This window comes from Epinephelus fuscoguttatus, linkage group LG6, assembly GCF_011397635.1.
Source record: "Epinephelus fuscoguttatus linkage group LG6, E.fuscoguttatus.final_Chr_v1".
Taxonomy (NCBI): Eukaryota; Metazoa; Chordata; class Actinopteri; order Perciformes; family Serranidae; genus Epinephelus; species Epinephelus fuscoguttatus.
In genome coordinates, this window is record NC_064757.1 from 12638933 (window position 1) to 12850261 (window position 211329).

General features: G+C 41.5%; 2 protein-coding genes across 6 annotated transcripts; both read left to right on the forward strand.

The window, feature by feature from the left end:
- Window positions 1–47539: 47539 nt before the first annotated feature.
- Window positions 47540–170805, forward strand: sema4c (sema domain, immunoglobulin domain (Ig), transmembrane domain (TM) and short cytoplasmic domain, (semaphorin) 4C). The gene is made up of 17 exons (XM_049578965.1): window positions 47540–48287; window positions 86052–86183; window positions 111431–111639; window positions 131723–131877; window positions 138470–138532; window positions 142040–142138; window positions 142531–142627; window positions 143219–143338; window positions 146513–146664; window positions 151305–151480; window positions 155377–155521; window positions 156105–156318; window positions 159522–159637; window positions 162522–162676; window positions 164018–164109; window positions 164337–166882; window positions 169600–170805. Exons 3-16 carry the CDS (start codon window positions 111516–111518, stop codon window positions 165230–165232), a joined length of 2604 nt encoding a protein of 867 aa, XP_049434922.1. The 5' UTR covers window positions 47540–48287; window positions 86052–86183; window positions 111431–111515; the 3' UTR covers window positions 165233–166882; window positions 169600–170805.
- A 5296-nt stretch (window positions 170806–176101) lies between these two features.
- Window positions 176102–195285, forward strand: cdca2 (cell division cycle associated 2). 5 transcript variants are annotated; one of them, XM_049579411.1, is made up of 15 exons: window positions 176102–176306; window positions 176878–177070; window positions 177458–177594; window positions 181926–182091; window positions 182511–182665; window positions 183116–183259; window positions 185947–186076; window positions 187284–187612; window positions 187904–187955; window positions 188064–188138; window positions 188574–188704; window positions 189955–190017; window positions 190257–190325; window positions 192287–192452; window positions 192660–195285. In XM_049579411.1, exons 2-15 carry the CDS (start codon window positions 176878–176880, stop codon window positions 193604–193606), a joined length of 2757 nt encoding a protein of 918 aa, XP_049435368.1. In that variant the 5' UTR covers window positions 176102–176306; the 3' UTR covers window positions 193607–195285. The 5 variants fall into 5 exon arrangements, with proteins under 5 accessions (XP_049435368.1, XP_049435370.1, XP_049435367.1 ...); XM_049579413.1 differs by having other exon boundaries at window positions 190260–190325; XM_049579410.1 differs by having other exon boundaries at window positions 176103–176306; window positions 189952–190017.
- The last annotated feature ends 16044 nt before the right edge of the window (window positions 195286–211329 follow it).

Sequence of the window (211329 nt, forward strand, 5' to 3'; positions counted from 1 at the left end):
AGCTGATGGTATGCCATGCTTGTTTTAGCGGTGTACGTCGATTCAGAGTGGGATGTCAGAATCAACATGCTGCTGTGCTACTGGCTGGTGGCACTTATGCATTGACTGTTTCTTTCAAAGTCAAAATCAGGAGGGATGATTTAAATGTCTTAAATATTAGCTATATTCAGTCTCCTGAAATCTGATGCAAACATCAGAGATAGATTGTTCATTCACAGACACACCATGAATCAGCACAGTCAGAGAAAAGAGACACACATTCACATCTTCAATCTGTCTATTGTCTCAGGAAATGTAAACTGTTGCCTGTAAGAAAGGACTTCACTTTAAGCAGTGCTTATATCTGCCTGTATTTTCACAGCAGCAATCCAGCTTTCCTCTGATATCTGCTTATGATGCACCAGGATGAACACTGATAACTTCCCTGCCATCACGTACAGCTGTTGTCATTAACCTTTGTTTAATACGTTAGGAGTGCCATATGCCACTCCAACAGCAGCAAGAAAATACAGCGACATACACTGTGGCATACCACTAGCAACCAGCATAGGTCACTGAACATGAGAGGCACACCATTAGACACTTTCTGATCTGGGTGTCACTCTCAATTTCAAAAGCCAATACCTGAATTTCTTATAGAAATCTGGATGTACCGTAAACATCTGTCTGACATTTTCCAAAGCTGTATTATTGGTGGAGCCAAACTGATACATTGGCTAATAGTGTATCACAGAGAAAAATGGAATTGGCAAAGATTTCTGTTAATAAGAAATTGCAATGTAGAAATGCTAATCTAAAGTAATGCAGCATGGTCTCATGCCCAGAGAGTCAAAATATGCCGCTTTGGCAGGGGATACCTTTTAACATCTGTGAGAGACCCATTTGCATCATTACTAGACGCTCAGAGCAACCCACATAGTTTAAAGAGCACCAAAGTCCGATTTGGGTGGAGGGGTTTGGATGGGTCCATCAAATATTGTACTTTGACCCAGGAGAATGGTGTTCAAGACCAACAAGCAACAACCTAGTTTACAGTGTTTTAGTGACACAGTGCTGCCTTTCTGGGCGTTTTTGTGCCACTCAAAGCTGGGTGTTCTTTAAAGCAACATCTGCAACCTTTTCCTAACTACAATCAAGTAGTCTTTTTGCCTATACCTAACTGCCTATCCCTTCTTCCCACCAACCCCTGCATCAAGATACAACGCAAGAGGCTGCCCCAGGCTTCATTTTAGTAACACCCGGGGCTTCAGCACAGGGGCAAATTACATCAAGTTGGTATGAAGTCACTTTGAAAGAAGAAAAAGAAGAATACACTCTTGAAGTACACTCACTTCAGACCCAATTGTCACTCAGAGCAAGAGGGTTCCTGTCGGCACAGGCAAAATAGAAAGGGGACATCATGAGCTGTTAACAAGTCAGAGGACTATTTCTTTTGAATCAGTAAAAAATATTTTAGGAATCAGAGTCCTTTTGCTAACATTGAAATACTGATCTTCTTAAAAATGCAAATGCAATGAAGTTGAAATAAAATAACCAAAACAGAACAGAAATAATATTATCCAATGGAAAGGGCTTCTACTGGACCAGTGGGGGCTGTAGCTGATTGCAAAAGGCCTACTGATTCCACATGAAAAACACACCAGCACTGCAATGAATAAAACAGATTAACAGTAAGCACAAGGGTACACTTAGGGAAGGCCGCATTAAAGTTCCATGGGCCCCGGAGCTATGACTATTTATTCAAGGCCCTCCCACACTGCCCCAAGCACCGTCACGACTCAACTATTGCCCTGTCTAACCTGCACAAATATCAGCCACACTTTGTTTGCGTACAATAATGCATTAACAATGACTTATGACTGCAGTTGTTGCAGCACCAAATACAGTATAATTATTATTAGTCCACTGGGAAGCCTAAATATGCTGCATGTACATATGAATGTATGTTCACACATAAAGCAGTTACCTTTTCTGAGCTGCAGTAAACAGAGCTGGCATTTATTAAATGTAATAGATAGTTGTATTTCACTCTTACTTTTGTCAGGCACGGTCAGGAAACAGCCCTGCAAGTGGCTGGCAAGCAAGACACACACAGACCAAGAGATGCACTGCCCAGCTAGATTAGCAAGAGAGACAGACATGCACTGCAGGCTAGTACATCAGCTGTTCTTTGCTGACATCAACTTGAGAGGAGAGATTTCACAACTTTACCTGATTGCTGTTCCCACTCTCATCGTGTCTTTCTTCTGTTTATCGTGACAAGAAAGATAGTTCTGATTCATCCTGTTTTCACACTTGTAAACTTGAGGTGGAGGCAGGCCCATGGGTGATTTGTGGGGGCCTAGCCAACATGCGTAGTAATGTATAGAGCTGCCTGGCTCCGGTACAAAAATTGCATCACCAGGTACAGGTCAACTCACTGATGACCCCATGCATAAGAAACACCACTGCACTTACAGTGAATGCATGCAAAGAAAATAAAATCTGAAGAAAAGATGCAGCATGCCCCTGAACTGATAGTGTGAGCACTCACTACAAGGATACAATTGGTTTGTGCCCAGTGCCTTTCATTCAGTGGTCATTCTAAAATCATGTCAGTCCAAAATGAAATGGAAAATACTTGGCAAATATAAATCAAAGTATCAGTACTAAAAGCAAAAAGAACAAACTCTCGAGGCTAAAATACAATTAACTGTCAAACAGAATTGAATTGCTAACCATTAAAAAGGACAAAAGCTGTCTAACTTTTTAATCAAACAAGGTAGCACTCAGAGCAGTAATAATTGAGCAAGTTGCTCAAAATGGGAAAAGCAAGGCAGCACTGGCAACCTCTATCCTAAAGGGAAATAAGAACTTGTTACATTTGTCACAAGTGATCTAATAAATACAAAGGCACTCGGCCAACCAATAACTTCCTGCCTGAAACATTCCCACAGTCAGCAGTTTGGCAGGGAATCTCTCGACCCAAGCTGAAAATCTTCAAGCCTGATGACCCAACTTTGGACACATGTATAACTGCAGACTGTGGATGTGTTGTAGTGTTGGAAGCGGGGTCACATTTATTCCTATGAAAGCTGCTTAGTGGTGCAAACTGGCTACTTTTGGTTTAGCACTCTTTTAATTTGAGAGGGGACAAAATGATTCAATGTTGCAGCTCCTCCAGATTTTCCAGTATTATCGGACAGAATAGATGAAATTCTGATGGTAAAACAAGTCATTTCGTATGGATACTCCAAACAATGTATCCACTGACTTCCAGATCTCTCTTTCACAATAAACATCTATGGGAAAAAGTCTTTTTGGGCTACTTGGCATCACATGAAGGATGTATGTTAGCAAGACAAAGCCCACCAACACAATGGTTATTTGAACCCTGTTACACTGTGATATTGTAGTGAACAAATATGAGGCCAAACATTGTAAAAATCCACTTTAAAATTCATGTGACATAAAGACATGATCCACCTTAAGACTAATGAGATGTAGCCCTTACCATTATCCTTATCCTAACCTTAACAACTTCATAGCAAGCTAAATGCTAACTGCATTTTCTTTAGGGCTTTCACTTCCAGACCAAGGAGCGAGGAGGCTCCTTGGTCTGGAAGTGGACTGACATGTAGGTATTGTGGGCAAGTCATGTAGCTTTTGGGCAGTTCATGTAGCTGCTCTTGCTACAGCTATACCTGCTTGAACTGTTGGGGGATAATGTTCAAGTTATATAGTAATTAAACTGGCAGGAAACTGCATAATGCTTTAACCACCTGCTTTACTGAGGGCATATTAAATGCAGATGCTAAGCAGCACACAGGAACTTTGGTCTGAAATGTGTTTTAAACTTGTCCTACAAACCTCGACCAAGGGAAAGAGCAGGGACACCACTGAGGTAGGCTATTTTATCTCATGTGGCAATTAGATGAATTGGCCACATTGGGCATGTGAGGCACTGAAGTGGGTGTATAAAGGTGTGACGTCATTCAGAAACACATTGTAAGGTTACATGCATGCTAATATTCTGTTATTAATCTGAATATGACACTATTCAGAATTTGATATGGCCATATAAACAGCATTTTCCATTTGGATTTTCCAAAATCTGCCTTTTCTCTTAATGGGAAGATTCAGCATTTTCTCATTAAGACATGTGGAACATCCTGGGATTATTTTGGTTTTAATAGTATAATTTGGGCATGTATACAGTGTACTCTGATTATGCATATCAAATGGGATTTTTACTGCAGTTTGCGACACAAAGCCTCTTTGCCAACAATTTGCAAGGCTGTGGTAGTGATGCGTGCCCAAAAGAAAAGCCCATGTCTGGTCAGAAGGACAAACACATATGGATATGTGCGAATATCGTAACACGGACCTTTTCTGGAAAGTAGTGGTGACTTTGAAAAGATCCTGTTTGATGGAAAGAAGTGAAATTGCACAAGCAGCTTGAGCTGTTCTATTGTGAAGTGATAAATGTCACCATAAGTAACGTTAATCCGAGTATGTGCGGCTGCATGTCAACGTAATCATTAGCCATGTAAACAGCTTACCAGGAATGTTGTTGTTGGTTTTTTTTTTCCAGAATAAAGGCAAAAACCAAACTATTTTGTGCATGTAAACACAGTCACTGTCTTCATTATACAGTTATCTTAAGTACAGTTCTTTAATAAGAATGTTTACATTTCACATTGATATTGGCATCAGCAGGTCCATTTTCTGCTGTTGTTTAATGTCATATTTTTCTCATCTTGTCATCCATCTAACATTTTCTTGGCACTGATGATTGACTGACACAGGAAGTTGCAGGTGCCGTCTGTCACACTGGCACTATATTTACACTTTCACCAATGCTGCAGGCTGTCACACACGCACATCAAACTATTTGCTGTTTTCTTTAACTTCCTCTGATCTAAAGACACTTTGAATCCTGCTGGAGATCCCCCAGTGATCCACGATCACCACTTTGACAACCACAAGTTTTATTTTGGGGCATTGTGTATACTTTTGTAAGAGTATGTAACTCCACAATTTTGAATGATGTCAGGAAACTGGAGATAAATTCTGGGTGACACATAACTTTGTGTATCTCTGTCCTTCTTCCCGTCTTTATTTTGTCCTTTGTTTGTGTCACACACATACACATAAACACACACACACACACACACACACACACACACACACACACACACACACACACACACGCACGCGCACACACACACACACACACACACACACTTTATCCGCTTAGTAGGACATTGAATTGACTTTGATTCATCCCCTGGAGAGTTACTGCTCTTCAACCTTCACCACAGACAATACATGTCTGACCCTAACTTTGACTACTTGAAGTGTGGGAGAAAAGTATTCTGAACCTGCAGCTACACATCATGTGGTTTAATTTGAAATAACATATCCTGGCATAACTACTGCACATCTCATGTGAAAAATATTTCCATGGGAAAATACAATTAAATTCATGAGGGGCATTTATACGGGTAAATCATTTTTAAATGAACCAGGTTTGAAGATGCAAGCGTTTTATGAGATGTCTAGTGTACACAAATATTTTTGCAAGTGTCAAAAATAAGCAATTAAAAATAGGTTTTTGTTATTAATTGGCCTACAACAAGAAAGACTGCAACCAAAAGCAAGGACATTATGTTTGGGACTTGTTTCCAACAGCGAAGGCAAATGAAATGCAATCTTGTATTATTCAGTAGTGTTTGACCATGAAGGGTATTATCACAGGTAGAGTACCACCTGTAGCCCCAGTATGATTTTCACTGCAGTCAGAAATTAAAGTTAGCATCAGGTGCAGCAGGAGTCGACTTTAATGAAAGTCTTTGATCAGTTTTTTGAAGTTGCTGAGGACGTGTCTAAAATCACTCACTTGTTCACATTCACTACTCCCTATACAACATACAATCAGCAATTTACGCTACAATGAGCAGTTTAATTAAGATTTTGGACACTTATACAGTAAATCACCATCATTTTGCATAGTTACTGACAGGAGTTGGGTCACACTAGTGTTAATTTCCACATCTATAAAATGTGAGGCATTTTGGTATTGTTAGGAGAAAGTTGTGCATATGCCATTGACACAATTTTTCATTCCATTATATAATTTCTTATAAATAAATTGGTTTACACACATAGTGCACTATGTTTCAGGGAGTGATTTACAATGCAGTCTTCTGTTTTTTATTTTGGAATTCTGTAATGGTTTCAATCAAGAGAGACTAATTAAAAAAGGGTCATTTTTCAGGCTAGATCCTATGTCCGTATGTACTATGTTCTCAGTATGTACTCAGTTCAATGTCTGCCCAGTTAGCACAAGCTAATGCAGCAGCACAGCTAACATTAGATACCAAGCTGTTAAATGGTCCCAACAAACTCACATAGACACCAAAATGGTTCAACTCTGCTGTTAAAGCTGTTAATTATCATTACATAATGTTAGTGAGGTGATGCTAAGAGTTAGCCCTGTTACTATGTGCAGGTGGACAGAACAATCAGTATGAGGCTGAGATTTGCTTACATTTTTATTTTTCTTGTCATTTTCCCCCCCCAAAAAAACCAACAACAACAACAAAAACAATAACTTGAATATCCGAATATCCCAAAATTTAAAACCAAGATTAATAATGCTTTCAAGTGAAATGGTGTGAAATACAAGAGTATAAGTAGCGTGGGGATAGCTTTGTGTATAGAATTTGTAAAGTGGCCCTTTAATCAAAGACAAGGTCTTAACTTTAAAACTTAGACGAACTTATAAGTAGTTTTCCTGTGTGGACCAGCTTTTGGTCCTCAGATGGGAAGTAAGTCCCCATGACATAACTGTGTGATCTTTGTCCTCACAACAAGGGTCATACAAGTACACACACACACACACACACACACACACACACACTTACACACACAGTGAGAGTTGTGTAAATCCATGTCTCAGGGCTATAACTCATTTCACATCTGTGTGTGCCAGGTAATGGTTGGCTACTTATCTCTTTCTTTTCTCTCTCCCTCCCTTCTCTTCACCTTCCTCATCACTCACACCACTGCCTCCCCTCCATCCTCCCACCCGCTCTCCTCCATCCATCTGTTTTTGCCCCCCTCTATTTCTGTCTTTCCTCTTCCGCCCGGCTGAATAGTGTCTTTTCCTGTCTTCTATTTCTGTCCTGCTCAATGTCCCCCCTTTTCTCCTCTCCTCCCCCTCCTCCTCCTCCTCCTCCCCACCTCCCCTCTCTCGTCTCTCTCTCTCTCCTCCTTCTCAGGGGTCCTGTTCTAATTCAGTACTCATCCTCCAACCTAGTTTTCTGCTTTCTCTAATCCCCCTTTACACTTTAACTGCTTGTAGGGACGTATAATACTGACACAGTAGCAGAGGCCTCCCCCATATATCTCAACCCCTTGCCTTTTGTCTTGTCCCCTAACCTCTTGTCTCCTTGTCCCATCTTTCCTTTCCTTTCTCCTATTACCATCTCCATCTCTCTCCTCTGTTTTCATCATTTTTTTTCTCTCCCTGTAATCTTCTTCTTCTTTCTCTCCTCTCTTGACATTACAAAGTCATGGCTGGCCGGAGGGGCGGTTAAGAGAGGCTTTTGACAAGAAGTTTCAGAGAAGCAAACACACTTTCTCAGCGAGGAATTAAGGAGACGGCTGCTTATCCGCCCTCAACACTTCTCAAGCCCCTTTTTTCTTCTGGAGTAAACAACTGTGAGTCTCCTCTCTTCTGCTCTGCTGCTGCTATCTGTCTGCCCACTGCGACAGGCTGCTCAACGCACACACATGCTAACACCTGTCAGACATCGCTTAACACACCTGTCGACAAATGATTAAAGTTTAGTTTGTTTTTGGTTTAGTACAGTAGCTATATACCTGGCTGTTTACTTGCAGAACCACAAGAGAGCTCACATGAACAATAACCACCATAGCACATGTGATTTTATAGCCAGGTGAATAAGCAGTAGTGTGGTTTATTTTTTCTTGTAATCACATACTGGCACTGTTAAGCAAAACATCCCCAAATCTTTACATTAGCTACAAAAGCAAATCTGCTTTACCAGAATCTTTTTATGAATAATGTGGTGAAGGCCTTGACTAATGCTAAACAGACTGAGATTAATTTTCATCCCATTGTGCAGTAGTAACACAAGGAAAATGAATTGAGACTTCAGGCTGCAGTGAAGGAAATTCTGGTTCTGTGGTACAGTTGCACTATTTCTTATATATTCTGAACAAGATACCACTGACTGGTGAAAATTTATATGTTATGAATTTTAAGTCATGAGTAATATCATTACAATTTTAATCAGTAATACATCACTAGCAATGTACTTTATCACACTGAGGCTGTATCTTTCCCACAATGTTATTCTCACAGTTTCTTCTCTTGCAATACTAACCAGTGTTGCCAATTCTTTTCCAATGAAAATAACCAGCACTTAAAGTCTGCACTCATTTGCATATTGGTTAGGTCATTGCGCATTCATTTGGGATCATGGAAGCATTTTACAACTTCCTTGCATTAAATTCAAGAGAAAAATCCTCAACAAAACATTTGAATGCAATGAGAACTTTCTTGCACTTCCAATCCAGAAAGCAAGAGCATCAACATATCCATCGAAACTCACTACAACAGTGCAAGTCTCCTCCCCTCCTGCCTGTCCCTCACCTACTGACTGTCTGTCCAGTCCTGCTGCACGAAAGGAGAGAGAGGGACAGACTCCACGCTGCTAGCGGAGGAGCTGTGATTACTTTGTGCAGCATGCATGCATGTTGGAATGAATTCCAGTATAACAGATCTGGATATTTTGCTCACTTTTTCCCTGATGGTCTGAATAAGCCCTTAAATTTGTTGCTCATCGCTTTTAAGACATTAAGTCGCTAAGAGGGTCTGAAAAGATAAGATAAGATAAGATAAGATAAGATACACCTTTATTGATCCCACAATTGAGAAATTCCAGTGTTACGGCAGTCAAGGGGAAATAAATATTGCTAAGTTGCTAAATGTAGCAAGAAAGCCTCCAAGTTGGCAACACTGATAGGCTACTAACAACACAATCTAATAAACATTTTCCACTTTTTGCAGTGACACACAGCACCCTATAATGTTAACTGCAAAATATTTTATGTAATCATAACTCCACACTGTATGTGCAAGCAACTTTCCTGCAACGGACTCAATGGAATAGATAGACATTTTGGGAAATGCGCTTTCTACAGAGAGTTAGATGATAGGATTGATACCACTCTCTCTGCGCTAATTAGAGCCAGCAGGCAGTTAGCTTAGCTTAGCATAAAGACTGGAAGTAAGGGGAAAAAGCTAGCCAAGCTCTCTCCAAAGCTAAAAATTCCACCTACCAACACCTCTGAAGGTGCTAGATAACACACTGATTCTTAATTTGTTTTAACCCATACAAAATACAAATCTTGGAGCCTTGTCATTACTGTCAGGTAACTAGGCAACCAGTGGTGCCCCATTCTTCTCTGTTGGCTAAAGGTCAAGACACACCAAATCGGCATCAAAGAACTAGTTGCAACGAAGGCCAACTGTAGCATAACTTCAAGTCGCCTGTGTTCTCAGCCAAAAAACTGTGCTTGAACACATCGCAAAGACTACAGCTGGTGGCCAACTAGCGCACGCATTGTGTGCCTGTGTTTAATGCCTGTGTCAAATAGGGAAACCCGAGGACCGACAGGACAGATTCAAGCTGCTAGTTAGTCAGTTAGCACAATAATAAAATAACCACTGTTAAAAGAACAAATATTTATTGCACGCTTACAAACAATAAAACAATTAACAAGCCATTTCTGCTAAAGACCTCTATTGCAAAAAAATATTGTTCTTTATATAACAAGGATATTTTGGTCTCATGCCATTCTTACTTCAGCCATATGTTCGCTTTCCTCACTTCCATTTCTCTTCTTGTGCACTGATTCAACATGATGAATCGGCCAAAAAAAGCAAGCAAGGGTGCACCAGTATCTTCAGTGTGGGACACAAAAACTAGGGCGACAGATATTCACTGACTTAGCCAACAGCCGACTATCGGCTTGGTGTGACAGGGTTCTAAGAAATCACAATCCGAATCAGCTGTATTATGTATGCTGTATTATATAAGTAAATGTGTACACACACACACACACACACACACACACACACACACACACACACACAAGGAATTTGACTTTGTTTTTTGTTACTCTCAATGTGCTCACACAGAAACAGACATAACAGCTAAAACAGAGAATTAAGTTACCACAACTTTCCTTTTTAAAGTTTGTGTAGAGATTAAACAAAAGATGTAGGTGTTAATTAGTGAGCTGTAAAAGCGTTAGTACTGTAGTTGTAGTTTTGAACTTTGGAAAGATCCACACTAACTTTTTCTTTACGTTTCCAGGTGATGTGGTGACGGCAGCACATTAGCAGAGCAACAGCAGCATCAGTCCTTTGTCAATAAGTGTAATTAACATTAAAACAGAAAAAAGCTTAAAAAATGGTTAAAGAAAATACATTTTGGGTTGCGCTTATGTGCCTAAAGTATGAGTCAAACATGTAGAAATGACTTGATTCTTGAGCAGTCTTGACATGATTGATTGATGCTTTTTCCCTTCCTTCCAGTTTCCTTAACATCTATTATGTAGTGCAAGTTTAAATATTATATTGTGTGATGTTGTGCTTCCACACTGAGATACAGAGAGTTGATCTCTGATTCATTTATAAGTGTTATAGTGGTTGGTTTTTATATTTAATTCTCTTATGACTGTGTAATTATATCAGCTGGAAGAGTGTCTCTGTATTTAATGCTGTTTGTCTTACTGATGAAAGAATAGTTAAATGTATATATAAGTTTACACGATTCTGAGTGTGTGGTTTCATTTTATGTTAATAGTCTTTAGTTTGTGGTTTAATGTTCACAGTATGGAGTGTGTTTTTTTTAAAAATATATTTTTATTGCAGTTCTGCTCTAATTAGGCTGCTTCCTTGCCTTGTTAAAATGTGAGTATGAGAGAAGTTTTCGCATCAGTACAGCTGATTAAGCAATTGACATCTCATACATAATTATACATGTGCACATACATATGAATGTACTGTACAGTTAGTCTCACACACACCAGAGGAGACGTCAGACACACTGGCTTTCTCGAACAGTCATGGCTGACAGCCTGCAGTCCTCAAGGGACACCAGGCAGCCGTGCCCACTTTAGCCCTCTGCCAGGACCACATAGCCAGAGACACACACCCACATACACGTGGCAGTCTTGTAGGTGGTTATAAAGCTGCATGCTTGTATCTGTGCCAGTATACATATGTGTCTTATCGTGTGTTTGACCTCTGACCTTTTGACCTCTTCCTGGTATCATAAAGTCACTCCTGACTCAACAGGCGTCACATCATCCCCCACCCAGCATGCGCAGGAGCAGCATATGTCATGACGTGCTAATAGAATCTCGCTGCAGTGGCAGACATGAGACAGTAACACCATTTACAGCCAGCCCTCACAGCTGGCTAACTAGTATCCGCACTGCTATCATTTCCATGTTGTCACCAGTCATTCATCGTCTAAGTTCTGCTTAAGCAATTGCAGCCACTTGGCAGAAAAGGCCCGTGGCGATGCGTCCCGCCAGCGCTGCCTGTTAACTCAAATGTAACATGGTGTCCTCCACCTCACCCCCACCAAGCTGGGACTAGGAGGCAGACACATAAGATGCAGCCGAATGGCTTCAAGAACTGGCAGGTCCTCAGTGGTTTTTCAGCCAGACAGAGAAATGGAGCCAGAGGAAGAATGAAAATGAAGAGAAAGAACTCAAAGGGAAAAGGCGTCGCAATGGAGAGTAAAGAACTGTAAAATAAAAGGAAGAAAAGGACAGATTGATTAAGAAAGAGTCATGGTAATGAGCGGATCGCCCTTCCTGGGTTGCCTTAGTGGATAGCTGCCATCTCCACGTGAATGGCTTGGCTGATTAACCAGACAGACAAATGAGGGAGATCATGCATCGCTACAACCAAATACGAGGCTCCTAGAGGAGAACCAGCGACGGAGGGTATCTGCGAGAGAGATGATAATGTTCAAAGTCGAGTCAGAACCCTGTGGCGCACTCATTTCTTCCTTAATTAGATGGCAGTTTGAGCTAAAACACCCCCTCTCTGACTGAGGGAATGCCACGGGAGCAGATTGAGAAGGTGTTGATCTTGGATGTGTAGACTAAACAGTATGCATGTTTGCTAGGTCTCATTCATGAAACATTTGAATGATGATTTTAACTTGTGAGCTTGCAAAAATTAAAAGTATGGTTTTATTGAAATGTCTGTGGATTCTCTTCACATGAACAGTTTGGGGGAAATGAAGTGACATTTTAGGTCATTGTATGCCTTGCAATTCTTTGGAAACAAACTATACTGTTAATGTGCTGATGTTTAAGCAGAAAAGTTTCGCCATGTTTAGTGTGTTAGCATGCTAAAATTTGCTAATTAGCAGAAACAGGAAATGCAGCTGATCCTGGAAGTATCGATTTTGTAGCTGCTTAGTTTAACATGCTCATCCCCAGGGCGTCAGATATAACAGTTTGGTCAGTGGCCCTCTGTGTCTCATACATAGATGCATATTAATAATAACTAGATACTGGACCTCGAGATGGTACCTATTCAATCCAATATAACTGGTCATCTGGCGCATATGCCAAAAAGTTTCTAGCTTCTGGGTTAACTTCCATGGTATGTTTCTCCCAATGCCCCCACCTGGGAGTTCTTGCTTGGTTCATAGACTTTACATTGTGATGGCATCACAGATTCTTAAATCACCTCTGGCCAGAGCAAAGTCTTACAAATACAAAACTTACATGGATCAAAAATACAGTTTGAAAGAGTCATAATTGACATTGTTTGAAGTTTGAGGCGTCCTGTTGTGCAGATATCTCTTTTAGTTTGCTTGTCTGTGGGGACAAATGCTGAGCTGCAGTGATTTTTTTTTTTCTGCAATAACAGAAATGGCCTCTGGGAACAATTGTAAGGAAGGCTGAGCTGATCTTCTGGGGTCCTGGTCTTATATTGACATATGTCATGTGACATACTCGTTAACTTATGTAAGTGAAATTACTTACTAACACATTTATTTTAACCCCAATCTTGGTTAAATTTACAGCAGTTGCCAAAACCTAGGTTTTTTGTGAACATGTTAGTTTATTTTGAAAGGACAGTGTGTAAAGAACATGTAACAAGCAGAAATTGACAGTTCCTAGAATGTAATAGTTTGAAGAGTAGGGTCACAAGCTGTAATATTTGACGAGTTGGGAGTGAGAACATTCAATTCAGTTCAATTCAATTCAATTCAGTTCAATTCAAAACACTTTATTTGTCCCCGAGGGGCAATTAAAAGGCACATAGAGTAGCACAACAACACATACAGACAATTTGACAAGACAACATAGACAATAAAAAGGATGCTACAATAAAAAGGATGCATGTTGGTTTAGTCCTAAACAAATGTACTGGACAAATTCTCACATCCTGTGGGGTCCATGAATATCTGTACCAAATGTAATGTCAGTGCATGTTGGAGAATCAAAAATGTTAACCTGCCAATGGCACTGAAGGAGATGTCAGTGGGTCACCGAAGTCATTAGGCTTAATCCTCTGAGCGCAATGAAAGTCCTCACCAGACTTGTGGTGATCCATCCAATAGTTGTAGAGATATTTTTGTGTGACACAATGGTAGACTGACCGACTGACCAACATTGCTATCCCTAGAGCCACAACACTATTGTGGATAATAAAAATAGCCAAGTTAAAATCAGGTTTAACCGTAATATGCAGGATATTAGATTGCCTGCAGCATAATTTAAGACAGAATTTTGAACACACTAGACAGACTGAAGTAATTCAGATGAATACATAATACCTGACCTTGATGTCTGAATGTCTGGAGATGGTGAGATTTTATAAATGCTGATTGTGCCACAGCAAAGGGGCGCTACTTCCTGTGCATATTTTGTAATTATCAATCTAGTCCACACATCAGTTTCAGCTGTTCATGCCCTCCTATGGTCCTAATTCTATGTCTGACATCCAACAGATGTTATTTTATTCTTTTTAAAACTTTAACACAGGTGCTGACTCTGTTTTGCCTCTGATAGCTATCCTGTGTAAATGCATCCAAGAAGCATTCAAGACAAAGTGAAATCCAATTGCTCAAACAACCTCCAGAGGTGGTTTTGTTAAATGATCTGTAGTATTTAACTGATCTCCAGTCAGTTCAACCGCTGAATGTTGTGTGTGTAAATCAGGGAGTGGAGTGAGTCAGAGCCCATAAGAACTATAAAGTTTAGTCTCACTCATAGTTCATGAATACAGTACAGCCACGTAATTAGGTTAGGTTATGGACAGTTGTTAACTAACGCTAGTTAAACCATTACTGGTACTAAACTGCTGAGGTGAAGAAGGTATTCTTCTTCTGGTGTTTTTAGCAGTTACCAAAGAGCTCTGAGTGCATTATCACCTCCTTATAGACTGGAGGTGGGCCAATCCCAATTTGCGTATAGTCCAGGAAAAACAAGATTGATTGCAGATGTTTGATCTGGCCAAGACAGATGCAGTTGTGTGGCTAAGTGTAAATCATGCTCATCTTAATTTAGAGTCCTGGTCAGTTGTACAAATATTTGTCATTGTGACACATTCTGGCAAATTCAAAACTAGCCTACATCAGCAACCTGTACTGACGCATGCTTACACTAAATCCAACAAATATTGAGTTAGTAATAAGCATGACTACATGATTAATACATTTGTTTATAAATGCCCTAACAAAGCCACTAGTGTCTGACAGGCTGTGTGTAATTTTACTGCTGAGCCAAGGCTGGCAACATGAAGAAGATAATATTTGAGTAGAGATTGGAAGGGGGAAGATGTGCACATCAGATACTGTGTTTGTTAACTGGAAAGCATATGTGTTTTTTTGTTGTGACCAGATCATAGACTGTATAAAGATGGACAGCATGACAGCTCGCCAAAAGTGAAGCCAAGACATATCGATTGCCCCCTGGTGGTTGGCTGCAGTATTGATCATAAACCTCGCCTCCTTCATGTTAGCAAGTGAATCATGTCATTTTAGGTAGTTGTTATTGTGCTGCTGTATGTTCAAGTGTTCATTTTCCTGATAAGTTTCTTTTCAGTTAGATGTGTGATGCTATAAAAAGGGAGTTTAACGTCAAAATTGCCAGCTGTGTGCGCCAGCTAAACTCTCACTCATGGGCTCTCATAGTCGCATTATGTTCCGCTAGGGAGCAGCTGCTGAGTGAAGTGTGACACCTAGTGGTAAAATCCTATATACTGAGACGGTGTTTGGCCTAATATCTAAGCGGTTCGAACATTTTTACCCCAGCCAAACCCCACTGGATTTTATCCGAGTACGAGACACTTGAAATGTAAATGGGGCCTTTGAGTCATGTATTTGGAAACGTTCCACTGGGATCTTACAGAGCTTTGGTGACATGTTCAAACTGCAAACATCTTGTGACAATCTCAGGAGGTTTTTGAGCTGCTGGAAATTCAGTCTGTTTGGTAAAAATGATGATCTATGTTCAAAGTTGCTTTAATTGCTTGTCTTGACCATCAGGCAGAAACTGAAACTTTGTGTACTTCATAGTTATACTTTATGATGTCAGTCCTGGCCATATGGCTCACCGTCTGTAGCAGCGAAGAGTCTATAAACAGGGAGGTGCACCTAGGTAGGCAATCATGCGTGCACCCATATTCTGTATAAAACTGATGTGGATATATATGTGTGTGTGTGTGTGTGTGTGTGTGTGTGTGTGTGTGTGTGTGTGTGTGTGAATGCTCGCCTGTGCACATACTCTCACGCTCGTCCGCTGTGGTACTGATGGTGGGAATCTGACTGGACAACAGCTTGTCGGTAACAGAGACTCATTCAGAGTTCAGACATCCTTCCCAGAACCCCCTGGGAGCTTCACCAAGAGAGAAGAAGAAGAAAAAGAGGGGGGAGAGAGGAGGGTGGACACAGGAAGTCATTACAATCTGCATAGAGATTGGTTTGACCTCAGCGTCTACCCCCTCACCACTCTGCCCAAAGCCTGACTGGACACAACAGATGTTAGTGGAGGTGGAGTCAAGGGATAGGGGGGAGGAGGGGCGGGGGCAAGATGACAGCTGTACATTGTCTGTCCACGCCAGTCATTGTCTGGAATGGACAAGAGGAGGAGGAGGAGGAGGGAGAAGAGAGAGAGGGAATTGTTGATTACTGGTGTTTGAAACTGTATTTTGTGCAGCGCTTTGGCAGAAATGCCAATAATGTGATTGAAGTAATGGCAGAATGAAGAGAGAGAGAGCAGAGAGGAAAATAGGAGAACAAGCGAGAGAAGAAAGGCAAAGGAGAGGGAGCCAGCCAGGCATTGTGTGGAGTTACTGGCTGCTCTCTGTACACAAGAGTCCTCAAAAATAATGGAATCTGAGATACTTCAAAATATATTAGAAAACCTTCATTCTATTGCCCATTGATAATGGAAGGTCAAAACTGTTTCAGACTTCTAGTTATAAACCTGTTTCACTCAGATAGGTTATTAAACATGGTTGATGACAGAAGGTTAACAGAGCAGCAGTGTTTCTTTAGTGGATATTCAGCATAGAGGAATCATAATAGCAAAAAAACTGATCAAATTATCAGTTGCTGCTTTTTTGGAATAAAAAGTGAATATGGTTTATGGCTATTTTCATTCAAAGGGAAATTCTTAAAACATGCAATGAATGGTCATTAAAAAGGGTTTATAATCATCTATTCCTCTGTCTGGTCACCGTAGAAGTAGATTAATGCCAGAATGTTCAAAACTGATGAGAATGGAGAAAGAAGGCAGGATTAACAGAGTAAGAGAGACAGAGACAGATGGGCAAGCGAGGGCAAGCATACTGGATGGTGGACAGCCAAGGCTGACAACTTGATATAGGACACAGAAAAAAAACTGCTAGGTCAGACAAGAAACCCCAACGGCGAAGGAAAAAATTCATGACATTCACATCACATCAGCAATATCAATTTACCAAAAACAGAAAGCCGGGCATATGGAGAGACGGGGTAAGAAAGCAGATGAGGAGAAGGAGAGGGAGTGATAATATTGCCATTGATGCAATTGGACAGAAATCCAAGTGTAGAAACATCTTTTCCAAATGGCTCACTGCTGCAGCCAAGGGAGGAGGAAAAGCCAGCAGGGCTCTTATCGATGCAGCAGAGGTCTGGAGAGATCGAGAATGACACAGCCACATTTCTCCCGAGGGGAAAAAGTGACGAGAATTCTTCCAAAATCAGCTGTGCAGACACCAGTTTTTACCAATACACACCAGCAGCACACCATTAAAAAGAAAATGACGGCAGTTTTAATGGGGTAGAAGCTTAGCCAGTATGTCTCTTTTATAGAATTTACAAAATGAAACTGATAGTGTCGAGTAAGTTGTGTACAGTTTTTTTTAGGAGCTTTTTGGCTAAAAAAAAAAAAAAAAAAAAGCTGCCTGCTGTTGCTAGAAACAAGGTCAACAAAAGCAAGGAGACTAAGGCCTCGTCCAGACACAGCTATATTTAAAATTGCAGCTTTTTCTAGTCTTTTTGGCCCTTTATTAAAATGCAAACTGCATATTTTAACTGAAACACTTTAGTAAAACTCCTTCCAGGGTCGGGATTTTCAGGAACTCTGTTTTCAGTGTTGATGTGTAGACTGTGAGAACAGTTTTAGCTTGCATTGCCATTATCTTCCCTGTGAGGCAACACAAATGAACAACAACTTGTGCAAGGGCTGACACGGCCAAATAGCACTGGCTGTAACCTTGCTAACAAGACTTTTTACATATTTACACATAATGCATGTATGCAGGAACAGTGTAAGTGTGTGCCAAGACTATGTATGTGCATATGCGTACAGGAGCGACAGGAAATCTCTTCCTTTTGTACGGTGTCGGACATCCAGTTGTCTCTGCGCTGAAGCCACTGGTCCTATGAGCAAATCATGACATTATGTCCACTTGTCATCTGCCATAAAACTCCATCCAGATGGTTATGCCCCTGCAGTGTAAGTCCCTGGCGACATGGTAGTACAGTGGTTAGCAATGTAGCCACACAGCAAGAGGTTTCCTTGTTTGAACCCAGGGTGTGGGGTTTGAACCTTGAGGTGGGGGAGCTTGGAGTTTGCATGTTCTCCCCTTGTCAGCGTGGGTTTTCTCCGGGTACTCCGGCTTCCTCCCACAGTCCAAAGACATGAAGATTAGGTTAATTGGTGACTCTAAATTGCTTGTAGGTGTGAATGTGATCGTGAATGGTTGTTAGTCTCTATGTGTCAGCCCTGTGATAGTCTGATGACCTGTCCAGGGTGTACCACGCCTCTCACCAAATGTCAGCTGGGAGAGACTTCAGCCCCCCGCAGCCCCTAACAGGATAAGCAGTTATGGAAAAATGACGCTGAAGTCCCTTGCATCCAACGACTTGACGTTGTTGTCATGTTAAATTGGGGGAAATAATTACATTTGTACATTTTAAACTTTTTTTTCATGCATTTTCTGACAGGTACCCTCAAAATTTAAAACAAATGTTCAGATAGCGCATTAGTTATGGCAGAATAGCCAACTATTTACAGTCTGTGTTGTCCCACCCTTGTCAATAGGGGGTGCAGCAGCACTCACCTTTCCATGAGAACAGAGTGTCTCAGGAATGAGTCCTAATATCCGAAAGTCAGTTAGCATTTTTCCACTCCTGGTTCCATTGTCTCAAGGTCAGTGTTTTTTTTAATGAGTGTTTGGTTAGAACAAGGTCTGTGGTTAACACAAGCTTAAGAGACATTCAGGTTTTGCCATGCTGTGGGGACGAAATTAAGACGTTGTTTTTTTTATAGCCTAACATTTGCTTTTTGCTTCTGGGAATTGCATTTTGGCTTCAAAAATCATGAAGCTGGTGTTGTGAAGATTATCTTCCTGAATAAAACATGTATTTATCGTAAACTTTTCTTTGCCATAGGGCTTATTTTCTGCTATAATCCGAAATCCAATGGAAAAATCCCATAGGCTTTTTGATGAGGGAACCGGGCGACACTAACTTCTGTGTCGGGCTAGAGAGAAACGTCATCCCTGGAGCACGCTATGATGGATGCATAAAGAGAATGTGCTATGGAGGTCACTGCTGCAGGTAGAGTAACAACTTTTTTTTTTTCAGGCTTCTAATTTGGCCAACATCTTCTTCCTCTTTGCGTGGCTTTAGGGTTCGGGATGTTGGTTTGACATGCTCTTGACAGTGCTTCCATTTTGTTTGTACTATTTCATTTGGACAGAGAATTTTTATAACAGCTTGTATGAACAGGATTTTTTTTCTTTTTTTTTTGGAGAACAACAAAGGGAAAACCCCCATTTCCAAAAATACCCATGTATGTGTGCACTAGGCCTGAACCACACAGCGAAACTGCACACTGCACAACCACAACAATGAGCTAAAAGCTGCTAAAACATGTAATAAAGATGAGGGAAACTTCAGTAATTCTCTGTGGGTTTGTTGCATGAGACCTAAGAGAGACCTTCCACATTGCAAATAGTCATGTAATTTGTTGTTAATATGAAAATATTTATTAGTGCAGCTTAAAATATTTTAACAAACTACCACAACTTTTTAAGGTCAGAATGAGAACATTCAACTATTTTCCCTAAAATATTTTTTTTTTACCCAATAATATGTTGTCAGTCATCTCATCAGTTATTCCTCAGCTTTATCCATAGACATCTCTCCAGTCAGGTTTCAGCAGCGTTGAAAGTTCTGGCTGCAGATAGGATGCGGGGACTTTGCCATAGCCTTAGTCAACTTACTGCTCACTTCTCTTCCTCGCATTTTATTGCACACTTTATTGAACCATTATGCCTGTGCGCCACAAACAAAATAAATCCAGAGAGAGAGAGAAAGAGCAATTTTCTAGATTTATTCTCCCCTGCACTTTCCTGTCTCTCACTCTCTTGTCTGCTAGCCAAATGCTGCCCGACGCTGCCCGGTCATAGGAGTCAGGTGTTCATTTCTGCCTCAGGTCTAATGCAGGGCAACGATAGCGCATGGACGACATTAAATATTTACAACTACATCTTCTCCCCCTCTCCAGTCGTCTGCTCTCCAATAGTCTGAGCAAACAGCCCACGAGCACCAGCATACTTCACACACACACACACACACACACACACACACACACACACACACACACATACACAAAGGAAAGGTTAACTTGTAATGTATCTTGTATTGTACACCCACACTTGTGAGTTAACCCATACTGTGCCCTTACAATGACAAGAAATGATGCACAATTAGGACTCAATATTTTCAGTTGCTATATATAGGAAAATCCAGTAAATGATTGGTGTATGTTCTGATTATTTCAAAAAGCTAATGAAAGTCTAAGAAGAGGGACATACAATCAACACCTCATTTGCATTTTCTCGCCATTTTCCGATCCTATTAACAGAGGCTTTTTCTGAGCTGTCCACATCACAAAAGCAACGTATTTACAGTAAATTGGCAATGGGCTCATCTTGCAACAGGGCATAGCAAATTTGGGAAATCAAATCTGGGTGAACATCAGTTTAAACCAAGCTTCTCCTTTTAAAGGACTAGTATGATGTTTTTGGAAATAGGGTTATTTGTTTTCTTGGTGCAAGTTAGATGAGAAGAATGATACTCCTCTCATATCTGTCCATTAGATATGAAGCTAGAGCCATCACCCAGTTAGCTTAGCTTTTCTTAGCATACAGATTAGGGGGAAACAGCTAGCATGGTTCCCTCTGAAGGTTAAAAAAAGGTGTTGCCAGTCAACTGAAGGTTCATTTCACTACTATAAGCTGTGTCCAACATCGTTTCCTTTAATTTGGCAGTGCATCCATCCAGCCTCACTACCACAGACCACATGTAGCCACACCAGGTCAGGACCTTCGCCAGCACCTTCACACGTAAGATCACCTGAGAACAGCTGATGTAACAAATGGTTTGCACAAACTGTCAGAAACTGTCTTGGAAGCTCATCTGCAGGCTCATCATCCTCACCAGGGTCATAACCTGCAGCAATCTGTCTTCGTTACCGACTTACCGCCATTGTGAGGCCGGTTGGTTGTACTGCCAAACTCAGAGAGATGAAATTGCAGACAGCTTACGATAGTGAAATGAACATTCAGCTCATGGGCACAGTTCACAGCTCAGGTGGAGTAGTCAGCATGCCAATCACACGCTCTCTCAAAACTTGTGACATCTGTGGCATTGTGTTATGTGATCAAACTGCACATTTTAGAGTGGCCTTTAAGTGTGTAGTAATGAGGCTGTTTAATCAGCATCTTGCTATGCCACACCTGTCAGGTGGATGGATTATCCTAGAGAAGGAGAAGTGCTTATTAACACAGACTTTTAAAAAATCGTGACTTTACACCTTACCTCCTTAGCACCTCACCCCCTTACTCACACCTGTGAATAATGGGAGCAAAAAAATCAACATCACTGCTGGTGAAGTTAGATTACAACCAGAGAAAAAGGTTTGAGAGTTCTTACAGCATGCTGACCAATGACTAATAGTGTACATATACAAAGACATAATTACACACTCTCACATTCTAAAGAGAGCAGAAAGGGTCAAACAAGTACAATGTGTTTGCAGCCATTTACACGGCCATACGTTCAAACACACTGACACACACACACACTCCGGAGCCCACAGCTCTAGCCCCACCCATGTATCCACATCTCGGAGTGCCATTGTGCGCGGCCACTCAAGCAGGTAATTCACTGACAATGAATAAAATGAGATGTAATTATTTTCAAGCAGTCACTTGTTGAGCAAGGCTGAATGGGCTGAGAAACATGTGTTGCTCCCGGACTCCATTATTGTCGCGCGGCCGTGCATTTTACAGTAGCCAGACAGAGGTTAACGCTTCGCAATCAAATTGTATGCCAGCGTGTGAGTGAGCGTGTGAGAGTGTGTTGGATTGGCTGGGAGAGGGTGGGTGGCAGAGGAGCGGTTAGATGGGAGTGTGGTGGAGTTGGGGGTAGGGGGGGTTGATTGGAGGGAGGTGAAAAATAAGCCTCTGGCTATCATCACAGGAAATGGCCTGAGACATCCACTTCTCTGTCTCTCTGCCACCCACCCTCTTCTCTCTGTCTGTCTCTCACACTGTTGCTATCTGTCTTGTCCATCCGACCTTTTTCCCTTTCTCTGCCTCTTGAGCTTTCTTTTCCTCTCCATCTCCTCCTCTAGCCTTATTTCCCTGCCCATCTCTTTCTCTCTACACTTCTCTCTGCAGCTATTATCTGTTTTTGCCACTCTTTCCCCTCCCTGTGGCTCCTGTTCTCTTCTTCCATCTCGCTCTCACGACCTCAGATTTCTCCTCTCTACCTCCCTCTGCACGTGTCTGTTTAAATCTTCCTCTCCTTGTATCTCCTTTCTCACTCTTTTTATCCCCTATTCTCTCATTCGCTCTGTCTCTATATCTCCTATGCTCTTTCTATCTCGCTCTGCTCCCTCCACTGTACCAGAACAGGTGGAGAACAAGCTGATAAGTCTCAGTCTGACACTTTCTCACCAGCAGCCATCATTTGCTTTTTGATCCTGTGGTAGTTGAAACACACCTTTACTGTTATCTGTGGGTATATACGTGGATCAAACCATATCTATGTATATATGTGGCTGCATTACAGCCGGGAAAGATATATCCACCGCCTTTGAACTGTTCACACAAAGGCAGCTCTGCCTCTCCCGCCACACCAAAGGAGCAATTCCAGTCGATTTCATCCAGTCCTGTCTTGGTTATTTGCATCCTTTTTCTCTGCTGCTCCCTTTTTTCTCTCTCTTGGCTTAGTGTCATTCATCTCAAGGCTGTGCTCATAATACCCACACATACACAGAACTCCTGACGCAGAGACATGCACAAGCACACACATCGAGCACTCATATCTCTTATTGCCTCGGCTGGATAAGGTTGAGCAGGACTGGAGTCAGATCGTTTAACATATTACCGGCTCCCAGGGGTTCCTGTTTATGCCCGCTCACTCCAGAGCAGATGCGTGGGATTCCAGTAGCTGCCGTGCATTAACAGATCTATGCAGCTCCGGAGGGCCCCCGAGGACCTCCAGATGCGACAAACGCTTGTAGTGCGCAAAACATATTGAAGATATTCTCACATTTAGGCTGCGGTAGACATGCAGACACATGCCGACATGCAGATGAGGTGTAAACACATGCACAGTCATGAGCAGTTCGGAGACATACAAGCAGAGATAATATAGTGAGTTAATAAAGCATTTTAAGTCTTCAATTGTTTAACCATGAGCTATAAGAATGAGAGAGTGAGAGTGTGTTTTATAGATTAACAAGGTTAAGTCCACAGCTATGGTAACAGACCGTGAGACTATAAATGGAATTGTTGGATTTACAACTGTAGAGCTCGGGCTGAGGATGACACCAGAGGAAAAGCAAGGCTGATTCCAAAATCAAACGTGTTTATTATTTTACATTTCAGGCTCAGCTTATCAGACTTGTCAGACTGGCTCAGCTTTCATCAGTCTGAGCTGTGCTTTGTCAGTCTCAGGTGTTATTTGCCAGCTTGAGCCAACATCATCAGCTTTAAATGGACTTTTTTAGTATTTCACAACTTTTCTTGTTGGGATGAGAGGTTTGGAGGTTGTTTTGTTTTGCCTTAATCATATAGCCACTTAATTTAGAAGCTATGGTAGTGGTTGCTTGGAGCAGTTTGGGGTTTTTTTGGACTGATGAAGGACATTTCAGTTTAAGTTTAAAGGTCCATTGTGAAGGATTTACAGGGATATGTTGGCAGAAAGGGAATATATATTATAATAATTATGTTTTCATTAGTGTATAATCACCCAAAACTAAGAACTGTTCTGTTTTCATCACCTTGGAATGAGCTGTTTCTACATATGGAACAGGTCTTCTTTCACTGAGTTTGCTATGATGTTTCTACAGTAGCCCAGAATGGACAAACCAAACACTGGCTCTAGATCGGGCCATTTGCGTTTTCGCATCAATCTGCAACCACATTGCTAGATAGCACTAAATCCAACACACTAGACCTTTAAGTGTTTATCTTTCTAAGTTGACTTACAATCGAGGCAGCAGTAGTACAGTCTGTAGGGACTTGGCTTGGGAAGGGTTGCCAATTTAAGTCCAGTGAGTGTGAGTCCAGCACAGATCAGGTGCAGGTTGAGAACTCATAGCTGAAAAGGTTGCATTAATCTCAGCCACGCTTGCCAGCAATTTTCTGTCACTTCTTTTTCATGAATGTAGCTATGTAGCCTGCGAGCTGTGACTTAATTAACAAGTATGTTGGCATGTAGCACATGCTAATATTAGAATTATAGTATGTTGGACTAGGGGCTGACAGGTCTCCATCACTAGTTCTTCTGTGATTCGTTTTAGAGTTCTTCTGAAGTGTTGCAGAGGATCGCCATCACTACGAGTCAATCTACACTCACCGGTCACTTTATTAGGTACACCTGTACAATTGCTTGTTAACACAAATAGCCAACCAGCCAATCGTGTGGCTGCAACAATGCATTTAGGCATACAGACATGGTCAAGACGAACTGCTGAAGTTCAAAGAATGGGGAAGAAACTTGATTTAAGTGACTTTGAATGTGGCATGGTTTTTAGTGCCAGACGGGCAAGTATTTCAGAAATTGCTGATTTACTGAGATTTTCATGCACAACCATCTCTAGGGTTTATGGAGGATGGTCTGAAAAAGAGAAGATATCCAGTGAGCAGCAGTTCTCTGAGCGAAAATGCCTTGTTGATGCCAGAGGTCGGAGGAGAATGGCCAGACTGGTTCAAGATGATAGAAAGGCAACAGTAACTCAAATAACCACTCGTTACAACCAAGGTCTGCAGACGACCATCTCTGAATGAACAAGTCAAACCTTGAAGCAGATGAGCTACAGCAGCAGGAGACCACACCAGACGCCACTCCTGTCAGCTAAGAACAGGAAACTGAGGCTATAAATCGCATAGGCTCACCAAAACTGGACAATAGAAGATTGGAAAAACATTGCCTGGTCTGATGAGTCTAATTTTCTGCTGCAACATTCAGATGGTAGGGTCAGAATTTGGCATAAACAACATGAAAGCGTGGATCCATCCTGCCTTGTATCAATGGTTCAGGCTGGTGGTGGTGGTGTAATGGTGTGGGGGATATTTTCTTGGCACACTTTGGACCCCTTCGTACCAACTGAGCATCATTTAAATGCCACAGCCTACCTGAGTATTGTTGCTGACTGTGTCCGTCCCTTTATGACCACAGTGTACCCATCTTCTGATGGCTACTTCCAGCAGGATAACGCACCATGTCACAAAGCTCAGATCATGTCAAACTGGTTTCTTGAACATGACAATGAGTTCACTGTACTCCATTGGCCTCCACAGTCACCAAAGCTTAGTACAATAGAGCACCTTTGGGATGTGGTGGAACTGGAGGTTCGCATCATGGATGTGCAGCCGACAAATCTGCAGCAACTGTGTGATGCTATCATGTCAACGTAGACCAAAATCTTTGAGGAATGTTTCCAGCACCTTGTTGAATCTGTGCTACAAAGAGTTAAAGCAGTTCTGAAGGCAAAAGGGGTCAAAGCCAGTACTAGCAAGATGTACTTAATGAAGTGGCTGGTGAGTGTATATGGATCAATCACAGTTAAAAAAGAAATGTCAGTTTTGTGTTTTTCAGAGCTGATTATGTCTGTTTTTACAGACAGCGCCGATATCAAAGCAAAACTTTTAAAGGAGGACTTAGAGGACTGAAGTTTTTGTAGATGTTAGATGTTGTTGTTGTTGTTTAGTGTTAGTCCCTGTATTAAAAGACCTGTCAATCAATTTGCGATTTGAAAAATGATGCTGTATTTGAAAGGACTGTATTCACAGGAACACATTACAAAACAGTGCTATAAAACACAATACTCTTACATCAAAAACTACCTTTGTGAAGGTTAGTCTGTTTCAATATGTGTCGGAGAAAGATTGATTCAGCTCTGTTTGTGATGCTGTGATGTATCCAGTGAAGAAATTCTGGTAATCTAAAGCCTCTTTTGAAATTGCACATTTATATGTAATGGTATGTGAATGATTTGTTCGTCTGGAATCTGTATTCTGGATTTTTTATTTCTGTACAGTTATTATAGAAGGCAGTGAAAGTGACTGACAAACACATACTGAGCCTTGAGTCTCTTATATATCCATGGTTGCCTATGTGGAGACATACAGCATGAATATGTGCAAACACACACAAACACATAAACTCTGTCAGTGCAGACCGACCTTGTTACAGTAACGAGTCACATTGCTCACCACGCTCAAGTCAGCAGTGCGTTCACATGCTCCTCAGTACAACAAGGCCTCTATGCTGCTGCGTCCGTTGGGAGAGGGGGTTCAAAATGTATCCAAAGGGCTCCGGCTGAGACAACAGAGGCCCGTGTTCTCCTGCTGCTGCTGCTCTGCTCCTGGCCTGGTGGAGGGGAGCACAGGGGCTGCTGATGGAGAAGAGTTTCAAATTTCAAAAGGATTTTTTTTTTCTCCTCTTTTCTACCCAACTGGATCCAGGCAAATACAAACACAACACAGGGGTGTTTGTGTGTGTGCGGTGTGTGTTTATTATAGCATTTTGAACAGAATTTGAACTGCTCACAAAGCGCCCACTGTGTGTGTGTGTTGTTCATATCCAGGTCGCATGCTCTGTTCTCATCACCACCTGATCCCACCAGAGTCTGGATGACAGCACAGCGAAGCACTGTGTGTCTGAACACGTGTACTTGTGTGTACATACTATGAAAATGTATATATGAGAGTGGAAAAAAAGTCACATGGAGCTGTTATGTCACACAGTCAAAGATCCAATTCGTCCCATATGTGCTGTGTTATTCAGGTCTCTGCTCACTGAGCTACAATAGCAGCCTGCTTTTTAAAAACACCAGCACAATGTGCGTCCATCACGTGGTGTAACCGAGTCCGGTCAGGGGATACCACCCTCGGGAGTGACGGAGGGGGGATTTAAGTTCAGAACCAGGAAGTGTTTCAATGAAAGCAGTGGGGCCTTGGGGGAAGTTTCTCCACTCCTCCTCCTCCTCCTCCTCCTCCATTTTACTTTCTCTGCCAGCTTAAACACATCTGTCCTGGCCTGACCACCCAACCCACCCCACCCATATCCCTACAGCTTAACCTCCTTCCTTCAAGTTCTTGAACAGAAATACTGAATTTGATGAAGCTGATATGAGTATTAGAACAATGCAAAACAAGGATTACAAAACTTTAGAAAATGACTGGATATGAAAATATAAAGTGGGATTAGGAAAGGAGGATAGAGTTTACTCTAAAGCCTGAGCCTTGTGTACAAAAGCAGAAAGTATAGAAACCATGGCAACAACCAACAGTTAAAGTTAATAATTACTACAGATGCCTCATTATAGAAACATGTTTGTGGTTTATGGTTTGTAATTCTGTAGGTTCCACAACATAACAGCTTCAGTAAAAGATCTTTCTTGTAGAATTCATCACAGTTGTGAAGTTCAATTTTTAAGGAGCAGCAGGCTGCAGTTTTTCAACTCTATGTCAATCCATCATGCATATAAGCGGGCTAAGACAGACTAGATGTGGCTACAGCACCAGCAAGGATTGCAAAAAAGAAAAAAAAAAAACAACTTGCTCACAATAAAAACACTAACATACTGATGTTTAGCAGGTATACTGTTAAGTGTGTTCACCATGTTAGTTTAGCATGTTAGCATGCTGACACTGGCCGGTTGTTAGTGGTGTGACGATTCTCCAAATCCATAATTTGAAGGACTTTCAATTTTAAGTGTACTGTTAAAATTTTTTCAACACTGATGGCCGTGCTGGATGTTTCCAGTCACCTCTCTGTTGGCTCCACTAAATTAGTGCTAAATGTATGCTCTATTGTCTATTTTGCAAGTCTTACTGGTGCTTTTTTTGGACAGTGGTGGCGTGTGGCTGCAAGTCACTCACGTGGATGAGGAAATCAACTCACCAGTCTGTAAACTCCTGCCAACTTGTGCTGGCTAAGCAGGTTGAGGTTTTCAAATGTAAACATTAACATCGAGGAAAAGATGGAGAAGATGGGCACTAGCTGAATTAGCTTCCTACTAGTCATTGTACTAGTGGTGGAAACTGGATGACCTCTTTGCCGCATCAGTTTCTAACAGGATATCAGGAACTGTAATATCCTTCGATTCACCAACATCTTGAACAGCACCATTCAACCAGGTGACTCTTTTTCTATATGCTGATCTGACAAAGCAGAGGTGAGAGAAGGAGAGGAGGCATGTGCTTTATGGTGAATAAGAACTGATGTGACGGTAGGAATGAGAGGTGCTGTCCCAGTCCTGCTGTGGATCATTGGTGCTGTTCAGTGGTGGCTGCAGGACGGCGCCACGCATGTTTGAGTGGAGCAACCATGTGGCTATCTTGTTGGGACTCAAAGTCAAATCATTCCACAACCAGAAACCATAGATTGTCAGAACCATATGGAAACATGAGCAGCAGATTGATTTGTTTTGAGTCTTGATTTGTAACATTTTCAGATCACTGGTTCTATGCCATGAAAACTGCCATTTACATTTTCAAAATTCTTCATTAAAAAGAACAAGCTACGTGGTATCATGTGTGATATAACCTCCATATTTTGGGGTCGATGTACTAAAGGCCATATTGTCAACATTAAATAATTTATTTAGAATGTAATTACAAAAAAGTTTTCTCACCTGCAAAAGGTCGCCAGGTCCTATTTGTTTATGTTGCCTGTGAATACGCCCTGCAATATTTGTTGTGTTGTCCGAGGTAGCGAAAGTAACCCCTTGTAGCATAGCCTACAAACTGTAGTTCCTCTGTCATCAGTTGTTGTTTACAACTCACAGAGAAGGCAAAATGTTGCCAGGCCGCTGTCTTCAGGGAAGCAGGAGGATTTTACAGTTCTGTTGTTTCTCTGTCATCTCTGACTCTGGCAGTGGCCATGTTGTCTGGAAAAATGCAGCTGCAGGCTACCGGTAATTTATAGTGTGTCGCCTTCAAAGTGTTTTTTTTTTCTTCAGACACACACAAATAGACAGGGTTGAAGAGAAAAAAATACTGCAAGAATAGACATGCTTGCTTTTGATTTTAAAGGTTGAAATTGAAAGTTCATTTCGATCGATTTTCAATTTAGAATCGAAATCGTGACCCCACTACTAATTATCACTAAATGAAAAGAACAGCCACGACTGATGGGAGTGAGTTTTCATGAACCAAATTTTGACTTGATGATGAAGTTAGATGAAAAGTCAGTGGGTCACCAAAGCTACTACAATTCATCCTGAGTAAAAAATGAATGTCTGTCAGGCCATTTCTTTCCAGCCCTGTCCGTGTTCCTTTCTGTTCAGATGTGAGCTGTGTAGTTTCTCTGTTACTCTGCCAGTAGCTCAATTTTCCAGAGTTTTCTCAAAGTCGACAGTTGTCTATTTCTGCAGCCGCATTCCTTCTGTGCTATTAGTTGGCAGTACTTTTGAGTTATCAGATGGGTTTTATTCAGACATATGATACTTAAAATTGACTTTCAACACATCCGTGCTTTGCTTCTTCATTATTTTACCACAGCAAACATTTCTGGCACCACCTTTGCTATCATGCAGAGAACCTGAAGGCAGCATAAAACTTGTAGTGCCGAGCCACCTACTAACCGTCTCCTACTTCCAAAATTATGCATGCAACTCTGTTGAAAGTGGGACAGGTCTTGCTTTAAAGAGGGCAATTCTACCTTCAACTGCTCCACATAAACCCTTCCCTCCAGTCGTAAATATGACTTACAGTATAACCACCGTCAAGTTCTTTTGGTTAAAGAAAAAAAAAGCACTTTCCAAAAAGGAAGCTTCAAACAGCACACAGGTACTCTGAGCTTCTACAACACAGAAGGTAACATGCATGTAAAAAAAACAGTTGATGGTATGTAATAAAATGAAAAATGACAACTAAAATAAAAAAGTAGGGACATAGAGCACTTGATTAGAAAAAAATATATAAAAGGCTACCTCATATTTGCCAGTTGTTGGCACAGCTTCCCTGCTTTATTACTCCCTAAAGGTCACATCTCTGCAGTTCAAGCTACCACATTTAATGCTCTTCATATGCGCTCTACTTAGAATTACAATATTTCCACCAGCATTTGAAGGCAGCATAATTACTGAAGCGGTGTTACCCAGCCCCCCACCCCTCTCAGGGTCTAACTGGGAGGGTTGTTAGAGAGCTGGTTGTGTTTTCTTTGTGCGGCCAGGCCTTGCTATCACATTACTGCACACATGCTGATGCAGCAGCTCCCGCAGCCCCCGTCATCCCAACCCCGTCCCAGCCTTTTTCACCGAGCCACCCAACAATGGAGTGAAACAAATTACTATTTCAATTTAAGTAATGCCACATTACAGTTTCCAATCACAGAAATAAGTCGTTACTTTTGTTATCACCACTTCTAAATATAAGATTAAAGTTGAATTATCCAGGAAATACATCCCACCCCCCCAGTTGCCCTGATTAATTTTCATAGAATTAGTCATCGTCCCCTCGCACATCGTGCTGAGCTCAGATGAGAAAAGTTGGCTTTGCCTGCAGGAAATATTCTCTCAACTTTGATTTTATCAGGGAACAAGGAGAGGAAGGGAAATTAAGTTGAGTCCCAATTTTAGAGGATAAGAGGATGCAACTGACAATTTTTACGGCCATAACAGTAAGGTAATATAGTGGTGTATGAAATATTTTTTTTTGAAGGAGTAATAAGCAAATGAATATATTACTTTTTGAAAGGAGTCCAAGAAATTTTGAGTTACATTACCTGCATATTAATCATACTCCTCGTTGGCAGATTGCTCTGTCGGAGTCAAAGTCTCCAATAACTCTGCTGCCTCTCTTGTCAGTGTTCAGGGAAACCTAACAGATTTGGCAACTAACATTCCTGTAATATGTTCACTCAATAAAATTAGGGACTGTACGAAAAATGATTGGGGTGGGGAATGGTGCTGAATAATAAACTGCTGGTATGCTTCATCAGAACGGCTTGTCAGATTGTCTAACAGCTTCGGAAACCTTTGTCCTCCACACCATTCTAATGTCAGTTTGGGAGGGTGACTGTGTCCAATAATTCCTACAACTTTCCAAAATTGACAATAAAACATTGACAGCTACTTCATGCTGTAATTAGCCAGCTGTGCAAAGGTGAGAGCGGAGTCAGGGTTTTTAAACTCTCTCTCAAGCTCTTCTTTTGCTTGTGACAAAGCTTACACAGTCTGGCTATTTTCTGCATGAACTGAAAATGTGTAGTTATCCCTACATTTAAATGATTATTGTGTGAGTATTGTGTGTCTCTCAGCACAGGCTGTTCTTATGCACTGTTTGTATGTACACCTACAAAAAGTAATGCACCATAATATGTATATAACCCAAGTATTTATGAGCTAGTAATTTGTGCAATCACTTGACTAAAGCCCAGAGAGGAATGAAGAAGGGAAAAGTTTAAGACTGAGAGTCCATGGAAGAAGGCAGGTTGGGGTGACAATTGGTCAAACAACTCAGGACTTTCCCCAAGGAGAGTGGTGTACAGGACTTTGTGAAACCAAGTGAACTTTAAGTTATTTTAAGGTATGTTATCACCATGTTTCTTTCCCTTAGCCTAACCTATGTAACTTTATGTTAGTTACATAACTTAGCATTAAGTACGTAACAACATTAGAGGGGCACTAATTCATTAGATATCATACAAACATGTGGCTCTATGACCATCGGCTGATCACTCTGCCTTCGAGACAGAGCTAGCATGGCGTCATTCATTGGTTTTGTGGACTCCAGATTTGAAGCCCTGAGTCTGGCAATTTGGCTGCCCCTATCTTGGATTTTTTGGAGCCAGAACTGACCTGAGGTGACCATATTTGGATGAGAGGGTGGAGCTGGGAATAAGCCATGAGTTGCCTGATTCATAGACTGTGGTTACACCTAGCAGACAGCTTGTCTCTCAAAGCTGCCACACCCTTAATTATGCATAAATTTAAGCCTTCACAATATTTAAACAGGTGAGTAATATAAAAATCCACCCCCGTGCAGTTTCATAAATGGGAAAATCAACTATTGAGACCCAAACTATTTTTTAACCAGACTGTAAACATGTTTATTTCCACTGGAAATTTGGTTATTTTACATCTCAAAGGGTGAGGCTGAATTCTGGAAGAAAGAGAGAGAGAAAAGAAAAAAGCTAAATTCACAGTACCTCCCCCTTTTTGACCCATATGTGTTAATACCACATAGTAGTAGAGAACAGGAGCAAATATGTTAATAACTTGTTGAGGGTAGTTTTGGAATAATTTAGACCTAGACTTGATAACAAAAGCAGTTTCTATTTTAACTGTAGCAGTATAAATAAAACTGAAACAGTTTAGAAATTGTGACAAGCAGTTCCCTAAGATTCCACATTTTCTGCCACCCTCTGTCATCACAGACAGGGAAGAGCTCTTTACCTGTACAAACACATCTGAACCTGACCTTTCCACAAGATAAAGATGATAGCAGACAGGACAGGAAAGCCACCAGGTCTGGTTGGGAACTGTACACTACAGTGGTTCCTTCTGTAGCAGCAGACTGAAAGAAAAAGAAAGAGAAAAAAAGGATCAGTCAGGGTGTTTATTTTTCCTCCCAGCAGAAAAGGCCTTCATTGATGGTTTTGGATATGCTGCCCTTTTGGAGACACAGAGCGGTTTTGACCTGGCCTTTCTTTCCTTTTTCCTCTCTTTTCTCCCCCCTCTCCCTCTCACCCAGGAGTTGGAGGGGAGCTTGTAAAGTCAGCAGCCATACGTTGTGTTATAAAAATAATCCAGGTTTTATTGGGATTGCCATGGGAGGGGGGCATAGGGGGGAGTGAGGGTTAAGTGTTATACAGCACAGTTCACCTCTCTTACTAGAAAGAACTGCACTGTTATATATATACTGTACTCACTGCTCCACAGACTGGGAGACAGAGGAGCTATTGGAAGCAACAGTGGTGATTTCTTAAAGATAGAGCACAAAGGTAGGAGTGTTGACGTGTATGTGCGTTTCCATGTGCATGTGAGGAGGCAGCATGTGTGAATCAGCGCGTAGGGGTATTTACAACATGCTGGTATTTAAACTGCTCCTCTAACAATGCATCTTAAGTCTCTAACCAGTGGCCACAGTCTGTCTGCTAATGGTACCAGTCCACTCACTTACCCAGCAGGATGGAGACACTCGAATGGCTCTGTGAGTGCCAGGAAATGCTAAATATCACTAAACAATCCTATGGAGCCCGGTATAAACACAACTGCCCATAAACATCTCACTGTTGCATGTGGAGGAGTGTCTGATAGAGACTTCCAGGAAAGTAACAAGCCTTATTTGCAGCAGGGAAGCAGATGTGTCAGGTTGAACTCTGGGAACATCTCACTCAAGGTGGTTTTGGCTAAAGGTCATTGAATAAATGTGTCTGAGCAAGTTCAAACACTGTCCAAGGCATTTTCAGGGCGATACAATCACAGCTGCGTGTAGCCAGGCCCACATGCCGCACTCTGCTTGAAGGACAAAGGGCTCTAGAAGAAATTGATAGATTAGAAAAGGGCACGGTCAGTCATTTGTCTTTTGTTTTCCCTATCTGAGGCCCTCAGTGTTGCCGTGTTGCCGGGGACAACATTATAAAGCATGAAAGATTGCCTAGCTTATGGGCATTTATGGCAAGTGTAAGTATTTCGACTGTTTTTCACGGCTGAGCGAGTTGCCCTTTAGGATTGCAAAGATGCCTTGGAAAGGCATTCCTACACCCAGGCTCTGGAGAATGCAAGATGTGGCGTAAGGCAGGGGGCTTTGGCAGCCAGAAAGAAGCTCAGTGTCTGTCTGTCATTGTCCAGACGTCTGAGGGGGCCACCCGGGGTCACAGCAGTGGAAAATGCCCTCACTGGGATGGGGAAGGGTGTGGGAGGTGGTAGCGGCTGTCTCCAGAATTCAAACACCGTCAACCCTTCATATCTGTCTCATCCCTAACAAGATGAACCTGTAAAATTAGCCTGCTGAAATGGGTAGTAGTTAGGGTGGCAGAGGGAGCGCCGTGACAGGGATATTTGTCAAGAATTGGATTATAGCAGATGGCTTTCTGAAACCTCAAACCAGTGTGATTAGATTTTCACCGTTGAACACTGATTGAAGGGTGATTGTGTTAGATGACAGTGGGCCAGAAAAATACACACAAAAACAAGCTCAATTTCAGCAACAAGGCACGAACGTAATCCTCTCTGCCCTGTTGCTTGTGGAGGGATGTTCTCCCCGAGCCATTGTCCTCAGTGGTCAAGAATATATCTCAGTACCAGCTGAGTGAAGTGTATGTTGTATTTTATATCATCCATATGCCAGTTGTTACATTTAGGTGTGGCACTAGGGATGGCTATGTCATCCTGTTGGTCTGTTGTTTGGTTGACCATTTGTTTCAGACTGAAATATCTCAACAACTACTGGATGAATTCCTGTGAAATTTGGTACAGATATACATGGTACCCACAGGATAGACACGAGTGATTTGGGTGATCCCCTGAGATTCCCCCTAGCACCACCAGGTCAAATTTTCACTGTGAAATTTTGTAACATCTACTGAATGGATTAGCAAAAAAATTGCACATACATTAATGGTTACCAGACAGTGTATCCTGATGACTTTGGCAATCCCCTGACCATGTCCATGAGGTTTACAAAGCAGTCTTAAAGTGTACTGATAATGTATTAGTGGATTGTCTTAAAATTTGGCACACACATTCATGGTCAAATCCGATAGCATAACTACCAGCTTCAGTTTTACTGGGAACTGCCCATTGGTCCGACAGCCCATTGGTCCGACATCCCATTTTTCCGACCATATTAAACCCATTGTTCCGAAGTCCCGTTGTTCTGAAATCATCATGATGCCCTGTGGTTAAGGTCTGGTTAGGTTTAGGCACAAAAACCACTTGGTTAGGGTCAGGAAAAGATCATGGTGTGGGTTAAAATGAAAAAGAAAATGACAAACACATAAGCCGTGAGCCTGCTTTGCCTCAAGCCTTTCCCAGCTGACCCAGAGCTGGTTGCAGCGCACCATCAAGGTAGAAATATGCCCGCCGGGAGCCGTTCAACACTGCGGACCATCGGACTAATGGGATGTCGGATTAATGGGCTGTCGGACCAATAACATGGACCCGTTTTACTTTGTGTTCAATGCTAACTAGCCAGCGTTAGCATGCTAACAAACTGAACAAAGAAGGTGGACGTGGTTTACATTACTCGCTAAAATCTAGCATGACTGTGAATGTCACCATGGTGATGTTAGCATTCACCTCAAGTACAGACTCACAGCTACTGGGGACCAATGACCAGTGTTTCCCAATACCATACTACAGTTGTATAGGCTTGGATGGTATACATTATTCCTTACCTTCAGACCCTCCATTTCAGTGGAGTATATGGCATATGATGGTATTAGTGTAAAAATAAAAACGTAAAAGCTGAGTTTCTGGTGATAGATGTCACTGTAACATATTTGTCACTGTCTAGCCTACACTAGTGTCTTTCTAATATGCAATTAGCAATTTTAGACTAATTTTAGACTAATTAGACTAATTTTTAAGTCTTGCTGGGATTAAATGACCCATAAAATAATTAATTAACAGGAGATAAGCACCCATCTTACTTCTTACCTCTGATGCCACAGATGATATTGATGGATCAGTGGGCTGAACAGAGCTGCCTTTGTAGTTGGCAGAAGTCAGTGTTATAGATAAAGTTATATTTGGCAATACTCCTAAACAGGGGCAGAGGCCTTCCCCTTTTTTGCTTGTCCTGTAACGTTATCCCCACCACTCGCAGTCGCCATCTTTCTCAGCTCAGCCGCTTGTGCCACCAATAGAAACTGACCTCTGGTGGTGCCAGCTGTGCACTACAGTACATCGCCTCAATACAGCATCTCCGTATCAGTTTAATGGAAAATTAAATTTTGAAAATCATACCCTCATGGTTTCTAAATACCCCGGAATGACGAATTCCTTGATAATGCCCAAGTTAACCTAACCCCCAAATTCCACCAGATGCGTGTTGGTTGCATCTGCATTTCTGAACGGCAGCGGAGCCAATACGTTTCAATTCTAGTCAATGTGTGTGCTTCCACCGGCTGCAGCCGTTATGCGTTCCGGCTCCCTCACAGCTGCGGCACCTGAAGTCAACAGGTCAGAATTTTTCAGACATCATTTCACCCTGATGACACCATGGACGAGGAGATGTTAATCATGGAGGTGCACCGAGATGTCTTCCTACTACTCCTCTGGTTTGTGGTTGTGTTTATAGAAACTACATCTTGTTATATTGCGTGATTATGCGTGAATTCACAAGATCTCGTGGGTCCTCGTGACTCCCGCTGTCCAGCAGAGCTGCACCGCTCCACACAGCAAACACAGCAGGTGGGTGTTGATGGACGGCGGAGCACGCAGCGGATAACCAGTGCTGCCGTTCCGCAACAGACACGCATCCAGTGGAATTCTAGCGTAATACAGTATATTCATAAGGGATAATGCCCGACAAGGTGGCAATTATCAGGAATAAAGGTTTGATGGGGAGGGCATTAACTCCTGATTATGGACACTTCAAAGGGCATTATCTTGTTTATCTCATGGTTACTTGCCAAAGAATAACAGTTAAGACCATTCATTTATATTTTCATTCTTTTGCACTCAAAATCTCAAGTTTTTCACAGACTCGGTTTCCCTGGTAACACCCAAGGGTAGGCAAACCTTACATATGACTTGGCAACAGGAGATATTTCAAGTCCGCTTAGCTCATAGAATCCTTTGGCTCAGCAATGAGCCAAAAAACTTAATGTAGTGCTAGCATGATTCAAAGTCCATAATACTGCCAACAGCAGACACAGTAAATATAATTTGACAGCATGTTTAACAAGGGTAGCTATCCATTCATGTTATTGTCCCCAAATCAATATCATTGTTTTCAAGAACAAACGTTGGCCATGTGTGTTGGCTGCAGCCTGAAGTTGTGAGTTGAATAGCAAATGCGATGTAAGATGATTGCAAAAATGTTTTTCCATGGATTTCATATTTTTGTTTGCCGGGGTGTTTGCAAAGCTCTTTTACCACGATCTAAAATTAATTTAAAATGTGAGTGGCATCACCATTTCCTTTGTGCAATGCATCATAGGGGGAAAAGTGTCCATCAACAACACAATCAATCACACAAATCAGGTTTTGTTTTGAGTCTGAACACTGATTGTTTTGCTGTTTCAGTTTAGTATGTTGTATGGATGTGAGGCACAGCTTTTTGACTTGTTAAATCTGATCATGCATTCAATGGATGAAAAATGCACAGTCACAGAAATACATTCTTAATGCTGGAGTTGGTCAAGCTCGCTGTATTCAATGCTCATGGCAGCTTTCTCCAAGCAAACAAGTGGACACGAATGCTGTGCATTCATAGCCAACCACCAACAAGCCTGAGGCAGAAAATGGCCTTTTTAAAAATGGCTCCATATTGTTAAACCAATGATTTTTTTATTCAGATACTGGCTGAACTTTTGGCATCCCAAATGAGAGTATCAGAATGCGGGCATAACCAGAGCATATTCCCATGCATCTTCCTGCAAAAGAACAGAACTGTGTAGGAGTTAAGCTGCCCATGTATAATTTCCCTCATGTTTGCCAGTGTGTTTGCATATGCATAGCAGCAGAAGAAGATTCATCAGGCAGACTTTGCAGAGAGTGATGGAGTTGAGGGGAAGTGAGGGCAGTCGCTGCTGTTTATTATAGTAAGCCAGCTAGGGGCCAGGGGCGTAGCAGAAGATGGAGAGGGGAGGAGAGATACTGGGATCCCAGGGGCCCCAACCCTGCCTCCCTCAGCAGTTTTTCCCACTGCGCTGACAGGCGGCACACTCTCGCTTGGGGACTGGTGAAATCCTGCTTTTACAGTTTCCAGTGGAATTTAATAACCTCCTGAAGCCATAAGACAGTAAATTAGCATGCTGTTATCCCATCAAGAGAGAAAGAACAGCAGTGAGGCAATCTTAGCAGATATCCAAATTAAGCAGCGATCCAACACTGATTTATAGGCTTGGCGACTTTGTGAAATTAAGTGAAAGAAACTTGGGGCTGAACCAGTGGTTTATCTCTGTCATCTAGCTGATCTATCACCCCGACTTTTAAGAAAATTAAGCTTTTCAGTGTGGCAAAAACACACTTCTAAACAGAACTACCTTGCTTTGATGAAAGCAGACCCTATTCTTTCCTTTTTAATCAAGCACCGCAATTTCAACTGCAGGTGAGATAAAAAAAAGATGAGAAATGTTTATGAAGCAGTAATGAAAAGCAATTCTTAGATGATTCATAAAAAAAAACCTGCTCTGATTAAAACCTCACTTGTCACTTCCTATCGCACTTTAATGAATATACAAGTTGAATGAAATGATGTTCTGTTGAGCTGTAATTTCCTTCTTCCGTTAGGGGAAGGAGGGAGGGAGCTACTCATCATATGGGGCATGCTTTAATACACTCATCTCAATAGATATTAACCACCAGGCGATTGCAGAGGCAATGAAACATTTGGGCCATTCATTTCAGATGAAGACAGGAGATTTCTCCACTTCGTTCCACAAATGTTTACCCATGAAATTGCAATGAGATGAAATGTGACAGATCAGCAGCGGCTGAAAGCGGTTTTCTGTCAAAAAGCTAACGTTGCGAAAAGACCTTTAGATTGATTATGACAACTTTGGTTCTCCGCCGTTTAGAATCAAACTGCCACTGCTGGGTGTTAAAACCATTCATTACTTTTCATTTCAATCTCTTTACGATCCAGCTGAAGGTTTAGTATCCTAATTCTGTTATAAGGTCAATTCTGCCTGCTTTAATTGGTCTGATGTCTGTCAAGTATCGCACATATACACAATGGAGAAAATGTAAATATCTGGATACTAATGATTTCAATGAAGGCATTACATCATGTCTTGCATCTCTAACAACTTCCGCAGGTGACAAAAGAGTTAAGCAGCACATTTAACAAACACCTGTGATGTTGGAAAAGCTGTGAATGTCTCTGTGCTATTAAAAGCAGACAATGAAAGGTAACATGAGGTAAATGAGGTAATCGCTCAGAATAACTGTTTCCCAGCTCTAACCGTTCCCCAGTATAAACCTCAGCCAAAGTAAACCCAAAGTCTCGTTGTGATGGAAAAGTCCAAACAGAGCAAACCGAGAAGAGCGATGCAAGGAGAGCAGAGGCTCACGGGAGGTGACCTGTGCTCTGCCTCATAATGAGACTTTACCTCACTTTCTCACCGCCTGGCCTGCTTTCTACATTTGCCAGACATGTGCGAAATAATGTTCTTGTTGCTGTTTTTCACTAATACAACCTTGGTAGGACCAGTTCTGAGACACGTAAGGTCTGGAAGTGAAGAAAAAAACAATGATTTTGCATTTTGAGTCCACCAGCTAAGAATATATGAAAGGATTTTTTTTTTTGCTCCTGCCTTGAAGCGGCTGAAGCTCTTTAGGGTTTAGTTCCCATCAATACCAGCAAAATCTCTCACTCTGTTGTTGCTGTGGAAGATTGACCTGAATTGTGAATCACTAGAGTTAATCCCTCCTACGTTTACTATATGAAGAGCTGGATTTCCCGAGCCAGCCTCATACAGACCGTCCTGGAAGCTAACAGTGTGGATTAAGCTGCACTCTGCATCAGGTTGATGTCTGCTTGCACACTGTAGACATTTTATGTCTTGATTTTTATTCAGTACTGTTGCCAAGTTAAACTGTTACAGGGGAGAGGAGAAGACAAGTGTCACAGCAGCAGAAAACTGATTCAAAGGTGAGCAAAAAACAATAATGCTGAATACATGTCATACATATATACACTACTGTATACACGTGAAGCATGAGAAAACTAAAATAAAAGTTACCAAATACTATCAACACCAACATAAATGGTAATTATAAAGTGTAAGGAGACAAATAAAGTCACAAATAAAGTGACTAGACAATGAAGTCCCAACAAAAAGTTTAACACAAAATTTGAGTTTTTTGAGACAGCTGATAGCAGTGTTAGCAGCTAAAAATGCACATATTTATCTTGGGCAGCAAGAGTAAAGTGTGTAAAGGGTTTGTCTAATATAGCAAGACAGTAGTGCAAAAAAGTTAGCTTTGGCAGTGTGACAGACTTCAAGTCCTGTAGTTGTTTGAAGTCGTTTTCTCATATGAACTCCAGACAATGTCCTGATCTGGAGTTTCCCTCCAGGCGTGGCACACAACAAAAGATAGTCTGTGAAGAAGATGCATTCTCACTTGCTGGAAATACTCTATTTGGTTTAGGCGAGGGGTAGATTATGCAGGAGGCAGGACAAGATGCAAAAAGTTAGCTGCAGAAGCAGCTGGGTCATAATTGGGTCATAAAGAACAGAGTATTTGCCATTTCTTGAATTTGTCTTAAGACCTGCCCTTACCAACAGAAGAGTTCCTGCTTCTCGTTGTCTTTCTGGTGAAACATTATTGTTGGCATCTTTGTATAATTGATCCTTCTTCTTTACCCTGAAATGTTTGTATTCTTCTGGTTTTGTGCAATCTGCATGAGAGAAATGTTATCAACATGCCTACACTGAGAATTTTCTGGAAGGTTACCTGCTCTATTCACACTGGGCTCAATCGGACATTTCATGGACTTTGTACGAGGGAACATGCAGGGTAAAGGTTGATTAATATCCACTTTAACTGATGTAGAAATTTGTGTCCTTTCATACAGCTCTTCAGGATAATGTCTAAGTTATTCAGGGTTGCAGTGCATGTGTGAAAGGAAAATTAGCCTACTGAGAACAGTTGCGATAGAAGAGACTGACAGCTACAGGGGCAATATATCTGTGATAGCACTCCTTAGGCGAGCACAGGTGGAACAGTCTGTCACTGAAGGAGCTGCTCAGAGCATTTAGGGTTTCATGTAGGTGTTAGGAGGTGTTTAGAAATGTTTTTAGAATAAACTCAAAAGGTAAACTGCTGTTAACTTCATCTGCCAACTGTGAATTGTTAAGAAAGTGGTTCTCCAATCTGTTGAAGTAATGTATAGGTAAACCACTGGTACCCATCTACCAAGCATCGGTAATATCAGTGCCTGCAGAGAGCCCAAAGGATACTAAAAGACAACTTGCTAAATACGCACACTTGGTCAGTGGCATTTGGCATCAGATACCAACATACTAAGTAAATGGACCTGCACTTGTATAGCTCCTTTCTTGTCATTCGGTACCTCAAAGCAAGCGCTTTTTACACTAGAATCACATTCACCCATTCACATACACATTCATACACTGGTGGCTGAGGCTACCATACAAGGTGCCACCTGCTACTCAGTTTTTAACACACTCACACTGATGGAACAGCCATCGGGAGCAATTTGGGGTTCTTTGACATGCAGACTGGAGGAGCCATGGATTGACCAGCCATTCTTTCGATTGGTGGAGTGAGCCACAGTTGCACCCTTTAGCATCTGTTTAAGACTCACTGGGCCACGTCATTATGAGATGCTCCAGGCAACTGATGTATAAAGAGTGAGAAAGTCCACATACAGAAGGTTGTTAGATAGGTCAAACAAAAACAAGACTTTCACCCAGGATACCAGTGTTCATGTCCAAAAGTCAATATTAAGTTATTTTAACAATGTAGTATGTTACATGATTTAACACGTGACATATCTCACGTGACATATGCAACATTACATTTGTAAGAAACATTCTAACATTCTTCTTTTTTGCAGACACCTAAAAACAAAGAAAACCCATGTTGGTTTAAGTTCATTTTGAAAAGACAGACAGATAGCAGAAACTGACATGCCATCCCTAAGCATCCATAACTGATGCTAGAGGGGTGAAAGTTTGACATGTGGGGGCATTGACCAAGCGTCGGTATTTGATGATTTGGGAGTGAGAATGAGTTGCCCCAGCAACAGCCTGTTCACCCTGCTGCCATCTGGCAAGCAATACAGGTTTATCCACATGCCGTACCATCAGACTACAGAGCAGCGTCTTTCCTCAGGCTGGGAGACTTCTCAACTACAGCTCATCCTCCACACTCAACCTTAACAGATTGTTTTGTTGTGTAGCAGCAAGTGACAGCTACATTTTGTTGTGCAACCTTGTGTTGTACAACAACAATAAATTAATTTTGAACCTTGTATTTGTAAAACATTCCATAATCATAGTAACACTATGTGCATCAGCATGTGAGTGAGAGGATTTACATACACCATAAAGAGAGGTGTGTGTCCCACTCTGTTTACATTAGCAGTTCCCCAATAAAATGTGATTTACAGGTATGCAACACCACCACGTCGGCAGTGTTTGTATTGAGTTGGAGGCACTACTGACAAAAAAATCTTGTATGAGCTTCCAGTATTCACCCTCTTCTCCATTAATGATGCATCTGACAATAACTGAGTCGTCAAATTATTAATGGCAGCTTCCTGTGCTTCAGCTGAAGTCTGTCATAAAGATGAGAAGAAATAAGGCAGGGACGGTCCCCTGTGCGTCATTCAAAGTACAAAAAACACAGGTTTAAAGTGCAAAAAGGGTAGGTTTATTTTCCAAAAAAATAAATATTACAAAGCAAATGACTAAACTGGAGTTATTGGGCTCTTAAAAGAGGTCACCGTATCATACCTCTACTGAAAAAGGAGGCTAACAGAACTAAAGGTTAACTCAACAAACGGACCTAACAGAATGAGGCAATGGGGCACACATATACTGGCTGATCAGACCAAATTAAACACAAAGGGGAGAACTTACATAGGCAATAACTAAAACCAAAACAAAGAAACCCCTAATCCCCCCCATGATGGTGCAGCTCTTGGTGCAGTCCATGGGATGGCCCTCTGCATAAAACCAGGCTCTGCCCTCAGCCCCATCTTTTGCCCAGCTCCAACCAGGAAGTGACTTCAGGTAACTTACAAAAGCAAATAGCAAAATGACAAAACAGTGTAAACTAAATATGTGCGCTTCATCTAGAGAACAGTGTGTTGTCAAATTGATAAAAAAAAAATTAAACTGAACAAACTGGTGTTGCATGTATTTTATGTGACTGCAAATTAAACGTGGTGATGGTGTGGGTGAATATGGGAATCATTTAACCTTTTGTGTGGCTGTGGGCATGGCCATCACACCGAGACACAGCCCTGTAGTCTCAAATACTGTGATGTGTTGTTGAGGTAGTCAATAGAATCTCATTCATCCATATAAATAGGTTAACTCACTACAACCTAAGACACACAGACTAAAGAAAACCTGTGATTTATTCCAGGACTTCATAATCTCAAGATGACTTATTGAAGCTCTTCTAAAGCAAAATGCAAATCTGTATCTTCATATCCTCTCATATTAATTTAAAAAAAAAAAACATGCCCCTGGAATGCTGTAATTACTCACGTATCCTTGTTATTGTTTATCAGATGCTGTGAAAAACAGAGTAAGCGAGAGCTGCGAGCTGCTGACTCGCTATCAGCCGCTATCTTTCTTTGCCGCTCTGTCAGCCATTAGCCTATAATTTATGCTTTCACACTCTCAAGGCTGTACGCTCAAAGCATCGGCATTGCCGTGTGCGAGAAAGTTTTCGCTTTCAGCCTGTTGACGGCTGTACATTGACTGATAAACAGAAACGCTGACAAATTGAGTGCTCCTTCACACCCACTGCAGGTGTTCGAACAAAAAAACAAAAAAAAGGGGGAATAAAAAAACTCCCATTGGAGTGGAGGTGCGAATTAAACCGCAGTGCTGTTTGCCATGAAATGTGATACATTTTTAAAGGTTAGGGGAAAAAAGCCAGACAGACTGTGGATGCACTCTGATGATAGACAGTTCAAACAGACGTTTCTGACCATCTCACTAAAAAGTGAAACCAATGACTGAATGCAGTTGTGATATATGATCAAAAAACATAAGCCAGAGTTGCTTCTTGGACAAATTTAAAGATTCCAAGCATGGCAGAAAGACTGCAATATTGTCCGATCAGCAGCATGGATTTCTAAAGTAAGATCTGAGTGGCTTTCACAGGCCTGGGGGGAGGGGGGCATGAAACTGGCTCAGCATATAGAAAACTGAGTAAGCGAACAAGTATAAACACCATATAAAGTTGTTTGGTGTACTGAAACTTATTTATTCCACGCCGGCTGCTGAATAGGCAGCACAGTACATCAATAACAAATTGAACTTGAGGTCAGGCATGGAACTTCACACATGACTGCTTCTTCCCATAATACATCTGAAGTCTATTTTATCCAACCTGGGTGCGAATAATCCCTGCAAATTAATTTCCATCATAGTGTTTCATTTTGAAGTGTTATTGACTGAGAAAGACAGAGGGGAGGCCAAGGTCCATGGAGGAATCCTTGTTTAAAAAATGCTGTATTTTTTATTTGAATTCCTAGAAGCCCATATTCATTATACTAAGCACAACTTTCTAGCACGGAACCCACATTTTCTCAACAGTGTCTCTTGATGTGGCCCCAGGCCGTGCTACTTCTCATTTCCATCACTGAGCTGTTTTTAACACACTGCGGAATGAGAGTCCGACTCCAAATTAGTGTCCTAAATCCAAACTCATTAACTCCCGAACCAAACAAATCTGTGCCAGAGTGTCTACAACCTGATGTGTGTGTGAGATTATGAGCATTATAATTCAACCCTTGTTTATTTGGTAATCTGTCTGTGTGAGGATTTGGGCAACTACCTTCACAGCATTTGTCGGGCGGCATGTAAATTCAGACAGCGCAGACAGTTTAGCATCAGGCGGGGCTGAGGGGTGCCAGACACATGCTTACAGACAGCAGTAAGTAGGAGTTAGAGTGCTGAATGTATTCCTGCAGTGAAAGAACTGACAGCAGATACAAAGTCGAAGATGTTTTGGCCTTGTCTTTGGAAAATAGCCTATGTCAGTCTTAGTTTATTGATTTGTGCTGGGGTTAAAAGGCCCCATGCTGTCAGTAGCTACATCAATACTTATACTGAGACATAAATAATGTGCATCATTCTGCGCTAATCCATAGAGATTATCATTCTAATATTTGCCTTCTAATCTGTACACTTAATCTCCAGATCATAACCCCATGTCTTGTGTGTTATTTCATGTTTTTGTCTTCTCTGCTGAGGATTATTAAATCTATGTCAGATATTCATCCTCCTCTGTAGAGACTGCATATTAATAATAACAATAATGACAAAAACATGCACTGGCTGTTGTTCACTCATTGTATGTTTTGTATTCCAGCAGTCTAAAATTATTTATTTATTCTTGTACTCAACCTTAACTGAGTAGTTTTTATGAGATTACATCGAAGCATCCTAATGTAGGCCTGAGGGGAAACCTCCCAGCATGCACCGGGGCAACAAAATGATGGACAGATGTCTCGTTTTATGTGTGCCTACATTGTTACTAGCTTTATTGTGCCATAGCATCATTTGCATTGTGCTCTACAGTGTTACCTCCTCTTCCACAACTCCAATGTTGTTATACAGTTAGTTATCAAAGGGCATTCCACAGATTTCACACATTTAGTTCAGCATAAGAGGAACACAGTTGTGTAATGTCTGTTGACATCAAGGTTATCTCAGCTTGGGCTTAGAGACCCAATGTTTTAAGCATAAAGCCTGAGTCACAAAGTGAACATGTGGAGTTTGGAAGACATGGGCACTTAAAAGCAAGGGGGGTCTAATAAAAAACACTGTTGAGTTGCATTTTGGGTGTTTTTGGAGCTTGACCCACAGGGACTGAAAGTCATTATATTTCACACTCTGCTGCTTTGATTCCGCCCATTCTTTTTTATGTGTCTCTTGTTAGTCCTCCAAATTTATGAGTGCAATACTAAATTGCTGCAGTATCCCTTTAAGAGTAACTGCTAAGCAATATACAACATGAGCGATGTTGTGTACATGATAAGTGACTTGCTCCCCAATGTGATCGCATATAGTAGAGTCACTTTGGCTCAAGAGTAAAGTGGACATTAATCTCAGAATTGATGGCAAACGTCCCCCCCCAAACTCTTCCTGCTGTCCTTAGCCAGGACAATGAACTTCAACTTACTTGCTCCTAATTAACAGGCCAGCTTGAACACATGCTAACGTGATAGTACAATCCTTCATTCTTGTCATAGGGATAAACTATTACAGTAGAAGATGAAGAGATTTAAGACACATACAAGATACACTGATTAATAATTTGAGTCTGGTATGGTTTTCCCACACACAAAAAAAATCAAGGAACAAAAAAAACGAGGTTGCTGACTCGGCGGCTACTAGCTATCAGTGCTAACAGCGTGAACAATGCTGAAAAAGGCAACAGTGCTGACAAAGCTAATGGTGTAAACCAGGGGTGCACCGGAGGGTGGATGCTACACTTCCACAATAACACTGTCCCGATATCAGCACTAACCACCATTTAAGCACAGCGCAATGCAGAGCAGAGCAGTGGCGATTAGCTAGCCAATATACCCACACAGGGCTCACTAACATGAACACACGGCCATACTGTCAACCACAACGAAGAAGAGAGGCAAGAGTTAAGATGCCGTTACTCCACTTTATATTGACTTAGTAAAATTGGTTTGCTGCTATATTAATGCTCTGACTGTCGTATACAGCTACTGGACACAAGATGTCTTGAAGTCCTTTCTCACTGTTCACTGGAGGCTTCATGTTTACATATTTCACTTGTGCAAGTTGTATATGATTGGGACTATGACTGGCTTCCACTAGTTCTGATGCCACAACATTTGCTTGCAGGTACACGTGTTAAACTGAGGTTAAATGTGAGAAACTTTCCTTCTTTATCAGATAAATGAGAAAACAGCCTTCTAGTGTCAAACTCTGTTCAGTAAAGTAACAATTTTACTAGTAAAAGGTCCTACCACTGATATTTATTTGGCATCTTCTCTCAGGGCTCACCACTCATTATAATTGCAACAGATAAACTGCGATTTATGTTTGTAGGACAATCAATAAAATAGCCTGTAAAATACACAGATCCCAAATGCTTTCATGTCAAGAAAATGCTCTTGACCAAAAACCATCCATTTCTAAAATAATATTATTGATCTTCTTATAAGACAAAGACAAAATAATAGATGACAAACTATAAAAGTCACATTAGGTGAAAGGCTTCATCTGGAAAGAGCTCCAAGCCTCAAAAACAACAGATTATTTTTACTCTTACAACATTATACTTTCCTCAGCTCAGCGCAATAACTGTAGAGGCGATGATAATATTGCTGTATTAATGCGGTATTGATCTCCTGTGGAACATTTTCTCTGGCACAGAGGGAGATCAAAAGTCCGGCAGTGCTTGTTTGGAGCTGGTGCCTTGCACACTGGCTCTTAAATACGGGGCAGAAATTGGTGAGGAACCAGACCTTCCAATCTGAGTGTCTGAGGTCAGACTCCAGGTTGGGAAGCACTTTGCCAAAAACAGACCTTCACTTTCCATACAATGAAAGTGTCTTAATCAAGCAGTGTAATGGCCGCTGGGGGCCCCTCGTCTGTGTCGGGGCCCTTGTTCCGAGAGGCTAATGGGCGGAGACCTGTTTGTGTGCCTTTTTTGAAATCCTCGCCGGTCCCTGCTGTGATGCGTACTGCAGAAGTAGGCTGGGGGCGCACACACGCTGCAGCGCCACACACACACTCACACACACATCATTTCCAGTGGAGACTGGCACAGAGACGCAGCGCCACGACCACTCCGGCATGTTTGTTTAGTACGGACTGCTGAAACTTCTGCGCACAGAGAGGCGGATAGATTCATCCAGCTCGTCCCAGATAGTGGAATAAATTGACGCTTTTTTTTCTCCTCCTTTTTTCTCCTCCTCCTCCTCCTCCTCCTCTGGTTTCGTGTTACAAAGCCTTGGGAGGGAGTTGCGCGGAGAGCCAGTTCCTCTGTGTAGAAACTGAATGACAGTATCATATGGCTTGATTTGCCCTGTAGTCCAACCATTTAAAAAAATACAGAGGAAATAAGAAAAGAGAAGAGAGAAACCGTGGGCGAATTCATCTGAAATTGATGAGGATGTGGAATAATTTATAACTCCAATTCAGAAACAAATCCGAGATAACGGAGAAAGAAGAGACGGAGAGAAAAGGATACTGGATCTGTCGTCAGAGAGAGACGGAGAGGAAAGCGCAGGACGCGTTGCCTGTAATCATCACCACCATCACCGTAATAATAAGGTAAGTTTGGAGCCGTTATTTGTCGTAATGGTGGTTGCAGTACTGTGAGGTAGCTGGATTAAAAGTAGACGAGGGAAGCAGAGGTAGAAGACATCCTGATCCGGAGTCTCCGGATCTCCAACTGTTGCCATGAAGCCCTCTTTTCTTGGGAATAGGATGCCGTCAGATACAACGCGTTGTCTAAACAGATCGTGGACGTGTAGTATGTTGTCCTTTTGGGGCTCAGTATGATGCAACTTTATCTTCATTTCGCGCAGTGTAAACACAGCGCACTGCGGTCAGGAGCAGTTGGAAGGGAATCAACTCCGGGCTTTCACCGTAGTCTGTGTATCTATTGCATGCACTGCTCCATAATCACAGTCAGACAATGAAACTATAACATATAAGATGCACACACTAGCCAGTGCAGTGTTTGTGGTGCAGCATGCCACAATTACAGCTGTTCACCGCTTCAGGGCTAAAAATCAGTTAATATGTTGTTATTTGCCTGTTATATTTCCATCTGTGGTGCTCTATCATGAACTTTTAGGACCCTTTCTGTGCTTGATAGTGTTTTGCATCTTCTATGGCATCAATATAATATTCCATTAATATTCCTTAACTTACTTTGTGACTTCTGCTGGCTCCCTGAAGAGAGGCTTTTAGAGTTAATAGAGATGTTTGGCAAATGCTAACGCAGATGCACAAGTTAAGAGTTCCAAAGCATCTTGCTGAAAACATATACAGAGATTTTAATAGCTGAGTCTCACATTGTTAGAGTAGTTATATATGACAGCCCTCATCCACTTCCAATGCCATAAAAGCAATGAGGCTCTTGAACTGCTGCCTCTATTTCCCGCTTGCTCAGCTGACACTCAAAAATTAAGCTCTTATGGTGACAATAATCCACTGACTTGAGATATTACTTTGGAGTGCTTTTTCCCCCTTCTGATTTTTCTTTTTGCCTTAATGAAGTAAGTATTAGCTCCAGTTGAGTGATTATTGTAATTACTGAGGAGGAGGAGGAGGAGGAGGAGGAGAAGGGCAGGCGTCACACTGGACAGTGAGCAGGGATTTGTGTAAAAAGGTGGTGGTTTGGGAGGAGGCGGCGGAGGAGGAGTGGGGGGTCTGCCTGCTTTTTTTTTTTTTTTTTTTACAAGCTGTTTGGTGCCAGTGCCAGTTAACTCACAGACAGCACAGGGGGAGTGTGGCCCTTCAAAATAAAGACAGTAAAGGTTGTGGGTGAAGTTAGTGGAGTCACGTTATAGCCATGTGGGATGGAGGATGACTTTATGTGAGCGTGATTGTGTTTGAGGATCCACTTTCTGCTTTGATATGTGTGTAATTTCCTCGTGAAGTTTGCCGTAGGACTTCTTTTTCATAAGGTTGGTGGGCGGGTGGTTCTGTGTGTTTGTGTATGCCACCGTGTCATTTGGAAAGATTAATGAAAGTAATATATTGGTCGAATTCAGCGCCGGCATTGAGCCGAGAGTTGACATTTGCCGTGTAGAAGGATGTAGCGGAGGATAATCCTGCCAAAATTCAATTTGCTCACCTTTTAATTTGTAAAATCAAGTTCACAGACCTTTAAGAATGGTCGTAATCCTTGATATAAATATACAGAGAAGATTATGCATGACTGGAGCACGTCACAATGAGACATGTTTGAAAACCCAGTTTGGTTGAAGCATGCCTCCCGACATCTGCATTACTTCCAGTCAGAAAAAAAGCCTTGAAAATCCAGCTTTATTCAGGGCAGTTGCAACAAAGACACACACACACACACACACACACACACACACACACACTGCAGCCCTCTGGCCCCAGATGTTAATGCCTCCATTGAGAGAGCCACAGGACTCCTGCCGACTCGATCTCTTCATTGTCGGACAGACAATGGACTCTACATCCTGATGGCCAGCCTCCTTCCCATCTTCCCTCACACACTCATCATGCTCCTCACACACACGCACAATTAAATAGCACACAGCCACGCAGACAAAGAACCACATGCATCATACGTCCTGTACATGCAAACAGGCATGCTTATACAATCGGGTTCTCGCATTTACATGCACCGCTTTACACACACGAAACAGTTTCACTTATATTAAATATGGAATTTCTTTCAACTTTGATCTCTTATGTACAATGTGTGTGTGTATTTGTGTGTGCTCATGACCCCTATGGGTGTTGTGTTGGACATATGTTCCTGCTGGCATCCACCTCAGGGCCAATGCTGGGCTGCAGCACCCGATTACTTCCATAAAAGACTAATTTTCGGTAATTTTCTCCATTTGGGGATTATTGTTTTGACTAAAAACTATAAAGAACTAATAAAGAAAAATGGCCATCAGATTTTCCAAGAACCCAAGATGAATGTTTTGTGGTGTCCTTACAGTCTTAAAGGAGCAGTGTGTAGGATTTTGTGGCATCTAGCAGTGAGGATTGCAGATTGCATGCCAGCTCAAATTTCTCCTGTGTGCCAAGCATGAACTCACATTTAGGATTTCTTCAGTGTCCATAGTTCAGGATGTTTTTAAGAGTAGCTGAATTATCAGCAGAGGTCTCTTCCTCTCCAAAACCAATGGAGTGGGTGATTAAAACTGGTAAAAACACTGAATAAAGCAGTTTACATTACAAATGAGTGTTTCTATGATGATATTTGGTTCGTCGCAGACAGACGTGTGCAACATGCCAGACTCCTTGGACAAGGACCCGTTCCGTATGGAGGTATAAACAGCTTGCTCTGAGGTAACGAAAACATGAAGATGATCTTTATTTTTGGGGGATCATACGCTAAAGAAAGCATACTCATTATATTCCATTTCTGCCCGTATATTCCCCTAAATCCTACACACTAGACAAACCCAAAGATGTTTATTTTATTATCATATAAGTAAAAGAAATGCTGCAAATCTTCACTCACAGAATGAATCATTTATCAAAATAGTTGCTAATTCATTTTCTGATTAATCAACCAGTCAGTCTAATATCACTATCTGTGTCAGTCTGAGTTTGCGAGTCCTTGCGTGCAAATATGTGACATAAACTGTGTTTTGACACCAAAGGGCCAACATTGCATCATAGCTGTTATATCGTCAGTGCACCAGATGTCTCCTGTCTGCTGCATGTGTGTGTTTGTGTGTGTGTGTTTAATTGTCATCTCTATGTCACAAGCATCACATCAATGCAACGGATACTGCAGCCCACATGGTGAGCAGCTGAATGCGCAGTAAACTCCCGTGATAACGCGATGATTTCTGCTAATGTAACGCAAAAGCTTTGCATACAGGAACACACACAGAGACCATTCAGGCTGTGCTCATGCTGGCTATGGTGCTGTGGGAGCGTATGGATCAGAATTTGCTAACGATAATGTATTTCTGATGGTGGGAGAGGCTTTTTTTTTTTCTTTCACATCCTCCGCTGAGCAACAGTTGATGTGCCAGCATCCCACAGTAGGCTTTTTTTTTTTTTTTTTTTTAAATTTCAAAACATCCTTTTCATTCCGCCGACGATTTAATTCCTTCTCTATCTTCCTTTCTTCCTTTTAAAACTCTCTTTCACAAGCAGATTTGCTTTTGTTTTTGCCTTTTCAAACTGCTCTGTGTTTCCTGCTGAGCTGAGAGGAGTTCACATCTCTGGCCGTGCCCTCTCTGTTCTGATGCTGCATGAACAGAATCGGCCCGACTCATTTTTTTGATGCCTAACAGTGTGTGTGTATCTGTGTGTGTGTGTGTGTGTGTGTGTGTGTGTGTGTGTGTGTGTGTGTGTTGAACAGAGATATGGTTCATGGCAGGCCAGATGCGAGGTCTGAAGAGCAGAAGCAGATGGGTCGTGTGTGTGTGTGTGTGTGTGTGTGTGTGTGTGTGTGTGCTGGAGGGAAACAGCAGGAGGTGGGGCTGGGCTGGACAGGCTGATGTTTAGAGAAGAAGGAAGGGAAGAGGCTTGTTTACAAGACCGTGATGGTAAATGGGCTTTGGCAGGGTGCAGGGTCAAAGTGATATAAACCGTATGTTTTCATGCTTTCTCTGCGTATGTGCGCCTGCATTATTATTGTTATAAGTTCATTATTATGGATCCTATTAACTGTAGAGACAAGGTAAAGTGTATGTGTGTGTTTGTGTTGAGGGGAGGTGTGATATGTGCACAGCTGTGGACTCAAAATGACACTGTGGCACCAGAACGTGAAGTCTGGCTCTCTAAATTACACTCACACACACACACACACACATTCAGGATTTTTATACATTAGCATCTCACTGGCACGTTGATCATGTTGTGTCTTGTGTAATTACCATAATCAAAGTTGATTAGATGGCTCATGGCTTCATTTCAGTTTTTACGTTTTTGTCAAAATTAAGACACAAGACCAGGAACCTTGTTGCTTCCTCTGGCTTGGATGTTTCCTTTTGTCCTTCCTTGTTTTTCTTTGCTTCTCCTGCGGAGGATGAATGTGGTGTAATCCCCCCTTTTTTGGGTTGTTTCATTGACCTCTCTTTCTTTCCACCATGTGCAGTTTTAAAAGATTTTACCTCTACTAACAGAACAACACCTCTGTTTTTCTTCTGTGCGCCACAGCAATCTTTCTATCTGTGTAAATCAATGCGGGAGAAAATCTGTGATGGCCGAGACAGCTCAACACAAGCAAATTAAGAAACCCTTTCACCGATTTCATAGCACATACAAGACACAGAGAAATGCACCGAGAATTCAAAAACACAAGCAAATTGAGAGACGCTGTAAGTCGCACACAACACAAAGAAAGTGAGTGACAACCCATTAAAAGTTTTTGGTGGGGAACCAAAAAACAGTGGGAGTTCCACTGGGAGATGCAGAGGACTATATCAGCCGCCATATGACAGGGACAGTAAATGATTGTTTCCATCATATTAATGCAACTGTTATTGTTTATAAAGCACTGCCAACACATACATTATGTATGACATTAGAGGCCGATGCTGTTGGGGTTACATGTCACGCCTCTTTTGCTTCTGCGATGCCGGCATGCTGTCAAAATCCACAGACTGAGGAGGCATGATGTCGCCGTTGGATCTGGATCTGTGTAAAAATGCAAAGACAGCTTAATGAAGGGACTTAATTAGCAGTTCTGTACCATGATCTCTGTGTAAAAAGGACTAATGATGTTGGAAAGTGAGCTAACAGTGTTTGTTTTAGATTATCAGTCTGATTCCATGACTTTGATATTATTGGAGATGTTAGCTACACTACTAGCATTAACACTTGGCCCATTTCTAGCTCATTGTTCATCAGTTTTTTGTGACCCCCCCCCCCAAAACACTGGCGCTGTCTCAACACCACCTGCAAGTTAGGCAAATAATTTGCAGCTGTGATTTGCACCTCTGTTTTCTTTGTGCACTGCTTTGTGGGACAATGGTGTGAGCAGCACACTCAAAAATCAAGCTTTTTTTAGTATGCAAAACAGTCTTTATTTTGTCACATCTCTATTGTGAACACACCTCATGCTACAAAAACCTGCTGGATGTATTGGATTGTGACAGAGCTTATGACTCAGTGTGTCTGTATGGGATTGTGTTTTCTGTATTCTGTGTTGTGAAATTTCCCAAGTTGCATGTATCATACTTATGTACAGCATTTATTCAAATGCGATGTATGTGTTGTCAAGTTGTTGATGATATCTGATGATGTGTCTTCATTTGCTCGTGTTTTCTGTATTTGCAGCGCCTTGAGCTCTTCGGCTCCTCCTGGCTCATTTGTTTACAGGAACGATTCTGATGTCTCAAACTTGATGCAGCTATTATTTATTGATGTTAAAATGCTACGGAGGGCATTATTAATATAGAAGACAAACTGCACACAGGCTGAAACACACACATATACACACACACAGGCACCACACTGCACAACCTCCAGCCTCCTCTCAGTGGCTTTAAGGCCTGTTGAGAAGTTTCCATCAGGCAGTGAAGATGGATCCAGAGGGTTTTGGCAGTGGCTGTGATTGCAGTTGTTCCGAAGAGAGAAGCTTTTGCTCCTCTGCAACTTAGCCCTTCCCTTTGAGCTCTTTCTTTCCCTCTTTCATCCTCTGTCTCTCTCACCCACTTACGCACACATTTTTTCCCCCTCTTCCTCTCTCTTGCCCGTTTCGGCTCAATTCGAGTAGCATAATGAGGTCATTTTTGCATTGCCAAAGTGTAAGCACTACCACTTATGTAGCTCAACTTTAATTGAACAGACAAGTGCATATTCAGCCCATTGTGAGTGAAAACTATGCTCAGATAGAAGGAAGCAGTATAATCCTTTTGGTGGCTCTAATAGTGGTGCCAGTACCCTGAATGCCTCGGGAGCAGCCTGTATGGATCCCTCTCTCTCAGATCAATTCAGTTAAATTAAATGAAGTCATATTGGCATTATTGTCAAAAATTAACATTATTGCCAAAAAAACAATACTCTCAGAATATAGAACACAAGGCAGTAATAAATATTTGTCACCCTCTATGAATGATGCAGCCTCCCTTTGGGGTAATCAATAAATAAATAAGCCCTGAGGGAGGAGAAATGTTTCCAGGAAAGTCAGGCTGGTGGAAAATCCAATGTGGTACACACTGACGTTTCTGGAGGCAAATCTGTAGAGCAAGTGCAACTGGATGTACCAAATCTTTTACTCTTGCAATGTGGAAGTTGTGTTTATCAAAGCTTTTTGTTCCGACCTCTAATTTCCCCCCTGTCGGGCTGATCAATGTAATTTTAAAAATGTCAGAATGCAGTGCTGAGAGGGATCAGCCCAATCTAATCACTGTTGTCTGTAACAAATGAAGGAACAGATGGAGAGTAACCCAAAGCTCCCCGCCATGACATAAAGGTCTGTGCTTTGCTTCTGCACAACAACCTCTGTGTGTGCCTTTATGTGACTCTGGAGGTCTTTAGAAGAAGCTTGGTGGAGCTGCTCTGGGTGGCTCGGCTCTGCATTATTTATGAGTGTAGGAATGGAGGTGGAGGAGAGCCCTGACCTGCTTGTTTGTTACCAGCTGACCACTATTGGCCATCTGCTGCCCGCCAGCCTCGTGCTCTCTCTCTCTCGTTATCTCTCACTGTCTATCTTTATGTTGCTCTGCTCCCTGTGTGCATCTATCAATAATTGGGTTTCCATCCAAGTTTTTATGTAAAATAGGACACATAGAGAGAGAGGTTAAATGGATTTTTTGCTTGCTTGTGATTGAGCAGGGTTCAGTGAAAACAGTGTCATAAAAAGTGATGACAGCTTCAATAAATATTAACATACATCTGTTCTGGTAATGTGACCTGCTGAAAAGTGTCTGAAACAGGATTGATTTCTTCACTCAATCAGTTTTAGAAATAGAATTTGATTTAAATTGTTGTTTCTAGGTGTAAAACGATATGCCCAATTTCAGTTTGATTAAAAAGTGCATAATATTAATGATTATAACATTATTTGCCAAGACATGTACACTTCTACTTTGGAAAAAACGAATCTCCACCAACTTAGCTGGTCCAGATATCCAAATATCACAGTTTTTACCTTAAGAGATTAACTCTAGCAAAACATGACTGTGTTTATATTTTTGAAGACGTTTGGTTTCCGTTATTTTCTTGCTTGGGAAACCTCAAGATGTGATCACTAATGGACTAGTTATGGCCACTAGCCTTTATGGATATTGGTATACCATTAATTAAGGACATATTATATAGAGATGTTCTGATACAACTGTATACTACCAACCCTGTATGGGTGTGACATGATTGCTATAGTTGTTGTTTGGCATGGCTCCTGTTAAACCCTCTGTAAAATAATTTTAAAAAAAGACCAAATAGCCTACATATAGTCGATCCCCTTGAACATTCTTTTATTATCTAATTTGACTGTCATTTGTAAAAAATAAAAAAAAAAAATTATTAGGAATAAATAACAATTCTTCAAAAAAAAAAAAAAAACTTACAGTGCAGCCACAATTTAGTAAGAAGCAACATTAATGCCACCCCTCGAAACTGAAGCCTTGCATACTGTTCATGTTGCCTTTTTACTAGTGGGATTTTCCAGTGTAAGATATTGGCAACTTGCTAATGGCTAACATTACACTGTTCACAGGAAATCAATTATTTTTGGCCGCTCTAAAACAGTAGTTGCCAGTGGCTGCACAGCGCAACTTGCTGTGTAGGCTACAACTCAGAACAACTCTAATATTGTGATATTATTACTTACAACTTTGCTGCTGGTTTTGAGTGGGGAAGGTGTTTGGAATATGATGTTGCTCAGTGTATTGTTATATTTGTATGTTCACCAGCTGGTGATTGCTGATTATTGTTCACTCATCTGTAATAAAAAGATGAGGAAAAACACATACATTAATATACAGTCAGTCAGTCAGTGGCCTAACTGGGAAGGTGCTGGTTGTTGTTCTGTTTTCAGTGTTATAAAGGAATAGTTATGAAGTTGGAGAAAGGAAACATTATGCTAAGCTAAGTTACGCTAACAAGAAACTGGATCCAGCTACATATTTAGCACCCAGACATGACAGTGGTATCAATCTTTTCATTTAACTTTAGGCACAAATGTGGATAAATGTGTTTCCCAGAATGTTGAACTATTACTGTAAAGTCATTTCATTCTGCTAAATCATTTAAGTTGCATGTTATAGCATCTACAGTGTACAGCAGTATCCATCTACAGTGTCTTCGGCAAAGCAAACAATGTGTTTTTTATCTCCTAACGGAGTCAAAGAACAGACTCAGGGAGAGAAATCTTCATCATATTTGATACTAGTAATTTCCTCTTCAGATAGCAGCTGGACTCATCTTTCCTGTTTCATCCTATTTCCTGGGTCTGCCATGCCTGGCCGTGGTTTAAATTGTAAAGCTGGATTGGGAAGAGATGTTAATATGCTCGGCCAAAAACCTTGTCAGAGAGCCAACTGTGTTTCGGGGGCACCGTGTAAGGTATTTAGTATGTTTTCTGAGGCCCCCGACGCGGCTGTTCGTCGGCTGCTTGTTGTTTTGTTTGTCCCGACTCAGCAGATGTTTTCTGGCTCAGTTGTCTGCACTGTGTTTTGTGTACAGAGGACCGCCGGAATTGTTCTCTTTTTTTGTTATTCTGATTTTGGTGACACGTCAGTGCTGTTTGGACCCAGTGTGAATGCACGGGTTCCTATTGTTTACTGTCAGTGGCAACATTGCTATGTGTGTAGTTTGCATAGAGTATGTGCTTATGCATATTCAGCTCTTGCATCTTGCTGTTTTAATGCATTGTGTCCTGGATAGTGTATGCAAATGTATATGTGCGACCAGCAAAAGATAACAGTAAAAAAAAAGTGAGTCATGGACTGGATATCTGAGATTGTGTGCGTGTTAATGTGTGTGTATGAATAATGATGCACATACAGTGGTCAGTAGGGGGTTGTGTAGAGGAAAGTAGGCCCCTCTCCTCCTCTTCCTTGTGCTAACCAGAGCATGGTAGTTTGTTTTTATGACGGCCTTTTTTTGGCATTGTTCTGGTCCGATAGAGCTCGCCCTCCCTACCGTGGGACTGGCCGTTAGTGGGCAGGAAGTGCCGGGAGCGCGCAGCTTGAGCGCACACACAAACACACACACACACACACACACACACTGTATTGCAGACTCCAGCACACAGGGCCCCTCCCAGGCTATCGCCCCACACTCACACATAAAGTTTTGAAAGGACAATAAAAAGTTGCCCTGCGGCTCGCAGGCTGGTAAGCTGCAGCTTATCCGGGAAGGAGCTGCAGCCGGGCTAATGGCTTCTCTCCAGGGCAGGCACTACAGAGGGGCCCATGCAGGCTTATCGGTAGCAGGAGGGCCCCTACATGACTGCTTGCTTTGAGCTCGGCTGAGCTAGCGTGTGGGAGTAGCTTAGCTTTCATAGCTATTGGGAGACTGAGAGCTACTTTTCCTTATGTCGTGTTGTGTTTGTCTGCAGTGATCTTGGCCTTTAGGAAAATCAAAGTTAGTTGTTAGCCCCTCCTAAATGAAAACATAGATGTTTACTCAGTGTAGCACCTCTAATTGGAAATTCAAAGTTAACTCAGCGTTGCAGTTCCTAATGGAAACCTGGTCCATCAAGTCTTGGGAAGTCAATGCTACCCTTTATTGTTGAAAAATCAATGCTAGAACAGTGTTTCGTTTAACACTAAGAAAATACTTCTTTCTAATACCATGGGGCACTTTTGGCAAGTGTGAAGAGGATGGCGGACAATGTGTTAGATGTCTTAGTGTAGAGACAGCATGGTTTGTAGAAAACAATTGTGTGATGAAGAGGAGACAGACGCCTTGCCCCCTGACTTATCAGATTTTGCTTGGATGGTATGGTGAAATGACTCCAGCATGATCTGACCCTATGAGTCACTGCTCCTCTTCTTCATCTTTAGTGAAACAGGAACTGAGATGGTGTTTACAGCAGCTGCTGCTAACTCTACTGCAGCGAGGTAACCTGTCACTGTTGACTCGTATGAAAGACTTGTTAAACACAGCCCTTTTTGCCTTGAATGAGAAGTAAATACAGGCTGTACAGCATTATACCTAAATATCCTGAACCTGCTGTTTGTTTATGTTGACGGTGCCACTTCCCCACCTACTCGTCTGCTTTGCATATTGCCCACGATAGACATGATGAGATGCTGCAGACAACAAGATTATCACATACAGTGAATGGTCGATTTAAATGGGGACATGAGACTGACATACAGCTGGATATTTGATCCTGATATGGACAGCATCTTTATACCTGGTGAAAACAGTGCTATAATGTCACTGTATCGATGGCCACATGGTAGAATGCTATGCTCTGTGATTTCTAGGGCTGTCTTGGATACCAGTTTTGAGGCATTGAAGCTTCATTGAGAAATATCCATGATTAATTGGAGCTTCACTGAGTTGGGGGTTATGATAAATGAGAAGACATTTTTTGAAACATCAGTTTTCAGTCAGTACGCTTAAAATAATCTGACAGTTGGCCACTTTGTATCCAGATAGAAGTAATCATAGCCATTGTAGCTAGAAAAAAATTCTCTGCAAGACAGCTATCCTGTTACTTGCAGTTTTCAGGTGATTTACTAAGCTGGTTGTATATTTGTGATTTGTCAGTTTCCATATCTGGCACTTGACTTTTTGGGGGTCGTCTTTGTAAATCTGATACTAATCCAGATGCTTGACTTGTTCAACATCTTGCTAACGTACCTGTAAGCCTGTCACAGGTTGTCAAACAGTTGTCGTCAACAAACTACATCTATTATACGTTTAAATGTCCTTGTCCGAGAATAATTAATGCAGATGCATAATGAATTATGTTGGATTACAACATCTTAATTTATGGCCTCTGGGATTTTTGGGCTAATGGTATAGAAGAAGTATTGAGATAGTGATTTTGACATCGATTACCAGGGCACCAAATGAAGCTTTGAAGCCTCAGAGCATGCAGGTCAGCCCTGCTGATTTCCTTCACATACATACTTCAAAAAATATGTATCTCAACAATTTTTTGGAGTCAGAAGTCAGAGTTGCGGCATCACTATGGAGCCTGTGCATATAGCACCCATAGCTACACAGTACATTTATGTGGTGTTGGGATGGTGATCTCATTGAGTGCAATCCAGCCCTCAACTATAAATATATGATGTCTGTGGTATCTGCATCTTGTTAATCCCCTGCACCAAGTACAAATCCAGCTTTTTGATTCACTTCCTCCAGGTCTGCCTCTGCACTCTTTTATCAAAACATCACTGCTAGCTTAGCACAAATCTTGCTCTGGTTAGCACCTCATTGGCCTCACCTCGAATCCAGCACTAGGATCTTCTTTGAGCCCAGCTGTATCAGCAGCTGCAGCTATAATAGTGCTGTTGTTGAGGTGTTGGTTTGGCTTGTGTGCAGGGGCAGGGGGTGAAAGAGAGAAACAGAGTCTGTTTTTGCCCCCTCACCCGCCCCTATCCTGCTCCAGACTCACCTTTGACCTGCGACTGGCTGCACCCCACCCCCCACCCCCGCTGCTCTTTTCCAGTCCACTGCTCACTGCATGATGTCTGACTGTCTGAAGAGAGAGAGAGAGAAAAAAAAGAAAGAAAGGTGCTCAATGGGATGGAGCCACAGTAATATGACAGAAAGGAGATAAAAGAGGAGAAAGACAGGGATTGGGGAGAATACAAGGGCTGGCAAGAGGGGAAAAAAATAGAGAAAAGTATATGGGTTGCCAGGTTTGGTCCACTCTGAGAGAGAGGCAGAGATTGGAAAACGAAAAAGAAGCCAGCCTGGCCAGACAACAGCCCTGAGAAACCCAGATAAGAGCCGACCAGCAGTCAACAATTACACCATCAATTTCCAACCTGGCTTTCACCTTCTTCTCTCACTCTCTTTCAATCTTTCTCATCTTCTGCTTCTTGGTACTCACTCTTATTCTCTTTTCTCCCCTTTAGTCCCCACTGCTGTGCTCCCAAGGTGTACTTTTGTAATAGACCTCTCCATGTGCAGCCTGTTCCACACACACACACACACACACACACACACACACACAATCATACTGTATTACACTCTCTCTGACACATGCTTTCCAGGCATAAATGAGGTACTTGTACTCTCCTTCAGTACTATCATTTCATTCTATTTCATACTTCTACTCCAGTAATTTACATTTTGCAGGTTAAGCTTTTGCAAATTATGTTCAGCTAAAGAAAATTATGTATTAAACTATTGAGCTAAACCATGGTCAGCTATAATAATGATTTACTGCTTACATCTAAATGCATTGGCAACAATATTTGTAATAATCATCTAACACATTGAAAGGAGCCTTTCTGCATAATGAGTACTCTTACTTTAGATACTATGTAGTCTTACTTAAGTTAAAATGTATTTATTTATTTTCCAGTGCAAAATGATGTAATAACTAAGGTGAAATGCTATTGGGAACATTAACAGATTCTTGAAGCTAACATACATGGGGTGGAGCGATGCATCCTGCCAGTCGCCTGTAGGTTTTCTGCTAGGGAAAAGAAAAGCAATAAACCTACAGGCGACTGCCAGAACAAATACACCCTGTTGACTGGGCTAACTCAGGCAGCTGAACCCTTGTATTAGCCTCAGCTGAACTTAAAAATATATTTTTGAGATTCAAGAGCAAGGATAGAAACCAACTTTTTCAGAGTACACATGGCACGTGAGTATTGTATAGGCTACAGATAAAATTTCCTCAGCATATCTGAAAATTTCAAGGAGATACACGGCTTTCAGTGAGCACAGGTAGTCAGGGACTGTTCTTTACTTGTCAGAGAAGGAGGGGAGCTGGGGTGTGACTTTGTTTGTTTGTTTGTTTTATCCTCCCCAAAGCTTGAGCCTCGCTGAGTGACTGGCAGAAAATGCACAACCCTCCCTCCACCATAGTAGTTTTTTTGTTCTTCTTTTTAAAACTTGCCCTTTGATATTTGAAAGCTAAAAGTAAAAAGTTGAAGACGAAATCCTGGAGTTGAAAAAAGCTTCAGTTTCTCAGTCTTGTCATGCATGCTGGTTAGTTGGTGCAAACTGTGTAGGCTCAGATTTGATTACTTTTTTTTTCTGACGGAAGCGTTCATTGCACATGATGCTTCCAAGGACCACTGGAATTTGAAAATCCAACACTAATCTCTATTTTTACAATTGTGATAAATGGTCTAATTTTGGTGATTTTTAAAGAAAACATGCCTTATAAACCTACCCGTGGCTTTGTAAGGCATGTTTTCTTTCAAAATCTGCGGTAAAATAAATACAAAATACAACCATTTAAAGTTGTATGCCTCTCCCCTAAGCTAAAATTTAAAAAAGTCCCTTCTCATTGGTTAAAATATTATTTGACATGCCTTCCCCTTTTTGTACCACCCCCTCCTCTTGCATAAATAACGAACAGTCCCTTGTTGCTTGTTACTTTTACTTGAAGAAAGGATCTGAATGCTTTTTCCACTACTCATGCTTTCACACACACATTACCACAGGCTCTCAAACACACACTCATAACATCAGACAAATATGGAAGGCCACGTGCATTTTGTCAGGCACCAAACACTCACCTGTACCAACACATTTACAAATTGCGTGCCAAATGTACACACTTACACATTGTCTCTAACTTCACTCTCTCTCTCCTTCTGTCTCCCTCTCACTCACACACACACACACACACAGGTGGCATATGGAACAGTTTATCTCACAGTGTTATTCTTTTTTTTTGTTCCTATTAGGCAAAGCCTTTTTTTAGGAACACCAGGGAGGAGAGAAAGGCAAACTCTTTATTATGATTTTTTCGCCTGAGGTTAGACCAGCCGCAGAGAACAGACACGCACGCACGCACACAAAGGCATACACACACACACACAAACTCTGAGCCCCCCTCTGCCTCTGCGCGTCAAAAAATCAATAACACGTCTCTTTTAAAAAAGCCTGAAAACTAATGGAAAGAGACAGTGAGGGAGTGAGAGAGGGATGCTGATGAACCCCACCAACACACACACACACACACACACACTCTCTTTCTCTCTCTCTCTTTCCGTCATGCTCACTTTCTCTGCTGATTGTGCTTTTTCTTCTCCTCTGTCCATCAGAAAATAGAAAAAAGATAGATAGATAGATAGATAGATAGATAGATAGATAGATAGATAGATAGATAGATAGATTGGAATGGTAAAGCAGAAAAAGCAAGAGGAGTCGTGTCAAATTGAAGCGACTGAGTAAAATCGCCTTCCCTTTTTAAAATTCATTGACCGTCCATCCTCCATCCCTCCGCCCCCTCCATCCCTCCATCCATCCTGTCCTCTCATATCTCTGCGGCTGAACAGCTCTGATTTGTGTACCAGGATTAAATTCCTCAAATTTGTCTTTCACTCCCTGTGGAAGAGGACCGTGCTTTTTTAATTAATTGATTTTGAAATTAAGTTAGCTGCTCTGTGTGTATGTGTGCATGGTGACGGAGTGTGTCTTTCTCTCTTTCTCCGCCACTTAGCTGGGTAACAGATGGGTGGGGTTGTGTGTTTTGCTCAGTGTGGGCCTGTATTTGCATATACAGTAACTGTGCCTTTGTGATTGTCTATAATCGGAGAAGCTGAAGAAACAAATTGATGCTAAATCAGAAGTGTTCAATTGAGAAATTGTGGCTTTATTAGGGGTTACATAATGCTCTAGGGCTGGGAGATTTGGAGGAAATCAAATATCTTAATATTTCTGATTGATATTCTGACGATATTGTAGGGTTGACTGTTGGTGCTTTCAGAAAATATTTACACAGTGACAAAGGCAAATAATAGAACAACATAGAATGGAACAACTTTACTGTAATGCAGCCTTTAAAACCAGGAAAAGATGCTTACAGTATTACAGTCTCCAAAATCTAAGACGATATCTTATCCTGTATGACAGTATTGATATAATATCAAGATACTGCCCAGCCCTATGCAGGTCTATTTCAATTCCTTTGCATTTTGTTTTTTGTTTGGATAATGACCTTTACAAGTTCTGGTTTTGTTACCTTTGGACAGAGCGATTATGTTCCCCCTGTTTCCAGTCTTAATGCTAAATTAAACTAATCAGCTGTTGGCTGTCAATCTTTTCACATTCATATTTCTGTCAGCAACAAAGCAAATAAGTAGGCTGTACTTCCCGAAATGTCAGACTATCCATCTGAGTAATCTGTGTAAGAGGCAAGAGAGGAAGGTTATGGACTTGTGTGTGTGTGGTTGAAAGGGGAACCAAGAGGTGAGAAAAAGTACGAAGGAAGCCTAAAATGGAAAGTGTCTGATAATGTCTGTGCTCAATACCAAAGTGTTGACTAGTAATGATATGAACAACACAAAGTCAAGGTCTGATACATCCTGGCTTTAAGGTCAGGCATGGAAATATTAAGGCCACTGACAGGCTTGTGACCTATTGCTCCACTCTGCTACATCTGCAAAGTTATCTGAAGTCTTTTTAGAGACAAAGATGGAGAGCTTTTGACTTCTTTAGGACTTCTGAATTTTAGCTGAGATCAGCCTCCGCTCATAGAACTTGGTGAGTACAATTAAGGATTTAAGATAAAATGTAATCATGGATAGATAACATTTATTTATTATTAATTTAAACCAATGCTATTTTTTCCCGCAAGTGAAAAACGTGCGTACCTGTTTGTGTCTTACTGATTGAGATATGTAAGCTCGCACAACATTTACAAACCAACATGTTTTTAATGCTTGTGAAAAGATAAAAAGGTTGATTTAAATTGTTACCTTCCAGTACATCAACCTCAGAATGACTCACCCTCACATTTTTGTCATACAACAGCTGCAGTTAGTGTTGCAGGATTACTGGTGTTGTGAGCAGATACAGACTTGACAAACAGTGCTGAGCTGCTGTGATAAATTGTAATCAGAGCCAACATGAAAAAAAGGCTACACTCAGTATAATTACATGCTTCCACATCTTTCAACCAAACCACCTCACCTGTTTGGCTCCGTCTTCTTCCCCAACCAAAACCCGACCTGCTAAACAATGTACCTCCTTAAGCGGTGTTTTTAAACTTCATCTTCTAAAAGTTTATTGTTGTCTTTATTTCTTATGCCATTCCTCCTGTGGGGCTTTGTTAAAGTTGTTGTAAAATGTATCCATAAAGTGCAGAAAATGTCTAAAAAAAAACTATACATTTAATAGCTACATTCAGCTGATGTGTGTAGCTGCAAAACTGTCACTGTCAACACTTTATGGTTGTAGAACCATGGCCTACCACTGCCTTCACATTACAATGCATTTATTTTTTGTGAAACACTTGCAGGAAGTGGCAAAGTAATTAAGTTTGCACTGATCAGCTTACCGTTGTAAAAGAAAAACAGTTAGCAGCTGCATATATCTCTTCATCTGAAGCATAACATTGCATGTCCTAGTATAGCAGAGGCCCGACCACCCTGCTCTGCCTCACTCTGCCATTGACTGGGCTTACCCTGACATTCTTACCCAGACCCAAAGCAATCTCATTCTTCTCAAACCTAACCAACCCATAGGTGTATATAGACACCTGGATACAGTATTGAAGGCAGGAACCCGTTCATTCCTATAAACGTTGCTCAGTGGCACATCAAGTCAAAATAAGCTCTATTTCCAAGGTATGAAATTATCTGGATGATCAGTGCTGCTCTTCTTGACTTTCCAAATGTTATCGGACTGACTGGATTAAGTCCTGATAGTAGAACGAGTCATTTCACGGGTGTTGTGACACTAAAAAAAAATGTATTTAGTGATTTACAGACGTCTCATTTCCAGTGTTCCAGACTTTTTGGGCCCAGTGGCATCACATGAAGGTCCAGGACGAAAATGAAGGTCTACGAAAATTGGCTTTAAAACCTGGTGTACTTAGTGGGGACCAAAAAATTCTCTTAATCACCTGTGTGGATTTGCATTTCCTAGGATAGCGAAGGCATGACCCGCCCTACTCTGCCTTACTCTGCCTGTTACTGGGCTTAACCTGACATTCTTACTCTAACCCAAGCCAATCTCACTCCTCTTGCCTTAACCTAACCAATCCAACCTACAAAGGCAAGGAGTACTAGCCAATCGGAGGAAGAGTAGGGCGGGTCATGGCTTCGCTATCCTAGCAAAAGCAAATTTGCATCCCCAGCCCATTATTCTGACTAAAAGTCTGGAATATAATTTCATGGGTGGGCAAGTCACTTTAATGTGAGTTGTGCTAGGTAGCTCCATGTGATAGATACGTGTTCACACTCCTTCATCATTATACCAGTGTGAGGGGGTGAGCGCACTGCTGTGCCCTGAGTGTTCGTGCGTGAGTCGTCTCTTTCACAGCTGCATGGACTCTTGCTTTGTTCCACAAAGCTGCTGTGTTGTTGAACGTCTCCCGTATTATGTAGCGCACAAAACCGTCCTATCAAGAGCTGCGCATGCCATCGCAGCATGCTGCCTCAGCGCTTGCAGCATATGACGGTTGTGTCGCTCATCAGCGGGCCGCTGTGTGCGTCACAGCACTGGTGCTGGATGTGCTGCCTGCTGTCAGGCCTGCGTCGTCTGTCGCAGTGTGTGTCTTTCTCTGTTTTTGAGTGTGTATCTAATCTCTTTGTGTCTGTGTGTGTGTTCTTCTTTGAGTCTGTGCGGCTCTTTCTTTGTGTCTGCATCTTTGTGAGTAACCTGTGTGCATCTTTATCTCTTTGTGTCTGAGTGTGTGTGTGTGTGTGTGTGTGTGTGTGTGTGTGTGTGTTTGTATTAGGTGTGCCTTTGTCTAAGTGCTTTGAGTCTGTATCTCCTTCAGTCTTATTAATTATATATATATACACATATATCAGCTTATTGTGTGTCTGCATTTGGGTGTGTGTGTGTTTATCCCTCTGTGTCTGTGCGTGTGTGCATATTACCACAGCTGTACGACAGACAGAGCTCCTGCTCGACTTTATTAAGAACATTTACTAGAAACTCTGCTGGGTTTGTCTAAGCTGGGAGATTAAGATGTGCGTACAAACACACACACTGACAAGACTGACTCACAAAGGCGCCAGGGGTTTGGGAAAGAGAGGGAGTATGTGTGTGTGTGTGTGTGTGTGTGTGTGTGTCTGTCTGTCTGTCTGTCTGTCTGTCTGCCTGCCTCTCTGCCTGTCTGTGTGTGTGTGTGTGTGTGTGTGTGTGTGTGTGTGTGTGTGTGTGTGTGTGTGGGCGAGCTTTGCAAAATCAACAAACACATGCGCTGTAGCATTCCGACACATTCATACACACTGCGTTCTCACATATTCCTGTTCTGTCATACATACTGCGTCACACCTCCCACCCACACACACACACACACACACACACACACACACACACACACTCTGAAACCCTATCAAACACACGCACACACATATAGGCAGTTTGTAATCAGCATTAAAGCGTCAAATGTTTGTGGTTATGATTTATGTGTGGGTCTTCTCACATGAACTGCAGCACTCAGTTTGATGCCTTACACACACACACACACACACACACACACACACACACACACACACGCAAACCCTCAAACCCCTGAAAAAGTGCGCCAGAGTGTTGTTACCAAACTATGAAGACATCAATGTGTATCTCTGTCACTGTGTGTGTGTATGTGTGTGTGTGTGTGTGTGTGTGTATGCTCCCTGGTGCAGTGGCAGCAGTTGGAGAGGGTCTATCGACTTATTGGCTCTAGCACAGGGAACGTGGGATTGGTCAATTCTTCATCATTCATTTAAATAGAGGGACTGCACAGGTAGACACTATTCAGACCTGAGGGAGAAAAAGAGAAAGAGAAAGGTTTAAGGAATAGTGCAACATTCTGAGAGTGATATGAAAAGACTGGCATAATTCTCATGTTTGTGTGTTAAAGTTAGAGCATCTTTAGCTTCTGCACTGTTACATATTTTCCAGTGAAACTGAGCATTTGACCAGTGTACAGTTAGAAGAGAAATATATATTAAATCCTTGGCATTTGATTGGATCGCTTCATCGAGGGCGGGTTTAGAGTTTAGCAGAGCTACAGCAGACTGCTTGCTCGGAGCCAGCCGGCAGCTCCACACACATCTCCCTCACTGTTAGATCAGAAGGAGGACAAGCGAGAGATAAATCAATGAATGAATTAGATGAATAAATGAATAAATAAGACCTCCGCTGCATTGCTTTAGAAATGAAAACAAAGGATTGGTTGACGGTGTTTGGGAATAACTAGTTACATTGGTAAAACAAAAAGAAAGAAATGTAGGCTAATTGTAATCAGTAACAGTTACTGAGAAAAACAATATGTAATTAGATTACAGTTACTAATCAAAATGTCTGTCATTACAAAAGGGTAGGGCTGCCCCCCAACTAAGAATTTTCCAAGTCAACCAAAAGTCATCATTTAGGGCCATTAGTCAACTACTCGCCCACATGTTTATGATACTATTTTAATTATCAAAATATATATTCTCGGTTGGGCAACACAAAGGTTTGAATTCAAGGTCTGAGAAAGAATAGTATCAGTAACATTGTTACACTGTGCTACGTTACAGAGAAATACAAAGCAATACTAATAAACCTTCATTTATATAGGCCTATATTTTATCTACAAGTGCACGTCACACACTGAGCGAGCCGCCTGTTAATGACGCGATCAGCAAAGCAGTAATGATCGTGCTAAGTGCCTAATGGGCATGTAACTACTTACATGTTTCAGATGATTCGTCATGTTTGTAGTTGACGTTTGATGATAAATGTTAGCCTGCAGAGTTTACATATCACCTGTGCTCCCCCTGTAAATGAACGTGACTCCTGTCTGGTTGCTGAGCGTGGCCACTTCCTGTGTCTGTCCTTTCAAAGTTAATTTCCACATGGTCCAGTCATATAGGTTTTGATGTATTTTGACATGGTGCAGCTCCTAATAGAGTTTCATGTTTGTTTGTTTTTTTGGTTTTTTTTTTGTTTTTCTGTGACTGAGCGACCAATGAAATCTTGCCTACCAGTGACTTTTCTGACCGACTAATGATTGGTCGACTATTAGGGGGCAGCCCTACAAAGGGGTGATCTTATTTCGGTGCAGGAATGCGTTCTTTTGGCATAGCCTATTTCTGATTTTTTTTTTTCAGCTTTATTGCCCAGTTTGAAACATTTATTATTAAAGTATTCAAAAAGTAATAAGTTACATAACTTAGTAATTTCAATTTACATTTCAAAAGGAACCCTTCCAATATGGATCACTGAAAAGCGGGCGTGTCACAACAATGTTCTGTGCAGCCAAAAGCTGCAGATTGATTGAAGAGTAAATGTCATGATATTATTGGCTGAAATTATTAGTTCCATTATTGGTTGGTACAAGCTATGTAAGCAAAAGTCATATTTTGTTTTATAGTAAGAAAATTGATTTTATGAGATTACAAAGAATTATTTTTTTTTCACAAGTTGTTAAATAGGGGCACAAATTGTCTGCCAATGTGATCCAAAAAGTTTGAAATGCATTTTTTATTTCATCCCAGCTTTAATTAAGGGTTGGAGTCTGGACATTGCTAGTTGGGTTTAGCATAAAGAGTGGAAGCAGGGAGGAACAGCTAGCTTGGCTTAAGTAATAAAAAGAAAAAGCCCTCCTATGGCCTACCTTTAACGCTCACTAATTAAAATGTCAATATGCTAAGCTATTCTTAACACATCCAGCCTCCAGTCCTGTTTTTAAAAATCTTTTTAACAAAATTCTAATTTCACTCTTGGAAAGGAAGTGAATAAGCATGTTTTTTTCAACTATTGCACTCTTCCTTTATAGTAACAGTTTTTATACATAATCCTCCATAAAACTGCCAATTGTTTTGTTTAAATTTCTCAGAGTCAGTCTAGCTATTTCGGTTTGCTTCAAGTCTCTATGATAAGCTACGCTAACCGTCTCCTGGCTGTAGTTTTATATTCAGCGTACAGACATGAGAGTGTTGTCAATCTCTTCATCTCAATCTTTGGAAGAAAGCTAAAAAGTGCATTTCCCAAAATGTCATATTTATTGCTTCAAAGAAAAGTGACTGAATAGAGACAGAGACACAGTGTCAGGCAGCTAAATAGACTGGAAAGGGGAGAAACAAAGAGGCAAAGAGACAGGCCAATAGTCACAAAAAAGTCAGAAAGAGCCAGACAGAGCTGCAAAAAGAGAAAATGGAGGCTGAAATAAATGAAAGAAAGGAGAAAACTCATATAGAGCGAATAGGAGTTGGAGAAGTGCCTGAGATGATGAAAGAGAATCAAAAAAAGTGAGATAGAGTGATGCAGACAAGAATAGGAAGGCAGCAAATACTGCAGATAAAAAAGACAGAGGCAGAGAGTGTGATTGTTGTCGTCAGCAGCTCTCTGACTTCTGCTCGTTGACCACAGGCCTCCTCTGCACTTCATTTATTGTCAGACTTTATTTGATTTCTTTGTACTGCTGTCATTTTCCCCCCTCCTTGTTTGCCACCCAGACACCCTGCCGCTTTTGTTTTTCCATTGCAGCAACAAAATGGCCTAGTTCTTTCCTCTAACCTTGACTTAAAGGGCCAGGGAATGCACTTTCACTCTTTCTGCAGCATCTGTGGAGTCGTGCTTTTGAGTATTTTTTTTTAAATCTTGTTGATTGGCGTGCTGTGGTCCATTTGAAAACTTCTACCTTCGCGTGTTTGTTTCAGCTACTTTTACTTTTTAAATTAGTGACTTTTGGAACATTTTTTCCTCTGAGTGTCTCAGCATGTGTCCTAATTTTTAGGTAATCTAATAGAAAAGAATGATAGATGTGTATTGAATGTGACACATCCTTTTTCAACACACCAATATGTATTTGCATGCTGCCAGTCTGTCTAAACAGCCAGCCCACCACTGGGCTTGGTTCTGGGGCAGATGTGGCTTTAATTTACCAGACTGAAGACATTTTTCCATCTCAAAATTGACTGCTGAGCTTTTGATTCAAGGGCTGACAGCATGTGTCAGCTACCAGTGAGCTTCGCATTTATTCGGAGGCAGGTTTGTTTATGCTGATATTATTCAAAATGGTCTGCAATTAGTGACAGTTGATGGAAAGTTGAAAAAGCTTCCCAGTGACAAAGCTGCATGTGATGACAGTTTGAATGAATAAATTATGGGTTCTAAAAGCTGATCTTTATGCTTTGGTTCGAATAATTTCAAGCGGATTTTATTGAGTCTCCATCTGTGATTGTGATGTAGGTGAAGTAATGATTTCTCTCCACAGCTTCTGGGCTGTCAGCCTGTAAAAGCCTGCAGTGAAACTTGCCCTTAAGGAGCTGCTAACCCACCTTAAAGAATTTAGTTTGCACGGTTTTTATTGGATGTCACATGATGGTGTAAAAGCAGCTTTGGAGAGTTTTTCCATTCTGACAAGAATAAACTGCGCAGAGAGCACCGAATCCAAGTTGTTCTTTCGCAATTTAACAGTCGGATTTCTAAATCCTCAATATCTGGCTGAAGCGCTGACAATCTGCAGCTTCACTCTAAAGATATCAACTATTAAAAATCCAAATCAAACTCCATCTCCCCTCCCTAACCATCACCCTCTCCCACTGCTACTTTAGAGTGGAAATTATATCCTCGCAACATTACAAGCCGAGCATTCTACCCATATCGAGCGGCCTGCAACTGCATTTACCAGGTAGCATTACACTTTAACACGGTTTCTCACTGTCCATTACCACACCATTGATTCCAGTTAGGCTTACATTGGAAATGGATACAAAGTAAGTGAGCCAGTTTGCGTGGAGGGTCTCATCTCTTCTCTGGCGGTCTTGACAGTTTAAAGCACATCGAGAAATTGGCTACTGGCCTGCTGTGATCGCATGATGAGGTGATATAATCCTTGTTGGTCATGGTGTCTGGGCTGCCAGTTGTTTACCATTTAGTGAGCTGCAGAACAGTGACATGCATGCAAATGCCTGGCATCTCATCACTTCTATTTTTGAACAATTATTGAATTTACATCTATATATACATGTAAGAATACATGCAAGCATATGATACTATGATATGTACAATCTCCCTCAAGAGCATGAGGACACGTTAGCTCTTTTTTCCTGTGGGGATGTACCAGGAAATGGGCCCACACTGCAGAAATAGTGTATTTGGGATGTCCCAGGGCTTCAGAGGTTTAAACTGTACAACTCATACCAACAACGCAGTCCCAGCTGGCAACGTTTGTGTTTGTACCCTCACTGTCTTTGCCATCTCTCCACTCAGCAGCATCCAAAAGAAGCACGAATACCATAAAACAGCTACGTTGAGGTGGAAAAAGAAATTGCTTTTTAACCAAATGTTAAATGCAGCCTAACCAGAGCGAATGGTGAAATTCAGCAGCTGTTCTGCATTTACTGTGCAAGACGAGCCGCTGTGGTTGAAATGTGTCACATGCTCTGCTCCTGGGCTCCCTTGAAGATGTGGCATGACTTAAAATGTATCTTGTCTTAGAATGTACATCATGCATACAAGAAGAAAAACTTGGTTTTCACGCTGGGGTTCATTAATTTGTCGCACCCTTTCCAAGATGATGCAGCACACCACTGATTAAACATATATTCAGTTCATAAAGGTTTTATTTGTTTGTTTTACTTGAGCTTTGCTGTAGTAAACACTCAGAGTTATGTAATTCATTCCCGTGAAGAATCCTCTAGAACAAGTAGCATCATGGGATGTACTGCGTCTTGTACTTGGCAGCAGCAACAGCAGTTTGTTTGGAATAACTAGAAGAAGATGCATCTTGTTTAGCGTGATAGTGTGACAGCCGCTTGGGCTTTAAAAGGAAAAGAGTGCCACCTACAGAAGGCTAACTTCAACAGAACGTACAAGCAGGAAAACTATCTTATTAGCTAATGTTTTACTAAACAGCATTAGGCATTAAACTGAAAGTGCTGCTCTTGATTTACAAGTTGATTTATGTTCCAAAGCTAGGCTCATGAGGTTTGTGTAGAGACAGAGAGCACAAGTCTGTTGAATACAGATGAAATTAGTTTACTGAGCTGCCTAGCTGCTTTAATGTGTGGGATCACCTGTGAGGATACAGTGCAAAGTAATGGGCTCTGTATAGATGCTGTTTTGGATAGCAAATGGATGGTCCATGTGGACCTGCACAGACATTGCCAGATGACAAAATGTACATCATGTGGACCCTTAAAGGAATACTTCACCCCCTAAATGACCATTTGTAAATCAGTTATTCACCCCCAGAAAAGGTTTTCTCCACAAATTCAATGTAACATGGGGAGAGTAATTAATATATATTTGGGGTTCAGGTATTCCTTTTTTGTTCACAGGAATGTGGGAAGTATAAATTGGGCTTTAGGGACAAGATCTTGGAGTAGAGCCGCTGTCTCATCAGATTTTAAAGGATCTGTTTGAGGTAGTTCGAGCATCTGATTAGGACGCTTGTTTCCTTTAGGAGATGCTCTGGGCACGTCCATCTGTTGAGACCACAGGGCAAATCCAGAACATACTGAATGGATTATATAACCCATATGGCCTGGTGATACCTCAGGATCCATCAGAAAGAACTGGAGGACGTAGTTACGGAGAAAGGCTACCTCGCTTTGCTTGTTTCCGCCATGACCTGGACCTGGATAAGCAGCAGAAAATGGGTGGATGGATGCAGTATTATTCGGCAATGCATTGTGTGAGAATTGCAAAATCCTTTCTCATAGTGAAATAAACACTTTTGCAGTGTTTTGGGATTTGATCAAACCTTTCTTGATCATATTTCATGATTCCAATAATGCCTGTAGCAACACACATAAACACAGCCACCTGTATTGTTTTAACACAGCGCTGTGTTCAGTCTGAACACCTGCTCGCAAACAAATGAAAATCCACCTGTTTTGATGCTTTTACCCAGAGTTTCTCGCTCAAGGAGGCATGCTTATGCTTTGATGCAGATTTTAGCTCCCTTCCTTTGCTTCTCTTTCCTCTGACTCCCTCACACACTCAACACACACCTGTCTTCCTCCCTTAGGCATGTCTTGTAGAGAACCATCCCTCTCCTCTCCTGTCAGTGGGAACAAATGAGCCGGGGCATGTTTCTTAGTGTGTCTGTGCGAGTGTGCAGGGCAAACTTCCTGTCTCTCCTGGCCTTCCTCTCTTTTGCTTCCCTCTAAAACACACTCTCGCACAGATACACACACACACACACACACACACACCTGTTCTGCGCTGTTACCCTTTGACAGATCACTGACATGCCGTCTCTAGGCCATCCTACACTGTGTGTATGTGTGTGTGTGTGTGTGTGTGTGTGTGTGTGTGTGTGTGTGTGTGTGTGTGTGGTTACAGACAATACCCCCCCACTGTGTCAGTCTGGCAATTGCCATTTCTCAAGGAGCTAAGGAAGGGAGGGAGTGTGGGGTAAGGATGAAGGGAGGGCGAGGGCCTTGATGTGAGTGTGTTTGTTGTCGGAGGGTTTATTAATAAAGATGACCTCAGCCAGAGCTGCTCAGAGGGTGTGTGTGTGTGTGTGTGTGTGTGTGTGTGTGTGTGTGTGTGTGTGTGTGTCTGTGTTTTTCTTCCCTTTTTTCTTTTTCCTTCCTTTGTGACTGCTTGATCTAGTCAAATTATTAGTATTTTGAGAAGAATAATTCAATTTTTATGTATTCATACATAAATTTCAATGCCTCGCCCTGTCTTCTCTCGTCCTCCTTTGTCATTTCGTGGCAACAGTCTGAGGTTGTATATAGACTCATAATATGTCTCTGTGTGCATGCAGACTCATCTGTGTGTGTGTGTATGTGGGTGTAACAGGGATAATCCGTCTTGATATAACTCCTTTGTGTCTCAGCGTGCATGGATGTGATTATGTGCTTCATTATGTCGGGCTAAACAGGTTGAGTCCACTGTGTGCGTGTGTGCAGACGTCAGTCACCTGCTGTGTGTGTTAGGAAGAACAGATGTCCTCACAAGAACAGAAAGATGAGTAATTTCCTTCAAAGTGCAGGGCATTTCTGCCCGTCATCACTCAGAGTATGACTCGGTTAATAGTTAAAGGGCCAGATCACTCAAATTAGCAAAAGTCATCTCATCTTCCCTGTGGGTATCTGGCCATGTATAAAAGCCCTATTCAGCCAAATTAGTGCATGAACCCAGGTTTTTTGAATGTGGTAAAACCAGTGAAAAATAGGCGACAGACTGCTTTTCCATTGCCAGTAGACCAGAGCCATTTTCTGGTGTGTCACAGTCAACATCACGGAAGGGCTGGAAAACAGTTTAGTAGACAGTAGAAGGCAATATGAAGCCACAGTGAAAATGTGATGGAGAAATATGTGTTTGTAATTTGGGTGAACTGACCCTTTATAGACAGAAAAGTTAGGGGAGTGTGATAGACTGTATGTGGAGTCAGGTTAGTTTGAGGCAGACATGGTCAGTAGTGGGAGGTGATCTCATTTGTTTAGCTGTCAAGCTCCCCTCTGTATCGGTCCCCCAAGGCTGGAGCTGGAGTCTGAGTGGGACAGCCAGCCAAGCAATGGCCCCCAAGGGGTCCTGGCAGTTACCATGGAGGGGGAGGGCGGCCCTCACTTTGCCCTCTGTCTGCCTCACTGCGATGAACACAGAGGCCATTAGGGACAGGGTCCTCCTGTGGCCTGGGAGCGCCACGTAATGAGATAATGCATGGAGCTCATGCTGTTACTATCACCTACGCACACAGATAAACACACACACACACAGATGCACGTGTAGGGGCAGATGCAACTATGCACACGTGCACAAATTAAGCTTCACAAACACATAACACCCAGTGGAAATATGGTGCATGAAAACACACACTCACACACACTCACAGGAGTAGATGCATGAATTGATCCACGCTCACATATATTACTCTTTAACCTTCCTCTCTGTCAATAATCCTCCACCCATGTAGGGTTCCCTGGCTATTTGCTATTTCAGCTGCAGCTCCGACCCTCAGCCAGTTACATTTTGTTGGACAGACTGCAGCAGCAGTGAGAGGAAAGCTAATGAAACAGGATACCCCTGACTCTGGTTATTCCACAGAAGAAGAAGAAAACTCGCTCTCTCTTTGACCTTGAATGAGTCTATAAAATCACAGAGTATGCAGAGAACGGCTGTATGTTTACCCGTTTACTTATTCACAAGCAGGCGTCATTGTTCTTCAGGGCCCAAGACCTGAAATGCTGCATACTCCCCCGTAGTGGTTCAGGGTCTCCTTCAGGGAGACACTGAGTCATACTTAGTCCTCTTTGGAGAGTTCAATCACATATTATGTCAGGACCAGTGCCGTGAAATTACAAACAGAAAAAGTACTTTTTCCAGAGTACTTAGTGCGTATACTTGTTTTTAATGCACATATGAAAATAAAGATGTTTTTCTCTCACATGCCTGAAGGTCATGAATCACAGCCATCACATAAAGTGTCAAACCACAGCTGAAAGAGCAAAGAATTTGTATTTGTGTAGATATTTACTGATGGCAGAAAAATGGTACGAATGGGAAGTGTTGCTTTTTTTCATCCACCTATAAGTTCATCAAAATTTCAGCAAAGTTTGCACAACTGTTCCGCAAAATATCCCACCATTTCTTTCTATTTGAATGCAAAAATGCAGTGTGGAAACATGGAAAATTTGGATGTGGATTTTTTGTGTTTCCACACTGCATTTTTGGACTCATCAGGTCCGGTGCAAATTATTTAAGTTGCTTGTTCCATTTTTGTCAAAAACAAACAAACAAAAAAACGTCCTTTCTAAATAGTGCCTATGCCCACACCAGACAACAAAAACCTACCCAGACAGAGAATGTTATCCTGATAGCAAACACCTATTGCTCTGAAGTACCATTTCGCCGAAAACTACACTCCCTGCAGTTACACATATTCATGGCCTGCATTCATTCGGCCCTGCTTCATAATGTTTCACACCCTCCTTCCTCCAGCTATATATGGCTGACGTCTGGTGACTTACCAATTACACCTTTTGTCAGACCTTCATTCTAACAAACAATCACCAGTCCATGAAGAAACGTGCATTCTTAGGTGATTATGCCCGTACTACCATCATAATATCACTGCTGCATGGAACACTGCATAATGCCAACCAGGGAAGAAGGTTTGTTTGATTAAGGGCCAGCAAAATAGCACCTGATGGTCAGATGACATCATTCTGCAAAATAATAAGCTATTTGCTATACTCCTCATGGTCCATGAACAACATATCACGTCAGCAAGTGCATATCAGGTACATTAGCATCTTCATCGCTTCAGCCTCAGCAGAAAACAAATTAATAAAACATTTGGCAGCAAGCTAGCCGTGACCTGGAGGTATGACATCAGTTGAGACAAAGGATTTAATTGGTCAGAGTGGACATCTGCTGAAATTGAGGTCTGTCTGGATATTATTTCCCCTGCACAAATGCTTCACAGGGGTGTGCAAGCATTCATGAGAACCCACAAAACCTGTTCTGTGTGCATTTCTATTTCTATGTCAGCTATCTGGCCCTCATCAGGGGGCACCTCCAGTTCTCCGTTTATCAGTCATAACTTTGCAAGGTAAGCTTAAATACAAAACAGAGAATCAACATTACAACAAACTTATCAAAATCTTCTTTGTAAAATAAAATATTTACTGATAGTTAAAAAAATGGTTGACTCCCCATATTTCAGTACAAAATATAAAATATTACACTCTGAAGTAAAACTTCACAACCGTAATTAGTATTTCAGTTAAAGGAGACAGTGTTTATATTTTAAATCAGTATTACTGTATTGCTAATTTGTACATTTACACATTCAGCAAACACATTTTGTGTTGTATTTCAGGCCACGCAACAAATGTCAATCCAGTATTCACTTTCTTTGTTGCTCTGTTTTGGTCTCCACCAGGAATCCTCCCCAGAACAGAAAATATTTGTGTCATCAGCAAACAACACCAACTTCAATACCTGTGACACACTACAAATATCATTAATATACATAATAAAGAGTTTAGGGCCCAACACTGACCCCTGGGGGACACCACAAACAATATCCAAACATTGTGAACAAATATCACCGAGCTTTACAAACTGTTTTCTCCTCTGTAGATAACTTTTAATCCAATCTGATACAATACCTCTGATGCTGAGTCTTTCCAGTTTTTTTTATTAATATATCATGAGTTATTGTGTCAAAGGCTTTCTTAATATCAATAAATAATCCAACAGCATATTTCTTTTGCTCAGTAGCATTTGTAATTTCCTCAATTGCTTCTATTATTGCTAGTGATGTTGACCTATTTGATCTAAAATCACTCCGTATCCTATACTGTTCCATTGTCTTACCATACTTCAATTACTGTGTAGAGATTTGGGGCAATAACTATATGAGTTCAATCAATTCACTGATTATTCTTCAAAAAAGGGCAATACGGGCCATTCATAATGTCGGTTATCTGGATCATACTCACTCACTCGTCTTGCAGTCAAAATTATTTAAACTTACAGACATAGTGAAATTCCAGACAGCACAAATTATGTATAAAGCAAAAAATATCATTCTACCACAAAATATACAAAAATTGTTTGGGGATCGAGAGGGGGGTTATCAATTAAGAGGGAAGTATAACTTTAAAATTAATAAAATCCGCACAAACAGAAAACGATTTTGCATTTCATTCTGTGGGGTGAGACTGTGGAATGGTATGGATGAGCAGTTAAAACAATGTCCCAACATAAAACAGCTTAAAATAAAATATAAAGAATATGTTTTCATGGGATACAGGGATGAAATGGGAGTGTGACAGTAACTACAGGTGTCCATAGGATGCTCTTACTCGTCATTTATTTTTCTATTTATTTATTTACGTACATCATTAACTACTCCTTTCTGACAGTTATGTTTGTTATTGTTTTGTTATTGTTAGTTGTTGTTGTTGTTAGTTGCATTGTCCTTTCACATTGATGCAGGTGTATGTATACAGAGGGTGAACATTGTACAGTCATGGTTATTATTACCATTATAATTATTGTTTTGTTGTTTTCATTATGGTGACTATTTTTATTGCTATTATTATTATGATGATTAATATTATTATCGGTGGTAGCAATATTGGGGAAGTAGGATAGATACCATATATATGTAAATCATTAGTGTAGGAGAAGGGGTGGGACTTGATAAGTTTCGACTTCTTCCCACTCCTTTTTGAACATGGATAACTTGTTATCATTTGTTGTTGTATTCTTTACCTTTTTTCTTTTTTCTTTTTATTTTTAATATGTTCAAAATAAACTTCAATCAAATCAAATCATCTGGCCTTTTAGCTGCTAAATGCTTCATTGTGTTTTTAATAGCTAGTTGTAACTTTGTCTGCTTTTTGTTGCTGGGCAGGTAGCGCACAGTGGGTTTATCCGAGCTGTTTGGCTGAAAACAGAGTCGATAAGTCCTGTAAGAGTGAACCAACATGGTGAAATTAACAGCAGCACATTTTCAGCACTTCACCAGATGGAAAAATTGACTTGTGTTTTGACACTCATAAAGAGTGTGTGTTGAGAAAAGCAGAAATTGGGAGTGAAAGTGGTCCAGTGAAAAGCCCTGTATGGAGAGTTGCAGGTTTTATCAGCAGGGCAGATTTGTTTGACTTTACTCCTTTATGAGACAAATATTGGGATAAATCTCCTCACCACCCTGGGCCTTGTTGTGAAAAGGCCAGGGCCCAAGCCAGTGCTTTACCATCACATCCTCCCACTTACATAAACAGATGTCTCATACAACACACATACACTTTCATACACACTCATGCATGAACACAGAGACCTCCCACCCCACTCAATTCACAGGGCTTTCCTCTTCTCATGCACATGCACCTTAAAACTCAAAAATACTTATACTTTTTCAGTTGAATAAACTCTGTGCCCTCATGTGGTGATATCATCCCTTTTAACTTTTAAAAGCAGATCAAACCTTGTGGAGAATGTGCTTGTTATACAAAGCACTCGTGCGTATGTTGTGGATATATTGACAAATGTGAGCATTTCTCCTCTCATCTGTCTTCCTCAGTTTAGCTCACACACCAGGTGTTGCTCAGTTTTTTGTGTCCGTGCGGCTCCTGTGTGTTCTGGCACAGTCAGAATAATAATCACAGCTCCTCAGCTCAAACCAATATCTGTTGCCAGAAGCACCCAATGCAGACAAACACAGGAAATGAGTGGATGATAGTGGAAAGGTCCCACTTCACTGAAAAAATCAAAATCGCAATCACTTTATCTGTCATCACCAATGCAGAGGGCTTTTTTTTTGTCACGGTGCAGAGACAATAGGACTTCAAACCCTCTCGTTCACAACGCCAAAAACTTGGTTGATGCGTTCGGAGCTACTGGAGTGCCAGAGGCTTTGATAGCATCTGTGCTGTGGGCTGCAGGCACAGAGTTTGGAGCTGCTAAAGCGGGTCTTTTCCTCTGGTGCTGGTAATGTCAGAGCGGTCATAAAAATACAAAAGCAAAAAGTTTACCATCCATCTCAACAATGGGTGCAACTATTCTCCATTTTTCTGACACGTAGATTTTGTAGAAAAATGAGAAGGCTTCAAAACAACTCTTCATTTTAGTCACTTATTCTTTTTGTCATCATTTTAATTAGTTTTAGTCTCACAGGCCACTCAGTCAAAGGCAGCCTGGAAACCCAAAAGTTACTCTTATTATTGGCTTACACCCGAACCTGCTCATTTTTAGGCAACGGAACAAAATTTTGATGTTGGAAATGGTTTCTATTTGTTGTCTGTCATCTGAGTAGTATTGACCATTAACAATTAAGAGGCAGGTAAACAGTTCATGTGGAGAGAAATCTCATCACCCACTGGCTTTAACCTGAAATGTCATGTGCACAGAAGAGGAAATCTCAGCTTTGATATCCACTGACTACACTGGATTTCTTGAAATAATGGCCGTCGCCCTCAGTGGCTTATCATCGTCAATGGGTTCGGAGATTGTACCTGGTCTATAAAGCTTTAGAAAAGGCTTTAGATATTTATTTATTATTTAAGAAGATTATTTTTAGGGCTTTTAGCTTTATGTTTCTGGGTTGTCCGTCCATCTGTCGCATTCCAGTGAATGAGATATCTCAAAAACACTTTGAGGGAAGTTCTTCAAATTTGGCACAAATGTCCACTTAGAATCAAGGATAAACTGATCTGATTTTGGTGGTCAAAGGTCAGAGGTCAAGGTCACTGTTATCTCATGCCCAGTCTAATTCTTGTGAATGCAATATCTCAAGAAGCCCTTCATGAAATTTGGCACAAACAGCCTCTTGGACTGAACGATGAATTGACTGTAATTTGGTTTTTGGCCATAACTCAGGAATTCATATACTAATTATGGCAACATTTCACAAAAATGTCTAACAGGATAAAATGATGAAGTGATGACATTTTACATCCAAAAGATCAAAGGTCAACTTCACTGTGACATCATTTTCTTCATTCTTCACTTTTCTGGCCAATATTCCACGCTGTATCTCAGGAACAGAAGGAGAGACATTTGGTCGAATGCTGAATTGGTGACACTAATCTTGGGTGCCCATCTTAAAACTGTGGTGATTATATAGATCCTCTGTGCTGCCGGGTTGAAGATGTATGTGAAGGATTCAGGTTTTAGAATATGTAGTCCTTACGTCTTTGTAGCAATGTCCATATTAAAGGTATTGTCAACTGCCATGGCAACATATGAGTCTGGACAGTCATGGATGTAAACTGTAACTGCAACTCGACTGCCTCGCAAACATAAGGTGATAACTCTGTTATTTAGGGCTTTTATTGCCTTTATCACAGTGCAGCTAGAGAGTGACAGAAAAGGGAGTAGAGATGACATACAGCAAAGACCTGCAGGTTGGAATCGCACTCGGACTGTTGCAAAGGATGCACTCTATATGGGGGCATGCTCTACCAAGCGAGCTAGATGTCGCCCCAGTAAAGGCTTTATTAACATAAAATTATCAAATTTAAAGTATTGAGCATACAGAATATCATCAGCCATTTCTGTTGTGTCAATAATAATCAATAATAATCTTCGAAGCCTCATATCTCTCAAACCCTATAAAAGGAATAGTAACAAAGAGCAGACACAGTATTTCACATACAGGACAAAGCACGAAGAAGACAAATGCTGAACCGTCAGCAGTATATTGGTCATTTTTCTATGGCACACTGAATAATCGATCCCTCAGTAGAATATAGATGGACGACTCCCATGAGGGATCTGACTCTGTCGTGCCTCAGCGCTGATAATGGCTCCAGCAAATGGCGGCCACCTCTAATTTTAGCTTGTAAATCACAACCCACGTGTAATGGGCTGCACTTAGAGGGGTCAGAGTTTACGACCAAATCACTTGGGACGACAAAGACTGTAAAGTCAGCTTTGCAGCTCAATCTTTTTTCTTTTTTTTTTTTGTAAAGGGGTGTGAGTGGTGGAGGTGCTGGAGGTGTGGGTGGGATGATGAGGGGGTTTGAAGTTGGCATTCATTGCTCAGATCTAACTCTGACCTTGGCCAGATGTCCACCAAGATGGAGTGTGTGCGCGCGTATATATGTGTGTGTCTTCAGCCACATTTTGGGAGAGTGCTTGGCTCTAATAGGGACTGGCAGGCATTTTGTTGGGCTTTATTGCCACATGCCTCTTCCAATCCTGCTGCTGATTAGAGCTGCCATTACTGGCACGCACACACACACACTCGCGCGCACTCTTACGAGGCAGACCCACACACTTTGGCACACGCTCAAAGCTCGGGCCTTTGCATGCCATTAGCATCCCATTGCGTTGTCTTGTGCAGCGATCAAACGGAGCACAGAGTTGTGCTCTTGTCGAGGCAGATTGGAGGAAGTGACGGGTACATCGTCACTCCACTTTTATTCTGCTCATCAGGGTGCTGTCATCTTAGACAATGTCAAATTTGGTGCAAAGCAATTAAAGGCCTGGGCTGTCACAATTGGGCCTGATAGAAGAAAGGCTCCTATAGCGGCAGCACGCAGGCATCAACACACATTTAGGTGCGGACACACACTCTGCCATGCTCACACATGTGGGTATACAACACATCCACCCACATGCACACACACATACATATACAATAAGCATGCAAGCGATTAGCTCAGAAAGTGCAGGTTTAAACTGTTAGTCATTGCTGATTCATAAGCGGCTGGCTTGCTTCCACACAGCCACTCACTGTGCTGCCTGTCAAACACACAGGCAGCCAGCAGCTGGAGGTGTGTGTGTGTGTGTGTGTGTGTGTGTGTGTGTGTGTGGGTGTGTGTTTGTGTGTGCGTGTGCAGGTGTTCTTGAAATCCTGCTTTTTAACCAGACCCCTCTATTCCCCCTCCACTCTGCCCCTCTTTATCCTTTTCAGCCTCGTGTGTGTCTGTGTGTGTTTTTTGGAAGAATGTGTGTGCAGTGGTTTGTGTGTAGATGTGCATGCATATTTGTGTGTGTGTGTGTGTGTGTGTGTGTGTGTGTGCGTGTGTGCGTGTGTGTGTGTGTGTGTGTGTGTGCGCGTGTGTGTATTTGTGTGGAGCCTTGCGAGCCTTGCAGGCTTTTGGCTGCTGTGTTCTCCTGGATGAAGCCAATGGAAAGCTGAGGTCTGGATGACTTACTTATTTAGGAAAAATCCACCAGAGATGGCCAGTATGCTGCTGTGCTGTCACATAGTCGTGTGTGTGTGTGTGTGTGTGTGTGTGTGTGTGTTTGGGCTCATCTAGTCCTATAGGTAACCCAGCCAGTGGCCTCAGTAGCAGCAGTATATTTCATTTTGGAGAGATTTTTTTTTCCTAACAGCCTTTAAAGTTATTCTGCTGCTGTTAAAGCTTCAGCAGACACGCCGCCGGTTCAGTCCCAGGTGGAGACACTCAGCGAAGGGTTAAATGCTCTACCAGAAGCAGCTAACACACACATACACATACTCATATGGTGAGTTACTCATAGCCGTGAGGTTCCCCATTAAGACTAAATCCACTCTGCAGCACATTTAATTAAACTAACTCAATCTTGAAGGACCTGCCATCAAATGGAGTTTTAGATTTTTACGTAACCTGCTTTTTATTTTCTTGCAACCATCAAAAGAGGATTTATCCCGTCTTTGGGTGCTGTCTCCCTTTAGAAAAGAAAGTCAATAGCAGGTTTCATATTGTCACCTCCCAGTGAAAACCATGAAGGATTAAATGATCTTTTATGGGTTGAGAAAATCGTTCTACTTCTTTGGATAAATAAGCCATTTGAAAACCTATTGGCTTGTCACAAAGATTAAAACTGAGCTGTTTTTGTTGACATTTTTGAGGAATGTTGTTTTCACAGGACACTGCAAAAGTGACCAAGGGTATCATGTCATTCAGATCAATTTGCCAAAAAGTCCAAATTAGAGACATGTTTTTTTAGATTTCTGATTCCTTTTTTCGTGAGAGTTATGTCAAGGTTTGTGGGGTTTCGCGTGTTCAGTCAATAAAGTCTGATGAGTGTCACAGCGTTTCCAGTCGATATAGTGCAGCACAGTGTGCCCAGAGTGTAGCTGAGTTTCCAGTATCTAATTTATTGACAGCAGTGAATGAACTATGATGGTGTCAGAGGTTTTGGTGTAGCCTTTGTATGCTCCCTCTGTGTAACACTAGCTGGCCCATACGTTACTGCCAGTTTCTGCTTGGCCCTCGGCGCTCTCATCGTGATTAGTGAGCCATTGATGTTGACATGAATCTTAGCCTCTACACACATACACATGAACCACGCACACACAGCGGCTGGGACTTGGCAGGTAGTTATGTGATCTGCAGTGTGATCTAATGAATGTGAGCCTTAAGGGGTCAGGTGTGTGTGTAGATGCGTATGGCTTCGTATGTCAGTGTGTGTGTTTCATGTGTGTATTGAGCAGCAATTAAAACGAAGAATCAAGGAAATCTCTGCACATTTTTCACATCGAGTGCAACTTTGTTGACTTTGGCTCACGAATTCATGCCATTGATCAACCCCCGAGCCTGACAGTGCTGACCTTTAAGTAAATAGAGAGCTGGACAGTCCAAAATGGTGGAAGCTTTTGTAGCTTGGTAACTCATTAGCTTGTGTGTTGCATCATCCACTCTAATATAACCCTACTTTATATTATCTGCTCTGCAAATGAGGAATACATGTTCAAGAGTTATGAGACAGGAGTCGATGGTGCAATATGTATTCCCAATAAACTGTGTGAAACAAGGATGTGCAAAAAAAAAGTTGGACTTCCTAGGTGTAAAATTCCCTGGGCCTTCTGCATTGCTGGGCCAATAGAGCAAGTACACTTTGATAAAGTTTGCCGTGCAAGTAGCTAACTTCCAGTTAAGCCCTCTGCTAATTTAAATGGGGATAAAATAATTTCATTGTGCGGCTCTTCTAGACTTTTAAAATGTTATCGGGCTGAATGAATCAAATTCCGATAGTGAAACGAGTCATTTCATGAGGGTTGTGTTGTTAAAAAAATATATCCAGTGATTTTCAGATGTCTCTTTCACAACGCAAGTCTATTTGAAAAAGTATTTCTGGGCCCAGTGGCATCATGTGATGAACCCATAAGTTGTAGTTACATGATTTGGCCACTATGTTAAACTGACTTCAAAGTCCCGTCAACTTCTTGGCGGCCTGGTGTGAAACATAGATTGTATAAAGATGAATAACACATCCCCTCTTCCTTCCACTGTATAAAATGAAGCCAATACCAGGAGTGGCCACTGGGTTGCACAAGCTAGCTCAGTCAAAGAGCCTCTTTTCCTCTTCAGTAACTCTCTGTTGAATAAAATTATGCACAATCCTGCGGTCAAAATGCCAGCGAGAGCGGTAGAATATAGAATTCACCTCTGGGCTAGCCTTTGCTCCACTAGCTTCTGTAAATCAGTGCTGACTCTCATTCAGCATTTATTTTATTAGTGTGTCTGAAAGCGTCTTTCTGAAGTGTGCAGATTTAATGGTCTATATTGTAAGATATAATGTTATCTACAGCACAGTGCTTTGTCAAAGCTGCACAACAATTTGTTAGCCTTTAAAAACAGCTCCCAATGAAATTATACCACTTAATTATTTTGGCTCTCTATTGTGACGGAATAGGGCTAGCATGTTCCCTGCTGTCAGCTGCTAACTTGCCAGCTACAGTAGTTCACTAGCTGTCTGTGTACATCTGAGTAGCACGGTTATTTGTATGTGTGCACTGTGTGTGTACTTACAAGTGTGTGCCGACGGGCTGCCAGGTCTTCTCTGAGAGAGACGTTTAAATGATTAAATCAGCCTTGCAAATCTCACATGGACATACATGTGCACACACACAAACACACAAACATCCACCCCCATCGCTCATTAACCCCGTCTTCTTCTTCTCCTCTTCTCCTGTAGCCCAATGTGACCTTCATCTGAGTCGAGTGTCTCTATTCAACATTCACGAAGACGAGAGAGGGAAAAAAATCAACCTGAAAGGAGGATTAAGAAGAAGGCACACAGACGCGCGAGGGAGGAGAAGAAAAACAAGTAAGAAAGTAAAAACAGAACAAAGGGTGGAGAAGAAAAACAGCAGCATCTTTCCTGCCTCCTCTGAAATCTTCCTCAGCAAACAGCGCGACTGGCAGAGTGAATGAGAGAGGAGAACAGAGGGAAGAAAGGAGGAGGAATGGTGGGGGGTGGGCATGTAAAATGAGCAAAAAATCAAAAGAAATAAGAAAGTGCATATGAGAAGGGAAAGGAAAACCGTGCAGGAGGGGGGACGGCGGCAGTTGTCAAAACAGGATGTGGAAATTACAGGCATTTTCAGGTACTCCTAGAAAGAAATTAGACTGGAGCGAGACAAAGAGAAAGTGAAGAGAGATGCATGAGCCGGGAGATAAGAAAAAAGACAACAAAAAGTTGAATTTGAGTAGGATATTGGATTTCTGAGCATTTTGTTAAGAAAGATGCTGAAGGTTATGGCTGTGAGGGATTGTGTGCGTGTACGTGGGGTGCTCAAACCTTTTCCTCATTGTGTATGTGTGAGTGAAAGTGAGACGGCCATATTTCGCCTGAAGGGTAAAAGTGGAAAACAAGCAAGAAAGACGGAGAAGGAGAAAAGAGAAATTTATGGATTGCAGCACCGCCACAAGCAAAGTGAATGTGACTGACCATGCACAGAATTTAAAGTTAACTGAATTTTTTTTACATTTTGTTTTTGTGATTTGTGTTTAGTGCACTCAATCATCATTTGCATGATAATCTTTTAGTGTAAATGCATTCAAGCTCTTCTCATACACTACTCATATGCATACCTACGAAAAGCAATACACCAGAATTCTTATATAAACCACGTGAGCCAGTAATTCATATATAACCGTATATAATCCATATAATCGTAAAGGCTGCGATCAAGTCACCAATTCACTGACAGGAATAAAGAAGGAAGCAGAATAAAGAGCGAAAGTCCTGTAAGGCATAAAGTTGTGGTGTGATGGATAGGTCAAACAAACACAAGACTTTCCCCCAGGAGAACAGTGTTTGTGTCCCGTTTTAACCTAATTGAAATTTGAGTTGATTTTAAGGTACACTATCACAGGGTTTCTTTACCTAAACTTAACCTAAGTAACTTTATCTGCCTAAACCTAACCTACATAACTTTATATTAACTACGTAACACAACAATGCCCAACCATTTTTCTTTTCCTAAACCTAACCTACAAAAATTTACTTTCCTAAACCTATGGAACTTTATGTTAAGTGTGTAACATGACAATGTCCAATCATATTTCCTAAACCTAGCTGATGTAACTTTGCTTTCCTAAACCTAACCTACAAGACTTCATTCATTCATTCATTCATCTTCTAACCGCTTCATCCTCTTGAGGGTCGCGGGGGGGCTGGAGCCTATCCCAGCTACATCGGGCGAGAGGCAGGGTACACCCTGGACAGGTCGCCAGACTATCGCAGGGCTGACACATAGAGACAAACAACCATTCACACTCACATTCACACCTATGGAATTTAGAGTTATCAATTAACCTAGTCCCCAATCTGCATGTCTTTGGACTGTGGGAGGAAGCCGGAGTGCCCGGAGAGAACCCACGCTGACACGGGGAGAACATGCAAACTCCGCACAGAAGGGCTCCCACGCCCGGGATCGAACCGGCAACCCTCTTGCTGTGAGGCGAGAGTACTAACCACCATACCACCGTGCCGCCCCCTACAAGACTTTACCTTCCTAAACCTAGGAACAAATTCTATTCAGCCACAAAATAAGCCTGAACACTGCCTGTACACAGTTGCATAGAGTTGTTGCATAGGGATGATACACCGTCTCATCTAATTGCGTTGGTGTGAAGTAGCAGTCGCGAATCTTTGGCCTGGACTGGGCTTACATTATCATATGAATTGTTGTATAACTATATGTTTATGCATCAAAGTATAAGTCTTTAATTTACACTTAATATCTGTATTTTGATTCAAATTTTTAAGACACGTTAGCTAGACATAATCAAAAAGATAAGGCGATGAAGGACAGAAAAAAAAACCTACGTGGTTTGAATAGTATTTCTGTTTTTCGCCGTTATTTGAAAGCACGACGAACAATTTGGTTTATGTCTTATATGCTACAGTAACTGCATATTTTTTTAACCTAACAAATCAGCTCATAGACAGCTATTCCTGTATAGAATCATGGTTTGTAATCCAGAACGAACACTTCATTGTACTATATGCCCTTATCATAGCAGGACACTGGATATCACTTTGTGTGAGACGTACGTGTTACACTGTGTGTGTTCCAGGAGGCCATCTCATGTTTGAAGTGTGTGATGATAAGCTTTCATTTACAGTCAGTTGTCTGATTGATTGCGCAACTGGGAGACTTTAGAAAATTGAAAAATCATGTGTATGTATGCCAACTTCCACCTACAGGAATGCACTCAAACACACACACACACATGTAGTGTGACCACAACAACGACCAAGCGGGACACACAGATATTCACACACATAAACACAGAAGCGTGAAAAAACAGCCTCGGGCAACATTGCTCTATTCCTCAATCCATATTTTTTTCTGTGTGTGTTTCTCTCACACACTGTCACAATGCACTTATCCCTCATTCTTGCTAATAATTCTGGATGTCTCTCTCACTCTCTCTGTCTGTCTCTCTATCTGTGTGCCTCACAGTGTGTGTTTATCTCTGTGAGGATATTGGTCGCCGATCATAAATAGCTTTTCTGTGACAGGGTGCCATCACAGTCACCGAGGGCTTGGGGAGGAAAAGGGGGAGAAAGGGGAGGGGGGGAGGAAAATGCTGTGAAAGGAGGGAGATGGAGAGCGATAGACGGAGGGTGGGGAAGGGGAGAAAAATGCAAGAAAGATGGAGGTGGAGGTTATGTGCATCAAGGCTGCGTGACAGGTGTCAGGTATCCCCAGATAAATGTACTGCACTTATATTCGCACCCAATCACACTGCAGGAACTGCTGTGTTGATGCACACTAACACAACCCTGCACACTGAGCTTCATGTAATACAACAAGCTACTGCTGTGAATTCTCAAACAGCAGCCGAGACCTGACACGCATCAGCTGCAGAGAGAGACAGACCTTCATTTCTAATCTTACCTTCTTTTTTTCATAAGTATATTTTATCATATTTTAGTGACACAACTCCCTCTCTCCCTGCAATGATGTTCCACATTAAAACACTTAGGGTGCCTCAAAGGGCATATGGTAATCCCTCTCTTTCCTGGTATGCTTTTAATGTTCTGCAGGAAGTGTTAAGTTTCAACCACCGCAAATGTCTTGTTACATTTCTGTTGGTGTATGGTTAAAAGAAAATAATGAGATTTATGTCCAGCCTTTATGCTAGTCAAATTTCCCTATGGACAAATAAAGTAATCTTAAATCTTGAATGGTGAACTTTTATGGCCGATAAAATAGCAATAGTTTGGAACAGAAAAAAAGCCAAGAGTAGTATAATTGGCTGATATCAGCCACCCCCCAACACCCCGCTGAAACATTCTGTCGTAAAATGAACTTTAACTTTATTTGAAACTGGATAACTGTTGAACTTTATATCTTAGTCAAAGTAATATACCTAAATAATTAAATCTGGATCAATAAATATTAAACTTAATGAATTAAATACATAAATAAATAAATAATTCTGGAACTAAACATCAAACTAACTGTAGAAAACTCAAGGTTGGAGCATTTTTTAAACTTTGAGCTATTATTTTTCCCCAAAGTCAACCTGAGATTCTCAGGTAAACAGTGGACATTACCTTGACTTTGTGTATGGAGCCTCCTTGCAAACCTGTGCTCACCTGTGCTTGTATTTAAAATATGTATTTCAATTACTTTCAAGTATTTTGTTATTTTGAGAAGGCTGAAAAAACTTCAAATGTAATTTTCTAAGAAGACACTTTCAAGTGGAGCAGTTTTTAAAATAGTCCAAATACAAGGACGAGGTCAAAACTATGACTGGACTGAATATTAAATGCCTGAGGGCTTTTTTTTTTTTAAACAAGGGTTTTCAATTTTGAAAGGAGGGTGGTGACATTCACTCAGACCCACTGCTGCAGTCCAGCCAAGAACTTAATGTAAATACATAAAATGAAGAGCAGTACACTAAAACACAGTCACACGGTAGCAGCTTTCACTGGAGCTGTACCCACAGATCATTTAACACAACCTTCACCTCCTCAGCGCCGGTTGGTGAAGTACGTTCCTGTGTGACTGGTGGAGGCTGCGCAGCCATCAGCCACTATCAGAGCTGAGTTCCTATAGCTGCAAAATTAATAGACCGAACAAATGAATTGGTCGACCGATTTGGATGTGTTGGCATGTGGAATTATTCCTTTAACAGAATTACTCACTCCTAACTCATTCAATTCAATTTCAGATTTATTTGTAAAGCCCAGTATCACAAATCACAATTTGCCTCAGAGGGCTTCACAGCATACGACATCCGTGTTGGACAGCTTTGATTTACCTTTGTTGTTGTGTTCATTGTTATGCTGTCTGTGATACTCTACACCTCCTGTAACATTTCACATTAAAAGTTAATTAAAGTAGAAGAGGTTGGAATAATTTAGTGAATGAGAAATAAGATCAGCATCTCTGTAAAAACAAAAAACAAAAAAAGAGAGAGAAATAAAACCCAGAGGAGCATATTGATGAGCTGACATGTTGTACTGATAGAATTAGCGCTGTGGTAATGTACATTATGTTGAAATGCTTTTAGGGTTGTTAATCACATCAGCCATTATTTGAGCAATGGCTTTCCTTTGAGAATTACAGTATATTAACTGTGTTGCAGTAAACACACAAGAGGCCTCTGCTGCCAGTTGTTAGTGTACTGAAACACACAAGCAAGCAAGAGATGATGCTCGCCCAAGTGTCCTGTCGCACACACACACACACACAGGTTCCCCTCCGTCAGGTTTGATGAGGTGAGCGAGTGTGAGCCTGCCTCGTCTCACATTCCTCTGTCCTCTCTCTCCACGCAGCAGCAGTCCTTGTCTCACTATCGATCCCAGCTTATCTTCCCGTAAACCTGGACCTCTTTTCTCTCCTGCTCGCCTCGCCACCTCCTACCCTCCTCCTCTCCTTCCTCCTCATTGCTATCGATCAGCCCGTGTGTTCAACAAAGTAGAGAGCAGGCAGTGGTTAATGTAGAGCCTGGCCGGAGGAGCGCTGCTCGCGGCTCGCCTATCATCTTTCCCTCCTAATGGTCCCAATCAGACTCTAATAGACCCTGGGTTTGAGCATCGAGGCCCGCCACTCTCTTCTCACTCCTCTCACCTTTCATTTCCCCCCTGTTCTCTTCAACAAATATCTGTCTGCACTGTATGTCTGCCAGGTGCATTTTTAGCTGATGACCGTTGATTTCGCTAACTGATCCGATAGCTGTCGTCGGCAGATTCTTTTTTATATACATTTATTCATCCAAGGGAGGACTTGCTTCTGCTGAGTATGCACACACTGCACACAGCAACGTCCTGCTTTGCATTTTTTTACAGTAATGCACTTTCATTCCTGGGAGCTGCCCAGTGTAACCACAGTCTGTTAATTTTGGCCACTGGGAACTGGCCAGCACCAGAAGCTCAAGTCTTTCATTGTCTCCAGACTTTTCTGAGTCACTGAGCACATTGAGTCTAGCTGGGTTAAGTGCCTTGCTCAAGGGCACTTTCTTTGTTGGAAGTTCTCGAGTCAAGAGAATGTGTCTCTTGCTATTGTCCTTTACAGCTTTTGCTTGCTTTGTCAGGGATTTGTATAGCGTATGAATGAAAAGTAAAAGAATAAGAGTGCAAGTGCAGGGGATAGAGACTCACCTACAATATTTATTTATTTATTTATCAATCATCAAATGTCTCTAAAATGAAACCTTCCCTCAATATTCAGTGTTAAACCAACTGCAAAACACACTCGATGCTCACTGAACTCCTCCTGCGCCGTGTTGGTGTTCATGTCGTCCAGCAGCAGTGAACACAACACAGCTGTGTACGTGGCTGGAGAACACGTGTCAGAGTTGTTGGACGTTCTGTATCTGCATGCCATGCTCAGCTGATCACTCACAAGTGTCCTACAGCGGTAAAACACAGTCTGTTAATCTCACAGCATCACTGATGCACATGTCAGCTATAAATCAGTGTGTTACTGCTCTTGGTGATCACATCTGGTCAGTTGTTTTTCAGTGTGACATGCTGGAGGATGATCTGAGTCTTTTGAAAACTGAGCGTGTAGTTGATTTGTCTCCGAAGTGTGCTGCTGTCAGCCATTTAGGGCTTTATTGTAATGTGCTGTTGGCTGTTCATTCCCTTAACCTTTGAAGATTGTACTTACATACAAATATAAATAGCAACTTGCGTCTGCACGCAGTTACAACAGTTACATTAGATCTGAGTTGAAGCAGGAGGTCTGTCTCTAAAGCTGTAAAACTGTGATGTTTCTTGCCTCATCAGACTTGTTGCTTTGTTCCCAGACTTTTGCAACTAACTTGATGAGTGCATTGTCACTATTAATGATAGGAATGATGGCCAAATCTGCACGTTAGGGCACGAATGATAATGATCATTATCAAAAAACAGTTCAGGTCCTGTTTTAACAATGTACCTCAATAATTATATATGTTTTAGTTTGAGGATATTTCAGTGATGTTCTGGAAGAATCTAAACAAGCTTGACAGAGACCATCCCTGAGCTCACAAATCCCAGAGGACAGCCTGAGATACATGACTTCTGATGACCGTGAACACATATTGCGAGAAACACTCTAAATTCAGATAAATCTAAATGCTAATGCACGAGACAGCGCAGCAGGTGGGAGGAGTTAAATGTGCTGAGAGCAGGTAACAGTGTCGCAGCAAGATTGCAGTGCTCACTGCTGATGCATGCAGAATAAGGCTTAGTCAACAGGTACAGGGATATTTTTTTAAACGTGTTTTGGCCCTTTGTCCACACATGAACTGCATTTTAAGTCTGAAAAAAAAACCTCTTGTAAACTCCTTCGAAGATGTTCAGAAACATTGTTTTCAGTGCTGTGTGTTGTTGGGAGTTTTTGGCTTGTGACAGCAGAGTGGGCACAGACGTGGCCAAAATAGTGCTGGCTTTAACCTTACTAACAGGGCTTTTTACATGTTTACACATAATTTCTTTTCCACTTTTTGAGGAACAGAGGCATCTATGGCATCCAAAATGCACTACAGAGCTCAGTGCTCCCGATTGGTCATTGATCTTTGTGTCATAAGCCAACATGGTTTTAGGTTTAGGGTTATGTTGCTGCCTTTTGGTTAAGCACATTGACAAACTGCGTTTTTGTGTTTTGATTTGGACAAAGATTTTTTTTATAAAAAAAAAAAGAGCAAAATACATGTTTGGGAAACAAACAAAAAAACAACTTTGTACGTGTGGACAAGGCCTGAGTGTTGTTTATATGGACCTATAGTGTTATAGATAGGTTGTGACCATATATGTTTGGACAGCATATGAACATGTGACTGTTAAACACTTTCCAGCTACTGCATGGCTCCCTGGAGTCTCTAGTTTCTAGTTTACACCGTTCCACGGTGCAAAACTAGATAAGTATAATAAAAGGCTACTTCATGTGCCTGAATAAGAAACTTTACCACAAAAGCTTCAGCCCACAATGTTGCTCTAACCAGTCGGTCATGTCTCCTTAGTTCGGCGATGTTTTTCCTCTCTCAGTTGTCATTCTATTCATCTCTCTGTCAGTGTTACCCTCCCTTCCCACCTGCTTACCACTGAGGTGTGTGGGCTGTTTCTATAGGACTCCAGCTAGGTGTAACCTTTCTGCCCCGTGGCACCTCACTGGGATCCAGGGCTCTGGGCTCAGCGTGAACTCCTGAACTCTTCCCGAAAGAAAAGCTCAAAGAGCGGAGCCGAGGAGAGGGGAGAGGACAGAGAGAGTGGGAGGGAAAGTGAAAGAGCGCTACCGGACAATTAGCCCCCCAAGGAGCATAGTAGGCGGTCTCCCCAAGCCAGAATACACTGTGATTGTTCCAGAGACTGGCAGCTAGAGAGTGAAACCAGAGCGAGAGGGAGATAGTGTGTGTGTGTGTGCGTGGGCGTGTGTGTGTGTGTGTCGTGGTGTTTTGCATTCACACGCCCGGCGGTTGTTGTTCCGAAATGAGACAGTACGTCGGGTGCCCGCAGGCGTCAATACGACCATTTCTATTATTCAGAGCTGATTACAGCGCTAAATCGTACAGCGGTGAATGCTTTTTAATGAGCTTTGAAATACAACAGAGAAAGTTTGTCAGCTTTTTTGTTTGTCTGGATCTGGCCAGCGGGAGAAAAGAGCATATTTGCTAGAGTGATTTGATTAGTGTGCTGGTGTGTGAGGAGCAGGTTGCAGCATATGTAAGGGGTGAGATGGAAGATGTGTTTGTGCCGGTGTGCATATGACACGTGATGAAGCATCCTTTTTATGTATGTTCTTGTGTAAATTGTGTATGCACGTATTGTGTATGTGCAGAAATTATATTCAGCTCGTAAATGTTCACCAAAACAGTTTTGGTCTGAATGAATGTGTGCTCGTGTGTGCGTGTGTGTGAGTGTCACCCTAAGCCATGCTGATCGACCTGTGACTACATGGTGATCATGAAGTATCGCACACGCACAGTATATGGGCATTGATGAAAGGTCAGAGTGCTATCCCAGCATCCCTAAGGCCTGCACACGGGGGCAGGCAGGTCGAGGCAGGGCAGAGTGCACGTGGCTTTCTCCATTTCTCACTGCACTCATGTGCGCACATCAGACACAACATATGCTGGGCTGACAGCACAAGGTCGACCAGAGAGAGAGAAGGGAGAGAGAGGCATGGAAAGAGTGAGAGAGAGGAAAACACAGACAGCGTGTCTGCTCTCACATACATAACCTGGTTAATGTTGGCTTTCTGAGGTAATCTTGTTTCTTACATTTCAAGTACACGAAAACCTGGTTTCCACAATCAGATTAAAGGATTAAGAGAAATCTGGTTAATGTAGCTACTAGATAATGAATCTCTTACTGACATAATGGATGCATTTTTTAATAGTGTGTATCCCTTATAATTACACTGAGAATAGCTATAACTATTAGACATTCAACAAACCAATTAGTCCAAAATCCAGTCTAGGACCAAGATGGACTTAAAATTAATTCTGACAAATACAAAGTAAATTAGCTTGATAATCAGACTGAATTGCCATTTTCATGTTCATGTTAACGGTTCACTGTTTGGAGGTTATTTTACTGCGCTGTCAGTAGTGAATGTCCAGTGGTGTCCCCATGGGGGGTCTGCGACACAATTGCTGCCCACCCACCCCCACGCCCCTACCCCATTTCCCTTGCCCTCCCATGACTACAATTGGAGGTTGACTTTACTGTCTGTAGAAGTGGCATGCTCATTTTTACGCTAGCACCAAGGTAGTGGCATCTTGTGAAACTAGACAACCTGAGGCATCCATTGATATCAACCATGTTGGCATGCCTTGTTGGGAAAGGTGCTCAAAATTCCTCCAAAGTTAGGCTAAATTCTGGCAAGGTAACAACTGGCATGGCCATTTTCAAAGGGGTTCCTTGAACTCTCACCTCAACATGTCTGAATGAAAATAGGTTCTATGGGTACCCATGGATCTCCCCTTAGCCTGAAAAGGTTTGTTCCCAGTTGTTTTGTTCCTTACAATCACTGAACTCTTTCAAATTAAAGCTGTATATTTGTCTTTTTAACGAAAAGGACAACCAGCCTATTGGAAGAACAATGAATCACCTCACATATGTAGGTATACGACACATTAAAACAGGATTGTTCTGGAACTCAAAGTGTTAACTGTACCAGTATGACTCTATGGACATCAGGTAATTAGTAATATAAGCTATAAAATAAGAAACCAGAGAATATTTGCGAAAAATTCCTTAACTTTACACATTGACATAGTTGTCAACTAGCCAATACACTTCAACAGCATAATACATTTCCTAAAATTCAGTTATGGCTTTTGGTTTTATTGTGCTACCCCAAGATTTTTAGTGGCTCTATCCGACTGACCCTCAGATACATGTCTGGGGGTCCCACTGGACATATCTACCTTGTCAACATCATTTGAGTCAACAAGGAAGCTACAAATGGTTAACTTGACTCAACAGTTGTCATCTTGGTTGAATAAATGTGCCAACCCCAGTCTGTTATTTAGCCAATTTACATCGCCCATTCTTCATTCTGGTGACAGAACTTCATTTGTTTCCATTGTTTTTATTTCATTGTTGCATTTATTAAGATAAATGCAACACTATAGCATGCTACAGGTTTTTAAATCATATTCTAAACTGAAAACCGGGGTGGAAAGTTTCAGAAACAAGAGTTCTACAAATAGCACACAACCAGATCAGCTCATTTTACTGATTAGCACTTTCTTTTACCAGAGGCTGATACACTGAGTGAAATAAGCAGCTGTAGTGATTGGCTGGAATTAAAACCATGGACCTCCCGGGCACAGGGTTGAAAACCAGTGATTAGAAGCATCTGTGAAGAGAGAGAAACTCTCCACTCAGACTCAAACTAGTGAATTTCTTTAGGGTTGGTTTTCAGCTTGGGGCAGATAATGATGGCTGCAAAGGGATTTTATAGACTCAGTAGATACTACTCAGATATTGTTGATAAGGCTGTCTGGATAGCAAACATTTGCCTGTTTGTATACCCAGCAGATGCAAAGCAACATAAGCATTAAACTGAGAGATAAAAAAGCATTAATTTGGAAATGCGTTTGTGTCCACCTGATGAATGTTAGTATTAATTCATCTTAGCTCTGTTTTGGTCTCCTCCAGCTCTTTAGCTCTTAGATGCTCCACTGTGTTCATCAGCTACTCGCTAACTTTCTCTGCCTGTTGTTTGCTGTAGGGTAGTCAGAGTAGAGTGGGGTTTTTAGAGCTTTTTCCTCCACTGAGTGCTGTGGCTGGCAATGAGATTGATTAGAGTGGTGACGCTGAACGCAATCATAAAACATTAAAGATGTAGCCGTAAAAATAAACACGCTAAAACGCTGAAACCAAAGGGAATTGCAGAGTCTGTGATGATTCCCTGTGAATTCATTACTACGAGAGGCTGTTTTCAAATTACATGTAGCCATTTGATCCATCATTGATATAAAATATTCAGTGGTGTAGCTTTAGCTGTCTTTGGTTGTCATTTCATCCTGGGAATATTGTCAGCAATAAAAACTATGTCAGCGTTGAAAACACTGCCCCCTGGATTCTCAAAGCACCCTCAAAGGGGGAAATGCAGCATTAACTGCACTTCCAAGCAAATGGCGTCTCAGTTCTCCTGTGCTGTTTGCACGAATTTGAAGTAGGTAGTATTAGTGCAGTGCCCATTCAAAGCATGTCTATTCTGGCTGCTGATTGTTTGGCCTGGGATATTGCTGCTCGCAGCTTTCTCGAGACGTGCTCATAGATACAACTTAATACTCAACACTGTGCTTTTTTGGGTTCTGAGTAATACACCTGGGTCCCAAACAGTTGTAGATTTGTTATGATGTTTACAGTAGATATGAAAAATATTGAGCTGTGTTGCTGGTCTTACTCATTGTACTTTGAAATAACAAACAAAATGCTCCCAAAGCACTTAAAAATATGCAACTCAATGGCATACTACTAACTTACTGTGTACTCCTTCTGCTTTAGAAGAAGACACAGCCTGTTAACACACTGACCTGACAGAAACATGTTATTGGTTACGCCGCAGATTCAGATTTAACTCACAAAATCTTGTAATTAAAATATGATGCATTATTATTTACAAAACTATCCAGCATTATAATAGAACTGAAAGCTCCACCTTGGACAGATAGTTTTACTTTAGAAATTAACCAGTTTTGAGTACTTGCTTTACCTCTGCCTGTACCAACAGTAAAGCAAGACGGTGTTTGCCTGTGGCCCCTAAATCACTAAATCAGCCCCTGAAAAATACATCCAAAAAATAATTTTGTGCGATTGAAGTTAGTTGATAATTAGCAACACTGCACTGTATAAGAATTAATTTTTCTGATATTGTTTCCAATTAAAATATCCCCCTAATTATGCAAAATCACTTTTTTTCTAAGTAAGTGTTGTAGCATACCAAACAGGAGATCATTGCTGTGTGAAGTAATTTTGGAGATGCTTACTGAATATTTCTCCCAATAAAAAAATACCCCAAATTGTGCAAAACCCATTTTTCCCAATCTAAGTATAGTGGTATAACCAACAGGAGACCATTGATATGTGAAGTGATGTTGGCGACACTACTTTTCATGATCGAGGGAAGATATTTTTGTAGTATCTCTTTTTGGTACACAGTCCCTGCGCACTTGTCTCACAGCCGGCTGCACACAGAGAACAATGTTACGTGTCCAGTTAGGGGACAGCCTGTTTTGATGAAATGCAGCTCGCTGTCTTGGTTAGAAAGAGGCGCTGTTTTGTGTTTCAACAACCTTGAGTTATTGATCCAGGACGTTTGAATCTGTGAATATCTTTGTAATTTTAATGAACTGCTTTAGGCAGGCAGTTGATGTCCCCTCTTCCTGGTATTGCACAGGCACTGAATCTTTTAGTGGTACAGAGTACCTGACTGTACCGGCCTCCTTTCGCTCCTGCTTATATGTTAGAATGGCAAAAAATACACCAAAGATTGCAACTACTCAAGGTCAGAGACAGTGAAATACACATAGCGAGAGTGCTCTCCACAGAGCCCTGAAGCACCGCCCCCACTGCTGCACAGAGTTATTAATATTAAATGTGTTGTGTATCCTAATTGCACTAAATTTGACAATGCACATCCTCTGGTCCCCGGCAACACACCAGCCAAGTTTGAAGTGGGTTTGATGGCTGCTTCTCAAAATGCAAAGGACACACAGAAAGACAGAGATTCCTTGCTTTAACAGTTCAATCATATGTTTGGCTCAAAATTGACCTCTTTCTATGCTAATGAGCCTCGATGCAAAAACATTCCAAGTCACAAAGATCTGCGCTAATACTGTAATCACACTCAGTTACATAAAATTTATTAGCATCTTCATTGCATGGGTGGTGAAGCACTTTGAGACTAAAATATTAAATGCCAAATATGGTTACTCTTTGTCATGTTTAATTTCCTTGCATGAAGTTTTAAGAAATGCCTCTGCATCTCGTCGGTCAGGATCTGTAGCTCGCAGTCTGAAAATATAATTTTCTTTTCTCTCCGCCATTGTTCTTCCTACTTTGTTCTTGGCACAAAGGAAACATATATATTTTGCCTCATGAATAATTGCAATCAGAAAGAGGCAAATTGCACTTAGCGGGGGGTGTTTGCACTCTAATATCATTAGTGCATTATCTTTTTTGACTCGGACCTAGAGACAGGGAAGATAGCCGCTGCAAGTGATGCACAATTCATGTTGCCGTCAACAGCCACAATCCATTATTTGTGAACTCGCCACTGAGAGTTCAGTAGTTGTGAAATACCGCCATACCATGCCCACTCCGCAAATGTTCGGAGTAAGATCTGCCTCCATCAGGCGTGCGTTTGCTGCCACAGACCAAAGGCACAGATGGTCTCGCCATTCGATTAGCTGGACGTCAGTCTCTCTGGTTTCATCTCACCTGCACCTCCTCTTCTATCACTTCCTCGGGTCCGAGCAGGTGTTTGGCCTGCAGTCAGAGTCCAAATCAGATCCATTTCATCTGTAATCAGCTGGAGCCCCTGGCACTGATGGAAGAGATCAGAGCACCGATCAAAGAATTATAAGCCGACCACGCCTGACCAGCCAACCATGACATGGACAAGACGGGATGGGGGGGGTGTTGTGGGCGAGCAAGCATGAGCTACAGTGGGGATGAAAGGAGAGAAGATGGAGATTTGAAGGCCTGCAGAATCTCCCAGGGGAGAGACATGAAAGAGCGAGGTGCTGGTGGGAGGCAGCAGTGAGGGAGGCAAAGACGTTACACTGCAAACTCTCATGGGAGTTTTTTTTTATTTCATTTAATTTTTTTTTTTTTTTTTTTTTTTTTGACATTTCCATCAAGTGGAAATAGGTTGTTTAAAGTCAAATGCTGTGCTCAGTTCCGCTCCAGTTTGAGATAATTAGGATGGGAGGTGAATTCCAATCACCATGTGAAAGGAAAGTCAATGACATTAACTGGAAGCAGTCAAATCGCTTGATGCCCCGCCGCTGGTTAGCAAATCATTAATTGTGTGCAAATAAGGGAAATCATGTGCTCAGGTGCATGTAATTTGATGGGTGGCTCACATATTGATGGCGGCAGTTTTTAAAGGGGGATTTCAAACACTTCTTAGAAGATGTTAACATCATGTTGGACGTTTTAGAAGGACGCCGCTGCAGGCACGATCACACACTGTTTGGCATTCATCTTCTACATTCATACACACACTCACATGCTGCATGCAGCTGATCAAGCCCCTTTGATTGTCAGTCTTTCATCTGTGCCAGCGCAACACAAATACACTGCGTAATCTGCCAGCACATCACCCACATACACAGCCATAAACACACAGCTCTTTAATGCGAGCTGGTCAACTTAAATACACAACATGCCCATTTCTTCCCACCTATATTCACAGATATGCTAGTTAATGCTATCACTTAGATGCAGACTCACTCGTGCTTGATATTGCTTTAAAAAAAGATTCAAACCATCCAGACTCTCATACACAAAAACACACACTCTACATTCTTTAAGTGTCCACCTGTGTCTTTGTACAAAGGCTTTCAGATGCTGAGTATGGTGTGGGTGGCCGCGTGTTTCACTGTCAATGGAGTATCCATGTCTGCTCCATTAGCTCCACACTCTGAACAAAAGCTCTGTGGTCTTCATCTTTCTTGTCACTGTATATGGGAAAAAAGCTTCTCAGTGCAAAGTAGAGCTGTGGCTTTTTCCTCCAGCCCTGTTGCACGCCCGGCTCTGCAACACCGTATGAATAAGTGAGAAGACATAGCAAAAAGAAAAAAAATGCTGAAGTCCTTGTTGACTTCCCTTACTTCCCTCACCCTCACTTCACATCCCACCAGTCATCAATTTTGCAAGGAGCACTGTAACATGATATTTTTTTCACTCTGATTTCATAGCCATTTTGCTCTGGACTTGAACCCAGAACCCTTGAAATCTTTTCTTTGATGCGTCGCCACAAGCGGAGCCATTGTATATTTTTACATTTATATGCCAGGCATTTAACTGAAGCTGTCGCACACCGCGACATGCAGCGTGAGCTCGGATTCAAATCACCAACACTGTTTTTGAGGGATCTCCTTGTTTTTAAGTGCTGATCTCTGATCTCTGATCAAAACGTTTCAGCTGCATAAAATCATCTAAATTGGTGAAATTATCATACGGTACATCTTCTTCCAAGGCTGTCTGGTTGGGTTCACAAACTCTCAGATAACATTTTGAACCACCAGAATACTAGCAGAACTTGGGTTACAAATTATAATCATTTGGCAATGAAGCCTTCTGTGTGGAAAAATATCACATTTTGAACAATTTATCTGTAAGAGCTCTCTCTGAAAGCTAAGTTTAAAAAGCTGAACCCTGCCACCAATTAAACTGTTCCTCCAGCAGGACCCACTTTTTTAACTGACATCCACTGCCTGTATGATGGTATGTGAATTAGCACTGAACACAGATGATAGATGAGGCTGTTGGGAGTGTCATTAGTTTACAGGTATCTGGTCATAAACCAAAACACTGGACAAACTAAAACTTTGACCTGATATGTTAAGTATGGCTGACACTTTCTGGTCAGTTGGTCGATATGTTCTCCAAACTAATTTTAATTTGTCAGTAAATCAGTGGTGTTACTTTCATTCAAGGGTTTTTTTTTCTCAGCAGAAAACAGCAGGTGCTCAGCTGGGAGTGCAAGAGTGCTTTGGAGGCGCAGCATTTTTTAGCTCAGAAGCTGTGATTGGGTCTGGTTGTTATGATACGCAATATGTGGGGAAGTAAAATGTTGGCACAGATGAAGGGAAGACTGAAGCACATCAGGAGAGAGTACAGACCCTAGCAGTATTCATTTATCCTCCATGAATCTTCTCATCTGTTGTTGCTTAGCATTTGTACATGATGGTGATGGTAATACAGTGTAAATACGCAGCGCTCCCACGTCCCATTGCAACACTGGCCTCAGGAAATAAAAAAACACTTTGGTCGGCCTTAGACTGTCTATAAAGATGGCTGACATGTCTCCACTTACTCCTTTTGTACATAACTGAAGCATATCCCAGATATGGCCGCTACCATCTTGCACTGGTGACATCATTTGGAGACAGAATCTTCCCAGTAATGATCTCTGTGGTATGAAGTTCCCGCCCATACACCCATCCTACCAATCGCAAGCAGCGCCATTAACGCTGTCAGTCATGTCCCCAAATCCCCTTTTTATACCATCAAATAACTAATTATGTCCAAACTTATAAGAAAAACAAACACTTGAACACACATCAGTGTGATAAGAACTTCCCTAGATGACAGAAACTATCTTTGGAACAAATGTATTTGACATGTACTTTGAGGTTTTAGTTTGGCCCATGTTCTGTCTGCTAACATGGCGGGGGCAGGGTTTATGAACTGTACTGCAGCCATTAGGGGTCAGTGAAGATGTATTGACTTCACTTTTGAGGCATTTTTATGTTGTTCATCTTTATATAGTCTTTATGGTGGTTACAACACTACCAAGTAAAGTGCACTCAGTGCACTGTGGCCAATTTAGTTAATCCAGAGATAAAGTGCAGATTTATTTTCCCCCCCTATTGACCAATTCAGGGTCCGACATTAACGGTTGCCTGAATGCCCGGGACAAGTAAAAATAGCCACACACACATACCGGACAGCCTCTCAGTCCTTACCCGCTAACGTTAGCTCATGTACAACACGGGTACCACACAGAAACTTTTACAAAGGGTCATAATGTGCTTCTAGTGACTGTCAAATCGCCAGCGAAAGTTGTTTTAAATGCGGACACAGAGAGCAGAGCGATAGATAAGAACAGCATACTGCCTGCTCTCATGGAACAAAGATCCTCTGAGAAGAAAGACGGTTCACTCTGCTCTGTCGCCAGGACCAAACTGGGAGGCAAAGATCCTCTCTGAGGAAGAGGGTTCACTTTGTTGCAGGGTTCACCAAAACTTTTTTTTTCTTTTAATAAATTGAACACACATTAAAGAACATACAAGATCCAGTAGAGAATTAATACATATAATACAATATAATAAACATTGTCAAATTAAATGAAGGAAGAGGATTTTTTTAAAGGCAAATTAAATATTGGGGATTTATGTAAAAATATACATCGAGACATATAAATAATTATATAATTAAAGATATGTAGGCTATGTTAGGTGCATACTCCTGTCAGTGACCCTGACTACTGGCATTGGCAAAAGAACTGGAGTTGGTCCCCGGACGCTGCACTGCGGCTGCCCACTGCTCCCAGTGTATACAGTAGGATGGGTCAAATGCAGAGGTCAAATTTCATTTCAATGTATGTAATGTGCTGAGAAAGGACAATAGAGAATCTTCTTCTAATAATAATTTCTTAATAACTAGGAGATAACAAAAGAATAAAGAGATTTCAGAGACTTAAAAAATAAGGGACATAAATCAAAACAACAAGAAACGAGACATATCCCCAGTCATGCACACCCAGTTCTAATAAACTCAGTACTGTTTTTCAACACATATATTGTTTTGTCTTCATTCAATGTAGTTAGCACATATTGTTATTGCGCCATTGGTTTTGGCCTTGGTGCCCCACATTTTGGCCGTGATGCCCCAATAAATTTGTATTTATCAAAGGCCAAAGTGGCCTTGCCCTAAAAATGACTTAATTCCAGGCCTGTAATTGTGTATTTCCTCTCCTGTTTTTGTCCTCGGAGGGGCCAGTTGCAGTGTGCTGCTTTTTTATGTGCTGCTGCCTCCATTGGCTGAGCATCTCTGCTGACGTAAAATATAAGTCATGAGTGAAAATATGCACCACACAGCCAGAAAAAGAACCTCTTAGGCAGGGCAAGTAAGAATTTAGATGGGGCAAGTAGATTTGAGAAGTACTTGCCCGGTAGGGCAAGTAGGAAAAAACCTTAACGTCGGACCCTGCAATTGGCTGTTTGAAGAGTAGGTAGAATTTCATCAGCAAAGATTTTCTTAGGTTGACTGCAGATCTGATAGGGATCCCCAAAACTTCTACAATCACATCCCGAGGGGGACATCAATATCTGTGCTAAATTTCATGGCAGTCCATCCAATAGTTGTTAAGAAATTTTACATTTTACTCGTAATAACTACTATGAATTTTATGTCATAATCCCTTCTAGAGTTGAATTTATTCAAATTGCCTTGGGTGTAATACTGAGTTTTAATGTCCCATGATGCTCTTGTTGCTGCTTCAGAGGCTTTCATCTTAAAAGGTTTGTCGGGATAGTCCTTTTTTTTGCTTTTTTCAAATAATCCCATGTTTACAATCGGCTATCGGCAGCCTCAGAAACCCATACGTGTCCAACCATTTATACACCAGCGCTGCTCCAACCTCCCACTATGATGATTTCAAAGTAAGGGAAACGCAGCATAAAAGTCCTGCAGCCGCTCTCATCCCTCCGTCCACGAGCTGTGAAATCGTTTGATCCAGTTTGTTCTATTTAGGTGAACAGCTTTTGTGTGTGTGTGTGTGTGTGTGTGAGTTCACACTTGTGTATTTGTGTGCTTTTTTTTTTTGTTTCTTTTTTAATGCTCCCGGAGCAATAAAAGGTGGAGGGAAAGGGGAGGGGTGGGTTTTCAGGAAGGAAGGAAGGAAGAGAGCTGACGGTAGCCGCTGTGTTTGTTTTGCAGGGAAGCGAGAGGGGAGATGAAGGGTGGGAGCAGTCCTTTAGTCCATCCGTCCATACTGTGTGTGTGTGTGTGTGTGTGTGTGTGTGTGTAAGTGCAGTTACGGGTTAATGGACATTAAGTCTGTTTCAGTGTGAAAGTCGGAGTGGAGGGCGGTGGGTGATGTGCCCTGGCTCTCTAACCCACAAAGGGGTCAGAGGTCGGGGTTAAAAGTCAAACAATGCCTGGAAGGACTAGAAATCAGCTGGGACTGCACCAGTATGTGTGTGTGTGTGTGTGTGTGTGTGTGTCGTAATATATGAGGAAGGGTAGGAAAAGGCTGCCAGGAAAGGATAGGTGGGGAAAATGAAGGGCAGGAAGAGGACAACGGAAAACAGAGACATAGAGCGATGAGGAAAAGAGGACAGACAGATGGGGGTTGAAAATGTTCTTCTCTTCCTCCCCCCCTCCAACATCCGCTCACTTCGAAGAAACGACCCCGGCTTGCTTCTCCCTACAGGGACTCATCTTACCTCCCAGTACACTTTGACAAAAAGCGCACACAAGCACACATTCACGCAAGAAACACCCACACATGTGCGTGTACAATGACACAAATCGGCAAGCACAGCCAAAAGACACACAGGAGCTCAGCAAGCTAATCAGAACATGTGGCCTATTTCTCTGTATGTTTTAATGAGCTCTCCATTGTGGAGTGCTGACTGATATTATTAGGCTGCCGTGTCTCAGCTCATTAGCTAAACCAGGCTCAACAACAACACCAGCAGCTAAAAGATGATTTGATACCGCCTGCAGAGTTATGTGACACCGCAGGACCTTAAAGAGGCCGTGGTGAGAGACTGAGCAAGTGAGTTAATTTGGTCATCAGGGGAGAGCGAGGCTGAATCTTGCTTCTTACGACACAACGAGGGATCATAAGCGTCGGTTTGATAGAACGAAACAGAAAAATACATCACAGTTTCGACTTCAGCCATCTCCCCCGGCGTGGATAAAGTTCCCCACAGATGTGGCATGCAGATTCAGTGTGCAATTTTGGCAGCGCAGAGGTGACAAGTGAAGAGAAGTAGTCAACAACACTGAATAGAAAACAATACTGCAGCTAGCTAATCAGTTCTTAGGTGATTGTTATTGCTCTGTGGTGAACGGCTTAATTTCCTAGATTGGCACTGTATGGAATCCCTCTGCTACATGCTATTAAAGCAGCTAAATCAATCACACTGAAGTGAAGACTATGCCTTTGCAGGTTTTTAAATAGTTTGTACAGTTCTGAGAATAATTTTGAATGCATGAGCACTTCTTTTTATTGTAGTGCAGTATTACCACTTTCACCTTAAAAGAGCTCTCTATGACAGTCAGTGAATTATCTATGATGCATGGTCTGTTTCAGGTTGTCTGCACAGGGCTCTCAACATGGATGCCTAGCAGCTCACAACGCTAACAGTGCGAACAAAGCTAACAATTGAAACGATCCTGACAGAGCTAATGGCATTAACCTGGGGGGGACCCGGAGGGTGGGCACTGGATTCTGCAACACAGCTGTCCCAATATCAGATGTACCTGCCATATGAACGCTGTGCAGAACAGCAGCAGTTAGCTAGCCAGTGGGTTACACACAGAGGGACTCACATGCACTACTATGCACAGGCAAGCGAACCGTCTACCACAGTAGCGAACTCTATAATTCCACGATAACTTTACAAAGCAAATAGTGATTTGCTCATAATCTGTGTACTTCCTAAAGACCACACTGGCAGAGGATTTGACAATGGTTTTATTATGATATATTTTATTACAGTTTACTGGTCCCCCCTGGGGTTGCCAAAGCTTCACAAGGGGTCGCAAGGCTTTGTGTAAGAGAGTAGAGTAGAGTATGTAGTAGGCTTATATCTTGGCATTTCGTTCGTTTTTGTGAGTTTTAAAAAAGGACGTTATTTTAAGTTTAGATTATTTTTCAAGATATAAACTTCTCACAAAATCTCATAGGATAAGCACACGGTGAAGACCTGATTACAAGCTAGATTCACAGAGCTGTTACCCTATGCTAAACAGCCTCATCCCGCATCAGGGAAAGTACACAGTTAGCCAAAGAACTGAAGAAAAGGTGTCAGGGAGAGAAAAAACCACAGAATTTGTCAAAAAAAGAAGCCCATTAAGTCATGTACGATTGTTTAAAAAAACTAACCCTCACCCTTAAAACAAAATGCAGAGAGTTTCTATTAGAAAATACTCTGAAAATATGTCACTTAGTGAGGGATTGTCAGTTTACTTAATAATAGAAAATGGGGTCTGTTAAGGGAAGAGGTTTGAAACCACCATTTTTGACAACTGACATATTTCAGTCTAAGAATTATATTTGTGGTTTTATTACAATGGCATGGCGCTGTTCTTTGTTCATCATCTAATATTCCTCCAGCCAGATATTCTAATCAGAGTTGGTCTTTTATTAAGTGACAGACACATTAAATAATCTGTGGAAAACTTTTTTAACAATACAACAGTATCACAGAAACTGGAATGTAATTTATATCGAAACAATCCTTGCGATTAGAATACAATCTGATACCCTATGATATGTCAGTCTGGTGTTGTTGTGGTGCTACCAGCATGTGAACTTCTTTTAACTCCTTATTTCAACTATTATGATGGCTTTGTGACACAACTGAGCCAACATGTCTAGAGAAAAGTAGCCCATTGTCATGTGACCCTCGCCTTGCAGGTTGTAGCAGACCCTTGAGTTTCGCCTTTCTGTATGTACAGTGCTGGATTTGAAGATCAACATTTAATGTAACTCTTTGGCAATATTATTATATCAGAGAGAAAAGAGAGGAAACAGGATGAAAGAAAAAGCAGAAAGACACAGCAGAAGCTTGTATCCGCCCCTTCACTATCCCCTTCCTCCTCATCTTCCCCTGTTGTGTTTACACGCTGCCTCTTCACTTAATCCAGCCTTCAGGATGCCCACTTCACTTGGTTACCTCTCAGCAAAGAGATGGAAGGATGGATGTTGAAGGAGAGAGAAAAAAAAGAAAAACTGTAAGCCTCTGCAATGTCTCCAGATGTTTTTGTTTCTCTGTAACTCCCCCTCCAATTCTGTCATTCTTTCAACCCTTTATCCCTTCTTTCCCTTCGTTACCCCTCCATCTCCACCTCTTAATCTCAATCTCAATCTCGGCTCACTCAAGCGTTTGGCCAGCAAGGCCTCCAGCATCGATCCAATAAAGCTGGTAGTCTGCACCGCAAAGCTTGGAGACACCCAAACCCAGCGTTTAAGCACGCTCATTTAACAGCACGTCGCTATGATCTGATCTGATGCTGAAGGGTGGCAAGGGAGTGTTGGAGGGGTGTTTGATTTTTTTTTTTTCTACTTTCAGCCTCTTCTTATTTTCCCCTCAAAAGTGTAATCAATAACAGTCACACTGGTTGGACGTGGGCACACAAACACACACACACACACACACACACACACACACACACACACACACACATCTCCAAATCTCAATTACCTCCCCTGCCAATCCACCAAATAGGCCAAATGTTGTTTTTTTTTGCCAGCACTGGAATTTAATATTCACGTGTGGGAACAGATGAGGAAGAGGGGGTGGGAAACATAGAATGCACTACAAGTACAGAGGTACTTTCTGTCTTTGTGCTGGGTTGAAGTAAATATAGTTTGACATTTTGTGCCTGCTTAAAAGTCAATGGATTCCCTTCACCAATGAGCATGCGCCATTTCAAAGGTGCCATTTCACTTGATGATACGCAACAGCAGGTGCAGAGGGGAAAGCTTACAGATGGTGTGTGTGCCTTTGTGTTTCAATTCTTATGAGGATATTTGGTCCTCATAAGAACACAAACATTAAGAGAGATCCATCATTTCTTACAGCCTCTGTGGTAAGGTTAAAGTTCAGTAATTGGTTTAGTATTAAGGTTAGTGTAATTAGACTTGGTTTAGATTGTGGTCAGTGAGTTGGAGATGCAGTGGGTTTATTATACGTTACTTTTAAATCTAAATTAAAGGGTCAGCTCCCCTAAATTACTTTGCAAAAATCACATCTTTTTTCGCTTCACCACTCCCAGTGGTATCTAGCCATGCAGATAGTTTGGGTTTTCTGTGGTGAGGTTTTGACATCTCTAAGATTTGTGCTGCCATTTAAATATGATAAAAGTGAAGAAAACTTTGCTTGTGGTACTCGCAGCATTTAAAAATGACATTTAAATGTAACAGTGTCATTTCTTCACAGACAGTGTCACATGCAGGAAAATCAGATTGGAACTACTTTCTAACAAGACAAAATAGGTCTCTATGTAAAATATGTGGACACAATATTTTGTCGATTAGGTATAGAGCTGAGTAATGTTCAAAAAATTGCTATACCAGTACCAATAGCAGTGCCCTTAGAGTGATACCAATGCCACTTGAGTACTCCATTTGAAAACTACAATGTGAATGGAGTGTCGTGTAGTGTAGACGTACTTTGAAACACTTTGGTGGCATCACAGCATGCTGAACTGCCAACTCTGTCAATATACTGAGCACAACTTCACCACACCAGAAACTGAATGGGTTTTAGTTGCTGCAGGAGTGTGAGCTCTGCGCTGGTGAAGTTGTGAGTCCACCCATCTGCAAACACACAGAGACAGGGCTAACTGTTAGTAACTGTTATACTGTTTCCTGCACAGTGAAAACAGAGGCCCAAAAAACTGAGCACAAACAGTAAAACTAAGCAGCGCTCATCAGCTATAAACTAAGATTCTGTTACAGTGTCGCCTATATTTCACCTCATATGTTTTCAGAAACATGTTTTAGCTTGCTGTTTAACTGTAATTCGAGATCGTTTGTTGCCTATCAGCCGCCATTGTGTCACATGAACAAGTTGACATTATGTCACCCACCACCAGGAGTGTATATTGGTAGCAGTGCTTTCTGGTAGTTATAGGTTTTCTCCTTGAGTAACAACAAATGCCACAGTCCTTTTTCTCTGCTTTCCCGGGCCATTTAGCACCAGTATCAAGAGTATGTACATCTCTCTACTGCACAGACAGCCTAGTTTTATGAAAAGACCATCCTTCCAGCAGTGCAATACTTATTCGAGAGCACTGAGTCTCCAAACGCAAAGAGAGAGATCAGGGATGCCGCCAAGAAGAGTTTTATCGCCCCACCTTTGAGGCACTTTTGCCTCAAAGACATGTACAACCTAGTTTGTTTGGAGCTTTCTGAGGCCTACAGTTGCGGGGACGGTTTCTGGATGTTGCTATTGATTTCTTTTTTAAATAGATATGACCATCCACCAGCAGTTTTGTGGAAGAACACATCAAACGTGTAATTTCCCTCTTAGCTGTGTAATCTCCCACTTGGCATGATCATCTGATCATTGCAATTTGTCAGCACATGTGGCTGCAGCAAATCTACCGATGGCTGCAGTCCAACATTATTAAAAATATTATTTATAAAGTTGTTTTCCCAGTTCAACACTTTACTTATACAAATAAATGAATACAGTTATGTGACAAGTGACTTCTTTTATGAATAAACACAATTCCTCTAATTGATGTCACTGAGTTCATACAAAAACGCCGATATGACATACAGTAAAAGTGTAAGGGCTGGCAGGTCCTCACAAGCACGTGAAAACAAACTTTAGGGTGTGTCATTATTCATGTAAGTTCTATTCAATGTGAAATTCCTCTCCTCGCCCTGTACATCAGTCTCACCTGCAGCACCGTAACAAGTCAATCATGCTGTGCTGTTATTGGACTGTAATGCCGCTCTGTAGCCGCACACTTGACATGTTCATTAGGTATAAACCAATTCATTTACAACACAGTGCTATTGGATTGTCCTTGCCTCGACATTCATTTCTCAACACATTGGCGTTTGATGCATTGCCAGCGCCAATTAACTTTGATAACTCAGCCCCAGTTTAATATACTGCTGCTGAATTGGCTTGACAAGAGTGCGGCGATAAGCTATTTCTGAGCTTTTTGAGTGGCGATAGCTGGATTATCGCTCAGAGTGAGGGAGGGACAGGGAAAACCTTCCTGCATAACCCCCCGGCCAGAAGTCATTAAAATGTTTAGTTTGTTTTTACTGGCAGACACACACACACACACACACACACACACACACACACACACATACACAGGCACTGATTACAGCTATGTCCTTGTTGGTTTTAATGATTTGCATAACTCATTTCTGTTTTACACTATTGTGGATTTTGATGACCGTGTTAAATTTTACAGTACATGTTGTTTCAGAGTGAGAAATTTATCTTTCAGCGCAGCTTGAATGTGTGAACTCCTTTGTGTGGCTTTGTGAAAAATGTGGAAGTTGTAAATACTGTTCTGAGAAAAAAGTTTCTGATAAACAAGCAAGCCAATAAAGGAAGTGAATTGCTGCTTCCAGCTGATGTGTTGGTTTTTCTTTCTCATGGCAGGCCGCCAGGAGTCGGGCTGCTCTCTCGAGTCCCTCTGATCAACTGATTGATCCCTCCATCCATCACTCACCGCCAGTTTCGACGAATGGGAGCTGATATGGGAGCCATGGGCGGGACAAAGGTCTTGCTCCTGGTGTTTCTGGTTGGATGGGAGAAGTCGTTGGGTCTCAACTGGAACCCCGTCCCACGCAAGACAGTTCGATACCAGGGTGAGTGTAATACCAGCTGGTAGAGGAGTGAGACCAAAATGAGAACTGAAATTTTCCAGTGAAAGTGTGATGCCACAGTAAGGAAATTTTCCCACCTGTTGATAAACTTGTGACAGCACCAGTGTTAACCAGTCCTGGACATTTTACATTCATGACACTCAATATCTTTAGAGCGCTGTAGCCTAATGAGTTACTGCTGCTGCACCTTCACATTAAAAAACATTTAACTGGCATGAGCTGACCTTTATTATGAAGTAGCCACAGAAAATGCAATGTGTTTAAAATCAGAGACAACAGTCAGTTTGAAATATTGCGGGGAGCAATGGAACAAGAAGGAACACTCAGAGTGAGCTGTTAAATGAAGACCTGCAGGAGACAGGCTGCACACCTCCAACTTCATGGCAACCTACTTCTTTTACCTCATTAACACTATCAGGTTCCCTATTAGCACTGGGTTTAAATTTGAGATATTTCCAAAGAGGCAATTTCACTTTTAGCTTTGACACCAAATCCTCTGCCATCGTCTTGTCTGTTAAGTTTCCTCACTGTCGTCCCTTGATAAGTGAAATCTGACGCCTGCTACTCAGAGCAGACAATTTCACTGTCTTCTCCTAAGTGACTAACTGTCTCAAACTATTCCTTGTTTGTGGAGCAGTTTATACTCAACACACTCATCTGCAGCTCTCTGTTCTCTCAAAGAGCAGTACTATCAAGTCTAATCTACAAATCTACATGTTAAAGTTGAACTTGACACAAAAAATTTGTGCAGATTTACTTTATTTCCTGCGACTTAATCCACTGAGGCCAGACTTTAAGATGGATTTTATTGGCTGACAGCTGTTGGTAGAATCCTCCAAGTTGGCCCTGGAATGATTTATCTTGTCAGACATCTGAGACAAAACCAGTAATTGCAAAAGTGTATTCCATTACAAGAATCAGGGAGGATTTTCCATTATATCAGAGGTGGATGCTGTCTGATTTCTGTTAAGAGGCCGAATCGACCCTCTGTAAAACAATACATCGGTCTAATCCTAGCGCTCAACTGCATTTGCACTCTTTATCTTAGCCCTGCTCTGCAGCCAGGCCCGACTTTCTTCACTGAACAATGCCGATTGTTGCAAGCCGAGAAATAGTCTTTTTTAATCCCTCAAAGGGGAAGTGCTGCATTCTCTCTCTTGGGGATTAGGGAAATACTATAAAGACAGGAAAAAAATATGTGGAAAAAAGCTATATTTTCTCACCTCTGTACCACCTATTCCACCTTTCATCCCATATCTATCTCTCCCTTCCTTTCTCTTCCTCCTCTTTCTGTTTGCCTTTTATCCCTCCCCTTCCCTTTTGTGCTTTGTATGCTGCGGCTCATCGTATGAACCCGAAATGCTCTTATGGCGTTTTCACAAAGAGCTCAGATTTCAGCCGCTCTTGAGGAGAATGGCGCTTGGTGGTGGTGGGGTGTGGAGATATTTCAAACACAGCTTTCTCATGCCGCTATCACACATCCCCACCTTCTCCTCCCCTTCTCCTTTTTTATCCATACAGCCTTCCTCTCATCCCTCCATGCTACAGTCGTCACTAGTGTTGTGGTGGGATCTGAGGCCTTAGGATGGGGGGAAACAGTCGATAGGGCGTCAATTCTTTCTGGGGAAAATGCTCTAGTGTGACAAAGCAAAGCCAGCATTGGCAGAGAGTGGCCCACATCTCTGCTGCACTTTGGCCAGAACTCACTTGTGGTTAAGACACACCAGACAGGGCAAACGGGGACAGAGGCACGCACATGTTCTTATATGGAAGGAGAGGGAAAAAAAACTACCAAAAAGTTTCTCAGTTTCAGTGTTTTTCTAAAAAACTGGTGAAAAAACCTGCCTGTAGAGGCAAGATAACTCCCCTTGCTTCGAGTGCAGCTTCAACTTTTTTTTTTGTCATGAATGTCTTGGAAATAAAAGCCTTGTCATGAAACATGGGATAAAGGAGGATCGCACCATTTCTGTCATACTTGATTCGAGTGTGGCACTTGAGGATACAAAGATTCTTGACGTAAATTGATTTGCATTGGAAACAAGTGGGATTATCTTACCCGCTGACAGATTTCTCCACTTGGTTAAAGAAAAATGAGATTTTCAGGCTCAATTCTGGGTAAAATGACTTATATGGATGGGTTCTTGCCACGGTGCTGAGGAGGAGATAGGAGAGAGACGAAATGGAAAAACAAAGCTGCAGAAAGAGGGGGGGTGGGGGGGTGGAGGGGAGAAACGACAAGAGAGAGGGGAGATATATATAATGGAAGGAAAGCAAGAGAGAGAGACAGGTGGAGAGACATAAAGAGAGACTGGGAGAGGGAGGCCAGTCGCTAACTGCCTTAAAAGGACAGAAAGTAGCTTCAGAGGAACGACGGAGAAAGGAAAACACACACACGCGCACTGCAGGCCATTCACCCTGTGCTTCATTTTGCATGGAAGCATCTCCCTGCACAGACACATAGCTTCAATATTAACCTGTGTGTGTGTGTGTGTGTGTGTGTGTGTGTGTGTGTGTGTGTGTTGCCGTTTGCATGCAGTGTGAGTTTGCAAGGCAGAGACAAGAAGACAAGCAATGAAAAACCAGAGTGAGAGAAAATGTGGGGGCACAGAGGGCGTGTGTGTTTATACCTATTTGTGTAGAGAGAGAGTGTGTGTGTGTCTGTCTATCTAATCCCCCTTTGTTTATATGTGTGTGTGAGTGTGTGTACTGCTTAGGCTGGCAGTCTGAGGGATTTGGAGCTCCGGGCAGCGCAGGAGTGTGTGTGTGTTTGTGTATGTGAGTGTGTATGTGTGTGTGAGAGTTGGGTGGGTTATGGTGGGGCAGAGATGGGTTGAAGAGATAATATTTACCCCACCCACCCACCACCACCACCACCACCATCCCTGCCCAGCAATTACAAGAGGCTTACATGAGGTTGCTGTAGAAGAAACACAAACATCCTCTCTCTCTCTCTCTCTCTCTCTCTCTCTCTCTCTCTCTCTCTCTCTCTCTGTATCTGTCCTCACTATTTATTCTTTTCTTCTTTTATTTTTTAAAAATCACATTTTGACATTTTGAATTTCAGGCTGTTGTTATTGCTCCCGCCCACATGTCACATTTATGGAGGGGGAAAACATCACAGTTTGCTCCTAATGAGACATTTCATGCACACATATTATGTATGGCCCTCATAGAGCTGCTAATGTAGGCTGTAAATTTGCATACTTTTCTTTTCTAATCACTGGCAAAGCGTATGTATCTTGATTTATTTATACTTTTATGTGATTTGTATTTCGTATTTGTCTTCATGTCGTACACGTATCTCATTCATCCTTTTTGCTAAAGGTCCTCTCATCCATATTTAATGCTATTTCATTTTTTTCTCAGTGGCATCAAATACCACAAAAAAACAAAGAAAACAATGAGTTGTTCTTTCAATACTCTCTAACTTCCCTTTCTTGTCTGTGGCACCTAGCAACATCAAAAAAACGTCTAAAGTAATTTTCCGGGCGCTGTAGTTTTACAAAACGTCACTCAAACAGGAGTAAATATTGCATTTTCTGTGGATTATTTTGAGCTGCAGATGAATTCACATTTGGAGCACCTGGACAGTGTATCTGAGTTTAACCCAAAAGAAACTACAATGCTCATGTTCAATGTAATGAAGGAACATGTTAACCAGTGCAACACGGAGGCTTATTGATGTCTTTTAATTATTCTTGGACAACAACACAGCTGTATGAGGCTACACTTACAGCTCATGTGTTACTTTAATAGTCAGCAAACTGAGTAAGTAATGTCAAGTAATAGCACAACATCTGTCTTTGCTAACATCTGTATGAGCAGAAACTCACTGGCAGAAGTGCGAAGAACTGCAGTTCCTCGAATGGCCACTTGAGACTGGCACCAAGAGTGAGTCATCCCCCATAGATTTCCGTATTAAAATGCCCAACTTTACAGCAGAGCTGAACTTGTTTACAGCCTGGTACAAAAAACTGTTCTGGTCTCTGTAGCTGATTTCAACATTCTTGACAACTGTGACATTTTATATGACTCAACCGTTTAAATGTTAATAAAGCTTAAATTTATGCATAATTAAGAGCGGGGCTGCTGTGAGCAACAGGTGGGTGGTGTCTGTACCACTGTGACAATGTTGGTTAGGTAAGGAAACCATGGTATAACCCCAGATTCATAGAGTCTAGGCATAGCCGTAGCTGTTGCCATTTTAGCGTGTTTTTCCATTCATGAAGGTTAAAGGTAATGTTGTGGTCATCTAAAATCAGCATTTGCTTGCACTGAAAGACCCTCTAAAGAGTCGCATATTCAGTATTTCTGGTCAGTATGTTTTGTTTTAACAGTTTTAAGCCTCTTTTTCATGAGCAAAGATTAGCAGTAGCATTATTACAGTTAGCCATTGCTGTAAATGCACTGTGCTAACCAAGCTAACAGCTATCATTTGTGTTATTCTCGCCCTCTCGTACAAATATGGTCAGTTTTGGCTCTACAAATCCATGATGGCAAGGGACATTTTGCCAGACTCGAGGCCTCAAAATGGAAGTCCACATCACTGTGGCTACATCCATTATTTTATTCAGTCTATGCACAAACCAGGACCAGCTACCATAAGGTAATGGTCAGACCAAGTAAGGTCATAGCTGTAACACCCCTAAGTGTGTTGAATAGTGGAAGATTTCTTTACCTTGCCATTATTTTTGAATTCAACTTTTGTAAGAACAATAACATGATATTACTCTTCTTAAAGGTGTAGTCACACTTGATTTGCAAGTCTTTTTAGTTTGTCAAATTGGGTCCAAACTGGAGCCTCGAGTCCAAGTCATATAATTCAAGTCTAGCTCTGAAAGGGTCAGTTAATTGTCAGTTCTTTTCTTGGGTCTTTTGGGATTTCTTGGGTTGACAGTAAAAAAGAATAAAGAATATCTCCAGCCGTTTCGTTTAGACTTAAAAGTTCTTCTTCCTAACTTGTTTTTTTCTTTCTCCCTTTTCCTCTGTCTTTGAGAGTGACCTGCTCTGTCCTTCTCCCTCTTATTCTTTACTGAATTGGTCACAGCTGATTGGAGCATCCATTATGTTGTTTTAAGCTATTTTCACGCCCTTAACCTGGCCTTTTTCCATTGTACACAGAAAATACTTCAGCTGATAACACTGCTGTCTCCTCCCACTCCTTTCTGTCTTTTTTTCCTGAACACTCTCCTTCCCTCTCTCTTTTTGGCTTTCGCCTGTCGGGTTCATACACTCACACACACACACATACACACACACATAAACAACCACACGTACACTCCTCAGCCCAGCCCAATGACAGAGGCCAGTAAGCCAAAACTATGACAAAACGCAGCAGCTGTGGTTAAACAAAGAAAGGAAGGAAGAATGAGAGGAGGGAAAGAAGGAGGGAAGTGAAGGGAGCAGGAGAAATAGAGCCCTTAGAAACTTGATATGTTGTTTGAAAATCTAGCCAGCTTTGATGCAGCACATGCATCTTTAAAGAAAAGCCAAAGCAAATGCACGCCTCTAGATTTAGAAAAAGAAAGGCAGAATGAGAAATGGTGGGAGAGAAAGAAACGCAGAGCAGAGAGAGAGAGAGAGAGAGTGGAAAAGGGCCGGGCCTCTGACCTCCAGAAACCTCTCTCTCTCTCTCTCTCTCAACCTTTCTTTCTTTCTCCTTCTTTCTGTCTCTCTGCCGTATCTCCCCAAACCCTCCAATTACAGTAATGAGTGGTTGAGAGCGAGGCAGAGAGAGGCTGTGCGTGACTGGGAGGATAAATGGAGGAGAGGGAGGGAGGAATGGAAGAAGAAGATTCATCACCGCTTTTTATCTGCTATGAGTGTCACTCATCCCCTGACCCTGCGCTGATTGGTCAGTGAAGATTAACAGCCGGGACCAGATGTCAGGACCTGGAGTGCTCTCTGTTGTCACACTGACTTTGAGAGAGCTGATGTGTGGGAAAGTGGGCATGTGGATTCAAATGAAAATGCCACTCCAAGGCTGCTCTTATCCAAAGCACCTTCTTGTAGCAGCAGTGCCACCATTGACATCATATTAAAAATTAGTCTTCCTTCATCCTTTTTTCTGTAAAACAAAAGTGAAGTGTAACATTTCACAAATTGTGCCTACTGAGCCTGTTTAGACCAGGTATTAACACGCGTTTCGGTGATCCGAACACAAGTGGACAGCTGTGACACATCGTCCCTCACACCTGTGTCTCTTATGCATCTGCAGCTGCCCACTTGTGTTCAAATTTCATTACTGCCTGCGTCACTTACGCTTGAAGGTCAAAGGGCCCCGCACACAGTTGTTATGTTTACACTCTTGTTAGCTGCTCGCTAGCCATGTTAGTGGTTCTGTCGGTAAGGCTGGAGATATCGCTGTCAGCAGAATTCAACACGTCTCCTTCCATAGGGCAAAATAATGAATGGTCATGTAACACTTTGTTCAACTCGTCGTAAAATGGGCAAATTATAGACAGGGTTCCCATGGTCATAGTAAACCTGGAAAGTCATGGAATTTCACAATCTTGTTTTCCAGGCCTGGAAAAGTCAGGGAATTAGTAAAATCATTGAAAGTCATGGAATTTAGTCTTGTGTAACGAAAGTAATTGTGACATTTTTCATGGATAACTTTCCAGGTTATGTAACATGAAGGCAAAAAAAAATTCTGTAGCTGCTGACGAAACGTAGCTCAGTCCCACAAAGCTAGCTTGTCCTTGTCAGGGACACATCAGGATGCATTTGCACTGCAAAAGCTATGTGGTCAAATGCATCCCAGACTCCTTGGCAAGTGGTTTGAATGATCAGTCTTTAGTGCTGTCCACTTGTGATCAGATGACCCAAGACAAATTTTGTCAATGCAGTAGCTGACAGGAAGTAAACAAGGACTAAGCCATTGCCCTAGCCACCAAATAGCTAGAACACAGAACATAGTTAATTTCCCTGTTCATGACAACTGTATGGTGTGGTAAACTTTTATATAACTCACCAGGTTTAAATTGTATTAAGACTTAAAGTAATGCATCATTGAGGGCTAACCACCTTGACTGAAAGGCCCTCTGCAGGCATCCCGTCAAACTGTCAGTCAGCTCCACCCCTCGCTCTTCCACACCTCCACCCTCTCGTTCAAATGTGATCTCCTCGGGTCACTTCTGGCTCCCAAAATCCATAACAGTGACAGCCAAAGTGCCAAACTTACATTTATTACATAATCATTGCATAAAGTAGTACTACAGAAGATGACAAGAAAAATAATCAGCAGCAAATTTTTTGTCAAGTAATTGTTTTTAAGTTATTAAACGAGCAAAAATTGCCAAACAATTTCTGGTTCGTGCATCTCAACCGTGAGGATTTGCTGATTTTCTCAGCAGTATTTCATTGTAAATTGAATATATTTGGGTTTTCAACTGTTGGTTGGAAAAAAAAAAACATTTGAAGAGTTTGTGATGGTCATTTTTAACTATTTTCTGGCATTTGATGGACTAAATAATTTGATCAATTCATTTACTTCTTGAACTGAACTTTTTAGAAAAACAGTGCCAGGTTTGAAGCGACGGCCTGGAGGTAAGATTAAGGCATCATGTTCGTGCAGTGACCGAACAATCAAAAATATACCCCAGTACTCCTGCATAGACCGTTTATGGACAGAAGAATTCTGAGACATAATCAGAAATCGAGGCTCCTACCAGCAGCCCTCTGACTGAATTGGACCACGTGTTATGCTCCACATAGCTGCGCACCTTTTCCTCTTTCACAGATTATTTGAGCGGGAAATGGGTCTATTTTGCTCAACACTCACAGCAGCTTCACTGTGAGCACCTGTGTTCATTCAAAAGTAGTGGTACTGAGTAATGAGTAACAGTAATCAGCCTGACAGAGATTTAACATAGTGCTTGAGGCTGTTGCTCAGTTGGTTACACCAGGGTTTGTCTTAAATCGCAAGCTTGTGGTTCAATCCCAAACCACTCCTGTCTACATTTTAATGTGTCCTTGAGCAAGACAATGTGTGTAGAAAAAAAAAAAAAAAAAAAATTGTTAGTTGTAGCCCTACCACACTGGGAGTACAGGCTTGTGTGGAAGCCTAAGTTGATTCTTTTTGTCAGACTGCCATACAAGTATCTCCAGTACATTTTATCATTATTATGATGTGTTTCACTGTAGTGCTCTGTCCTCATAATGCTTTTTGCTTTGAACAAGAATCCCCCCATTGTTCTGAATCACCAAATACTTGTCATTTTTGCCTCATAAATCGTTGAGTGAGTCAAATTCCCGAACTATAGCAGAGTTGCGCTGCATCCGTTGAGCTCCACAGGCTCCCCTCTATCTCCTTTTGTGTGTGTGTGTGTCATCACCACAACACAGTACAAAAAGGCCTAACTCTCCCCAGCTGGTGCCCGCTGCTGCACCAGTCATACATGCTGAACCATGACGCTGGAATGGAAAAAAGCCTCACTTGTGGCATCAACCAGCTCTTGATTTGTTCTGCTTGTTGTGGATGGCAATGGCGACCCCCCACTGAGCCAGGCTGTTTCATCCCCCCCACCCCTCCTGCTTTCATCCTCCAACTTCACCCCCCGAAAACCATCCCCCCACTGGGCTCACTTGTTCCGTTGTTGTGTTAATCCACTTTTACCACTTCCTCTCCTCCCACTCTCCCGTCCCTTCATCTCACTCTCCCCATTCGGCTGAATTGGATCGCTCTATTGCCATGACTGTTTGTGAAAAACCGTTATGGTGAAGCTGTGCGGGAAATACAAACGCTCCATAACTGACAAACAAGAGCTTACACATTTAAGCCGTGCAGAGATGGGTAATTATGCAGCTTAAAAACAGGACTTTCATCAGTGTATATGCTATTATTCTTTATGGCATATTGATTCAGTCACAAGCGAGCTAAGTGCATGAATTTCCTTGTGTTGAATAATCCTATAAATCTTATTTATTCTTACTTGTTTACAATAGCACATAATCTATACTAACCTCAGTTCCTTCCACAGTCAACAAAAGGTATTTTGCAGATCTAGCTAGTAAAGGCATGTATATCTTTCCCTTTCTTGTCTCACTCTATATCCATGCTCTCATTCTGTCGTACACCTGACTCTCCTGTGAACTTGTCTTCTGTTCAGCAGACAAAGCTTGTGCATCCACGTGGGAGTGTGTGTGCCTTTGTGTGCACAGTGTTGTTTTTTTGCTTCAAAGAGGGTACCTGCTCAGATGAGGGTCTGACGGCGCTCTGCGCGCACGCCCGGGTACATCTGCATGTTTGTGTGGGCGCTGCACAACGTCTCTCCCCCCTTCTGTCTGTCTGTCTCTGCCTCTCACTTGGTGTTTGTTGCTGCTTCAAAGCTCTCCCCAAAATAGGCCTTTAATCATAGTTTGGTGTGTGAGTGGCTCGGCGGTTAGAAGCTATAAGCAGAGGCTGGATGTATTTATAGCAGGCAGGGAGAGGAAGGCTGGAGCTCCGCTGGAAGGCTGATGGAGGAAGATTACAGAGGCAAGGCCCGGATCGAGACCTTTCCAGCCGGCCGTGAAGCAACAGGCGCTCCCCCTCGTCTTCCTCCTCCTTCTCCTCCTCCTCAGCCTCACATGGGAGTTGTGTTTGGTCTGGCTTGGTTTAGCTTGGTTTGATTTGGGCTGGGCTGGATGGTGAGTCTGTGAGATGACCCTGAGATACCCTACGTGGAAGTAGGGCACATTGAAGCACAGACACAAGCACATAATACATTATAGGTACGCTGATGGTGACTGATGGACTTCCATCAGTCAGTGTCAAACAAAAGTTGTTGTCCGCTTCCCAAAGAATCCCATACTATCACAGCTTGGTTTCTTGCCTTTATGTAGCCTGAGGTTTCAGTGCATTTTAGTACACTATGAAATCATATGGCATAGCCTTGAAAGGTTTTGATAGCTAATCCATCAAAGTGAATGTGTTTCATCCTTGTTGCAGCATTCCGAGCAGATAAACACATTCAAGAGTTAGCTGTTTAACTATGCACGACCTCTCACTGCAAGAATTGAACCAGTTCGTATTATGCTTTTCATAAAGACTGTGGTTGTGTTGTGTATTGCTACATTGTATCACCCTCTTGATAAAGTTTTGTCTACAGTTGCGCAATTGTCAACCTATTCTGCAGTTGTATACTGGGACCCTTTGACAATTTTCTCTTGGTATGCACCCAAGGATGCTCAGGCAGAAGCTAACAACTCAGACGTTTTTGTCATGAACCCAGTAAGAGGTTATTTCACAATTTTATAACCTCGCAATCATCGCTGAATTTTATGCTACTTCATACTTCAACACATCTGCATTTCAGATGTAAATATTGCCTTGACAGCCATTATTACTTTTTTATTTTTTTAACAAGATTAAGATTTAACATAAATATTGCGAGTTTAAAGACATTACACATCATGGCGCTGATTGAATAAGCAACCGATTGAAACTGCAAACTTTGAATGGGCATATCTCATGCCCAGTATGTCGTACAGACATGAAACTTTGCACAGAGATGCCTCTCCTCGTGAGGAACAAATTTGCCTCAAGAATCCAGAACTTCCAGTTATACAGATTTTCCACCATTTTGAATTTTTTTGCAAAACACTTCAAATCTATCTCTTCTTAGGAAGTTTGACCGATCTGCATGAAACTGGGTGAACATAATCTAGGGACCAATATCTAAAGTTCCCTCTTGGCAAAAGTTGGAAAACTTACTAAACTGAGCTTCTATAAGGCAATGAATATTGCGGAGGGCGTGGCTCATCACATAAAGGTGTATAACATCTCAAGGGTTTCACCGATCACCACGCAACTTTGTAGGCATATGACCACACATAATCTGAGGGGACCCCTCCATTATTGACCCCATCAAACAAAATGGGGGCGCTAGAGAGCTAATTTCTTATCTAGGCCTAACCGCCACATCGATTTTTACTAAACTTGGTAGGCAACAAAAAAATGCTTAAAAATGACTGTTTAGTGTATAGAGTGGAAGGTTTGTGAAATGCGACCGATCGCTGTGGCTCCCCCTGTGGCCGAATGTTGTTGTTTTTTTCTAATTTTTGGTATGACTAATTCATGGTATGGTATGCTGTACATAATCACGGAAACTGTCAGTGTGTTATTCTGTCAGTCAGTCATTCTGAGTGTCCCACATTTTTCTACTCACTGACATGGTCAATCTATATGAAACTGCACATAGGCATTGAGGACTGGCATAGGTAGAAGGTGACAAAGCTACCAATGGGTATGGACTAGAAGTTTATCATAAGCAAGCACAGCTATACAGTTTACTATAGGATATGCAATAAATGTAAAGCTATTGCTGTCAACATAAATATTAATATATGATTATAATTAAGCAGATTTAAATATTGGGGGGATGTGTGCCCCCCATCACCACCACCAATTTGTGTTATAATGAATGCCTAAACAACCTGGCTACACAACATCATCATCTTTGCATCAATTATCTTTCCTACTCAGTGATATAAGATACAGCGCAAAAGTCTGCATTATGATCACTTTTACTTTAGTTACTTAATGTACATGTTGCTGTTAATAGCCTACTTTTATTGACCACTTTCACTTCATCAAACTTGTAAATGTTAGACATTTTTACACAGTGGTATTGCTGTTTTATTTAAAGCAATAGTTTGACATTTTGGTGAAATATGTGTTGGCTAATCTTTTTGTCACCAAGATTTAATTGACCACATTGATACCACCCTTATGTCTGTACATTAGATATGAAGCTACAGCCAGCAGTTGGTCAGCTTAACTATAATGCAACCTGTTGTTTTTAGACTCTGGTTTTTGTACAGATTAAGCAAATGAGATATAACACAGTACTGAGTAAGCTTTAGAGATGTTAGTAGGTTTTTTTACCTTTGGACAGAGCATGGCTAGCTGTGTCCCCCTGCTTCCTGTCTTTTTGCTATGCTAACTGGCTGCTGGTGGAGGATCACAGTACCTCTTTCAACACTGATCTTTGAAACAAAACAAATGGGAGTCACAGGTTCACTGGGGTGGTTTACCTTTCTCAAGCATGTTTCAAACCTCATTTTTCATGTCTGCATTCTACTTTCTTCTCCCCAAGATCTCTTTATTTAAATGTAGGCTAGGTATTGTTATCCACAATATATAATCCACCTACTCACACACAACTCCAAATGGCTGTTCTCTTTGTCTCGTTTTATAACCTTCTTTTATCACAGTCTCACACCCGTCTAAAGACAAACACACACACACACAGCTGGTGAAGAGGTCTTGTATAGTAGTGATCTCTGATCATGTCTGTTTCCAGTGGTACTGACCTCGGGCAGGCCCTCTGAGCTGTCTATCTTTTATGTTCTCCCTTTTTATTTTGGCTCTCTATTTGCCCTTTTGTTTGTATTGCTGCTCATCTGTTGGACTCATTACGTCTCCCCTCGTCTCTGCACTCTATTTCTTATTCACAATCTTATATTTGTATTCTCTCTTTTCTTTTGCTCTTCTGCTCTCTAAAAATTGTTGTTTGCAAGCATCAAAGGCCTTGTAATTTAACTGGGGGGGGGGGGGGGGGTCACGGTTCACAGAAGTCATTGTTCGGTTTATACCTCGGTTTAGGAGTTACAGTTTAGTGCCAGTTCGGTACAGCAGGAAAATAACAAACACATAAGAATATGTTTCTTTTTTTGTTTTTTTTTTAGAATAGACAGTAGTGTAGTGTCGAAGACAGACTAAATCCTCTTACTGGGCACTGAGAGCATTTTGCCCACCGGCAACTTTGGAGAACTTTTTTCATTATAAAAAATGGAGATCATTTCAAACACTTCCATATTACACAGGACCAACACTGAGGCAAGGCAAGGCAAGGCAAGTTTATTTGTAGAGCACAGTTCGTACACAAAGTAATTCAAAGTGCTTTACAGAACAAGAAAATGCATTAAAATCACAATACAAAATAAAAACATAAATAATCATTATAAAATGAACTTTAAAAGAGAAGGGTGCAGATAAGATCCTTTCAGTCATATGCACAGTGAAATAGAGCTGTTTTGAGCCTAGATTTGAACATTGTCAGAGTAGAGGCCTGTCTCACATCTTCAGAAAGACTGTTCCAGATTTTAGCTGCATAAAACTGGAATCCTGATTCCTCATGTTTAGTCCTGACTCTGGGCACCAGCAGGAGGCCGGTCCCTGAGGTCCTCAGAGTCCGAGATGGTTCATATGGCACTAACATGTCAGAGATGTACTTTGGTGCTAGGCCGTGGAGAGACTTGTACACAAGTAGAGCTGCTTTAAAATCTATTCTCTGAGCCACAGGAAGCCAGTGTAGAGACCTGAGCACAGGACTAATGTCCTCGTACGTCCTGGTTTTGGTCAGGGAGCAAACACTCCCTATAGACAGCAGGTCACAACAGGCTATAAAACTGAAAAGAATCTCTTATGCTATGAAATTAAAACACGAAATAATTGGAAGTTGAAAATAAAACTTGTGCATTAAGAGGAGTGTTACAATTAGTTCCACCTTAGCTATATGCCAATGTAAATGCCATTCACATCAGTCATTCTTTTATCCTATTCTTTTGTGTCTAAAGGCCGTCGAGTATGCATCATGTTGGATGTGTTTCCATTCACATCCTTCAACTCCAACTCAACCGTTGTTTGCATTGACCCATAGTGTGACTGACTCTAATGGCACTTCTACTGCTTGTTGTGCCAACCTCTGCACATGTTGCTAATTGGGTACAGCTAAATGTATCCGGGCAGAACCCATGCTTGTGAACTTAAGTTCCACATTACGTGCATCAACTTACATACCGTGTGTTCTATATGTGGCTGCATGCACCGAACCATGGCCCCCATGCCGTGATGGTTCAGCACAAATACACAAACTGTTACAGCCCGTAATTTAACCCAAACCGCCTTCACACACACTCACCAGCCCTTAAAATGATAGAGAGGTCTCAAAACAGTTTTAAGGTCTAAACAGCTTTTAAATGTCTCACACACTGTAAATACAGAGCTGATTCTTTTACAGTAGAAGGTATCTGTGCTGCAATTACTGTATATTCAGTGCAAGGTTAGAAGTATAATGTGCTGCCTTTATGCTTTGCAGTCCTTATTGTTGCTGGGGTTTTGCCTTTTCGGCTCAGTCATTACTAGAGTACAGGATTGCTCCTTTTCTTTGGCACTTTAGCTTTCCTGACGTTCAATTTTCCAAAGCTGTAAAAACACCGAACACGTAAGATTTCTCTAAAACCTGCAGATGGTGTTTACATACATCTGAACTCACACACTGTGTTTCATACACACTTGTTTACTTGCACATAAATAGTGATGAACCACAGGTGGGGACAGTCTTGTGTCTGCTACAGAGAAACCCACACTCACTCAGGTTTCAGCACATACACACAGACACACACACGCAGCAGGTAGCCTCAGGGCTGCCACGGTGTGGTGGCAGATGGTAAGTGCTTCTGCCCGTATCGCCTCTTAATGACAGAGCCGCTGATCACTTCAAACAAGCCACTCGGAGCAAAACTTTCCCTCTGTTGGTGGAGAGATGTTCAAGTCGCTGAGCAGGTACCCTGGAGAACTATTCAGGACTCTGTGAGCGTGTGTGTGTGTGTGTGTGTGTGTGTGTGTGTGTGTGTGTGTGTGTGTGTGTGTGTGTGTGTGTGTGTGTGTGTGTGTGTGTGTGTGTGTGTGTGTGCGCGCACGCAAATGCAATGTGTGTTTTAGCTTAGCTATAAACTTTGTGTATTCAGTGTGTTCATGTGTTCAGACGTGCACTGATTTGTGTGTGTAGCCACGTACCTCAACACAAGTGTGAGCTTGCGTGTGTGTGTGTGTGTAAGTAAAAGTGTGTCAGCTCTGGAGTTTTCTTGCCCGGCTGTGTGGAACACAGCAGATGTGCTCACTTCTCCCCTGAGGATGCCGCCTCTCTCTCTCTCTCCCTCTCTCTCTCTCTCTCTCTCTCTCTCTCTTCACTCACTCTCATCAAGCTCCCTCATCCGTACATACCCTCCAATGTTTATACACCGCTGCTCTTCACATAATAAGCTGACTTCGGTACTTATCCCCTTCCCTCCTTTGGTTACGTATTCCCTCCTCTCCTCCTCTCCTCCCATCTCTCTCCTTCCATCCTCCTGTATGTCTCACAGCATGTCGCCTATCAGGTTTTTTTAACCATAACTTAACCAGATCTGACTGGCTGTGTTTGCTTTAATGTTTGCTGTGTGTTAACACACAAACACACACATGTAAGCTGGTTAGCAGCAGGGTTTGAGTGGAGGGTTATATTGTGGTTGTGGACTTTTATAGAACAGTCCTGTAGTCAATAGATAAAACGTGCAACGTTTGGTATCTTTACGCATGAAAATAGTCAAAGCAGCTTTCCTTGAACAGTGGGGAATTATATTGTTTTGGTTTATGTATGACAACATGAATAAGTGGGCATTTTTTGCAATAACTGCAGTAAGTGGCATTTTTTGCTGACTTGAGAGTTTTTTGTGTTATATTTTGTTAGCCTGAGTGTCAGACTGAAGCTCCCAGAACCTTCAGTCTGACATGGCTTCCATTGAAGGCAATTTACAAGGGGGAGGGAATTTGATTTTTTCCCTAACCAATTAGTAGAGGTCAACGACTCACCCAGAATGTGACGTCATTAGTATCTATGCCTCGGGGGTGCCGATAACAAGCGAGCATTGCCCATTTAAAATGTCTCCATCGTCATGCACGCCCAGCTGCATCGCCGTTAAATCCAGTTTAGCACCTTCCTTAATTTGGTCCTCCATTAACGTGAGTAGTGGCGAAATACCTCGATAGTATCGTTAATGTGGTCTGTAGGATCTGTAGCGGTCGCCATTGTTGCTATCCTCACCAGTTACCCACTGGCATACAGCTTGACATCAGCGTGGCGCTGATTGGCTAATCGCTAGACCCCCGGCGTTCATTGGTCCGTCCATCGTTTGGACGAGATAAATCGCAAATTCATTGAAGTATGTAAGTCAGGGTCTAAAACTCAAATTACGTGGAGTCCGCTGGCCCAGTTCTCTAAGGGGAGCTTCTTTTGATGGAAAGCCGCTTTGTTGATGGAAAAAAACATTTTTTAGGGTCTAGAAAGACACATTTTGGATTCATATGACAGATGCACAGTGGTATAGCAGACTGCTATTTATCATGGCTAACAAGTTGTGCAGTCAGGCTCAACTTGCTATATGTTTAATGTGAAATAAAAGCTCCTTTTTTTATACTCCAATTTTGCAGCTTTGCAGTGAATTAGATGATTATTCTAAGATAAAAGACAGGGGGAAACAGACATAAAAAAACATAAAAAATTGTCATGCTATCCATCTGGTGCCCAGGTGAAGTTGCGTTTGCTAGGATAGTGAAGGCATGACTCGCCTTACTCTCCCTCTGATTGGCTAGTATTCGTTGCCTTTGTTGGCTGGGTTGGTTAGGTTTAGGCAAAAGAAGTGAGATAAGTTAGAGTTAGGATCAGAATGCCAGGGAAGCCAATCAGAGTTAAGTGATGTAGTCCAAGATTCTTGTTTGTCTTGCTTCTGCACCTCCCTTTTTCTAAAATGGTCAGTTCATTGATGTTTTGCACTCAGTTGAAAGCAATGGTTTAAAATAAAATAAAAAGCCTCACATCCTGTGCAGCAGGTATAGAAAGGGATTACCCTGTATTTGAAGCAAATTAAACAAAATCCAACAACAGGCTTGAGGTTGAATAGCTGTAATTTGGTATCGGGCTTTCAGTAACAAGCCTCAATTTTTTTAAACCTATCCTTTCTTTTGTCTCACATACACACACACACACACACACACACACACACACACACACACTTCTCCTTCATCCAGTACAGCCTGCTCCGTGTATATAAGTCTATTTAGTCCCAAGTAGGCCACAGCGTCACATGAGCAGTTAGTCACACCATAAATCACACCAGTTCCTGCCGTTCCCTCCCTGGATTTCAGCTGCTATTTTCAGTCGGGGGGAAACGGGCAAAAGAAGTGAAAATATTCATGCTGTAGAAAACAAAAAAAGGAATATTCTTATTCAATTTATGAGATCGCATTACGTGCAGCGCGGGCTGTCGTCTCTTTGCGTTCTGCACACATTCTATCAGCCCAGATAAAGCGAGAGAGAGAAGGAGACGGAGAACAAGGTGACACTACAAGCAACAAGAGTGTGGATAATGAAAACTAAACACCATCCTTTCTCTCGTTCCTCCCGTCTCTGTCTTGCTTTCTCATCTGCTCTGCACCACTAGTTTGTCTGTATGCTAGTCAGGGGATTTGAACGGTGTGTGTGTATTTGGGTGTCTTTATGTATGTGTGAGTGGGAGTGAACAGCAAAACAGTGGGTGCATCTTTAAAAAAGTCAGCTCTGGTTTTTCACCAAACCCTGCAGATGGGACCGTGGAGAGAACATTTTGTGATTTTCTCATATTCTTTTGAGATTGTTTGAAATGAGAAACAACCCAAAAATATAAGCATCCGCTAAACAAATTAGGCAGTCCGAAGATAAATCACATTGATTTAGCTATTTGATGTCAAAGGGTCAATAAGTGGGTTTATTGGGATGCTAATATTCCATTAATGCTGTAAGTAATAGCCTAATCAGAGTAAAAGGCTTCATTTAGGCTTTTATTAAACTGATCTTCATCAGGATGTGCAGCACAGATAATCAACTAATCACACCTGCAGATTTACGCCCATTATCAGTCAGTCTGTATTCTTATGCTCTGCATTCTATTCACATCGGATCTCATTTTCCATTTGCAATAAAGTCCAACTCTAAATCCCTGTATTGTTGTGTATAGGTGCTCTGTATAGCTTAGATCAAACTGCTCTCCTCTTAACGCTGCAGTGCTGCGTGTAGGAGTTCTTTAACAATCTTTTGTCTAAACGCTGTGTCCAATTGAGGCAAAACACAGTTTAAGTTGTTTTCCAAAACAAGATTAGCCTATTTTCTCAATTTGAAAATTACCAGTCTTAATGGAATTTTTATTGAACAAGTGTATGAATACAAACCTCCTGGCATCTGGCTCAATAACAAACTCACTTTCAAAACTCACATTAAAGCAAGGGCTGATTTAAGCTGCTGAAGGTTAGTTTCTTTTGTAGATAAAAAGATTTGGATTCAGACCTGCAGTCATTTATATCAGAGCTAGATTGTGGTATCATCTGTATTCATCATGTTCTACTTTAAAGATGCTGCCTTCAGTCTGTTGTTATATTCATGACATGGGAGCTGTAATGGTGCACGTCACTACACTCATCAAAACAACACTTGGAAAGGCCAGTGCATCACTGCTTCTTGTTTATTTGTACAGCTTTTCTAAATAGACGACCACCTTATCTCACTTCTGACATGCAGATCTCAGACTTGTCCTGGAGATTGGCTTTTGCTTCAGGTTCTTAAAGTAAATACAGAGCTTGGGAATCTTTCTACGCAATGTTTCATCCTGCAGGAATCATTTACAACAGATCCTGGAGATAGATACTGTGAGTAGTCTCAGCAAACTCATTAGGACCTAATGGGTTAAACCCATGAGAACTAAAATGTTTTGGGTTTTTTTCCATAACTTCAGCTGTGTTTATGTAGTGTTGATTTTTTGTTACTTTCACTGTGAATGGGTTCAAATTGAATCTATAGCCATTTAAATGGAATGAGAGGGCACTTGGCCACTTGGGAGCAGTACAACAAGCTGTAAACATCATGTTTACACAAGCAAACACTGAGAAATTTTGAGTCATGTTGCTGGCCACTGGCAAATGCGAGTCTACTATTCAATCTCCTTTTAGCTCCTTTTTGTTCTCCACCAGCTCCTGAGGGAAATATCTGGCTGTTAAAAGCTATCTATAGCTAGCAGAAATGTATCTATGTTTCCAAGATCCTGTGTTCTTAAGGTCCTATGTTCCCAGGGTCCTATTTTCCCCAGTTCCATAATCTATTAACACACATCAACCCTCCTATTGCATTCATGCAACTTTGTCTCTCTCTCTGTCTCGAAAATAGCTTTGGTTTAATCTGCTTATCAATACATTACACGTATCAGATGAAGAGCCATAAATAAATTGAAATGTAAGATTTAAATTCACAAGTCAGATTAAATGTTGAGGTTTTGAACTCCCTTTCCAGGTCTTATTTCCTAACCCTAACCTGTTTGTAGGTGGGAATAGCCAGTTGATATCTCACCTTATCTTGATCTTTGGCCTGCTTTTTTTTTTACCTTAACCTGTTCACAAATAGGAATTAAACTTGGCAAGAGACGTCTTTTTTCATAACTTAATTAGTTAGTTGTTATTTTTTCCAGTTAATTCATTCCTTTTATAGTAGTTTAATTTCTTGGGTGGTAATTAATTTCGGACCTGTTCTCCTAACAGAAAGAGGAACTATATTTAGACAAAGATCTGTGTCGGTACAATTTTATAACTCTTGAACCTAAACCATGTCATTAAGCGAATACAGAGCTGGGAGACATTTTCCACAGGTTCCCATTGTATGTTATATCGAGCTGTGGAACACAGGACCCTGGGAACATAAAACCAGGGCAGGTAGTGTAAGCTGTGGGCTATAACACCAAAACAAAGACTAAAAGCTGTTGAAACTTTCAGCAGAGCTGAAGGTAACTCACAGTATTTCAATTTTATGTGCATTTGTCACTGTGAGCGACATCTTTCACAATGGAGGGAGAAAAGCAGGCAAAAGACTGTAGAAACCTCAGACTAATGTAGTGGAAGTTTATGAAAAGATCTGGCCTCAGGGTTCAAATGTGCAGGAGCTCTCAGAGGTTGTGAATCTGAAAGCTGTGTGCAACACACGGAAAAGCAAAGATGTGGGTGAGATGCACCGTGTACCGTACGAGCAGAATGGATGAAATGAAGCTATAGGTGGTGGAGTGGGCGAGGCTTAATGGTGTGAATAAACTGAGACATCAACCAGTTTCAACAAGAAATGTGTGAAATGTTCTTCTCAGGTTTTATTCTGTCATCTGTCAGTAGACCAGTTGAAAAGAAAGATGAGATATTTTGTAGCTATGTATTATCAGTAATGTAATGATGCCTCTGTGTGTCTTCATCCAGATGTGTTGGACAGCATGGCGAGGTTCAGCATTCAGGGAGTATTCAACTACAGTATGCTGACTCTGTCCAACCATGAGAGGGTTTTGTACGTTGGAGCACGGGAGGTGTTGTTCGCCCTGGACCCCAACAACATTAGCCTACAACTACGGCCTCAGGTAACAAACACACACATAAACACTTAAAAGGATCTGTTTTCCACTGTTTAAGGGGATTACATTTGTTACAGAAGTTCAATATTGGAATGATGGGAAGTATTTCAAGAAAAACAATTGTACACACAACACTGCCTGATTAACTGTCACTGCAAACGCCCACACTTTCTGAAAGGCTTTTGTCAAATTGTGAGAAATTAAATGATAACACATAAGATTTAATATCACAGAGTTACATGATGGGCAGTTCAGGAACAAAAAGCATCGTCTCCTCCACACAGCCTGGTTACTGAGCACTACAGAGATAAACACACATTTCAAATACCTAATTTAAATACACAAAATTCAATTATGATATTAACTGTGATATAATTATGGAATAGGTTCGGCTTGAATATGCAGAAAAGGAAGAAAACACAGCAAATCTCTGCTTCTGCAGCACTTCTTTGCTGCCTATTAACTTACAGCCTGACCTTATTTTATTCTTTTTTTGGCTCGTTGTTGGATTCAAGGACATTTGAGAGCACACACAAAAAAAATTTGGCGGACAATCAAAGAACTGTAATAGTACCATAATAAAGTCAACTGAGTCATACCAGTTGTTGGGTCTTTTATTGGTCTGGCCCGTAGTTCTTTTATTAAATCTTCAGGCCTTGTAGAAGCTAATAATATATGAACTGTCAAGCAATTTAAAGCCTTCTTAAATGTGTCGAAATGTCCTGCTTTAATGGTCGAAAATATAATAAAATCTATTAACTGCTGTTGTTAGCTAAGAAGCCCCATGTCAGCTTTTCCAAAGTAGAAAACAACCTTGATTTTTGTTTTTGAGCTTTCTAAAGATAAAATAAAACAAAATTCAAAGGTTAAACCAAACACCATAAACCAAAGTTCAAGCATTTCTTTTAACCATAGAAAATGAATGATATGGAGCCCTGAAAGAGACAAAATACAGTCAAACACTGTCATGCAAGTCAAAAACTGAATATGCGAATGAATAATACTGTTTGTTAAATGAAAGTAGAGTGTAACAACTAATTTAATGTTGTCCTAAATGAAGAAAGAGTGAGTGGCTAGCCAACTTTGTTAATGGTAGCTTGCCATCTAAAATGCTTTTTGCTTCTGATAGGTGAGTTTATACAACAATGCAATGTTTTAGTGCAGTTTTGGTCAACGACAACCCAGAATGTTTTAGTCCAGTTTTAGTCAATAAAAAGTCATTACAATTAAGTCAACTTTACATGCTTAGTTAACATCAAGACTTAACGTTACAGTTAGTGAAATTACCGTGGCATAGATAGCAAGGTGGTGCACCTTCAACCTACCTAGATGTGAAAATATGCAGTGTTTTCTGCAGTATCTCTCTGTTGTTGCTCACTGGTTGTTTACAATCCTGTAACGTTATCCCCACCACTTGCTGTCGCCATGTTGGCCAGCTTAGCTGCCTGTTCTACCCAGGCCCCCAGGAGGTGTGCCAGGTTTTGAAGTCAATTTTCTTAGCGGCCAAACAGTAGAATTACAGCTCTCAAGCCCTTCACATGATGCCACTGGGCCCAGAAAGACTTTTCCCGTAGGCTTAAACTGGGAAATATACGTCTGCAAATCAGTGGTTGAATTTATTTGAGCACTGCAACCCCTGTGAAATGACTTGTTTCAGTATCAGGATTGGAGCCATTCGCTGCAATAACATTTGGAAAGTCTAAAAGAGCCGCAATATTAAATAGTTTTATCCCAATTCAAATTAGCAAAGTCCTAAACTGTAAGTAGTCGGCCCATCAGAAAGACTCTAGTGTGCCTGCTGTATGGGCCCGATGATCCAGAAGCAGCACCTATAATATAAGTAATGTCATGCGCCACTGAGCAGCCTTCAGAGAGATGAATGAGGTCCCACCACCAGCACTGTATCCAGGTCTCTTAATATATCCATGGTTCCACCAGTAGAGACTGACCTCTAGTGGTCTTGGATGTCCACTACATTCAATACCTGCTCAATGCAGGCTCTCCGCTAGCCTGGAAATCCAGACCCAAATCTAGAAAGATTTAGGGTCTGGCTATGAGTAATGCAAATGGCCCAACTCGAGGGGCGGCACCAAGCATGCATTTGAAAATATCACTGCACGCAACTGGATAACACTATGACCAATCAGAACAATACACGGGGTGACGTATCCAGAGCGCTGCAGTGGAGCTAACTGGTAGATTAGACTCTTGCCAGATCAGATCGGCAAAACAGCAAAAACATCCTTCTTGCAAAGGAAAGATTCGAGCGCCCTCTTCTGTTCCTCTTTTAGAGAAAAAGCCAAGTCTAACTCGTTCATTGTAGCGGCCAAAGCTGTTTCAAACAACTGGTGTTCATCCGTAGCCATCTTGCAATGTTTACTGACTGATTCCGGACTTCGCCGTCGCACCGCTATCGTCATCTGTTTAGCTTGCCTGTGGCCTGTCTATATCAGATACACCGATGTAATTGGTGCAGCTCAGCTCCAAGGGCATGGGTAATGAGCATCATTACTGTTTGCAAGAGTGATTCGCTGAGCAAATTCAAATTGTGCTCTAGCGAGAATTCTGGATTTCCAGGGTAGCTCTCCGCATGAGTTTAATATAAAGATATGACTTAATTTTGAAAGTCATATCTGGTACACCATAATACCGTGATACCTCCCAAGCCTAGTTTGGGACATCATCACCTGTATGGCTAGAATTCTGGGAATCTGCACACATCCCTCAATCACTGACATTCCTTACATTTTGATCGACAGACTAGAAGAGAAATCATTGTGCATTTTGAATGTCCAATAGCCGACCACTAAAACTTAATGCCCATCTCGTCTTTTTGCAAATTACGACAAAAACAAGGTCTCATGATATCATGATTAAGTGTTTATCAGGAAAGGGATTTTTACATGATCAAGTTTTATATATTTTGGACTCAGTTCAGATGTTTTCTGACAAGTTATTACTTTATTTGGAAGTTATTTATGTTATCTGTTGCTAAAAGCCTTCAACAGTAATAGTGTGAGCAAGCTGCCAAATATTAAGATGGTAATGTGCATGGCTATTGGCTTTAATGTTTCACTTCTGTCAGCACAAACATATCCACTGTGAATCTGTGGGAGTACACAGGCACACACACTTGCACATCCACTTTCACAGGTTTTGGCTCTGTTTCTTAGAGTTTATGATGCACTTATTTAATCATTTTTTTTATTGTCCTTGTTTTAATTTGGGTATCTTGTTTTTCCGTAGAGCACTCTGGGGCAAACCTGTTTGGTTAAAGTGCTCCATAAATACCCTTGACTTGACCTGATATACACACACACACTTATGCACACAGAGAGAGGCTTAAAGCCTCAGAGACTCAATCTGGTTTTGCTTTGCTCCCTCAATAATTGGTCCATATTGCAATCAATACAATTACAGCAGCCCAATGAAGGTGTAGTGAGCAGCCTGCGGCGGTTTGGGAATTGTTATCTGATTTAGTGCCGTAATGAGCAGTTATTAGATGCACACACGCATACGGACACACACACTGTCACACGCAGCACAGGCTCGGGCTGTTTGAGTGAGGGTTATAGGAGTCTTACAGTAATGATAAGACCACCTGTTGTCAGCCCCCAGTGTGTGATGTAGAGGGAAGCAGCCAACACAGAAAAATGACAGTGTAAGGACGAGGGAATAGACCATCCCCTCCGTCACCATCTGCCCATCACTCTCTCACCCCTCCTCCCCCTGTCTTCCTTTAACTCTGACTGTATTATGTCTTTGCTGCTGTCTTCCTTGCTGTCTTTCTTCATTATTTTTATGCCGGTCTTTCTTCTCAGAATATTTTTTAAGGATTTTTTTTTTCCCCAGAATATTTTAGACACACGGCTCCCATCCGTGTCTGATGTGCTTCCTCCTACATTATTAAGCTGTGTTCTCTCCCATGATGATTGTTTTTCATTATTTCATCTATTAATTTGCCTCAGTCATCCCGTGTGGTAACTCAGACACCACTGATTCAATTTTGACTACAGTAACTCACTGTTTCACTTCACTTCATCATTTTTAAAATACAAAGTGTTGCACACGTTGTTGAAATGGTTCATGTCCACCTGTTCTTGCTCTATACATCCTGTACAGTACAAGATATTATAAATTCAACCAGCACTTTTCAAAATGCTGAAACTACATAATAGTTACTTTTCACAGACTATGTAAGATGCTTATGAGCTTTCTACAATTATTTTTCTTAAGAGAGCCTATTATTAGTACCATGCATCAGTGTTCTTTACCTTTGGCAGATCTGTCTTTGTAGGCCATTAGGTATCGACACTGAGAGCTATTATTACATGTACAGCGTATCCTCATGCAATGATTTGTATGTATGGCAAGTAAATTCATGTAGGTTAGGTTTAGGAAAAGAAACTTTGTTGGGCGTTGTCACATTACCTACGTATGTAAAGTCACATACCTAACATAATGTACTTAATGTAATGTACTTAAAGTAAAGTTGCATAGGTTAGGTTTATGCAAGTAGAGTCAGGTATGTTAGGTTTAAGAAAAGACACAAGGTTTAGCGTTAGCATAATACATACTTAGCGTAAAGTTATGAAATTAAAGTAATGTATTCAACATAAAGTTATGCACTTAACATTATATTCTTAATGTAAAGTTAGATACTTTATATAACGTACTTAATGTGAAGTTACATAGGTTGGGTTTAGGAAAAGAAACATGGCAATGACATGTCTTAAAATAACTCAAATATCACTTGGTTTCACATGGGACACAAACACCGGGCTCCTTGAGGAAAGTCATGTGCCTGTTTTACCCATCTACCACCCGAGCCTGCCTCCTTGTGCCGACTTTTGTTCTTTATATTGCTTCCTTCTTTACTTCTGTCAGCCCATTGGTCATTTGATCACAGTCTTCCCAGTAATGTGTTATATACTGATCACTTGATCATGATTACATGGGTTATACACAAATCATGGTGCATTACTTTTTGTAGGTGCAAGCACTAACACTGAATGAAAAACAGCCTGACTTCTACTTCTGCCTGACATTGTTTGTAAAAAAAAAAAAAAAAAAAAAAAAAAAAAGAACTTGATCTGTGTGAAGCAAATGAAGAATGAGTTTCTTGTATTAGATAGTAAATTAGACAGTGACTTGTGACTAATGAGTCTCCCCTGGGAACAAATTAGAAGTAACAGTAAACTGCTGGTGTTGCCATGCTTCATTTTATCTTGTCTTTCTTTAAAAACTCGAGTGCATTAGTTCAAAACCATAGATCCTGCAGGTAATATTTCACAGCCACTGATCCCGGTGATTAATGCAGTTATTAAATCTTAACCATTATAACTCTATCACCTCTACAGTGAGAATTAAATGTGGACATTCAGTGGACAGTGGTAAGGTGAGGTGATTTTCATGTGACCTGCCACTGAAATAATGTTGTATTAAAAAGCCACTATAAAAGTCAGTATTTTAAGTCTAGTTTTTAAAGTGTAGTCGATCTACTGGTACAGTACGTGGCCATTGCCCATTGTTTGATTGCTGTTGGTTTAAAACCAGTCAAGTAAATCAGAGTTTAATACTGAACCTGCAGCAGCACCCTGCCTGTAATGACCAGCATAATTATTTCTAATGGTGTGGAAACCTCTTAGTAAACAGTTCATATTTTGGACCTCTGTCCACGGAGCAAAGTTCAGCCATGTGTCACAGAGTCATTAAAGAAAAGCAGCTACTGTAAATAACACTGAATAGCAAAGGTCATCGGATAAGGGAAGTATGGACATATAATGTGTGGAAGAATGTCCACATTTCCTTTATTTTCTCCGCTATTTCTGTACAGCAGAATTGTACCTTTTGAGGGAGAAAATCTTGTCACAGGGGTAGTGCTTTCTACAGGTGCATTATGGTACACTTTCCTGCCAGTCTGTTTTTGATCCTTTAAACAATGGTATAATCATTAGGGGATTTTGCTGCACTAAGGACCTCACAGTTTCCTACCTACCACTAACAGTGTGTTTGATCGGGCTGACTCAAAAGCACCGCTGCCAGGGACTGAACCTGAGTCTCTGCAGTGCTTTTTTCCTTGCACCACCTGGGCGGCTCAGTCTGTGGACTATTTCAACTAACTTAACTGTATCTTTAGTTCAAGGTGAACTAGCATAACTTTGTACTCAGGTCTTTCAGAAACTACTTTGTACCAGTTTGGTGGATCGAAAAGTATGCGCCTGCTCCCATTAGGGCCCATTATGTGCAAAGCGTTCATTTTTCAGTACCAAAATATACTTGAATATAACATTTTATCAACTCTGCGAGTCTGTGGTTGTTGCTATAGTTACAGCAGCTCGGGGTTAAGAGTGCAATCTATAGGATAAGTTAAACAAAATTGCATTTTTTGCCATGATGTTTCTCTGAGTGCACCTTATTATAAAGAAATGAAATTATGTCATTTACACATCTATTTATAGCTGCATTATTTTTTATGGTGTTTGCCAACGAATGAAAGTGATATATTGATACATAACATACTTGCATAATGGGCAGACAGCATCATTCCTGGAGACGTGTTGCTTACACATCACATCTGTCTCTTTCTTTTCTCCAGATCGACTGGCCGGCTCCGCAGGATAAGAAGAGAGAGTGCGTTGCCAAGGGGAAGAACAACCAGGTAACATGGATTTTAGCTGACAGTGTCAGAGTCATCAGGGTTACCTGCCTTGCTCAAGGGCAGTTTTTAAAGATGGAGCCTCATGAGAGCAACATTACTCACTTCACTTTGCTCAATTACATTTTGTCAAGTCAGGCTGGGGTTTCAAACTGGAAACCTTCCAGTCATTACATTAGCACACAGTGAAGTGCATCTTCCAGACAGCATTAGGATCAGCAACTTTTGAGGTGGTTCGATTCAAGAAGTGTTTTGTCTTGAGCAAAGTCCTGCTCCAGAGAGAATCTATGATAAAGACAGATGCTGAGGCTTAATATTTAACAGACAGACATGAGAGGAGTATCAATCATCAAATCTAAATCTCAGCGGGAAACTATTTCTTTAATATAAACCTTTGCTTCTTATAATGATGATGTACCATAGTCGGAGAAGCATTCCCTTAATCAGATTTTTTTTTTAAATCTCATCATGATGTTCCACTTTTTCCAAATATTTTATGATGATATCTAACAGAAGAGTAACTCTGTATAATTCATCATTAACTCTCACATTGTCTGGGCTCATGAGCCTCCAGTTCTTACCATCAGTTGTGGTGCATCTATGAATACAGCGAGGCCCAGTGAACCGGCCCCAGCGTGGCACTTTAGCTGCAGCGAGAGCTACTCACTGCTTAAACTGCATAATGCACGTTTGCAAGGAGTTTAATATTTTATAGAAACACGCAGAGCTTTTGGAAATGGAGCTAGAACTTCTCTCATTGCACAACAGTAACCTTTGATGTGGTTTTAAACAGAAGTGGAAATGGTTCACTGGAGTGCAGTAGTAGCAACACAACTTTAACTAAAATTGAGTCCAAGAAAAAAAAAAGAAAGAAAAACATGTTGGGGAATGAGTAGAACAGGAGCTCTAAAAATACTCTAGTGTTTTTTAAAGTTATTAAAACTTAATGTGTAATTGATAATTTATCTGTTTTGGATGTGGCTCTAAAAATAAAGTATGATGGCCTGTGATCAGGATAGTTGTGCAGAACTTTTAGTCAAAAATACTAGCAAAAGACCAGTCCCAAAAAGTCCAGTGACAAAAAGAGCCATGAATACTTACATGTGGTTATATATACAACAGGAATTCACTTACTATGCGAAAACAACCATATGGTGTTTACACTGGCCGTCATTATACTTAATGATTAGTCTTTCTGTGTAATGCCTGAAACAGGCCCGTCTGCCAGACACATCTCATTCTGATTATCCAAGCTGATTGCAGGAGCTGTAAAAATGAATTTTAAAAAATCATATTGCTCTTATTACAGCGGTGAGATACAGATATTGTTTTGCTGCTGCAACGGCAACATCAAGTGGATGCCCTGAATTATTCATTCCTCTAGCATCATGTGTGAGCATCTGTTTCCAATTGCATTCAAAGAGCTTTATTGTTCATCACAGCGCAGACATTAAAGGGCACTACCCGTAAAACACTGCATATATTATACTGTTAATTACACACATATCCTTTGAATGGAAACAATCTGTCGCTTTTTTTGTTCAGTTTAAAGGTTACTTAGATAATGCGGTTACATCACTACATCAACTATTAAGTGATGTCCCCAATAGAGCACTTTTATAACAGTGTTTAATTTGACTGACATCATAGACAAAACAAATAACAATTAAACATTATTCCTGGAGGCTGCCAGTGTTCAGCGTTTCAAGTTTCTGTGAATCATTTGTACGTCCAAAAAATAGAAGAAAATGGCACAGACAAAAGATCCTTTCAATTGCTGGCTGTTCAACTGATTTCACACATTTTTAATAAAAAGATATCAGAAAATGTGATCTAGTCTCAAGGTTATTGAGGTATTTCAGGTGCAGAAGGATATAAAGTGACACTGAAGCATTAGACTAAGACTAAATCTCCGAGGTGTATGTGTGAGCATACCGAGAGTTCACCTCAACAGAGGACACAGCAGCACTGACCCTCATCCTACCAACATGTTTAACATACAAAGACTACCAATGGGGAACTAAAAAAATGATAAACTACTGTATTTTTTGTATCAAATTCTCCGGCATGGGAAACCTAAACCTACTGTTTCATATGTGTCCCTCAGTGCCCTTGCTCTTCTTAAATGCAAATGGCAGCTTTTATCCCAAGCGCAATCTACATAAGTATCTAAACGCTTATGTACCATCCTCTGAATCTGAGATCATTTAGTCTCAGCAATTTCAAGTAAACATTATTTGTTTACATTTATATTTGTACAGTAAAACCAACCAGGGTCATTTTGAACCCAGTGTAAGATAATTGAAATAAGCCCACAGTAATTAAAGTTTTTTTGTCTGTCAATACAAAAGTAGAGACCCTGGTCTCAGTATGCTCCACTGTCAAAATAAAGGTTGAATGAATGTAATTTGAAGTTTATGTAAACAACCTGATAACAGACAGCATTGTCAACTCGTTACATGACATGTCTTCAGTCTGGCATTGCATCCGATCTGGTAGATTCCCGTGGGGGAGGGGGATTAGATTTTCCCAAACCAATCACTAAAGACCAGTGCATGCGCCTGAATCTGACGTCAATTTATTTCCACACTGATGTGAAGCCATGCCAACATACCTGTTTTCGGTTTTGTACCTGGGTTTTAAGTGGAGCAGAGCAAAGTTATACAAACTATGATGTGGGGCGATTTAAAGAAGACATGTCAATTTAGAACAGCCTCGATAGCAGGTTACAGCACACTGCTTGACAACAGCTTGACAGCGGCGTTAGTCCTGCCCTTGGCACTCATTGGCAGTGCTTATTGGTCGTTTTTATTTTAACCAATAAACCGCTGTTTCATGTCACGGTGCCAGCTGAATCAGTCAACTCCCGCCTCGGTGGAGTTTCAAAGGTCTGGACCCAGGCAATAATATAAAATGAATGGTGTTTACATATAACAATGAACACCACACACTACAGGCAGTTACAGCACATGATTTGGCTTTGGAGAGACTGGCAGGAGGAGCAAACATTTACTACCTTCCTGTCTGTGTTTGGGAGCAAAGGAAACAATGTTTTGTGTAGATTTTCCAGCTGAGCGTAGGATGCTCACAGTGGAGTTTTCCTTGAATTGATCACTTCAGTTTGATAGTCATAAGCATTTTATTCTGAAATGATGGAATGCAGGCCTATTTATGATTTTGAACAACATCTTACTTTAGTATCGAGCAGTGTTTGGGTGTTGACAGAGCACATGAGGAAATCTGTGTTTGCTCATCTGTGTTTGTCTCCTTCAAAATGACTGACTTGAGCTGACTGACAGAGTGCCTCTATCCTGTGATAGCATGCACAATTAGGACCATTAGGACACATTGGTACTTCTTAAAAAGCACTTATTAAAACAAAAACATGTTAGAATAAGGCACCTGTGAGATATGACAAAAAGTATACCTCTGTAGTCTGAGCTGCCCCAGTTGGTAGGATGATGTTAAGAAAGACAATGGAATTCTAACAGTGATCTCTTGTCTTCACAGACCGAGTGCTTCAATTACATCCGTTTCCTGCAGAGCTACAACCACACACACCTCTACACCTGTGGCACCTACGCCTTCCAGCCCAAATGCACCTACGTGGTAAGCGTGTGTGTGTGTGTGTGTGTGTGTGGGCGTGCGTGTGTGCGTGCGTGTGTGTGTGTTTTTCCTTCGATGAAATTACTGTGAGCCGGTGCTGACAGGTGTCAACTTAAGATGTCTGCCATCTGACCTCAGGCTAAGACCGCTGCGTGATAAAATAAAAATAAATGCAATGGAAAACAGTATCCCATGCTGTGTTAGCTAAATGTGCGAATGCAAGAGTGTTTGTGTGTGTGTGTGTGTATATATATACAGCATGTGACACTGATGCAGTAGGACAACATGGCGAAGGGTGAGGCCATGGTCCTCGTAACGGACAGACAGAGCTTGCAGCTGTGTCGTGTGGGTTATAATACACATGGAGTGTTCCTGTGTGCTTGTGTGTGTTGCAGGACTCGGATTATTTTACCCTCAACACTGCAGCCCTGGAAGATGGCAAGGGTAAATGCCCATATGACCCTGCCAAGGGGCATACTGGCCTGATAGTGGGTGAGTAAAAGTGTGTGTTTGTATGAGAACACACTGCACTTTGCGTTATGTAAATGCAACTATATTTTCACTTACTTTCTATATGGACAAACTTTTTTATAGTATAAGAAAATATAAGTTTTAAAATTCAACATTTAAAGTGTTTCTGACCGGGTGTAACGATCATTTGAGGATCATTTTAAACCAAAAATGCATCATTAGTCCTTAGTTGGAACTGCGCTGACATTCATATGAACATCAAACACACAGTCAGCTCCCGTTGTTCCATCTCAGCAGTCTGCACAATAAAGTGAACAGCACCATGTTTTTACAGCCTTAACAGAAGCATAAAATGTCCATCAAATCTCCACAAACTGCTCCTGCAGCATTTCCCATCTGTTGTGTAGCCGTGCGACTGCACCAAGAGTCCAGGAGTCCAATTTAACTTTGCATGCTGCATTCACTCCAGAGTGAACAGCTTCTCTGAACCTATAGGCATCCATTCTCTGTTCTTCTTTGTGTCTCCCCACTGAACTAATGTCATTCTCTCAGGCCTGTACAATTGTGGCTGAAGAACAGAATTAAACTAAAGCTTGCATTTTGTTGGTACAGATAAGGAGCTGTACTCAGCAACGCTCAACAACTTCCTGGGTACAGAGCCAGTCATTCTGAGGAACCTGGGCCTACAGCACTACAGCATGAAGAGTGAATACTTGCCTGCCTGGCTCAATGGTAAGTGAAAAAGAGGACACGAGAAAGACAAAGTGAAAGAAGTGGTAAACCTGCCAACTAAAAAGAGACAGGGGGGAGTAAAAGGGAAAGCAAGGATGGAAAGAATAACAAAATTAGTCGTTAGCTCAGCCCCAACCTACTCTGCTACTGTGTCTACATCTGTAAAAGATTTATCGTAGCATCGAAAAATTTATGCTCCCCCTAATGTGCTCCTTTGAGTTACCTCCAAAAACAATGTCACTTCCTAAAAATGATCTCGGTGGAAGTGTAATTTTTTGTTCTTGGATGGTGAGAAACTACCATTTAACAGGATGGAAAATTACCTCCCACATGATGAAAATGGTAAAAAATAAATATAATTCTTATAGTTCTTTCCAATATATATATAGTCTATCAAATAATTAAAGAATATCTGAGTATTTAGTAGTTTTCTGTCTTACAGTTTTTGTAGAAAGTAATTACTTTGCACTGGGGACATGGTGGAATCAAGCACATGTATCAAAAAATGTCTGTAAAAGTCTTTAATTCCGCTTATTTAATGTTTCTGTGGTGAAGAAGACCTTAATCTATAATTTAAGAAATTTGACATTGATATGAGAGACATTTAAAAATGTATATATATATATATATATATATATATATATATATGTATGTATATAAGGGGGAGTAATTAATGGGGACGGAAATGTTGCTGCATAACAGGAATGACCCATCTTCGATTTCATTTTCACTTTTCATTTTCATTTCTAGCTGACAACCGACGATTCTGTTGGCTGAAATGAAGACTGTTGTTAGCAGATTTTATCAGCTCTAATGAGTTGTTTGAAAACTGAGCCCAGCTGAGTTTTTAATCTTTCCAGCTGGCTTGTGTTAAAACAAATGTAAAAGGCTCTTAAATCTGCACTTACTGGCTGCGTACAGTGCATGGTATAATGCTGAAAGACTACGGTAAAGAAAGGTAAAGCATGTCCCAGGTGAAAGGTCAGTGTCCTCACCACTTAATGGTGCATATAGAAGACACGGAAATAAAGGACAGCATTGTTCTCCTATTGCATATTAGCAAATCAGCCCTAGTATTATATAATATTAATTAAAATGTTATTTGGTTCTAATATTTGGATGCTTACTAAAACATACTTAGACAAGCAACAGAGAGATTAAATCGCTGCCTTATTTTTTGTGCTTTCAAACAATATATCTCAATTATGGAAACTAAAAGGCTTTAAGAAAGGGATTAACCAAGGAATTTGGCAAATCTATCTTGTGGAGCAGATAGCTAACGTGGATGTATAAAGAGAACTGGATACATCATTGTCATTACATCCAGTTTTTTGATCCATGGAGGTTTGATATTTGTAAAACTTTCCTCAAGCTGACAAAAGTGATTTAAAAATCATTATGTAAAGTCTATAAGCCAAGCAGGATCTACTAGAAACACTACTGTGCACATTCAGTGGGCCACATACGACGGACATTTTTTGGGCATATGCGCCAGATAAGCGAAAAGGCGCCATCTTGGCTTATCTAGGTATTATTAGCCTATGGTTTGGCCACGATTTAAAATTGGCTTCAAAGTCCGACACAGTTCCTGGGGGCCGGGTGGCTAACAATATGTTCCTACCTACTACCTTCTATGTCTGTGCTAGCTAGTAGTAGTGTTTATAGCTACTGTTAGCTTACTGCTAGCTTTCTGCTGTAGGTAGTTACAGGCTAGCTGCTGTGCATACTGTTTGTAGCTTATGTTACAGTAGATATACACGCTGTTTAATGCATGTCTTACACTTGAATTCTTTGTGTGTGTGTGTGTGTCTTAATTTTGAAAAGGCGATAAAAGAAGGCAGCTACCTCCAAAGCAACAAACAAAAAAAGATACTTAACAAAGATACTGTGTGTGTTGGGGAGGGGCTCAGCAAACTGTCAGTCGTACAATTTATTTTCAGAAGAAAATTAAGTCTTAATTTAAGGGTGAAGAGATACTTTTCTACATATCTTGAAGATATATAGAAAAGTATCTCTTCATCCATACTCGTATTGAAGTAAACTAAAATATTTTGCATCTGTTGGGGTTTAAGATTTGTTTCAAGACACTGTGACACTGACAAATTAAATATGTATCCAAACCAAATGAATCGCATTAGAGGTCGATAACAGCGGCTTCTTTTTAAGCGAGTTTCATTAAAAAAGTAAGAACCAGAAACACGCAAAAGACCAGGAGAAAAAAAAAGAAATGAGTTGCAGGAAATGAAGCGCAGGACCCGGCTACAGCGAAGGATCGTTATCTTTTGGGGGGTTGTGGGGGTGGGGAAAGGAGTGAGCCACTTGGAGAGAAATGAAGGGGAGAGAAGAGGATGAAGTCACAGCAGGAAAAATGCCTGATGAAAGAACAGACATTAGGATTGGCGATGAAACGATAGGGGGAGAGGTGATGGGAATAGAGAATGGAGGGGGAGGAAGGAGGAACATACAGATGAGGCCAAGATTTGGATCGATGTGTGTGTTTATTATTCATGCTGATACGGAGCTATTATTAAAAACTAGCCCTAGACCAATGGAGCTAGCCTCACCTTAATTTAAGTAGCTTCTAACCAGCTAAAAGACATTTACAGTAATTGGCCTGGGTTTCAGTGTAGAAATGTACTCTTAAAATCTGCTTCGGAGGCTTTTACACTGAAGGAACAGTCCATCTGGGGAAACACTGTATCCTTGTAATTAAAAAAAAAAAAAACCTTTTGCTTAAAAATAGTCGAATTTAAAGCCCCCTGCGGCTGAAGTCCAACAAATGTCTGTATCTGCCTTTTTTAAAAAACATATCATTCACAATCTAATGAGGGCTGGATGTAGAGAGAGTTTGAGAAAGACGGGACGGACGTGAGAAACACAAAATGTACCGCTAATAGGGAGCACTGGAGAGACAGAAAGCGAGAAATTACTGGAGGAGAGATGAGGCGAAGGAGAGAGTGATGATAGAAAATAGACAGAGAGGTGAGAAGGGGCGGCAGGGAATGAGATGGAGGTGTCAAGCCTGGGTGTCTGTATGTGTTTGTGTGGTGTGATTCAGTCCGAATGTACCTACAGGCTGCAGCTGTCTATTTGTTCAGTCGTGATGTATGTCTTTACTGTCGTGTGTAAATACACTCTTTGATACCACTCCCCTGTGTGTGTTTGTGTGTGCAGAGCCGGACTTTGTGGGCTCAGCCCTGGTGAGGGAGAGCAGTGGCAGTAAAGACGGGGACGACGACAAGATCTACTTCTTCTTCAGCGAGCGAGCAGTGGAGCTGGACTGTGACACTGAGCTTACTGTGGCCAGAGTGGCCCGAGTCTGCAAGGTAATACACCAGCTGATAATCAAAACTGATCAGATTCAGTTATCCTAAAACTGCCTTACTCTCACTCTGTGTGTGGCAAATCTGTTAAAGTTTATTAATGACAAAAATCAAGGAAAAGCACCAACTTATTCAAACAGTAATCAATCTGCAAGTGACTATTCGAGAGTGCACGTGGCACATTTGTGAGCTCAAAAGTTGTGACTGCAAAATTATAGTTTCATGCATGCTTGGCTGGGAATCAGCTGTTTTCTGTTTTCTCCAGCTGTTTTGGCAGCTGTTTCTGAGTACTTAATATAATAAGAGACAGCACTCGCTAACGGTTTTGGGCTCCAGCTCCTTCAGCAGGGAGATGCCCATGTAAGGAGGCAACTGCTTGAGTTGTTCAACGGTTATAAGTAAATAGCTGTACATCTGATGAATCACACTTAAAAAAAGTCTGACGTTACTTACAAAGCAAAGTGAACAGAACACTTGCTCTGCTTGGAGTTGGATTTTTATGCAATGAATACAAACTGCCAAAATTGAGAGCACGCAACTCTCTAGATAACACAAGAAGCACTTAGACGCACAGTTTCTCAAGAGGGCTCAAAAGATAGGCAATGCTCCAATTTTTTTATCTATGAATCTCCCTTCTTATATCTTGACTTGAGGACAGATGAGCGTTCACATATTGTAATCACTGAATTGCCATACTGTATGCATCCATCTAATCGTTCAGCAAATATGAATTAAACCGCATTGTTCCCTCCATCTACCAAGACATATGCAGTGCAATGTGGTGTGTTGAACATGATAGACGCTTTATACTTTCTGTTTGAGACATGATCTGATTCATATAATAAAAGATGTTTTTTAAGACTAATGCTAGCCTTACACCAAACTACCTTTTTATATGATTTCTCTTTGGCAGACGAATTTTTAAGTTTTACCTCAGTTGGTGAGCGGTCCTGTGATCTCGATCATTTGGTGTAAGGTTATGGCGAGGTGGTCTGTTTTTGACATTCTGATAAACTCAAACATGTTTAATAATATTGCGAGTTTTTAGTCGTGGATCACACAAGTACTGAAATTCATGATGTGGACAGTGTCAACAACCAATAGTTGTGCTCTCTCCAGCACCAAACACAAAGCAGCAAACAGGGTAGACGGTAAACATGGAGTGGGCCCCTGGGGAGGCATAAGAATGTGAAAAAGGAGGAGAAACTGGCAGAGTTGTGAAGTGAACAGGAGTCAATGTTTAATTCAGCGTGTAGCTGATCCACCAATCGCCACTTATTTTACTAAGAAATGTTAATTTTTGAAACAGTTCGCCTGTCACTCCCACGGTCTCATCCCACTAAAATAGTGCAGCTAACCAACAGAGGCTGTAGCGAGTCCAAGCAACATAATCCAAAATTTTAAATTTGTAAACAAGACTGCTGTCAACAAATGACAGCTTTATTTTTGTGTGTTTCTAGAGTTATGTGTTGCAGACACGTTAGGAATTGTTTATATGTCATGTTTCTTAAAGGGAGTTTGGCATAATATATTCCACCGGATTGGAAATAATCTCAGAAGGAATCTAGTTATACTCTTACAAATAGTGACCCTGCAGGATCCCAAGTCTTTGCGAAATCTTATAGTGTGTGACTAAAAAAAATCACATTGTCTTTAGATGTGAGAGGGTGTCAGACCTTAGTCTTTTAAGTCTTTTCACAACCTGTATGTTTGGCATAAGGAACTGCTTAAATGGCATAATGCTTTAAAGGGACAATTCACCCTGAAATAAAAAATACACATTTTCCAATTTTATCAGTCTAGATTGTTTCGGTGTGAGTTGCCGAGTGTTGGAGACAATGGAACTACCGAACGACACCCGCCAGCTGTATCACCACTCAGGAGGAATCATGCATTTACTCATGTATGAGAAGCTTGTGCTTGTTACGGCACAAAATGTAAACATTAATGGCGTTCTTTGCTGAGGTGTAGCGTTAGCTAGCTTAGTAGCGCTAGGTGAACAAGTAGTAGTAGATGCATGCTTCCTTCTGCATGGTGATTCGGTAGAAAGAAAATAGTTTCTACATGAAACCGCTCACAACAAGGTCTGTGGATTATCTTTAGTATCTGGATGTAGATATCTGGAAAGAGGCATTACTGTTGAGTTTTTCAAAAAAAATGTCTTTGAGCACCACAAGCTGAGTGCCATCTAGTTTCATTATATTGGAGAGATTGCTAACACCTCTACAGCTAATATCTCCAACACTCAGCAGCTCACACCAAAACAATCTAGACTAATAAACAGCACGACACATAAGAGGAGATGTGTGTTTTTGAGTTGGGGGTGAACTGTCTCTTTAAAATAGAGTTGGCAGAATAAAGCACAAAGACAAAGCACACAGAAAATAGCTTTTCTGGACCTTAATTTGTCCCACCCTGAAATTCAGCTCAACACCAGTTTACTAACAATGTATTATGCGAAGACAATTACATTGACATGGAGCTATTTGGTAATTAATGCATTCATTTGCTTAATTAATGGCCTCATTAGGATAACTGATTAGGTTTGATATACCACAGTGATTATGGCCAGACATCAGAGGGACTTCTAATTGTGAGGAGAGTCACTGGTGAGACTTAAGACAACAGTTTGTTTTATTTCGTATGATTTTAGTGACCTTTTCGTTAACACAACAAGGGTTTGTGTCATGTCACAGTTATGCATGCAGACGTATCATCCCGGTAACCTTTAAACTGAGCGAAATAGAGACAGATTGTTAACACTCTGAGAAGATGTGTGTAATTAAGTGTACAATATATGTGCTGTTTTATGGGAAGTGCCCTTTAATGTCTGCACTGTGATGAACAATAAAGCTCTTTGAATGAAATTACAAACAGATGCTCACACATGATGTGTACCAGAGCAATGAATAATTTAGCTCATCCTGCTGATATTGCCGTTGCAGCAGCACAATGTCTGCATCTCACTGCTGTATTATGAGCATTTGCATTTTTTAATTCCTTTTTTTTACAGCTTCTGCAATCACTGAGGATGATAGGAGTGAGCCGTATCTGGCAGACAGGCCTCTTTTGAGCCCACGGTATACTATATAAAGGGTCCACTCATCAATATGCAATGCTTATTGTATAATTGAATATTATTATTAGCCTGCATTTTAATGGTACCCTTGAACATCTCAGGGTCTAAATGCGCCTTAAGCGGTTTTCCAACATGGCAACAGCACAGTATGTATACGGAATACATACATCAGTTGTAGGTGTTGTCACAGTACTGGAATTTCACCTTTAAAAATATCAATATTCAATGCCAATTTTTAAACCACAGGCAAAAGCTGACATTGAGGCCATAAATTTTAAAATTTTATTAAAGATAAATATAACAAGGGTAAAATATGCAACATAAACAGCAGGAACATAACAGAGCACGAAAGAAAGCAAAGTGCTGTCAGCTTAAAGAGTAACTGACTACCAGCTTGCCCGGTTGCATCTGTGATGTCACGATGCAAAACCACACCCTATAGTACACTATGACATCACTGCAGTAAGGTGAGAAGTTTGAGCACCACAAGCCAAGGAACACACGATTTTCAGCTGCTGTAAAGTTGTTTTTTTCAAAAATGCCACATTATTGCAAAGGTTGTGTTGGATGTGTGCTACGTGAGAGTAACACAGTTTAAAAGAATCTCTCGCCGACCTGGCCAGGCCAGGTTCGTGCCGTTAGATTTCAGTGGTAAAGTTAAAGATCGCCTTCAGACAGGTTTTACAACAACAGAAAAGACTCTGCTTTGATGCTTTAATAATGTGTCTGATAGGCTTTATGTTTTGTTTTTTGCATGCTCTCACTCAGTCAACCTCAATGTTTCTCAGTGTGTGTAATGAAGCAAATAAGAGACACATGCTCTTGAATTCTAACAGCCACTGAATACTTTGTAGTGAAATCTTAACACAACTGAGATCATAGCCTTGAAATATTTTACTTTGAAAAGCCATGTATCTGAATGTATTTGTTTTGATTCGACCTCTTGAAATTAAAATATTACATTTTCTGATGTGCGATTTCAAAAGCTGAATTTGAGCCCTGAGTACAGTGAATTGAGCAAAAGAGACTCCTAGCAGAATGACAGGGCTCTGGTAAGTAGTCAACAACAGATGCAGGAGGATAAGTAGCACAAAGTCCACTGACCAAGCGCAATACTTGACGATTTGGGATGAGATCATGTTGGCTATTCATCATCAGTCTTCTGTTTACTTGTCTTTGCTGTGAACAATGTTGTTGGCAGTACAGCAAGTGCCTGAGCAGTGACTGACATGCATTGGGGCACCACCTGGCTCTGATTGGTGCCTTTCCTTTTGTTTTGTTTTTTTTTTTTATTCAAGCATGGGGGATTCTTGCAAATGCCATCAGCAGCGCTAAGAGGAGCAAGAGGAACATGATTTTTTTCACAGATTATATGTCTCATGTACTACAATCAGGACATCGTAACAGTTTCAGCAAATATGACAAATAGTTATGCTTTATTTAAGTTACTAGTTACTGTAGCTCAACATTTTTGAGTGAAGGGGGCTTTTGAAATAATTTAAAATAATTCACACGTAATCGCCCCATATCAGCCATTGATGAGATGTGTTACGTCCTCTCTCAGGGGGATCTGGGTGGTACCAGGACCCTGCAGAAGAAGTGGACCACTTTCCAGAAGGCCCGTCTGGAGTGCTCCCTCCCAGAGCGCCATGTATACTTCAACAACCTGAGGGCTGTCTTCACACTGCCGGGGCCAGACTGGCGGGGGACCACCTTCTACGGCATCTTCCATGCCCAGTGGTAAGTCGGAGCGAGCACTCTCAGAGATGTGCAACACAGACTAGAGATACAGCTCAATTTCAGTGTCGTCCTCGGATGAATGCGAGTTAATTAGTACTTGTGCCATCTGCTGTCAGGGCGAGACACTGCGTCACTTTGCCAACATGTCAGACACTCAGCTTTTTATTAAAGTTGTGGGTCAGCCAGCCACTCTGATACGATGGCTCTAATTATGTACTTTATGTGATTAGGTATTTACTGTGTAATTGGGCTTTTAATATAATGGGCCTTTAACTGACAGTAATGGGAGTTTTTTTTGAGTGGTTACAACTCAAGTGTGCTTGAACATGTTTTATTGGTTTTATTGGTGATTTAATACCACATGGACTTGATGTTGCCTCAGACGATAGTGAACCATTTGCTAAACAGAATCAGACTGATTTAATGAGGTCCTGTGCTACACACTTTTAATCATAAATATCAATAGGCTGTTGATTGACTCATTGGTTGAGTCAAATTATTTACATCATCTTATACCTTCCAGTTTGAGAGTCATGACCCAACTACTTTATTTCATCATCATAGTAGCAGCAAATTACATATCTTGAACACTTCTGAGACTGATCAGGGAAAGCAGACTCTGCTAATGTCCACTGTTTCTGGCTCCTTGTTTATAGCTTGATAAAAAATTAATTTAGGATCAAATCGACTTTTCTGACATTTTTCTTCTGAAGAGAAAACTCATTTCAAGTGATAATTAAACTACAATCTGGTGATTAGCAGGATGTTGACAATAGTGACTTAGTTTTGATAAGTGATTGTGGTATTATTAGTGGGGTAAAGACTAGCATTTGTCTGACCACTACAGAACTGTAATGTGTTAATGAGTTACTTATCGACAAAGAAATAGTAGCGAGGGCAGGAGGTTTTCTTTGGGAGGAAAGTTGGAGACTTTCTCCGTCTGCGGGTAATGCCCTTTGATGTGAGTCTTTTGTGTTCCTCATTGAGATATCATATCGCAAAGTGAACCAGCTTTGAACTTCAAGCTTTGTTTCTTCATTCAGAGTTCCTACACTGCCGCTCGAAAAAAACAAAAAGAGCCCAATCCTTTTTCTCTGCGTGACTCGCTGGGGATTCCTTAAAGCCCCCTGGCTTTGATAGAGATAACATTAAGATAATTGGACATTATGTAAATGACGACTCAGAGTTCAAGCCGTAATCTGACTGAATAGGCTAGCTTTTTTAACTTGCTAAGACATCAGGGCTGTCCTTTCGTTTTGATGTCACCTTATAAAACCCGTGGCACTGCTGCACATTAACAGTACTGTTCCAGACTGGAAGAGCACTTCCCTTACAGGACAAATCACAGTATATGAATTCAATGTTACAGCAGTAGTTCAAACTCTGTGTATCTAATGAATGTTCAAACAAATAACTGCAGTAAGACTGTACATTTGGGACCTTGCTACTTCCTGAGTGCATGTCATCCTGCTAAAGAACCAATCCAGAACATTATTGTCCTGTTTTAAAGCTGTGATAGGCAAAAATTTGGAAAAGGGAAAAAAAATTTGAAAATACACCCTCCTCCTGCAGCCCCACCCACTCCCCTCTCTGTCCTAAGCCCCTCCCACCAGGCAAACACCACCACATGCACGCGCTTCATACAGTAACCCAGTGTTTCCCATATATTAATTCATTTATTGTTATTTCATTCATCAGACCACAAATGAGAAAAAAATAGCTAGCTAGCTACCCCATGGTCTCTCTGACTCCCCACCACTGTCAACTGCTTCCTTGCAGAGAGCAGGGAGCAGCTTGAGAGACAGACCTCGGCAGCTACAGCGACTCAAATTAGGCCAGCACAAACCTGCTTGAGCACCAGGTGTCACAGTGTGCTGGTGGCCAGTGGCAGCATCTGGTCTATCCTGTGTAACAGCAGCAACATAAAGTTTGCTGATCAGGCAGAAAGGCTGGGTTGTCCAGAGCTGGGGTTTACACTGACTGGCTCTGGAGTGGCAAGGTGGTCCATAGCTGAAGGGAGTGAGGCAGAGGACACACTATGATTCGAGGCTCCAGCAAACCAAATCCTTTGGCTTCAGTTAGCAGAAGGTTAAACTATTAGCAACATTTTCTGTCTATCTCTGAGTCCTTCGGTTGATACTGTCTTCAGACTCTCTTTTTGATGAGTCCATCTTCCTTTTTTAGGTTGTTTTGCAGTGTGGTCAGTTGTTGCCAGTGCTGATATAGCAACTTTAGCCCCTTTTATGCTGCCAGATTTTCCGCGAATGTTGGGCCGTTTTGCTGGCATGGATTGGCGAGTTGATCCGAGGTGCCCAATTTTCCGCCTCATAGGGTAGTCATATTGGCGGAACCCTTTTAGTTTAAACAGACCAAGGCCTTCCGCAATGGGACCTGTGGGAAGAGCTGTTGATGACGCTGCACATGCAAGCCACTGGCATTGGATAAACAGGAAAAAGCTGATGGCAGAAATTAGCATGCAGCTAGTAGCAAGAGGGAAAAGCAAACCTGACAGACACTGTAAAGATGAGCAACTGGGGAGACAAGGAATTGCGCAGCCTGCTTGTCCTCGCAAACAAAGAGGCCATTAACCGTCAGATGACTGGGGGGAGGAACGGGCCGATTTACAAGAGAATTGGCGTTTGACTAGCCGCGGCTTCCCTCCCACGTCACTGTTTACGTCACACGCTGAGCTACACATTTTGTTACTTGCTCACGCCCCCCATTGCCCCAAAGAAGGTGCATTCTGTATAAACAAAGGTAGGTAGGCGGCATTTTGCTGCACTCCCCGATTTTGTTTTTATACTGCCAATGCTGAAAAAAGACTGATTCGGCTTTCCTGCAAATTTGCACAATTCCAATCTAAAAAGGGCTTTTCTTTACAGGATTGTCCACCACTGAATCAGGTTTCACCGAAAGGATATGCACACTTATCTGCATTTTTAGAACAGCCAATAGGAACACCGTCTCTATGAAATGACCTGTGATTGACCAGAGTCTCCCATTATGGGCTAGATGGCCAATTAGAGGTTCAGAAGTCTAGTTTTCTGTCTTGGTCCACCTCAGTTACAATATGCTCAAAGTTTAATATGGGAGTTTTGCCCAGTGGCGTTAAAATTAAACTGCCTACTGCCCACTAGATTTAAGGTACAAAATTTGACATATTCATGACTATATGTCTTTCAGTTTGAGAGCTAAATAAAAAAGATGGGTTCATTCCAGTGAATGAGCATGGAGATCAAATATATTTGTGAGTTGAGGAGCACAAGTATGATTTAATATGGCTGGGTCATGCGTCAGTACCCAATTTCAGTCCCACTTAGGGTCTAAAATTGGGTTGGGGAAAAAAAATTGAGATCCCAAACCCCCGACCTTATCATTAAATGAAATGCATTTCCTGAGTCACAGCACCAGCTGATTGATTTCAGCAGCCTATCAAGGAGGTGTATTACATGTACATCAATTTGTACATCAGTTTGCTTCACCACAGAAAGAGTGGAGCTGTCGACACATCTAATCATGTCAGCTCATTCAATAAAGCACACTATAGGCCGTAGGGTTAATATTTACTATACATATTTACTGCACTGTGATTTGTGAAAATGTTGTTTTCAAGAACGACTGCTCACCTAGAGTTCTTCCCAATTGTAAACATATTATTTAGTTCATATCCTGTGCTTTCAACATGCATCAGACGTGTGTATTTTGATATATTTTATCATATTCCGCTCTGTTTAGTATATCACATTTTTGCATGTTAGTCTGGCTTTACTTGTGCTGCATCCAGAAGCTATCTGCTACTGAAAAGTCACATTTTACACAAGTGGATGAAAGGTAATCTGCCCCTCCAATTTTACTGCCACACATCAGTTATTCTGTGCCTTGCTGCCATGTTTCAGGGGTGATGTGGACGTGTCGGCAGTGTGCCAGTACCCAATTGCTGAAGTGAAGAAGGTGTTTGAAGGATACTACAAAGAGTACAGGGAGGCATCTCAAAGGTGGGGGCGTTACACCGGCGCTGTCCCTGTTCCACGGCCTGGATCGGTAAGAAACTGAGTCTTGCATTAGCACATATGATATATGATGTTTGGTAAATCCAAATGTTTTCAGGCAACTTTAGGAAGTAAGAAAAGAAAGTACTATTCTAAAATGTACGGTTTTTGTGCACTTGGTTTTTTTTGTCAACTACTGCATCACAAAAACAGAGATAAGTGGGCTGAGGAGCGATAATGGGGGCAGGAATGAGTGGCGTGGGGTACTGTAGTGATGAAAGTGGAAAAGAGCAAAAGCTGGCACAACACGAAAAGCTAAGAATGTAATGATCCAAGACGAAAGGAAGGGAAGCAGAGGAAGGGGTGTGATGGTAGGCGGAGGTGAAAGCAAGAGTGAAAGAAAGATGGAGAAGAGGAGAGAAGGGGAGGGAGGGAGGGAGGGAGGGAATGATCTGAAAGCCAACAAGCCATGCCAACCTGTGCCAGCTGCAGCTAAAAAGTTTCCTCCTCTTCCTCTTTCTCCTTCTTGGCCCTCTCACTTTTCCCTTCACCCTTTCCTCCATTTCTTTCCATCCACCATTTCCCCTGTGTCCTTTTCCCACCCTCCATCTCTCCGTCCTCTGTCTGTGCTGCAGTGTATAACTAACTCAGACAGGGAGAGTGGCTACAACAGCTCCCTGCAGCTGCCTGACGCCACACTCAACTTTGCCAAGAAGCACCCGCTGATGGAGGGCAAAGCTCTGGCTCGCCCCCTGCTGCTCACCAAGGGTGTCAACTTCACAAGGCTGGCCGTGGATCGGGTTAAAGGCTTGGACCCGCGGGAATACAACATGCTCTTTATTGGCACAGGTACAAATGACATGGAGGTTCCTGTTATTGCTGCAAAGATGGCCCTATTGATTTTTTTAATTGAAAAATATTGACATTGGGATCAGCCAGTAGAATTCAATCAATGAAATCAGTCTTCCACCTCTTTGTAACTCCTACTCAGCTTCAAATGACAGTTGAACTGCTTTCAGTACTTACTTTTCAAATGCTAGTTTAACTGCTGTCAGTGCTTCTTCTAAAAACTGACAATTCAACTTCCTATCGAAATTCCTATAGATTTTAAATGCTTTAGCAAATGTATGTTTTGGCACTTTGAGCACCACAAGCCGAGTGCCATCTAGTTCCGTTATATTTGAGAGAAGGCAGACATCCAAGAGGCAGATATCTCCAATACTCTGCAACTCACATCAAAGAATTTAAATGAATAAATGGCACAACAAGAGGAGAAATATGCGTTTTTGATTTTGTGGCCAACTGTCCCATTGAGCTGCATCTCCCATTCAATATCTCAGATGTAAACAGTTACCACATTCAGACATTTTCACCCATTTTCACCCATTTACAGTGTTACTACATTGCATTTTTAACATGCGTGTACATTTCCATTTTCTTCAGAAAGTTTATCCTCTCATGTGTTCACAGTTTTTTGGCACAAAATAACAACAACCAAGAGAAGAGCACACTCGCCAGCTTTAAAAATGACAGTAGTGTTGAATAATCACCTTCATGACACAGAATCTACATATGTAAATTAAACCTTATAAGCTAAGCTTTAAGCTGTTTTTTTTTTCTTTTTTGCAGTGTTGTTGTATTGCAGTAGCTTATACAGCATATAGTGTTCCTGTTATTATGCCCACTTACAGTAGTATGGTATTCTCTTGATGTGGCAAAGGGAATTCATTCAGGTACACAGTCTTTGTTCCTATTCCCCTACTGTGAGTGAGTGTGTATGTAGGTGTATGTCTGTGTGTGTGTGTGTGTGTGTGTGTGTGTGTGTGTGTTAAGGGGAGTTGCACACAGCATTTGTTGAAGAGATGAGAGCTTACAGGCCATGGCAGCAGACAGGGACAGGTACTGGCATTAGGTATGGTGGCACAAAACAACCTGCCATCTGGCCAGACTTCAGCTGAGTTTCAATTAAGGACTTGATTTGCATGCTGAGATCCATCTTCATGCATCAAAGGAAACGTCTACGTACGCACGACTTAATTAATATCTCCAGTCAGTAGCCATCGGGCCCATATGCAGGTGTCCTGTTTTGGCACGGATCTGAAATCAGCCAGCCCTCAGAGTCGTAATCCTGAATAACACAGATCTGACAGTGGATTCCAGGCAATGGGAATTTGAATGCAGCCCATCTCATGAATGGAGAGAGACTCAACTACTTACCATTCAGATCACTGCAGCGGCAGAGTGAATGTGGATAGTGACTGTGGCAACTGACAGTGCGACAACAGCGGACTCAGGGCTTCTCTGCTGGCAAGCAGGGAGGCTGAGCCCGGACACACGCATGGACACACACACATTGGTAACACACTCACAAATTGATATACACAAACACACAGAGATACACACACGCACACTTCCTGAGCCAAGTGCAGTCATCCCCGCTTGTCGTGCTTCACAGCACAAACTCAACAGGGCCCTTGGCAGACATGCGCTCATAGTGCCAATTGGGCTGCGGGCTTGATTAGCTATTAGCTGCAGCATAGCGACAGCTGATGTGAAAAAAAGTGAGAGAGAGAGAGGGAGCGCATGTCGAGACGGTTTTTCAGAAAAACCAGGCTACAGGATTGAGGGATTAGCCGACACTGGTCCCTGACGCCGCGAGAGGCGAGTGTGATGATATGCCTGCTGCTTGCAATGCCTGCATGTGTGTGTGTGTGTGTGTGTGTGTGTGTAGGTGTAGGTGTGTGTGTCTGTGTGTCTGTGTGTGTGTACATGTATTTCCCTCAAGCCTCCCGTTGGCTATTATCTGTGACAGTCTCTTAATCGAGAGGGCCACACAAGAAAGCACATGTCAGCACGTTACACTACTCCATCCCATAGATATAGACACACACACACACACACACACATACACACACACATCAAGGTCACCCCACCAGCTGTGCCTGAAACGTCATCGCAGGGGATCTAAACTCGCTCACAATGCCCTACATGAAAGGAGCGCAGGATCTGCTCTTCCTTCCTCTTCCAGCATCAGCTCCCCACACGCCACTTGAAAAAAGTCTCCAAGTGTCTCTGATAATATTACCTTTACCCAAGGTCTTTAAAGGCCGGGAACAGCATCTCAACTCTTTCAAATTCACCTTTAGATCGTTTCTTGCTGAGCTGGACGCCATTCTGGCAAGAGAGGTTGTTTTCGTTTTCATTTCCTGTCTTTCTCAGCTGCAGAGTAGCATGAAATTTTAGTGCAGCTGGCGTTAAAGTTTCACAAATCGAAGTTGATGAAAGTTGCAGACAACTTGATGACACTGTAGCGATGTGCATTTGTTGTCATGCATGTAACCGCAAGCGTACTTTTACTGTGAAGACTGCTTTCTCATTGTCTTTAATAGACCTTTTTCACGTCAGGCAGTTTTACATCATAAAAATGCCAACATTTTACATACAAGCATTTAATGTAATTAATAAAAGATCATCCTGATGATTTTCAGCTTGTGCTTCAATATTTAAATCCATTGCGATGACATCAAAGGAGTGTGTTTGTATGTCATAATATCTCACCATTAATATTTTAATGAACTTCTATGCAGTCACAGGTGTGTCTTTGTGAATTTGGTAGTATATCGTTAATATTTAAGTGAAATACTGTGCAGTCACAGGTGTTTGTTTGCACATCATTAATATTTAAATTGACTGGTGTGCAGTCACAGGTTTATGGGCAAATTTATTAAATCACATCTCTATTATTCAAATGAACTGGTGTGCAGTCACAGGTGTGTGTGTGTGTAAATATTTTTTAGTATCATATCAGTGATATTTAAATGAGCTGTTCCGTTGTCAAAGGTGTGCGTTTATTGGCTATTTTGTCTCGGGGATTCAGCCGAGTGCCGAAGCTATCTGTTTGAAAAATATATGTTTTTATGCATGCCATGGAAAATTGCCCTGCGGGGGGAAAAAAAGTCTATTGCACTGAAGTGAACTTGTATTGAAAGTTTGGCTGAACAGAAGTGAAGTGAGCCATATCCTCTTTTCTCTTCCTCTCCTGTGTGCCTCAGCGGAGGGCTGGCTGCAGAGAGTGGTGATCCTGGGCACCGAGGCCCACGTGATAGAGGAGATCCAGCTGTTTGAGACACCCCAGCCGGTGGACAGCCTGACTATCTCCCACTCCAAGGTAAGGAAAAGGGGAAATGATGTCTGTCAGTTATTCCATGAATAGGGCATTAGCAGCAATTTTACATATGCACTACACTTTTACACAAATCATAGACTCAGAATATGAAAACAATTGTATAATGTCTAAGGAAATATCCCCTGATGATGTCACCAGGGTTAGCTCGACATTTTTGATGGAAAGGCTGCATAACAAACTGAGGGCATTGAGTTTGAAAATGTGGGGATTTTCCAGACAGGGAGAGTCTTAAGAAAAGATGCCATTTTTGGAGCTTAACCCAAACTAGTAAGAAAACCAAGTTGGAAGGCAAAAATTTCATGGATGTATAAAGAGACTTGGATACAGCATTGGAGACCCCGTTCATTTCTATGAAAGTTGCTCAGTGGCACATGAAGCAAAAAATGTTCCAGTGACATGTATAAAATTACCTTGATTATCAGCGCAGCTTCCACATGATTGGGTCCTTAGAGCAAGTGCACAAGACACTTAAACCAGCCGAGCCAGCCACTTCCGTTTTAACCATCTGCTGACTTAAATGGGAATAAAATGATTTAATCCTGTGGCTCTTCTAGATTTTCCAAATGTGCAGCAAATGGATCGAATCCTGATAGCGAAACGAGTCATTTCACGGGTGTTGTGACACTCAAATAAACGTATCCACTGATTTACAGACGACTCTTTCACAGTGTAAATCAATGTAAATAACAAAAGTCTTTGTGTGCCCAATGGCATCACGTGACGGACTTTAAAGTGATAATTCCACTGTCTAGCCACTGCAAAAATTAGCTTCAAAGCCTGGCGCACCTCCAGGGGACCTGAAAATTATTCATAGCACTGCCATACTCAAATAATGATAAACAGTGATGAACTAGCCATCAAGGCACCCTGTTGGTTTCAGGCAGGGATATTCAACTTGCTTTGCCCGGGGGCCACATATGCAAAATTACAAGAGGCCAGGGGCCATTTTATAAACAAACAGAAATATTTATCAGTATATATAATAGATAAATTGCCTTTCAGTGTTAGCTGTCCTCACTCATCTTTGCCAAGAGGCAAATCCAGTTGAAACAGCTCCTCACAGGTCAAGTGTACGTAGGGGTGTTTCTAGGATTTGAGGACATTGGGGGCAGGGGGGCCACATTTTGTTGATGAACAAGCTCTATTTTGATGCTTTTTTATGCACTCTGGCATCCTGTTTACATTCACAGCACATTCTCTGTGTGAATCAATTTATTTTTACCGTGAATTAGAAAATTGGTTGGCGGGCCACGTGGCACCCTATGCGGGCTGTAAGTTGAGTATCACTGGTTTAGGGGTTGAGATATCAATCATGAACTGCAATGCGTCGGACTCAAATCCAGCCCAGAACCTTTGTTGCCCATCTCTCTTCCTCATTTTCTGTCATCTCTCTCTTCTATTGCTATCTGATAGAGGCATAAAAAGCCCCACCAAAAAATAAATTAAAAAGCTGGCAGTCACAAAGAGGGGCGAGACGATGATTGTTTGAATATGAGGAGGGCGAGCAAAGTGTTGACACATAAAAAGTGATAGACATAGACAAGTTTAAATCCTGCTGACTTTCTCACCTCTTCACAGCTGACCAACCACAGCGTAAAGCGAGGATAAGTAGTGCGGTGTTGTTTCAGAAAGCTATAGAAATTGTCGGATGCAGCCATTCAATTCTGATGTGTGGGTGGAGGGGGTTCAAATCACTGCAGGGCCCCTTTTAGATATGTTGCTTCCATTTAGTTTAGTCTGATATTTCCAAGACAAAAAGGAACGTCTCAAAATGCTTTAAATCTTGTGTTGGCATTTCAGTTGATTCATCTCTGTTTGGATAAATTTTTGTCAAGAACATGTTCAAAGACTAGATTCAATACAACAAACTGAGGCAAGGGAGATTTTAATAACAAGAAAGCAGCTCTTCCGTTTTTTCTTTTTTTCTTTTTTTTTTGAGCTTCCAGCAGCTCCCACTCAGTAAAGCATAGCCATGTGCATGTTGTCGTCATGGACTCCTAGATGTATTGTCTTCAGTCTGAGAGATGAGAAGTCTTAATGGTCTCTCAGGGGGAAAAGTTACTTAAAGTTCTTTTGTTTTTCTTGGTACAACCAGCATGGTCCTGTACTTCTTTTGATCATATCCCTTGAAAGTATAGTTTCGGGGTTCCATTTGGTTGCTGTGCTGTTGCATCATTGGCATTCAAAGATAGCAGTGGGACTTTGTCTTCTGCTGATCTGTTAATACCCTTTTTGCCAGACAGTTACAATCATAGATTCACTGACAGCAGACAGGCAGTCAGCACGGGGCCGCTGGCCCGCTGCCATTCAGCAGATGTTTTTATCAACACTGCCCTTTTTCAGATCAAGTGTCGCCTTATGAATCCAAAACCCGCCTCACAATAACAGTAATTACAATCCGTCACCTCTGCAGGGTATTGAACCTCTGCCCCTGTTGTTTTCTCAGTGTCCCTGCCCTGTCAACTGAGCCTGCGTGTTGACACCGGCTGTGTCCCCGTGGCTCGCGTCCGCCGATCGATGCAGTTTTGACGAGGCGTTCCCTACCCCAAAGCTTGCTGCTTATCTCATTAATGCTGGCTTAGCCGCGACCAGACATTTTATAACAGCTTTCGCGAAAAGAGCGCAATCCAGATTGGATTGGAAGAGGGTCAGGGGGGTGAATGTTATTGTAATTGAGAGTGATTATCCCATTATCTCCTATAACCCCTAACTGAGTCACTCTCCCTCTCTCTCTCTGTTTATCTTTCTCCTTGTTTTTCATCTCTCTCTGGTTTCTGTCTCTGGGTGATGGCTGGATCTGTTCTTTGTCTTCCTCTTTCTCTCTGCTTCTTCTTCTTCTTCTTCTCTCGCTGTTTGTCTGCAAAAGTACTTGTACATCGGCTCTCGTTCGGAGGTTCTCCAGCTGCCTTTGGCCAACTGCAGCCGCTATCAGTCTCAGCCAGACTGTCTGCTCGCCAGGGATCCCTACTGCGCTTGGGACAGCGAGGGTCGGGCCTGCGTCCGTATCGACCTCCATCGCGGGTAAGACCTATGTGCACCTATGGATTCATACGATAAACTAAATATAAATAATAGAATAGGCTTGGTATTGATATTTTAAAAGCCAATTGTAACTATTGGCAAAGCCTCTGGAAGTATATAGATATTATGTTAAGTCTATATTGACACTACACTAATGAAAGTCTTTTAGCTGGATATTAGCAGCTCCTTACAGGAGAGTGAGGCAAGTTTCATTGCAGGTTTTGCAGACTTTCACCCTGAAGCAGTTGAGTCAAATCCTCCTGCTTTACATGCTGTGATTTCCTTTGTGGGACAAACATTGCAATAAGACTATACTGACAAGCTGTGGTCAGAGCTGGATTACATTCATCATAACCATGTTGTAATAAAAGCCTAATATATTGTATTTGTCTATTTTAAGGTCCAGTGTGTAGGATTTAGGGGGATATATTGGCAGAAATAGATTATAAGTGTGTTTTCTTTAGTGTATAATCAGCCTAATATAAGGATCGTTGTGATTTTGTTACCTTAGAATAAGCTGTTTATATCTACATAGTAAGCAGGTCTACATCTAATGGAGTCCACCATGTTACACCGCAATGTTTCCACAGTAGCCCAGAATGGACAAACCAAACACTAACTGTAGATAGAGCCACTTGGGTTTTTGTGCCAGCCACAACAGTTGGCAGCCCCTCCATGATGAGCCAAACAGCATGGGGAAAACAGTGATTTTTAACATGGAAGGGCTTCATTCAGTATTTTACCAGTTTAAATCACTGGAGTTGTTTGTTTGGGAGAGGAAGAGACTTATTCAGATAATTCGGCTCCCGGTAAAAACCTCCTGAACATCTGGATCATAATTAATCAGAGAAAAAAGGGGAGCACACGTCAGTAGGTGCTGGGCTGGGACCAGACAAACAGCTTAGCAAAAATGTTTATTTGTAACCTGACATTGCTTTATTTAGTGTTTTTACTGGTTTAAATCACCTCGTCCTTTTGTTTTGAAGAGGCAGATACATCCACGGATATTTCAGCTCCCGTAAAAAAAAAACAACAACTCCTGAACAGTGAACACTTGGAGTTTAGGCTTTGCACATGGGAGAAGTTTCAGCTGGTTGCAATCTGCAGTCCTCACCGCTAGATGCTACACACTGCTCCTATAAGGACATTTGGAGCTTTTTTCTAGCGAAAATGCGAGCTTTTAAAAGTGTGTTTTCTATAGATTTAGGTCATTTGGAGTATTATAATTATTTTTGTTACACAACGGATTGCACATACACATGCTGGATCCAGTGTTGTCTGTAGCACTCAGTGTGACCATGATTAATCTTCTGCTCTGCTCTCTGCCCTTCCCCCTCCCAGGTCCACCTCCTCCCTGTCACAGGACCTCATGCTGGAAAGGTTCAGCCGGGGAAAAGCCAAGTTCGATAAGCCCGTCTCCATCCCCAGCCCCGGTGAGTACGAGGCCAAACCTCAGTAGTGGCCCCTTGTGGGAATTGACTGTCGGTGCAGGAGCAAGTCAGCAGCAAGGAAAGAGAATAGACTTGGACTGAGTGAATACATTTGGACTGAGCTGAATAAATTGAATTAAGCAGAAGAGAGCTGGCTGCAGAGGAATATGAATTATTATGGATGACACTTAACCACCTCTCTTTTCTACTCCTCTCCTTTTCCTCTGCAGAGCACTCCCGTCTGAGGAACGTCACAGTGGTGGTGGGCTCTGACATGGTGCTGCCTTGCCAGCTGGTCTCCAACCTTGCTCAGCCCTGCTGGGTTCTTAACGAACGTGAGCTCCAGCTGGGTGACCCAGAGGCAGGAGGGCCCCGCTTCGACCGGACCCTCAAGGCCCTTGTCGTCCCCGAGGCAGGCCAGATGCAAGCAGGCCGCTATATCTGCTACTCTGAGGAGCAGGGCGTCAAGTTTCAGACAGAGCGCTACCAGGTGGCCGTAGTAGCCAGCGCCCCAGTCTTTATGGAGGCCCGGGCTCCAGACAGCAGCATGGGGCTCTTCTGGGTGCTTGTCATCACCCTTGGAGCAGCGTGCCTGTTGCTCCTTGTAGCAGCTCTTTACTTGCGCAGGAGGCTGAAGCTGGCACTGGGAAAGGGAGCCGACATGAAGCCTCTTGAAAGCACCTTGGTCTACCCCATCACCCTGCCCAAGGAGCCACCGACTTTTGTGCCCAGCAAGATGCCCAGCGATGAGGATCGTTTCTGGGAGACAGGCGCCAACTACTACTACTCGGATGGCTCGCTGAAAATCGTTCCCGGTCACGCCCTGGGGCCCAGCAGCGTCAGCAGCACGGCGTCACCCAGCGCCATTCCCGGCCAGCCCATCCACTCCCCAAGCCGTCTCAGCCTCACCAATATTCGAGGCTCGGGTAGCAACGGCTATATCCGCCTCAACCTGAGCACAGCAGGGGAGGAGAGGGCTAGCGGGGCTGGTGCTGGGGGCGGCGGGTTGGGAGGCCTGGGCATGAGCGGGAACGACTACTCAAGCCCCTTCAAGGAAGAGCTGAGACGCACTCTGCAGCAGAGAAGCGTGCTGCCCGATGCCAACCCCGAGGAGTCGTCCGTCTAGGCCTGTCCTCCTCCGTCTCCGTTCCCTGAGTTGGAAAAAACAAAAACAACCAACCTACCTCCCTCCTTTTGAGGATGCCTGCTCTCTCTCTCTCTTTAAGTGACACGCTGTCAATTCCCCATGCTCTCTCTCTCTCGCTCTGCCAATGCCTGTTTGGCTCACTGTTGACATTTATAGCACACAGCATGTTAAATATACACACTCATACACTGTGTTCGCCAACATGCACTCGTATAATTATTATGTTCTGGGCAACATGCAGTCATGGTTGTGGCTTTTTTCTGCTTCCACTGTGCAATCGCCATTTGTGTAAATTGTGTATTTAAAAAGGCTGAACGCAGAGGAGAACACCTCAAGCATGGAAATCAAACAAATGGCGTTACACGTTCTCTGAAGGGCACATTTCTTTTAACGTTGAGTGGACCAAGAGGCTTTTAGCCCCTGTGCTGAAACAAGCTGACAAACGGGCAAGCGCAACTGACTGGAAATATTGAACTGATACTCTGTCCTTCTGTTCCTCTGAGACTTTTTCAGCTTACTGCACTTAAAAAGTGGAAGCCCGTCTTCCCTTTTTTGTATTTGTGAGCCAAGAGCGTGAGAGCGGTATAAAAAGACTAATTAATCTCGAAGCAAGACGACAATCATGTCCCCGTAGCAGGAGCTCTGCGAGGGACCAAGAGGAGAGGAGAGAGAGCGAGAGACAAAGAGAGAGGAAATTAAATGGAAAATGAAGTGAATTGGAGTGAAAGACGCAAGGGGGAGTTTTGAATGAAGGACAATCTCTCAAGACTTTCTCTGCTCGATTTGTATTTTTTCTTTTCTCCCACGTTGTATTTACCCCCGGAGAAAGTCCTTGATCCCTTCCAATTTCATTTGTTGTGATGGTTGGTTTGAATTAAGACATTTCTTGTTGCTCTTTTTCTACGTCTTACTGACTACAGCAGTGTTCGTTATCAAGTGACTCCCCTCTGTGAATGACAATGTGAGGGCAAGCGCTTACATTCCTCGCTCAGCCCTGCAAGGTGACCTTCAAACGCACCTTCAAGTCCAATATACTACAAGTGCACTCCAGACGACATTTATTAGAGTCAAAGTGTGTAACAGATATGTGTTTTGGCTGAGCCCTTTTGGACGTTTGTTCATCGCTGCAGAAAGAAAAAGGCTATTTGCATTCAGCTCTTAGCAGCGGAACAATAACTGCACACTTAATTCCAAATTGAAGCTGACGTGAAGACATTAGGCATGGAGAATGTAGTTGAACCCTCACTGTTGCGACCGCTGGATGTCTCAATAAGTGCTTTATATCTTATGTGTATGGCGAGGGTGGGAACTTGCACTGCCAAGAAGGAAACTACCCTCTCCCACACAAACACACACTTACACACTCACAGTCCTCTGAATGCCAACCATCCTGGACCATAGTGTGTTTGTGACGCACCCTTAAACCCCAACAAACCCCTCCCTCTTACCGATGCCCAGAGACTGACCCAGGGCTACTGTGGACTTGTACAGAGGAAGAGCACTGTAAAACACAACAACACAAAAAGATGACACACACAGTGTTGATGGAAGATTGGACTGACAGACTGATTGCTGCCGTGCTGACAAACTGCTGGCTTCAGGCGGGAAGCAGCCATGAATCAGTGAAAGGTATTGTTCCACTTAATTAAATTCATGCAAACAGATTCAAGCAAAGTCCCAACCTTTAACGATTTCCAATTTAGCTTTTTGGCTGCTCAGTGTAGTGTTAAGAATTATTTAGTTTATTTATCTGGCTGTCCCTTTGCTCGACTTATCACTAAAGGAAATGCGCTTATTTGCTTTCTTACTAAGGATTAGGTTAGAAGATCGATACCACTCTCATATTTGTCTGTTAAGTATGAAGCTACAGCCAGGAGACAGTTAGCTAAACTAGCATAGAAACTGAAAGCAGGGGAAAAGACTGAGCCTGGCTCATTCCAAAAGTCTGGAAGCTGACTAAATAACCTGCTACATCTTGTTTGTATATCTAAAAACAAAGTTGTGAACCCCATAAAGTCACTACCCTTGGCCAAGAAGTTGTCTGGCATATCGACCCCACGCCAAACTGCATTTTACACTTTAGTTTCTGTACAGATTAATCAAGGGAGATATAACATGTTAATTATGCCTCATTACCACTGCATGGTTCTGCTGACCTGTGATATCAGGTGCTTTCCTCAATTGTGTTTTCCACTGCGGGCAGTATCCAATTTAGGCAGGATTCTTAACCGATTGTCATAGCAACATTGCAGAAACTGCCATGACATCATCCTCGGCTCCATACATTCTGTGTTGCTCCATCCAGCTCTCACTGGATCCTTTTATCTGCAACCAAACAGAGGTTTTTGCCATTTTTAAACATTTGGTTTGAGTAAATGAAAAAACAATTTTGGCTGTTAATTTCGCTTAGCTTGGCTTTTAAAAATGGTGGGTTTGTGCAGGCTGTTCCTTGTTTTACTAGTGACAATTTTCTGTGACCAATCAGTGGTCTCCAGAGTGTTAACTCCACCTTCCGGTATCACCTCAGCTCACCTGAGCCGTGTTTCCACTGAACACTTTCAGTATAGTACGCTTAACATGTGCGTAACTTGTACCAACCTGTACCTATCTGTTTTGCATTTCCACCACAGACAATACTCTTAAATATAGGCGGGGTTGTTAAGGGATAGTAATAGCCCGTCACTGCTCTGTACAACTCTTGCTGTATTTCCTCTTCACAAACGATGCAAGGGAACGTCTACACTTCGCTGACTGTCCGTGCCGGAAACGAAAATGAAAAACAGGCGGCTGTGTTAAGTCTGTCACAGTTGACCAAGCAACAGACCACAGTGTTTCTGGCTCCAACTTTTTATTATCTGATCAGTGTGTAGTACCTCAGCAGAGGGGTGATGGAAAAAACGGGACCAAATGGAGTATTTGTATTGATACCAAACACAACTTTTGACATTGGAAATGCAAAAATAATTCTTCTAATGTTTAATCTTACTGAACTAAACTGAATCGGACTGATTGGTGGAAATGAGGCTTTGGGACCTCAATTGAGGTGGTACCAGAAAAAGTATTAGGTACTATCCAATGGAAGACCAAAAAAAGAGCAAGTCAGGAATAACCAAACTGTACCATGCAGGGGAAGGAAGCTTTAGTGACTTTAAGATATACTAGCAGGTGGATTTTTTTCACTACCGCACAAAATCAGGCTAGTTGTTTACCCCTGTTGTCAATCTTTGTGCTTAGCTACGCTTACTGGCCCCAGATGTAGCGGACAGGCATGCAAGTGGTATCAATCTTCTCATCTACCTCTCAACAAGAAAACAAAAATGTGTTGCCCAAAAATTTCTCAAAATATCAAACGTTTAAATGATGAGACAATACAAACTACCATTGTTTGATCCGTGCCTCTATTGTTTAAGGTAACACCACATGTGTTACCTTGAAAGAGCGCTTGCAGAGAGTAGCATTATCCACGGTTAGAAGACTGATCTTGTTCTAATAATATAAAGTGGCATTATTACACTATATTGCCTATAGACTTAAAAAATGAAAAGCCATAAGAGAGCTACCAGAGCTATTTCAAAACAGAATGTATTCATTAAGTTTAGTACAGTAACATCAGTGTTAACATTTAGCTCAAAGCACTGCTGTGCTGAAGTACAGCCTCACAGAGCTGCTAGCATGGCTGTAGCCTCCCAGTTATATTACATCATATGCTCTGCACCATTTGACCAGTCTACTTTTCATCAGAGGCTGTCCTTGTGCACACTTTTATTGAGGTCTTGAGGGGACAGGTGCATCAGGAAAGCTACTTTCATGGAAAATGATAAGAAAAGGAGCCAGACTGCCCGAAGCCTGAAGCTTGCGACTAGAAGATTTTATAAACGAGAAAAAGTTTCAGTCTGACAAGGATCAAAAGAAGTTGACCTTAGGAAGACCTTTGTGGGATTGAAATTGTCTGTTTAATAACAATGTTCTACTTGCAAGATTCAGACAGTACGGGACCTTTTCATAAAAATCTCAGACTCAAACTGACAGATGACAAAATATTATTAGTTTCACAGTTGCTGCAAATTCTCATATACCCTCAGATGTTATTTTTATAAGTCACCTTCACTGATTAGGTATGGTGTAATGAAGTGGTAGCATGAAGTACCAGACTAAATCGTCTAATCCTCCAACAGGCCAATCTGACCAGAGTGTGCTTTGTTCCATGGTGATGTAACACTGTCCTAAAAAATATAACCTACTTTCTGATCTAATTTCAAGGAACTTTGAAAAACAGCAAACACCACATCTGTTTGCTGTTACTAACTTTAGGTTATTTTGTCCTCTCTCTGTGCTTTGTCCACCAGGGTTGGCTTTTGTTTTCGGGACGTGTCTGTCGGGACCGGAGGAGCACAGCGAGAAGGAAGGGGAGGACAAAGACACCTTGTTTTGCCCCCACTGTGTACAGAGCGCTGAGAGAGATGTAGAATATCAAAATGATACTGAGGTTGAAGAGGTACTCAGCCATCAGCACTCCATCCTAGTGTTGCATGATCCTCTGCAAGTGGACTGAACATCTTTGATATGCTTCATCCTTGTACAAGTGCATCATTTTCAATGGTCATTTTTGGACTTTTACGGACACTAATATTGTGGAACAACAATGCTCTCTTTAGAAAAAAAAAAGAAAGAAAACAAAATATGTCTGATTTTATGGTTCAAGGGTTGTACAGGAATTCATGGCTGCATTTCAACATGTTTACTTTTTCTGTGCCTCTTCACCTTTTTGGATAAGCCAAAGTAGACTGCAGTTGCTTTTGTTCTTGTTGAAATACTTAAATTAATTTTATTTGATTCCAGATCGATATTTAAGTCTCAGCAGTCCGTCCACTTTGCTACACTGAGCTGATGTCTGCAACCTTTCTGCATATTTTATCCACAGCTAAATTTCCCCTCGAGCAAAAGGGCTTGAGGCTGATGGACTTCCTGTTTGCTTCCTGTTTATATGTCAGTAGTGATCTGCTGGACCCAGTTCTTTATCCCCTCACCGAATGAAAGGCTGAGTAACGTACCAAACCATTATTTAATTTGTCAGCCCCTTAAAACCAAATAAGTATCTGTGATTGAAAGCAGATCAGTGACAGAATGTGCCCACTTTATATTACTACATCCCCTGAAGCGGATACCTAAAACATATGAGCTCTTTACACTGGTACTTGGTTATGTCTTAATATATTTTTAATTTTACAATTAGGCATTTTATTTAACACGTTGCAACGACTAAAAAGATTAAAAGAATAAAGGTCAAGCTTGAAAAAAAATGCATGTGTAACGTACTTTGGTTCTTCTGACGCATTTGTTTGCTCATAATATTTTCTCTTACACAAGGCTTTAAGTTCTGCTGTTTTCTCGCATTATTATTTGTATTATTCTATTATCACCCTGAGTTTATTTGGCCCCATTTTGGCTTGTCTGTAATTGATCTTTTATGTTTGTTTTTAAAATATGTTAAGTAACTTATTTCACTTGTACAAACGTGTTGATATTTATTATCATTGTACATATGTCCTTATTTTTTATATGTGTACATATACACAAATAAAAATAGAGATATACTCGAGGTGTGTGATTGTGTTTCTTTAAGAGGAACTCCTCCGATTGTACACTTAAAGGTCAGTTTACTAGGAAGGACTACTCAGCCTGTGAAAACAGATGTATGATGTTTTAAGAGGTTCTGGAGAAGCTTCTCAGTCTGAGGCAGAGTTATTATAGTTTATAGTGTTCTCCCAGTGTTTGCATGTTTGCATGTTCTCCCCGTGTCAGCGTGGGTTCTCTCCGGGCACTCCGGCTTCCTCCCACAGTCCAAAGACATGCAGATTGGGGACTAGGTTAATTGATAACTCTAAATTGTCCATAGGTGTGAATGTGAGCGTGAATGGTTGTTTGTCTCTATGTGTCAGCCCTGCGATAGTCTGGCGACCTGTCCAGGGTGTACCCTGCCTCTTGCCCGATGTCAGCTGGGATAGGCTCCAGCCCCCCCGCGACCCTCAAGAGGATGAAGCGGTTAGAAGATGGATGGATGGCTGAATTCAGCTTGGTTTTTTTTAGTTATAGTTTAGTTTTTAGACTATTTTATAGTATTTATCATGATATGTGGGGTAGCTGTAAGGGGAAAGATTGCAGAAGTTAAGAATGAGCATTACAATAGAAACAACACTTTTTGAAGGTTACTGACTCACACTCAAGTAGATATCTTAGTCTCAATAAATATGCACTAATGCCTCCTTGTGAAAGACATTTCCTTCATATTCTTATTTTCTTTTAGTTTGGTAGGTACACAATTATTATTAATTTTATTTATTCATCTGGCCATGAACACAGTGACATTCTTGTAATTAAAGATTCCAGTTAACAATGAAATACAACATAAAAAGTAAATTGATTGAATATATATTTTTCTAAATCAATCACATAAAAGTAATAAATAAGCAATATTGGTAAAGTCAATATATCGTAATCAGAGGCTACAGGAAATAATTCTTTAAAATGTGACAATGTGCGTTCACGTTTTTTTGTTTGTTATAAGGGTTCATGTGTTTATGAGCAAATTAAATTTAAACAGAAAAATATTACACTTTGGGAAGGACTAAGTGAATCTTGCCTTATTTATGTGAAATTTGCCAATTACGAGTACAAAATTTGTCATGTCAATCAGACACTTATTATTACATTCAAATTTAGTGACAATATCTTTAGGCATAGTTGTTAGAGAACGACCAGGCATGTTACATACAGACTACATCTCTCCAAAACACAAATGAGAAAGGACAGTGACAAATGAATGCATGACTGTTTTGGCCTCAACTTTACAAAGTGTGCATTTAACATCTGTGTCAATAAATTGGAAATTCACAGGTAAATGTTACTTAAGCTTTCTAAGTGAATTGGTCTTGTTTGAAACACAGAACTAGAAGGGGCATAAGATGCTGTGCACCAGTTTATATTATTTAATTATTATTATCATTATTATTATTATTATTATTATTATTATTATTATTATTATTATTATTGAATTCCTTTGGGTGAAATTTTATAGTCCTTGAGTAATTTCCTTATATTTTTATTTGCAGTTAACTATAATAACCTTGGTCTGAGGGAATAACTCTGATGATGTCATAGTGATGCGATCAGTTAGCTCAGCCTGGGTTTGGAGATGACAAGTTTATAAAAGAAGGCTTCCATCACAAACGGGCCAGGGAGTGGGTGTTTATCAAGGAAGCAGTTGGGTTGCATTATGGGTAATGCAGCTCAGTGTTCAGCTTCACTCATAGAAAAGGCAGGATATCTCGGTATCTGCTGCTTCGATATTGAGCACCCATTTATAAATCTGTCTCTCGGGGCGTCAGTGGCTTAGTGGTAGAGCAGGCGTCCCATATACAAGGCTGTTGCCGCAGTGGCCCGGGTTCAACTCCAGCCTGTGGCCCTTTGCTGCATGTCATTCCCTCTCTTTCTCCCCCCTTCACACTTGCTGTCCTATCAATTAAAGGCTTAAAAATGCCCAAAAAATATCTTAAAAAAAAAAAAAAAATCTGTCTCTTGTGATTCCCCAAACTTTACAGAAGAGCAACACTAAATCACTGAAGTGCTCCTTAAACACGCATTTAGGTAAATTATGCAACATTAAGGTAAATATTGAACAATGTTTATGTATTGTAAGTGATTTGAACCAATGATTCCCAAACAGTGGTACTTTGCAACTCCTCATGCGGTACTTACGCAGCAGTTATGTTTGGGACCAAAAATATGTGCATATTTGTGTTAAGGAGGGAAATAAACTGGTGGGAGGTTGATCTTTATTTACTTTCATAAAAAACAATAAATGACCACTTATGGTAGGCTGACGCCATAAGAGGCTCCCAAGCAGAGAAGTGGAAACAAATTGTTAACAGTGGCCCAGGCTGCTCCCATGGATGGATTATGAGACAATGGGCCCCTGGGCAGATTCACAGAAGGCCCCTTCACCTTTCTAAATCAGGAGCAAGACACATTTTGTGGTGCTTTCCTCTTTTCTGTTTGTTTGTTTTGCATCTCTTTGTAGTTGCTATGCATCCTTTTATGGTTTTGTGTCTCTTTGTTGTCTTTTATTTGGCTCTTTTTTGTCACTTTGTAGTCATTTTGTGCCTCTTCATAGTTCCTTTGCATCTCTTTGTGGTCATTTTGTGTCTCTTTTAGGTCGCTATGTATTGATTTGATTGACATTTTGCAGGTGGGCCCAGTATGCCCCTTCAGTAATCCATCAATGGGTGCTTCTGCCACTCACAGTGGTGAAAGTAAAATACTATTAATAGAAAAACAAGACCAAACAATTCCTCACAATCCCTTTGTGTTACATGAAAAATATTGTAATAATATCCACTTTCATAATCAAACCTGAAATCAGTTCATACTAGCACATTTGGAGCAAGACAAGTGATGTCGCTGAAGGGGTACTTGACCTCATTACAAGTAAAGATTACAAAAAAAATTACAAGTAAGAGTTTTCCAGAATAATTTAAAATATATTTCCTGTAATAAAATTAAGGCCTTGATGCATATTAAAAAATATGCACCATAAAGAAAGTTTAGACAGCCTGTATAGAAACACAATAGGTCACAACCCAAAATGTTAGAATTAGAGTATGATTAGAAAATATATAAGTGGATTCTAATGAAATTTGTAGTGAAGTCTCTTGGTTTCCAAACCTTCATGTATCACTGTGTTGGTTATTCTATTCTCTAAAAATAAGATTTCCAGTTTTTCATATTGTAAACATCTCATTTTGGTCAGGAACTCATGCACACACAGGCTTGTTTCACCTGTGAATGTCTCGAGCTGTTTCATATTCTCAGCCTGTGCTGCAAGAGGCCCTCATCAAACTTCCATCGACTTGCACAGCCTTGCCTGGTGTCAACAGAAGAAGCCGCATGCTTCATGTGGTCGACAGTCCCAGCTGTGGAAAGAGGCTCATAGTTGCATCTGATCTCAGTGTACTCAGCTGTGCCACAGACTCTGAAGCCTCACAAAAGAAGGAACTATGTATGTTTGTCATCTGTGTGTGTGGTGAGTAGGCTTTACTGAGCTTTTCAAGACTACACCACACTTCACCCACCTGTTTGGGCTTATTGATTTTTTTAATATGCTATATGTCAAACTATGGCAAACATGAAATTATGGTAATTTATGGCTACATACATTATCAGTTGCTTTTCTCTAGTTCTATTCATTTTGGTTTATGCTGGAGGCTTATTCCCTTTTTTATTTACTTTTATTTGACTAAAAAACAAACAAAAACAGCAAATGAATTGACACTAAATGCTGTGTTTGTCTGCTCTGGCCCGAAACCCCTCTCAACAATATGTGTTAAAAGGAATAAGAACAATATAAAGTATGTCACACTTGGCTATATAACCTCCAACAAGCAAATGCTGATAGCTACCTGTCTGGCTGACAGATTGGGGGAGTTTTAACTTTGAGCATCAGGTCAACTATGAACCAACAGACTGAGAAAAGGATGCAGTTGAGCTCCAGCTGTTTGGTTTCAAGACAGCCAACAGCAGATGGGGCCTTACAGTCGAGGGAGCAAGTTCTAGTCCAGCTGGATCACTGGGAGAATAAGTTGTTTTTTATTTTATATCTTAAACATCAGAATGATTGATGGTGCTTGCTTTTTCCTCACATGCATCTGGGCCATCAGTGTTCCTCAGTTTTTATTTAAATTAATGATGAAGTGATTTTTATCACAAGTGCAGTTGAACAAATAAGTCAAGCCTGTACATTTTAATGATGTGCAAAGAGGTATTTTGTTGTTTGCTTGTTTTAGAAGTCTGGGGTGAAGTCAGGTAATTTGGGACGCTTTTTGATAGATTAGCAAGTAAACCACCTAAAATCCTAAGACTACCTTCAGTGTTCAAGGACAACAAGGTTGCAGTAAAAGTATTAATTGTAGTTAAAATATAGTTCGGCACTGCATGATGTCCAGCTTAGTGGACATATGATTAATTGTAATTCCTCCTAACATCAAATCTATACATGGAAAATAAACAACTTTATTACTTCTTAGATGGTGTCTGATGTTACCAAATTTTATTTACCTGCAAGGGTCTTCGATTTAGTAATGGTGATAAATTCCTAAGCAGCACATATCTTGCATTTCGTCAGCCATCATGGTTTTGAGAGATTTATATTGCACTTACAACACCTGGCCAGGGGGTGGCAGTGTATGACATGACGCCCCAGGGTCAACTGTAGTGGTTTATATATAATAAATATAATATATGTAATTATAGCATCAAAACCCATGCATATATAAACAAATGGCTTTTAAGTAGCTGTCCACTGTAGTGACCATTATGCATGAAAGGGTTAAAGATCCCAAGATGTAAAACCTTATTTGTCTCATTTTACCTGTCTTAAAATTGCCTGACTTTAACAGAGATGTCAAACCCATTCCTTTCTTCTTTAATCTTATAATCATGTTGACAACAAAAACATAAAATGTTTATGATATAATATGTTATGACTGTTTAAATTAGAAGGTTATATCTATCTATCAAAATATCGATGTATCTATCCTGCTCAGACATTGAAGGTCACGTGGTATACTGCCTGGCATTTCTATTGGCCAATTCATATTAAACGAGTTCCGGTCGTTTTTAAGCCCTTAAAAATACGGAAGTTAGTTCTACCAAATGACACAGTTTCTCAGTTATTATCGGCATTTTTAAACAATATGCGTGGTCGTTATTAATATTTCATATTTTAAAACAAGACTACATAGTATATAGCATATTTCAAAGTTGTGCAAGTGTATGTTTACAAGCGTTGCTGGCTTTTCCGCGGAGGGATCTATACACAGCCGCTGCCTCTGGCGTGGAGCGTAATTTGAATCGCTCATTGCTCTCTTTATGTCGTCTGTATTTTTTAGTAACATGTTTTAGATCTTATCGGCCTCTTTGTGTCACAAGAGTCTATACGTATGTTTTAATATATATTTTAACGGGAGGCATGCCCTATTATTTATCTTAAATATATAAGGTAAGTGTTTACTCGTTGTCACTACATTAACTATAACGCCACTGTTGCTACTGTTAGCTAACGCCCCGTGTGAAGGTTAGCTCGTGACAAACTAGACTTTAACAACAACTAGCGTTAATGTTGGTGTTATTTTTTCGAGTTAGTTGGCAATAACGACGTTTTGTCCTTTGCAGAAGTCTACTATAATGAGTGGCTCAGCTGGTGTTGAGCCGAGCCATTCATTATGAATTCCATAAGCACATTTATTATGAAGCCCATGCCCAACGTTAACTTAGTGTTACCGGGGTAATCAGCTAACTATATTAGCATCCTGCTAAAGTCAGGGGAGCATCAACATTTTGCAGCGTTGTGGACTTTGACATGGGGTTGTGTTCATAATGTTGAATTTATATTATTACAACTTGTCATGGCCTGCAAGCATGAGCCTGATGGGAACAAAATATTAAGGAAATACTGGTGGATGCCTGGCTTCCATCTTAAGTTTCCCCAATTAATTTCTGTTGACATGCGTTCTGTTCTTGTGGTTCAGCTGCTCTTGAATTATAGGATGTGTTCAAATTGTCTAATACAGATGGCTACCGTGAAGATGAACACTGCTAACACTGAGGCAGACCAGGAGGGGGGAAACTTGTCCCCATCAGAAGAGGCCTCCTCTTCTGTTTTAAATGACACCTCAGCCCCCCTGAATTTCTCCGAGCTCACACCCTTTCAGTTTGGCATCTCTGTCCAGAGTTTTACTCCAGCACCATTATCAAGCCACAAAGGTAAGAGGACTGTTGTTTATTTGACGCCGAACTGCTGTTGCATTTACATTGCCTATAAATAGACAGAAGTGTTCGCTTTATATTCATCTGGCTGCACTCAGCCACCACTGGTAGAGACCTTGAGAAAAGCTGTATGTACAGTATACTGTAGGTTTTATCATATAATCTGTAATGTGAGAAAAAATAACCACATAGAAGGAAACATGCGTGTTAAAGCTTACTACAGTCATATGTGCGTGACCAAAACAGTAACAGATGCACCCGTCAACACTGCTGATGCACTAATAAATGAGAGATAACAAACATCAGGTGGATGTTTGTATTTCCCATACATGTCACCACCACTCAAGTTTTACTGAAGTGGCATTCTTCTCCCTCTCTTTCTAGATAAGTCTCGCCTAGCACAAATAAAGGCAAGGCGAAGGTCCAACATTGGTGTCCGGGGCTCCCCAGAAACAAACTCCCTCATCCGCTTCATGGCACAACAGAGGATGAAGACTCCACCAACCCCCAAAACTCCAGAGGTGAGATGCTTCTCTGGATACAGTTGAGCAAATCTTGCTCCCCTGTCACATCATATTGTAGTGTGAGGCAGTGTTCAGAGTACACTCCGGCTTTTGGTTTTCTCTCTGTGATTATAATTGAAAATGACATAATATTACTGATATTACATGTGACTATGCAGCATACTTTCTGTGCTGTTTTTCTTAATCAGGCATACCAGGATTGTCAATACCACAACTAGCCCATATAGAGTTGTACATACAGTACAGGTCAAAAGTTTGGACACACCTTCTCATTCAATGCATTTTCTTTATTTTCATGACTATTTACATTGTAGATTCTCACTGAAGGCATCAAAACTATGAATGAACACATGTGGAGTTATGTACTTAACAAAAAAAGGTGAAATAACTGAAAACATGTTTTATATTCTAGTTTCTTCAAAATAGCCACCCTTTGCTCTGATTACTGCTTTGCACACTCTTGGCATTCTCTCCATGAGCTTCAAGAGGTAGTCACCTGAAATGGTTTTCCGACAGTCTTGAAGGAGTTCCCAGAGGTGTTTAGCACTTGTTGGCCCCTTTGCCTTCACTCTGCGGTCCAGCTCACCCCAAACCATCTCAATTGGGTTCAGGTCCGGTGACTGTGGAGGCCAGGTCATCTGCCGCAGCACTCCATCACTCTCCTTCTTGGTCAAATAGCCTTACACAGCCTGGAGGTGTGTTTGGGGTCATTGTCCTGTTGAAAAATAAATGATCGTCCAACTAAACGCAAACCGGATGGGATGGCATGTCGCTGCAGGATGCTGTGGTAGCACTGTGGTTCAGTGTGCCTTCAATTTTGAATAAATCCCCAACAGTGTCACCAGCAAAACACCCCCACACCATCACACCTCCTCCTCCATGCTTCACAGTGAGAACCAGGCATGTGGAATCCATCCGTTCTCCTTTTCTGCGTCTCACAAAGACACGGCGGTTGGAACCAAGGATCTCAAATTTGGACTCATCAGACCAAAGCACAGATTTCCACTGGTCTAATGTCCATTCCTTGTGTTTCTTGGCCCAAACAAATCTCTTCTGCTTGTTGCCTCTCCTTAGCAGTGGTTTCCTAGCAGCTATTTGACCATGAAGGCCTGATTTGCGCAGTCTCCTCTTAACAGTTGTTCTAGAGATGGGTCTGCTGCTAGAACTCTGTGTGGCATTCATCTGGTCTCTGATCTGAGCTGCTGTTAACTTGCGATTTCTGAGGCTGGCGATTCGGATGAACTTATCCTCAGAAGCAGAGGTGACTCTTGGTCTTCCTTTCCTGGGTCGGTCCTCATGTGTGCCAGTTTCGTTGTAGCGCTTGATGGTTTTTGCGACTCCACTTGGGGACACATTCAAAGTTTTTGCAATTTTCCGGACTGACTGACCTTCATTTCTTAAAGTAATGATGGCCACTCGTTTTTCTTTAGTTAGCTGATTGGTTCTTGCCATAATATGAATTTTAACAGTTGTCCAATAGGGCTGTCGGCTGTGTATTAACCTGACTTCTGCACAACACAACTGATGGTCCCAACCCCATTGATAAAGCAAGAAATTCCACTAATTAACCCTGATAAGGCACACCTGTGAAGTGGAAACCATTTCAGGTGACTACCTCTTGAAGCTCATGGAGAGAATGCCAAGAGTGTGCAAAGCAGTAATCAGAGCAAAGGGTGGCTATTTTGAAGAAACTAGAATATAAAACATGTTTTCAGTTATTTCACCTTTTTTTTGTTAAGTACATAACTCCACATGTGTTCATTCATAGTTTTGATGCCTTCAGTGAGAATCTACAATGTAAATAGTCATGAAAATAAAGAAAACGCATTGAATGAGAAGGTGTGTCCAAACTTTTGGCCTGTACTGTACATGGGAGTGTTGCGCATTTACAGAACAAAGTCGCATAGTGTATGTGCACTTCGATAAAGAACTTGCTCTCTCCAATTCACTCCAGTTTTAAAGGATGATAACAGAAGAGTTGCGATCAGATTACCCCATTAGATCTGGCATCAAATTCCCACACATTGATATCGCAGTCGTACACAGTGAGGCGTTGCGATTTTTTTTAAAGCCTATTTAAGTTAACAATTATGAATTGAATATTAACTGTGATTTGCACCCTTTGTATCATCGTTTACAAACATGATAATCAAAATGTGTAGCTATCAATATAACAACTATACAAAGTATTTTCTGATGTTAAGTATAGCAAAGATTTTGATGGCTGCACAAAACTGCACTTTTTCCTGTATGGCATGTAAAAATTTGAACAGTACAAAGTTACACCTTACTGTAGGTGGGAGATGAATTTCAAGAGGTTTGACAGGATTTACGTTTACACCTGTACAGTTTGTACTGTAATTTGTTGGGCAACTATGTCAGTGTAATACAGAAAAGAAAAAGACAAGATTGTTTTACAGTACTGCGTAGTACAAAGAGGAAAAAATACAAAATTGGAAATTTAAGCATTGGAAACACCCTTTAGGTAGAACTGTATATGCAGCACTGTATGAGTTAGTACAGTACAGTCTTTCTACACCTGATGTTCCTCAATCAAAGAAATATGAACTGCTTTCAAGAAAGCTGGGTCCTCCCTAGCTTCTCTGTACTTAAAATACCAGTCCAAATATAATGACTCCGCAAAACAAGCCTTGACAAGATCAATGTGGAGAGAAAGGTCAAACCATCTGAAAGTGTAATAATGCATAAACTCTTGCTTCTTCTGCCATGTTAGACTCACAAGTCAGTCTTTAGACGCTTTGCTTAACTAAAGACTGATGTCTTTCTCCCTGATTTTGTGTTTAGATGGGCGGATACAATTTCAGAGTTTAAAAAAACTCTCTACGTTGCAGAACCAATAGTAAATCCGCAGGGTGGTCCTTCAGTGGCTCGCTGAACTCTTGTGCTCGTAAACATAGTCCAACTAGAAACATATGTAGCGGTACAAAATGGCTCAAGTTGCTGTAAGTCCTTCATATCTACAATCTTGTGGACTGAGCACACGTTTGATAGTTAAATCTCTCGGCATCCATTTTCAGGCTCTCTGTGTGTTTGTTTCCTTGCGGACGAGAAAAGGGGGAGCGCACATTTCCAGGAGTGCGTGTCCTTTTCAAAAATGCAAGAGGCATTGCTTTGTTGCCGGCCATTTTCGCCGGTGTGTTAAACTTTAGAAAGGAGTGTCCCCAGACTATCAGAAGCCGGAGATCTCTGATTGTCTGGTGGCGACTCTACTGCCATGTTGAATACTTTTTACTACTACTATTAAAAATAAAAGCCCATAGAGAACTCATTAAAATGAAACCCAATATTTCATTATCAAAGGGATACACCATGTAGCCCTGAGAGGTTAATATTAAAAGTTTTTGGTTTTCCTTTTAACAGAGAACATGTTGCTCTCACCGTACTCTCAACAGTAACTTCTCACATCACTTCTGCACAATCATCCACATTTAGACTGTCCATCCTTATTTTCAGTATGTTCTAAACCAAAATATAACAGTTTATGTTTAAAACATCTTTTAGCTGGACTAACAAGAGACAACCTCCAAGTCTAACTTTGTTCATGTCTTCTGATGCTGCTACAGGTTTTCTTAACATCACTATGCTTTTTCTGTTATAATTAGCTAAGAAACACACAGTGCTTTTTAATTCTTAATAATTATTTAATCTGAAATGTATGGGACAAAATTATTTAGGATTAAGCCTTTAAATACACAGCTTCCATCAGGTTTCTTTCCTTGCTCACTCATTGCTTAAGATAACATGTTTCTGACCAATGAGGGACAGGAGGTGGGAACTAAAAAGCTTACGCCAATGCCAAGAGTCGCTCATTAGAACAAATGGCTTCAGTGTGAAGGGTTCAAATGAGAGCTGTGCATCTAGCCATGCTTTGGCAAACTGTGCATGTTTGGAACACAGTGAGCATGTAATGTAGAGAGGAGAAGTGCATTATGCTGCAGAAGTGGTTTAACAAGTTTCTACAGAAACTTGGTGCGTTTTTCCACCGGGAAAATGACCAATGCTCAAGTCTGCAGGTGGTGAGTCTGTTATTAAAGGGGTCAATTTTGGGTCAAATTTTTAGTCACAGAAAAGTACTCTGTTACTCTTGTGTGAATACTAGTTACAGAATATTCTAAAGCATGAAACTTAGTGTGACTTCACTGTTTGATGATGCAGAGCTCAGTAAACTTGTAAGTAATATTCCTGGAAGGAGTGTGTGATAAATGTGCTGCCTCTCAGTAATACCACTTCTGTAATTTCAGAAGTCTATGACCTGTCAAACTGCATCACTGAGCAGATATGTTTGTTTTTGCTGTCTCAACTCTCAGCTTGTCAGAAGTAGCCCCTTCCTTCCCCGGGTCGCCTCCACGCTGAGGCAGAAGATGGCCTCCTTCCAGAGCCTGATGGATGTGGAAGAGAGTGGGGTCTGTGATCTGATGCCAAGGCAGGACAGCAACACTGGAGGATGCATCAAGACAAGAGATTATCTGTCTGGTGAGGCTGCCTCATTGCCACAGGATTAATAGTTTCATTTCTCAACAAGGATCTATGCCAGTAGGATTTCTTTATGATGTCTGGAGGCACTGTTCAAAAGCAGTGGATTAATGCATAGCACAATATAAGCCTGACTCTGACAATCTAACAGCAGTCATTTCTCATGAGCTTGGTCAGCTTCTTAAATGGGCCAAACTGAGCTGTTTGTTGCTGAACTGAGACTTTATCTCCATTTCTTTGATTAAGTTTTTTCATAGTTTTTTTTAAATTGCATTTTTTATGATATGTTTATCTGATATGTGATATTTTATCTTTATTTAACTGGGGTGTCCCAAAGTCCCATTTGTTTATGTATTATTATATAACACATCTTTTCGATGGTTGTTTGTTTTTCTCCTTTTTTTCCCCTCCCCTCTCAGATGGAAACAGCCGTTACGAAGGGAAAGAGAACCACGCACCAATGATTACGCCTGTACCCAGCAAGAGGAGGCGCCTGGGCCCCCCAGAAGGCTGTAAGGTGGAGATTAGAGAGGCCGGCACTCCTATCCTCCACTTGAGTTTGAAGGAGCAGCAGGTACTCTCACTCTGACCATGTACTTACTTGGCTGCTTTAAATAATTTAACTAAAAGGTTTTCCCTCTCTGTACTCGGATCCGCTGATTATTTTTAACTCCTCTGTGAATGGAAGATCTCAGTGCTTTTTAAATAGGTACATGCATCCACAAAGAGGAAAAAACAAGAACTCTCAAGCAAACAAAGTTTGATTCAAGTGCCGGGTATTGAGGTTTATTTATTTATTGTTGCATCTTTTTTTTTTTTTTTTTTTTTTTTTTTTTTTTTTTTGGAGCATCCACTTGTATCCTGCAAAGTGCAATGTCATGTTTTAAGTTTTCTGTGTTGTTCTAGGCACTAAAACAACAGCTTGGTAAATTTGTATTTCCAGTATCCACATTAGAAGTGTTCCTGCTATTGTGGAGCTGTGCCATAGAATGAAACAGTGGGAATTTTCTAATCATATTCACAGGAGGAAGAAGAGCCAGTGACGCAGTTTGTAACAGGACCACTGCTATCCAGTGAGACTGCGGAAGAGGACCAAGCTGTGCTTATATCCCCAACCTTTCACACTGACTTTGAGATCCAAGCCTCTTCCCCTGCTAAGACCCAACAGGTTAGGCCGAAATCCAGACTGCAACACACACGTGTGCAGTGCACACAAGGAGTGTAGTTACGAGTAAATCATGGAGAAACTAATGTAGACTTTTGTGATTCTGCTATGAAACACGTGCATTCCCCCTGTGAGAATTCCTTTTGAGTAACAGAATGACTTAACCATTATTCACATGGGAAAAAAACATCAAAAACACAGCTAAAACCAGTGAGGAGCTGTTGTGTAATTGACTGCACAGCCAGAGTCACAAAGAATTCAGGCTTTCTTTAAAACTGCCAAAGGGAAGTGACATGAGGTGATATCGCTAACTAACCAAGCACACAATTTCCTGAATGAAACATGTAATAGCCTTTGCCCACAGGCTCAGTACAGCACACTTACATTGCAGCAAGCAGTAATCATATGCTTCTCAGCTACAGCCACACAGCAGGTGATAACAAGGCGGACCCATTGTGACTGACGATTTCCTCCCTCAGCCAAGTGCTGCCATGCCCTTAAGTTATCAACATGTCTGGTCATGCAGGCAACAAGAGAGAAAACACTATTTTTAGAAATGTCACTATCGCCCCTTTTATACTGCCTTGTCATGGCGAGAATGTCGTGCCGTTGTTCTGCCTTCTGTGTACAATGTGTGATTGCAGATAGGGATGTCCTGATCCCATCTCAAAGATCAGAATGGCGGCCAATCAAGGAATTTTTTTAACTGATCAGGATTGGGTATATTAAGCTATATTGAGGATCTGATCTTTTGTTTAACATCAGCTGTCACACTGGTGTTTTACTTGTAAAACCTTCACGCAGATACAGGTAGAATGCTGCCATCTCCAACTCTGCTCTCTTTTTCTCCTCTACTCAGTTGAGCTCCCCTGTGTGAGAGCAGGGGCTGAACCCCGCCCACGGTAAAACACAATACGCCATAAATTACAGTAAAATGCAGAATGAGACTGTTTATGTTTTCATCAAAATTATGAGCACTCGGTTCATTTCAGCTCAGTGTGAAAGACTCATGCATTTATGGCACATGGTGTTTCACCAGGGGCGAGGAGAGACAGACAGCGGTGCAGAAATGACAATAACTACACTCACCACGTCTCTGAAAAGTGCAACAAAAGCCCCGGGAGCAAAAAGCCAACAAGAGTAATTCATTAATATAGCCTTATCTGTGCCAAAGATGTACAGATGAAGGAAAAAAAAACACTCAGTGGAATACAGTTCATTCAATAACCAAGGCAAAGGCTGCACCAAGGCAACAAACACGGGATAACTGTTTAAGACACAGTGAAATTCCCTCAGCCAAATAGATTAAGGGGGGTGGGGGGGGGGGTTACTTTATACCTATTTGCTTATTTTGTAAATAAATAAAAATCACAAGATAGCTTGGATGCAGGGATTTTTTTTTCTGATGCATTGTAGAGCTTTTCAGTTGCGAAGTAGGGATGGGTCACGATTTTCGAATAGTCGTTTTATTTTGAAAAATGGATTTATTTTTTTTTTATTTTTTTTTTAATGCGACTTTTACTATTCGCCGTCTTATTTCCCCCCTTTATTTGACATGCAATTCAGCTCCTAACCGCACGAAGGCAGTATAGGATTGCTACAGCTGTGTGAGATGGGCTACCAGCTAGTTTGATGCTCTTCTGCAAACAGGAGAAACATGCAGAGACTACTACAGTCATCAAAAACTTCTGTGTGGAACAACTTCGACAAAATAAACGAAAATGAGGTGCAGTGCAAACTCTGTGAGGCAAAGCTTGCGTATCACAAGTCTACAACAAGTATGCACAGTCATTTGAGAGCGAGGCACGCAGGAGGCAGTGGGGGTCCACCGGGCCCGTCAGCGGCGCGACACGTCTGCAGCGCGAGTCCCGTAGCATCTCACCCCCCTGTTAATCAATTACAGCGGCGACAACCTCCGTCTGTCGCGCAATAACTCTCTATTTTACGCGGCTTGTAGATAACTCAAATTATTATTATTTTCGATTATTTGAAAAATCGTCAAATAGTTGCCATGATTTTCGAATAGTGTTTTTGCTTGTGCTGCCCATCCCTATTGTGAAGCATATGTAGTGAATTGCTTTTAATAACTTTAATGTACTTGAGGTGCTCACTGTGCAGTTGTATTATCTAAGAAAATGGAAGTAGTGATCGGGACCCGGCATCGGTACATACTCAATATTGAATGACTTGGATTGGATCGGGGGCAAAAAAAAAAAACTCGATCGGAACATCCCTGACTTTGGAATGGGGGGAGCTGTCTCGCCTTTAAGTCGGCAGTGGACCTAGTAACAGAGCCAAATTATCGTCTGTGTAAAAAGGACAGCTGTCCAGACGGGATGGGTGTGACGATTTGGCAACTAATGCTGACTGAGCATTTCATTTTTGTCTTAGCTAGCAGCAGTAAGAAATGCAGTTTTTGTCACTTACTTCACTGCTGACAGCTGTTGGTTAAAACAGCTGGTTTACACAACAAGGTTTGGATTTTTCCCCTTTTTTTCTAAGTAGATCAGTTTAAAATGTTATAGAAGAGAAACTCTACATTGAACTGATTAGATGAATTAGTTATGATGATGTAATACTCAGCATTAGATTTTGTACACAAACCATTCTCTTGTACAGCACCCTGTTCTGTGAAGCTCCTTCAACTGTAGTCCAACAGAATGGGGGGCTCATTTATTCTCTCTCAACAGGACAGTGTCTTTGAACACCAAAGTCTTGGCCAACCACCACCTGATGATCCTGCAGCCGCCTCACCAGCTCAGCCTGCCTCCCCCTTCTGCATCCCCTCTCTCCCTTCTCTGTTGGAGATGAAGCCCATGGGTAAACACACAGTTCTCTCAGTGGTCATGCAAGAGTAACCAGCCTTTTATCTCGGTTCAACCCTGCCTTTGAGGCTTGATATGTAGAGCTAAGCTTGATGCAGTGTATCCAGGCTGTAGGAGAGTGTCAAAGTTGTATTATCAGAGAGGAAATTCATGTTAATTAACAGGAGTTTTCTGTGTTGGAGGGTACCATGGGAGATTTAGCTACAAGGGGAGTGTCTGTGTTCTTACGAAATGCCAATGTTGGCATCAAATAGGTTGACATGGGATGAATGTGCAACAGTTGTGCAATGTAAGGATCAGTACCCATCACTCACCTGAGTGAAGACCTGGGCTTTGATTAGCAAATTCAGTTGTCCTGATGTTGATATCACAGACATGACTTTAACCTGATGAAAACCTTTTTTTCTAGTTGTGTGAAAACTACAATTAATCGGAACGATATTTATGGTATATTATTGTCATAATGGAATACTTCCTGGGGCAGAGTCACACACACAGTGACAGGGCTAACTAACTAACTTGCTAACTGTTAACATCACACAGCTAACGTTACCCCAGAGTTATTAATGGGTTTAGTGACAAGCCTTTTTGGTGTCGGTGTGAGTTTTTGGGGGGCTGTTTAACAGCTCTGTGTCGGATGTTGCAATATGCATTGCAGTTTTTTAGAAAAGCTGCTGTGATATCAGGCATTTCAGGCTGTAACAATCCCAAAAAAGAGCCTGTAAAATCCTGAAATGACTGCTTATTGTGTGACTGTAGTGAATCCTAACCAACCCTTCAAAACTAACTGATAGAGGCAAAGTTTGTAAACGGGTGCTTTGATATAGTTTTGCCATTAACTGTGAACCCATATGACTGTAATTCATCAAGAATTTTTTTCAGTTTTTGAAATCTTCAATCACCAGAGGCATCCAAGGGAAACAAACTTTTTTTTTTCCCCCAAATTTTTACATAACGCAGGATGAGTAATTGAAATACAAATGGTCATCTGGAGGGTTCCTTTGAGTTTAGTTCTAGTATGTCATAATATATCTTCTAATAGATTAATTATAGTTTTTGGTTTCATCTACTATTTTCTGGTCTGGCTTGACAATATCTGAAAACTTTAAATTTATGTTGACTCAACTTGCAAGCATTGTGTAATGACAGTAACAAAAGGTAATCAGCTTAATTGTGCATTCATGGTTTTACTATCTTTGAAGGAGAGGATGACTCCACCGGGACCTCTGCAGTTAAGAAGAAAAGGAGGGTGCACTTTGGAGGTCCACTCTCCCCTGAGTACTTTGATAAGAACCTGCCTCCCAGTACACCATTACAAAAGGGGGGCACGCCGGCTCGGGCACCCACACCAGGTGGGAACTTAGTGCCACGCTCAGTGCTGAAGACACCGCAGAGAAGTGAAGCCCAAACACCTCCAGCTCAGCCAGATCTCAGCAGCCCAGCTGTGTTTGGCGCCTCACCTACACTTGCAATGCCTCGCAATCGCAAACTGCAGGCTATAGGAGGGGACAGTGAAGAGAATGATGGAAAGGTAGACAAGATGCCAGGATAGTTTTAAGATTTTAATGTTTATGTGATACTAGCATGGGATTTGTACTGTTCTGTACATGTCATTAAATATTAGTTACAACATTGAAGTTTACATTGAAAGAACCTGGATTATCCAGGTCACTCTCAGCTAAAAATATCCAAGCTATCACAAGCAACTAGGGCTTTCTTTTCAGTACTTTAAAGGATCAGGGTATGCCCTGCTCTCTGGTCTAGATTATGCATGTTATAGTCAGCATGAACAACATTGTTTTTCTTTGTTTTGTGGTTCTAGATTGTTTTTCCTTCACTGGAGGAGATTGACTCTGCGGTGACGAGAGATACAGGTTGATTATTACAGTTTATTTTCCCTGAGAGTTGTAGCTTATTGTCTCTAGAATGCAGTCAGACTCTGTTTGTACGATAACAATTCTTTCCTTTTATTGCATTTTCAGAATTTACGTGGGACACCCGGCCATTAAATTTAAACATTGCTTTCCATGAGGAGTCTCTTTCTCAGATTGTGACAGGTGAACTACAGTCATACTTCTCCATTTTTTTCCTTTCATTGACACTTAACTTTATGTCCTCATCTCTGCTGTTCTCCACCTGCTCCCCCACATTCAAGAGTCCCAGACTATAAGACCTAACAGAAATGAAGTTCATGTTTGTCGTGTGTAGCTCAAACAACTCAGGTTTCTCATTTTAAGTCAGCTGAGGAAAGCAAGCCAATTGCCAGACTACAAGTGTAGGAAAGGGTAAATATCAGGGACTTTTAAACCCCTGATTGAAAATATCAGGGATGGTACAGGACCTCATATGGTTTCAAACTCTTGTGAAAGATCTGTTTACTCTGTGAGTTACCATTTACCATGCTAACCCACAGAATCAATATTAATGTTACTTACAGCTGACAAAGTCTCAGCAGGTGTCAATTCAGCTATAATCCTGTCGATTTTCCTCAGAGTCTGAGACTGAACCCAGCACAACCTCCCAGATGGATGCCCTGGATGAGCCTACATCCTTGCCAGATAAGGAGATGCAACATGAAGCACATGTGGAAACCCATGCCAAATTGAGAAACCGAAGGAAAAAGGTCTGCCATCGTTAGAGTTCCAGGCTTTTTTTTTTTTTTTTTTTAAATCTTCTTTCTTGGAAAGGTCATTGTGGATTCACAAGATACATTTTTAGCAACACATAGCTCTGCATTTATTCAGTGACAGTCAGTACGTTTACATGCACAGTTTAATTCCACTTTTAATCGGAATGAAAGGCCATTCCGATTAAAAGTGGTCATTGCGATTGAAAATGAAATCCGATTAAAGGGGGTGGTTTATTCCGTTTGTCATTCCGAATGAAAGAATTCTGTGTGCATGTATACGCTCATTCCTCTTTAAATTCATTCCGGTCTTCCTGCGCATGCTCGTTTCCTTGCCCTTCTGGCGCGATGACGTATATAGCGCGCATAGCAACAGGCTGAGATAGAGCAGTCGGACTTGTTGCACTCACCGGTTTCCATTCGCCACAGCACGGTCTTCTGTCTCCCTTCTTCGACCTTCTGCCTCCCTTCTCCTCCTCAACAGATGAAGCATTAGCGGAACAAGATTGTTGTCGTACTGCTGCTTCAAGAATATAAGCAAAACATGCCAGAAAAAGGCACTAAGAACAGCGTCGTCAAACATTTTGTTATTCGGAGCGAGGACTACAGTGTTTTCTTCCGGTAAACGTAAACATGTAACATCCGTCCCGCCCCCTATCCAATCAGAAACCTTCCCTGCCCCAAACCTTGCGCAGACCTGAATAAAGGCGATTGAACTGATCTCCCATGTAAACCCTCATTCGGAATGAATATTTCCCATGTAAACTACCTGGAAAGACTTTAATTCCGAATGATTTCATTCAGATTTATTTCATTCCGAATGAGAAGCTATCATGTAACCGTAGCCACTCTGTTGAAGTCGCCTTTATTAAAATGAGGTCTAGGCAATATATTGATATTTTATTGATATCCTAATATGACACTAGATATCATCTTAGATCGTGATAATGATAGTGATTTAATTTTCTGAACTTACCAGGCTGTTGCAGCTGTTTCTTGATTAGCCTTTACCCACTTAGTCATTAAAGCCACAGTAATGATGATGATTTATTGTGTAAATATTTTGTGAAAGCACCAATGGACAACCCTGCAATATGGTTGCAATATAAATATTGAGGTATTTGGTCAAAAATATTGTTGTATTTGATTTTCTCCATATCGTCCAGCCCTAATACTATCTTCTACAGAACCCCATACTGTGAAAATTCCATGTCATACACTGAAAACTTCTAAATTTCTTCCAGCAGTCAGAGCCAGAGCAGACATGTACCAGTGAGACTCCAACTCGCTCCAGCAGTCGTAAGAGAAAGGTCTGCTATTACCACAAACTGCTTTCAGCTTGATCTCACTTGTAAAAGTCTCCATTTACCAGATGAGATGCCTTTTTTTTTAATAATTTAGGGGTCATAACATGCTCCTATTTAATGTACTGTTTAATTCCACTGGATCTGAGCTAAATCGCATCTGAGGATATCCACTTTGTGTGTGAGAGAGTGTGGCAGAGACGGTCTATATAATACATCCTCACGCCAACTCTGTGTTCCCCCAGCAGCCAGAGAGTGAACCTGTGAAGAGGTCGACACGCTCTGCTGCCAAGTCGGCCTCTGGGAAGATGAAGGTGAGTTGGCTGAGTCTGCTCGTTTGATTTCTCTTTACACCACTCCACTGAGGGATATGCAGGCCCGTCTTTCTGGGAGGCAGTCACGGAGCTGATAGCTGCACACTCTTACTACAACTTACTTTGCCTGAGTGGGGGAAAAGAACCGTGTTTAGTTGTTTATATACCACAGTCAGTGTTGCTCCTACGTATGGCACACACCACAGATTAATAATGCTCACTACAGGATTATAAATAATATGAGTTTCATTATAAAATCTTAAATACATTCATAAAGTTATACCAAGTTGTGCATGAGCGGAGAACCTGCACTGCTGTCACAGATAATAGTAAAAAGCAGTTTGGCAAGGCTGGGAGGTGTTTTTAAATGCTTTATCAAGTCTGATTCAGCCATGTTAAAGGACAAGAAGGGCAGTATTCTATATTTATGTTATTGTCAACTAATCCATCAAAAGACCAAAACCAGAAATGTTTGTCTGTCTTACAATACTTGCTCACTGACAGCTGACCGGTGTGTCAGCCTTATCAGAAAAATGCACACAGTATTTCTTAATACATACATTCATTCATTGTTGATTTCAGTGTTTTCAGAGTGTTTTTAACAAAAATTAACTATGGAATATCACCAGACTTTTAGCACATTCAGACCAAATTAATAAATGTGATAATCCAGACCAGTACAGTAAATGAGAGTCACAAGAGCTGTGCTTCTCACTAAAGACATGCATCATTCTGGATGGAAGTTTATCTCGTAGAAAAGTACAGCAGATAGTTTGTAGTTGACAGTATGCATCAAATAAGTTATTTGAAGGCAGTCTGCTATCCCAGTCTGGATAGCAGTAGCTGTCCTTATTGTAGCTCACAATACAACTGCCCATTTACTGAGCTTACAGTGTCTCAGTGTTCTCACAGCTTTGTAGTTGTTTTTTGTTTGTTTGTTTGTTTGTTTGTACAGACACTCAGGCCTGTGTTTTGGTCTAAATGGGTTCCTATTTCAGTTCTGCCATCTCATTCCGCAGAATGTGGGCAGAGCTGATGAGATTTGATGAAAGCAGTGTGTAAATACGCTGAGATTAACTATAAGGCACAAGGTATCACTCAGACAGGGCCCTAGTAACCAAATGGGAATTAATAGCCTCTCAAAATTAAAATGGCACATCTTTCAGTGAGCTAATTTTGATACATAATAAATTTGAACACAATAACACTGTAAAGGAAGAGACGTGACACACATTTGCCTCATTAACAATGTAAATAGCATTGTAAAAATGAGTGAGTCAGCGAGGGGTGGGGGTGATGTGATACAACAGTGACAGAGTTACGGTTGACTCATATAAACAGGTCCAGGGCGGGCAAGATTGAGTTATAAATGTTTGGTGTATGACATGTCTCTATCGTTACTGCGCTGCATTTTACAAAGTATAATAAACTCTTGCTGCATCCAGGCACCTCCTCTTCCTCCCTTTGCAGTTCTCGTACTCTTACACCTGAGGTTGCATCCAGTAACTACTATTAGCCCACTAACAGCAGAACATTACCAGCAGAAACACTGAGTGTTTTTGCATCATCAGTGCATACATTGGACGCACAGGTCCACTCACTCACAGCAGCACAGCAGCTCCGGTCTGGCTGTCAATTCTGTCTGTGTCACAGCAGCCTTTGGTGTTAGTAGGCTTTTACTCCTGACATGGAACCAATCAGATTTTGCTATGGGAAGGGCATTAAGGAAAGCTACAGACTGACTGCAGACAGACTGGTGGCTGACTATTAAATTTTAAATTGTAAAACTAGAAGAAGAAAAAAAACAGAAAATCATGACGTGGTGGCCAATGTTGACATTGTGTTGGGCCGCCACAGTTAAAAGTTTTATGGGAAACACTACACTGAGGCAATATCAAATTTCAGTTGGCACTGATGTGTCATTACAAACCTTTCTAACAGTACTGGTTGTCTTTCCACAGACAACCTCTACGGCAACACGGCGGTGGAACAGGGAGGTGGACCGCTCCCTGTACGGCTCTAGGGCATATGCCTCAAAGAACCCTGCCCTGAGTCCCATCAGGGAGAGGTTGTCTCTTATCAACCAGTCTCCAGCAGCACAGCAGATCCCCTCTACATGCTGCACAGGTAAAACATACACACAATAACTTTATCTTTATAGCAGGTGATATTTTATTATGCATTTTCTTCTGTGTTGTGTATGACCTCTTCAAAACCTGCAGTTGTCAGACACTAAATATATTTTTGATTCCCGAAAACTTAGAACTTGTGGAGGGCAGCGGTGATCGGAAATTAATACCCATAATGTTGTTTTGTCCTCATGTCTCCCAACAGCCCCAAATGATGAGACCCACTTGCACCGTGAGATGGCTAACGACACTCAAGCGATCGGTGACCTCACTGTGACAAATGGCCTGGAAAATTCTTCCGAAGATTCCGTCACATCTCCAAACTCCAGTGAAGATGGCATCACAGGGAAGGGCAGGAGGGCTTCAGGCCCCAGGGTCAGGGAGAGAGGACTGAAGAAAAGGAAGGTTAGTGTTCCAGATGATAACTGGCTTAGTGAGGAGACTCTGGACCAGACTGGAGAAAAGACACAGGAGTACTGTGAAGACCAAACCACTACAAACCTTGAGGCATCAGGGGAAACCCCACTAAACCACACTGTGCTCGAACAAGAAGTCAACACGGGACATACTGCTCAGACTTCTCCAGATATACACTGCACAGACTCAGATGGAAAATTAGAATGTCATGGTAGTCTGGAGGCACCCATTTCAGACTGTCCACCTGCAGCTGAAAGATCCAACACTTTGAGTCTGCCAGGAGAGCCATCACAGAGGAAAGCCAAGCGGGGCAGGAGGAGCTCTGCAGTCAGCTCATTGCTACAAGAGCAGGGGAACCAGGCAGAGGAGCACCCAAAGAGCCATGAAGTGGAGAAGGGACAGGGAGACCAAGCAGCTTGCCAGCAGGAAAACATCAGGTCAAGCTCTGATAGTCAGGAGGAGGAAGGAGCTGAGTTCGCCCCCTGGCAGGCTGACTTTAATTTTGAGGATGTGTTCAAACCTGTCGCCACTAGAGGGCAGCGCTCAGTACGCCGCAGCCTGAGGAACCAAAGCAATGCAGAGCACAGCAGCAACAGTGCAGGTCTCGCCTGGCTGCCTCGGACCTCCCCTGACTCCAGTAAAGAGGCCCGCAGGAGGACGCGGGGCCGACGGCTCAGTGCTGCTCAGCCTGTCCAACCTCCACTCCCTGAGGATACACAAGACAGCGCTTCGTAAGACTTTCAATCGACAACATGAACTGAGATTAAAGGGAGGGATAACTAATTCATTCATCACACCTTCACACACACGTACCCTGTTTTCTTGGGATTAAATGGAATGATTTTCCAAAGAACAGGCTGATTGTTTTATATTAGCAAAAACACTGATGCCTTTGTTCCCTGTGAATTATTAGAGCTGACCAGTAATTTGTAATTTGCCTGTTTCCCCTCTGCTAACCAAGCCGGTCAATACGCTGTGAGCCCAATCATCTCTGCTGACCACGTCCCAATCAATATCCAACCACTCAGCTGGTAATCACACAGCATCTTCAGACTCACTCTCCACAATCATTGGATTGAGCATCTCCAAGTCAATATCTACTCTTTGTGGATAGATGAAGATGGCTGTGCTGCGTTCACCTTCTGTCACGCAAGGCTGGGCAGGAGGAGGGGGTAATAATAATGGAATAGTAATGGGGAGAGAAAATGTGCCTCACACACAGAAATCTAATTAATAGGCTTGAACATTTCTGTTTATTTGTGGTCGCTGGAGTGTTTTGTTTTTTTGTTTTTTTTCTCCCAGTGATCCAAACTGTACATACAGGAGGTTCCCAACTTGTTGCAGTATCTGAGCTTTTAATGGATGATTTTGATATACTGTCAATAATTAATAGTAATAGCCTGTTGGATTGAAACAGTCTTAAACATTGCACCAAATCAGAAATGTGGTAGTGTTTTCAGTGAGTTTCCTGGAATGTCAGATGTACCTTTCTTGACTCTGATTCTGATTAAATGCTTTGGTTGCAAGTAAAGACACCTCATTAGACCAAATTGTGTTCATTTAAACGGATGATTTATACTCATTTGGAAGGGAATTCATCCAGGTAATAAAAAAGCCACTATCTCCACAGATGTGGTGATCCAGCTGTGTGGTCCGCTCAGCTCAAGAACAGCAGCTTCCCATTCACATAAACCAGGACCTCGTGCTATAACGGAATGCACGGCTACATAAATTACCATTCTGATCAACATTTTGAACACAGCCAAATGTCTGGAAGTAAATTGACCTCTAACCTCAGATTCCACCAGTCACAGATTCAAATCAGTTCGTCTGTACCAGCTCCATCCATCTGTCAGAGGAACGGAGAGAGCAGTAACAAATTGAGTTTCAAATTCAGTTCACATAGGAAAATTGGCTCCTGGAATGATGCATGGCTGTAATCTATCCATCACGGGGTAATTGACTCGCTCCTTTTACATCAAGTCAGAGTCACTTGGCTGAAGGACACCAGAGGTTTCTGGCTCCCAGTGTGTGCCAAGGTCTCTTCTGTATCCCCACTGGAAGACTGATGGACAGAGTTATATAGACACTAATATAGTTCTGGCTTGACACAGCGGGGCGACTGTGCCATCTGGTGGCTCACCTAAGGAACTGCAGTCAGTTACTCAGCTGTGAAGTTGATCAAGTACGAGGAGATGAAGGAAGTTTCAGGAATGAATGTTATTGCTGGGAGTGGATATAATTTAGTAGATGCACATTCATTTGTGTCAAAGGGGCTTTTGTTGGGTGCTGCTGAACAGGAATCACTTTAGGCGTGCCTGTATTTACTGTTTGTTTTGTTTTTTTAATAGCGTCATGTGCCCATGTAATGACTGTGTCTTGTTCCCGGTCTGATTTTTAAACTTGTAACTGGATGTCTTTGTGACCTGGCTGTTTTATTGTGTGAGCGTACAGCCAAACTGCTGCACCTCTATACAAGTGGGTGTGGGGTGTGTTTTCAGTGTCTGAGAGAAAGCGGGAGTGTGTGTGTGTGTGTGTGTGTGTGTGTGAGAGGGAGAGAGAGGGGTGTGAAGCCGAAGCCCCTGTCCCTGGCAGACGGGCATAGTGAAGACGGCTTAACACAAGAACAATGGGGTCCTTTGACCAAAACGACGCCCCCAAGACATGTGGCCTCCTGTCACCGTGGCAACCCCCCATGGGACAGGGAGCGGGCTGACAGCTGGAGAGGAGGACTTACAAAAATGGAGTCCATTTCTTTCCACTGAAGCTCCCCTGCTCTATATCTTTTCCTCTTCTCCCTGTCTGCCTCTGCTTGGGGCCCTTATGAATGTGGGTTACATCTCATTTTACAGCTTCATGTGATTGACCTTATGGTCCTGACTCACCACCTACAGCCCATCCAACTCCTCCGCACAAAAAAAAAAAGAGTTAAAGAGAACAATAAATCAAGTCTTTATAGGCTCTTGTTGCTGTCCGTAATAAGAGAGCATTGATCTCATTGACAAATATGGGGCTGAGCCATAAGATTTCACACTCACTGTAAACTTGATTTTACGGCTCATTTTAAAACGGATGAACACTTTCTGTATGGACACAAAGAGGCATAATCACTTATTTGTACTTCCAGATTTAGAGACTTTTGTCTTTCAATTAGTTAATTAGTAGCTGAATGGTATTAAGTTGTCCCACCGCCTCGGTCCTTTCTGTGCTCGATGCTGTGAGCCCTCTATTATTGATGCTCAGAGGCGCGCTCTCTAAGCCTTGCACAGCTCTCCTATGGTGCTAAAGACAGCAGGAGGAGGGCAACAAACAAAGGCAGGACAACAACAAGAGACCCTCTAGCTACTCTCAGTTTGGTTTTCTGTCCCAGTGTGTGTGCAAGCTACAGCTACAGCTGTGGCTGGCTCAGACCTGCTCCCAACAGCTGCCTCTGCATGGAGCACGCAGACAACAAGGTGTACAATAGATTTGCCACAGAGCTGTTTGGGGAAGAAATCTGACATTCATCATGTAGTATGCACTCGGCACATTTACACAGAGTTGTAAAGCAGTCACTTGGGGGAAAATATTTGCCGTGTTCTTCTGAATTAATGAGATTATTATCTCAGAATTCTGAGAAAAGTTTTCTTTGGAAACAGTGCTCTTGTTATTCTGAATTCTCAAGATAATACTGTAAATTGTTTTTCTGAGTCAATGAGCTCATTATTGCAGGATTCTGGGAAAAATCATGAAGAAAATGTTTGCTCATGTTTTTTGGATTAAAAAGATAATTTTCTCAGAATACTGAAAAAAATCCTGCTGTTATTTAATAAATCTCAGAATTATGAGGAAAGAGTTCATGGAGAAAAATCAATTTTTTTTAATATTAATTAACATTATTATCATTGCCATTTGGAAAAATAAATTCCATGCTTAAGTTTTGGTACAAATAAACTGATCAAGATTGACAGTATAGGTGAGTTTTAATTATAACAAGCTCATGAACCATTTCCATCAAAAAGGATTCAACCTCACTGCAGCAGCTGGAGGGAATGTACAATATTTAAAAGTTGTTTTTTCAGTGAGAGGTTCTTTTTATTTTTTGATCAATCTCTATATAAATGTCAGCCTTTTTCTAAGTTGGCTTCATGGGCATTTCCATCGCCCTCCATTGCTGCAGTCCTCCAATACAGTACACTCAGCATCTCTGCAGAGGGCTTTGAATAAATGCATATTGAAATGTTCTTTTAAAGCTTAATTAAATATCTGTATAGCATGGTCAGTATTTAACATTGATGCATTTACTGGTGGTGTCTATCCCTGCACTGTTAGTCTGTGTATCCTCAGGTAAAGGTTGCCTCAAATTTACCTGCACCAAGTGCAATACCTTTGATTCCTGTCACATTAAAGGGGAATTATATTCCTTCATTTTGGGTCAGATTGGGTGATATTTTCTTGAGAGCGTTCTCTATTGTCCTATACACAAGTGATCCTGGTGTGTAACCATCTTCAGGTGAGTTTATGTCTGAACGTGTAGTGGCTTTTATAACATGTTGCCACTGTCTCTAGGTTTCTGCTTTGTCTGTAAACATGTGCAGGGAGAGGCCAGAGGAGGAGAAAGGAGACAGCTAGCATCCTGGTTGTGTCAGGAAGCAACAGATGTGTGGTAAACAGGACTTCTGTGACACAGGTGCCAACAATACTGTTGGTGTTCTTGCAAACAACACCACACATGAAAGAGGCATCCAATTATCTTAACCACAGTCTACGTTGTTTATGAAAATGATGTGTATATGAATCATTGCAGCATGATTCATTGGACGATGATATATTACACCTTGAAAGGAGCACCTTCTTGCAGACCCTTCCATCAATAGGTGAATTATAGAAAATAAGGTGAATGCATTAACATGTAGGAGCAATCACATGGTGTATTTGAACATACATGGAGTGTCCAAAATATACTGGTACTAGTAAAAGGACTGATGGCAAACAGTAGTGTCAGTGTGAAGTGTAACGTGTTATACAGGACACAGAGCTGCCCACTGACATACCTGTACAAATCTCCAATCTGTCTGGGCATGTCTGAGCTGGAGTCACCTGTGACTGATACAATGTAGAAAAGAGTGTCTTCAGGTGAGGGAAAGTAGTGTCTGCTTGAACATGAACGCTACCAACATACAGTATTTAACTGTACTAAGAAAATGTACAGAGATTTGATCACTGACCAATTTCAGTGTTGTAGGAAACTTGGAATTTATGTAAAAGGTTTGGTGGTGTCCTAAAGGAGCTGGTTTTACTCTTCAATGGAAGTCAACTTTACAGGTTACCATGAATGTATAATGAAAACAGTTAATCAGGGTGTCTGCAGATCTTTAAAAAGATTTAAAACGTCTTAACTTAGATATTAGATAGATACATAGATATTAGGCCTTAAAAGTCATTAAAATGTGAAGTCTTAATTGCCACAAATATTTCATCTTATTTCATTTATTTATCTTTTAATTTTTTTTCAAAAATAAGAGTGTCAGACACTTCATTCCCTGCATTCTGGTGAATTTTTATGCACTCATTTGTGTATTTTCGGCACCAATTTACAATTTAAATGTATTTAATTTTGTTATAAGTCCCCTGCTGCTTTCATGGATTTATGGGGTGGTGCAAATGGACATGTTCTAAATACCGAGGGGTGTTCGTGTGACCTGCATCCCACCTGATGTCTACACCTATGACATGGCAGAATACCGAGAAAAACATTAAGTTGATGAAACCTTTGAAACATTGAACCCCCTGGTTGCACACACTGTTAAGAGAAGGAGCCATCTATTATCTAATTCTCATATTTACATTTCATAATTGCTTGTACATTTGGGTATAACTGGGTTTTACATTTCTGCAGAATTTGTATTTTGTATCAACAATTCTAAAATCTATTAATTACCAAACTACTGTATATGATATCATTAGAGACGCTGAAACTGCTGAAAACATACTGGAAAGATGATATTTCTGCCTCATGTCAAGGATGTTCTGCTAAATTTGAATCTCTGTCCGAACTCATGTTTCCCCATGTTCATGAGTTTCCTCCCCATTCCACAAACATGCCTTCCCTCTGGGCGTGGACGTGAGCTATCTCTCTCTGTCTGCATCTTGTGTAACTGGACTGGTGACCTGTCCAGGGTGTTTCCCTCCCCTCTGCCTGTTGCATGCTGGGAAAGGTTCCAGGCCCACTCCCTGCCTGTATGTAGTAGATACAGGAACTGGGGGGGGGGGGGGGGGGTATAAAAAGAACAAAGCTCTACACTGTAGGCCTAAAACATAAATGCTCAATGATATCAAAAACTTGTCCATCTGGGACCCACTAGTGCTGGGCGGAGGAGTCAACTCAGCCAGCACATCATCAGTGGCGTCTCCAGAGGAAGGAGGCAGCCTGCCTTTGCAACTGGAAGACAAGAACTGTTGCTGTTTCTTGAAGAAATCCCCGAAGGGAAGCTCAATCTTCGACTCTGTGTTCAACTGTGTGAGCATCGAGCTGAAGGGCACTGAAGGCAGCTGCTACTTGTTCTGCAAAAGGGCCTCAGAGATTTAGCTTAAGAAGAGCTATAAACTCAGCTCCGATACAGGAAAAGAAAGGGTAGTATAAATAAATCAAATACTAATGATGAAAGTCATTTTTAGCCACGCTACAAGCTAAAAAATGGCAGTGCCTGCCTCAGTCCACACCAAAATATCTTAACAATTGTTGGATGGATTCCTATTAAACTTTGTAGAGACATTCATAGTCCTCAGAGGTGATCAACTGATGCCCTGATCTCACCCTGATCTAAAATAGCTGTTTCCAGATGCTCGAAATTGGTCTGTTTAGTTGTTAGGAATTAACATAATTCCATCCAGATGCTCTGGATGGGCATAATACTTGGCATAAGTTAGATCAGTGATATGCAACTGATGACCTGTGGGCCAAATCTGACCCATGGTAGGGTGCAGGCCGGCCTACAGACCATCTTCTAATTGACAGTGAAAATATTTTTTTTCTTTACAAATTGCACTTTAAGTGTAAATACAGTGCCAGAATACATAATCGCTGCTCCATAGTTGTACGCCTCCACACTTCAGTCAAGCTGTAGTTAAAGTTTACAGCCATGCCTGTCCTGTCTCCTCTGTTGCCATGACAGTTACATAAACTAACACTTTAAAAAATGGAGAATGCAAAGATGCAGAAAATTTTCACGCATACATCTTGAACCCAGCAGCACAGCAATCTATACGATCAGCACAGTTTCAAGGTGGACACCCAAGATTTGTGTCACCAATGCAGTATTTGACCAAATGTCTCCCCTTCTGTTCCTGAGATATGACATTAAGTAATGGCCAGAAAAGTGTTTTTTGGGAAAAACTGTGATGTCACAGTGAAGTTTTGACCTTTGACCTTTTGGATATAAAATGTCATCACATCATAATTTTGTCCTGTTAGACATTTGTGTGAAAGTTTGTCACAATTAGTGTCTGATTTCTTGAGTTATGGCTAAAAACATGTTTTGCAAGGTCACACTGACCTTGACCTTTGACCACCAAAGTCTAATCAGTTTACTGTTGAGTCCAAGTGGACGTTTGTGCCAAATTTGAGGAAATTCCCTCAAAACATTCTTGAGCTATCATTGTTCATCATCGTTCACGAGAATGGGGCAGATGGACAGATGGACAACTTGAAAACATGCCTGGATTTGCCTCAATTATTTATTTTATCTGATAAATAATATCAGTGTTTTTTTATTACCTGGCTCCTGATCCTGTTTGAATCTGTGGGTTAGTTATCATATCATAACATGTAAATTAGATATTTTTAATGTAACATTGTACCTCTTTAGTGCAGGTGGGTGACACAGGCCCTGAGAAGGCCCTCCCCAGATCTGCTTTCCTTATATCAGGGCATGTGCGTGCTCTTTATCTCCTCAGTTTGTCAGTTTATCAGTAAATGTTTTTTGTTTTTTGGGGGGTGTGGTTTTTGCAGTTGCGTACAAAAAACAAATGACTCATACCTTGATCAGATGCTCCCTCATTCCTCATTGTGGTGATGGTGGTCTAAATTATCTTTCATGGCTGTCGAATGTGTTCTAGAGAAAGACATATGACTCATATTATTATTATCTTCAAACCTTTCATGGAACCTTTGTTCCCTGTATGAAATCATCTGCATTCATAAAGTTTCATCCCTTATTTATTCAAGTTTCTCAAAAGCTTAACCTTTAGTTTGTTGCCCAAGATATTGCAGTGAAAAACAAACACTCCCGTGCAGTATGAAGCTGCTATCAAGACAGACTTTTACACACACTGTGGCACAGGCTGATGTTTTTATTGGACAAAATCCTACAAATGTTAAAATAATGTGCACCACCAAATGCAACCAAAATCAGTAACACTTCATATACCGTGTACAATCAAGGTATTTTGAATCAATAACATCCATGCACACACTTTGTCAGCATCCAGGATTTTGCACTAAAAAGCCAGTTATGCCACAAGCATGACTGTGTAATTATTTGCACTTAACTCTGTGTGTTTTCCATGTATCAATCTACTCACTAAAGCCCCCCTCCAGAGCCAGAGGTGACCTGATCAAGATCTGCTGTGGCTGGCTCCTCTGTGAGCAATGGGCCAGGCTGACATGTGTCAGCCATGATAAATGAGCAGGTGTTTGGGTCGGTGTTAAGTAAATGGAGTCATTATTGATGACCTCAGAGCTCCCTGTGTGTTGCCAGTATCAGTGATGACTTCCAGGCCCCCACTGCAGTAAAAGAGGATGTTGTGATTTTGTGGGTCAGGGAAGGACTCACAGCCTCAGGGGCCAGCAGGCTGGAGTGTCTGCCACAGCGGGGTTAAGTTGAGTTACTTGGACTGATGACCTCAAAGAGGGAAGTTCATTGGCACTGAAGCTCTGTGGCAGCCTCTGAGTGGACTGGCTGTTACTTGAGCCTGTCATGATGGTTAGAGCTGAAAGTTACTTTCATGCTTTGACATAACTTTATTGTTTTCTATGAGAGACAAACTGATGTAGTGGTGAAAAAAGATGAATATGTGCAGGGAGACACAAGGTGGCTTAGCTTGAGGCTTCGCTAGTATACAATAAGAATGATAATTAGAGTAAGAGTAAAAATAATAATTAGAAAAAGAAATATAAAGGATAACAAAATGGAGAGTTCATTCAGGAACACTTTAATCAAAGAAAATTTTATTTCCATTTGCAGTATTATATTTGGCAATATGGCTCTGTTCTGGGGCCCCTCTGCCTTTCCTCGGGCCTATGCAGAAAGCCTCTTCCGTGTGCCTAAGTGGAAAGCATAAGGCAGAGAGAGCATACCTCTCCACCCTTCCACATGCCTGCACAGAAAGCCATAAGGCAGAGAGAGCACACCAGTCTGCCCTTCCATGTGCAAATGAGGAAAGTCTGAGGCAGACAGGCAAACCTCCCTGCCCTTCCATGCACCTACATGGAAAGTCTAAGGCAGGGAGAGCAGCAGCAAAGACCCCCAGGGAACAGAACAGAGCAGCATCAATGACAAACAGAAATGACATTGATAAGTCAGACACAACATGAAAAGGAGGAGCTGGAATGGAGGTTGATTGCAAAGTGGCTTGCAGAGGAAGCAGCAACAGTAGGCAGGCCAGAGCAGTTTAAATAGGGCATCCTGAATGAGATTTGCCAACTGGTTACATACAAAGGAACCATGTGATCTATCAGCTGACTCCCTTTCATCAATCAGCTGCTCCGTTTGAGATCAACTGATGTAGCTGGGATGTCAGCTGAGTGTGACTTGTGTCCTGCCTGAACTAATGCTATGCTCAATTTTAGAGCCATGCTAGCAGCTATGAGACAGTGCTTAGGCCATGGAAGTTATTTATCACTCTGCTGGTTTAAGTCATTTTGTTAAGTTCAATTCAAAGACTTGTTCTAACATCAGTATGATAACATTTGAGATGCTGGTGTATAAACAGCTCACACAGGTAGGGAGGAGGTTGTGATGGATGGATGGATGGATGGATGGATAGTTAAAAAAAAACCAAAACATAGGACTTTGACCCAGGAGACCTACTTACATGACGTAATTACGTTAATGTAACATACTTATGGTAAGGGACTTATTTCAACCACAACCAAACCATCTTTTCAAAAACCTAACCAAGTAATTTTGTGCCTAAACCTGCATGTTAACCACTTGTTTAACATTGCAAGTGTCAATGGTCATATAGACCGTTTCAAACTGGACAACATAAACATTCTAAATGGGTCCCTTTGTATTTCTTGTTTGAATGTATGTTAATGCAGAAGCTGACAGGAAGTAAACAGGGACTGTTGCCCTAGCAACAGAATAGCAATGAAATGGTCCATATGTTGTTTTGGGAGTCACTGGCAAATGAACTATTCATATGTTTAGGTATGAGGACATGATGATCTCCTGACACTGGTAGGAGAGCCAGTTCATTAGAGGGCAGGAACATTGTGGGGGTTGAAGGACTTGTAACATTCTCAGGATGACAGTGTTAGGATGCCAATGTTTAGCACATATAATGTTCAAAATGTTCACCATTAGTTTACCACAAATTCTGATCTGTTGATGGAGGCAGATGAAAAGTTAAGAGATTAATAAATTTACCACATGTAATCCTGAGGGGGTCATAAGTGTACCAAATTTCATGGCAATGCAGCCGATAGAGATTGAGACATTTCACTTAAAACATGAATGTCAACTTCATGGTGGCGCTAGAGGGAAAGTCAGGGGATCAGTGTGGCTATACAAAATTTGAATGCAATACATCCAGTGGTTATTGAGATATTTCAATCAGGGCTAAAGTCACTAACCAACTGACAGACAAGCTGACTTTGCCATTTCTAGAGCAAAATATATTCATGAATGAAAAATCATGAATATATAAGTATTAAGATACTATTGTATATATTGGCATATTGTGTAGGTGGCAGGTGCAATTCCAATTAATAAAATGTTAAATGTACATGGCTCAGTTGAAAAGCAAACTATACAAGGCAAACAACCATTAACGTGAAAAAAATCAATTACATATCCCCTTTAAGATTTATATCAGCTAATAAAGTGATTGAAATATATCCTACATTTAAAAAGGCTAAAAGCCAATTTGCCGGGAGTTCGCCCTCCACTCCATCCCTGTAGCTGTCTGTTTCCAGGCAGGAAGTGTGTGTGCTGGGAAACCTGGATGGATGAGACATGATATTATCATCACTCCGAGCAGCAGTTTCTGTTGTCTTTCTCCATATGAAAAACACAGCAAGCCCTCTGTCATTGTCACCTGGATGAGATGCTGTTATCCCAAGGGGCTGAAGGTATTTATCGCCCTGAGTGTGATATGTATAAGCATGTCACTTTGTTACACGTCTCTCAGGATAATCTGTGATTTTAATTTACATCAATATGATTACATAACACGCTCCATCTGTTGCCTCTTGGTAGCACAGGGGGGAGACAAACATGCATATCTTTACACAGACAAGAATCTAATTATTCAATTAGGGTCCATATTGAATGAATAACTGATTCGCCACAGTTTACATAATAACAACACAGATCATTACTGCCTCTGTAATGCAATTTACGACGACCGTGAAGGGCTCATCATTCATGGGAATGTACACTTTTTGCCCCCATTACCCTGCAGTAATCTGAAAGTGGTATCATTAATATAAATGACTGTGAACTGAACGGCTTTTAATATATATTGCATGGCTCACATTGATGAAATCAAGGAATCACATCATTTGCGTTCACTCCACCATTAACCAACATATCCTCTTTGACATAAATCTCGCTCCTGACTCTTAATGGAATTGATTAAGGAGGTCTCCATGTTCTGTTTCTGGTGTGAGAAAAGCTTGTTGTGTCAGTGAACACTTGGTAAGAAAAAAAAAAAAAAAAGGTGGGGGTAGCATTTGGTTGGGAGGGGTGGAGGTGGGGTGGTGGGGAGAAGTAGACAAAGCCTGCTGAGCTCCAGAGGTTAAGTCCCCCCCCCACCACCACCAGGCCCACAGGAATGTGTGTATGAGAGAGTCCTGGAGGCTGCATTGTTGTCTGTGGTGCATCCTGCTCTGCAAACACCACGGAGCTGCCGTTCTCCAAGACTCTGAGGCTTGGACTTGGTAAGGAGCCTGTAATGTGGGAGGTCTGGATACCAAACAGCCAAACAAGTCATGATATATGGTTTCTGTGAGACAGTTGTGTGGTCATATGAACGTTTTCACTCTTAGGAAAAAGTGCTTTGATTCTGTTTAAGCACAAAAAACCTCCAATAAAAACAGAAACTAAAATGGCAAGCCCATGGCCATCGGTGTCTTTTAATTACTATCCTTCCAATCTCTATTGTTGCCTCTTTCATGGTATCAAGCACAGTATTTTGTTTATGTGGACACTCCCTGCTCTCCTCTACACTGCCTCAACTTGTCTGGTTTGTTTGGTTAGGTGTTGTGTGCCTAAAGTTGCTGCTGGTTGTGCCTTGGAGTGTAGCCAGAGGAATTAGGCTGCCAGACTGCCATACACAGCTTCTAACCAAATGGTGGGAGTCTCTGCCTGCATGTCTGTCCCTCAGTTCTCTCTACAATCGTTCATCCAAATGACTTCAAACTTGGCAGGTGTATTGTTGAGGACCCCAGGAAGTGCAGTGGGACATATTTACTAGTAGTGTGTTACGACTACCAGAAGCACACACTGTGCAGTATATTGAGAGGAAATTAACAATTACACTGCCAAACGGCATTCTGGGTATAGCTTACTCTGCATCGCTCAAGAATACATGAAAAAAGAGAGACTGGAGAAGTTACCATGTAGCAATGTAGCAAACTCAAACATTTCAAGTGTCAGTGATGTAACTTTTTATTCCTGGAGATAGCCCAATCCCCAAAAGTTATCTGTTAACAAATTATGTGAAAACTTCAGCATTATTAAGGGATGCAACTACGTCCTGGCAGGTTTATTGCCCAGGGAAGCACAGTGTCAAGCGTGAGGTTGTCTGGATTTGAGGTTCTCAAGAATGCTGCAAGCAGCAATACGATAGGCCAAGCGATTGGCCTGTCCGGAACAGGCCTGTTTTGAATGGGTACTGTGCTAGTTAATGAATTAAAAAGCAAAACAATGGATAATGTTGCCAGAAATGTAATCGGGACCAAAGGGAAAAAAAGTGGGGATGTATTGGAAGGGAAGAAAGGGAGTAAATGTGAAATCCTACAATCCAGAATAAAAAAGATCACGTATTCATCTCTACCCAAATAAAAAGTTATGCAGTTTTGTGAGGTATGCTTATTTGCTCTCCATGTCGGGAATTCAACACAGAGATTAATATTACTTATTGGGGCCTTAGAGAGTCTTCTGATCTAACTCTTGGCAAGAAAGTGGGAAAGTATATTTTCCAAAGTGTCGAACTATTCCATCAAAACAAACTATAGTCTTAAGGTCTAGATAATGTCCCGCTCAACTGGTTCCATGTTTACCTTTCACGAAGAGCTGTCTATTCTGGTACATTTCTATTTACACTATACTTAACACATACAAAATTCTGACCTGGCAGCAGAATGCAGGGAGGCAGGCTGGGCTGCAACTATCCACGCAGTGGAAATCAGATGCAGGGGCTTTGTGGGGAGGTCAGCGATCCACCTGCTATGGGCGGTTGGAGTTTCAGTGGTGAGGCTGCAGAGGGCCATCAAAGAGCTGACTGAAGAGGCCGACAAGGCTAGCCACTGGTGGCTAAGGAGGAGGGAGAATATGTGGGGTAATACACCCCAGTAGGATCAGCTGCAGGGGGTGGTGGGGAGACGTCCCCACACAGCCACTGCCCCGCCACCAGGAGATGTACTGGAAAGGGGCGAAACATCAGTGAACGGTGGCTGCAACTGACGACCCTGCAGCTGATCCAGAAGGCACTGGACGCACCTGTATTCTTAATTGACAAATATCATTCTTCCCAGTATCCCCTTCAATGTAGCTTTTTATGCAGATGATACAATTCACTATGTCTTGATTCCACTGCAACCGACTTTTCAGTCTGCATATTAATTTGTTCCAGTGGAAGGAATCCCCTCCTGATCATAGAGTTGTTATAATTGCAGATAAGATCAAAAACATGGTATTCTCTACATCTGGTTCTGACCACTATGCTATTACAATTTTTTTTTACGGTATTGTATCACTCTTGACAAGTCATACAACTTGACAACAGACTGTCATTCAAAATTCAACGTCTGCCAAAACTTTAAAATCTGATTAGGCTTACTGTACAGAATTAAAAGGAATAGTAATTTAGATGAGATCGACACCACTGTTATGTTTATGCAGTATGTTGCTGGAGCTTTGCATAAAGACTGGAAACAACTAGCCTGGCTCTGTCAAAAGGCAAACAAATATGCTTACGAGCTCACTAATTAACATAATATATCTCGTTTATTTGAGTCATACAAAAAGTGAGAAAAAATCAACAATTTGCTTCTTTACTGGGGGTTGTGTGTCAGACCAGGCTATTCTTGACCAGGACAGTTGCCAGGCAACCAGACTCCAGGAAGTTACTGGTGCCAGCCAGAAAGTATTGCAGTGCACAGTTCTTTGTAAAACAGCAAATGTAGTTTTTACATATCAGCTTTTGTATGGATTACATGAGATATAACATGTTAATTAATGAGCTGCAGAGGTGCTGATAGATGAGCTTTTTTTTGTAAAGAGCCAGGTTGGCTGTTTCCCCATTTGTCCAGTCTTTATGCTAAGCAAAGATAATGCTGCTGGTTCCATACATTTACCTCACTCTCAGTAAGGAAAAGAGTGTATTTGACAAAATTATGAACTAGTCCTCCTTTATTTGACTGTAAAACATTTCCTACTGGCTTGCCTCCACTTCAAGGTACAATGTATAGGATTAAGAAGGATATATTGGCAGAAGTGGGAAAATAATATTCATAACTATGTTTTCGTATGTGTATAATCACCTGAAACAAAGAATCATTGTGTTTTCATTACCTTAGAATGAGCCGTTTACATCTACATATGATGCAGATTCTCTCCCTCTGAGTCCATCATGTTGTTTCTACAGTAGCCCAGAAAGGGCCAGTCACCTTTCGTGTGAGCAGTTTTTTGTTGAGCTACTCTCAAGTACGACGCATCCTTTAAATGGAATGAACCACAAACTGCCCTCAAGCTAGACTTGAAAGCTTTACCATCGGATGTTTTCAGGACTCTTATGATTGTTTTTATTCATTATATTTTGTTGCTTGATGGTTGTAGCTGTTCTTGTAAACTGGTTGTGTGTTTGTCTCACCATGAAACATTCCTGCCCTCAGATCTGTCTTTAAACCTGATCTCAAAGAGATTATCTGATTAAATAAAGCCATCATATGATTCCTGCCTTTAAATCTAAAAAAACTAAGAAACAGATGTATCAGGGGTTTTCCCGCTTCAGCAGTATTGATTACTGTGACTTGTTCCTCCTCTGCTGTACTTAATAGTGTTAAAGTCAGAGCTATTTGTGCATCTTAATGGCCTTGTCAGAGGCCCCTGCTTGAAATGTATGTACACTTAAAACGACTGTTAACCACAGCAGGACAATTGATTTGTCAAACGAAGTAGTTCTTAACATTTCCCTCCATGTCTCTACACCGCTCATGTCTGGCATACAAGTGTACTCTGCAGTACTCTTAAGCACTTCTGGGTTCAAGTGAAGGAGGTGGTGTTTTCAGACAGGAGGAGTTGGAAGGAGCACGAGAGGTGTCTGGGTGGACTTTCAGCTCAACGCCGACAAGCTGCACTTCACCTTCCAGCTGCTCCCTGTCCCTTTGGATTCAAGGCAGGGGAGGGAGCAGGGGCCACAGGGAGGGAAGGAGGGAGGGTGGGAGGAGGGGTTTGGATGATGGTGGGGGTCATTGGACGGGTGGGGGCACGCTCTTGAGCGGACAGGCCCTGGAAATTTCCGTTGTATGTTTCAGTGCTTTTCAGGATGGGAGGGGTTTGGAGTTGGAGTTTGGGTTGGGGGGGGGGGGGGGGGGGCGTGGTTGGGTTGGAGTTTGGGGATTTGGCAGCTAGCCAGCCACAGCAGGAAGCTTGCTAGTTTCACACGGACAAAAAAAGCAGTCCTGGACACTGCCTGGCTATCTGAGCACAGCACTCCAGTCATCACCCAAAAAAACAGGAACTCAGAAATGTAGTGTGCACGGGTGGTGGCACAGATTGACTGCGAATTAGTCACAGCTGCACTTAACTTTCATATTTCCTTATTTTGTTGATAAAGTAAAAGGCATCAGCTCCAGAGGATGCACTTCCCATTTTTCCTTTCAGCTGAGTCACTTCCAGACTTCCATTAGATAATGTTTTATTTTCAGCTCTCATCAATTTACTCCATATACACCTGCCTTTTCCACAATACAGAAGCTGCCACGGGTTCAGTATGGGTTAATTTTGGATAAGTTATGTGTCAAGAGGCCTTGTTTACTTGGAAAATGTCCCCTCGGCTGGATGCAATATGTAAACATCCTCCTTTACTGAACCTAAACAGGCAATCAATCAGATCCTATTTTAAGCACGTTTCACAATAGGGGAACTGACTACAAAATGATTTAGCATAAAAACAACAGTAAAACCTATTTATAGGCTGTGTGGAAACTGGCCAGCTCCCAATTAAAAATGTTGTAACAAAAACAACAGCAGCAACAACTAAACAAGAATGGTAATTGTAGCATTATTTTTTTTAAGAGCGAAAGGGATCCCTTAAGTTTATTTGGCTTGGCAAAGCACCAGCTTTTAAACCAGAGGCAGGAAGAAGTGGAGCAGAGCAAGAGCCAGCAGGCCCGACAGCAGGCCCGGAGAGCAGGAGGTGCTGCTGTGCATCAGGTGGACGGGATGTGTGTGTTTATGTCTGTGTCGGAGAGGGGAGGGTTGCAGGGGGCAGGTGGACACTGGTGCTGGGGGCTCAGGGCCCCTAGCAGGTGGATGCTCAGCGAATAGAAATTAAAAGAGGAGGGATTAAAGGGATGAAAGGAAGCTAAGGATTACTTGTCTCCTTTTCTCCACCAAAGATAGAGCACAAGCCGAGGGTCTCATACCAAAACATCCATTTGTGGGTGAGTGGGGGCAATAAGTATTACCCAGTGCTATTTTTTTTTTTTTTCAACCTTATAGATGATCAGAAACAGTTCATTGTTCTGCTGTTTTAAAAATATATTTTAAACATAGATGCATGATTTAGGGATGCAATAACTAATTTTTAAATGGGTAAAACATCAAAAAGGTGAAAAATATCAGTCACAATTTCCTATTAGGTGTCATTTTCAGAATTGCTTCTTTCATATAAAGATATCTAATTACAAAGAGAAAAGCAGCAAATCTTCACATTTGAAAATCTGGAACCTGAGAATTATTGACTTTTTTTCAGGATAAATCAACATTTAGGGAACTATTCATATGCTTTCATTTAGATTTGCCAACTTGCTGCTGGCTGTATAGCTTGAGTTTTATTGAAAGAACAATAAGTAAGTGGATCACCACATTGGCAGATCTTCCTGTAGGTGAAAAAAAAGGGAAAAAAATCAAACATGAGGGAAAAATGATTCAAAGATCTAGTGCCAACAGTCAGACTGTAGTAGGGGCGCTACTTTTTGTCATGGCATTGGAGTTTACCTTAACCTGTTCATCAGTGAGTAATCATGGTCAGAACATGCAAGAGCAGTGATAGGTATAGTGGAGTGTGTTTGGAGAGCATTAGAGTCAGAGAAAACTTAAGGGGAAAAGCCATCCGGGGTGCAGTACAAAAAAATAAAAAATAACTAGCCAACCATATTCTTTTATTGTCTGTTATTTATTATTATTGTTTTTTAGCTAAGTCATTTACTTGTGTTGACTTCTCATTTGCTCTTGTTATCATTTTAATAATAATAATAATAATAATAATAATAATAATAATATAATGCCAAATGTAGTATGCCAAGCACTGGATCTCCAAAATGCTTAACCATTCATTTAAATGACTAATGAATTAACAACAGACTTGCTGCCCATTAATTTTCCATAGATCAGCTAATTAATTAATGGACTCATCATTACAGCTCTTGTATGTTTTGATTGATTGATTGATACTTTATTGTCACAACAGGTCTGAAATTTGTCTTACATCTCAGTAGCTCCATTTGCAACATTACAAAAACAAGCACACATCAGGACAAAAAACAAACAAACATACATTCCACATGACATTACAACCATGAAAGTTAGGACAGGAGACAACAATATTACATTTAACGATATAAACACAGAAGATGACAGTCAGTGTTTTCCTTATTTGGAAATGCTTTCATGCAGCATACATGACTTTCATACTGTGTACAATTACATATACAGTAATATCTTATAACAATTTGTAATATTTAGTAAAAAGATAGGTTATCTTAAATATCATTGTGTGTAAATAAAGATGAAATGAATTTTCTC

Coding starts and splice junctions, on each gene's coding strand:
- sema4c (XM_049578965.1), top strand. CDS start 111,516: ATGGGAGCTGATATGGGAGCCATGGGCGGGACAAAGGTCTTGCTCCTG. Junction 155,522..156,104: donor CTGTTCCACGGCCTGGATCG/GTAAGAAACTGA, acceptor TCTGTGCTGCAG/TGTATAACTAACTCAGACAG. Junction 164,110..164,336: donor CGTCTCCATCCCCAGCCCCG/GTGAGTACGAGG, acceptor TTTCCTCTGCAG/AGCACTCCCGTCTGAGGAAC.
- cdca2 (XM_049579410.1), top strand. CDS start 176,878: ATGGCTACCGTGAAGATGAACACTGCTAACACTGAGGCAGACCAGGAG. Junction 187,613..187,903: donor GTGAAGAGAATGATGGAAAG/GTAGACAAGATG, acceptor TTGTGGTTCTAG/ATTGTTTTTCCTTCACTGGA. Junction 190,018..190,256: donor CCAGCAGTCGTAAGAGAAAG/GTCTGCTATTAC, acceptor GTGTTCCCCCAG/CAGCCAGAGAGTGAACCTGT.